Raw genomic sequence first — 251,283 nt, forward strand, 5'->3', positions numbered from 1 at the left:
GCTGCCTTCTCGTGGATACGGGTCTATCCAGAGCCGGCCCAGCCACTAATTGCAAAGGGCCCCGTGGCCAGCAGAGGGCCCCCTAGAGTCACTGCTAGCTAGTGGGTGAAAAAAATCATACATCAAAGGGGCCTCCAACCAAATTTTGCTTAGGGCCCCCAAAGGTCTAGGGCCGGTTCTGGGTCTATCCATAAGTGTGTGCATTGAGTGCCACTGCGTTCCCGACAATGTAATACACACAAAGTCTTATTCATGTCGTTAACTCCAGAGGAGTTGTAGTGTTGTCAAGCCCCAACCAAGATTTCAACTCACAACCTTCCCATTGCGAGACGCACACCCTGACCATCGCTCTGCCTGGCCAGGGTGTGGTTGTATTTCAGTGCACATCTCTCGTCCAGTGGGGTATGGTTCAAACTACTGGGGTGACGCTTAGTAAGATGGTATCTTCCTCGACTGATATGCAGGAGGTTCGTGGGTTCAATCCCGACCCTGACGACTGTTGTATGTTTGGAGTTTGCATGTTCTCTCTCCCCGTGGTGGTCGCATGGATTTTTCTCTGGGTCCTCCGGTTTTTATCCTCCACGTTTAGATTATTTGGCTGCGACTATAAATGTCCACATCTGATGATAATCCACTTAGATGAGCTATCACATGTGGCCATCTCGCCTCTGAAAAATAGCTAATAGCTCAGTGAGCTTTACGTGGCAAGATAAAATAGTTTAGTTTACAGAGTCATCCATGTATAGATACCTCAACGATTTATAACTGGTGATTGAATATGGTATTGTGGACCACCACATCCCAAGACCGTTGTCAGTGGCAGCAGTCACGGGGCATTGCAGAGTGGGAATGTGAAAACCAACAAGAGCAACAGCGAAAATAATTTACATGAAACCCACACCTGGATTAAGTCATCACAAAGTGCTCACCAATCAATCTGTAATTGATAGGTCTTGTAAACAATATATCAAGAGATTGATATACCCTAAATGTTCCTCAGACCCAAAACACACTCCCAAAGTTACATTTTTGCAATCCTTTTGGCATCACATACAAAAGCTGAGAAACATGGCACCATCCCTAAACCCAGCCAGCCCCTTTTTAATATGGCCACACTCCTCAATAAAGATTGATGGTTGTGGAGTCGGACGGCACTCTTGTGACTCGATGATTCTACCACCTCGATTATTTCACCACCATTCCAAGGAAAGCAGAATCACTTACAATACTCCGAGACACTGCTTCCACAGTTACCTAGACATTACAAGTGTGATATTCTCCCCCGCCAATGCAATGTTCAACACTTAACCTTCACATAGATAACAAGATCCCACAACAATAATTCTAGGTCACTTTACTCCTTAGCAATCACAAACTACCAACAAACCCACAAACAGCCTCTCTTGGAGAAAGCGTATTTCCAGACCAATCTCCAAAGATGCCGGATCTGAAATAGGCTAGCCTCTTTAACTGGAATTACCCCTGTATCATAAATGCTCACCTCAATTTTATTTTTTCTAAAGCACACATACACACTGGGAAAAAATCCTCAAGTCAACCAATGTTGCTACAGACACGACTGACCTAGAAAACACGCATAATGTTAATATCGTAAGAATCAGACCCTTTATAATGCTGCCATTCAATTCTTAAACCAGGCCAGCACAACCACAGTCACCACAACACCTTCAGCCTGGCTCCGAGACCACACATCTAATATTGGCATCACGAAACACCAACGCATTCTGCTCCAGATCTATCGCACCAAAGCCAGGCTCATGATTCTTCATGATTGGAAAGGACATAGGAAACGAAGTGTCCACACGTGGTTCAGGCATGTGTATAACTTTACCTCTCTCTTGAACATCTACGCTCCACCATCAAAGATGAAATATTAACATTCAAAGGCACTTGGGACCCTTTCATCTCACTCCCTTTTGAGCACCTCCCCCACCCACACTCTGACTCGTATACACAAGGCGAACATGAAAATGACTCCCACCCACACTTCTGACTACTAGAGCCACCTTGAATGCCTTCTCCCACATCACCCACCCATGCACTCAGTGAACACTGCAGCACCTCTGCCACACACAGAAGAGTAACCATTCCTCTAACATCACCTTCTCCTCCACTCTGCCCCTCGCCCACCCTTCCACCCCATGCGTGAAATAAATCTACTCTTAGCCATTTTGCTGTTCTTGTTCAAATGTTTGTATGTTGAACTTATTTCGCACCAGACGTTGCCAACCGTGCTAATCGTAGGTGCGGTGGAACGACAACAAACGAAACACTAAAGCAATTATAGATTTGAAGCGTTCGTGACTGCAAGGATTCATACTCTTAGGTTTTTTTCGGTAAAGTCACGTAGATAAAAATATATGTATAATAAAATAATAATAATAAATGAAAATAACTCAATTAAACCACGACGTTTCGGAGGCAACACAAGTCTCCGTCTTCAGGTGGGACCGTCACAGCCAAATTTACTGTATCTTGCAAGTCAAGCAGTTCTAAGGAAATTCGTTTTCTATCTAGATTTAAATTTTCAAAGTTCCAGTGGCCTCCTAATATCAGCAGGAAGAACGTTCCAGAGGGATACAGAAGCACATCATAAAGCACGCGATTAGTTGACCGTATTTGTTTGATTGGTAACCAAACATCGCTGCGAGGATGACCGGTGTTTACGTGATGGTTGATGCTCCTAGAAGAGTTCACAGCAAGGTATATGTGGTTCATTTGTGGCAAGCACTTTTTTCCTCATGTTGTTTTTATTTAACCAAGAAATAAAACGAACTCAGCGCATTCAAGAGATATCTCTGCAATGAAGAAGAGCTATTGCCCGACACCTCACCTGTTATATAAATGTTTTCCTCATCAGAGCGATGTTAATGATGATCGTGTTGAGTTTGTGTTACTTGTGCTTATGCACCAGTGCCAGATGACATGTTTTTTGTTAAATATATTGCAGTGATTTTTTTGCTAAGTTGGTGTGATCAAAAAAGCTTAATTTGGAACAAAGGTTGCTTCAGGAATATTTTAAAAATGGGAAAAAGCCCAGAAGGGATGATAGGAAGGCATGTTGATATGTTGTTTACCAACAAAATACGCAACAGTTCATCCCCCTGTGATTTGACTGACAAAAATGCAATTGTTTTTTTGGCTTGGTGTGTTGTTCGGCATGATGTGCGACGTTTCATGGGAAGAGAGCTGCTCGCTTCAGTTCATAGAAGCTTCCAGGGCGTGGAGCGAAACGTCGGACATCGTGCCGAACAACACGCCGTGCAACCCGAAGAAAAAACCCACAAAAGAGAGAGTTACAGATATTCTCGTTGTATTCACGAGCCCTCACGATTTCTATTATCCCACTCTTCAAGCGATTAGCAGCCCGTGTCTGGATCAGAAAATAAATAAATAAACTGGGTTACTAAGTCAAATGCGAAATGGCGTTTGAGAAAACCTCCGTCGATTTCAACTGCCTTGGCGACTCTTTACAATTGTGCAGTCAAAACATCTGCAGCTTCACCCGGTTGCCAAGGGGGGGGGGGGGGCAAATACGTGCAGAATTTCCTCGAGAAATTACTCTCAAGGGGAAGTTCATATTCCATAGCAGTTTCCTCCACAGGCAGAGTTTGACTTCTGTATTTGTGGGGGGGGGGGGTGCAGGCAGAGGTTCGCGTTGTCCCTCACGTTAAGAATCGTAGGTGCGGATAATTAAAAACATTTTTAAAATCTTCATTTGAGAACGACTGAAACTAAATTTAATAAAGGCGTCCATACTCTTTGGTTCTTTCGGTAAAGTCACGGAGATAGAAAACTAATAGATCACGACGTTTCGATCGCAACACAAACAACCGTCATCAGGCGAGACAAACACAGCAGGAGAACTGCGGAGGCGTCCAGTTTGCGAGGGGCATTGCCCCCCCCCCGTGCCCCCCTCGCCTCCCCCCGTGCCCCCCACCGTCTCCCCCCCCGTGCCCCGCCCTCCCCGTGCCCCCCGCCTCCCCCGCCCCTCGTGCCCCCCCCCCCGTGCCCCGCCCCCCCCCCGTGCTCCCCTCCGCCTCCCCCGCCCCCCTGTGCCCCCCCGCCTCCCGTGCCCCCCCCTCCCCCCCGTGCCTCGCCCTCCCCGTGCCCCCCCCGTGACCCCCGTGCCCCCTCCCCCCCCCGCCTCCCCCGCCCCTCGTGCCCCCCCCGCCTCCCCCCGTGCCCCCTCCCACAAACTCCGCCAATGCTTTTCTCCTTTTGTTTTATTTTTCAAAATTAAGTCTCCGACTGCTCGAATGGTTCCCCTCCCCAACCCACGCGCGTGACCACTTTGACTGAAACCGTGTTTTTTTGTAGCCCCTCGCTGTGTGTGTGTGTGCGTCTTTTAAATGTATGTGCGCATGATGCATGTCTCAGTAGGGTATTATAAATACACACGTACTGGGATGATTCAGAGGTGGTTAAGCGCATGTGCTGCAGATTGCATTTCCAAACGATACGTGTGCGTGTGTTTCAGCAACAAAAATGTTACTGGTCTTGTTATTAAGGAATCCGTGTTTAAAATGCTTTAAATCTTGCAATGCAGAATTAGTTTTACCACTATTCCATGTGCAATGTTAAATGTCACATCAAATTAAACCTGACGGCCAAAAATTTGTATTTATATATGTCCTGGCTCAAAACCCTTCGCTTTCTTCTCTGACTTTGACTATTTAATTTTGTATGCATACAGAAATCCGCTTTCACCTATTCTCATGATGGACTTCTCCCCGTGCAGTGTAGTCGCATCATCCAGCTGTGTCGTGTTCTGAATGTTTTCACGAGAAGTCACACACAGGCAGCTATCCACACGCACACTAAATCTACTCGTCGATGCAATAATCCCTCCGATTTTTGCACGGTTGGCTACGTACGGCGCGAAAGAAGTCCCATATACATAGCAATTGATTTATGCATTATTTACGGCCCTTCGTCAATCCACTGATGGATGAGGGCCTCTCTACATGCTGTGGCAGTCACGGGAGCTGTGTGACCACAGTTCACCGTGCTGGTCAGCGCCGTGGATGTTGGTTGTGGCCGTGAATTGAACTCAAGTGGCCCTGTACACCGCGCTAAACATGTATGCCCACTTGTGCCTTTGTATAATTACTGTAGTTTTGCTCTAATGTTTAAATGCTGTGCTCTGAAAGACTTTTTTTTATCTAGCATTTTGGAATTATGATTTTTTTTTCAATATCTACATGCAAACGAACAAGTTATGATTATTAAAATATGCATTCAATTTGTTTGGATAGTGGAAAGGCAATTGGAGTGTTAACCATCAAGGGTAATTGAAACATATATACGGTATACACATAATGTGATTTTCAACCAAAAATTGCAATAATAACATAAACACCCTCGTGTTGCCCAATTAAGTAGATGTTCACATGAAAGCTGCTGAAATGTGTAATTTCGCAATTTGTTGCTGTGGAATTATCAATAACAACTGTCTTCCTCCAATGAACAACTCCAATGTGCGTGGCACTTTACCACAACGATGCGACTCCAAATTCAGCTTTCCCCACGGAGAGATCCACCTTGCATTGATCTCAAAGATGGAAATGGTACTTGACAGACTGGTGGCACATTTTGCATCTCATCTCCGTATATGAGATGCAAATAATCTTTATTTTTATTTATTTTAAATGTGCGATGTTCTGTTCATGAAATGCGCCTAGTTATACCATGCGTTTCAACAGTGTGTTGGTATGAATATCATGACACCGTTTTTTGTTAAGGACTGCTTATGAAGCAATTGTTTTAAAGGTTGCTCATTTACGCTACACGGTGTTTACAAAACTGCCCTTAGCGTTAAAAAACATAGCAGCAGCTTGTGGGTGCAATGTTCATTTGCAAATGACATCAGAACACAAAGGGTTGCCACTTATACATATAAATAAATAAAAATATACAATTGCAAATGTCCATTTTAATTGAGGAACGTTGATCGCATGGCAGAAAACAAGCTTGACTCTGGCCAACCGAGCAATCGTTCACAAAGTTCTCAGTTCACGACCGATTCTCGCAACATCATGTCTGTGAGTAACTTCTATGGTGCACCGTCTAAGGTAAGGTGGACGTGAAATAAAGAGGTAATTGAAATATCTGTGGACGGACAAAGAAGAGTAGTAATAGAACAAAATGGTGACTGATGAATTAAAAGTACATTATTAAAAATATTTAGTTAGAATTTTTTCAGCAATAAGTAAACTATATTATTCACGAAATACATGTAAAATATTTTTTTGGCGTGTCGACTTAACGAATGTAGAAATAGGACGTGCAGTATATTCAGAGGAAAAGCATAGAAATATTGAGAGAAACGGATGCTTGCCAGGCGTTGCTCTCGTTGTCTTCCGCATGTTTCCACAGCGACATAATCACAACGAAAGCAATTTTCTCGCGACAATGAAGTGATGCGCGCTGTACGTGAGCGATTTGTGGAAAATACAGTTCGTCTGGGTGGTCATTAAAACCTTGCAAATACCGAGCGCATTGCACTTCAGGGGAATTATGTGGGGAAATAGTTACAGTTGCATCAGCGCTGTACTGTTCATTGCTTTCATCGGTAATTGCCTGTTATATATCATTTTAGAGAATAGACAATTGTATGACTATAAGATCACAGTGCTGGGCTTGTACCGCTGCGGTTGAACTATGTTCCCAAGTGGAGTTAGTTGATCGTCTCATTCCATTTACCACTGACACAAAACAACTTCATCTTATAAAGTTTGGTTTTGCACTTTAGCTAAATTCCAGATCTAAGATATATAAAAAGAACCGTTTAACTGCCATGGACACGGTATTTGTTTCTTCTCCGTAACAGTCCGGGTGGGAAAGTGCTGTCCCCTCGTGTGGATGAGAAATCACTTGGTGAGATATCACCTTCTACGGATTCTTCTCTCAACACCGGTGTTGATGCACTGCTCTCCGAGAGCTCCGATGAATTCTCCTTTTCATGATGCTTGCAGCACAATCAGGATACAATTCCGGGAGAAGACAACACATTCTAAAGGTTTTTTTGTGCCATAACTCTACTCCAAAATGTAATTCTATTCAAAATTAACTGGAATAACAATAATAACTACACATATATACTGTACAGTCATTTTAGTTGTATTATGCAAGAAAACCCCATTTGGTCTTTGTCGATTTGTTTTACTTCTGGAGGCCTTTGCTTGGGGTGTTTGTCAGTATCCTTTTTTTGGTGTGCCTTTGCATGCAAGAGGAAACCAGATGACTCAGGAAGCGTACTTGCTGTACTGCCACATATTGGTAGGTTGTTATCTTGTGAGCATAGCTCCATCTCTGCGTGATCCACTCACTTACCTGTGTATGGATTACAGGCTTGCATTCTTTTTTAACAAGCGAGTAAGTTACGTGTCAATGATGCAAGTAACCAGTATGATTGTTTTTGCTAGCAGCGCTTCACTTATATGGCCATGCCTAATTATGGTGATGCGATTCAAGACCAGCTCACAACGTGATTCTGAATAATCCAGACCTTGTTTTACATTCATCCCTGCGTTTTAATGTAAATGCGGTCCATCCTCTTCATCTACTCAATCTGATTTCCTTTGTGGTGGAGAAGGCCAGTGTTTGCGCTATGAACCGGCCACGGTCAACATCAGCGGGGAATTCGATTAGAACCGGTCCTGCCCTGCACCCCTTCGCTCACCCTGCACTGGACCAGTGTGATAAAGTATGCAAAAAAAAAACCCATGTCCAACATGGCATGGGGAAGCTATCATGCATAGCTGAAATTAGCATGGCTAGAATTAACGTAAAGTAACTATTGTTTTTAAAATATCAGGATCAGAATCTTAAATTTAGACTTGAGGAATCCGATGAGCTATGAAGCTATTTTTCACAGATGTCCAGTACAACAGCAAAGAATAAAAAAAACACGATAGGAGTGCAAAGTATAGGAAAGATAAGCAAGTCGCTAAAATAAATAAACAGATACTAATATATAAATAAAGCATGTAAGTACAATTTGCAAAAGTATATACATTCCTGCCGATATTTCAACACTAAATGCAAGCTTGGGCAAGTCAGCAAAACAACAACAGTCCCAGAACGCAGAGAGACAACACACATTGTCATCTTTAAGGAGGCATGCACCCTGGGCAATGCTCATTTACTCTGCAATCACGAATGGGAATCCTTTAAGCTGTTGGCTTACAGTGTACGGAATTTAAAGCCGTGTAAACTCAGTTGGGTCATATAACTCTGTCACAGGATGCCAATAATTAATCGCGCACCCAGATCAATCTGGTATCTTGTTCACAAAGAACATCTGTCCTCTCTAAAGAGTGGCTGATGAAGTGGAGATAAGAACGCTCTCTGATCGTTGCCTTAATTTACTTTGGATTGTATTGTTTTTGTTTGCTGTGTTGACATGTTGTTTTGACGCCTTGTTCAAGTTATTTTCTTAAAATGGTCTAATTTCGTGCATTATTACCGCAATTGTCGTTGTCTTGTACTTTGTCACGTAGGCCAACTTTCCAAGACTCTTCATCTTAACGGGCGTATATAGAAGTACAGTACAATTATCATACATGGACTCCTCCACTTACGAACATTTGACATTCGAACTTTCAGAGGTACGAACAAATCTGTCCGTATGGCCAGTTGCCTGTTCAGACTGAGAGTTCAACTGCCGCGCAATAGATGGCGGTGATGGCATCTACATCTGCAGAACATGAAAAACCAGTGGCATCTACATCTACAGGAGATTACACACCTTTTAAAGCCATTCCCTGTGTTTAGTGTACACGCCGTACAACATGTTTGGAATCGACAGGAGCAACGTTTGACTTACGCACACATCGACTTACGAACAAACCTACGGAACCGAACTCGTTCATAAGTAGAGGAGTCTCTGTACTACTATAAAAAAATTATACAGGTAGGAACAACAGTTCCACACTGCCCACCAGGGATTATTTGTCTGTCGTGCATAGCCCCTCCCAAACATGTAGTACGCTCCCGGATTGGTCGAAGTGCGTCACGTGACCGCGAGCTTCTGTCGTGCACGAATGCGCTGTCCAACCAACAAGTTCCTACCTGCCCACTCCGAAGGAACGTGTTCTATGCCTCGAGTTTCCTGGCTGGCTACTGACTGGGCTCCTCGCCACCCCATCAATGATTCGATTGTTAATGGCTGCTGTGGACCGCCACCGAACACGTGGCAGTAAGGAATACACAAGACTGACATCTTCTTTGGTTCTTTCGGTAAAGTCACGTAGAATGGAAATAATAAAATAATAAAAATAGAATATAAACCCCTCGCCAAACCTCCTACGCATTTCACAAGTAGTACTAATCGCATATCTGCATTTCCCATAAATATGCTAAATTCCTCTTGATATGCTAATTCTCTTGTCAAGGCGCTCTTCGCCCCTCCATCCCAGCTTAAATAGTTGCTCCAAGCCTGGGGCTTGTCATTCAGACTCTGTCTTCTCGACAGACCTGGTCTCCACCTGAGGACGGCTGCTTGCGTTGTGGCCGAAACGTCGTGAGAATTATTTTATTATGTTTTATTTTAATAATTAAATTTGTATTATTTTATTATTTCCATTCTACGTGACTTTACCGAAAGAACCAAAGAAGATGAATCCCTGCAGTCACGAAAGCTTTAAATCGAAATTTAAGACTGACATCGTTCATTTATATTGCTCTAACGTTCCAATGTGTGCTCCTATGAATGTGATTCTTTCGCCAGAATATTTGTTAAATCCTAGAGAATACAGTATTAATACAAATTTCCAAGCGAAAAGCGGATTACTTACAGCGCTCCGAGTGCATGATTGTGAGAAGAGTATGACTATGACAGCCGTCTCTTATGTTCCGTTGCAGAGCAAGGGTATCTATATTTACATATATATTCACAATACATGATATTTACGTAATATTTGGTATTTTAGACTATATCATTGATGCAGGTGTATAATATATCTGTCAATAAACTGCCGGATGAGTGCCTCCCCATAATGTCACCCACGTGAATTGCATGAACATATACTTCACCGTTCACAGATATCTCTCGTCACCGATGCAATCCGTGGCCAGAAATCAAACTAAGATCACTGGGGTTTGTCCCGCAGTGCGCAACTCATTGTGTACGTACGCATTTTAAACTTCTTTCGCACCGTACATAGTCAAACCGTGCTCATCGTAGGTACCACTTTTCCTTCTAGGCTCTGATACAGAACTGCAATTGGAACCGCCCTCCCCACCCTTACTATGATTTGACGTTAATTAAGAATATTACTTAATGCGCTGGCGGCCTTCTTGGAGTGATTTAATATAGCTGCAGGACAGACAGTCATCTTCCGTTGATCTAGTCATGACAAGGCAATTCTGTATTGAATAGCAAGGACGTGAGGTGTATATCGATACGAGCTAACGCAAGATGCTTTAAGAAAAAAGAAAAAAACCCTAATTAATTTTACATGAATTAAATCGGTAGCAAAAGGGTCACGCCATGTGGCGCAAGTGACAGAGAAAAAGGGAGTGACTTAGAATGCCCCGTGAGCGGTCGAAATAATGTACATTTCCATGTATATAGATCAGCGTTCACACCTGGACATTCTTATGAATATTTCTCCCATAAACTAAACAACGCGGTGCTTAGTGTACTGGTGTACTCATGCGTCTGCACGTTTACGCAGACCACGATGTCTCGACGATGTCCCATCTCAAAACACAAATGGGTTGATCTTCTTGGTTCTTTCGGTAAAGTCACGTAGAATGGAAATAATAAAATAATAAAAATAAAACATAATTAAATAATTCTCACGACGTTTCGGCGACAACGCAAGCAGCCGTCCTAAGGTGAGTGGGTTGATGAACATCGACTCACCGTTTACGACTCCATTGGAAGTGATGTCCCACCTGAAGATAAATCGCTTGATTCACGCGTTTGATAGAAAGGCAGTTCCGCCCAGTACTCGGTGTATAGATTGCCACAATGGCTCAATTGCCACCATTTCTCGACCGATTTTGGGCAATAGTTCCACAAGAGTCAGTCCTCTGCAGCACATCGTGCGCAAGCGAGCGGGCACTTGTCGCTGAACGCACTCGAGTGAGACGGTGCAATGCAATGCGCGCGGTTCGTGCGTGTGCACCTTGACAATTTCTGAGCAACGATTTGACGTCCTCGACACAGTGGCGCTGGTCAGACAGGTGGCGTGTTGGCTGTTGTGTCGACCGGCTCTCTGTGTTGTGTTGCATTGTGTTTCTAAGTTTACTAGGTTTAAATTTCGATTTAAAGCTTTCGTGACTGCAGGGATTCATCTTCTTGGTTCTTTCGGTAAAGTCACGTAGAAGGGAAGTAATAAAATAATAAAAATAAAACATAATAAAATAATTCTCACGACGTTTCGGCCACAACGCAAGCAGCCGTCCTCAGGTGAAGAAATAGGTCAGACGCTATCTTCTCGACAGACCTGTTTCTTCACCTGAGGACGGCTGCTTACGTTGTGGCCGAAACGTCGTGAGAATTATTTGATTATGTTTTATTTTTATTATTTTTATTACTTCCCTTCTACGTGACTTTACCGAAAGAACCAAGAAGATTTACTAGGTTTGTTTTTATCTCACTCATTCTTACCTGACGATGGTTGCTTGTGTTGCAATCGAAACGTCGTATTCTATTATTATTTTATTTTCTACGTGACTTTACCGAAAGAACCGAAGAGTAATTCGTGCAGTCACGAAAGCTGCGAAGCTAGTTTGGAAGCAAACATACCAAAATCAATCCCTGAGATGGTTTTCAGAGAACGCATTCACTGTGTTCAGTTTCCACGTTGTATGAAAGCACCGTTCTAGAAGTGTCACATGCAGGCGCAATTAAATACAACGGTGAGCCAGATGTCTTGTGCCCCCAATTTAATTGATCTCATACTCTTAGTTCTTTCGGTAAAGTCACGTAGGTAAAAAATGAAATAAAATTTAATAAAAATAAAACAATAAAATCACGACGTTTCGGAGGCAACACAAGTCTCCGTCATCAGGTGGGACCGTCACAGCCAGATTTACTGCTAATTTTAATTTCATTTTTTACCTACGTGACTTTACCGAAATAACTAAGAGTATGAATCCTTGCAGTCACGAAAACTTCAAATCTAGAATTAATTGATCTCGGCAAACCCCTGCGCATTGCTCCTCTCGCGTAGAAGGACTCGCAGTCCTTTTTTTTGGTGGTCAAAATGAATCCTGTGGAAAACGAGCTCATGTTCCCATCGCAGTATTGTCCATTTTGGTGGAGCCTCTTTGCTAATTCCTTCACAAACAACCTTTCGAGCATCATTCATAGTTTTTTGCTGTTGTGTGATGTTTCGTGGGGCCCATACGCTCAGGACAAGCCGATCTTCAATAGTATAGCACGGTTGGATGTGTACCGTGCGAAAGAAGTTTAACATACCTACAAACTCGTATCAAACCTCTTGTGACCCCAAGATGTATTGGGGGTCACAATGCATCTGGACCACCCTGTACATTGTCCCTTATATGAATCCCTGTCCCACAATTATTAAACCGTCATTGATCACGGTAAAGAAGATGTGCCAATTTCAGATATATTTGCCTGTAGTGTCGAGCGCTCCCAGGTGGATAACCTACGGATAACATGTATCTGCATTGTTACAGGTAGGGCTGAATTTCAGCCGAAGGCTTTCTGGGCTGGTGACCGTGGAAATATTTTGGCATCGGTCACACCACATCTAAACTAAAATTTAACTTGAAACTATTTTTATTTTACCAGGTAAGGACCACTGAGCTATATAGCTATTTTGCAGAAGCGACTTGGCCACAAATGATAGCTCAACGAAGTGGCTTATCACGTGGAAATTTATAGCAGCTAAATACTCCAAACGCATGTTTCGACAAACCGGAGGACACGGAGAAAAATCCGCGCGACCACGAGGAGAGAGATACCGAAAATCCAAATATACAGGCGTCAGGGTAGGGATTCGAACCCACGACCACTCCTGTATGCCGGACGATGTAGTTAACTTCTCGCCACCGCAGCGCTTAATCGTCGCGTGCTATGGCGGTCCTGTTGCCTGGCCAACTGAAGTCTTCTCATCAGTGACCTCGACAATATTCAGTGATACATTTCTCCCTGCGTAGAGGTAAACATTTCAAATTATAAAAAATAAATCATATTTGATGAGTCGTGAAAGATAGAGTCAATGTGTACGTACAACTATTAATTGAAAACTTGCACTTTATAAATACTGCATACATTTTAACTGTAATGACAACTATTTATTGCATCAAAAACTACTCTAATATGACTTTTCAATTAGCACTCTTCTACAGAGTCGGTTTGTTGTTTTGAATTCACTTTTTGTTCGATGCAAACTATGGCAAATACTTTTGCATGCATTCATCTTTGCATTAAATCACGTGCATTAATGCTTCCTTACATGCATTCAGAATTGCGTTCATTCAGTCACGTAATTCATCTGAAATTATTTCAATTATATTTACAATTGTATGCATTCAATCGTTACGTTCATTCACATCCTCGCATTTATTCACTCATATCAATTCACCCATCATTGCATTTTTCCGTATTCGCTGTCATTCAATTATAACGTTCATCAATGCACCCTTACATTAATTCGTCCTGGCATGCATACGTTCATCCTTGCATTCATTCAATTCATCAACACATCCATAATTGCATTGCCCCTGACATTCTTTAATTCAATTATGACGTTCATTAAACGTACCCTTGCATTAATGCACCCTTGCATGCATTCGCCCACGCATTCGTTCAACCAAACCAGGCTGCTCATTCATTCGTCCTTGCATTCATTCCGTCTTGCGCTCACGCAAACACAACGCATGCAAAATCCATCCGTTCATGTGCCATTGACCCAAAAAAAGAGCCACGGGGGGTGGGGGGGGGATGCTCGTGTAGCGGCGCTGTCGAGCCCCGACACGCCGAGCTCTTCCGGGGCACGCGGAGCCAGGCAGACCGGCCAGGCTGCGAGCCTCCCCGTCGATTCGCACCCCCCCCCCCTCGACCAGCTGCTGCTGGTGCCATGCTGGGCCCGCTTGTGACCTCGGGGCGGTGACACAAAGTGAGAGGGCGGGTTGCGAGCTCAGCGGTCCACAGCCCTGCGTGACTGACAGCTGATCTGCTGCTGCCCGCTGTGTCAGGCTCTCGCGTGCCTTGCTGCCTGCTGGTGTGGATGTCGCTGCAGGCTGCTGCTGCTGATGTTGCTGCTGCTGATGACGACTGCCGAGCGTGCAATTGCACCGCTCCTCGCTCCCCGTGCATTGATGATGATGATGATGCTAATGTTGTTGTTGTTGTTTGCACGATACCGTGGGCCGGTGTTGTTGCCGTTTCTTATCGGAGTACATGTTGATGCTATTTTTGGGTCGGCTGTCGGATCGAGGTGCTGTGGTTGCTGTTGTCCATGTTACGGAGCGAGATGATTTTTTTTTTGCTGCTGTGGGGCCGTTATTTGTTGCTATGATTTCCGCGCTATTGCAGCCGCTAAAGTGCGAGATCAAATCGTGCTCGCTCAACAGTGGGCCGTGGTATGGATGTCCAAGCTCCCGCCACGGGAATGTACAGTTTCCACATGCGACTTGGAACCTTGAGTGGCAATGGTCGTGCGATGTGCTTACACGTGCGGTACCGTTACAGGTTTGGTCTGAATTTGGATGATTCACGTCGATCTTGCTTGTCCGCCTTGTCCTTTCGACTTAAAACTTTCGTGACTGCAGGAATTTATATTCTACGGCTCTTTCGGTAAAGTCACGTAGGTAGAAAATAAAATAAAAATAATATTTAATTAATATTATATTTAATAGCAAATATTATTTTACTTTTTCGGTAAAGTCACGGAGATAAAAAATAATATTTAATAAAAAATTAATATTTAATAACAAATAGTATTTTTCTTTTTCGGTAAAGTCACGTAGGTAGAAAATAAAAACAAAATAATAAAATATTATAATTACAAATATATATTTGTTTTTATATCTACGTGACTTTACCGAAAGAGCCATAGAATATGCCTTGTTGTTGTTGACTTGTTTAGGACAAAGTGGTCCTCCTACTTGTTGGGGCTGCTGCTGCTGCTGCTGTTATTGACTTTGCTCTGTCCTTACTGCTTATGTTGTAAACATTGATGTTGCATGCCGCTGTTCATGTTGTTGTAGATTACCCTCATTGCTTACGGTTCATTGTGCAGTCCGCGAGTGCTATTGTTGTTTGTTGTTTGCTGTATCACCTGCGGCACCGTGGTGCCTTGAGAAGCCAGCAGTGGAGTTGCAAGCTCCCGTCGTGGGAACGTGGACTTTCCTCACCCACGGCCAGTGAGGCGCGCAATGGAAATGCGACGGCATTAGACGTGAGCACTGCCCGAGATGCATTTTGCGGACAGATTTGCTCATATCGGGTGACCAACACAAAATACTGTAATCGATAGCGTCACAAGAGAATCAAAGGAACACAATCGATAAGGGGCCGTCCATAAATGACGTCACGCGATTTTGGACGGTTTTTGACCCCCCCCTCGTCACACGGCGTCACAAAAAGTCAGACCCCCCCTCAAATATGACGTCACAAAGCTCTGCCCCCCCCCCCCCCCAAAACCATATTTCCATTTTGAAAATATAACATGCTTCAAATCGCTTTAAACTATAATGTGGCGCTGCACTCTTATGTTGTAGGAGGAAACATTTATTAAAACGTTTATTTAATTAAGTAGAACGTGTTGTCTATATTTATTTAAAGTTGCGCATTTTGATGTGACGTCACATTTCTCAACCCCCCCCCCCCCTCGTCACACATCGTCACAAATGTCTAAAACGTTATAGGCAGTCAACATTGGTTCTTTTTTGTATAACTATATTTGCACTACACATGTTTATCGTGACTTGCTTTACCTTTTCTATACTTTGCACTCCTATCGGTTTTTGTATTTCTGTTGTAACTTTCTGACTTGCCCCCTACTGGACATCTGTGAAATAGAGCTTCATAGCTCATCGGATTCCTCCAGTCTAAATAAAGATTGTGATTCTGTGAATGCACAAACACCCGGCATACGAACGTGGAATTGACATCAATGACTTGTGAACCCGTTGGGAATGTGCACTGCTCCATGCTCAATTTAGCAGAGGGACTATTCGATTTGTGCCTTGTTGTCGATGATGTTGCTGTTTAGCATTATTGTTATTGCTGGCATTGTTGCTTGTACTGCTGTTGTTGCTTGTTGTTCTTACTCTTGCGCTTGGGGTGTTGCCATTATCTTTGGCCATTTGAATTGACCTGAAAAAAATCGTGTGATCCCTCAATGGATGTCTCCCATTATCCAGAGTTGTTCACGGTTAAGAGGGGTGACAAGGAAGCGGTGGTAAATTATCTTCATATTCGCATTTATCTAAAGCACAAGCGAGACCTGGAAATAGTCTCCTGAAAGTATTGATTATATTTACACTCTAATTGGGATACAACTTTCTTGCAACATCGCCACCTACTGGATTATCTCGCGTACAAATATTGGCCGCCGTGTTTCATTTCTGAAGAGTCGCCCTCTGCAGCCCGACTAACGCCGCGTGACCTCATTTCAGTCAATCAGAGTGCGGCGTGAACAGCATGTAAAGGAACGTGAATGTTGCGAGGATGCAAATCCCAAAATCCAACTTTTTTTCCATTTCCAATTATTCTAGAACATGTTTATTGCAGCGACATGGATGTAAATATTATACATGTTGCACTGGCAAACATCCATTCGCATTAATGTAATCTTGACTTAAAGCTTTCGTGACTGCAGTAATTCATATTCTTAAAGTCACGTAGATAGGTTCAAAGAAAATGTCTTTGGTTATTTTCTTTGAACCTATCTACGTGACTTTACCGAAAGACCCCAAAAATATTGTTAAAAGATAACTCTTATATACAAGTAATTAACCGTTTATTGTCTAAAAAAGCTGTATGCATGCCACCAAAGCACGTCTAGGTTGTAAGTAATTAAAGCTTAACATGACACAAATATATGTATTGTATATAACAATACATTGATTACTAGAGCCGTAGAAAAGCATTGATCAATTACTTAAAATAAAATCTACTGCTCGATGGTAACCTGTAAGAATAAATAATTATTATTAAACATTCATATATATCGTTATCTAACTAGTTCATGCAATGACTACAGGTGCTACATTGCACCACGGTGTTAAAAACAGAATTAATTCTTGAATCGAATTGTGACCCCGAGTTTGGTACAAATGATCGAATTACGAGGTGGGAGCGAATTTTTGCACGTCTCTTATTTATCACACGTAACATGTAATTTCAATATGTACCAGGTGACGAACATCCTGCTGTACACCTAAAATATGATATTACTACACATGCACACTGTGGTAATGGTGAACAAAATCAGGTTATGAAAATATTTTGTCTTCGTTTTGTCAGTGAGTGAGGCTTTGGCTGCAATTAAAATTATTTCTGTAAAGTTGTACTATCTCACTTCAGCTTAAACCACTTACAGGTCTCCTTGGTCAGTTGCAGCATTTGCATTTGAGCCGATCGTTGGTGTGATTGGCAAGGGCTGTAAATCCCTATCGCTGATAGGTAAATGAAGGCACGATTGCAGAAACACACACGCCCTTTAATTTCCATCTCTGGTTCTAACTCTCTTCATCTGCCCCGGTGAAGGCTTAACGTGATTGTTCGACATGCGAGCACATTACGCAATTCTGTGGGCAGGTTGCGGCGAGGCCACAGGGTGATCCCCTTTGTTTAAGCTCTTTGCAGGGCAGATTGCGGCTCGTCCAGAGCACGTTTTGTTTCTTGGAAACGACGGCGATTGACCCATGTTAATCAATTTTTTGCCTTGTACATAATCTCTCACGCCGCGGGAAGCCATGGAGCTCCTGGTGAAAATCATTGTCGGCTTTTTTTGCTTTCGTGGATTTTCCTTTTTTTGCCAAGTGGCCAATTTCTCTGCTTTCCGACGACGATGCGAATCGGCCGAGAGGCACGCTGCACGGATATGGAGTTGGCATGCATCGCCTGTCGATTGGCACTCACTGCGATGCTACCACAAGCCCGCCTGCTACATTATCTGACATCAATCCCTCACTTATGTAGTGCAGTAAAACTCCTCTTATCCGCCGTCATGTGGAGGGAGCTGTTGTCAGAACAGATTGGCACGCATATCTGTGAAGGCAACTGCATATAAACGAGAATAATTTGTTGAATTTACCCCTGGCATAGGTTTCCGTGGTCGTGCGGTCTCCCTCTCCGATGTTGGCAGGTTGTACCGCATGTGTTAGGGGCGATGTCCGACGTTTCGCTCGCTCCACATGCTGGGAGCGTGCCCAGAAACTGAACTGAACAGCTTCAATTTTTCGATTTAAAGCTTTCGTGACTGCAGGGATTCATCTTCTTGGTTCTTTCGGTAAAATCACGTAGAAGGGAAATAATAAAATAATAACAATAAAACATAATAAAATACAATTCTCACGACGATTCGGCCACAACGCAAGCAGCCGTCCTCAGGTGAAAAACAGGGCTGTCGGAAAGACAGCGTCAGACCTTTTCTTCACCTGAGGACGGCTGCTTACGTTGTGGTCGAAACGTGATAATTTTTGTATTTTATTTTGTTTTATTTTTATTATTTTATTATCTCCCTTCTACGTGACTTTACCGAAAGAACCAAGAAGATGAACAGCTTCACTTTTTTACCTCGATTGTAGAAATCGAACACCATAAGGGTGCAACCGATAAATACATCAGAGACATACATGTATATATGGTATAGCATGTATATGATTCATATTATGCACAATACAAATTGGTTGATTAATAGAAAGGACACATGTTGATTCAACATTCAGTGCTTTGCGTGTGTATGGGCCTTACGTTGTATGGTGGTTGCCCGTGCAATGTACATATACTGCACTATAATAACTGGTGAATAAAAAAATAATAGCCTCGTTTAATGTCACACAAAGAATATTGACTCTTCCTTCGGCTGACTGGTTCCAGCAACTAATGCGATTTATTAATAACAATACAAACCTTTTCTTATTTTTATTAAGTTTGACAAGTTTACTGAAGCATCAAATTCATCGCTCAAAAGAGGAGTAATGAACAAGCTATAATCTACTGTTTTGTACAATTACAGTTGAACAAAATGCTTCAGAACGGACACATTTCTGCTCAAAATACGCACGCACCACAATGGCGTGCATGCAACTCACAGGAAGGGCTGGGGGTATTTGGCGGATATCTGAAAAGGTCAAATATGTGAACAGCTCTAGAAGATGACAGGTACACTGTGGTGCACAAATAGGTCACCGGACAAAAATAGAGCGCAGGCTTCTTTCACCATTGGAAAACGTCTTAGTGTACTCTACCAGTTAGCAAATGCACGCGACATTAAGAATACGTTATTGTGCGTGAAAAAATAGGAATTGTGAGCATTTATAGAAGTTGATACTTACACTGTGCACAAATACTGCACTGGGTGTGGGCGTTTACACTATGAGACCTCCTTTACCAGTGGCAAAATATAGTAATAGGTTTTTACCCTTTCAACTGGTACAAAAACTGACACCTTTATACAAGGGATCATGTTTGCAATAACCACAACACAAGTAGTCAAAATGCAAGCAAAAAGAAACAACTCTGATAATGATATGCACTATCATTATTAAATTAAATTATAATGATATGCACTATCATTATCAGAGTTGTTTCTTTTTGTTTGCATTTTGACTGCTTGTGTTGTGGTTATTGCAAACATGATCCCGTGTATAACGGTCTCAGTTTTTGTACCAGTTGAAAGGGTAAAAACCTATTACTAGGTGTGGGCGGTTAATCACTCAGGACTGTCCTTGAATTTTTTTTTTTAACATGTCACGCTTACTCCACATTTTGGTTTTCCCATTATAGTATGGCGTGGTCAGATTTCCGATGGGCTCTATTTGGACACCAACGTGTAGAGCAGGCATGCCATGAAATGGCCGTCGTTCGAAATTACAATGAAGAGCACATTGGCTGCCGTCTGGTGTCTTTGTCTTGTTTGTTATTTGCACACCAAGCTATGGCTGCAGAGTTTGGTGTTTCAGTACATGTTGTTGACGTCGTTTATTGTGAAAATTCGGTCACAGTTCCTATGATCACTGTTTCATTGCTTTTATGGCTTTATTTTGGTGATTTTCGAAAAGTTTTTGGTTTGGTCATGTTTGTTTGTTGTAGTACAGAGTTAGACTGATGGCCTTAATCTAAGTTATCTTGTGGTTGTTGTTTGACTTGCATCCCACTGGGATTTTTGCACACAGTGTTGGTGTACGGTACTTTTTCTGCAATATTTTGCTGTCTCTTCTTGGATTTTCTGTTTGCACATAGTCACTTTAAGATGTTTTCTTGTTCATGTTTTTGTTTTTTGTTTGTTGCGTTTGCACCCGATTCAAGAGCCGAATGGCTCACAGGGCTATACCTAATCAATGAACTTGAACTTGTTGTAACCACCGCTGTCGTCCCATCACAGCCGGGCGCGACCACACGTTGAGCTGAGCGAGCTGACCGCCGGCGTGCGGGAGACACCATGCCCACGGCCATCCTCCTTGACTGCTCGCTCTCCATGGCCTGCCCGGTGCCCGGGGTGGCCGAGGGCGCCGAGGAGCCCACACGGAGGCAGCTGGCCACCGCCGCCCTGTCGGCCCTCTTCCAGCACGTGCAGGCTCTCTACCGCCTCGAGTTCACGGCCCTGCTCGCTTTCTCGTCACGCTGGCAGCTGGTGGTGCCCTTCACGCGCGACTACAACGCCCTGCAGGTAAAGGTTGAGATGCGTGCGTCGCACCCGCCCTGCCGCCGCCGCTGCTACTGCTGCGGCCAAACGGCACGGTGCGTTAGGGGCATCCATTTATTTTCTTGGTTCTTTCGGTAAAGTCACGTAGAAGGGAAGTAATAAAATAAAAAAAAATAAAACATAATTATTTTATTATATTTTATTATATTATTATATGATACTATTATATTATAATATTATATTTTTGTATTATATTTAAATGTATTATATTATTGTATTATTTTATTATGTTTTATTTATTTTTATTATTTTATTACTTCCCTTCTACGTGACTTTACCGAAAGAACCAAGAAGATGAATCCCTGCAGTCACGAAAGCTTTAAATCGAAATCATCCATTTATTGTGAAAATTCCGTCAGTTCCTATGATCACTGTTTCATTGGTTTCATGGCTTTATTTTGGTGACTTCGAAAAGTGTATTGGTTTAGCCATGTTGGTTTGTTGTAGTACAGAGTTAGACTGATGGCCTTAATCTAAGTTGTCTTGTGGTTGTTGTTGTTGTTATTTGACTTGCACCCCACTGGGATTTTTGCACACAGCATTGGTGTACGGTGTTTTTTTCTGCAATATTTTGCTGTCTTTTCTTGGATTTTCTGTTTGCACTCAGTCACATATTCACTTTAAGATGTTTTTTTGTTCATGTTTTTTGTTTGTTGCGGTTGCATCCGATTCAAGAGCCGAATGGCTCACAGGGCTATACCTAATCAATGAACTTGAACTTGAACTTGATTGCCACTAGACAGCCATCACCAACGATGGCGGGACGCACCACTTCCAATAGTTTAGTCGACACGGTTCCATCACTGCCCCCGTGCAGGTTTTCGCGGCTGTGCCGTAGAGCTCTCCGATTTGGCTCCGAGGTTGCGCTACATGTCGTTTGGCACAACGTCCGACGTTTCGCTCCACCTGCTGGAAGCTTATTTGGGAAGTGTCATGCTGTGATTAATTACCTGCGTTACCTCCTCCCGTTTAGGTACAAGAGGGGTTTTAATATTGTTGTTTACATTGCTGCAATTTGTTGATGTTTACATAATTTTATTTCGTATGGTACATATTTTAATAGCTGTGGTTATGAAAGCTTTTAAATTTAGAAGAAGAATCTCAAGAGGTTTCCACAAAATGAATTAAACAAAATGTATTGATAAGGCATGAATTATTGTCTCTAACATATACCAAATTATTTACTCAACAACACTTTTCAGAATTATTTGTATTGTTAAGTTCAGCATTTATTTTCAAAGCTCTGATGTCTCCACATTGGAAGAGCTATTTGTGCGTGCCAGTTGTTTGCATTGGGAATTAAAGTGGGAGATTCTGTACGCATGTTAACTGGTACCCATGGAAACCTGGATCTGTCAGATTCCTTAAGAAAGTCCCATGTCCAGGATTGTAATTTAAGGTGTTTTTTTAGGTCACTGAACAGTAAGGCATAACTCTGGTGACCGATATAAGATCCACAATCATCGTATATTGATGATCGCAGTTACATTTTTTCTTAAACATTCTATTTCCTAACAAAATATTTATCAGATACAAAACGCCAATAATGATCGAAGTTGTAAATACATGGCTACTATCAATTAAATGAGTGCTCTGCATGAGGGTATTTTTCCTGAAGAATTATGTCATGGGAAACATAAGGCCATCATTTTTGTAGTCGAATTCTAGTGATGATGTATTGTGTAACTGACTGCATGTGTGATGTAAGTGTTATAGATTGTCAAGTTGTCATGATTTGAATGACTTGTAGCTGACTACAGGTGAATAAACTGCGGTTGCACTTTCTAGTGAGCTTCATTTGTATTGTATGTACAGCAAAGCACAAATAAGAAAATAATAGTGCAAAAATACAGTGACAAAGTTGTGTGAATCTGATGTCACAATAACCGCCATGTGAAAATTATTATTGTTGTATTGTGAAAAATTATATGGTGGCAACCCTCGGTGTAATAATGTATTGATTCTTCAGCTCACATGAGGTGCATAGAATGCTGTTTTTGAGAATAAATATTTTAAATTTGTAATATATTTAATGTGCTGTGCTCACGCGACCCTTGCAGCCACTATAATTTTCTATGTTCGCAATGAAAAACTAAAATGTATTTTTTTTATTATTGAATCGCGACCCCGGGTAATGACAAGTGAATCGCCAGGGGGAGGTGGTGAATTGCTCCACCCATACGAAATGGTTTACAGTTTCGATTGTTTCTCCAACCCCATAACGTCTACCTTCACCCCCACAATCAACTACGTGACGTCTAGCCCACCAGTGTGATCGTTGCAATTAGTTTTGTTTGCGGTTCACAGAGTGCAATCGTTTTAAACCCAATGGGGAGGCTAATGTCCCTTTCCAAGAACAAAAAAAAATCATCAGCACCTCATGTGTCATATGGCCTGCGTACAGCAGCATAATGAGACACTCTACCCATTGATGTGATGGCGCAGGGAAAGTAATTTACTGGCAGGAGATGAAATTGGGAACAGCTGTCCTCTAAAGTTGCACTCGATAATCCATTTCACATCTTGTTCCTGGGGTCATGGAAGATTAGTTACATGGGGAATGCAAGGGGGGAAATGCCACCTTCGAATAGGCATGCTTCTTTCCAGCTCAGCCGCTTCTTATTATCTACGGATTGTGGAGTGAATTTGTGTGAATTTAGTCGGATTTTTAAAAATCACTTTTGTCATGGTCTTAGTCTCGTCGATGGTAACCTGTAAAATTTTTATATTCTTGGTTCTTTCGGTAAAGTCACGTAGAAGGGAAATAATAAAAGAATATTAACATAAAACAATTTCACACCTGATGACGATTGCTTGTGTTGCAGTCGAAACGTCATGAGAATTTTTATTGTTTTATATTAATATTATTTTATTATTTCCCTTCTACGTGACTTTACCGAAAGAACCAAGAATATGAATCCCTGCAGTCACGACAGCTTTAATTGTAGAATTCTTGTCAAGCCCTCGGTCCGTATACTTATTCATGGCTTGGCTCATGCTTGGTTCTGGCTCAAGTCAGCCGGCTTAGACCCACGATTAACTTGAGCCGGCTCTGAGCATGCTCCCCCGACCAAGCTCAGGATTTCCAAGAGTTAAGCCGGAGCCAACCCATGGCTGATCCACTCGATCATCTATTGAAGCAACTGAGCGGCTCAGGACTGAGCTGGGTTGCGTTACAAACCAAGCCACAGCTGAGCCGGCCCTTAGTCTGTGCATTTCATTTAGTCGTTGTCTTAGTGCAGTTGACCAAATTAGTCGAATATGTCGTTCACCCTTTGAGACTCAAGGGTAATTCTTCAGACTTGACATGTATTACGAGGAATGATTCCGCCCTCCCCAACCTCTCCCTTACCTCTCCCCTTTGATTCGATATATGTGTATCGTGATTCAACTCGTGAGTTTATTCATTATGACATGCCAGTGAATGATAGCGCCTCTGTATGTATGTATGTTGAAATACTTTCGCACCGTATGTAGTCAACCGTGCTACTCGGAGGTGCGCGGAAAGGACAACAAACTAAACAAAACAATCAGTTCTAAAAAAATGAGTTTCAATCTAGATTTAAAATGGCATAGCTCCAGTGGTTTCCTAATATCGGAAGGAAGAGCATTCCAGACGGCCGCAGAAGCGCATCTGAAAGTGTGCGATGCAGTGACCGTCTTTGTTCGATGGCCAGCCACACGCCGTTGCGAGGATGACCGGAGTTCGCATGATGGTTTCTGATCCTTGAAGAGATCAGCAGGGAATTGTGGTTCACTCGTGCAATGCGTTTGTGTGTAATGAGTGCGACCTTAGGTGGCAGCAGGCGTGACTTTAACCCAATACGTCCAAAACATGTGAATTGAAACAAGTTAATTGTTACGTATTTTTATGCATGTATTTTGAGCGTAATCAACAATAATCAATTGAATCGTTACAATGTTTCACGCCTAATACAGTAAACACTAGTGCGAGAGGCCAGGCTTCCATATTTCTTTCGCCACCACAAAATACCAAACATTGCCACTTATCGTTGAAGCTACGGCATAAGAGATGGATGCGTTGTCATGGTAATTGATATTCTGTGTTTGTCCAAAACGTGGTGTTGCAGGTTGTGAAAATACCCTAAAGTTACCCTTGCCTAAAGTACCTGCAGATGTCTTTCAAATAAATTACTGGGTCATTATGGGCTAAATAAGCTGCACAATTGGGTTGATGTGGCCTTCCAAATCTTTCCCTGAGCCTGATTGGTTCTGCAGAAAATCCACGTAATGACCCATGTTCATGTGCAGTAGCAATCTTGTTTGGGTTTTAGATCATCGTGGTTACTTCCTTGTGTTGCGTGTTAATTGTTTCTTGGGTAATCATAAACAATGTTCGTCTCGTTCAATTGGCTGTGTGAGTCTGTGCACAGTTTATGAAGAAACAGATATTTACTTAAGCACAAACACATTACGTCCGCTTGCATTTGCACATCCCGTTGTATTTCACGTAACGTTTTTCATTATATTTTGAACCTTTCTTTATCTGCAAGAACGAAAGTAATTTGTCCAATTGTATCAACCAAGTGCAGTGTGAGATTGGATGAAACAACTGCTGCAGCAATTTGGCCTCTGTAACAACGGGGTTCTGCCTTCCTTATCACGCTTGCAATTGCAGTGTTTTGTTTATATCTGTTCATACCTGTCCATCTATGCGGCTGTGTGTCCGTGCGTCTTCCTGGGAGTGGGGAGCGGCAGTGCAGCGGTCCGCGCACTGCGCTATGTTGACCGTGAGCCCGCTCACGATCAACATGTGTTGATCGTGAGCCCGCTCACGATCAACACGAGCGACGGTTATTTGAGCCGGTCCTGGGCCTCCCTTAGGTCGACTCAGCCTCAAATGCCTACTGTACCCAGTACGGTGTGTAAGCATCGCGACTGGCGAGACAAAGGCGGTCTGGCGTGGTGCTGGCCACCTACCCCCTCGTGTACCGTATTGACCTTCATAGGTGCTCGCTAAAAGCACTTGCCCCAAATGTCTGTTGAGGCTATAAGGTGGATCTTTGTATTTGTATTTGGCTGTACTATTCTGTAATTACAATTAGATTTTGGGCCTATTGCTGTGATTTATACTCCCTTCATGGGACCTCCTTTGCCAGTACCAAAATATGATAATATGTTTTTCCCCTTTTTTCTAGCAACAAAACACGTGTTAAGATGTTGAAACACCAATCATGTCCACATTAACGACAATGCTTGTGGTCAGAATGCAAACATTAAAAACATACTCTGATAATATATGCATTGTCCTTGAAACTGATTGGTCCACACCAGAGACGGCTTTCTTTTGAGCCTCGACTCAAACGGTGTTAGACTAGAGGACGCCGAAAGGCGTACAGCCCAAAGGCAATGCCACTATCAGAGTAATGAGAGCTCGGGGTGAGCAGCTACATCATGGGACCTCCTTTGCCAGTACCAAAATATGATAATGGGGTTTGCCCCTTTTATCTGTACGCCTTTTGGCGTCCTCTGGCCGAACACTGTTTGAGACGAGGCTCAAAAGAAAGCTGTCTCTGGTGTGGACCAATCTGTTTCAAAGTCAATGCATATATTATCAGAGTATGTTTTATGTTTGCATTTTGACCACAAGTATTGTGGTTAATGTGGACATGATTCCTTGTAAAAGGTTTCAGTTTGGTGTTTTAACATCTTAACACCTGTATTGTTGCCAGAAAAAAGTGGAAAAACCTATCATAATACTCCCTTGTGAAATGAAACAGACTACGTAACAAATCAGTCTCAGGTATATTTAATTATGATCTGTTGAGGCATATTTCTGCCTGAATTATTAAAAAAGTTTTTTACCGTGAAAATTCATGCCTAATAAGTTATACATGTAGCATTGCTCCTGGTGATGTGATGGTTGTTGATTTTTGCATTATTATATTCTAAATAAGCTCGTTAGTATGTATGCCCTTCGTGTAATGCCAAAAGGGCTGATTGCACAACTGAGCTCAAAGAAAGTTATTTGATGAATTCTTCAAAGTCATGGAGTTCTTAATTCTTTTTTTACTTTTTCCTTTAACTGGTAAGCACTCTTTATGAAAAAAATATTATTATAATGAAAAAAAATATCCAGGAAAGCTTCAATGCTTTACCTGCCACAAGTGCCATCACGTGACGTCAATTTGACAATATAAAAACGTTTACATATAAAGTATTGTTCTAATGCTGGAACTTAATGTTCAAAATAAAAACATCATTTTTTATATCAAAATTAATCAAACGATTGCATCTAGTATATAAACAAGGTGGATAAAATGTGAGACGTTTAAATCGAAAATATATATTTTTATAACAATTAAAATTTTAAAAATGTGAAAATTCTCAATAAAGTCCGAAAACGGGCCTGGATTCCATCAGTGACTGCTAAATCCGAAGCTCATCCTTACTGCAAAGTCTACCTACGCGATGCGCTAGCAATAACCATCCTACCGACAAGGCAGCCACCCTGTGAATGGTGAGGCGCGTGATCCAGCGCTGCGGCGATACGGCTGTTGCGTTGCAGGAGGGCCTGGTGAGCCTGGAGGAGTGTGACAAGACGTGCCTCGAGGAGGCCTTGGCAGGATTGAGCCGCGTCGTGTTGGAGGAGTGGGGAGTCGGGACCCCCTGCCAGGTACAGTGCACCGAGAGGTGAAACCGCTGCTACTTTTCGCGTTGGATTTTGTGGTTGTGCTGCAAGGACTCCCCGTTGTGTTTTTTTCTGGTTCCACCGCGTGATGTTACCTGGGATGTTGTGCTAGATTTTGCTCCGCGCGGCTGGGAGTATTTGAGGGATGAAGGAAGAACTGGCAAAGCTGCGAGCGCTTTGAGTGAAATGTCAAACAACATGCAGTACAGCCTTGTAAACGCATGAGAGAGAAAGCCCCCTGCTGTTGATGAGAGTCTTTAAAGTTAACTTTTAGTGATCAGCATTGAACAAAGCTTGTTAGGAGCATACATTCTTAAGTTCAGGGTATGTGCATCGAGGTACGTGTTTAAGAATCGATGTTTGAGGTGTGTGTGTTGTATGAAATGGGTTTATGTCGGCTGAGCAGAAATTCACTACACTGATGTTCACAGCCCACTGTAGAGAGAGATTTTATTATCTCGTAAATCTCAACGTTGCGCTGAATTACGACATTTCAATTGTTCGCCAAGATGATGACTGGTTTCACGCTGCTTCTCGGTCATAATTTTGACTCCTTTCTCAGAAGAAAAAAAAATCAGAAATGTTTCCCTGATATATTCATTAAAATATGAATGTAGTAAACCAGTCAATAAATCAGTTTGCATGTTTAAAAACCAAAACTTGCATTTCTACATTCAGGACAATCATTCAATGAATGTGGTACACTTAATGAAAGCAGGATACTTTAATGAATAAATTAGATATTTACTGTAGATATTCAGTTCAATAATGTGTGGTAAACATATATTTACTGAACAAAACATCTATATCACAACAACAGCACATTGTCATAGACACTTTTTACGTTTTATTAAGACACTGAAACAAATTGTGTAAATTCACAACAGTAAAATTATATAAATAAGAACCCAACACGTTTCTGCCTTTTTGCTGATATCACACATTACATCGTCGCAAAATCGCCGACCTAAATAGCCTGAAAGAGTGGCGCAAACGGTGGGACAGATTGATGTGTGAAACAAGGGTGTTGAATAGCGGTGTCATTGGCGCACATTATCTTCAACTTTAGGAAATCAAAGCCATTCTTCTGCCCCCTGGGATAACAGTCCATCTCCACGGCTTGAGGGCCAGCTGGCAGGGCTCAGTAATCGATCGGGGCCGCTATTGTGCCGGTCCAAGTGAAATTGCTCGCCACAATCATTGTGCCTGACCGACAAGCCCCCCGCCTCACCCTGCGCACAGGTGATCGTGGTGACGGACGGGTGCCTGGGCGTGGGCCGCGGGACCCTGCGTCACTCTCTCGCCACGCTGGGCGCCCGCACGGACGACGAGGGCCGCTTTCCTCTGCCCTTCCCGTTCCCCGCGCGTCTCTACGTCATGTGCCTGGCCACCGTCGATGAGGTCACTCGCCTTTTTGTTGTTGTTGTTGTTGTTCGGGTCCTCCAGATTTACCCCTCCGCATTTAGAGTCGACGCTCGTTTAGAGTTATTTGGCCGAAATTCATTTCAATGTTGATGAGAAACCACTATGTTGAACTATCAATCGTGGCCAGGTCGCTTCTGAAAATAAGCTATTTAGCTTAGTGGGCCTTACCTGGTAAAATTGAAATAGCGGGAGTAGTTTGTTCTTTCTTGTTTTTTTTTAATCCACGCAAGGTTTTCACTGACTGTGCTCTAGACCGCACGGCACGGGGTGAATCATTGATTCGGCACTCTCTTGCTCCACCTCCACTCATGGGACTTTGAATGAGTATTCCGCAACGCAGGTCCACATTGATATCAATCAGCAGTGCCTACGTAAGCTTCAAATATGCTGAAAAACATCAGCAGGGTATTGCACTTAGTTTGATGTTGTTAGTATTTGACCGAACAAAATATAAAATATATGGAACTCTGTAATAACCTTGACGAAAGAGTAAGAACAGAAATCAGAGGACAACACACAAGAGTGGTTGAAGATGCCATGCTAAATATTGGGAGCATGAAAGCAGAAGAAATTACGTTGGTCATTGAGAAAACGCAAATGGCAGCTGGAACAAATCCAGATTTAACCATAACACACGATAGGCGAAGTGATAAAGTAGTGACGGATTTTTATGCTGACCTATCCAGCAAGAACATGCTAATATCACAGTGGAACGATATTTCTTTAAGATAAGGAGGATGACGTTCAGGAAAGTGCACCTGCCCTGTGCAATATTAACAACAAAGAAAGTTCCCAGACCGGACGGAATAACTGTGGGCTTCTTCAAGGTAGCGGGCCCCGCTGTAGAAACAAAATGAGTGGACCCACAAAATGAGCAAGTAGGAAGGAAGCCCAAGACCACTTCACATACCACATGCCTCTGATGCTAGTTGTGGCTGGGAAATAGATTAATAGCACAGTGACCTAACCACTGTGCCACCGCTACCCTTCAGGTACAGTGTATACATGTTACAATGTTGCACGCTTGTCAAGTTGACAGTTCTAACACGATTTATATTCTTGGTTCTGTCGGTAAAGTCACGTAGAAGGGAAACAATAAAATAATAAAAATATAAAACAATAAAAACATTATTTTATTGTTTCCCTCCTACGTGACTTTACCGAAAGAACAAATAATATGAATCCCTGCAGTCACGAAAGCTTTAAATCAAAAGTTCTAACACTGTCATGTTTTGGGTGTTTTTGTTTTTGTTTTAAACCAGTGGTCTTGAAGGTAGCTAGTGGAGGCTCTGCGCGCCTGTAATGGAGCACTGTGGAGGTTGCGAGAGTTGGTGTCTCGCACAAATGTTGCCAAAACCTTCTTCCCGTGGACATCGAGGTGCCATACTCTGGCTTGCCAGGAGAAGACTTGTAAAACACTCAATCGTTGGCTGGAAGCATCTTAATCTATGCTCACCTCGACGTTTGCGGATCGCGCAGCGTTGTGTGAATGCTGTTCCATGAATGACGCTGCTACGTGAAAATGTAATATTAATACGAGCGTTTCTATTCTTGTGGATTCACACCTAATTTATTTTGGCCAGATAAATTAAAATCAAAATCTACCCTTGAGAAAAATCGGTTGAGGAAATTAATGTGAATCGATTATTGTGATGCTTAAAATGCTAATTGTAATACAATCCTATTAGCGTTCACTTTCATTAATCAGATCAGTGCATGTACACAATCACTGTGATGTACTAATTACCTTGATTCCATCAGTGACTGCAATTCGTCGTCCCTTTCAACCACTTAAGTACAAACGCACAAGGATGTAAAACTACACTGTGATTAAAATATGGGCGCTATATATCAATGTAGCATTAAATAGAAATATAATTACTGGTATTATAAATATGGTAACACAAAATCCTATTTTGTAACAAATAAATCAGGCACGCTTTATCTTCAATGCAAGGCAAATAGAAATGCTTTAAACTTTTTCCATGTGGTGCAGTGGATATTGCACCGCACCCTAAACCTGTTGACTCGATTAAGTACGGTACGACAGGAGTTACGTAAATTCTAGATTTGAAGCTTTCGTGACTGCAAGGAATCATCTTCTTAGGTTTTTTCGGTAAAGTCACGTAGGTAAAACATCAAAATGAATGAAAATAAAATAACTTAGTAATCATTGGAAAGATGTTATCAACCACGCAAAAAAGACTTAATTACAATTTTTTGGACCATCTTATCTGACAGGCACTATTTTACTTTACTTTACCGAGTGTTAACATCCCCAGTTATTTTTTAACAGTACTCTCTTCATTGTTCAGCCAGCATTGGTATTAACATGGGCATTTTCGTTCTTTTGTCTATCATGTGTATTAGAGCTTCCCTCCCCCTCTCTGCCCATTGTGTTGGCGTGTGCAGTAATTAGCCGCTTGCGCACAATCGCTTGCACGCCGTCGCCCACCCTTTTGGCCTCGCCCCCCCACCCTCCCGATACGTTCCATTCATTGGCTACCATAGTCTGATGAGCTCCCCCCTCCCTCTCCTCCCCCCCTCAACTCGCTTTTAAGGGATTACATCTTGAATCATTGCCTCACTTGATGCAGCTAATCTGGCTGTGACGGTCCCACCTGATGACGGAGACTTGTGTTGCCTCCGAAACGTCGTGATTTTTGATTTTATTTTATTTTATTTTCTTTCATTTTGATGTTTTACCTACGTGACTTTACCGAAAAAACCTAAGAAGAGGAGTTACGTACAAACTTACCAGTTTCTAAAACTAGTGAATTTGCTCCTCTTTTTTCCCCTCAATTATAATTTGAATTATCCACGGGTTGGCCTCGCTGGCTAACAATAATTGTTGTAATAAGTCACTACCCTTTGTCAATTCGCTGCTGGATGAAGGACCTCCCATGCTCAGTGAGTCATCGAGGTTGTTTTCACCATACTTCACCAACTCACACCGCTCAGTGTGAGTTGGTGAAGGGGCAGGGGGTGGGGTTAGGGTGGAGGGCAGCAGGAAGTTCAAAGTTCATTTATTAGGTATAGCCCTGTGAGCCATTCGGCTCTTGAATCGGGTGCAACCGCAACAAACAAAAAAACATGAACAAGAAAACATCTTAAAGTGACTATGTGCAAACAGAAAATCCAAGAAAAGACAGCAAAATATTGCAGAAAAAATCACCGTACACCAACCCTGTGCAAATATCCCAGTGGGATGCAAGTCAAAGGAATGTTTCGCATGTACCCTGAGAAAAGTTGGAGTACCCATACTTTACCTCACCACGTGCGCCACATGCCTAGCAACTCACTGTGGCGTGAACACATTTCGACTGATGGATTCACGGGGGCCAAAGGGGATGAAAGAAGCTTGCCTCATTGTTTGAACCAATTGCCGAATGGAATCTGCGATGACCTTCATCACCACGGCAGCAGCATTAACCGTCTTGATATAAAAAGGTACAAATATTAAATTGTTGTTTCTGCCAACAGCTACAGAGCATAGGAGCCCTGGAGAGCCTGGAGAAGCTCATAGAGATGAACAACGGCAGCGGGCAGATCGTAGCGGTGGAGGGGCAGCTGCTGCTCAAGAACGTCCACAACATGGTCAGGTGTGTGTGTGTAGGGTGTGTATGGTGTGTAGGGTGTATGTGTGTGTAGGGTGTGTGTGTGTAGGGTGTGTATGGTGTGTAGGGTGTGTGTGTAGGGTGTGTGTGTGTGTAGGGTGTGTATGTAGGGTGTGTATGGTGTGTGTGTAGGGTGTGTAGGGTGTGTATGGTGTGTGTGTAGGGTGTGTGTGTGTAGGGTGTGTATGGTGTGTAGGGTGTGCGTGTAGGGTGTGTGTAGGGTGTGTGTAGGGTGTGTATGGTGTGTGTGTGGGGTGTGTAGGGTGTGTGTGTGTGGTGTGTATGGTGTGTGTGTAGGGTGTGTGTATGGTGTGTGTGTGGTGTGTGTGTGTGTGTAGGGTGTGTATGGTGTGTGTGTAGGGTGTGTGTGTGTAGGGTGTGTGTGTGGGGTGTGTGTGTGTAAGGTGTGTATGGTGTGTGTGTAGGGTGTATGTGTGTGTAGGGTGTGTGTATGGTGTATGTGTGTGTAGGGTGTGTGTGTGTAGGGTGTGTGTGTGTATGGTGTGTAGGGTGTGTGTAGGGTGTGTGTGTAGGGTGTGTGTGTGTGTAGGGTGTGTATGGTGTGTGTGTGGGGTGTGTGTGTGTAGAGTGTGTGTGTGTGTGTGTAGGGTGTGGGTGTAGGGTGTGTGTGTAGTGTGTGTGTGTGTAGGGTGTGTATGTAGAGTGTGTATGGTGTGTGTAGGGTGTGTATTTGTATGGTGTGTGTGTATGGTGTGTGTGTGTATGGTGTGTGTGTGTAGTGTGTGTAGGGTGTGTATGGTGTGTGTGTGTGGTGTGTGTAGGGTGTGTGTGTGTGTAGGGTGTGTGTGTGTATGGTGTGTGTAGGGTGTGTGTGTGTCTAGGGTGTATGTATGTGTAGGGTGTGTGTGTGTGTGTAGGGTGTGTATGTAGGGTGTGTATGGTGTGTGTGTGTGTAGGGTGTATGTGTGTGTAGGGTGTGTAGGGTGTGTATGGTGTGTGTGTAGGGTATGTAGGGTGTGTATGGTGTGTGTGTAGGGTGTGTGTGTATGGTGTGTGTGTAGGGTGTGTGTGTGTATGGTGTGTGTAGGGTGTGTGTGTGTATGGTGTGTGTGTAGGGTGTGTGTGTGTATGGTGTGTGTAGGGTGTGTGTGTGTAGGGTGTGTGTGGTGTATGTCCGTGTGCGTACTCTCCCTCGTGGGCAGCGGTAGTGTAACGACTCGCGCACTGCACTACGTACGCAACGACCCAAGTTCAGTTCCCACTCACAACCAGCACCAGTGAGGGTGATCTGAACTAGTCCTGCGCTTCCCCTAGGTCGATTCAGTCTCCGATGAGTACTTGATGCGGTGTGTAAACATCGCCACGAGGGAGACAAAGGCGGACGGGTGTGGTGCTGGGCCACCCACCCCCTCGTGTGCCGAGCTGGCCTTTACAGGTGCTCGCTAACAGCACTTGCCCCAACAGTCTGTTCAAGGCTATACGGGGACCTCTATCTTTGTAATCTCCTTCACTGGCAAAGGGTAAATGATATCAGTATAAATGTGACCTTTTCCGCGAACTACACTCACTGATTCCTCCACCAATGTTCATGGCTAGGTCTGCCAGACTCACTTTTTTGGCTTATTCACTCTGTGTTCAGCCACCGCGCTGCAGGTTTAATCACTGCTTTCTGATTCTTCCCTTGCTCTGCTCAACTTTGCAATTCCCTCCCCATCGTTTCTTTTTCATGAGAACCTTTGCTCAATTTAAAAAACGTGTCACCCCTCATCTGGTGCCACTTTGACCGTGCTGGTTATTGCCGAGCCACTTCAATGTGCTCAGTCACTTGCGTCTTTGTGCCACAACCAACCACCTCTTCAACGAAGATCAGAGACACTTCCTGGAGCACGTTGAGAAGGAAGATCATGCAAGTTTTTCAATAAAATAAAATCTAACAAAGAACACCATCACACAGCAGTATCACCAAATCCTGATGTATGTATGTATTGCACGTTGAACTTCTGTCACGCCGTGCATAACCAGACGTGCTCATCGGAGGTGCGTGGGGAGGACAACGGACTAAAGACAAAAAGCAGTGAGAAAGAAAACAAGTTTTCAATCGAGATTCAAAAGTGCATAGCTCCAGGTGGCCTCCTAATATCGGAAGAAAGAGCGTTCCAGAGGGCCACAGTAGCGCATCTGCGAGCGCACGATGCAGTGTCCCGTCTTTGTTCGATGGCTCGTAGCCGAAAGCCGCCGCTGATACGAGGATGGCCGGCCGGAGTGTGCGTGATGGTTTCTGCTCCTTGACGTGGTCAGCGGGGTGTTGCTGTTCACACACTTCGTGTGCAATGCGGCTCAGCGAGCACCGGGCAGACGTGGTGGGATCTGCTCAACAGAGAAGTTGCCTCTGCCCCCCGTGGCCGTGTAACCCAGGCGGCGCGTTGTGTGCGCTTGCTTCCGCTCGTTGCAGCAAGTTCACGGAGCAGGTGTACACGCCTTTCCCGGCCACGCTGCGCTGCGGACACCTGGCGTCCGATGTGACCCTCTTCCCGCGGCCTGAGCCCGTCACCCCGGAGCACGAGTTCGATCCTCACCCCAAGTGCATCTCCTCTGGTACGGTGCAACAGGCATAGACAACGACATAGCCCCAACAGACTGTTGGGGGCAAGTGCTTTTTCAGCGAGCACCTACGAAGGCCGGCACTGCACATGAGGGGGTGGGTGGCCAGCACCACGCACGGCTGCCTACGTCTCACCTGGTGGCGATGTTTGTACATCGCACCAGATACTCATTTGAGGCTGAGTGGACCTAGGGGAGGCTCAGGACTGGTTCAGATTATCGTCACCGGTGTCGGCCATGAGCGGTTATGGAACTGGGGTTGGGGTGTTCGTCATGCAGTGCGCTAACCATCACACGACAGTTCCCAAGCCATAGCCCATTTAAAGCATGAACTTAATGTTAAGTGACACTAATTAAACCGGGCTTGTGGAATACCTCTCACTCCATGGTATGTAACGCCAAGTAAGATGCATACATACAAGCTCTGTTAAAAAAACATATCTTGCATGAGAATGTTGTTTCAGGAGCATTGCCATAGCGGCCTCTAGCGACGTCGCTGGGTTATGACTGCCTCTTTTCCGATGTGCACCGTGTCTATATCGTTGAAATGTTGGCAACCTAATGCTTTAACATTTTGAAGCTTTGAAAAAAAAAAAACCTGAGTTGTATTCCAAAGCACGTAACAGAAGGACTGAAAACAGCTGAGATGCTGAAAAGCAGTCGGGACTCTAAAACCTCGATGCGATGTGTGTCTCCCACACCAAGGCAGCTGATACAGTCTTCATACTACAGCGTGTTTGTGGAGCTGTAGTGCAGCGGTTAGCGCGCTGCGCTACGAACCCGGCAACCCAGTTCGATTCCAGCTCATGGCCACCAACATAAAGTGACAATTATTTGAACTGGTCCTGGGCCTCCCCTAGGCCGACTCGGCCTCAAATGAGAACCTGGTGCGGTGTGTAAACATCGTCGCTGCGTCGCACGGTGGCACAGCGAGGGATCCACGCAGGCTCAACGCTGACCCACGGTCACGCTGGCGGGTTCTCATTCACCTTCATTCGCACGATGACGCCACAGTGTGGGGTGCATGTCGAGGGCCTCTCCGTGATGTTGGATTCCATTTCGTACGTATGTGTGTATGTTGAACTTCTTTCGCACCGTACGTAGCCAACCGTGCTAATCGGAGGTGCGGCGGAAGGACAACAAACTAAGCACAAAAAGCGGTATTAAAGAATTTTTTTCAATCTAGATTTAAAAATGCATGGCTCCAGTGGCTTCCTAATATCGAAAGGAAGAGCGTTCCAGATAGTCTTCTGAAGCCCTCCTGACAGCGTGTGATGCAGTGGCCGTCTTTGTTCGATTGTTAGCCAAAAACCTCTACGAGGATGACCGGAGTTTGCGTTATGGTTTATGCTCCTTGACGAGATCCCAAAAGTATTCTTGGTTCATGTGTGGCAAGCAGTTTCTGTGTAACCTCGGTACTCTGACTTAGAGCCAGGGGCCAGAATTTAAGAAGTCACATTAACTGCTCCAATTGTTGTGGATTGGTTTTGGTTTGACATGAAGGTGAATAGCCCAAAATTCACTCCATATGCGGCTATGAGGTCGGCCTTGAGACACCAACATTGTGTGTTCTGTACGCTCTACTCAGCAAGCAGCTGTCTCGTGTAGTTTCACAAAGTGAAACAAAATTTTGATTTAAAGCTTTCGTGACTGCAGGGATTCATATTCTTGGTTCCTATCGGTAAAGTCACGTAGAAGGGAAATAATAAAATAATACAAATATAAAACAATAAAAAAATTCACGACGTCTCTTGCTGTGGATGTCACACCTGATGATAATTGCTTGTGTTGCAGTCGAAACTTCGTGAATTTTTTTGTTTGTTTTATATTTGTATTATTTTATTATTTCCCTTCTACGTGACTTTACCGAAAGAACCAAGAATATAGAGTGAAACTACACGAGACAGCTGCATAAAGCGAGGGAAACCTGTACAGATCTTCTTATAGGTAACCTTTCCCCCGATGGATTTGCAGATCTGCTTTGTGACATCATCATTGAATGGCTGAAGCCAACAGCTACCATCCGTCCGCTTTTTATTTTCAACCTTGAGTCCATATAACAAACGCCACGGGAGTTTCCCCGTCATTGTGAAGCGGAGTCTATTTGGAGAAGACTACTTGGAGTCCGTTGCCCACGCTGCACATGCTAATTGGTGTGACTGAAGCATCTGTCTTCATTGAACTAACGTGTATCCCTGCCTGCGCAGGTCACGTGCACGCATAAACCGGCTGACACTCGGTCTCAGCGTAGTAGCACCGCCGTTTGCTGCTCGGAACAATATCTTGGCGCGTGCGAGATATTCTTCACAGGAATCGTGCCCGCTCGCCAGAGCCGGCCCAACCACTAAGCGACCCTTGTAATTGGAAAGGGCCCCGTGGCCAGCAGAGGGCCCCCTAGAGTCACTGCTAGCTAGTGGATGAAAAAAATCATACATCAAAGGGCCTCCAACCAAATTTTACTTAGGGCCCCCAAAGGTCTAGGGCCGGTTCTGCCGCTCGCCACGCTCGGCGGCGGTCGCCCAGCCGGTTGCGAGTTGCGCGTGGAGTGGCAGTCTCGCGGCGAAGACGCTCTAACCCTGCCGCCGCCACCCCACCACCCTCCCCGCACGCCGTCTCTCGCGCACTCGTCTTCGTCTCGATCGTGCGCGAAGCCTTGGAGATTGTGGGGTTCCTGGAGCTGGCCGACGTGTCCAGTCCCCCCGTGCTCTCCCGTCACCTCGTGCTGCCCATCGCTCCGGCCAAAGGTAAGGGATGATGGCTTTGTTGATGCCTCTTGTTAACTGCCTCGTCTGGTATGAAAGGAGGTGGTGGGTTCGAGCCTGACCCTCACGCCTGCTGTATATTTGGACTTTGCGGTGTCTCTCTCTCTCCCCGTTGTCGCGTGGATTTTTTTCCAGGTCCTCCGGTTTTCCCCTCCACATTTAGATTCAACGTGCGTTTAGAGTATTTGGTTGCAATACATTTTCACGTGATAAGCCACTTCGTTGAGCTATCATTTGTGGCCAGGTCGCTTCTGAAAAAGAGCTTTACAGCTCAGTGGGCCTTAGCTGCTAAAATATTTTTAATAATTCTAGTCTCGAGTGTTGTCCGGCATGATTTTGCAACATTTCGCTCCATGGGTTGGTCCTGAAGAATCTCAGAGCACCATACAGCACACCGGTGAAAACCCTATACAGTCGAGGTAAAGAATTCAATTTTTGAAGAATGTATATGCTTTGGCGTGGAAGTGTACATGCATTAGATGGCAATAATATATGTTTATGTAATATGGGGGTGTGATTATTGAGCTGCAAAAATGTATAAATATGCTTGCGTGCGTCGAATATAATATACTCCCCCTTTGTAAATTCACTTCTGGTTGAAGGCCTCCCCAAACCGTGACAATCATGGAGGTTGTTTGAGCATATTGCATCATTCTGGTGAGGGCTGGTTCAGGTTTCATTCGCCACCGATGTTAACCATGACCAGGAATACAATTCCGTTGCACTAACCACTTGGAACACCGCTCCCAATGTATGATAAGTAATTTATGTAAAACGAGCCATCAGTGTGTACACACATTTGTGAGCCGCAGCAGTTATCCGATTATGAAGATGCACAAATGTATGCAGGGTTGTGTCTGTGTCACATATCGGAGGTCTGGTCTGGCAGAAAATGCTCGATCAGGAGTGGACATCTTCCGCGGTGGAAAATGTGTTGTGCCTATTTCACCTGCCTGCATTAGGATGAATAATCTGTGAGATTAATCTAACGATATGCATGTGCCAGAATTTGTCAGTGTAAATTTAACTTTCTGGCAAAGACACCTGGTAATTCATGAATCATCGCTTTCGCTTGTAAATTTTCCAGCACCTTAAAAGTCAGTGGATTACATGGCATGGGGTCTTAGGAATGCTAAACCGGAATGTGATTCTTGAGTTGTTTCTTTTTTTACATTGTTAATCCTGCTGCTCCATTGTTGCTGAGCTTGTAAAAGTTCGACAGCAAAATTAAACGCAACAATGCCAATCCGTTTTGCCCGTTGTGCACTCGTGTGGTGTCACAGTGACCACAATAAGCCACAAGCGGTCCCATACTCAAAACGTTCCACGTGTAGATGTTGCTCACTCCAAAGGTTGCCGGTTCCCACATTGCTTCCGACTTCATGACCAATGTGGACGGTGATGTCGTTGATTGGTTCCTGGGCTAATCAAGCAATTAACCCAGAATAAACTTCATTCTGTTTAACACGTAGGCTTTCGCGACCAATATCCATAATAGAGGTATTTTTTTGGGTTAGATAGCGTAAATATATAAGTGTCGTTAAACCCGCTACCACCCGACACAGCCAACTAGTAAGGGTACACACCCAGTTGGCTGTGTCGGGTGGTGGCGGGTTTAACGACACATTTCTATATTTACGCGATTTAACTCAAAAAAACCCTCTATTATGGATACACTTCCTTCTGTTGGTGAAATAAAAAAAAAACCTGACGACGGGAATGTAATGATTCATGAATAATTCAAATTGATTCTTGCGATACACCACCGTCGTGCAATGCGTGCGTGAATCAATTATTTTCAATCCCAACCAATGTTCCGCACGTGTTTTCTTCGGGCCAATGGTCAGAATGAATAAGGCGAACATAACGAGAAGGTAGCACAGATGGGAGAGAACAAACAAGGCCATAGAAACAGAACAGTCGGGATGGGCCAGTACTAATGGGACGATACAAACAAAAAGCATTCATCAAAATCCATCAACAGCTCCTGAACTGTTGATGGCCGTTGCATAATGCACGAGGCTGAACGCACGTTGTCCGCGTTTCTGTGCGTGTTGCTCGAAAACCACGTGACGTTCCGGCCCTGCGCTGATTTTCTGCCACGATGATGGATTTTACCCGTCACGTGTGGGCTTGCGACAAACAAGCTCGGAAATAACTGATTCTTCAATTAAATCGTGACCAATTCATCAACTCGTGGGAAATGGTGCTTCGCTGGCCGAAGGGTTGTGTGGTTTTGGCGAATTGTTACGAAACCTCTCCGCCGATGTCTGCCAGTGGGTGTCGCACAGACACTAGCAATAGCGCCCCCCCCCCGCCCCCCAGTGTTTTCCTACCGTCACGAGTGCCCGCATCGCCCCCTAGTGGAGTGCTTGTGCCACTAAATGTTTACCGCTGACACAAGCAAGGTTATTTGGTGTCTCGGGGATTATTAACACGGCTTATTTGTACCATGTTAAGTTGTTATTTTATTTCGGCAGGTAAAGCCCACTGAGCCACATGGCTCTTTAGCAGAGGTGACTTGGCCACGCATGGCAACTCATAGAAGTGGCTTCTCATCACGTGTGCGCGCATTTATAGTGGCAGCCAAATGATCTGACCGCACGTTTGTAAATGTGGTGCGCAAAACCGGAGAGCCCGGAGACAAATGCTAGCAACCACAAGGAGAGAGAATGCCCGAACTGCCAATGTGCAGGCGTCGTGGTCGGGATCGAACCCACTAACTCCTGCGTACCAGGCGATGGACCATACATTGCATCTGTAATTAATCTCGGTGCGTACGTTTAAACTATACCCAGTTCATTGGTCACAATTTAATATGCCAAGAATCCACCCGGCGTGCATTTGATGAAGGTTATAGCGGTACTGCAGTTATTAGCACACTGCGCTATAAACTCGGTGATCTGGGTTAGGGGCCGTCCATAAATGACGTCACGCACCTAGGGGGGGGGGGTCAGACGTTTGTGACGATGTGTGACGAGGGGGGGGGGGGTTTGAGAAATGTGACGTCATATCAAAATGCGCAACTTTAAATAAATATAGACAACACGTTCTACTTAATTAAATATACTTTTTTATTAAATGTTTTCTCCTACGAATCAGAGTGCAGCGGCACATTAAATACGCACTACAATGACAATAGTTTAAAGCGATTTGAAGCATGTTTTATTTTTTGGGGTGGGGGGGAGGCAGAGCTTTGTGACGTCATTTTTAAGGGGAGGGGGGGGTCTGACTTTTTGTGACGCCGTATGACGATGAGGGGGGGGGGGGTCAAAAATCGCGCGACGTCATTTATGGACGGCCCCTTATAACGCCACTGATGAGAGATGTTTTTTTGTGAACTGGTCCTGGAATCCCCTTTCAGTAATCTGCACTCTTCACCGTTTGGAAGCAACGGTCAATCACTCCGACAGCCACGGCATGGAGAGGCCTTCATCCAGCAATCGATCGACCAAGGGGCTGTTACGTAATCACACATTTGATGCGATATTGATATTATAAAGTACATCTTATTTTAGAAAAAAAAAACACATCCTAACCTGGTATACATCAAGAGTTTCGTGCAAAATATCAATACTCTCTCGTGATATTTTTTGGTTTGAGAGTTGTAAACAGTTTGAAAAACGAGGAGAGAAAGCAGTGTGGCATGATCCGTACTTTTTACGTGCAATGTAGCTGTTCGTTCACCGGGTAAGCGCGATGGGGTTAAAGGTCACTGGGCGGTGGAGTCAGGAGCATAACGAGGCTTTATCGCCCCCCTCTCCAAATCCGCCACCATCTCTCACAATCCCGTGATATAATCATCTAGTGCCTGCACATTAGCTGAATTCATCACTCCAACTCCACGTTTGGGTGACGTTTCAGACGCGTTCCGTTCCTTGGCTCGTCTCGTGCAGTTGTTAAGAGGAATTGTGGTTTTAGAAAGACGTTCAATCCCATCTCTAGGATGGGCTGGTTGCCGGCTTGGTCTACTTATCAAAGAGCCACCCTTTGTTGCGTGTGCGGCAATGGTGGTGTAGGGGTTAATGAGGAGCGGTGGTGTAGTGGTTAGTGCATTGTGTGACGAACCCGGCGACCCGAGTTTATTACCCACTCATGACCATTAACAATGAGGAATACTTGAGCCAGTCCTGGGCCTCTCCTAGGTCGACTCAGCCTTAAATGAGTACCTGGTGCGGCGTGTGAATATCGGCACTAGGGAGACAAAGGTGGCTGAGCGTGGTTTTGGCCACCCACCCTCTTGTGCGTCATGCCGGGTTTCATAGGTGCTAGCTTACAGTATTTGCCCCAGCAGTTTCTTGAATGCTATATAGGAGATGTTTGTGTTTGTATTTGTTCGTGTATCGAAATACTATCTTCTCATTCACTAACAACACTTTCCCGAATAGTATACCTAAATTAAAGTATCACAATAGCTGGCTGGGTGAAACTCTGGAGAAACTCAACACCCTATTGGAACGTTGTACATTACATATTGTGTTCAAGCCTGCAAGAATATCAATAATCGGTTTAGATTTGTATTTACTGTTAACAGTGCCAGGAAATCGTGAGCCAAATTGTGTTTAATTTTATATTTCTTAACTTGATCTTCTGGAATGATCACTTAATTTTAATATTTTTAGATTTTACTTTGTTTTTCTTTAATTTTAATTCATGAATCTAGAGTTATCTAACAAGCTGGGCTTCTAGTTTTCGTGGTTGTACTCAGGTATGTTATCAGGCCGTACCACGTGGTGTTCGACACGATGTCCCGGCATTTCCCTGCATGCGCTGCGAGCTTCTTTAGGACATTGAAAAAAATAATTTCAGGAACTAACGAAGAAGTGAGCAAGCTCCCAGCACTTTTATCTGAATTTAGGACATCACGCTGAACCACGGCGGATATCGGGTGAGCAGTGGAGAGGTGAGGTGGGTTTGTTAAATATTAAAGTACCCCCCACCCTGCACTGCCCTAAGTCTCTCACATTAGGTTGGTTATACTTCCCCTCCCCCGTCATCCCCTCCCCATTTACATTTCCATTTTCGCCCCCACCCCTCCGCTGACGTGGTGTGCTCACGTGGTCGGGATACTTTTGTTTACCTCGCCTCCTTTATATGCTCCAGTTGCGTCTGGACTGTGGCCCCAGGGAAAGTGACGCGCGGTTATGCGAGCCGCGCGCTGCGTGCTGTGTTGAGCTCGCGTTTTGTTCCAACAAAAGCAACAACAGCAACGAATTTTTTTTTTAAGTTCTCGTCCACGAGAGGAGGCACACTTCACCCCTACCTAACCCCCACCAGCTTGTGGATGAGAACACAGCACTGGGTTAGTCCAACGCTCTAAATTTGCCACCGGCTCTTGGGGTTGAATTTGAACGCTTGTTGTTTGCTCATTTGGGTTGTTTGTCGAACCTATTAATATTCGCACGAAACTGGTGTTTTTTTTGTTGTTGCTAGGCAAGCCTCCACGCATTCACAATCCTCCAGCACGTGCAATTTGGTTTTCTCTCAGCATTGATTTTTCAAGTGCTTGCAGTGCACTTCATTACGCGAGGAGACAGAGGACATGGTTAAAATAAAGACAATTTAAAAAAGCCACAAGAACATAATAACAGGCCAAAGAGAATGATCTTGTTAAATCATGTATTAGGCAGTGCAAGCTCTTGTTCACTAATTGCCTCCGTGTCTCCATGGTGTAATTAATAAATATGAATATAATTCATGTCTTTGTTTTACCACTAACTGCACAGCGAGTGGGGGGTGGGGTACTATATTAAGCTATAGCAACGAAGTGTGTGGCACATGCTTTATCTGATTATGAGCTGCCTATGAAATTAATGGGTTTGATTTATGCGTTGTATAAATGGTGGATAATATCAAAGGACCACTCACGAAAGGTGACCGCATTATCAGAGGTTGGCGTTAAATTAAGGGGACATCATGATGTACGCCATTACAGCCATCAGTTATATTTACAGGGAAACGCCATGCAGATACATTATCTTGTTATTACAAGAGAAACACTCCATGTTCTGCTGCCATAATGAATTGCGGTCATTTACACTGTATATGTAAATGTAACCATAACTTGGACACATAATGTCCTACTCATAACCTGGGGTTGTATATACACACACGCACACATTTTTAGCAGATTGTGTCCTTCACAAATGGTCAATTTCTATTTAAAGCTTTCGTGACTGCAGGGATTTATCTTCTTGGTTCTTTCGGTAAAGTCACGTAGAAGGGAAAAAAAACATAATAAAACATAATATTTGATTATGTTTTATTATGTTTTATTTTTAATTAATTAATTATTTCCCTTCTACGTGACTTTAACGAAAGCACCAAGAAAATGGTCAATTTCCTACAAACTGGCCAGAACTCTAAGCCACCCATGCCAGTCATCAAAACCTCCCCACAATTTCAGAGTCATTTGATGCAGAAGCCCTCCGAATGAAGGTGACACAAATTAGTTTGCTTTAAAACTTTCATATTGAACGTTTTTGTTGCAAACACATTTACATACCGTTTAATTGGCTGCTAATGAAATGATGATTATTCCTCACTTGCTGAAAATTGCAAAATTAATTCCCTTTTGGGTGTGACACTGGCACGTGAATATTCTTCCCCAATTTTATTGAATTGTTATTATACATACTAAAAATACAAATAATGAAATAATCATCAAAATACACAAATACAATGAGTATCACATCAGGGTCAACGTGTCCCCGTGCACAAATGAGCATGTGGGTTAGGATTATTTTCATTGGTGCCCTAAACCAGTGGTGGAAATTCCACGTTTATACTCATGGGAGCAAATCTTTGGATAGAACAACTGCTGTTGTCTGTCCACATTGTGGTTCTTATTTCAGCAACCCCCCCCCCCCCCCAATGGATAATGGGCTGAGTATACCCTCGCCTAAGCACCCTTTCAATTGCGAGTCGAACCCTGTTCCTCAACGACTCCTGGCCAGACGCAAAGTGTCCCTCAGACACGGCGAGACAGATTTCTGTTGACCGATTAGGAAAAAAATGCAATTCTTGCGGCGATTAGAGCGTGGCAGGCAGAGTAGGGTGTGATGGGAGCCTGCGCCAGATATTTATCGCAGCAGCTAATGAACGACGGATACTGCCATGTTGCTCAGGCATCGCCCGGGCCCTGGCTCCCAGCCCAAAGCAGCAGTGGGAACCGCCGTCCGATGTGAGTCTCGTCTGTGATGCCGGGCTTGGAGAACGGCAGGATTTTTTTTTCTTACCCCCTTTGGGCTTTTTTTTATTTAATGGAAGTTTTGAATAGCGAGGCCCAATTCACCGTTGCCGTCAGACAGGGTGGCAGCTTTCCAGCGAGTCGAGTTCTGGCCCGGCTTCTGTCACTTTGAATTGCTGAGGCCGAAGCTGGGTGGAACACACACACACAAAAAAAAACCCTGTATAAATAAATAAATAACTGTGCTCACAAAGGGACATTCGACGACATCCTGTAATTGAGGATCTCTGCAGGGATTTTTGGCGCCGGAGGTAGAATTTGTCTCACTGGCTGCTTGGAGTGTGACCAAGCAAACATTTGCTCATTCTTTGTTCTCGTTGAGCTATGGGCCTGTTATGTGCCTACCGCGAGCTGTCCTTAATGAACAAATTAAGCGGCGTTATGTATACTGTGCGGTATTTACGTCGCTTGAGGTCGTTTGTGGGCGTTCGACTCTTGTTGTCGAGTCAAAGCGACTTCCTGTTCAAATTCATGGCCCACCGATGCTCATCGCCAATGGTGGCACTGAACCAGCATCCTGGTGGAAACACCACATTGCTATGGCCGGGGCCAGTCTCACCATCTAAACATGCCACTGATCTCGATTTAAAGCTTTCGTGACTGCAGGGATTCATCTTCTTGGTTCTTTCGGTAAAGTCACGTAGAAGGGAAATAATACATGTAAAATAATAAAAATAATTCTCACGACGTTTCGGCTACAACGCTTCGGCTACAACACAAGCAGCCGTCCTCACCTGAGGACGGCTGCTTGCGTTGTTGCCGAAACGTCGTGAGAATTATTTGTAATTATGTTTTATTTTTATTATTTTATTATTTCCCTTCTACGTGACTTTACCGAAAGAACCAAGAAGATGCCACTGATCTCCCACAAAGCGATACGCAAATTATTTCGGAGACCGCAAATTGGGTAACGAGTGTGGGTAAAGGAACGGCGTATAATATTGTGGTTGCTGAAAACGCCTTAAATAACCCAGATGGAGAAGTAATAATCTACGCAGTTGAAGCAATTTCGGCGCCACTAATGCAAACCTTTGCAGAATGTGGCACGATCATGTGACATTGTTACGCGTTGTTTTTGCGCCAGCGTCGGCGGAGAATAATTGGAAGCAGTAAATTGTTTCATTTTAATTTTCCTTTCGCAAAGTATGCGTGCTAATGAAGGGAACCCATGAGGTGCTTAGCAAGAGGCTGGCTGCTTGCCAGGCTGCAGGAAAGGGAGCGTGGTTGCCTGTCACTGGCGTGAACGCGTGATTGCTGTGGGCTTGCCATTTTCGTGAGCGTGTTGCGCCTAACCTGCATTCCTAATGCGTGTCCCTGCTTTCAAAGTCCGTGGAGAATAACTCCTTTAAAATTTAAATATATATATGGAAAAGTCGGTGTATTCAAATGGTGTTTTCTTTTTTTTTATGGATTTTGTTGTTGTTGCATGTACCGTTTTGTATTATACGAAGGAAATGTGGGATTTAAAAAAAAAAGTACACGTTGTATGTAGTTTTTTTTTTAAAGCACCATTCGCTGGATAGCGTGGTCAGATTTTAGTAGGTAAGGTAAAGCGTGCTTTACCAGCTGACAAATGTAAAGGTGCAGTCCTGCAATTGCTTTCTCACTCCACTGCTGGCAGAACGACCTCCAATCGAATCGGCTCTGAGAGAGCCCCTTTTTGAAAGTGTTTGGACTTCTCTTGTAGGCTGGCCAGACCTTTTGGAAAAGGTGGGAGGACTGACACTTTACCCCATCAGGCAGTAGGGGGAATTAAAGAAATGTATCTCCATTGTTTCAGCTGCCACGCCCGGAGATTGAACTGGCGACCTCTGGCTCGCAAGTCCAGTGTGCTAAGCGTTACATCCACGGTAACATCATAATATTATGTTTCGATTTAAAGCTTTCGTGACTGCAGGGATTCATCTTCTTGGTTCTTTCGGTAAAGTCACGTAGAAGGGAAGTAATGAAATAATAAAAATAAAACATAATAAAACAATTATTATGTTTTATTTTTATTATTTCATTACTTCCCTTCTACGTGACTTTACCGAAAGAACCAAGAAGATGAAATATTATGTTTGTGTATATATTGAGGAAGCATCTCTTCCCCATCAAATAAGCACGGAGCTGTGCTTATTTCCAGTAATGGCCCTAATGTGCTGGTATTGGAAATGCTCCATTCTTTATGGGATGGGTCTTCTCTTCGTAGGATAGCCACCATTGATTTCCCACCTACGATGGGCCGAGACGACCCTCGACTGGAAATGTGAACTCTCAACTTTTCCATCACGAGTCAAGTTGCTCAAGCCGCAGCGCCACCCAAAAAATCCGATCGAACGAAAACGTTCTCAATAAGAATTGCTTCCAAACGCAATGCAATTCATAAAATGGTAGCTGAGTGAAATGAGTGCATTTCAAGCATGGGTTTTTTTTTTCTCCACATCTGCTTCATACCGGACTCTTCATCAATTCACTCTTGGACGCAGGCCTTCCCATGTCAGTTGTGGCGGTTGAATGGCCATACTTCACCAAGCTGGTCAATGTGGTTTGGCGTAGAGGGAAGTTTGCCTAGGAATGGTTCAGATATAATTTGCCATTCGAGTTAGGCGTGGCCAGGACTCGAGCCCAGGTCACCGTGTCCGCAGTGCGCTAGCTACTACACTATCACAACAACGACGACGACCTCCATTCGTCCCCAAGTTGCGGTGACGTCCCCACGGCGCTTGTGCCAGGCCAGGTGCACTCCGTGTCCACGCGAAGTGTCGGCGGCTCGCTTGCTGGCAAGGAGGTCACGTGGCAGCCCCAGGTTCCATGGGTCGACTGACTGAGATGACTGGCAGATGCACTGCCGATGCTCGCCACACGGACACACGCTCTATGTGGCTGTATGTGTATCGCCATCAAAACGGCAGCGTTAAAACTGCTTCAGAGATTCAATCTCCGGGCGCGGCAGTTGAAAACATTCTGCCTAGCTTCTTAAATTACACACTCCCCGCCCCCGCCTCTGTCCACCCAGCGGTATAAATCGATCCACCGTAGTTAGCCAATCGATCGGCAGGTGGTGTCTGACCAGCATAGAAGAGTAGGCAAAGCACCCCACTTTTTAATATATATAGAGAGAGGGTGGGGGGGGGGCGCTCTCTCTCGAGCTCGTCCGTGCGGGGTCGCTTCTGTCGACAGCGCCCCGAGTTGGGCGATTGCAGGGCCGCACCTTCGCCTCCAGCTGTGTGCCCTGCCAGAGAAGCGTACGGGGAGTGCCGGCATCGCAGTGTCCTCCACCCGCATGCGCGCGGCTGTTGGAGGGAGTCCAGAGGCCGCCTGTCAGGCGCGGGCGCAGTGGGAAGAGGGGGGGTGGAGCAGGCAGCAGGAACCACCCGGGGCTCCAGGACACGTTGTTCCCACCGTGCCCCGGGCCCCCCCCCCCTCTCTGCCACTGCCTTTGTTTTTGGGTGTTCGGGGCAGCGGTTCAGAGTTGGTGAGAGTTTATTCCTCAACAATGCTTGTCAAGGAACGTGAGTAACGTCTCTGTGTTGACTGACTAAATCTGTCAGTCATCGCGGTCGGTCAACCCATATGGCACCTGGGTCTGTCTCGTGATCTCCTTGCCAGCAGCGAGCCTTCGACACTTCACGTGGCCTTAAAGCGCACGTAGCCTGGTACAAGCGACGTCACAGCTACTTAGTGACGAATGGCGGTTGTTGTTGTTGTTGTTGTACTTGTCCGTTCACTCCTGTCTGCGGAGTCGAGATAAGATTGCTGAAATGTGGCCAAATTTACTTTACCTTCCGTTGAGTCATTTCCCTGCCGGCTGCAAAAAAAAAATCTGACGTATTGCGGCTGACTTGAATGTCTACGCCAGGCGTACGTTTCGAGGCAGTTGATTATTATTTACGTGCATGTCCAACGCATCGTGCAATTTTTACAATTGCCCTCGCATTAAGTACTCGGGAATAACAGGTCTACGTTGCACAAATGTGATTTGAAAAAGAAATAACAGCAACGTACCTGCAATGCAGCGTCTAGTAAATGTTTCTCAAGCTCCACGTGAAATGACAAAATCTGACAATTTCACGCGACAACTTCTGAAGAGCGACAGCCTAGATAATACGTTCTGAGGATATCTATGCCAAGTGAAAATCTGCCAAGTTCTCACAATACGTTTATGGGTGAGCCGCAGCGACGCATTCAAGGTCACGCCTCGACCATAGCCACATCCTGTCGGATTACAGGGCGCTCGGGGCATGGTGTAGCGATGATATGCTCCTCTTGCTGCACTTGATATGTTGGTAGGCGAGTGGCGATGATTTGACTCGTCGACTTAAAATCGATTCTCATGTGCACGTGAAATGTTGTGTACCACACCTCCGAGATCTGGTTATTTACGGTTGTGTGAACTCTATGGGGTGGAAGGTGTCGTCGGGGAGGATAGACCACCCAGGAGATGGAGTGATGAAATCAGTTCATGTACATGTGCTGGGTGGAATATTACATGGCAGGATTGTGAGAAGTGGTGGTGGTGGTAGCTTGGGGTAGCTTTCAACCATGGCTGGTGCTGACGACGAAGATATCAATGACAAAATATGCAAACAAATGATACATCCTCCCCCATGAACCTATGACATCGTCGCTTCTGAAACCCCCCAAAAATTGAGAAACAATAAAAACGACACTTTATAAATAAGACAAAATTATTTTCTTGAATGGAATCGCAACCCCGAATCACATCCCAGTAGTTTATCAACCCTCGCCCCTCCCTCTCCCCCCTCCCTCGCGGCCACAGAGAGCGAGGAAGGTGTTAGCGGCACCCCGGAGGAGCCCGAGGAGGAGAGCTCCGCGGTGACCAGCGCAGGCAAGTTGCCGTCGTTCTGCGTACTTCTGCACGGCAGCCTCAAGGTGGAGGGCATGGTGGCTCTCGTGCAGCTCGGGTAAGCAGCGACACCCCCCCCCCCCCCCCCACGGAAGGGACACGCGCCCAGAGAAGCAAGCGGGTCTCGCTTCCACGATTGTGCTCTACGGCTCTTCGACGTGTTTTCGGGTTGAGCCGCACGTACTGGGAGATTGTCCGGGAGCTCGTGACAGGAGAAGCTTCCGGCACGTGGGGGAGAAAATGTCAGCCGTGGTGCTGAACGAACATGCGGTGCTTTCCAAACACACGCCGGAGGGAGCGACGAGTGGGCGTTGTGTTGTCGAGGGGCACCACGGACGTGAGTTTGAAGCTTTGTCGTGGAGACGGGGGGCGGGGGTCACTCCCCGTGGTGCGACCGTGACGTCGTAGCACATCGTGACCTCTCTGACGTCGCCATGGTATGGCTGCGTTACACGGCTAAGTGTTGCGTTGCTGATACTTGAAGACAGGGAGAGCGTCATTGGGGAAACCACGCTGTCCTAATAATCTGTTTACGCTCGAGTCATCTGGTATAACTGCACCGTATTGGTGGAACGGTTGTTCGCGAGGTGTGCGATGTAACCAGCGATGAGTTTGATTCCCAGCCAGTTTGAGTCCTCTCCCTAACTCATCCGCACTGACTAGCGTGGTGAAATACGGCCAGAAAATCCTCGTGGCCGACATGGTGTGGGGAGTCTTTTATCCAGCAGTGAATTGACAATGGAATGGAATAAATTTATGTTACTTTAGTCACAGCTGCATCGTGAGATACAAGTGAAACATGTAAGACGTATTTATACCCTCAGTGAGAATTCAAAGCGACTCCTGGATCTTGTGCAACTTCCATTCACAAGTGTGACCCAGGATAAGTCATGACATGCACACACGGAGGGGAATTTGAGACCTCTAATAGCGGCTGCGCATTGCTCTGTGAAGCCAAAGCCAGGATTTCAGAGGTCAAATTGAAATGTTCTCTTTACAGAGACTCGATTGAAAATTGCAGCACTTCTGCAATTCGATATTGTTTTTGATAATTAAACCAAATTACATCTATTAGTTCCTTTGGGCAGCGACTCGCTTTTAAAATTCACACTTGCTCAAACAGCTGCCACCACCACCAAATGTTAATCTCTGGACAACAACACTGGGCCCCGTGAAACAGTTCCAGATGGCCGTCTCTGTGGCAGGTTCAGGATTCATTCGATATGTTCAGCTCTTTCTCTTGCTCTCTCTTTGAAATGACAAGACATCAAGAACGTTACATTGTGTTTCTTGAGTCTGGAGTTGGTGAGAGATATTTAGTAATGGTAAAGGACATAGATGCATGGTCCGCATTCCATGAATAACGGTGATTATATTTCTTACATGTGTGCATGTAAACTAAATTACTAAACTAAACAATTTTTATTATACAAGGTTAGGTCCTACTGAGCTGTATAGCTCTATTTCAGAAGTGACCTGGTCATAAATGATAACTCAACTAAGTGGCATATCACGTGATCATTTACAGCAGCCAAATTTTCGAACGCTTGTTTCTAAAAATGTGGAGGGAAAACCAGAGGACCTTGAGAAAAATCCACGCGACCACGGGGAGAGCATGAAATCTCCAAATATACAGGTGTCGGTGTCAGGATCGAACCCACGACCCCCTGCATACCAGGCGAGGGAGTTAAAATCTCCTAGCCACCGTGGTGCCCCGTGCACATTGGCATGGCTCCTTGTGATGTTTCATTATAAATCCGATAAGTGAAAGCAGTTGCAGTCATTTGACCATGCTTAGTGTGCTGAATACACACACACACACACTGTTGTGTCTTTTATAAAATCTGCAGGTAAATTCGCAAAAAATTAAGCTTTAAGTAATTGCCACGTCTTTTCCTTTAATCTGCATTCAAATTACACTTAATCTCGAACAGCAATGCTCTAGGCAAAAGCCACGCAAATTCTCATCCCTAAACGGTATTATTTCCTCTTCGCGCCATGTACGGCAAATGCAACTCCGTATAATTTTGCCAAATTCGTGCTCAGCAGCCGTTTAGAATGGCGCACCTGGCACTGGGTCGACGCACGCTGCGCTCAATCACCGGCTCGCACGGGGCGAGGTGCCTCCGTTGCTCTGTGCAACTACATACGCCGCGTGCCATCTGCGGACATTATTTTCACCAATATATACACACACACACACAGATGCTTTACGTGCGACGTTTATTTCCACAATCGTACTCTGAACAAGTGCGACGAGTGCCGTATGATGGTCTTCCTCCCTCTCGGGCGTTGGCCCTGCTTAGCAAATTTCAAGCCGCAGTTTGGGCAAATTTGGACGGCTTCTTGCCACCGCCTTCAATGATGTAAACTCTGCCGCTCCCTTTTGTGTGCGCGCTTTTCTGTTTTTCATGTCACAGATCCCGGCTTCATACTCAGTCCCCAGAGCGACGCATCCCGTGTTTGTCGCCACGCCTGCTAGAAGACAACCGCGTGTCAAAGGCGTTATTGGTGGAAGTGCTTTTGATGGTCGTTTCAATTATCTTTTCACAGAGCCACGGGTACCGCGCGCTCGCGTGCAAGTTGATTTTTATTTTCCAATTATAAAACAGCGGCTTCCACCAGTTTCATCTTTTGTTATCGGCCAACGGGCCATTAGCGTTGACGGGGAAAAAACTTTTTTACGTTACTTAATATGCTTCTAAATGCGCGCAAAAACAAATACACGGTCGCAATAAGCAGACGTTTGTTTTGACGGCTTGGCTTATTTGCGCAGAATTATATGGAGCCGATAAGCCTTTTTTAATTGCATGACACTGCTTATAAAGGGATTATCCAAGCATAAAAATAATCTTCCGTACAATGCAGCTGCTCAAGCTGCTTTTTTGACTTTCGGCCAACTCCCGATTGTAGCTGCTGGTGGCCCCTCTCGAGGCAAGGGGTGGCACCGGATGTGGCCTCTGCACACGCTGAGCAAATGCGCCCTTCTTTAACGCCGTCTGTAAATGTTGTCTCCATCCGAGCGTATTTAACGAGTAGGATCTCCCATTTCGCCGTATCGACCGTCGGGCTGAGTGCTGTTGGCGAGCACCTATGAAGGTTGGCACCGGGGTGATGTGGCCAGCGCTGGCTTTTTCTGTCAAGCACCGGTACTTAAGGCTGAGTCCACGTAGAGGCCCAAGACAGGTTTGATACTATGCGCGGCCGATGCCGTGCGTGGTTAGGAATCAAATCACTGCCGTGAGGATTGTAGTGCAGTGTAATAACAAATGCGTTTGCCGACACAGAGAGACACACAAGCGGTTTATAATAAATGCAGTTTTTTTTTATTTCCCATTGCCTTTAAAAAAAATTCCTTTCACGTACAGCCTTTAATCCATCCACTGTTGGATGAAGTCCTCTCCACACCGTATCGGTTTTGCGGGTTGCTCAACCATTCTTCACCACACTGTTCAGTGTGTAGAGGGCGGAGGCCAGGACCGGTTCAGATAACACTGGTCAACACACTTTTTCTGGCAAAAGGTATTCCAACGGGTTTAAGGTAATTTTGGGGTGCTAATTCCAAATCTGGCATCAGTTTTTGTCTATCACATCAGGTTTTTGAGATATCAAATATTGCATTTTCAATAAAAACTGCAGAAGAAAATATTAAATAAATGTGGATATCTACATAAAATTATATTATAAACACACTATCCTAAAAATACAGCACCATATTTTAACACTAAATCAGTCACTGACTCGCAACAACTTGCAATCATAAGTGACAGAATTAATTTCGGGTAAAATCAATGAAAATGGGGTATACCGATAGCATAAAAAGTATAACCCGTAAAAACAAAGTTTTTCACTATAAATCCTTTATATGCGTGGCGGCTAGAGTCCTCTCGTCCTCTGGCTTGAGATGGCTGCCACCTATGGGTCAGATGATTGCATTGCACTATTAAGCAATTGGTAATTAAATATATTTTTGTCCTAAAAAGTGTAAAATTTTGGGAAAAAAATTTCACGAACATTAATTGTCACGCAAAACGAGTCTGTGTGGAAAATGTCAGCTCGATTGGATCACGGGAAGTGGGTTAAACGACCGAAAGATTTGCACGGTCCTAAGCAAGCAAGCGAACTTAATATAAAGGATTTAAAAATGAGATGTGATAGAGCAAATCTGAGATCAGATTTGGAAACAGCACCCTGAAATTAGTCTAAAACAGCTGCAAAATTCCAGGCCAGAAAAAAATGTTTTTTTTTGTTGACCAGTGTTATCATTATCATTAGTCGTGCCTGGGAGATGAAACTTGGGTCGCTGTTTGTTGGCAGCGCGGTGCATTCACCGCTGTACCACCACTCCCACTCCATTGCCATTCGTGCGGGATTTTAATTTTCTTTCTGTCGAAGTCATTGAGGGGCATTCCATATTCTTTTGTACAGCCGACAATGAACTGTCCAATTTGCTTGAGCTGCATGGCACGATATGCTTTTGTAGGCTTGAAGCTGGAGGCTTGACGCTGCCCTTGTACCATCTGTAGCCTCATAAAGCCGTTATTAGAATACTCGTTGAGCATGAATGTGTAATACGCCGTTTCCAGTCTGCTCTGACGTTAGATTTTGAGTCGCTAATGAGTCGCGCCCAGGACTTCCATGTTAAGAGGCCTAATTATTAAATGTGCAAAGTATGAATTGTGCCTGAATAGAATTTGGTTCACGGACTGTTTCTCCACTTTTCTCGCTTTGAATGTATTCATGACAACACGGCGCCGCATGTAACTTGTCGAGCTGTTTAAAGTCTGGGACAGTTGGAGCCAATCGTCACGTAGGTTGCACCGCATATCTCACGTGTGGCTACGGAGCTAATCACTCGTAATGCACCGGGTCTCATCAGATCTCTTCGGCTAAGTGGGCTTATGCCTGGATAGTGCTTGAGAGGGGGTCCACCATGCATCACACGTGTGAAAGACTGTGGGGCTACACGGTGGGCAGCAAAGGGCAGTGCAGAAAATCTGTCATTGGACGTACGAATTCTAGATTTGAAGCTTTCGTGACTGAAAGGATTCATATTCTTAGGTTTTTTCAGTAAAGTCACGTAGGAAAAAACCTAAGAATATTGGACGTACGGCCAAATAACCCCCACGAAGAGACTCAAGTGTTGGCCGACCCTAATCCAGCCAGTAAATTGTGCAATGTGCATCTCCATGTGCGGCACCGTATGTCACTTCCAATGCACAACGTCAGTCCATATCCGCGGCCTTACAAATTGCACACGAATGGATGCAATGAATATCACGTCGCGGTCTGCTTTTCGCTTGCAAGTTTCAGATTTACTGCAATACACCCGTCCTCGGACGGGCTTAAGGCTCGTTAGATGTTATTCTGCATTGCACAGAATAATTACTGGAGCTATTGAATCGCAGTGCTTTATCTTATTGCTGAAGGATTCCGCTGTGGTGTGATGGTCATGGTGCCGCTGGACGTGCAACGCAAAAATTGTCAGGTTCGATCGCCAATGCGCGGGGCAGTTGTATTTATGTATGTTGAACTTCTTTCGCACCGTACGTAGCCAACCGTGATAATCGGTTATAAATGGCTTCAACACAGATGGTCAATCCGTAGGTCTCGTGCGGTGGCCCGGGGTCACGTGTGTGCACTCGCACCTCTTCCAAGACCATTGGTCAGTGTGGAAGAGTAGGCCAAAATCCCCTGGGGGGGGGGGGAGGGGCTCTAGAGCTCCCTCGAGCCGAGCTCCTCTAACACTGGCGTGAGCATGCACTTGCAAGGCTGTGCCTTAACCTTGATTTTTATATTCCTATTATATTTCCTTTGTTGAACCGCCGCATGTCTCACTTGTGAGTCTTCTTGGTTCTTTCGGTAAAGTCACGTAGAAGGGAAATAATAATAAAATAATAAAAATAAAACATAAATATTTCCCTTCTACGTGACTTTACCGAAAGAACCAAGAAGATGAATCCCTGCAGTCATGAAAGCTTTAAATCGAAATTCACTTGTGAGTGTTTGACAGTGGGGAGAATCTCCAATTTAGTCGAGTACAAATGTGTATTATAACGTAAAGTGTTTACGCAGTGGCGGTGTAGCGATGCACCACTTAATCGGATAAAATAGATTCTCTTTGCCGATGATATCGAATGGTGAGCGTAAATATCTACTCTTTCCCACTCATAGGCCTCACGTAACGTGGGTTCACGTGACCCCTGCAGCCACTGGAGGCTGCTATATTCACTTCAGGAAACTAAAAAAATTAATTTGGAATTCAATCTGGACCCAACATTGCGACAATTCTTCAAAATCACGAGGGAATTGTCACAGGCCTATTAAGCGGAATGTGCTAATTAAGCATTTTAACACCGATATTGCACGTGTTATACTGTATGACAATTTTTCATGCCCTAAAGATTTATTGTTCAAACATTGGTTTTAATTACATTGTTGAACTTATATATATATTTTACATTGTTAATCGTGTTTATGACTTCTTTATTGGTAATAATCTTTATGAGACCGGATGGATGACTTCCCAATTGTTTTGCAAATTGATCATTTGCTGTCATGTTAATGGTAAATATATGACGACTATGTTATGCTTCCTATTTACCATCCTACCGATATAATTACCGTTGAGGGTCAATTGTAAAACATTTGAAAGAGTTGAATCCTATTTATGAAAAGCATTCATATCACGACTAAATATAACGAGGGCTGTCATAATGATAATTTAAGATGAAAACATGAAGCAATATTAGCCTATAAAACAACGTAATCGTCACTGGCTCACACCACTGCTTGCAGTTAAAAAAACACTCTAGTTTTGAGATCTCTATAGAGCCCCTCTCACGATGAGTTGGCCTACTCTTCCACCACTGGTCAGATGTCTGCAAGAGATGGGAGTACCCACACCAGCGTACATTATTTTTGTTTCCGAAAATTGTCTCTCCATGCTCAATCAGCATTGGGCATTTGCTCATCATTACCATTGGTAGCTTTAAACTGGTGGTGGAAATTCCACATTGCTATGGTGGATGAATGGTTTTCCAGAGGACGAAACACAGTTGTCTTCTCCAAAAAATCGATACCTATTTTATCGACTCTGGAGGCGTGATGGGCTGATTTGACCTCTAACCATAACTTGAACTTACGGTCTTGTAATTGCGATTCAAGGGCTCTGCCAACAGTGGCATCTGGCCGGATGTGATACTTCAACAGAAATGTTGTAAGTTAATGATGGGCATGTTGGCACACACAAGAGCACATTTACATGTTCGAACAAAAAGCACGACTTCAATTCCCCACGGTGTAGCACCGTGTGCGCTGTGTGTAACGATGATCGTGCGCAGAGGGCTCCTGGCCAGCTGTGATGTGAAGCATTATTCTTGCGGAAAAGAATATTCCCCGGTGGACAGTGGATCTGCGGCCTTCACTACTGGTGGAAAGGTTAAAGGTGCGACTCTACAATCCCTGAAAATAGTTTTTCCCCTTTTTTCTGGCAACAGAACAGGTGTTGAGATGTTCAAACACCAAACTGAAACCTTTTGCAAGGAATCATGTCTGCATTAACCACAATACTTGTGGTCAGAATGCAAAAAAAACACACTCTGATAATATATGCATTGTCCTTGAAACTGATTGGTCCACACCAGAGACAGCTTTCTTTCGAGCCTCGTCTCTAACAGTGTTAGACCAGAGGACGCCCATCTGACATCACCACTGGTGAAAGGGCTTTGACTAAGAGTGAACTCTAAAGAGCACCTCTTGGGGTAATTTTGGTCTTCTCTTCCACGCTGGACACGCTTCCCCGCCACGCGCAACCTCGGCACGTCGCGTGTGGCAGGTGTAAAGAGGTGGGAAGGTTACGGAGGAAACTTGCCCTTTTTGTTTCAACTGCCTGCGCTGGCAGGTCGAATTGAACCGATGACCTCCGCATTGTTAAGTCCAGTGGGCTAACCATTCGACCACGGCAGCGTTGCCTCAAGGCAGGTACGGACGTTACATTGATTTTGCGAGGGGCTTGGCCTGGAGGTGTGCCTCTGCGTCGCAGCGAATGCGGTTAAGCTGCAAATCGTGTTGAGTCGCCTGGGCTCGCTGCCCGGGTGTCGCCAGCGTGTGCCCACTGGCAACGCACAGGGGACGGGTGGCGGAGAGCTTCCAGCAGCTTCGAGGCTTGCACTGATCGTTCGTGAAAGCACGTGTAACCTGAACAAATGTGTCGTGCCACGTTGGATGAAGCCCTAAGACGTCTGCAAGATTCGAGCTTGTCTTATGTCAGGAGGCTCATGGAAACCATTGATTTTTTTTTACATTGTTCTAATCGTTTATTACTTCAAGTGTAACACGCTTGTTTTTGACCACTGCGCTCTGGGACACTGCAGATAAGCCATTGCCCCACGCTTGTTTGAACACGTAATCTTTTTTTTACACTTTGACTACTCCTGTCGAGACAATGTTATTACTTTGTCACAGCATTTATGTGTTAAAAATGCGTTATTTCATTGTAATTACGTCTCACAATGCTATTGTTAGATACGTGCCAGTAATCCCTCTATGTTTGTGTTGCCTTTTAAGTATTCGCAAATGCAACGTAATTGTGTGCTGAGGTCATGGTCCAAATTAGATAAATGTGAAAATTAAGCACGATAATTAATTTTCAATTAACACCTCTTCTCGCCTGGGGCCTGTGCTTGCATGTTAAAGCGAGACGAACTTTCTCAATGGATATATCCAGCCAACATTTTTTCAAACTTAAAAACGATTCACGTGCACACTGAGTACAGGCGTGTCTCGCTTAACGAGCAAGGTGCGTTCCGCGAAGAATTGCTTGGTAAGTGAAAACTCGTGAAACGATCATCGTTCTACCATTAAAAGCTGAGCTACGTTTCATCCCCAAAATGTTCCACTCTTGAACAACTTCTTTTAATTCTAGATTATGCAAATAATAATTTTAAAATAAGGTGTTAAAATATCAAACGTAACACTTGCCACACATGCAGAAACACTGTTTGTAGGTGTCTGTCCTCAGCTTCTGCAATTTAGTCGCGACGCCACCCACCCAACAAAGACAAAGATCCCCCATATAGCCTTCACAGACTGTAGGGGCAAGTGCTGTTAGCGAGCACCACGCCCGGCCGCCTTTGTCTCCCTAGTTGCAATGTTTACACATCACACTAGGTACTCATTTGAGGCTGAGTCGACCTAGGGGAGGCCCAGGACCGGGCTCAGATAATCGTCACTGGTGTTGGCCGTGAGTGGCAATCGAACCCTGGTCACCAGGTTCGTAGCGCAGAGCGCTAACCGCTACACTACCGCTCCCCTATCCAACACCCACCGACCCACATCCCCCCATCCACCCACGTCCCCCCCCACCCAACCCCCTCTCCCAAACGACGAAACACGCTGGCAAAGCACAGCTGGTGAACGAACAGCGGATGGCCGCCGTGCGCCCCCTGCCGCCACGGTGCGCATTCCATCGATTGGTCTCCACTCGCTATGCGAACATTTTGCTCGTTTTGTGAACAACTTGGTATGAATTAAAAATTGCTCGTTAAAGGGAATTCTCGTAGTAAGAACGCTCGTTAAACGAGACACGCCTGTAATTGAGTGTGAATTTGTTTTTTTATACAGGCACACCGTAAAAAACAATAAAAAGAAATGTGTTTGATCAATTACCGTACTTTTCTTGTTTTGGTATCAAACGGGTTGTGCAAAGGTAAAGGTGCAGCCCTACAATTGCTTGCTCACACAACTGCTAAAGGGCATTTGGCCTACTCTTCCAATACGTACCATTTACCCCACCACAAGTGACCTTGACATTGCTACCCATTTATACTGCTGGGTGGACAGAGGCGAGGGCGATACGAGAAATAAGGCACCATTCTTTTCACTGCTGTGCCGGGAGATTGGATCAGTGGGCTCACCATTACACCGCGGGCAGCATCTTGCTGTATGTAATGCGTCGTGCTCTAAATATCGTTATTACTTGGTTTCTCAGAAACAAGTGAGCTCTTGGAGAAGAAAGTATCATTGTGTCAAGACAGCAGCAGGCTCAGAAGTATTATGGAGCAAATTTCAAGTTCTACATTACGGTGCCACGCTATGTAACTGACCCTTGTGGATGTTTCTTTGTGGGTGGCCGTGCTATGTTGGGGGGGGGGGGGGTCTACGTTGTAATTTATGAGTCTCTTGGTATCTTAATTATAATATTACAACTCTAAACCCAATGTTGAATAATAATAGTAGTAGGATACAAAAAAATATATCAAATCAAAGTGCCACCCTACTTTATGAAGCAGATAGACCATTTCTATGCATTGCTCATTTCCATTGATTGCCCTAAGCCAGTAAAATACGCTGCCAAGCTTAGCAGTGTTCATTAGGACGCTGTCTTTCCGACAGCTCTGTTCTTCACCTGAGGACGGCTGCTTGCGTTGTGGCCGAAACGTCGTGAGAATTTTATTGTGTTTTTTTTATTATTTCCCTTCTACGTGACTTTACCGAAAGAACCAAGAATACTAAGCCAGTACATCGTATAAATTCCGCAATATCTTGGTGGGGATCCAGTCTGCCCAAAGGATGACCACTTTTGAGCTTTCCATGAGGAGGATGGACTGAGTTGGCACATGACCAGCATTCAACTTGTACCCTTTTATACGAGCCGAGCGCTCTGGTCTGGGTTTACGCGCATTAAACAAAATATAAATATATACACCTTCTTGGTTCTATCGGTAAAGTCACGTAGAAGGGAAATGATAAAATAATAAAAACAAAACATAAGAAAATAAAATACAAATACAATTTGTATTTTATTTTATTATGTTTTATTTTTAAAGAAAATACAAATACAATTTGTATTTTATTATGTAAATTTTTATTTTATTTTATTATTTCCCTTCTACGTGACTTCACCGGAAGAACAAAGAAGATTAATCCCTGCAGTCACGAAAGCTTTAAATCGAAATATATATACACTTTAGTGTTTCTTCACTGGGAACACTGCGATACCATTCCTCGCCCAACGTTAGGCAAAACCGAAATGCCATATACACAAGCACATTACGTCCAAAGCAGAGACTTATGGCTTATTCACACGTAAGCGTATTACACACCTCAACCAAGGCTGTCGTGGCAATGCTGACAGTGGCACATAAAGAATTCTAGATTTGAAGCTTTCGTGACTGCAAGGATTCATACTCTTAGTTCTTTCGGTAAAGTCACGTAGGTAAAAAATGAAATAAAAAATAATAAAAAATAAAAACAATATTTATTTCATTTTTTGCACATAAAGAACCCTGGCATCGGCTTTTAAGCTGGGTCTGAAGGTGCCAGAAGTGGGGCACTGCGTCTCTTTATAAATCACGTGCGCAACTCGTTACGTAACACAGCACTGGTGGATGGGGAATAGCCCACAGGAAAGATGAAGTTCAACTACGAACGATGGCAAGTGGGACTCGATTGTTCACCGAATAGCAATTTCAACAGCATCGTCACCAGCCATGGTTCTATTCGCCGCCGGATGAAAACCTCCCCGACACATCGCAATCTCTCCTCCGTCTCACATTGCAGCAATCCATCTTGCTCTTGCGCACGAAGTGAGTTTGGCTTGTTCGCTACTTTGGCTGCCACTGTTATTAGTCTTGATCACGGGCAGACATCCCTTCTCGCGACACGCATCGATCGAGGGATTCCACGATTGCGGGAATTTGATTGCTGCGTGAAGACTTATTTAATAGGTACACTACGTATCTTCTGCAGTTTATACAATATGGTCCAAGAGCTTTACTTTTTTTTTCTCGTACTGTGGAAGGGCAGTTAACTTTTCCATTGTGACATCTGGAACATCCTCTGTTCGTCTGAAAAATATTTAGCAAACAGCGCTTTATTGTTCATCAGTTACTGCAAAGCATGTGCGTTGGTTCTCTCGGTATAACATTTATTTTTTATGTTGAAAAACTGGTTGAAATACAATCGTTAACGGAAGTGCATTAAAAATAAATCATAAAGGTTTTGTATCTTCATAGATGTGCCAGTGTTTTCTTCAAAAGCCATTTTTTTTATAATCCGATAACATTTTTGCACTTGCAAAAAGCAGTCGTGTCTGTTGCTAATCTTCGTGTCCTGGTCCCCAGCATAGCACTGTAGAATGATCACGACCGGCTTAAGTCCATCAAACAAGTTTGAGTAACGCCACACGATTTGAAGCTTTCGTGACTGCGAGGATTCATACTCTTAGGTTTTTTCGGTAAAGTCACGTAGGTAAAAATAAAAAATAAAAATAATAATAGAAATAAAATAATAAATCACGACGTTTCGGAGGCAACACAAGTCTCCGTCATCAGGTGGGACCGTCACAGCTAAATTTACTGTATCAAATTCAGCTGTGACGGTCCCACCTGATGACGGAGATTTGTGTTGCCTCCGAAACGTCGTGATTTATTATTTTATTTATTTTATTTATTTTATTTTTATTATTTATTTTTTCCTACGTGACTTTACCGAAAAAACCTAAGAGTATAACACCACACGGTCAATGGAGCGGGCAAGCACGAGGCTGAAAGAGAGAAAAAAATTGCCTTGGGACAGACCTTCCTGCTTATCGGCGTTTAAACACGCTTATAGCACTACCGCTGCTAAATAACCTAACAAAATGCTCGCACGAAGCGATAAATTACCGAACGATTGCCATCGATGTACGTCGTCGTCTTCTGAGTTCCGTGATTCGCGTTCAAAGCGAGAAGCGGGTTTCACCTGGACGCGAACGCGACGTTGCCTCCGTTTTGTGTGCGCGTGTCTGTGACAATAATTGCCACGGAAATCCCTGCGCTGAGGATAATGTGCTCTACCTATGTTGTTGTTCACGCGTGAGCGCTCAGATTACATTAAGAGCAATTGTTGTTATACACTAGACCGAGGGGCATATAATTGTGTTTATGCATTATTCAATTTTGGCGACGGACGCGGCTCTCGTGATGGAAATCTTGTTACGTGAGCCTGGCGCGTATGAAGCGGTGTTTGTATTGCATATCAAGAGGCGTGCGAGATAAAACAGATACAACACATCTCCTGGCTCTCTCACACAAGGTGGTGGTGGGGTGGGGTGGGGGGGTACATCTTAGCCTAGCTGCTAAAGTGGAGAATCGTAAGCATGAATAAGACTTGGGACGCTGAAGTTAAACCCAGATACGCATAATGAGAGCTCCGTGGCAGTCACCCACAATTCACCCCTAGAGAAACACGCGCGTGTGTGTGTGTGTGTCACCTACGTGGTCAGGGTAAAGCAGTCGCGTGGCTACGCACATCATACGCTGGGCAATGGAGTCAATGGACTCGTGTTTGCATAGACCGCAATACCTGCAGTCATAATACAAACAAAAGAAAATAACTCTGATAATGTGTGCACTGTCCTTGAAGTTGATTGGTCCACACCCGAGACAGCTTTCCTTAGAGCCTAGTCTCACATGGGTTGGACCAGATGACGCCAAAGGGTGTCAGTTTTGTAGCCAGATAGAAGGGTAAAAAAAACAATTATCATATTTTTACTGGCAAATGAGGTTCCCATAGTGTGAATGGACTCATCACATGGTTGTGCCCATGATAGTTGGCGTCAATACACGGCCCCTTGAGCTACTTTGGGTCTGCAGCTTGTGCTGGGTTTGCTCTGCGGGTCCGCGTCACCGCCACTTTGACCGAGCGTCAAAATGGCATTTGTCCTTCCACGTGGTAGTAGTACTGGTAGTAGTAGTAGTACTGGTAGTAGTACTGGTGGTGGTAGTAGTACTGGTAGTAGTAGTACTGGTGGTAGTAGTACTGGTGGTGGTAGTACTGGTAGTAGTAGTAGTACTGGTGGTAGTAGTACTGGTGGTGGTAGTACTGGTGGTAGTAGTACTGGTGGTAGTAGTACTGGTGGTAGTAGTACTGGTGGTAGTAGTACTGGTGGTAGTAGTACTGGTGGTGGTAGTACTGGTAGTAGTACTGGTCGTAGTAGTACTGGTGGTAGTAGTACTGGTGGTAGTAGTACTGGTAGTAGTACTGGTGGTAGTACTGGTGGTAGTAGTACTGGTAGTAGTAGTAGTACTGGTGGTAGTAGTACTGGTGGTGGTAGTACTGGTGGTAGTAGTACTGGTGGTAGTAGTACTGGTGGTGGTAGTACTGGTGGTAGTAGTACTGGTGGTGGTAGTACTGGTAGTAGTACTGGTCGTAGTAGTACTGGTGGTAGTAGTACTGGTGGTAGTAGTACTGGTCGTAGTACTGGTGGTAGTACTGGTGGTAGTAGTACTGGTGGTAGTAGTACTGGTGGTAGTAGTACTGGTGGTGGTAGTACTGGTAGTAGTACTGGTCGTAGTAGTACTGGTGGTAGTAGTACTGGTGGTAGTAGTACTGGTCGTAGTACTGGTGGTAGTACTGGTGGTAGTAGTACTGGTAGTAGTAGTAGTACTGGTGGTAGTAGTACTGGTGGTGGTAGTACTGGTGGTAGTAGTACTGGTAGTAGTAGTAGTACTGGTAGTAGTAGTACTGGTAGTAGTAGTACTGGTGGTAGTAGTACTGGTGGTAGTAGTACTGGTGGTAGTAGTAGTACTGGTGGTAGTAGTAGTACTGGTAGTAGTACTGGTAGTAGTAGTAGTACTGGTAGTAGTAGTACTGGTAGTAGTAGTACTGGTGGTAGTAGTACTGGTGGTAGTAGTACTGGTGGTAGTAGTACTGGTAGTAGTAGTACTGGTGGTAGTAGTACTGGTGGTAGTAGTAGTACTGGTAGTAGTACTGGTAGTAGTAGTAGTACTGGTGGTAGTAGTACTGGTAGTAGTAGTAGTACTGGTGGTAGTAGTACTGGTAGTAGTAGTACTGGTAGTAGTAGTACTGGTGGTAGTAGTACTGGTGGTAGTAGTACTGGTCGTAGTAGTTCTGGTGGTAGTAGTACTGGTGGTGGTGGTGGTAGTAGTACTGGTGGTGGTGGTGGTAGTAGTACTGGTGGTAGTAGTACTGGTGGTGGTGGTGGTAGTAGTACTGGTGGTAGTAGTACTGGTGGTGGTGGTAGTACTGGTGGTAGTAGTACTGGTGGTGGTAGTAGTACTGGTGGTGGTGGTGGTAGTAGTACTGGTGGTGGTAGTAGTACTGGTAGTAGTAGTTGGTGGTGGTGGTAGTAGTACTGGTGGTAGTAGTACTGGTGGTGGTAGAACTGGTGGTGGTAGTAGTACTGGTAGTAGTAGTAGTACTGGTGGTGGTAGAACTGGTGGTGGTGGTGGTAGTAGTACTGGTGGTAGTAGTACTGGTGGTGGTAGTACTGGTGGTAGTAGTACTGGTAGTAGTACTGGTGGTAGTAGTAGTAGTACTGGTGGTGGTGGTAGTAGTACTGGTGGTAGTAGTAGTAGTACTGGTGGTGGTGGTAGTAGTATTATTACTACGAGGACCAACAGTTGTACAAGAATGAACAATTCACCCCCCCCCCAAAAAACCCCCCAAAATCTCCGTTACGCAGAGACCTGTGTACGGCACCGCTTTACACACAAAATGAAATCCCCAGTCCTGTGGCATGTAATGATTGCGTGGCCCCCTCCGTTCATTTAGATATATTGCATCTTTAATGTCGCCCCCCCCCCCCTAACCCCTTTAAAGTGCCTCCGTCATTACTAATGGAGTCCTTTAAAAGCAAACTAAGACAAATGGAGGTCACGCAAAGGCTGCTTCGGCAACGCTTTGTACACACCCACAAGGTGCTAATGTGGGCTTTAAGGAACCCGCGGACCCCGCTCCTCAAAGAATATCCCCACGCTCACCGACGCAGTGCGCTTGTTTTCAAGAATCACGACTTTTGTTTCGTCTTAACGAAGAAACAACAGACATTCGTGTGCGCCCTTCGGCTGATGTTCCATTTTCCTGATGGCGGTCCACGCTTGTGCTGTCTGCCAGCAGACAATATAACTGGTTAACGCAAGGCCCGTAGCCATGAAGTCAACATTGGGGGGGGGACCAACTCTTCCAGGGGGTCTGGTGCCCCCCCCCCCCCCCCCCAGAAAAAAAAATCTCAATTTAAAAACTAATTTCCTGCCATTTCTTGCCTAAAATATATGGGGGAAAATTCACTAACACATAGGATACAATAATGTCTAATAGTGTATTGTATTATGCTCTGTTTTTTTCTATTTTTACCTTTTCTTGTTTCGTTGTATGTAATGGCAGAGATTAGGGATTAATAAAGTACAACCATCACCGCAATCATATAAACATAAATACATTTTATAGCAATATATTGAGGGGGACATTTTGAGCATATTTGCATATTGTAGGGGATGTGTCCCCCCGAATATATATGATAATTACAGCTCCAAATTAAGTTTGATAATTACGACCTTGGGTTAACGCATCCTCTCTGTAGGTGGTGCATTGCTGTGTCTGTATTCATTACAACGTTCAGAATATCCAAACGCATTCTCAGCGTTTGCATGTAAAGCTAGTTAATTGCTATTAAAGCCACAGATTAGTCTTATAGGGAAGTCCATCTCAGTTGTATGGGGAAGTCCCGTCTCATAAAGCAATAGACATGTCCATATTTGCATTCTGCGGCTCGTTATATAACAGCTTTCGATCTTGTTCACGAACTTGCTATCCCAGATTTTGGCTATCCACGAATCGCATCGGAAACTCTGTATGACCGCATTTACTTAATAGATTATTTATGTTTTCACGTAAGATAATTAATAAAAAAAGACGTTTTCTTAGGCCTGTACCATTATCCGCGAAAATTTCTATTCACGAGGCATCTCCGGAACGTGTCCCTCGGATCTAACGGGGGAATGCTGTAGAGGTTGGAAATTACAGTTCAATGGAAACACGGTCTGTGTTTTCCTTCCTTTCATAGTCAGTGAATCGGCAAGGAGCACCTTTGTTCTTGCTACATAAAGAGCTCAACAGAAACTTGACATTTAATGGCAAGGCGCAGCTGTAAACGGGCTGCGACACATTGGAGCCCAGAGTTCATTCCTCTTGATGGCTTGAGGGGACTTACAAGAATGTCAGGTGGAAGGCAGATGAAGCACACAAAGAAAATAAATTAATCATGATTATCAACAACCCTGGTCTATCCACTGCTGGATGAAGGCCTCTCCCCATTACCACCATGCCTCGTGTTTCTGCGATGGCACAATCTATCTCGCTCCTATGCATGATTACTCTATCTCCGTGGTAGTTGTCCTCTTGGGCATGTGTCCTTTTTTGGTTATCATTACAAGTCTTGTCTATTGGCCATTATCTGAATGTATGTATATTGAACTTCTTTCGTAACGTACGTTGCCAACCATGCTAATCGGAGGTGCGGTGGAAGGATAACAAACTAAACACAAAAATCAGCTCTAAAGAAATGAGTTTTAAATCTAGATTTAAAAGTGTAGAGCTACAGTGGCTTCCTAATATCGCATGGAAGAGCGTTCCAGACGGCCGCAGAAGCGCATCTGAAAACACGCAATGCAGTGGCCGTCTTTGTTCGATGGCTATCCAACAGCCGCTGCGAGGATGACCGGAGTTTGTGTGATTGTTTATGTTCCTTGACGAGATCAACAAGATATTGTGGCAAGCACTTTGTGTGTAATGAGTAATGTAAGGTCCGTTCTTGCAGTGTGTCCTGCACAAGCCCACTTACTCTTTCTAACGGTCAACTTTATACCTCTAATTTGTATTTGTTTTCTGACCCACGCTTGCCCATTTCTGTTTTCTCAGTCTCATCCGTAGCACGCATCTCTGGCGTTGCTTCTTTGCACACTTTTCATGAATGTTTTTTTAATTTTGTCAACAGTCTATGCTCGACGAGTTATCGACATCGTTCACCGCAGCTTCGTCTTCTCAATCCTCACACGGTTACAACAAGATGCCACCTTGGAAAATGGCACCGTATCATTGCGTGGGTGTTTTGCACGGCCCTAGTTCCTACTGCTGCTGCTGTTGTTGTTGGCTGTCGGGGTCGGGGTGGGGGGGTGTGGGCGGCTCGCGCCTTATGAATGGGGCTGTCTGGTCGGCACGGAGCCGCGTCCCCTTGGCCACCGTGGGAGCGGCGGCGCGAGAGCCGCGGGGTCGTGGTCCCGGCGTCGTGGAGTTGGAGGAGGGTTGGGGGTGGCGAGGCGAGGCGAGGCGGACAGGGTCACCCGCAGGTAACGGCGGGGAGAGCGACGGTTGCGACGCCAACTGCTTCTCTAAACTACAACTACAGAGCTCGACTTGAGGCTTTCGTGACTTGCAGGGATTTATATTGTTTAGGTCTTTCGGTAAAGTCACGTAGATAGGTTTCAAATTTATAAAAAATTAAAAAAACACTGTGGTGTCAAAATAAAAAAAACACTGGTGTTTTTTTTACTTTACAGAAAGACCCAAAGATTATAAAATTATGTATATATTTTTTTATCTATGGGACTTTTTTGGCAATATCAAAACATGCTGCAAAATAATAATAAGTTTTACCCTCTCTGGCAATTAAACTTGTTTTGAAACGCAAAGGCATCTATGTGGTTTTTGAACATCTTAACACCTCTTTTGTTGCCAGAAATGGTCAAACCTATTGTTATTTTTCAAACTTTTTTAATTTAACCAGGTCAGGCCCACTGAGCTAGCTATCCAGCTGTTTTTCAGAAGCAACCTGGCCACAAATGATAGCTCAACGAAGTGGTTTTACCACGTGGAAATTATAGCAGCCAAATACTCTAAACGCGTGATGTTTATTCTAAATGTGGAGGGAAAAAACGGAGGACCCGGAAGAAAAATCCACGCAACCACGGAGATAGAGACACCGCAACTCCAAATATGCAGCAGCAGGCGTCAGGGTCGGCATCGAACCCACGGCTTCCTGTATTCCAGGCGAGGTAGTTAAGAAAGTTACAACAACAAAGCCAACGAGTCGATAGGAATGCACAGTACTGTATAGGAAAGGATAGCAAGTCACTAAAATATATAAAATAAGGAAATAAGTACAAATAGCAACAATACATCAAATCCTGCCGATTTCCCAACACTGAATGCAAACTTGGGCAAGGCAGCAAAAAACAACAGTCCCATGATAAGTTGGATCGGCTGATTTAATCCTCAGCAGGAAGTTGTTATTGGGCGGATTCTATGGACAACTTTACGTCTCCCAACATATGCGTTAATTCATAAATGGGAAGAAGTACATTACCCGGGCAACTGCAAGCTGATCTCCCGTGTTGCCCCTTTGGAATCATTAATGAGCTCTGTTTCAAGGGACTACATTTTTTTCCACTGCTTTCTCAAAGTAACGTAAGGAGAGCTTTCCAAGAAGCTAGTGCAATTCTCCTGACGATTGATTTGTTGTCATTAGCATCGATAACATTTCCCGTAAGCACAATATGCTTTTAATGTACAGTTCATTTGAATCTCTTTTTTTCTCAGACCGGGTCATATTATATTGAAATGCATTTTAAAGAAAAATCTACTCTTGTAACACATTAGCAATCCTTTCACTATTTTACTGTTTCGTTCGTGCAAGTTGCGTGATTAGACCACATCAACGTTTCAAAAGAAACGGATGAGAGCACCACAGAGAAATCAAACAAAAACAACGGTGGCAAACACAACCTGACCTGGACTGGGCGACAGTAAAAACACGAGCTCCCCACATCAGAGAAAGTCCAGGGAATGGCCACAAAGCTGTCCAAAGCACCACTAAAAGGGCCCACTGAGCTATGTAGCTCTTTTTCAGAAGTGACCTGGCCACAAATGATAGCTCAACGAAGTGGCTAATCGTACGCAAATTTATTTCAGCCAAATACTCTAAAGGCACGTTTCTAAATGTGGAGGAGAAAACCGGAGGTCCCAGAAAAAAAATCCACACCACCACGGGGAGAACACGCAAACTCCAAACACACAGGCGTCAGGGTCGGGATCGAACCCACAAACCTCCTGTATGGCAGGGAAGGTAGTCAACATCTCCCCACGGTGGCCACTCGAGAAGATAATAAACCTAAAATAAAGATTCAAACCGCATGTTTATAAATAACGGACCTTGTTTATAATACGTACAGTATATAGGACAACATTTACACTATGAGACCTCCTTTACCAGTGGCAAAATATAGCGATAGGTTTTGACCCTTTCAACTGGTACAAAAAACTGACACTTTTATACAAGGTATCACGTTTGCAATAACCACAACACAAGCAGTCAAAATGCAAACAAAAAGAAACAACTCTGATAATGATATGCACTGTCCTTGAAGTTGATGACCAACACCAATGGAGACTAGGCTCTAAGAAAAGCTGTCTCGGGTGTGGACCAATCAACTTCAAGGACAGTGCATATCATTATCATCACCAGAGTTGTTTCTTTTTGTTTGCATTTTGACTGCTTGTGTTGTGGTTATTGCAAACATGATGCCTTGTATAAAGGTGTCAGTTTTTTGTACCAGTTGAAAGGGTAAAACCCTATTACTAAGACAACATTGTTAACCCTATCCTCGTGCTTTGTTCAGGCACTCTCCTTATAGCTCCTCCTGCAAACGAAACTGCTCTTTCTCACCCCTCGCTCTCCCCATTTGATCCTCAACTCTTTCCTAACTGACACATCAATGTGTGTTGGCCACAGTTGCACAGATCTCTCTGCTTGCCACACCTGAGTAGGAGCTGGGCTCTCCGGTTATTTTAGTCATCGATTATTCCACCTGATTAGCGGCTTGAATACTCGTTCATTCGCTAAAACAATTCGGGGGGGGGGGGGTGGGGAAACAAACACTTCACCTCCATTCTCACGTGTGCCGCTGGACGGGCGGTGATGGGCGGAGCTTCGTGACGACATCGTCAGCAAGGGTCACGCTAGGCGTGTCTCGCCGGGAGTTTCCAGCCTTCAAGAGGCAGGATGTCGGCATAGCCAATGTTTTTTTGATGAGGCCTGAGTAATTGACTACAGCAAAATAATTCAACATTTCTTTTAGCCAATTGATAAACTTAATTGACGAATTGACCCAGCTCTACACTCTTAATTGAGCAGATTTTTTGTCGGTTGTACAAATCACTCATCAACTGCCAAGCCTGATATCGCTCATTGATCTTTATTTCCCATAGCTCGAGACCCTGTCTGCGACCCCCCCTTAGACAAACGTACACAAACAAAAAAATCAACTCGAGCCTTTCGGTCAATGCGCACCGATTGCAACGTACAGCGCACCCCCAAACATCGGCGTGCATTCCGCGCACAGGCAGAGCGCAATGCGTTGTGACCCATCGCAAAGGCACTCCGTATGCAGTCTCCTTGCCGAAACGCTGCACCGCTGGAATTAAACCACCTCTGGCTGAACATACATCAAAGGCAACGATCGAACAAAGCGTAGTGGTGTTATTGCCTTTATGTAATTTGAAATGTCAATTAAGGGCTTAATTCTCGCCATATGCCTGATTAGACTGTCTGTATATTTAAACGAGCATCGTAAGGTTCAGAGGACTTAAGTATGGGAATGTGCATTCAAGGTAAACGTTTGACTTTTGGAACCGCTCCAAACAAACCTAACGCCTCAAGAAAAATCATCACATTTGCATTTCGTTAGCGCATTGTGCTGATCTGCATTCGCGTAGCATGCAAGAAGCCTCTGACCAAACCACCTGAAACGCACCCGGTCACATCACATCTCGGGAGCTAAGCAGGGTTGATCGTGCATCTCTGATAGTTTCTCTTGTTAAGGGGGGAGGGGCTTATCTGACCACATTCAGATAAGCCCCTCCCCCCTTAACTTTATTTAAGGGCTGGTCTTTTGGAATTTTCCTCATTTGATGCAGTAATTTTAGCTGTGACGGAGACTTGTGTTGCCTCCGAAACGTCGTGATTTATTATTTTATTTTATTTCCATTATTCATTTTATTAACTTTTAATTTTATTTTTTACCTACGTGACTTTACCGAAAAAACCTAAGAGTTTGGTGAAGTATGGTTGAATAACCCCCATGACCTGCATGGGGTTAGGAGGGCCTCATCCAGCATTTGAATTGACAAAGGGCCGTGCGTGTACACACCATGCGTGTGCCGTTTTTTGACATCCAAGTGTCTCCTAGCGTGACCTTAAACGAGTGGTGGAAGATCCACATTCACACAGCAGGAGCCAGTCAGCTGTTGGCTTCCCACAAAGTGGTACTGTCCTTAATTCCTAGAGCCCGAGAGGAATGATGGGCTGAGTCAACTCGCGACGTTAGCTTTGAATTCTAGATTTGAAGCTTTCGTGACTGCAAGGATTCATATTCTTAGGTTTTTTTCGGTAAAGTCACGTGGGTAAAACATTTAAAATTAATAAAAGTAAAATAAAAATCACGACGTTTCGGAGGCAACACAAGCTTCCGTCTTTAGGTGGAACCGTCACAGCACGATTGCTGTATCAAGTAAGAGAAATTCTAAGAGACCCGTCCTTGTATATATACTGGTTGAGGGTGGGAGGAGCCAAGGTAGGTGGTTCCTCCCAGTTCAACCAGTCTACACAACAAAGGCTCATTCCTAACAGCAGCCTCAGCCGCACCAACCTCACAATAATAATACAAAACTACGATCCAGGTGCCTACCTTGGCTCCTCCCACCCTCAACCAGTATATATACAAGGACGGGTCTCTTAGAATTTCTCTTACTTGATACAGCAATCGTGCTGTGACGGTTCCACCTGAAGACGGAAGCTTGTGTTGCCTCCGAAACGTCGTGATTTTTATTTTACTTTTATACATTTTTTACCTACGTGACTTTACCGAAAAAAACCTAAGAATATGTTAGTTTTGAATTCTATCGTTAATTTTGAGGTCGATCGTGAGTCCAGAGCTGTGACCGCAGCGCCACTCAGCCGATGTGCGTGTCTGTTTCCCGATGTGAATGTACTGTGTGCATTCAAAACAGCAGTGATGTTGTCATTTTGTAATGCGGGCGTAAACGACCTCCCGGAAGTGACGTCATGGGGGGAGGAGATACGTCACGTGGGGGAGAGGGTAAGGGTTTATAAGGGGGGTAACCGGAAGCAGTCGGGAGTGATCGGGGACTGGGAAGAGTGAGAGGCCACGCAGGGCGAAGGGTGAGGAGAGAGTGGCGAGGTCGCCACACACCCGCAGCACGAGGATCGGCACCGTCGGCCAACGGTGACCGACCCCGGGGCAGCAGGAGCAGCGAGGAGGCTGCAGAGAGCAGCGGGTCTGCAAGGGAGGAGTCGGGCAGCAGGGGTCTGCACGACGTGACAGCAGCGGGTCTGCTAGGAGGGAGTTGGGCTACGTGAGCGACAGCAGCTTGGGGCTGCAGAGCAGAGAGTATATAGGGGAGTACCGTGAGGGAAAAGAGATCGAACCCAAATAAAGGACACAGGACAGAGAGAAGCGTCCGAGTCTTTTATTACAATTTTGTGGCGTCTGAAAGTGGCAGTTATCTGTACATTGTCCCCACACGCGCTGCATCCATTTCTGTAGGTCTCGTGGGCTTGAGCATACACCTCAATGTGACACTTTCAGGCGTGAAAATACCAGCACTCGTCAATTAAAAATAGCAACAAAGCAAAACATGGCATTTTATTATCAGTGTTTTTTTATTGTTGTTGGGAGCATGTGCATCGAATGCCCACGTGGCTGGAGCAGTAATCATGAATGGTAAATATGTGTGGCCTGAAGATGGGGCACCATCGTGAAGACACAATCACACAGTCACACAAACTGGTCAATTTCTAACAATTGTTCAAGTACACAACAGGAAGTGGTATCGTTGGAATAGGTATGCTGCCTTTGAATGGTGAGCACACGGGGACTTGCAATCTAGGGTGTCGCCGGTTCGATCCCATCTCTTGGCGCGGCAGTTGAAACGATGGTGCAAGTTCCTTAAATCCCTCTCCCCCGCCTCTGCCCACCCAGCAGTGTGAATGGGTACCACCATAGTTAGTCGATCGATAGGTCGCGTGCAATTGGGTACCCACAAAGTGCTTGCCACAATATCTTGCTGATCTCGTCAAGGAGCATAAACAATCACACAAACTCCGGTCATCCTCGCAGCTGCGTGTGGCTGGCCATTGAACAAAGACAGTCACTGCATCGCGCGCTTTCAGATGCACTTCTGCGGCCATCTGGAATGCTCTTCCTTCCGATATTAGGAAGCCACTGGAGCTGTGTTTAGTTTGTCGTCCTTCCCCTGCACCTCCGATTATCACGGTTAGCTACAAACGGTGCGAAAGTATTTCAACATACATAGAATTAAATTCAAAGTATACACATACATGCCTTCCAAAATGCCTGACCAATGTGGAGGGCAGTAAGCCGAACAAACTTTTGAAGGAACTTTCTCGGGCTCCTTCTAGTGGAGTCCCTTCCAGCAGCAGTGACGTGAGAAGGTGATTGCAGGACTGCACCTTTACATGTACTCTGTCGTTAAGAAGTTGAATGGGGTCGACCAAAACGTAGAGGCACTGGGAAGCCTTACAAGCACGTTTAACGTATGATTCCATTTAAGCTGAAGTGTACAAGGAATTTAATGCTTAAGCATGACATTATATTTACGATTTTTACTCATTAATAGTTTCGTTGTGCTCAAGACTGCTGCTATTATTTAGCCTTGTTGTAAAACTGCAAAATAAAACAGTTGTGTACCAATGTGGTGCACGTTTCACCAAATAATTATTTTAGTTGATTTCCGTTTTAGGTCATGCTCCATAAAATGTAACACAAGTTCTTGCACAACTTGGCCATATTCGTAACTTCTCTGAATTAGTTTTTTTTATTATTTGCAGTCTCGCGCTCCATGTTTTCAACCTGCTATTTCGTACTGGTAGGCTGCTCAGTGGAAACAATTCTAGACCCTAATAATAATCAAATAAAAAAAGAGTCTCAACACCTGGATATGGCTGCTGCCGGGTGGTCCGTGCCAAAGAAGGATGGGGAATATGAGGACAGCGAATTCAATCTCTCGGCGAGTTGCATTAGCACACGAAACTCGCTGCCTGCCAGGGAAATCGCCCGATGTTGCAGCAGCCGCGGCCACGGCGGCGTCGGCATGCGCGACATCACGACACGATGCAGAACTCTTGCACGCTTCAGCGCGGGTTGCGAGCCGCGATCCAGCGTCACGTGGCAATGCAGAGGAGGTTTGATTTTTTCCCCCACCCTTCTCGACGCCGATGCGGTGAAAGAGAACCGCACGAAGGATTTTGTGTCGCAACACAAACGCGAACCTGCCGGTCCGTCGCAGGTGCCGGTGTCAAGTCCTGCTTGCGCGTAGACCCGAGCCCATCATCTCTCCAAGGTCGATTGAATGTAAATAAAAATTCACCAGTGGTGTTCCTGTGCAATCTGACCCCTAGCATAGAGGGGTAGGGTGTCCACCATTGGTTCAGAACCACCAGCAGGAATACAATGACTTTATTTTAGTTTTGTTGCGGAAAATGTCCCGTTTACAGTTAGATGAAATATACGAGTGCTGCACCACATCTGTGGCTTTACGTTGAGTTCAAGGTGAAGGGACACTAACAGCCAAAGCCGTTGATGGCATCGCACTTTGCAATTGCTATCTTCTGACTTAACCTCACAACCTTTGCACAATTGACACTTGATCTCCAAGGTTTGCCCTCACAATATCTCACCGTCTCCCTTGCGCTCATTGCCTGGGTCCGCATCCTCTGGGTGTCCACTCTCATGCTTCATCCGGACCCTTCTCTCCACCCATGTCAGCACCGTCTTTCTGAGTTCACGTGCGATGCTTTCTTGCACTCACTCGGTTTCCGAACTTCCAAGTGTGCGTACCCGGTCAAACCATTAATTGTCGAGCACACATCCACGCACGTGGGCGCCATGGTTGCGAGATGTTAACTACCTCGCCTGGTATGCAGGAGGTCGTGGGTTCGATCCCGACCCTGACGCCTGCTGCTGTATATTTGGAGTTTGCGTGTCTCTCTCCCCGTGATTGTGTGGATTTTTCTCCAGGCCCTCCGGTTTTTCTCTCCACATTTATAAACATGCGTTTGGAGTATTTGGCTGCTATACATTTCCACATGATAAGCCACTTCGTTGAGTTATCATTAGTGGCCAGGTCGCTTTTAAATAGCTCAGTGGGCCCAACCTGGTAAAATAAAATAATAAATTTTTTATAACAAAATGTATATTCAAAGGCCAGAACTCCTCTTCTGTAAGCTTATGAGGTGTGACACTGACGTTGCATCTGCTGCACGCGCCTGTCTGTTTATTAAAATAAATAAACCCCTCCCGCACGATATCAAGCGGTTTGCTTTGCATGCCTCTCACGAAGTGGGCGAACTGACACACTTCCCTCGATATGTTCCCCAAGCACAAAGCAAACAGTGTTTCATCCGAGCAGTCTACCACATTCAATCTTTATTCCTGAATTGTATAATGAATGATGTACATCCAGCTGTCCTAGTTTAAGCTCAGATTGCATGCGTGCGTGCAAAAAACCCACAACAAAAGCGATGCTTTATTAGAAACACAATACGCATTAAATAGCATCGCTTATGCGTATATGCTGCCGTTCCAGAAGGCCGTATACAATTTCCCTTCACTCCAGTTCTTTACATGCTAAGTCGGTGGCATGTTTATTTATGTTAAGGCATTTAAAGCTTCCCCTTGACACTCGGTCAGGATTCGATGCACAGGGCTGCCCAGAGCTTGGATACCGACCGGGCAGCACTGCCCCACGCCGCACCGACTGTGAGCACGGGAGGGAGGTGGAGCAGGGGTCCCTTGAGCTCTGGCTAGGTCGGAGAAGAAATATATTGCCACCAACACCCAACTTACTGGCAGAGGGCTCGACTCGCAATCCCGAGGTGAAGGATACAGCTGTAGGGGTGTTAGAGAGAGAGCCCGTTATGCATGGCAGCTTATGGCAAACAAACACAGTGGGCGGGGCTACGTGAGTGCACGGGGAGGTGCTCTCTACGACGTCCGCGCCAGGCACCCCGGGGGGGCCCCACCCCTCAGCGGGGGGTTGGGTATAAAAGGGGATGTATCGGAGGGCTCGGGGTTCTTGTTAAGCTAACCAGTGAAGACTGAAGACGTCTTAGCTAGAGCCCTGGACTCCCCTGGTTCGCCGTCCTTATCAGGGCCGAACAGGACCGAGCCAGAGGCGTGGTCCCGAGATCCAGAGCCGGTGCTCTTGTCAGCGCTGGTCTGGGACTCAGGGTACCGGGCCCGACTTACCAGTGTCGGGCCAGATAGCCTCCCCTAGCCCATTAGAGGAGGACTAGGAGGCAGGCTAGGAAGTAGCTAGCGCGTGTATCCCCAGCTAGCCGGGTGAGGGGGCCGACACCCCCTCTAGTGTTGTATGCCAGAACCGTGCTGTGTGAATAAAACCCGTGTGCCTCCAACTCCAGCGTCCAAGAGTCGTGAACTCTATTACACAGCCATTACAATCGCTTGCTCCTGCCGCTCGCGATACTGCAGTAGCATAGGATTATGATATGTAAGGTGGAGTCATATTGGGTCCAAATGTGTCGGATTATTACGGACTAGAAATTCCGGCGGCCTTATTTTAGCTCCTGCGGAGAGAGCTCTGCGCTTTTGTGTCTTGCCCGTCACCCCCCACTGATGCCCCCCCCCACTCCCCATGTGTGTAGACTACTGACTATTGTATGTAGGGTGTGTAGGCATATATGCCTACAAAGTACATGTTGTTGGGGGGGGTGGGGGAGTGACATTTTTTCGTTGACCTGTTGGATCAACTTGTTACCCCCGCATCTGGCAGGGGCGGGTGGGGTTCACTTTCTAGAACTTTTTGATTCAGGCCTTCTAAAAGGCTCTTTTAATTTAGTTGACGGACAAATGGAACGCCGGGCTGTTATAATAGGTAGGAACTCTGGTAGTAGTGCCTTGTGCCGATAATCCCTACTGCAAGCCAGCCTTGCAGCATTCTGGGAAATCGAGAGTGATATGTAAATCCTTGGGCATGAGACCTGACTGGCATGTCTGCTGTTCGGTCAATATCTATTGTTTTGTGACTTGCAGATGGCAGTGAGGCAGTGATCAGAGGCAGTGATCACCGAGCTGTTAGTTCTCGCACTTCATTATTTTTGCCCATTCTCTCTGTCAGGTGATGTCCGCTCACACAACACAATTGTATTTGTTTTTATTGTATAGTTCAGGGTGTATCACTCATTATTGTATTACTTTTGGTTCTAAAGTTACGTGGGAAATGACGGACGAACATCTTTCAACAAATTATATGTTTTAAGATATCGTGTAGACTGCATGGCAAGACAGGTGACCTTGCAACCCTCAAAGAGTCAACCAAAGTGTACGCCAAGGCAGCGTCATCGATTCATTGCTTTATTAGTGCTGAACGCTGGGCAACACCTTGTGCATCGCATGCATGTCTGTTGTATATATGTTTTATGTATGTATTTTGAACTTCTTTCGCACGATACGTAGCCAACCGTGCTTATCGGAGGTGCCGGGGAAGAACAACAAACTGGACACAAAAAGCAATTTTAAAGAAATTAGTTTTCAATCTAGATGATTTAAAAGTGCATAGTGCCAATGGATTCCTAATATCGGAAGGAAGAGCGTTCCAGACGGCTGCGGAAGTGCATGTGAAAGTGTGCGATGCAGCGACCATGTAGCCCGCATGCCCAGCCACCGCATGCCTAAACAGCTTTTATTCGGCCGGATCGAGGGGGCTTAACGGCCGCGGCATGGGCTAGAGAAGAGATGGGGTAATGTGGTACAGGAGGATGTGGAGCTGAGTGGACTTGCCGATGACTGGTTCCAGGGGTGTCAAGATCGGCCTTTGTGGAGGAGGCTCATAAAGGACGCTACTGGGCAGTAGCGATGCTCACAACAACGAGCGGAGCGCCGGGTGGCTAAAGCACAGCAAGTTGGCACAGTAGGGGGCACAGGTGGTGCATCAGCCAGTGGTCTCAGTCAGTCAACCCGTCGCACCTGGGTCTGCCCCGTCACCTCCTGCCAACGGGCGTTCGACACTTCACGTGGACTCAAGGTGCACATAGCCTGGCACAAGCGTCGTGGTGACGTCCCCGCCACTTAATGGCGAATGGCGGTTGTTGTTGCGGCGACCGTCTTTGTTCGATGGTCAGCCAAGAGCCGCCGCCGCCGCTGCTAAGACAACCGGAGTTTGAGTGATGTTTATGCTCCTTGGCGGAAAAAAAAATACTCGACATACGCACGAAAAAAGTTTCATTTTTGTCTCCACAATTGAAGGCAAGTGGTGAGTGAAGTGGCTCGGCAGCTCACTCAACATTTCATCCGCCCTCGTTCACTTTCACACTTGATCTCTGGTGCCATGTGGCACGCGCACAGCCCCCCGCCGCATTCCATTGTCCTCTGGAAGGGGAGGGATTCAAAGCCTGCCGTCCCATCGTCTGCCCGCAGGAATGAAACATTGCGCGCAGACCGTGCGCGTGCAGGCGGCTTGAGGACTCACGCGGTGACCGCATTTAGTCCTGCTCCTTCATTTACTCATAATGGCTTCCTGAGACTCCTTAACTGGGTAACTGCTTGGCTCAGTAGTCCCTATAGTCAGGTTTTCAAAAGCCGTCCTCGGCAAGATTTCGAATTCAGTTGGGCGCACAGATGGCAGTGGAGTACATTTGACGTGTTTTTTTGACTTGATGTCCTTTACTCAACCACAGTGACTCGACTTGATTACAAAGTCAGAGGTTCGCGAACGCTTAATGCCACTCGAGGGACTCGCCCAATGGTGGAAACAGTGGTGGAAATAGTTGTGGAAATCGTGGTGGAACCAGTGGTGGAAACAGTGGTGGATACAGTGGTGGAAACAGTGGTGGAAACAGTGGTGGAAATCGTGGTTGAACCAGTGGTGGATACAATGGTAGAAACTGGTGGAAACAGTGGTTGAAAATAGTGGTGGAAATAGTGGTGGAAATAGTGGTGGAAACAGTGGTTGAAAATAGTGGTGGAAATATTGGTGGAAACAGTGGTGGAAATAGTGGTGGAAAAAGTGGTGAAATCATTGGTGGAACCAGCCGACTCAAGCTCATCGCCGAGCGGTGAGAAATGGGCCAAATTGATCTGCCTGTCTGAATCTAGCAGGAACGGCGGCCGTGCTAGTGGTGTCAAGCCTGCGATCGCGCTAGGATTACGTTTTCGGTGCAATTTGTCTATGAGTCTTGATCCGAATTCTGTGTAATTTGTACTTTAGGACACACTCTTTTAAAAGTGACCATTAATTATGATTGCTTTGTTTTTAATATTTTCCTTAATAAATTCCACTGCTCTTGGAAGACCAAAACATTTTCATAAGTTCAAAAACAGGTGTGATGCCAATGTATGCAGGGTGAGTGCCTTCCTTAAATTAAACTTCCATAAATTAAACTTACGAGATTCGGTTTTCTAAATAACAGGTGGATTAAAGATAACAATCAATGATACTTTTCCGTGACAAAAAAAAGGAAAATAAAGCTTGGATATTGTGGCTGAGTAGGTTTCATTTCTGTTGAATAATTTTTCTGAAGAAAAGTCAGTAATTTCCCATTATGATATATTTTTTTAAACCAGGTATTCGCGCAACCCATCATCCATATGAGATCAATAAAATCAGTATCACTTTGTGTGAATTCTGCAGTAGTTGTCTTGTGGGTCGACAGCCCCCCCCCCACATCATAGGACAGTGGAATTTCCACCACTGGGTAAACGGCTACCCATGGAGATGAACATCCTTTCATGCACATTTTTAGGAAGGTGCTTTTCCTCTTCATGTATTTTATTATTAGGTCAGTGATGGGGCAGCATTTTAATAGCTACCGTTTTTTTCTGTTGGGCAAAGTTCGTCGTTTGACTTTGCGTGCGTGGGCTTTTGTTGGACTTGATGGCTGGCTGGCAGCTAATTCTGCGATGGAGAGTTTCTGGGTGGGCTCTCAGTGTTCTCTCTGAGGTCACCCACAGCTGTGTTTATTTGCTCTCCCCCTGTCCCCGGCATTGAACTGAATTTGTCTGTGATCCTACCGTATAAAGGATGGAAAAAGGGGCCACTCTACTCAAAATCGTTCTCCTGGAAAGCGGAGAGAAAGCGGAGCTCAGGAAGCCGGCGAAACTGGACTTTTTGTTGTTTTTATTTCAGTGTTAATAAGATTCTGACCAGTAGGCAGGGCGCAAGCAAACTTGTGACATATTGAATACACATGTATGCCTTAAACTGCATGTTAGACATAGTCTACATTTGTTACATTTAAAATGTTTTTTTTAAATATATTAAGTTGTTTTGTATTCTAAATGGCTTGATGTCAAAATAGGCAATGTACCGTATAATGTTTCTCAACAGTCCTGAATGATCTCCTGGTTTCATTAAGGAGAGCACTCCTTACACATTGAGCTCACGCTACGTGTACACATGTAACTTTAGATTGCTTGTTTCCTAATGTTTAACATTTGACAAGTTCTTCTTGAGCAAGCTGTGACATTTTGATGACAGCAACATGTATCTAATTGCCAAGGCTCAACCAATTGTCAAAGCAATTTTAAAAGAGTGATTGTAAAATGTTTAAAAACTTTGAATCCTGAAACAAACATTTTACACGATATATACTGAAAAACTAGCAATATAAATGGGTACACCACAGTTAGTCAATTGGCACGTTGCATCTGGTGGGGTAAAGTGTGGGTACTCCCACCTCTCCCAAGAAGTATGACCAACGTGGAAGAGTAGGCCAAATACTCGATATAAAGGCCCTCTTAGATCTCTTTCGAGTGGAGGCCTTTCTTCCGGCAGTGGCATGAGCAAGTAATTGCAGAGCTGCGTCTTTCCATTTCAAACTTACTCTGAAAAAAATTCTCGTTAAAATAATAAAGAAGTGATACCAATCAGTTTTTCATGCATCCCATACATGCTCGACAAATGTTTGAAAGGATGGGGCTGCGTCGCTTCTCTCTGGGTTCTTTAGCTTCTGGATTCATCACACACACGGCCAAACAATCACTGATGGAATTGGCCAAACGTCCCAATGCAGAAAAAAGTCTTGAGACTCCATGAGACTTTGCTGGGTAAATCATTGTTGTCATTATTATTATTATTTTAAGAAATGGTTTTTACCAGTTATGTAAAATTGTATATTAAAACATAAAAAGTCTAACAGTCAAAGGAGCTACCCAATAAACTTATGTTTCAACTCTTCTGTGCAACCAGCCGTTTTGAAACTGTATTTTAATTATTAAATTGTTTTACCCAGTACACACATACTAACGAGCTTATTTAGCACGAAATAATGGCTCACTGAAGCTTTTCCTGGGTAATTGATATTATAATTATTATTAAACAGGTGAAGAACAGAGCACTACCAGAACATTGCATGCAACATATTTATTTTTGCATTGAAGAGGGCCCCTATTGTTTATGTGGTGTGCTCTAGTCAATGATGTCTGCTAATCCAGCAGCATTTGCTTAACAAGCCTGACTCTGCTGATGTGATCCACAAGGTTAAACCAGTTACGAATTTGTTTGCATAAAATATGATTTCTGGATAATGTTGGTCTGGCAGGAAAATAGGCCGATTAACTCAAGAAGATCTATCTGTCGAGACATAACAGAGTTCTGCTTATACGTGCACCTACCTGAAGAGAACTGCTTGCAAGGTTTCGTGTGTAGGTCCAGTTGATTATGGCACAAATAAGGGGTTGGATAGATAGTATGTTCGTATATTTTTCTCATTGTGTATAATTTTCCATTGTTATGTTTATGAATATGATGGTGCTTTGAGTGGCAGATTTGTACCAGAAAGAGGTGCCACGTGTTTAAGCAAAAGTTGAAATTTACTTGACGACACACCCCATTAAGAGGCTCTTGAAGGGCTGAAAGATCCACAGGGGGCTCCTCAAGTGCCGATGTGTGTGCGATAAAGTCGGGTCAATGCAGACCGTCCTCCTCCTCACAATCTTAACCTCGCGGCCTTGCTCCAACCTCTGGCATGTACATTTATTCCATTCAGCTTTCACGCCTATAAAACTCCACTCACTGTAATGAGGTCCGTGAGATTTTAAGAGGTTTTCAGTTCGGGAATTACCGCTGCCGATGTTATTAACCGCACTCATGCAAGTTATGTCGGCTGTCGTTGCATTCTTCCAAAAATGCTCGCGAGGCAGCGAGGTGTGAAGCGCATTTTACAGGGATCCAGTGGAGGCTGTGATTGAGTTTCTGTTAACGTGGCTGTTGTCAGACACTCGTCCCGAATTTGCGCAGCCCTCTGACCTGCACTGGGCTTGCTCGCCATGGCCCCGGCATAGCTCAGTTGTATTTGTAGCAGGTAAAGGCCATGAGCCACAAGGCAAGGCTGAGGCCAGTGTCAAGGCCAGTCAAGGCTGGCTCCTCATGGCTCAGGCCAGTGTCAAGGCCAGTCAAGGCTGGCTCCTCATGGCTCAGACCAGTGTCAAGGCCAGTCAAGGCTGGCTCCTCATGGCTGAGGCCAGTGCCAAGGCAGTCAAGGCTGGCTCTTCATGGCTGAGGCCAGTGTCAAGGCAGTCAAGGCTGGCTCCTCATGGCTGAGGCGAGTGTCAAGGCCAGACAAGGCTGGCTCCTCATGGCTGAGGTCAGTGTCAAGGCCAGTACCTCTAAGTCCCGTAAGCGTGACCACAACCCCGAGGCCAAGGCCAGGGATGAGACCGCAAGCTGGCCTCGAGGTCGAGCACCGGTCACAAGGACCCAAGATTGCTTTGTAGTGATCATGACAATTTCAGAAGGCCACAGTTGAGGAAACGATTGTTACTTGGCAGAAGTGCAATGCATACTGGCTCAAGCTCAATCGTTTATTTATTTATTTAGAGCAACTGGGTGGTCTAGCGATCAACACATTCAGCGTTGAGTAAGTGTCCTTGAAATTGATGGCTCTGTTGTCACATCAGGCAAATAACAATAATTCATAACCCACTGCTTCATGAAGGCCTCCCCGTGCCGTGTCGCGGTTATGGGGGGGGGTTGTTTGAACAAATCTAACCAAGCTGTTCAGTGCGTATCGGTGGAGGTCATGGGGGGGGGAAGGGTGAGGTGGGGGATGGGGGAGGGGTTGGGGGGGGGGCATCTAGGACTGGTGCAGAGGTCGCTCTCCCCTGATGTTAGCCATGTCAGAAAATGAAACACCGATCGCCAAGTTCATAGAGCAGTGGAGGGAACCTATTGAGCCACAGTTCTATATGCAGCCAGATACTATTGTGTATGATTACTAAAGTTCTATATGCAGCCAGATACTATTGTGTATGATTACTAAAGTTCTATATGCAGCCAGATACTATTGTGTATGATTACTAAAGTTCTATATGCAGCCAGATACTATTGTGTATGATTACTAAAGTTCTATATGCAGCCAGATACTATTGTGGATGATTACTAAAGTTCTATATGCAGCCAGATACTATTGTGTATGATTACTAAAGTTCTATATGCAGCCAGATACTATTGTGTATGATTACTAAAGTTCTATATGCAGCCAGATACTATTGTGGATGATTACTAAAGTGCGTCTTTTGCACTCAAGAAGTCGTTAAGACGACCCATTGGGTGCTGGTCTCGCGCACCCGGCATTTAAAATTATCTGCAGTTCTATGAATGTCCTTGCCTCTGCCCACTTCGAGTATAATTGGATACCCCGAAGGTCGCCGGTGTTGGAGTAAAGTGTGGGTGCTCCCACCTCGGCCAAGATATCTTGGCACTGTGATGGCGCAAACCTCGTTAACCTTCTTGGGGGGCTCCTCTCTAGAGCTGCCGTCGAGTGAGGGGCCCTTTTGCCAGCTGCGGAGAGAGCAAAGCAATTGCAGGGCCGGTACCTTTAACTTTAATCTTTTTTTATATTCCTATATAATATAATTACTTTCTTACTTCGGTCCCTTAAGTATACGTGTTCATCTCGTTTGTTAATATTCTATTAATTGCATTATTATGTTCTTGTTCATGTTATTGGCTTTGCTAAAATTGGCATTTTAGGTGAACTGGTTATATACAACTTGCGGGGTTTATTTTACGGTTAACTAAAAAGTGATTTTCATTCGTTTTTTATTTTGCAGTCCTACAATGCGGACTCTAAAAAAATCCATACAATTTCACTGCCACCATCTCGCTGCTCGCAGCTTGGCAGGGCGCCTTTAAAGCGGCTGCCAGAACCGTCTGTAGCTTTCAACCAAACACCAACAACATCAGACTCAACGACTCCTCTAAGTTGCAGTCGTTAAGCTGGAAGTGATTAAAACTTGGCCATGATCCCAGCGCGATAAGGATTCCTCTCGGGTGAATCTAAACACACCGCCACTGCGATCCTCTTCAAGCATAAGGGCTTTCTATTTGTACGCGTTGAAACGAAGTCAATAATACAGCAATGACCCGTGATCTGACATCCCCATGAAGGCGGGTGTCCCAGAAGGTTGACGATTTCAAGACGCTGAGTTGTGGCATACGTGCGCCGTTACCGATCACCGTGAAACCGGCCGGCTGATTCACCGCTTCGCACGGACAGGAACCTGTAAACTGCCACGAGAAGAACAGTGAATCCATACTCTTTGATTCTTTCGGTAAAGTCACGTAGGTATAGAATAAAACAAATCACGGCGTTTCGGGCGCAACACAAGCGTCCATCATCAGGTGGGAAAGCATTGTCTGCTGCTGAGTCAGACAGGGAGGCAGATTTTGCCAGACACCACTCCCGTGTGGTGTAATTACGACACTAATCACAGCGGGAATAGTCGCGAGAATGACGGTGATGATTCATCGCACACCCAATTAGTGAATTGTTCACCTAAGATTTGCCGCTCATGACCATTTGAAGAGAAACCAATCAGATATTTTTGCATCGCTTAATGAAAAACGTAATTCCCAGTTACGGTCATTATTGTAGCAAAAATAATGCCCTCTACTTTGGCAAGAGAGCTACACTCGGCCTCAAGAATAAATTTCAGGAGCGTCCTGCATTGCTGTGTTTTACTGACGCCATTAATAGCACGGCTGGGACCTCTGATTAGCATGGTTGACTACGTATGGTGTGAAAGAAGTTCACGTACATTAATAACTCATTAACGCCTTCGCTCTAACTCTCTAGAGGCAAATATTTATCTCTGAGTAGTGAATTAAAAACAAGTACACGCAAGGTACTATGACAGAATACATTGACCTGACCAGGTAGTGCTGTGACTCGAGTGGTTTATTCACAAATTGGAATCAACTCGACTGATCGTCCCCTAGAGGTCAATTTTTTTTGAGTACCACTCTGGAAGAAATCCACAGTGCTTCAGCTCTAGCCAGACTGCCCCCTGCCATAGTAATGTGGAGTTTTCAACACTGGTTCAGTAACACATGGAGATACTTTTTATGCGAGCATCAAATTCAGATTAAGGCAATTTCCTACAAATACAATTCAATAAATCACGACGTTTCGGGCGCAACACAAGCGTCCATCATCAGGTGGGAAAGCATGGTCTGCTGCTGAGCTACACCCATTTAAAACCTTTTTAAACAGTCTGCCTCAGCAGCACACCATGCTTTCCCACGTGATGACAGGATACTCGTGTTGCACCCGAAACATCGTAATTTATTTTATTTTATACCTACGTGACTTTACCGAAACAACCAAAGAGTATGGATTCCCGCAGTCACGAAAGCTTCAAATCAAGATTCAATTTCCTACATTTCATGACCAAACCACGTTCTCAAAAGCCTAGAATCCCTATGAAACAGGGGGCATGTTGGTATCATAATTGCTAAAGGCGTATTTACAGCTCTTCAAAATCAAACTGTCTTCCTGCTCAGACTAGCACTGGGGTGGCACTCATTTCCTTTGGGTGGCCTTGAGCCACTGGTAGATCTCCACATTCCCTTGACAGGGCCAAGTCTATCCACGCGATGACCGATGTTCACTTCTGAACAAGTAGTGCTCGTATTCTTGAATGTGAATCCCTGCAGTCGCGAAAGCTTTAAATCAAAAGTCGTGCTCACTTTATTTACCCCAACACAGTCAGCCGCTATGATGGGCTCCATTGTCTCCTGACCGCGAATTAGAACTCGCATCCTTTTGATTCTGAGTAATGCAGTCTGCCCATAGCAAGACCTGGCTAGGACTCAATAACACATTCCTGCGGAGGGAGCTGGTAGGAACGTTGGGTTGCTCGGTCAATGGCCAGGGTCAACGGCGGCGTGGTGTATTCCGCAAATATGCCCGACTGTGAGGGCGGGCACAAGCCGGTGTGAGTAGGTTAAACGTTGAGTTTTATAAGGGCACCACGGGGTGAGCAGCCCCTCCCCACCCAGCCCCTATCCACTTCTCAAGTGCGGTTTTTGGGTGACATTGCCACATTTCTGCCTCCCCACGCTTTAACTCCTTCTGTCCTCTTCTTCCCCCACAGCATATTGTCAGCCATAATAACGATTTAATGGCAGTGATAATAGTGTACTTACAATCGGTAGCATCGGGAATGTCCTATATAAATGACGTATATTAATAACATTTTATATTGTTGACAATGCCAGTTTGTCAGTGCTTCCTAAATCAATTTAAATCCCTCGTATCTCTCCCTTGCCATGGGCCGATCACATTTGAATATTTTCTTATAATCCCAGGTATCTGACACTGTGACAGTGCAATTGACTAAAACATTAAAAGATTACGAGTTCAAATCCCAATCAGCGGATTTATTTAATCCATCATCCCCCGCGGTCAACAACATCATAACTACTTTGTTGAAAGTCAACATTGATTGTACAACAGAGAGACTGGCCCCAACGGTTCAAGGCCGACGCTTGCCACCTAAATGAATAGAGGGTTCGTATTAGCATGGTCCTTGACCGTAACCTTCTGGCTGATAACCCCCAATGTTCGAGAACGTCAAAGGTCTGAGGCCTCTGGGATTGTACCAGGAATCCTACCGGGTAATTTCAGCCCCGGCAGTATGGCACACAAACTGGAGTTTGGAAAGCTCTGTGTTATTTAATACTATGTAACAAGGCAAATAATCAACCGCACAGTTAATGAAAATAATATCGGTGATGTTTACGTAAACAGCTGGAATACATATATGCACACTGGTTCCCAACCTTTCTGGACCCACGCACCATGGTGAACTATCATCTTTCGCTGACCACGTGCAGTAAAGAATCTTGTGGAAAAAAAATCACACCCGCAACAGTTCGGTGGACCTTTCCCCCACTGCCTTACGGAGACCTGCAGTGGTCAGCGGACCGTGGTTAGGTGGACCACTGCATTAGGATGAAAAAAAACTCAACGCATTCGTCAATAACATTGTAGCCTTGAAAAGAAAAACATATATGTGTGATAAGGCGACGTTTCGTGCAATAGCCCATTTCTTCTTCACGCATAGAGATGCCAGAGAGCTTTCGCATGGCTAATATATGTATGTTGAACTTATATAATAAGACTTGGAGACTGCACTTTTCCACTGCTTGGGGCCTAATGAGCATTACATTCACAAAATGTGTTTCCGATGACTCGTTTTTTTCTTGGCTACATGAAGAGTAACCGAACAGCAGGCGACTGGCGTGTGTGTGTGGCGTGCATTTCAAAGCCCATGTTTGAATTAGTGCTGCTTTGTGATGAGACAAAGAGCCACCACTCTCCATTTGCGCGAGTTCCAGACAGCGTGCGTTGCTGCTGCCGCTGTGCCTCGACACGACTGACCGTTGGATGAGGGCCGGGGCGACACTCGCTGTTGTAATTTAGCATGTTGATGACCTCTGTTGATATGTAAACTCATTTGTCAAGGCTCTCTGCTCCTCCCACCCAGCTTAAAATACGCTGCCAAGCTTAGCAGTGTTTATTAGGACGCTGTCTTTTCCACAGCTCTGTTTCTTCACCTGAGGACAGCTGCTTGCGTTGTGGCCGAAACGTTGTGAGAATTTTATTCTGTTGTATTTTTTATTATTTTATTATTTCCCTTCTACGTGACTTTACCGAAAGAACCAAGAAGATGAATCCCTGCAGTCACGAAAGCTTTCAATCGATACTCGCTGTCGTGTCGAGTCAGGCTGCGACAGGCTGAGTGTCACCCCTCTGCATGCTGTGGCAGGACGGAGTGGTACGGGATGCTGTACTCGCAAGCGGACAGCAAGAAGAAGTCCAACCTGATGATGTCGGTGTTCGAGCCGGGCTGCGACCCCTTGCCCTGGCTCCAAGCCATCCCGCTGCTGGGCCCCGTCACAGGTACGGCTCGCGAACAGCAGCTCCGTCGCGCTGATATGTAACAACAACAACAACAACACGACTCGCTACATCCCACGGTAATCCTGAAGTCAAGACGGCAATAATACATCTTCTTGGTTCTTTCGGGTAAGTCACGTAGAAGGGAAATAATAAAATAATTAAAATAAAACATAATATTTTATTATGTTTTATATTTTATTGTTTTATTTTTATTATTTTATTATTTTCCTTCTACGTGACTTTACCGAAAGAACCAAGAAGATGAATCCCTGCAGTCACGAAAGCTTTAAATGGCAATAATACACTTTGCATTCGCCGTTTAAGAGTTTGAGCTGGAAATATTTAAGCCTACTTTTGGTTTTTTTTCAAGTTGCCCCCTCTCATAAATGTTGTTTGCTCACAGACCGTGTAATAAACACAGACAAAGGTTAAATTTCGATTTAAAGCTTTCGTGACTGCAGGGATTCATATTCTTGGTTCTTTCGGTAAAGTCACATAGCAGGGAAATATTATTTGATTATTTTCCTTCTACGTGACTTTACCGAAAGAACCAATAATACAGACAAAGGTGTCTTCAACAACAAGTACACAACAGGATTGCCAGTATGCTTTGCACGCAGCCTTGTCATAGCTACCAGCTCAGAAGAGGCCGGCCTCCTTGTGCGCTTTCTGGGTAGCTCGTCAGTGGAGAATTGGCTTGTGCTTTCGATAAGGGGTGGCAGAATAAGCTGCCTCTGAAGTCCAAAGTTATTCGATTGAAAAAGTAAGCCCCCTGCCCGCACAGCTGTGCGGCGTGCGTGGCGTCGCCTGACCAGTGGCGTTACCAGGAGCATACGAACGCACGTTCGCACGTGTGTAACGTGCGTAATGCGTGTACGTGGATTTTGTAATGTCGATGTTGTATGTGGGTGCCGATGTGGAGAACTTGTTGACGCGATTGTCAAAGTTCACACATTAGCGTGTCGCCGTGGTTTGTCCGTGTTGCTTAATCGTCTCCCCCCCCCCCGCACCTCCGATTAGCACAGTTGGCTACGTATGGTGCGAAAGAAGTTCATCATACATACATCGTCAGCTCAGTTGCGAGGGAATGTAAGCTGTTGCCAGCAAAGGTCCTGTTGGCTGAAATATATATTTTTTTGCTGTCTCAGCACCATTTACATTTCCTTGCAGTGTTGCTGAATTAAAAAAATGTTTGGTTTGGAACCGTGGCCCAAGAAATGCATAATCCATTCATAGATCCTCTAAATCCTTTAAGCACTCCCAGAACCCGTACAAGTATTTTACGATGAAGGCTCTACTTTGTTGCTGTTTTACAAACGCACAAGCATCTCACACATCCCCTCAATCCATCCCCAGCCCCCCCTAGGCCAAGTTGAATACAATGAAATAGTGACTTCCTCAATATTGATGTAATTTAAAATGACTCTTAACCTCTGAACCATACGATTCCTAGTTTCTACTGTGATCTTATACTGTGTGCTCTTTCTGCCACTTCGAATATCCTTTTAACAGGTGATCATAGTATGGTTAATAAAGGGTATAGTCACGTGAAACGCCAGAGGTTAGCTTAAATAATCTAAACCGGCATATTACCGAGAGCCGTTCAAACATATACAATTATTGCAATAATTATGCAACCTCAAATACGTTTTTTGTGGCTGCAGGCCGGCTACGCTCGACTACCGTAATTTCAAACTGCCAAAGGGGTTGTTATACAGTCGCATTATAATTAATTAGCGATGTTGATAGCATAATTTCCGCTGTGGAAATGTGGTGGTGGCAGCGGTTAAACGTGGAGATAAACCCACAATATAATAACAACAGAGGACAAATTTAAAAAATTCAGCAAAAGGAACGAAAAAAAAAGAATGCACCGTGTAAGCACCACATTTATATTTCGTTCAAGCCCACTTATTTATTTCGAACATTAAACACAACGAGGTTGAAATGCACGTGCAGTGGAGCAACGCGCGCGGGGGGTTTGCAAACGGCGTGCACGCAACGTGTGAACGGCGGACAGGGCAAATAGGTGCAGAGAGAGAGCGATCAGAGGAAGGCGACCGATTAAGAGGCGGTAAGGGGGAGGACACGTGCAAGAGGCGTTGGGATGACACCGGCTTAATGAGGGCCATCTCAGGGCAGCTAATGAGGAGGAGGATAAATAAGGGAACGTGTGTGGCGGAGAGGGGAGTTGTTGGTTGGCGTTGGGTAGGGTTGGTTGGAAGAGTGAACGCAAGAGAAGTCCGGGGCCCCGCTCTGCACACCGTTGACCCCCCCACTGGAGGCAAGGGCGAGGTTTTGAGAGGCGAGGGTGGAGAGGCTAGCAGTAGAGAGGCTAGCAGTAGAGAGGCTAGCAGTAGAGAGGCGAGGGTAGAGAGGCTAGCAGTAGAGAGGCGAGGGTAGAGAGACGAGGGTAGAGAGGCTAGCAGTAGAGAAGCTAGTGGAGTATATAGTGCAAGGCCGTAATTATAATATGGGGACACACACACACCCCCCCCCCCCAATATTCAACTATGCTCAATGCCCCCCCCCCCCCAATATATTGCTATAAAATAGATTTCTGTTTATATGATTGTGGTTATGGTTGTACTTTATTAATCCCTAATCTCTGCCATTTACATACAATGAAACAAGAAAAGAAAAAAAACAGAGCAATGTAATACTATTAGACATTATTGTAAAAAATAAATAAAAAGTCCATCCTATGTGTTAGTGATTTAAAAAAAACTATATTTTAGGCAGGAAATGGCAGGAAATTCGTTTTCAAATTTAGATATTTTTTTTCTGGGGGGGGACCCCCTGGAAGATTTGGTCCCCCCCAATGTTGACTCCATGGCTACGGCCTTGATATAGTGAGAGGCTAGCAGTGGAGAAGCTAGCAGAGTGTATGGTGAGAGGCTAGCAGAGCGAGAGGGAGCAGGCTAGCAGTGGAGAAGCTAGCAGAGTATATGGTGAGAGGCTAGCAGAGTGTATGGTGGGAAGCTAGCAGAGTGTATGGTGGGAAGCTAGCAGAGTGTATAGTGAGAGGCTAGCAGAGCGAGAGGGAGCAGGCTAGCAGCGGAGAAGCTAGCAGAGTATATGGTGAGAGGCTAGCAGAGTGTATGGTGGGAAGCTAGCAGAGTGTATAGTGAGAGGCTAGCAGAGCGAGAGGGAGCAGGCTAGCAGCGGAGAAGCTAGCAGAGTATATGGTGAGAGGCTAGCAGAGTGTATGGTGGGAAGCTAGCAGAGTGTATAGTGAGAGGCTAGCAGAGCGAGAGGGAGCAGGCTAGCAGCGGAGAAGCTAGCAGAGTATATGGTGAGAGGCTAGCAGAGTGTATGGTGGGAAGCTAGCAGAGTGTATAGTGAGAGGCTAGCAGAGCGAGAGGGAGCAGGCTAGCAGCGGAGAAGCTAGCAGAGTATATGGTGAGAGGCTAGCAGAGTGTGTAGTGAGAGGCTAGCAGAGTGTATGGTGAGAGGCTAGCAGAGTGTATGGTGGGAAGCTAGCAGAGTGTATAGTGAGAGGCTAGCAGAGCGAGAGGGAGCAGGCTAGCAGTGGAGAAGCTAGCAGAGTATATGGTGAGAGGCTAGCAGAGTGTATGGTGGGAAGCTAGCAGAGTGTATAGTGAGAGGCTAGCAGAGCGAGAGGGAGCAGGCTAGCAGTGGAGAAGCTAGCAGAGTATATGGTGAGAGGCTAGCAGAGTGTATGGTGGGAAGCTAGCAGAGTGTATAGTGAGAGGCTAGCAGAGCGAGAGGGAGCAGGCTAGCAGCGGAGAAGCTAGCAGAGTATATGGTGAGAGGCTAGCAGAGTGTGTAGTGAGAGGCTAGCAGAGTGTATGGTGAGAGGCTAGCAGAGTGTATGGTGGGAAGCTAGCAGAGTGTATAGTGAGAGGCTAGCAGAGCGAGAGGGAGCAGGCTAGCAGCGGAGAAGCTAGCAGAGTATATGGTGAGAGGCTAGCAGAGTGTATGGTGAGAGGCTAGCAGAGTGTATGGTGGGAAGCTAGCAGAGTGTATAGTGAGAGGCTAGCAGAGCGAGAGGGAGCAGGCTAGCAGTGGAGAAGCTAGCAGAGTATATGGTGAGAGGCTAGCAGTGGAGAAGCTAGCAGAGTATATGGTGAGAGGCTAGCAGAGCGAGAGGGAGCAGGCTAGCAGTGGAGAAGCTAGCAGAATATATGGTGAGAGGCTAGCAGTGGAGAAGCTAGCAGAATATATGGTGAGAGGCTAGCAGTGGAGAAGCTAGCAGAGTATATGGTGAGAGGCTAGCAGTGGAGAAGCTAGCAGAGTATATGGTGAGAGGCTAGCAGAGTGTATGGTGGGAAGTTAGCAGAGTATATGGTGAGAGGCTAGCAGTGGAGAAGCTAGCAGAGTATATGGTGAGAGGCTAGCAGACTGTATGGTGGGAAGCTAGCAGAGTATATAGTGAGAGGCTAGCAGCGGAGAGGCTGGCGGAGCGAGAGATTTGCTTTGGAGTCGCGTGGTGTCTGTTCGAATGAAGTGACACCGGGGAAAACGAAGTTGTCCGCGTGAAATAACACCACGACACGTGCAACACCGGCAGCTTTTATTGCATCCTTGATTTGCGCCAATTTTTTTTTTGCTGCTGGTGGTGGTGACTACAAAGGCTTCATTATACGACGTCGCAGTAGGTGTACAGTACAGTCGGCCCGACGCTTGCCAACATTCGGATTAAAAAAAAATGTGCTGCGTTGCATGTCACGGCATCCGTGATGTGTCCGCGGAACCCTTGAACATCCGTGGCTGGGTGCGAACATGGTGGGGTTCACCTCCCCCCCCACCCCTTGCGGGAATGGTAGGTAGGTAGGTGGGGGCGAGAGGGAGGTCTGTGTGTCTGTCTCTGTGTGTGTGTGGGTTTTTGTGTGTGTGTGTGTGCCTAGTTGCTTGCACGTTTGGCGTGTTGGCTTGGAGGGCGGGCGGTGTGATTTACTCGTGGCTGCACAGATTTGGCAACAAGGGAGGCTCTGGGATTCATTTGTTGATGCCAGTTGCCCGCACGGGCGGTGGCTCATGGCGCAGCCCTTTGAAGAAGGGAAAGCCTCTAAAGGAGGATTGTGCAACAAAAAAAGAAAGAACCCACGGCGAGCAGCCCTTGCCAGAGCCGCCGTGTTCACGGTCCAGCAGCCTTCGTGTTTATACCCACGAGCCTTTCTAATGTGCGCTCTCACTCCCGTGTGAACTGTACCGAGAGCTGAATATGATTAGAATAATTTTAAAGATCAGAATTTTGTGTTGTTTTATACATATATATACGCGCACAGACGGCACGAGGGCATTGCAGGTAATGTGTGTGTGTGTGTGTGCTCGTGCTTCGTCAAATACTTTATGTATGTAGTTGAAAAAAGAAATATTTATAATTTTTGAAAAAATATCTGGAACGAAAATGGAAGGTGAAACGGCATCTGGAAAAGCGCAAAGGCCAAATCAGCAAGAGATTGCAAGAGGCAGGATCCAATGAGACGGGTGACTGTAAAATGCAGTTGCAAGTCATTTCACCTTTGCCAAACGCTTAAAAAGATCGGTGTTGCACAAACGATCAATTGATCGTTGTGACGTTTAAACTCGCGCTCCGTTGACCGTCGGCTGCAGCGGTTTAGTCGGTGGAGTTGGCTCACGGTCGCAAGGGTCACGGGTTCAAATCCCGGTTCAGGGTTGACTTTTCCTCTCATTCCTCGGGGGGGCTCGCGAGATGAGCACCACCTGCTGAGACTGCGTCGTCGTTTAGTCAGACGCCATCGGCGGTTGTTATTGCAGAGGGACTGGGTCCTTTCGATGTAAAGCTTCCGTGACTGCAGGGATTCATCTTCTTGGTTCTTTCGGTAAAGTCACGTAGAAGGGAAATAATAAAATAATAAAAATAAAAAATATAACATAATAAAATAATTAAACTGTTTATTTTATTATTTCCCTTCTACGTGACTTTACCGAAAGAACCAAGAAGGACTGGTCCTTGTCATAGGAATGTGACGTGGCTGCAGCGGGCCACTGATCAACGCTCGTAACAGTGCACACGACAGTTCACAGTGCGATTTGGATTTACGTCGCCACAAAATGCAAGTGCATCTCAGGGGGGCTGGACAGCAGTAACAGCGTGGCACGTGCGCATCGCATGGACGATAATTCGTCGTGCACAGGCAGAACCTCGCTTAGCGCTCAAGATGCGTTCCTGGAGGAGTGAACGCTCGTCGAATCGGCGGCGCTACAAGGCGGCGGTGGGGAAGCTGATGTGCTTCCAAGCCGCGTCGTTCTCAGAGAAGAGAGCTCCAGGACCTCCGCGATTTGAGTGATGGCCTCAGTCTAAATGTCTGTGTTGGGTTGTTTTTTGTTAGGTGGAGTTTGAGACTCTATCCCGGTCTCGTGAGTTCTCAGCTGGCTAACATTGGAAACCAAAATATGAAAATGCAATCGTGACTACGAGTCGTGATAATCGAATCGCGGTGGAGGCATACGTCGCTCTCAATGGCTAAGCGAGTGATGTGGGGCAGGTCCGCTTCCTCGGCCAGCGCTGCTGCGTGTTCTCCTAAATGTCCTCCAGGACGAAGAGCGCTATGACGAATCGGCGCTCTTCGGGGTCGTGCTAAGCGAGGACCGCCTGTACGTGCATTTACGGAGCATATAAATTCTAGAAAAGAGACAGTCTCAGGCAGAAGGGAAGACGGAGGTCTTGAGCCTGGACTTGAACAGGGGCAGTTGACAGCACAGATAGCTGGAGGCAGTGGAGCACCCCCCCCCCCTTACTGGGCAGAGGTTAACTGGGTGTTTCGAAAGGTTATCTTTGAGAAACAATTCTGGTGTAGGTGAGATGGTTGCAAGAGTTTGCTGGTGCAACTTGTGCGGTCCGACAAAATTACCATCTTCCTACGTGGCCCTGAGGCAGTGGTGGAAATTCCACGTTACTTTGTAAGTATGATTGTTGAACTTATTTTGCACCGTACGATGTCAACTGTGCTAATCGGAGGTGCGGGGGGGGGAGGTAAGAGCAACCAACTAAACACAAAAAGCAGTTCTAAACAAATTCGTTTTCAAACTAGATTTCAAAGTGCATTGCCCCAGTGGCTTTCCAATATCGGAAGGAAGAGCGTTCCAGACGGCCACAGAATCGCAGGACTTGACACTGGCATCTGCGATGGACCGGCAGGTTCACGTTTGTGTTGTTGACGCGACACGCGCACATCATCCTTCTTCTTCGTGTGCTTCTCTTTTACAACGTCGGCATCAAGAAGGGGTGGGGGGAGGGGTGGAAAAAACAAAACCTCTTCTGCATAGCCACGTGACGTTGCCGGTGTTCAGGAGCACTGCTGTTAGATTCCAACGAAGCGGCCCATGCATAACGAGCCAGAAGGACACGCAACTATGGTCGCGAGTCAGCCTTTGACCAGAAGTTTAGCATTAAATATGAATTTGAAAGTGTCGTACGTTAAACAAGTTACATTGAAGTCGCTCTCATGCGCTGCGGATAAACAAATCGCACGCATGTGTTCTGCATTACAGGAGAGTAGATTATACGCTAACGAGTTAAGGGGAAAATACACAGCAAAACATCGCAACAATAGCTTATTTGGAGTTTTATGTTTGCTAGGTATGAATTGCCACCCTCGGTTTTATATACTTAACACACGAGATACAGGGCTGTACGACGAGTTCATATTTCCCTTTTATAGTTTGCCAGTTTTGTAGCTGATAGAGTTTTGGGTGCTCGGTTATATTAGCTTCTCTAATCTCTAAAATATGGCGGTGGTAATGAAGGCATGCGTTTGCACAGCTTTGAAGCACATAAAAGCCAATGTGATATTCAGCCTAACTTTAATACATCCCTCCTAAGCTGAATTCTTTGTTTGCGTAATAGCATCTCAATATATTACATTACTCTCCCACTCTTTATGGTAACATCGTATTGCTAAAGAGTATAGAAATCATAAGCACGTGCCCGGAATGCCCGTTCGGCGCACGGCACTTGCACTCCGGAGTTCACTGGTTTCGTTAGGTTCTCCTGGCGCGGCAGTCGAAGCGACGGTGTGGGTTTCCTAAATTCCCACCGCCTCTAATCCACACGGCAGCATACATGTTCACGTCATGCAGAGTCGATCGCCCGGTCGCGTGTGGTGGGATACAGACTGTGGGTTGTCCCAGCTCTTGCAAGACGGCTGGCCAGCATGGAAGAGTAGGCCAAAAACCCTCTGGAGGGGTTCGCAAAAGCTCCCCCCGAGTGTAAGCCCTTCCGCCAGCAGTGGTGGCTGCTCATAATTGCAGCCCTTCACCTTTGCCCTTTTATTTGTTTGGAGTCACTGTGGAAAGCCAGATTAGTGTTAACATATAATATTCTCATCGAATGTTAAATCCCGATTCAGGAATCATTGCTTAAGGAGTTTAGTACAAAAATTGTACAAGATACAGCGCCATCATCATCATCAGCTATGTTCTGTACACTGCTCGAAGATGCCTTCCTACGCCACCGCCGCCCCCCACGCGGTTCCATGTTGCCACGGTACATCGCGCTCGGGCATGTAAACCGATCTTGTCACCACTCCGTCTCCAGGGTTGGTATCCTGTCGGGCACGTTCACCCGCCATTGGCTGCCATTCTGGCGCCAGTTTCTAAAGCTTCTGCTGTAAGAGGTCAAGTTTCTGCTGCTGCTGCAAATTCAGCTGTCTAATCTACGGGGGCACCAGCTCAACATCGGGGTGCCACGGTGGCGAGATGTTAACTACCTCGCCTGGTATCGAAGAGGTCATGGGTTCAATCCCGACCTTGACGCCTGTATATTTGGAATTTGCATGTTCTCCCTGTGGTTGCGTGGATTTATGTTTCTGGAGTCCTCCAGAAACATACATTTGTAATTGATATATCATTTCCACATACATTTCCACGTGATAAGCCACTTCGTTGAGCTATCATTGAAAACAAGCTACATAGCTCAGTGGGCCTTACCTGGTAAAATAACAAAAAAGTTTAGTTTACATCGGAAAGTTGGGGGAAAATAAGTCTGAAATGCTTGAGGTCTAAAACGGTGGAGATTTTGGAACGGGTTGCGAATAGAGGAGACGTGGATTTTGTCTGTTGTTGGCGTGGAATGCAGATTACAAGGAGAACCCGTACGGTGCGGACGACTCGAGAAGCCCCTTCCCTCTGCCGCCGCAATGCAAGCGGAGCTACGCGCAGAACCTGCCGGTGTGGATCAAGCCCAGCGGCCTGCAGGTTCCGGCTCCGCGTTCACGAGCGCGGCTCCCGGTGGCTCCCGGCGCTTGCGCGCATGCGGACCGCGCCGGCTCCAGTGCAGTTTGCGTAAAAAGCGCAACTCAAGGAGCAAACGGGTCACCGTCGAGCCGGCATCGATCCATGGCGGCGCGCGAGTTTGAATTTCCTTCTATAAATAGAGAGCTGCCGATTCACCTCCAAAGCCGCCGTCTGAGCAGCCCCATGAACGATCGCAGCCGTGACTGTTTTCAAATCCCCTGGTGCTTTTTACAATCTCTGCGGTGACTGAAACGTGGCCGGCTCCCACCCAGCGCCGCGCGTCACTAGATGCGCGCCGGTAGCGCCCGGCACATCCAAGCGCGAGCCGCGCATCGCCAAACACGTGCGGAACGATGCGTACTTTTCACCCCGCAGGATCGTGACCAGGGCGTGCTATGGTGGCGCTCGTGAGTGTGGCCTTAAGGTCTTTGTTTTTTTTCATGAACGAAGCTTCGAACCCATGCCGCAAGCCCTGGGGGCCTGCTGTCTGAGTGGGCGTCCACTCAACACGAGCCGTTTCGTTTGATGTTTTTTCTTGTCTCGCGCACCTTGGGTTATTAAGGCAGGGATGCCCATTGGCTTAAGCGTTAACCTCTCCCATATGCAGAACTAAGCGAATGAACTGACCAAACACACAGCGGTGTAGGACCATTACTAAAATGAGTCTGGAGACTAATTCCTGTAATAAATTAACAGCATTATTAGATTCCACAATTCCCTGCAGTGCCGCACTCAACGATGTGCTCTACGAACGTGAGTGTCCTTGAGCATCTCTCGCAGGCTAAACCGGGATCTCGCCTTTCTGCGTGCGTTCGTCTGTGTGCATACGTGCATGATAGTAATGGGGGTGCGCGTGAATGACTCTCCATTTAACAGCGAGGCAGAGTGACCAAATGCGGGGCTGGTCTTTAGCTACAACCCTTCTGGCCAGCCACCGTCTGCCCTTTGGTGGCGTAATGAAGGTGTTTGTTAATAGTGTCTGGCAGAGAACGGCTTCTGTCCCATTGCATGAGAAACGTGGACAAGAGGTCTGTGTGTGTGTGATATGTCTTTCCCTCGCAGTGGGGAGCGGTGGCTCAGCGGTTAGCGCACTGTGCTACGGACTCGGTGATCTGAGTTAAATTCCCACACACGACAGATAATAGTGGTGAATATTAGAACTGGTTCTGGGTTTCTCCCTGGTGAACTCAGTCTTAAATGAGGCTAACCCCATTTTCCTGATGACGGCCGCTTGTGTTGCGATCGAAACGTCGTGATATTTTTTATTAACTTTATTTTATTTATTTTATTATTTCCCTTCTACCTGACTTTACCGAAAGAACCAAAGATTATGAATATCAGCACTGAAGAGATAAAGGTTAGTCGGGCGTGGTGTCGGCCACACCACCCCTTCGTGTCCTGTGCCTGCCTTGAAAGGTGCTCGCTAACAGCACTTGTCTCAACAGTCTGTTATCGGCTATACAGGGGAGCTTTGTCTGTGTCCAGCGTTGTCGAGAGCCATGCTCACATACGTGAGCAGAGTGCCATGCGGTTCTAGTCCAGCAAGCTGTCGCAGTGGGGAGTGCACGTGCTGACATCTGCTCTGTACCCCAGACCGTTAGCCCATCACACCTGGGTCTGTCCCAAGCACATGTGGGCTCAAAGTGCACCTAGACTGGTTCAAGTGCCATCGTGATATCACTTCCACTCGGGCGGTGACGCGGCGTTCGCCGCTTGTCGCAGATGTTCACGGCTGGCATCCAGCGGCCGCCCTCGTCATTACTGCCGGAGTAAGAACCATCGTAATACTGCCGGAGTAAGAACCATCGTAATACTGCGCTTGTGTCCGTGTCGTATTCCCTCACTTCATTCACAAGCGTAGGCCATTGGGTGCTGCTGTCAGGGTCCAAATTTCCAATAATCGAATATTACCTTTCAAACTCTTTGGCTTTTTCGGTAAAGTCACGTAGGTAAAAAATAGAAAGAAGAAAAAATGAAAACAAATAAATGTAATTTAAATAAAAAATTAAAGCAAATAAATATTATTAAGTTGTTTTCATGTTTAATTTATTTTATTATTATTTTCACCCACGTGACTTTACCGAAAAAAACAAAGAGTATGGATCCTTGCAGTCACGACGAAAACTTCAAATCTAGATTTACCTTTCAAATTACTCAATTGGAATTATACATAGCAATCATTGCCCCCCTACTCGCAGATTACGTTCCAGGTCACTCTTCTTAAGTTCTCTTGAATTCTCACGCGGTCAAATAAAATCAACTCAAAATTTGAAACCTGGAACGCACCGAAGGAAGCCAAGCAGGGGTTTGCCTGGCGAGTGCTTGGATGGGTTACCGAGTCGTCATGGGGCTTTTTGGACTACGTGATCGGCAGCAGAGGGGCAGTGCAGCAAAATCCATTGTACTGTACTTCTATGCTCTCCACATTAAATTAGCTACTGACCGAATAACACTCGCCAACAATCCGCATGGCATGGGGATGCTCTCATCCAGCGGCGGATGTATAAAAAGGAAGTCACATTTCAACCGGCTAATCAGTCATCGCAGGATTGGCAAAATAGGGAAAATAAACACCAATAGCCACTAGGTCTTACGCTTGAGATGCTTTTCCAGTTGCAATTGCGCGTCACATTTAAAATACATGCGCAGAGGCGCACGCGGCGGTGCGTGCAGTGCTCTTACGTATGCCTCTGGCACCAAGCTCGAAGCGTTTGATGTCGCTGCCCCCCCGATCGCCAAATCACGCGATGAAATGTCCCCGCATCGGAGACGAGCAGCCTTTTCACGTTTGCGATTTCGCAAACGAGCCGCGTGATTTGCACGACGCTGGAGTTGTCTCGGCCGATGATGCCGTCCTCGTTTGAGACGCAGACAGTCGGGCGTCCCCTCGCCTCACACCGCCGCCGCCACCACCGCTCCCCGGAGGTGAATGTTTGATATCGTCAGCGCTGCCGCGGTAACGGCGTTACGCCGAGCGCGTTTCAACACACCTCGTGTCGTCTCGTCCCCCCTCGCAATGGCACGGTTCGGTCGGCCGGAATTGCGCCCGAGTTGCAGACGCAGATATTATTTAACCGCGACGTTTACAGACGCAGCTTAGATTTCACTGCATGACGCGTCTCGGTGCCCAGCACATCTCGAGACGCTGGATAAACGGGGGAGAAGGCATGGCGCATCTACAGAGCACGAAGCACGGAGATGATTTTTTTCGAGGTTATATATTTTTTAGAGCGGAGAAAAAGAGATTTAATTCCGACAGGCCAGAGAGAGATAATAGAGGTTTTTGGGTTAGGGGCCGTCCATAAATGACGTCACGCGATTTTGGACGATTTTTGACCCCCCCTCCCTTCGTCACACAGCGGCACAAAAATCAGACCCCCCCCCCTCAAATATGACTTCACAAAGCTCTTCCCCCCCCCCCCAAAAAAAAAACATGCTTCAAATCGCTTTAAACTATTGTCATTGTAGTGCGTATTTAATGTGGCGCTGCACTCTGATGTTGTAGGAGAAAACATTTATAAACAAACGTCTATGGTGAGGAGCTTGGGAGAGAGAGAGTCGTAGGTGGAAGAGGAAATTCTTAGCCTGAACTCGAGCAGAGAATTGCGATTATCAGTGTGGACTTCCAGAAGAAGGAAATTCCACATCACGGGGCAGCAGGAATAGCAGCAGCAGAGAAGGGGCGACCTCCCATTGGAACGAAGGTTTACTGCAGATTTTGATAGAAGCCCTCCGCGAGCCTTCAAAAAGTCTTAACAGGTTTCAGATCCGGATTTTATTAACGTTACGATTAGTATTTTACTTTATTTCACCCACCACATCTTTCTATCCTCATCTAAATAATATTCTGTATTCTTTCACTTTTTAATGCGCTCTGTGTGAAAGAGAAAAAAACATTTCGTAGGAAATTGGAAACGTTGCAGTATTTACAGTAATTGGCTTAATTGGAAGAGCTTGATATGAGACATTTTTCGCTGCGTGTGAGAAATCTATATTTAAGATGTCGGCAGCAGAGCCCACGCTCGCTTTAGCATCCCCACGATCAATTCGGCTGCCCTTTAATGAAACATTCTCGCGTTGAGGTCACGCCTTCCTCTGAAGAGTGTTGATTGTTGCAACATGTCCATATCTTAGGCCACCGGCTGCCTTAGTCTGCCACTGCCATTGGGTGCCACGCGCAGCTGCAGGCTGCCCGAGTGGATGATCGCAGAGATAAAACTATACGTATAAAAAAAATAGTTTAACAGGTAAGGCCCATTGAGCGATAGAGCTCTTTTTCAGAAGTGACCTGGCTGATAGCCGAACAAAGTGGCTTATCACGTAGAAATGTTTAGGAGCCAAATACTCTTAATTGCATGTTTGTTGTCCTTCCTCCACACCTCCGATGAGCATGGTTGGCTACGTACGGTGCGAAAGAAGTTCAACATATATACAGTTCAACATACATAAATGTGGAGGCAAAAACCGGAGGACCCAGAGAAAAATCCACGTGACCACGGGTAGAACATGCAAACCCAAAATATGCAGGCGTGAGGTTCTGGATCGAACTCACGACCAGGCGAGGTAGTTAACATCTCGCCACCACGAGGTAGCTGGCACGGGTTTGGTCACCTCGTCGATCCCGTCAGTAATTTTGAGCAGATATTCACTGTGGCGCCGACTGGTTCCACGGGGAGGACTCAGCCCAACAGAAGCTGTTGCCTGGTCACGTGACTCCCCAAAATGCTCACTTTATTTCTCTGCACCGAGCCACATTGCGACGGAATAATGTTGCTCAATTGCTTTCGAGGGTTTTTTTCCTCCGTAAATTTTCATAGCTTTTTTTTTGAGTGGGGCGCTTGCGGTTTTTCGGCTAATATTTATTTGTTTATTTTGCTGGAGACGTGACAAAACCATCTGACCGCCGTTGGTGCTAAACGGCGTCCCTCGAGCAAGCAGACGCCAAACGGTCGGAGCGAAGCGCCGGAGTGTCCGCACCCGCTGCGAGAAGGGGAACGTGTCGCTCCGTTCCCGCTTTGAAGAGGAGCGCTCCTTCTCTCTCTCTCTCTCTTATGTTTTAGTTGCCATCGAGCTGTCACACTTTTTGAAGCGCTCTCCAGTTGTTCCGCTCCAATGAAACGTCTGTGGGCCCGTCAGGGGCGCGTGAGCTGCGCTTAAGGAAGCATTTAGTGAACTAATGAGCTTCCTGCGCTATCAGATGAGAACGTTTAATGCGAGCGCTGTAAATGAGCGCCGCTGTTTGTCGCGCGCGGCGAGATTAGTCATTTTGCAGGTCGTGTTGAAGCTGTGTGCGGGTTGGGGGATGAGCGCTCCCTCCGCAGGTCGTTCCACCTGAGTTTGCACCCCTGCCCTGCTCCCCCCCCCCCCCGTCGCTCGTCCCACACCGCGCGGGAAACAGAGATCACGTGTCTCACCAGCGCCAGGCGTCGGCGACCTGCGATTCCAGAGCCGCGTGCGTCTCTTTAAGGACCGCTCCGTGACGTTTTTGACACGCGTGGCGGCCCTTGAAATTTTGAGTTTTTTTTCTTACCGAATTAGAAAAACATTCGCTCTTGTTCTTCTTGTTTTGGTTGCCGACACCTGCACTAGGCCCTTGTCTCTTAAGATATTTTCCAGAACGCTGCTAGGCTGGCTTGGAGTAGGTCGGCATTATCGGCGTAAGGCACTACCACTAGACTACAAGATACGCCTATCCATAATATTCCAATATTAGTCTATCCTATATTACTATAATCCTATAAAAAGTAATAGGACATTGTGGTATATGCAAACATGACTCCTTGTAAAAAAAAAGGTGTCAGTTTTGTTTGCCAGATAGAAGGGTAAAAAAACAATTATCATATTCTTTTACTGGCAAATGAGGTTCCAATGATGGTAGAGTATGTCCATTACTGGCTCAGGATTGGCAATGGAGATGATCGTAATAATTAATCTGAGCATGGATTTATTTTCACTTGATATAGCCCTATGTCTGTGTAAAGTTAGGTTGGTACATCTTTACAACAAAAAAATCTTGTTTACGAAAACTTTAGCCCACCTGACATTCATATTGCACGCATGCACACACAATGACTCCTCATTTTGACTCTTCATTGTGTGAGGGCAGGTGCTGTGAGTAACCTTCTGACAGGCCCGGCATGACACACTCAGGGAGAGGTACGGCAGGCACTAGCGCTGGTGTTGTGTTGGCATACGACACGAGGTTGCGGTGCACGTTTTACAAAAGACGAGTTCGCGTGTATGAATGTTGAACTTCTTTCGTACGTAGCCAACCGCGATAATTCGAGGTATCACTTGAATATATGACCAGGACTCGAATACAGGCGGCCTCCAGTTTACGACAGTTCCATTTGTGACGATCCACGTTTACGATGTTTATATAATGCCACCATGGATCGTTTTACGAGGCAGACACTTTATTTACGAGGCATCTTCCGACATGATTCCAAACACAATTGAACAGAGTTGTCCTGGTTTCAGATATGACTTGGCGTGGAGCTTTTGTGTTCCTCAAGTGTTTTTGTGGCTTTTTACCAATTAAACCCTGTTAAATAATGATGATTGTACACTTTCCACTCTCTATGGGAAAATAGGGTTCGATTTACGAGGGGTTTTCCAGGAACTCATTGTGTCGTCAAAGCGGGGACTGCCTGTACTGCAGAGGCCGCTACGATTGTGGGATTGCCATGCACGTAGACATGCACGTAGACATGCACGTAGACATGCACAAACCACGTTCACGTGCACGCAAGGACAAAGCTCCCCCTGTCTCGTCTCAGTCTTCTGGGACAATTGCTGTTCACGAGCACCTATGAAGGCCTACATGACGCACACAAGGGTGGGTTGGCCGTGCCTTTGTCTTGAAATAACACTGGTCAACACACTTTTTCTGGCATAAGGTATTCCAACGGTTTTAAGGTAATTTTGGGGCGCTGATTCCAAATCTGGCATCAGTTTTTGTCTATCACATCAGGTTTTTGAGATATCAAATATTGCATTTTCAATAAAAACTGCAGAAGAAAAGATTAAATAAATGTGGATATCTACATAAAATGATATTATAAACACACTATCCTAAAAATACAGCACCATATTTTAACACTAAAGCAGTCACTGACTCGCAACAACTTGCAATCATAAGTGACAGAGTTAATTTCGGGTAAAATCAATGAAAATGGGGTATGCCGATAGCATAAAATGAGATGTGATTGAGCAAATCTGAGATCAGGTTTGGAATCAGCACCCTGAAATCAGTCTAAAACAGCTGCAAAAGTCCAGGCCAGAATATTTTTTTGTTGACCAGTGTTATTGATGGTTTCACACCACGCCAAGTCTTAATTTAATGCTGAGTCAGCCTAGGAGAGGTCTGAGGTTGACCCACTTAGATATTACTTACCACTGGTATCGTTCGTGGCCAGAAATTGATGAACTTAGGTCATCCGGGTGTGTAGCCCAGTGCGTTAACCACTGCACCACTGATTCCCGCACACACGGACATTGACTAAACCCACGCATTTACAATCTAAATGTATATTCCTGTCTGATTTCCAATCAAGACAGTTCAAACATTGCACTATTTTATTCATCTGCCATCGACTCCTTACAATCAATCGCACAAATTGCATGCACTGCAGAAAGGCAATTTGTAGATTGCCGGTGGTGGGTTGTGGGGGGGGGGTGAATGAAGATTCCCCGACCTCTGGGCTATGCGTGGCTTGCGAGGTAGAGGGAGTTGAATGTCGCTTCAACTTTGATGAATATTTATCCGACGATGAATCACTACGTGGCATTGCTACAATTCAAAATCATAATTCTGTTCCAGAATCGATTCTTTTTTTTTCATGTTGCGATGCATGTAGCGGCCTCTGGTGGCTGCAGGGATCATGTGGAACTCTTTACGACACAAATGGAAAAAACGCATTTGATTTCTGTACACGTGATGTTTATCGATGCGTGTATCGGGAGCTGAAAGAATCGATATTAATTGGCAAATTTATGAGCATTCTGCACCTCAGATTAGCGCGGTTGGCTCCGTACGGTGCGAAAGAAGTTCAACATACATGCATCGATCGTTACACCGATAGAAATCCATGGCATCCACTAATTTACTGAAACAACGATGTGACGCAGATAGTTTTATAGCCTCTGTCTGGTCATTTTGTAGGGATATATTCACGATTTTCCGATTCATCTGAAAAAATATTTTAAAAATCCAGCTGATATACGAAATTTGGAATGATCTGGAAAAACGATTTGTCTTGGATTCATCCGAAAGTGTGACGGTATAGGAAATTATATCACCTACCACACTCCTTCCAGGCTTTTTCTGCAAAGAATGGTGTCACGTGGCATCAGATGTCGTTGCGAAGGCATGTTCAATTGTTACACCGTGTAAGTGATCCGAAACTACGAAAACATTTCTGAAAATGTCCTTAAAAATATAATTTTAAAAATAATCTTTTTTTATATGAAACTTTTCCCAAGTATGTTTTTCTTGCTCATATGTATTTTTTCCAGATAATAACGCTTAATAAAATAGATTTGCAAATGTCCTCATTAATAGCTCTTAAAGCACCAGCGATTATTTACTGTTTATCGATTTGTAACTAAAGTACTCCATCATCATAATGCAATGTTCCTAAATAACTTTTGTACTTCCACCCCCCATAACTTCCATCGTGTGTTTGCCTTCACCCCTCTCTTGACCAGGCTGACATTCAGAAGATCTTGAGAAATGCAAGAAAGTTGCCTGAGAAGACGCAGACATTTTACAAGGTCAGCTCATCTTATCGGTCAGGACAGCACTGAACATTCTTTCCTTTCAAACACAAATTAACCTTATGGCTGGAACCCCGGGGTCCCATAATCCCCCGGTTCTCGCATAAACTGCGTTGCGACATCATTTTATGTCTATTGAAGGCGAACGACACGGCAATCTATTCCTCTCGACGAGTCCTACACGATGCGCTAATCAAAGTTTCAAAGTTTTGTTGATGACTACAGCAATTTTGGCAACGACATGACAACAGAATGATCCGCGCCAGGTGGGTCATGGCGTGTATGTGCGCGGTGGGACGGAGTCGCCAAAAGTAAATTAATTAATGACGATTTTGACTTCCGTTTATTCGGGACCCTGGGGGCCCGCCATAAGGTTAAAATATTCAACTGAACTCTCTCGTCGAGCTTGATACAACTGTAAGGTTTCATCCTGTTTATTTGCGCCTGCCAAAGACGTGTTGGCCAAAGGAGGGCGTGGAGGCCTTCTCAGGAGGGATTAAACGACAGAAGGGAGTCAATTTAAGTATTTTCTTAAAAAGTGAAATTTGCTCGTTTTGTCCATTTCTGAGAATGTTTTGGAGTTTAACTCCTCCGGGCTTAAACACCTCCTGAAGCCTACTCTTAGACTCTGCACAGAGGTCCCTAAGGCCAAATTGCCATTCAGAACATGTTGTACACTTGCAGCATCAACATAAAATAATGATTCTTTACAGGTTGCATCCAATACATATTTGCACGTGGCATGTTCAGTTTTTGAGATACTTGTCAAAGTAGGTCATGCGCTCGCAAACCCGAGACAACAAAGGTATTTTTAAATGAACTCGTGGCGCCCATAACGCACCGTGTCCCCTGTTGAGATCTGATTGTGACGATTGTGCCCGAGTGGTCCGTGACCAAAGTGTTGCTTCATTGCTTCACTTAGCAAACATAAATGGAGGCTCTTCATAAACACGAGGTAAAATGGCATGAGTTGCCCTATTTATCCTCCCCAGCCTCCTGATTTCCCACCGGAGCTTCTGGCTGCCAGTTAGAAGATATCTCAACTTCTCACGTGGGCCTCATGACCTCCCTCCCCAACAACCTTGACAACTCCATACCCCCAGGGCTACCCAGTTTTCTCAAATCAGAGGACTCCCTTCTGGCCACATCGACCTCGCGTCCCTGCCACATAGAGCCTGCGACTCTCTCAATCCCTGCTCCTCGCTGCTGTCACCGCGGTGGCGAGAAGTTAGCTACCTCGCCTGGTATACAGGAGGTCGTGGGTTCGATCCCGACCTTCACAATGCCTATTGTATATTTGGAGTTTGAATGTTGTTCCCGTGGTCACGTGGATTTTTTTCTGTGGTTCCTCCGGGTTTTTCCCTCCACATTGAGAAACATACATTTCGAGTATTTGGCAGCTATACATTTCCACATGATAAGCCACTTCGTTGTGCTATCATTTGTGGCCAGGTGGCTTCTGAAAAAGAGCTATATAGCTCAGTAGTGGCCTTACCTGGTAAAATAAAAAATAGTTTAGTTTGTACGCTGTGGCTCCCTGCTTGGGCTTTCGACCTCAGGTTTGAGGCTCATCTGCAACCCCTGATTATTCTGCCGGGTCCTTCCAATATCGTTCTTGACCCTTCACATCCTCACCTTGACCCCACAACCTCATAACCCTTAGCCTCTTGACCTTTGCCCCCTGGATTTTTTAAATCTCTTGCCCAGATGCGTCGTCTTTTCTTTCCTGGACCTTGGTACTCAATTAGTCAGAACCGCGCTGCCTCATAACCCCTTCTCGGATTTCCCCAACCTCTCACCTGGGTCTGTCAACTCATTGCCTTTTAACACACTGCACTGTTCAGCTTTGAAACTGGATCCAGTGTCAAGGCTGAAACTAACCAAATTGTTGTTTTCATTCACACAGCAAGACGCAACCCTAATATCGTGCAGTCTACACTCCATATTTGTGAGTGGCTGATGCTCATCCTACTCATAGGGTTTTTCGGTAAAGTCACGTAGGTAAAAATAAATAATAACAATAATTTCTATTATTATTTATATTATTTATTATTTGTTTTATTTTTTACCTACGTGACTTTACCGAAAAAACCTAAGAGTATGAATCACTGCAGTCACGAAAGCTTCAAATCTAGAAGTGATGCTCATCCTCGCCATGTATCCAATGATCCTGAGCCCACCGGAATTGTTTCGGTCATTGAGTGTAAAAAAATAAATATCTTGGTACAAGATGAGCTGAACTTGCCCTTGTTTAGGAATGCAAGAGCGAATGTCAACGTAACGGGTAAAGGTGCAGCCCGGCAATTGCATGCTCACGCCACAGCTGGTAGAAGGGCCTCCGCTCAACAGAGCTCTAGGAGAGTGCCCCGAGGCCATGTACGCGCGTTGCATGTACGCCAGACGTACGTTGAACTCGTGCGCAGCCAACCGTGCTCATCGGAGGCGCGGCGTGGCCAGACGTCTCGCAAGAGTCGGGATCTCTGGAGACAAGCAAAGTCTTCCCCCCTTAAATTTCGATTTAAAGCTTTCGTGACTGCAGGGATTCATCTTCTTGGTTCTTTCGGTAAAGTCACGTAGAAGGGAAATAATAAAATAATAAAAATAAAACATCATAAAATAAGATCATTCTCACGACGTTTCGGCCACAACGCAAGCAGCCGTCCTCAGGCTTTTATTTTTATTGTATTATTTTCCTTCTACGTGACTTTACCGAAAGAACCAAGAAGATCTTCCCCCCTTGTTTGTGCGCACTCGGCGCAGGAGCTGAACCGGCTGCGGCGCGCGGCGCTGGCGTTCGGCTTCTGGGAGCTGCTGCGCGGCGTGGCCGACGTGCTGGAGCGCGAGTGCACGCTGCTGCCCAGCTCGGCGCACCCCGACGCCGCGTTCCAGCTGGCGCACGCCGCGCAGCAGATGCGGCTGGCAGCGCGGCCCGACCTGCACCGTGCCACGGCGTACGACTGCTGCGTGGCGCCGTTGCCCACCAACTTCTCCTGCGCCGGGGTCGAGTGACCGCATGCTCCCGCGGGCGGGGCGGGGCAGGTGGGCGAGCGAGCGGGCGGGCGGGTAGCTGGTGACTGTCGAGTGAACTTCGTCCGGCTGCGGTGATTTTTCTACGCGACGTGTTCGGGATGCGCCCGCGCGGTCCGTTGCGGCACGATGCCCGACGTTTTTCGCCACATGCTGTGGGAGCTTCTACAGGAAGAATTAGTTCGATCCCTGAAGTGTCCAGCACTTGGAATGAAATATCAGACATGGTGGCGAACTGGCGCGCGCAGTACAGGCCAGAAACGCGTATCGGAGAGTTATACGGCACGACGCTGAAAAACCGACACAGTAAACGACGCTTCGCTTTGGTAACAGCAAAGTGCCCTTTCCTCCTTGAGACGGGACGTAGCGGGGAGCTTTAACACTCACAGCTTTCACCGGCTGCACTTATTGGAAATATGTAAACCCAGATCGGATGCATATGTGCAGCATGTGCAACCGCCAGCACTCGTGTTGCTGATTTCAGTTACGCACGTGTCGGCAGGAAGACGAGTATCAATAAAAAGTACGTGATCCGTGCGTTCTGACACGTTTGAAACGTGAACGTGTCCTGATTAGCCGTGTAATGCAAATGGGGATAACTGATCACAGTTTCGTTTGTTTGCTTTATATGCTGTGTTCGTGCTTTCTGAGTGTTCCTATGGAATGCACCAGGGGTGATTGTGGCACTTCAATAAAAAATGTGGGAAGTCACGCAGTGTAACTGCATGAAAAGTTGTCTATAAATGAAAGACGGAGAGAAAAGTGCCAGTTTTGACGACTTGCGCAAAGCAATTGCATGGGCTTTTGCAGTTAGGGCTGAGGATGGAAAAATTATCCCTTGCCTTTCAAGTTTCCCTTTGAGCTCTGACCAGAGGCTTAAACGATGCCTTTAAGTTGTCAATTTGACTTCAGGGTAATATTCTTGCCTGATAAAAGTGATGGGCATGGGACCATACAGAAGTCTATTAGGGCCTTTTGCAAAGACTCCAAGTGGCCGTAAGGAAAAAAGATATATCCGTTTGAAGAACATTGTCTTAAAAATATACATGTGCAATTCTTCTCATTGTGTTTATGTAACGTGCCAATTCGGTGTCTTTCTGTGCTAAGAGCTGTTGTAAATTTCTTTACGAACTGTGACAAAAAATATGCTATGAAAGGGCAGTTGGCAAGGTTTCCTCTGATGATTGATTGCTAAAGGTTATACAAGTAACGTAATCTCACGTTTGCCGTTTTCGAGATGACGTTATGTTCTAATTTTTACGATTATATTTTCTCCAGCCACACATTATTTAGTTTACCTCAGAAATCGCAGGAATGTGTGCATGTTTAGCAGCTTGACCTATGGTCTTTGGCTGCTTGCTGCTGTCACGACAAATGCATACGCCACAATTACACGATCATTCCCCCTTTGTTTTTAAAATTTTCATTTTTTATTTTCAGCCAGGGCCGTCTGAGCTTTGAAAAATATTCCACCCCCTGCCAACTCCTGACAAAGGGGGCGGGAGGCAGGGGTGGTGAGGTCCAGGCTATTGAAAGCTTTGGTATCCTGGAAAATATTCCCCGAGGAAATAATCCCTTTTTAGTAACCTTGTAAACCGACACTTTAAACTGCCCTCAAATATTCTTTAACAGCAACGCTTAAAACGAGGTTGCTTTGTATCGGCGAGCTGTTCATACGCTGCTGGCACCGTCGTTTGTGAACATCACTCCAGCGGCACCACTCAAGACGAAAGCCGCTGCCTGCTGCCCGCCTGATCCCTTTTCTCAATTATGCGCATCCTTCATGCCGCATTCGTTAGCACGTATCAGTGCTCAATTATTCACGACACGCTGTGAACTCATCCGGCTCACGGTGACATTTAGTGCAATTGGTAGTGACGGTACATGGGTGTTGTGTTTTGTCATCAACTTATAGTGAAATAGCCACCCTGCTGCCAAGCCTGATAACCATTGTTGTGAAAATATATAAACGGATGTGTTTTAAGTATATAATCGTGTCGTGCTTGTGACTGCCGTGCGCCAATGTCGATTGTCGCTATTTATAAAACGCGGGCCCCTTGCTGGAGGAGCACTCCAAGCCTCTCGTTGTTGCCTTCTTGCAAGTGCGGTTTAAACACAGCCCAAGCAATACCAGCCCGGCACTACTAATCACAGCCACCACGGTGACCTGAAGCCAAGCATGGACATGGCGCCTCTGACCACTGAGCACAGTATACGAGTTGGTGACTACATTTTTCAGTTTTATACAAATTCCCAACATTTTTAAAAGTGGAGACCAACATTTTAATGGCAGTACATTTTTACCAAATTCCAATTTGCAACCGAGTGTGCCGGTTGCGTTTGTGAAGTTGTTAATACTATATTGAATATTATCGATTTTTTTTTTCCTGGGTCGTGTTCTTGGGACGATCGCAACAAACTAGAAATGTGGATAATGCGCCATAAACTACCGCCCATTAAACAAGAGCGTGAACTTAATGTCACTTTTTCGTGTTCCTTTTACAAAAAAAAAAGGATTTGCCTATCAGCATTGTTCATGTTGTGAAGGATATCGGGCCTGTTGTTGTGGAAAACAGTTTACTTGTTGATGTGCTTGCTTCAAGTACGATGTATCCGTTTACTTAATACACGTTATTCTTAAAGAAAAATGCCTCTTGTCGTTTGCTAAATGTATGAAAGTCAAGCTTCACGATTACCCATCTCAAACAGATCTTGTTCTTGCCATGTTCACTTTTGGACAAAAAAAGTCCCACCTTATCTCATTTGGCGCTATTCCAGAGGAATAATCAAATCTTAATTCATTTGTTCCTGGGTACTAAGTGTTCTTTTTTTTATTGCTTATGCCTAAAAAGTGTAGAAAATGGCTATTATTCCCCACAAACTTTGCTTTTGTGACCAGGACTTTGTGAACGAAATATACAAATGCACACCACGTTTTCTCATTGAAAATAAGTAAATTTCAAAATATCACTGTCCTGGTCACAAAAGCAAAGTTTGTGGGGAATAATAGCCATTTTCTGTACTTTTGAGGCATAGGCAATTAGGAAATAACACTTACTACCCAGGAACAAACATTTGTTTTTGTTACAGTGTTATCATTATTACTGTTATTGATAATGCCATGCCCTCAATTTCACTGTGTAATTGATATCTACCCGAGTACTGCTGCCAGCCCTTAACCGAGTTGTTATATTTTCCTTTGTGTAGCTAAGTTTGCCGAGTTCAAATACTGGTTTCGAGGGTGACTCGTTCATTCCTACAGTGCCCGCTTACATACATACTGCAATGTAGAAAACCACCAGTGGTCATCCTTTGGACCGACTGGTACCTGGCCATGTGATTGTGGAATTTTCATCAGTGGGTTGAGGGCCACCAAGAGAGAGAGAGAGACACGGAGAGGATCGTGGCCCCATGCTGTTTTGGTAATTCCAGCCAAACGTGCAAATGGGGCGACACTCCTCCGAGTAGAATACAATCAGACTACAATCCAGGCAGGTGTATAGAAAACAAGTTTAATTTTGTTTCCTTGCATATAAAATGAGAAAAAATGTACAAACATAAGTAAGAAGCATACAGAAAAGGCCTACAGTAGTTGAGTCTGCCTGCAAATAGAGTACCGGACTTCTACATGACAACGCAGATTATAATTTTTCAAAGCCTACAAAGCAGGAAGTGGCTACTTTGCCTGTTATTCCAACCTTTTCCACCCAGTGGTTCGGCATTTAACCAAAATATTCGACTGATACCTCAACGTGGTATTATAATCTACAATAAGGGTTTTAATGTTACAGGCGTAAGTAAGGCAATTGGCTATTCACAGAAATATGGTATTATATAAAAAGCATTATTTTTGTATTTGCCTGGGCGGAAAAGGGTTGTTTTTCTCACGTTAAATTTCTGCACGCTCACAAACACGTGATACATAAATTCAGTGCGATAATATTTACCACTTACATGTAACAGCCCTAAAAAAAACAAGCCACTGAGACGTGCATACACGAATGTGAACTTTGTTCAAAGACTACGGGAGCCGATAACGTCGTCACCCTAAACTACCAAAAGAGTAGCTGTACGATGAAAGATTACAGCGAGATTACACAAGTCTTATTTTCCAACTTTTTTTTTACTCTTCATCTTTTAATTGTTCATCATAAATTATGTGCACGAGCAGCCTGGTCTTTAATTTATACATATAAAAAAAGCTTTTTTTTTAACCTTACAAGTTGCCCAACAATTGCAACATCATTTCACGTGATACATACATTTCATTCAGTTTATTTGAATCACTTACAGTTGACATACGTGCGCATTACTCAGTGGAATAAAAACACCACCGCCGCTTATAAATAGCAACACAGAAACTGGAACTTTCTTTTAATATCTATATATCTTTTTTAAAAAAATCAATAAGAAGAAAAAATGGCTACAATTAACAAATGTTTATTGAAAATAAATATAATTTCTTTAAAAAAATTTCTACAACAACCTACAGTGGTAACTAAGACCGTGGAATTAAAAACAACTGACCTTCACTTCTTTGTTTCAATAGGCACTGGCTGGGAATGCCACGTCTGTTAAGCCATAATGAACGGATGTGAAGTATGTACCGTGCAGTATGGGACTGCACAGTAGAGAATACCAAAAGTGTTAACGGACCAGGTGAGTACAACGTTAGGTACACATTGCCGTTTTTTTTATGCACACAGTATACATGTAAAAACAGTTAAACGTTTTGAGAATGGGATATTAAATGCACGCACTCAGTTCAGACAGCAATTGTTACTCTGAATACGGTGACTTCTTCGTATAAGTTGAACAGAACTAGCTTAACAAACCTAAAATGCTTGTGCAGCTTTTTTTAATACCACATTCTCAAGACTCTACAACCACGCGCACATGAGTAGGTGCGTGTGTTCCATGCCTCTAAGAGGCAACAAACTCTTAAGACATGTCTTTCAGGTGTGAGAGAAAAACCTCTATCTGTTGAAAATCCAACTGAAAAAGGTAAAGAAAAAAAGGGCTAATGAAAACAGCCCAGGTGTTATTTGATTGTTGGGACGGGTCGTAGACAGCCAATCGGTATAATTGCTGGGCCTTGTTAATCATATTAACTATGCGCCATCTACAAATGTGGTTGTAACAATATCACAATCCAGCCTCGTAACTCCAGTTTTAAACGAGAGCTAAGCGAAACGCTCCCTCCCGCCGTGGAAGCTCACTGGTCTACTACAGCCATGACATTAACTGCGATAAATCTCGAGAGATGTCAAAACAGTCAATAAACTGGTTCATATACATTTGAAATGGGGCTCAACATAATCATAATTGGGCATTCTAGCGTTATTCACTTAGCGTTTATTGAATATCGTTTGATGCGCTTCGATTGAACTCTGCGCGTGGTTATAAATGAATTCCAGGTCTATGAAATGCCACTCAAAAATATAGGACCAATGACGATTACGCTATTCTGTTTCAAATACCCCACCAACATTCTCGTTGTCTCCAAAAAGAGAGAAAAAAATACTCCGACTGAATGTACATGGATATTAAAATGTAAACGAGTATCCTTTAAAAAATATAAAAACTAATTTCCATAAAAAGCACATCACGTACACTTTTAAAACGATGCAGAAAAACAGAGTGAATGTGGGTGGAAAGAAAATGGATGTATGCTTTTCGATGCAAAAGCACTTTCAGTAATACAGAGTGTAACGCTACACAATTTAGCACATTACTGGAAAAGCAACTTGCAATGTTACCTTCAGGGTTCTCTGTGCTATGGATCGGACTTTGGCTCATTACAGGACATGGCTTCCATTTCAATTTTTTTTTGTTTTCATTGTTATTTTAGAAAAAAAAATAAAGATCCCAAAATAACCGAAGCACTTTCTGTTTTGCACTTGAGCCCTGAATATCAAAATATGCATTGGATGGATATTTCAACAAGTTTCTAAAACGTGCTACACACCCACAAAAAAGAACAGCATTTCAGAATTTTACAAAATCTCATCCATGTCTTATCAGAGCTGTTTTTTTCACCATGTACATTTTTTGTCTTTTTCTCGTTATTGTACTTTAAGCCCAATATCAATTTTCTTTTGGTAATCATGTACACAGTGGACAAACAAGTGCGAAAATATAACAAGTAAAAAAATAATAAGTTCAATGAAAAATGTGGCAGTGTACAGATCTTCAGTTTTGATTTTTCAGGAAAGGTTCTTTGTGTTTTCTGCTGATTCCAAAAGGTGCATGGGCTTTGTTCACACGACTCTCGAGTCCAAAATAAGGGACGGCTGAACCCCATCCCCAGGCTTAATGTTACGAACTTCATGTTGACCCTGGGGAAAGCGCTAAACCAAAACGCACACAAACACCATAGCCGATTCTTCTCCGTCATTCATGGAGAAATAAACTGTGTGATCCAGGTGACTGCAGCCTCTCCGATGCGTGGTCTGCTATTATATTGATCACTGGGCAAAGACTGTCCCCGGCCGCTTGTTCTTCTGGGCTACAGTTGTAAGAGGGGAGTTCTCGATGCTTCCTGGTGCAAGTGCGAGGTACTGCCGTCATCAATGTCCTTGGGAAAGCAGCAAGGCCCGGCCCCAATGGCGGCCGTTGAGGAGCGAGGATGAAGTGGAGCAGGAAGAGGACACAGCAAGACGGTTTCACAGATTCGGGGACACGTACAAAATGGACGGGTGAAAATAAAGATCAACAGGCTTGCTCAGGTCTGTACATTGTCCACTTGTCTCAACCATGCTCCCCATCAGGAACGGCCCATGGTCTCCAAGTAGCTTTGTAGTTTCCGAACTGTCGTCTTATCCAGCATGCAGAGGTCAAAGTCAAAGGTGGTTGTTGTGATTTGGAAGTGGCCCGTCTCTTCAATCAGGTTCACAATCTATGGGCAAGAAAGAAAAAAATACGAGAAGAGTTTTTTTTTAGTTTTGATGCATGGAAATAACCATGGCAATACTGCTGCACAGCAGCCATTACAGATCCTCTGAAGCCTTTGCCAGAGTAGGTCATTGTGTGCAAGCGTCAGGTTCCAAATTTGAAAATTACCTGCAAACTACTCTATTGGGATTAAACATAGCAATCATGAACTCTCTACTGATAGATTAATGTCCCAGGTCACTGTTGCGAATTAAACTATCAGTGTCTTTAATCGCCACCTTGTTAAACAATATAAACGTAACCTGAACCAACTTAGCTTGCCTAAAAAGGGACTTAAGCAATTCGGCTGAGAGTTTAATAGTCATGAGACTTCATCGGAAGCTGGACACTTGAAAGACATTCCATGTTGCCATTGCAACATTAAAATAAGTTCCACACACCATAATTAATGAGTAACAATGTAATACAAGCAAGGTGATTGTTTCCAAAAACATCATGAGACGTGACTGCCAAAAATTGCACCTTCAGCGGCAGCTGAAAACAATTCAAATCATTTCATGTTTTTTACAAAATGTTGTGAAATTAAGGTGCAGTTCATCATTCACATATTTGCAGACTGTGCAGCAGACACGATATTTTGGACATGCGCTCGCAAGTCGGTGCAAAGCACGGCTGCAACAGACCTTTTGTTGCAAGCCGTGGTGGATGGCTGCCAAAACACTTGGGAAATGTGGCACGGATTAGTGAGCCTCTTTCCTTGGGAGCAAGGCCACGGCGTTTTGTGCTGGGGAGCTCTCATGGGTGGTGGGGGGGCGGGAGTTGCAGGATGGAGGAAGCCAGTACAAAGGTACGAACAGTGGCTGTTTTTTGTTCATCTGTCCATCATGTTTGTTTAGCGGGAGGGCAGTGGCATATGTAGATGATTGCAGGCGCTTGGCTTGCGCGACTGCCTACGGTCTAGGCAGGCAAAACTCACGTCAACAGACAGAAGCACAGCAACGTTTTGATCCCGGCGGCTGAGGTGGGGGTTTTTCCGCGGCTGTGCCGGGTGCTCACCTGCTGTAGTACATGTCTCTCTCTCAGCCCCATGAGCCTCCTGTGCAGGTCCACCAGCTCGTCCAGGTATGCCTGCAAGCCAACACCGCGTGTTACGTGGTGCGCTTTGCACGCGCGCACGTGGGCTTCAAATGCAAATGGACGACGAATACACGAAACGCAAAGGGACGCTGCATTCACTCGATCAACAAAAACATTAAATACCTATATTCTTGGTGACTTTACCGAAAGAACCAAGAATATGAACCCCTGCAGTCAGGAAAGCTTTAAATCGAAATTAAATACCTAATCGCATTTAACAACAGACTACTTCTAAATGTAAAATGGATGGAGCAATGACTGATGGCCAATTACTTATTTTATTTTTTTCTCACGGGTCACCTGAATGTATGAACCCACGATTAGACTTGAGCGCATACCAACACAGAGTGCCTGTGGGAGTTATTTATTATAAATAAAAACATCGTAAATCTTAAAAAAATATCGTGAAGCAAAAGATTAGTGCTGGATCCAGTGACATTTGCAAATGTGATTTGTAACTTTGATCATTAGCTGTGTATCGATAGTTCAATGTTAATGTTCCATTTTATTTAATAACTAGCTTTACTACCCGGCTTCACCCGGGACTTGGATTCTTGTCATGGATTAATACGCGGAGGGTTGGGGGGGGGGGATGCGTGACGTCAGCAGGCACACTGTGTGACGCTGCCGCATGAGGGTGACATCACAGATGTGACGTCGCCACTCACTTGCCGTGCAAAATATATCCATTATTGTGGCCCTCCCCCAAAAAATTATAAAAGTCTATTTTTATACTTTTTGCATTGTGTACAGTCTGGAAGCTACCCACATGCCAAATTTCAAGTTTGTTGCATGTCGGGAAGTATGCTAAACATTTCGAACAGACACACATTCACAAATTTCCCTTTTATATATATAGATAATGCAAATTTGTAACGTGCACAATTTTCACTTGCCCGACAGCAGTGACCCTGAGGGACTGTGTGTTATCTTGTTGTGGTCTGGGACTGATGCTGTGTTTACCGCCTTGCTCAATTTGGCTTGACCAGCCCATACTGGACATCTGTGAAAAATCGCTTTATAGCTCATCGGATTCCTCCACTCAAATAGATGTTGTTGTTACATCCTGGGTGGATAGCAACAAAAACAATGCACACCATAATGTCCACACTGTTATGCAAATGCACACACCACAAAACTAAACACATCCTGACGGTGGTTTAAGGCAGTGCCTCGGCAAGGCCATAGAAAACACAAGATGCCATTTGCCAAAGGATGTGAGGCAAACAACGGTCTGACACTTTGCCATGGATTTCACAGACAGACCGCATCTGCTGGGCAGATGTTTTCAGGCAACGCAAACAAGGCTGCATGCTAAGTGGCCCTATGTATGGGTACCCAACTTGTGGGAAATCTCATTGTGCAGGCTATCCAGTGCAGTGGTGCCGGAAAACGACTGGCACTATTAAGCAGAGGTGTGGACTCGAGTCATGTGACTTGGACTCGAGTCAGACTCGAGTCATGAATTTGATGACTTGCGACTCGACTTGGACTTGCATAACAATGACTTTGTCCCACCTATGAGATGTGGACTCGAGTCATGTGACTTGGACTCGAGTCAGACTCGAGTCATGAATTTGATGACTTGCGACTCGACTTGGACTTGCATAACAATGACTTTGTCCCACCTCTGCTATTAAGTGTGCGGCCGGCGACGCACGCGTGGCTTCGCGAGGAACGGAGAAACCGGCGCAAGGCCAAAGGCGGCAGAGGCGTGGCTTCATTACGAATGGCGCAGTGCCTTTGAACGCTAAACAATGCCAAGCGTGCCATTAGCCCAACGGCGGCACCACGATAATTCAGTTTAGCCAACAATATTTATGAATCGATGAACCAGCCCCCAAAGAAAGCATTAGAGAACGGAAACAATTTGAGCATTATACTTTTGGCTGGGAAAACATTTTACAAACGAATGCACTCTCTTGATATTAATATGTAATGTGCCTTTTTCTGTTGTTGTTGTTTCAGGACTGCTTGTAACTTGGCACGAGAAACGCTGTCATTACTGCAGGCATTAATTGAGGCAAGGCAAACAGTGCTGGGCTTGCGCCATCAAAGTATAATTACAGTCTTAAACAGCCAAGCATAAATATACAACAAATACAAAAGTGTCCCACTAATCTAGCCGTCATTATTTTGGAAGGCTGCAACTCACTTCATTATATATGCTTCCCTTTTAAAGTTTTAATGCTTATATTCTTTCAAGAATTATTGGCTACTGGTAAGGAAACACTGCCAAAAAGCCACTTGTCTCACGATACAAAAAACATTCTATAATTGCCCAGCCACGAGTTTTCTGGTTTAGGATGACGTTTTATACTTCCATTCACAAACATCACCCATGGACAGAGCATAAATATTATTTTATTACGAAGTTATATTAAAGCGACTTCGGCGAAGGTGCTCTATAAATATAAAATAAGATAATAAGATGTAAAATATATCAAGTTCATTAACATTTTTTGGCATAAGACTTTTTATATATATAAATTAAAAGCTTGGTAGCCTGAAAGTCTCATGACTGAGCCTATGTCTATAACCGACAGTGTTTTATGGAAACCACCTCAAAGCAATAACCACTGGCATCGTCTACGTTAAGGTAGACGTCGAACACGCTCCGACATCCTTCGTAAAAAGTAGGCCATTGTGTTCCAATGTAACCGTCCACATTCTACATTTACCATTTAATAAATCGGCTAGACCTCAATTGTAGGAACATTAATATCAACGGCATGGAGAGAGAATTAGTTGAACAAGGGTTAAATTAACAAACAAGCTATTAAAAATCACACGAATGCTCCTTGTCAAATTGCTTTGCCCCACTTGAGCAATACCTTGTCACTCCTCAGAGCTTTGTCCACCTTCTCCTGCTTTACTGAACTCTTCTGCCCTGGCGCCTGGGGACAGAGATGCAGGCATCACCCTGATCATGTTTGCTTTGGCGAGCGTCCACATTTGAGAACCGGTGATGGATAAAACGACGACATTGCCTTTTGGTGTCTTTGCTCTTAATTAACCAAGCCTTGACCGCACACCACCCACTCTGCAGAGGTGCACGTGGTCTTAGCAAATCCACCGCTGAGCCAAGCACTCTCCCAAAGAGGCTAAATGCATATTTGGTGAATTTATTTGGAGGTCAACAGCGCCGTCTGCCTCAAGAAGAAAGGAAACGACAGCAGCGATTGTGTTGGCTCACACAAACATTAGCATTTGTATGCTTGCACACAGAGCTCTGCAACTGAACTCAATGGGAAAGCGCGTTAAGTAGTTCAGATGCTGTTTACCTTGGTGGAGGTGGTTTTTGGTGGGGGGTCTGTCCGAGGTGGCGAAGGACTCCTGCTGCTCTCACTGTCACTGCCGTCGCTCAACCTGCAGAGCAACGACGATGAAGTGAGGCCCGGGAGCCAATCGCATCATTCACCCATCATCCCCATCTCGTCATTGGCTTAAATCGCCTGGAAACGGCGCGTTATAGTTTAGCTACCGACTGTCCTCACGTAACCTTATTACCTCTACGACGACACTCTGAATGCCCTTGAGGCACACAACTGTTTCCTTTGACTAATTTGCATACATCCACTGTTAGTGATGCCCAATGCAAGTCTATCTTTATCCAACGGCACAAAGATTTGAGAAAAATCCACTTCCATCTGCTTCGCATTTCCTCCCGAGGTCTCATTCTGAACAACAACAACTCAAATGCAAGCAGTGGAGCCGCGGTATCCAAGCCAGCTGACAATAATGCCTGCTGGGCTTCACTCTAACCGGCCCAAACTTATGCGTAATCAGTCCCTGCCTGTGAAATATCCAGCGCCAGGAACATGACTTATGTTAGCATGCACCCAGTTGGCACACGTTAGATGGACTACAGCTAGATGTGCATCTGACATGACCGCTTGCTTCTGTAAAAGATTTCCTAAATCACGTGCATCTTACAGTGCCCGTCTTCATGAGGATGAGTTTGCGCTATCCAGCAGGTCCTGTACAATCCTGTACAATGTAAACATTCAGGAGTCAAGGAGAGCAACGGCTACAATGTAGTCGAACTGCGGACAGTACCAACGCATCAAGTTCCCCCAGCTTCAGCAAATTAATGCAACCCAACAAAGGCAATGATATACTCCTCTCTCCAATCAGTTCTTTTTTTATTACTATCTTCAAATTGCTTCCAGCGCTCACCCATCAGCCAGGACTGATGCGTCAAGCTTGGAAAAGCCAGTTGAAATTCATCAAATTGACTTTGTGCGGGACAGACATTTTTATTCAAAGCCATGTGTTGACAACTCAAAGGTCCACTCACGACTGGCACTAGCCCGATGAATGCACTACGCATCTCCGTTTATGGATTCCAAAGCCAATCCACACAGATCACGCCGATAAATCACACATATTCAAGAGAAAAAATGCCATTCTACTTTTTTTCCTTTCATTAATAGACCCGAGAGCAAACATGTTGTGAATAAAAGACATTCGATGAAAAGAGATAATACATCCCAAAAACCTTGCGTCTTAAAGCAACCGCAACTTTTGCTATATAAAGCAACTCGCGTGCCCCGAGGCTGGAAACGTCCTATTCATCGTCCTATTCACTCGGGAGCAACGTTTGTTCGCTGTGGATGGAGGAGGAGACGGGCACGGCGAGGCGTGTGCCAGAGTGCGTACCGGTGGTTTCTCCTGCCGCCCCCTCTCCGCCCATCCTCCAGGCCGTTTTCGTCCTCATCCTCCTCTTCCGAGTTACTCAGCTCTTGCATGAAGGTGTTGAGGATTCCTGCGGTAGCAGCACACAACGCAGGGGGCGGGAAAGGAACAAACACTCCCAAGGTTTACAAGAAGAAAAACCGCCATCGCCACGCACGCAAGTCGCTGTTCCCTGCAATCGGTCGCTCGCAATGTCGCAGTGCCGCTATACACACTGGAGTGTTCACTGACTCCGGGTTTCACAGCAGCCAGGTCAGGGGCACAATGGAACACGTTGTGATGACCGTGCCGTGTGACGACAGGAAAGGTTGCCGGCAAGAACTGTATTGTGCGCTTTCAGATGTGCTGCTGCTCCATTCTGGAATGCTCTTCCTTCCGATAATCGGAGGCCATTGGAGCTATCCACTTTTAAATCTAAATTGAAAACTCATTTGTTTACAACTGCTTTTTGGTGTTTAAGTTTGTTGTCATTCAACGGCACCCCTGATTAGCACGGTTGACGATGTACGGTGCGAAAGAAGTTCACCTTGGCCGCCAGGCTGAACGGACGTGAAGCTACTGCTGCTGCTGCTGGAGCTGGCAGGGCTCGTCTGCTCGGACTGCGCGCGCAGGCCACACGCAGAGGGACAAAAGACAAACGCATCCCCCGTTTAACCTCCCGGTACGCGCAGTCAAGTGCTGCTGGCAACCACTTACAGAGGGTGGCACACACCACGCCAGCTACTTGTTGAAAGAGGCAACCCAAAACAATTGCAGATATTTTATCCCGTGAGAAATGCTCCAACGGTGTGCGTCTCTCACTGTCCGATATACACACACACAATTTGATATAAAAGTGGAGCCACACAAACAATTATCGCCAAAAAGACATCTCACAGCATTTATAAATAATACGAGAGAATGAAACGCTCTGAACCTTAGGACAGTCTGTCATAGTTAGTGCTGTAAGAGGGCATTTATTAAGGTCACCAGGGAATAGTGGGGTCAGCACCATGCCACAAATCTTTCATTTCTACTTCACCCTAAAAAAAAACCACCTCCTGCTACAGCGGTCCCCATGACGCACGTCCCATTATTTAGAACAGCGTCCGGAGTCGCATGTTGCAATGCATTTAGAGGCTCCAGAAGTACAAACTGAATTTTACATTTCCCTCCCCCAATACCAAAAAAAAGTCAATTAATTAATTATTCCAGGGACCCTTGTTATGTTCCGTCAACAAAGAAAAGGCCCAGGTGGTGTTCGTATATCAGCTGTGTGCGACCGATGTGCCACGCCCGCAATTGAACTCGGATTTCTGAGCTGGTGCTTTTAAAACCAACAACCGTTCCCTAGCTTTCAACACGTTACCCTATGCACACATGGGGGACAGAATAAACACTTTTGGGAAAATGTACCCTCAAACTCATCACATTATGCATAAACAGAGCCGTTCCTAAAATTATTGCATGCACTCTCTATTTTATGGCCTGTTCATCAGGATGGAGATAAAGATTACATATCCTTGCCCCTTAGGTACACGGGAGTCCTTTAATAAAAATGCATTTACAAAAACGCTTTCAGAATCAATGACCATCAGGATAATTTAAAATTATTAAAGTGCAGTATTTGATTAAGAGACAGACACACGGGTATATATATCTTTTAAACAGCAATTTTCTTCTTAGCCACGCGATAATCATCTCTTTGAAGCTTACGTTCGCGTGCAAAATATGACCCATAATGGGATTTTTTGGGTTAGATCGTGTAAAAATATAAATGTGTCGTTAAAACCCACCACCACCCGACACAGCCAACTAGTAAGGGTTGTTATATAGTTACGCGGTCTAACCCAAAAAACCTCTATTATGGATGACATTGGTCGCGAAAGCCTACGTGTGAAACTATTACCGTGAGACAATGTCCTCTCGTTTGTTGGGAGAGACAAATGTTCGAGTTGTATTTCGATTTAAAGCTTTCGTGACTGCAGGGATTCATCTTCTTGGTTCTTTCGGTAAAGTCACGTAGAAGGAAAATACTAAAATAATAAAAATAAAACATAATAAAATAATTCTCACGACCTTTCGGCCACAACGCAGAACTGGGGCGTGCCATTCAGACTGTCCTCTCGACAGACCTGTTCTCCACCTGAAGACGGCTGCTTGCGTTGTGGCCGAAACGTCGTGAGAATTATTTTATTATGTTTTATTTTTATTATTTTATTATTTTCCTTCTACGTGACTTTACCGAAAGAACCAAGAAGATGTTCGAGTTGTGTGAAGGGTCCACAGTGCACGGGACAGCACCTTTCGTGTCAACTGATATAAAAAAAATATATTCAAAGGACTTGTAATCACCCATCTCATTACCCATCACTCACGAGCTACAAACTGCACAATGAGGCAATTATTATGCAATTGATATATCGACACATAATTACATATTTACAAAAACACAGATGAATTTTCAAAACTTGCATAATAGTATATTTCACCTTAACTGAGCTCAGACAAAGATTCCACATTTAGCCTCAACAGACTTTTGGGGCAAGTGCTGTTAGCGAGCACCTATGAAGGCATGGGACGGCACACGAGGGAGATGGGTGGCCAGCACCACAACGCTCGACCAACCTTTCTCTCCTCAGTGGCGATGTTTACACATTGTACCAGGTATCTCATTTGAGGCCGAGTCGACCTAAAGGAGGCCCGGAACCTGTTCTGATAATCGTAAAAGGTGTCGGTGGCCGTGAGCGGAGATCGAACTCGAGCCGCCGAGTTTATGGCAAAATGCGCAAACTGCTACCTCTCCCCACGAGCTAAGGTCCAACCAGTCACCTACATTGGTAACCTCGGGCTGGTTATTGCATCATAATAATAAATATACATGACATTGTCTAATATACTAACAAGGAACTGATATGTTACGACGCTGGAGCAAACAGAAATGCATGGAAGCATTTGTACAACGATGTTAATGTGAATTACCACCAAGTGAAAGTGTCTACCTTGCTCAATGAGCACTTGGGTAGCACTCCCTTCCAAAGGCCAGTCAAAGCCAGAAGTGAAAATTCGTGTGCTTTGGCAAGGGACCAGTTTACTCCGTGCACAACCACCGTTGACTTTATTCATTTGAGCAACCCCAGGGAGATGACAGGCCGAGTGAACCCTTAGCTGGGACTTGAACTCGCAAACTTCCGTGCGTGCGAGGCAAGTGCTCCAACCAACTACAGTACAACCCACGGATGTGTGCTGAACTTCTTTCACACCGTACGCTGCCAAAATTTGACAACACGCACCAGGGGCACTAACTTTCTTTCTCGACATCGCGATCAAGACAGTGAAGCAGCACGACCTACTTATCAAACATCTACTTGGGATTCACCTGAACTTGAATTATTTCATCTTACATTCTTGCCACACTGTTTGAGACAAAATCACTGCTTAGCTGAACCGTCGATTTGATTGTTGGCTTAGTTGTGGTGGGTCAGCCTCATTAGCGCGTTGCGTTTGTGCTTTGCCCGGGGCGTGCATGGCAAATGGCAAGCCCTCTGCTTTGGCGTGTTGGTGTAAGGTATACATTCTGCTGGCAAAAAAGGAGGAAACGAGAAAGGACGGGAAGTTGATGCTAGGACAAGCGAGGCCACTTCCCTTCACCCGCGGTGGGCAGCCACGTTAACATCCCGCTCGACTTGCAATCGTGGCGACCAACCACAAGTCACAATCCTCAACGAATGTGCAGAAGCAGCACGACTAGCAGCGGAGGTAATGTTTATAATAAACAAAAGGGTGTCTCATTGTTGTATATTCATGGGTTTGGTATTCAGAACGGTCACTGCATCGCACGCTTTCCGATGCTCTTCTGCGGCCGTCTGGAACGCTCTTCCTTCCAATATTAGGAAGCCACTGGAGCTATGCACTTTTAAATCTAGATTGAAAAAGAATTTATTTACAACTGATTTTTGTGTTTCGTTTGTTCTTCCCATGCATCTCCGATGCATGGCTGGCTATGTACGGTGCAAAAGAAGTTCAACGTACATACATACATACATAATAAGAAGAATGAACTTGAAGTGTTGGCAACAAAGCTGGTCAAAGCACAAGCAATTGTGTGGCAGCACGGTTTCCACAAAGGAAGCTTGGTTTCAGTGTTCCTGAAGAAGTGGTCTCTTAGCAGAATTCACCGCAGGTAAATGTTTATGCGTACATGTCATATGGCTTTCATCATCGCAAGTAAACTCCCAACCAGTTTTGTTTTCGGGGAATCGTGCGGTGCGAGATGTTGCACGATAATCCCAAGGCCATTTCCCAGTCTTGAACGTGAAGATTCTGCGCACGTCTCATCACCCCGACACCCTTAAAAAATTAAAGGAGACGGACCAGAGCTAATCTGGCCAGCATCAGCGGCAAGTGATATCCGAATCGGTCCAGGCTCTACCCTTCACCAATCTGTGGTGACCAGTGAGTTAAAAGTATGGTCAACAACCCCCCAAGAGACGCAGCATAGTGAGGAGGCCTTAATCTAGCAGAGGATTCACACGAAGCTGTAAATAATTATATTAATGCTGGCAAGTTCGAATGCTGGACATGCAGTTTACTCAGCATATCATTCTTTTGCAGTTATTAAAATGGGTACAACTTTGCTGGCAAACCAGCCGATGCCAACCTATAGTGGCAATCAATGGGAATGTTGTGTTTCCACCACAGCTTTTCAATTGACCCGATTAAAATTTCGGAGCATCTGTGGTCTATATTTAAGGCAACCTATTCAAAAGGTCTGGTTTTACCTAATGTTTAAAGAGGAAAAAACCCCCATATATATTTTACAAACCACAATGTTTGCCGAGTTTGTCTACAGACGTCCAGCTAGGCAGGCAGCGTTTAAACCACTGGGCAATGCAAGCCTGTAATGAGAAAACATTTTCCAAAAGTACAAGCACGGCTTTGTATTCAATATATGTTCACTACCCACCAGACAACTGCCCTTTGGTCGTACCCTTAAAATAAAGGTGAAAGACCTGGAGAGCATATGAACATTACTCACATTTAGGAATTAAAGTTGTAAGGGAGCAGGCAATGCTCTGGCTAGCATATCAATCACTACGCAGTGCAACCTAACTAGTGTTGACATGGAAGTGCACAACAGACTTGACTTGCTCCCACACCAGCTACTGTAGCAGAGACTTTTGAATTAATATCTATAAGGACACAATCCACAGAAACAACCGGGCTTTTATTTTAGAGACGTGCATCCACGCTGTGCACGCAAGGCCTCACAGATGCGAGTGCAAAGCCTCACTGAGGAGAGTGTACGCGCCATCAACAAGCATGTTGAAGTTCAGCAGTGTTTCAATCTTGACCACAGCATCGGATCGCAAGGGTATGGGCTGTCATAAGCAATACAGGCAGACTTAATGAATAACAGGAACAATGCTCTCCCTAAAGAATTTACACATTACAGCTCTCCGCTATCATGGTCCCCGACAGTTGCGAAGGGGATGCTGCTGTGAAGTAATGGTCAGCATGCTGGACTTTCAATCAAGAGGTCGCCGATTCCATCTCCCAGAGAGCCGGACGACTGTGAAACCAAGGGCATGTTTATTTAATCAATCCCCACCTTTGTCTACCCAGCAGCATAAACGTTAAGACCACAGTCGATCAGAAGGTTGTGTGTAGCGAGGTAAAGTGTGGGTGGAAGAGTAGGCTAAAATACTCTTCAGAGCTCTGCCTAGTTGAGATCATTCTACTAGCAGTGGGTTGAGAAAGCAACTGAACGGCTGCACCTTTAAATCCTTCAAGTTGCAAAGGTATCCCCGTGACAACCTCAAAACGTGTCCACGCACTCACAGTGAGAGTCCCAGCAAGGCATTCCTAACGTCAGAGGACATCGGAACTCAGCTGCGTCACTGTGCAACGCTTGCGCGGTGTTCGAAAGTGAAACATTCACAACACGCCAGTTCCTGTGTTCTACTCAGAAGGGTGAGAGTTTAGAGGTAACACATTCCTTTTCTTTCAAAGGAAATGACTTCATCCGTCACGTAGCAGTGCAAGGGATATTGTGATTATATTTCACAGAAAGTAAAAAAAACAGACGCGTTAGTTCTGAGCTGTTTGTATTTGAAACTGCAGCTCGGGTGCGTTCATCATTCTGAATAAGGCAAGAGAAAATAAGCAACTGAAATTTATATCATTTGCTGCGAAATGAGAAAAGTAAAAATGACAAGTTTGGTAATATTCAATATGGCTCCGAGTACATATAAAAAAATGTTACGTTTTAAAATACCTCAAAAAAATTGCCGCACTGCAAAGACGCACCAAAGCTGGCTGGAACGTGGCCTTTTCAAACGACATTACCATGCAACATGAGATACCGTAGCACAATTAGCTCCCGCTTTCCAGCACATTGCGTTCACCACAATCTGTCAAGTTGTCTCATGAAGGGAAACTGCATCCCAAACGAGTACTTTCTGAAAAGGATTTTCTATATATAAAAAAATATTCAATTGTATCCCAGAGGCAGCCACTGGAAAGGGACCGAGGCTGTGGGGGAGGGGAGATAAACCGCAATTTCCAATGTTAGCGGAAACGCCTTCCTCAGACAGCCTTTTCAATGCGCTGTACGCAGCCAGAAGGCAGACTCCCGGACAAAACAGAACCTTTTTATTGTATGGCAGCAATAGCCAGGAAGCACGCTCACAATCGTCAAAGTCAAAAAAAGAAAAGCGGAGGGAGGTGGGGGGTGCATTCAAGGAGGGTAGTTTTATGACACGCATATAAAACCTTCCAGCTCGAGACCCGCTTCCCACACTTACGTGGCCTAACAAGCATTAACCGGCTCTTTCCTGCCGCCCGCCTTCTATGCTCCCTTTTAATAATCGGGCCCGCTAATCTGAGCGGGGAGGAAATGAGAGCGCTGCGCGCGGGGCTGGAGTGTTTAGGAACACCCCCAGTGTGCAAATGTCGCCCCGCTTAGCGTGCACCCCTTATCCCGTCGCATCCACTCATCCACCAGCAGAGCGGGCGGGCAGCTATTGGCAACGTGAAAAGGGAGAGGTCACGGCAGGGCACGGGGTGGACGCCGTCAGAGGAGATCTTACGTGTCCAGCCGGCTAAATATACATTTACTTAACACGGACACGGGACCATGTATCAACAAGAGATGCCCTCCAGGATAGGTGATTATAAATGGTGCCACAGTTGGCGTGATCATTCGGCAAAAAAAAATCACTCCCTTAGGGTGGTCATGGTCATTGTCTTCGTGGTGTCACAGGAGAATCCCTGAGGGCTGAAGGCAAGAACGGTGCTCGAGGGGCCGAGGAAAAAACGGGATGATGGGTCCTGTGGGGATGGGTTTTAAAGCAGACTATGCTTGTTGAAAAATGTACCCCGAATGTAAAAGCCCCAAATTATGACAAGACGGTGGGGACGCGATTAGCACACATTCGCGGCCTCGGGCAACCGAAATGCTGCCGCGTGCCGGAGATTATTTGGAGCAACAACTGTACAGACCTATGGAGAGAAAGTCAAACATTTTGCAAAGGTGACACTGGACCATAAGCTTTTATGCATAAACATTTTAGCATTATTCAGTCTGTGTGCGATTCCATACACCATTCTAAAAATGTTTAACCATCCCTCATATATGCATTTTTAAAATACCATTATCTAAATGAACTGCAGATATCATTTACTGTACACGTGCAGTGTCTTGGAAACTAAGAAGTGTGGAAGTTACCCTGAAATCCTTTTTATTGCACTTGGCACAGGTCGGGATACATTACAGAATCAATGGCGATGATATAATATCTACATTGATATTTGATTGGCTATTTAGAGAAGCTCAGGGGGAGCTGCTGTGGCGTGATGGGTAGCACACTGGACTTGCAATTCAGAGGTCACTGGTTGGATTTACTCTCTGGGCACGGCAGTTAAAACGAGCAAGTTATATTTTTGTTATTGTATTTCAATAGGAGCCCGGTACGGAACACAAGCCATTCCACGAGGTGGAGGTACAGAAAATCTGCGAACGCCAGTCCCGAAAAGTACGCATCTGGGTTTAAAGCAGGGGGAAAGTGGGCTTGCTGCCCCACTAAGTGGGGACCATGAGCGGGGTGTATGTACATGAGCAAATATACACTCAGCAGAGTATACATGGGTAAAACAACAGCTAGTTGCGTGGTGCGGTTAAGTGGTGGTATGCCCACCTCTACCATGATGTCAAGCCAGAACGGAATCAGAGGGCAGCACATTCTCCCTCTTGTACCTTAAAGTAGCTCACGTTTGAGCCGTTGAGCATCTCACGGGATTGGTCACCACATTACCATCACAGATGTCTTGCAGCTCGTAGTCTGTAACTATGATCCTGCTGCTGTCATGTCTCTAATGACTTACAAGGCTGATTTGAGTCCCACAGTATTGTCATGGATAACAGACAGTGCAGCCCTAACTTGGTGCGACGACATCAAGAGTGGGAACTGCCACTAGGCAGGTGATGGAAGTGCAGAGAGCTACTGTTCGAAAGGAACGTCAATACATTTCCAGAATTATTATTTTAAAACTATTTACTATGTTTATGTTACCAGGTAAGTCCCACTGAGCTATAAAGCCCTTTCTTTGAGAAGCGCCCTGGCCACAAATTATATCTCAACGAAGTGGCTACTCTCGCGCGGAAATCTCTAGCAGCAAAATACTTGAAACGCATGTTTCTAAATGTGGAGCGAGGACCCGCAGAAAAATCCACGCGACCACGGGCATAACATGCAAACTCCGAATATACAAGCGTCATGGTTGAGATCGAACCCACGACCTCCTGTATACCAGGTGAGGTCGTTAACATCTCACCACCATGGCGCTATTGTACCATGTGATCGCTGGAAAGCAGGCAGCGAGACGACTTCTGTTACAATGCCAGGTTTTTGAGAGCATGTCACATTTTCCAGTCCTCATGCCAATGCGTAATGACACTGTGCAAAGGCTACGAAAGATTCATTATGCTGTAGATATTAAATAGATTATATGTGACAAGAGATTAGCGGCAAATATTTCAAAAAATTATTTATATAAAGCATGTCAAGGCGGTGCTGTGGTTAGAGTATGATTTAGGATCGGAAGTTTTCTCGTTCATATCCTGATCAGGTGTAAATTCATCAAATCATCCCTCTTCGTTCCCCATTGCACTCATCGCTGAGGACCACGTCACATTGAATGCACCCAATGTCATTGCATCTCGGAAGCTCAGTGGCGTTGAGCCTGGTGAGCATGTGGATGTTTGAACACCAGTGCATACGAGGTGTCCTAGGCGTGAGAGGATGTAAGGTTGTCCAGGGGGTGGCATTACGGCAACAGGTTAGATCCATAGATCACTTGATGGGTTATATCTACCTGTGGATTGAATCTGTGCGGAGCTTTAGCTGTTATCTCTTCGTACGCATGGTACTCCGGTTTCCTATCACAGGATATCTGATGCAGGAACCTTCCAGAAAATGTTATGAGACTCGGTGTAGTTTTTCTGGGTAATTAAATGGTATTATTCATCATTATTATTGTGAAAGTCAATAGTGGTCAGCCTACGGAGAAAGTGGCTCTCACCAATGGAATGCGCAATGTACACCATTGGTTTCTGGGTCTGCCAATGAAAAGAACACACTGCGCCCCATTTGCTCTTTTGAACAGGCAGATACTTTGACTCTTAACTTTTCAAGGAGACGATGAGTGTGCATATTCATAACAACTGTATTATATAGCCACTGCTGTGTTTTTTTCAACACACTTGAGCCACTGTTATTCCACTGTTACGTTTGGGGAAAAAAAACACGACCAACCGTCCCCAAAGCGGCAAAATAAGGTGCTCGACTGCCAGGCAACACAGCAACTGGCACACAATTGCCACTGATGCCCACAGGGCTGGCAGCTCGGCTGTAGTGGCTCAAAATGAAATGCCAAATCTTATGTGGAGTTAAATTCCATTTTGAGAACAAGATGTCATTGTTATGTTTAAGGAAACATTCGTATAAAGTTGAATGAAGTGTTTGCTACCAACTAGTGGCACTCTTCCACCTACCCATACAGTACACCCAACCTATCTCCCATTCTAACCCAATTTCTAATACGTGCATTGCATATTGAGATTAATAACATCAAATCGCACGCTTCATAGTTTAATTCAAGCTGGGGTTACACGGGGCAAGCGGGAAGGTGCACTGAATGCAAGCAACACCCACCGGTAGATTGCATAAACTAAAAACAAATCACCAGAATTGTGCCTCGTATCAGATGCATGCTAAGCAAGCCGAGGCCTGGCTAGGATTTAGATGGGCGACCGACGAGAGCTTGCCAGGTGTTGATGTGAGGTGGCCAGCAGAGGGCAGTGCTGAGTGTCACCCCACCCCCCCCTTTCGCATGTGTGGCAGCTTTTCTATGAGGTTTCCGTTTCCCTCCCACATGCCAACGCTCATTAATACAATTTGACAAACATCTGAGTGTAGGACCCTCCTTAAAACGAGTCCTTAGGCTCGGCGATGTTTTCCTGGGTAAATAATTGCCGTTGAATCTACCTACACTTCATTCCTGCATGAGTACCATAACTGTGCTCGCAATAAATTGAAACAACAGCCGAGAAACACGTGCAAGCAGCCTTGATGATGACAGACTTGCACGGTGAAGACATCCAATTCCCATCCCTGCACAGCGGTATTTTCAGGCCCGTTGGTAAATGGGCATATACAATTCAAATGGGGAGGAAAATGCAAACACTGCAGGAATTACTATTTTCCGTACATCTTCTTTATAGTGGAGTATCCCCATGTTTAAATATACATAGACCTGTCCGCGTACACTCATGTAATGTTTTCTAACAGGGTTAAACACGTGGATACTTTTTTTTACAATTACTGGCCTAAAAATTAGTGTTCCAAAATGGTGTAGTTTCCTCGCAGCTCTTGAACAAACGTTTTCTTCAAGGTTTTTTCTTTTGGGGGGGTTTTGCAAAAAAAAATTCTGTCCAGCTTTTAACTGGCGCTGGTAATTAGCGTGTGGCTAGAGGGGCAGAAGTGATTTATGACATGTGAAGACCTCTTCCCAGCGTGCTGCCTTCTCTGTTTAGCCAGGCCCCTTCTAGAAGGGGTTCATCGTCTCCCATCATAAATCTCAAACACTCTTTCAAGCGGCACCTTTGTCCGCCAAGGCCATTAAAATTGCGTGGCTCTAAGGCGTTTTGACATTTGCATGCAGACAATTGTACAAAATAGTTTTAAACAAAACCAAAAACTCTACGAGCAGCCCGAGTGAAACTACGATTCCTTTTGGTGACAGTACAAAAAAATTATCACATTATATTCACACAACGTATTTGTTTTTATTCTTACATTGTACGTGTATGGTTTATAATACTCCATCGATGTGTCTACTACTAATCACCGAAATGCTACTTAACATGAACATTTGCTTAGCTGTGATACCTTTCCTTCTGTGCAAAATACTTAATCACTTCAAACAGCGAGTAGTAGGGTTGGCTGGTCATTAACAAGATGACACTACTATATGAACTTCACAGAAATAACACTTAGCATTCAAAGTACCGTATGTTACGACTTAAAAAACAGATCATGTATGTATGGTGAACTTATTTTGCACAATACGTAACCAACTGTGCTAATTAGAGGTGCTTTCAAAATATGACTTCAAAAACCTAACAGCACTAACAACTTTCTGAGGAAGTAATAAAAAAAACATCTGAAATAGCATGAAGCAAAAAAAAGCACATTTGTTATGGATTTATTGGTCTAATCTTTACACTATGAAGGTTACCAAATGAAATAAAAGGTTCAGGATCAACTTATCCCATCATCCCTCCATGGTTGATAAAGCAAGCACTGCTTTGCGGAAAGTCAACACTGGTCATCCTTTTGGAGGGATTGGTTACATCATGGGAATGTGGAATTTTCACCACTGACTCAGGGCCCCCATCAGACATAAGTGCTGTCCCATTGCTCTATTTAGCCGAGACACTGACTGACTTGCAATTACGAACAATGTTTTGGTGTATGCAGATTAAAAAAAAAACTCGCATCACGAAACTTTGTCTAGCATTCGCTGAACAAAGCATGCATGCATTCCTTTGTTGCCATCTGTTAAATACTATCTGCCACCTCTTTGCGGAGGATCAACTCTTGACAGCTGTACAAGATGCCGCAGGGGAAAGTAGACAAGGGTTGAGGGTAGATACACACAGGGAGGAGGGTGAATGCAGTTGGGGAGAACGTGTTGTTTTCGAGACAATGTGGAATACATCCACCATTCCTCAAGGTTAAGAAGCCCAGAGCGCTAGGTATGAGCACTTCAGGGGGGTTCTTTAAAACTGCCTAATGGCCCTCATTTATGCAAAACCTGTAAACCCACCGGCTCCCCGCTGTGAGGAAGACATTTAATGTCTGGGTGCCACAGAAAGACATCTGGAGAGGGCGAAATAACGGGGCTGATGGCACGATTGTGCAGATTCAGGATCGAATCCATGATCCTTAAAACGGTGAACACGCCAAGCTGACACGTTCCAACAGCTTGCTTATGGATTTGTTTATTAGTTTGTGTCTTAAGAGACTACCTTAGTGTTCAGGTCACCTTAACACCACACAGGAATGCACCAGGTGCTGCTACATACCTGAGCTCCTATGGAGTACCAAGACAAGAAAATCAGAGATGAAAGATGTAAAGAGTTTCGATTTAAAGCTTTCGTGACTGCAGGGATTCATCTTCTTGGTTCTTTCGGTAAAGTCACGTGACTTTACCGAAAAAACCAAGAAGATGTAAAGAGTGTTCAGAAGAAATGAGAATCAAGGACTGAAACCTTGATCTATTAGGATAAATCATCATTTACAGCCCATTATCCACTGCTGAATGAAGACTTCCATGCTATGCCAGCCACAGGGGTTTTTAATCATTCATCAACACGCCGGTCAATGCGGATTAGATATCTCTCGGCACTGATTTTATCCATAGCCAGGAATCGAACTCGGTAAGCGAGGATAAAATGTGAAACATATGTTTATAACTAGCTACACCAAAAAAAATCTCACAACAGCAGAGCATTCTAAAAAAAGTACTGTTCATGCACGGAAAATATATAAATAGGTCTATAAAAGTTATTACCGTAAACGTTTCCTTTAAGCGTTTACCTTTTAAATGAAAAAAATATGAAACTGTGGTGATGTCAAGAGCCATAAATCTGAATCTAGAGTTTTTACTAATCAATTAATTACATGTTTATTCATAAATACCGCATATGTAGTGGTGCACATTACAATTAAGCTGATTAATTATGGCTTTGAGGTTAACCCAGCAAAAAAAAACGCAAGGATGGCGAAGTCCATAACATAGAAATGTGGAAATAATAATAATAAAAATAAAATAATAAATCACGACGTTTCGGAGGCAACACAAGTCTCTGTCATCAGGTGGGACCGTCACAGCTGAATTTACTGTATTAAGTGATACAGTAAATTCGGAAACGTCGGGACTTATTATTTTATTTCTATTATGATTTCTATTATTTATTATTATTTTTATTTATTCCCTACGTGACTTTACCGAAAAAACCTAAGAGTATGAATCCTTGCAGTCACGAAAGCTTCAAATCTAGAATAGAAATGTGGACTTTCTACCATTGGCTGAGCCACCAACAGAGATAACCACCACCCAAGAACTGTTTGATCACTGAGCCACTATGAACTGACTTAAACACAAGAACTTAGGTTATTGCTATCATCCGCTATTAAACATCCGAAATGAAGTAGATATTATTTTTAAAAAATTAAGGAATTACCATTACACAGACTTCAATCCACCATCATTAAGGACTAAAGAGATATGTAATTGTTTTTATTCTTCCCTGAATTGGGCACCATGCATTACACGCGCCATGCAGTCAACCAACCACGTGGGACGTTGGATGTGGAACCCAGGAGGGAGGGAAGACAGCGACTTATGCGCATTAAACATCCCCCAACAATCCACTTGCAAAACAATACTCTGCATTGACCATATTAAGAAACACATCCCAATCTACTTCTTATAAAGTAATCGTTTTAGATAATGAAAAAAAATCCATTCCTGATTAATATTAGAAATGCATTTATTATGCAAACACGTACGTGCTATTTGTTCGTGCACAACTACACGCACCAAAAACAAGTGAAGCACAGTTTTACGCAGTAAAAGCATATAGCCTGCTAAACACAAAGGCTTCCTTGCAAACACGAATACAATGGTGCCCCTTGTTAGACTAGTTAGGACAATGTGGCGAGTACTATTGGCAAGTGTCAATTGTGGCAGTACCACCACCACCCACCCACCGGTGGTCTCCCATCGCAACAGGTATTCAGTTTAGGCTGAGTCAACCTAGGGGAAGGCTGCGCCAGACAAACCGCGACATATGCACAGAGCATTAAGACGAGCCCACAGAGCAGTGCGCCAGCCAAAGCAACAGCACACTCCACCACACATTCTAATTTACCAGACAATGGTTTCAACTCCTCTGAAGAGACACTGCCAAAACCACAGGTCTGTAAAAAGTAAAGGCAACCGTCTGCCCAGTGGCTTTGATGTGATTCACTGAACACTGTTTGTTCCCCAACACCATTAGCAGAGTGATAAGGTCCATGGGTGGCCACATAAATCAATGTTGCCATCTGGTATGTGGCTGTCTCTTCAGTTAAGCTGCCCCTTCCACATGGTGCAAAAAGGGTAAAATGATAAAAAAAAACATATATATACATACACATACAAAGGAGGAGGGTGGGTGACTTGGGGTACTGGGCCAATAGCACTATGGCATAGAATCTTGGATGACCACACGAGGTTAAACCAATCTTGCAAGTGTATAAACTGTGATACTTTCACCATGGCCATCAATTACCATACAAAAAGCCATCAAAGAAAATGTTTGGTGTTGCACTTGAATTGGCTTCCTCTTGCTCCGTGGTTTTTTTTTATAATTGGCAGAGACACAGAGTAAACAGCTGGCAGAACGAGGTTACTTCCTGGTCGTCACCTTTTACAAGAATAAAAGACGTGGAAAAAAATAAGTTGTTACTTTAAACCCTTGGAACACCATCGTGGAGGCAAACAGCACAGTTGAGGTTTTAGGTCAACCATAACATGGATAAAAGGCATGAATCTTCTTAATGTTTCATTCGTGAGACAAATTAAGTCATGTTAACATTACAACCTTTACAAAACACAGGTGTCAAAACATATTAAGCAAGAGACCAAGCCATGCTCCTTTTATGAGAGGTTCACTAAAAGCCACGATGCTACCACCAACAGGCTTCACCCCATGACCCCGCCAACAGCCAGATAACCCCGAGGCTCGCAACTCACTCATTGCAAATATACATCCATGCACTCGGATGGGTCTGAGTGTCTCCCTGCTCAAAAGAGCATTGCTTGTGTGTTGAACTTCTTTCGCACCGTGCATAGCTAATCATGGCTAATCAGAGGTGCAGGTAAGGATGTATGTATGCTGAACTTCTTTTTCACCATACGTAACCAACCGTGCTAATCGGAGGACAAAAAAAGCATTGGGCAGCCTTGGTGGAAATGCCATATTCCTAAGACAGGGGCAAGTTTGTCCTAAGCGCAACTCCTGTTGACTTATACCCTTTGGTTCTTTCGGTAAAGTCACGTAGGTATAAAATAAAATAAATCACGACGTTTCGGGCGCAACACAAGCGTCCGTCATCAGGTGGGAAAACATGCAAACTCCAAACATACAAGCGACGAGGTGGGGCTGGAACCCACGACCTCATACCTCCTGTATACCAGGTGAGGTATTAATAGTCTGCCAGCGTGGCCAGTGGTCAGGAAGCCATTTATGCACTGCCATCTTCTAGCCACATCACAGCCTAGTAGTAGACTTGGAGTTTCCCAGCACACGTGAAAAGTGTTTTTTTTTATCCACAAACCTTGCTTCCACAGTGCTGGCTTACGGGAGCACGCCACGAATAATACAATCTTATTCTAATAATTCCACTGACGTCCAGCATGCACATTTCACGATGCGTTTAGTTTAGTCGTGCAATCCGTATGGTACACACACACACACAAAGGTGCATGCTTGCGTATGTGCTTGCAGCAACATAGCATTGCCGGACTAATTGGTCTTCCGCAGGCAGTCATGCGTTGGAAATATTTTAATTCTCTGCATCTGTGTCGTGGAACTCTTGCGTCAATCAAGCCACATGTGCTAAATTGGACAAGCAATACACAGGAACACAAACTGCCTTCCCTTGGGACCAGACTTTGCATTACAGTGGGATGAAGGATACATCAGTCACTAAATTAGCACCCTTTACTTAAAGGTTCACGATCTCTTTTGCACGGGTGGCCCAAGTAAACTCCGGTTTACTGGTAGCAATCAAGTCCCAGGTAAATGCATATGGTGCAATATTGACTGACACCAAGAAACAATAGCATGCCTGCTCTCTATAATTATATTTACAGTGGATGGCAGGCATTGTTCTTTTTTTAGTTTTGCAAAAATTACTGAATGATAGGAAATACATCATAAGAACTTACAAGCTGTTGAGTTCCCTGCTTTTTAAAGACTAGCACATTTATTATTTTCTTTTGTATGGTAAGGAGACATTTGCAACATTATATGTGTATATCGGGGTTATAAAGCCATTAACAGCCTCCGTGAAGACAGCATAAATGACTGAAGCAATAGAAACATGAAGTGTGTTGAAGTTAAACAACTTTAGCTTAAGGAGGGCACTTTTCAAGCCATGTTATGGCCACAACAGAGATGCATTTGGCATTATGAATATATAGAAGCCACTTTTTTAAATCTCTGCATCTCATTTAAAATTAAATGCAACATCAACTTCCAACATTCTACGGGACGATCCATTTTTACTCAATGGAAAAATAAAAAGTCACACTGCTCACATGCCAACTTGAGTTATTTCAGTGTTTTCTAAAAACCCGTTTGAAGCTGTAATGACCATATAGCATTTGCAGATGTCGTTATTTTATTATATTGCAACTGGATACCTGTGATTAAATCCAGAAACATCAAGAGCCAAGTCCCCCGTGACTTCAATAAATTAAAACGTTTTCCCGATCCAAAAAATAGCCGCAAAATGCTCTCCTCATCTCATCAAAGCCAATCCACTGATCTTAAAAACATGGCCTCTGTTCCCACAGCGAAATATATATGTTGGTGAGAGTTGGTATAATGATAATCTATAATAATTAGCTCCAGACTTTAAGATGTATCACGAACAAAGCCTGTATCTGTGGAGCCAACTAGCAATGTAAATTTAAGATGTGATGACATTTCATAAAGATTTTAACATGGTGTTATTAAAGTTTCAGTCCCATCGTATTATACTTGGGATGGTAACAAAAAGGCTCAGTCACCAAAGCATTGTTCTTCACAATGGCAGCACAGAAAAATGGGTTTTTGTCATGTAATGTCGTGTTTCACATATAGAAATGAAAGCAAAGGAACACATATCTTTTTTAGTAAGCTTTTTATGATGAAAGTCTCCTTTTTGTTTTATTGATAAAAACAAAATTTAAATGGCATTACTTGAATCCCATGTTGAATCTTCATCATTTATTTCACTGCACTGACATCCGAAAGGTGATGCCTAGCCAGTGTGTATTTCATCTCGTGCGGATTACTTTACAATGCTGCACATGTAGAATTTAAATTTAGATTACAATTATTGTGTACATATACGCAGGCGTGAACACGCATGTACGTGCAGGAGACGGATGGTGGTTAATATCCTGCTTTCAATCTTCTGAACCCTGTCAAAAAAAGTACCATCTTTCAGACAGTTTACTCTTGAGCATTTTCTTTATAAAGTGACAGCATGCATCTTTCAACAACATCCAGGGATCTTTCCAGTGAGGGTCATGCAAGCCAGAAAATGACTTGCTTTCCTGTGTCAGGGTGGCGATGCATGCATGCTCTCCAACTCATCTGCATCCTGCCAACTGCAGTGTGGTTTGGAAGCGTTACGGTGTTTGTTTTGGCTTTTAAGTGGACCTTAATACGATCACTCCTGGAATATCGGGATGCATTTCTTAATAAAAAATCATTTGGCCAAAGTGCATTTTGGCATAAAATTAACCAACCGGCAACAAAGACGGGGAAGAAATATAATACCTCAATATGAAGGTGAAATCTAGCATTTTGAAAAAATGTGTGTAATTAAATGATACATTCATATTTTCTATGAGGAAAACACCAAATATTGCAATTTTCTTTAAAAAAAACTAAATTTTTCACTTAACCTGAGCATGGTCCCCAAAGCACTAATTTGAACCAATATCCTCAGACTAATCATGGTACATGTGTACATACTGTATACTGTATATCTAACTTGTGCTCTGAAAATCCATGAAACTATTTCAATTACAGAAAAGTAGCTGGTACTTTCATTTCAGGTGAATATTATTAGGCTTCACCACAGCTCAAATTAATTTCGTGTCATGTGCAACTGCAGAGAAAAATACGCATCTTACTCCCACAGTTGGGACAGTGGGAAAAGAGATGTCTCAAACTCCCACTTCGTGTGTTCTACAATCACTCGAGTCTCTTCACATGGTACACAACCAAATACGCGGGATCAATTTCCATCTCACGGCGTCTCGTGATTGGATCAAAAACAGCATGCCAGATTAAAAGTGCATTCTTTAGTTCCGTTATAAAATATTCCTTTTTGGCACTACCCTCGTGCAAAATACTGGCATACGACTGACTAGCTTTACTACCCGGCTTCGCCCGAGACTTGGATTCTTGTCTTAGATTAATACACGGCCTACGCGGAGGGTTGGGAGAGGTGACGTCAGCAGGCACACTGCGTGACACTGCCGCATGCGGGTGACATCACAGATGTGACGTCACCGCTCACTTGCCGTGCAAAATATACCCATTATTGCGCCCCCCCCCAAAATACAAAAGTCTATTTTTATACTTTTTGCATGGTCTCCAGTCTGAAAGCTACCCACATGCAAAATTTAAAGTTTGTTGCATGTCTGGAAGTATGCTAAACATTTCGAACAGACACACATTAACCAATTTTCATTTTATATATATAGATTACCAAAACATTCTAGATTTGAAGCTTTCGTGACTGCAAGGATTCATATTCTTAGGTTTTTTCGGTAAAGTCACGTAGGTAAAACATCAAAATTAATAAAAATAAAATAAAATAAAGATCACGACGTTTCGGAGGCAACACAAGTCTCCGTCATCAGGTGGGACCGTCACAGCCAGATTAGCTGCATCAAGTGAGGCAATGATTCAAGATGTAATCCCTTAAAAGCAAGTTGAGGGGGGAGGAGAGGGGGGGGGCTCATCAGAATGTGGTAGCCAATGAATGGAACGTATCGGGAGGGAGGGGGGCGGGGCTCAAAGACGGCACGGAGTGCCACGGACAACGCATCGGGAGGGGGAGGGGGGCGGGGCCAAAACAATGGACGACGGCTTGGACGCGGTTGCTGCTGCACACGCCAACACATTGGACAGAGAGGGGGGAGGGGAGGCCTGATACACATGATAGAAAAGAACGAAAATGCCCATGTTTATACCAATGCTGGCTGAACAATGAAGAGAGTACTGTTAAACACTGGGGATGTTAACACTCGGTAAAGAAAAGTAAAATAGTGCCTGTCAGATAAGATGGTCCAAAAAAGTGTAATTAAGTCTTTTTTGCGTGGTTGATAACATCTTTCCAATGATTACTAAGTTTGTACCCATCATCACGGTTGAAATTATGTCTGTGTTTGTATATTTGTATGGCTTCGTGTACAAACCTTTGATGGTAGCCAGGAGGTTTGCAGAGAACCTTGGTCTCGGAAAAGACAATTTCATGAGAGCCCACCGAGTTGTAGCAATGATCGGCAACGGCCGAAGAATCAGTTCTGCCGTGTTTCAGATCTGACTTATGCTCGCGGACACGATCAGAAACATGACGTTTCGTTTCTCCAATGTAGCAATCACCACAAATGCAACTCAATTTGTAGACTCCAGGATACTGTAAGTCAGGAACGACATCCTTCACAGATGGAATCAGATCACGGATTTTATGCACTGTACTGAATCGGACTTGGATCTTATGTTTGTTTAGAATTTTGGAGATCTTTTTGGTCACGCCTGCTATGTATGGTAACGTGATAGTTTTGGTCGGAGTTTCATGTGGCTGTTTCTGTGTGGTGGGAGAGACAGCTTGGCGGATAGTACGGTCAGAGTATCCGTTCATCCTGAGGGCCCGATGTACATGTCTTAATTCACCGGTCAGGTGGTGTTGGTCAGAAATGCCATGGGCTCTGTGGTATAGCGTTTTGATGAGAGAATTCTTTTCGGAGTTGGACATTACTCCAACCCGCACTGATCAGCGTGAAGTATGGTCAACGAACCCTCACGACAGACACGGCCTAGCGGAACCTTCAACTGGCAGTGGAGTTACAAAGGGCTTTAAATTATTATCAATATTTATATGTATTCCAGTATCCATAGTCTCCAACTTATTTATTCAAGTCACTTCTAAAATCAGCAAACTTGTGCCAATACAGGAGATGATTACAACAGAAAAGTGAGACTTCAAAATGAGCCTGACATTGGGTGGATGTGTTTTTTGTGGTGCTCTATATAAACATGTTGACTTCTCTCACCTTCCACTTGGCTACACTCGACCTCGATAAACCACGGTCCTTTTGATTGTGCTTTGATTATGATATTGTTCTATCTTAACCATACAAATTAAACCGTGATGGGAAACTTTGCATTGCCTAGGTAATGGAATTGTAACCTTGTTTTTCAAAATACATGCTGTTGAAGCGGCTAACATTTTCAAGTCTTCCCCTAAAAAAAAAAGACCATCTGGCCAAAATTACAGACATTCTTATATTTTACAATGACATGGGTCATCTCTGCAAATTACCAAATCAGATTACACGACAATAATCAGAAGCTTCAAAGCAGGCAGTGGTGCAATCATAACAGTGCATTATCATAACTAATGTCTTAATTTGACCTTCATTTATATAAGTACGCTGCAAATGAAGTTTTCTGCCAGGAGCCTGGATTGTTTTTTTTTTAATCTTGGGATTGTATAAGACTGACTAAAGTCCAATACAGTAGGTTTTGTGGGGTATGTAGTGTGCCAGCCTGCTGCATCGTTACATCAATGTGTTTGGCAGGCCTCTGTGTATGTCCTGTGGAAAGGCACGTTGCCGGATTTATTTTTTGACCATTTGCATCCTGACTTCTGTGGCCTTGAGCCCACCTGGTAAAAAAAAGCTTCAATTGGCAAACTGAATTTGCTTTCAAAAAATGGAGCCTCTTGACAGCCGTGCAATAAGAAATGTCCCTGAAATGGCAAGTAAGAAAAACAGTGGTGGACAGCCGACCATGTCTGACTGTGGCAGCTGGCAGCTGCAACCAATTGTAATTAGAAACAGGCGTGCATCTGCCGATAATCCTAAAGCAGAATTGTGATCAAGGTGATCCACAACCCAACTCTACAAAGAATTGCTCTGTAAGCATTTCACGGCAGGGAAAAAAGCTTCCAAAAGTCACATTCAACAGACTATTTTTTATAGGGCTGTTTTGCCTGATTAAAAATGTAGCATTGCTACAAGTGTATATATTTAAATCAAGAGCAGCTTTACATCCTTACGAGAAATACATCCCAGGTTTTAACGCAAGTTATGATGTAAACCAAATGAATCCACATACGTTCTGTTACTCCACGCAATTCTGATTCTATTTCATGTTCGTTTATTGGCAAATATTTTTCCAAAACAAATGCTATAGATCGGTAGACTGATATAATAAAACGTCTTGTTACATGGAGATACAGAAGAGAAGTTCATTTGTTATTATTATATCGACTTTCACGTTAGCGAACAATGAGTTTTTAATGTGAAGTAAAACATGCAGTTGATGAAGAAGAAATGTCAATGAATCGATTAGATTACAGAAATGCAGCATTAGCAGGCACATGAGGCTTTGGGTACAATCTTCAAAGTCGGTTAACTCTGTGCAATCAACCCAGCCGTTGTCACTGTAATTCTCCGATTAGTTATTGTGGTTCCGATAAGGCCACGCTTATCAAAAGGCACTTCGTACAGCACTGTACAAGTTATAATGTTCAGCGATCTGGTACTTCAAATCATGCTGCTGACAATTCTTTATTTTGACAGGCGCAAAGCTATTGACTTAAACTGCAGGACTTTCATTCAAGGATAGCACTGAAGAGGGGGCTTGGTGGATCATGCAAACGTTGTAATTGTCACTCGCACGGTTACGAAGTGTCTCTTCGAAGGAATGCATCAAGTAGTCGATGGCTTATCTGTGCAGACTTGTGTCACCCCATTGTGTGCGTGCGCGTATTTTCCAGACACTGTGGTTTCCTCGTACTCGTAAAAAATGACAACAATCAGAAATGTGGTGCCACAAGATCCCAAGCAAGAGGACCCGTCTCCTTGCAAGCAGAAACTTGAAGTTCCCCCTCTCTAAAGCGCGTTCGTCATAATTGTCGGCGGAAACGATGGTAATTATTTCGTACATATAAACAGGTTAAAAATATATAACGTACACAAGAAACCCGCTACAACTTTCAAAGAGTTGTCAAACATATGTTGTCCCTTCCTTATCGAATGTTTTTTTTTAGTTCAATAAAGTGACTCAACTCGTAAACAACCGAGCGAATTGAACAACTTAATGCGTAACTTGCTATAGACTATGAGACCTCCTTTAGTGTAAATGCTTACCCCTAGCTCTATACTCTGACAGTGCGCTGTCTTTGAGTTGTACGCCTTTTGGCGTCATCTGGTCCAACACCAATGGAGACTAGTCTCTAAGAAAAGCTGTCTCGGGTGTGGACCAATCAACTTCAACGACAGTGCATATGATTATCATCATCAGAGTTGTTTATTTTTGTTTGCATTTTGACTGCTTGTGTTGAGGTTATTGCAAACATGATGCCTTGTATAAAGGTGTCAATTTTTGTACCAGTTGAAAGAGTAAAAACCTATTACTATAACTTGCTATAGAGTTCACTTGTGGGCGACACTGTACGGTCACCACTCTTGTTCCGAAGCGATCGTGAAAAGTGAGTCTGACGCGGAAGCGTGATTCACGCAACCAACTTTGACAGCCTCCTGGGGGGGTCGCGAATTTATATGCGCCGGCAAGCAGTGAGTAAACACGGGCACAAGCGACTAATATATTCCCAACTTTTATGAGCTCCGCTGCTCCCCGTATCGCCGGCAATGAAGGCCCCCGTCACTCATCGCCCACCGTCATCAGTGCATGACACATGCCAAAGGGTGAATCAGTTTACGAGAATTTAGACCACGAATGCGTGCTCCAAACAAACGCCTTTTTGGGGTTTTAAATACACACCAAGTCTGGGTTACTTGATGATTAAGTAATATCAGAGTCGAAATATTTATTTATACTCGAGGAATCCGATAAGCCGTAAAGCTCTTTTTCACAGATGTCCAGTCGAGGCACGGGGTAAGAAAGTTACAACAACGAACAATATAAAAGCATCATAGTCGTGCAAAGTACAAGAAAGATAAACAAATCACCCAAACACATACAACGCTAAACCATCCCAACACTACCAGGCAAAGCCCATTGAGGTATTAACACGTATTTTTCAGAAGCCACCTGGCCACAAATGAAAGCTCAACAACAAAAGTGGCCCATCATTTGGACATTAACGGCACCAAAAAATGTATCAACATAATCCCAATGCACGTTTTTAAATGTGGAGGGGAAAAACCGGAGGACCCGGAGAGAAAATTGTTTCCATGGCCTTGCTCTGTTTACGGTGGGGTGGGAGACTGGGAAGAGTGATGTCAAAAAGGTTATTTAACTAAGGAAATAAAATTGCTCACCGACGGATACCACCGGGCTCGAGCTTGTCAACAAAATGCCCAGGAACACCTGGCACGAGGCGAGCGTGCTCTGAGAAAGCGTGGGGGGGCTCTTTTGCTCGCTTCCCGTGACTCATAAAAAAAACCTATACAGCCATGTCAGCATATTCACTTATATCAAACGTAATGCATGGAAATGTCGTCGGAATTGAAGAGAGTTCCGAGTACATTTAAAATGAGAAGCCGCTTACAGAAAATTGCTTTTTTGGGGGAAGGAAAATATGAAAGGTTAGTTTAAAAAAAACATCATGAAAAAGTTTGTTCTCCTCCAAGAACATTGCATTATGGAGATATGACCGCCTTTAGGAGCTGTCTGGCGTCTGCTGTATACGTTGTGTTCCCTGCAGTGACTGCCTCGAGCAGACGTCCAACAAAACGTAGTGGCCGAATGTTCAAAACCCATCAGCCAAGATGGGCCCAGACTTTGGAATTCGGGTTATGGATATGCTACGTATGACGTACGGGTGTGGATACGTACGGGTGTGGATACGTACAGACACGTTTCCATCTCGGATGTGACTTATTGCATTAAATAGTAAGACTTCTAACCATTTTTCACCCTCACCCTCCGAGCGATTCGATTAATGATTTCTGCTTTCTTGTATCACTTTTCACATTTTCATTTGTACAGTATTCTTACGTTTAAGTTTGTTCACGGGTTTGTTCACTCCTCTTAGCCCAAATGGCACATCCGGGTGCAATTTGCATGCAAGTTAAAGACATAGTAAAGCTATACTCACACAGACGATTTGACGCATGCATGGTGGATTTAAAAAATTTCTATTATTTGATAAATTGAGGCAAGATGGGCTATGCTACATCGCCAACAGAGTGGGTTAACAAAGATCAGTGTTCAGACGTTTTTTAAAAAATAAATGATAGGTGTATTACTTTAAATTTCGATTTAAAGCTTTCGTGACTGCAGGGATTCATCTTCTTGGTTCTTTCGGTAAAGTCACGTAGAAGGGAAGTAATAAAATAATAAAAACAAAACATAATAAAATAATTCTCACGACGTTTCGGCCACAACGCAAGCAGCCGTCCTGAGGACGTGACTTTACCGAAAGAACCAAGAAGATGTATTACTTTATTCATAAAAAAAATCTAAAGCCGATTTAAATATGCCAACATTGCAGCGCACGTTTGAAACAAAAATTTAAACTGACGAAACAGTGAAATACGAAGAACCTAATCGTAATTATATTTTATGATCGTGTGTTTCATCCTTTTTTGTTTGTTCAGGTAGTTCGTTATAAACTTAATTAATTATAACATGTTTGGTGAAATTCTTGCAGTAAATGAACACCGTCACACACGTTTTCTTCGAAACGATTTTAATCAAGTCCTTGGATTGCTTTCAGTAATCGAGAAATAAACCACGCTATGTTCTAAATGTAATAACTCTGTGATCATTATGATTACTGTTAAGCATAACATATTTACCTTAGCAGACATTTCTCAAATGTATTAACTTTGAGGTATAAGTCAGCCCATCTCATAGCATTAACAAAATTGGATTAGAACTTGATAAATAAAAACCTCACCCTAGATGCAAGAATGAATTCAATATACATTGCCTAAAAATGTTCTCTCTGCAGAAAATCACGTGGATAAGTGGTGAAACCAAAATTATTAAATAATACTATCAATTGACCCTAATGTCAAGACTTTGAAAACTAATCAACCGCTCCAATATGAAATCGCCATGATAATCTCTTTAAAATCGCAAAAGTGTAAACACACCCACCCTGCCCTAGCCATATCCACTCATTGAACCGCCACAGTTATTATTATTATTCCCCTAATTGAATAAACCCCCCACCCAATCCCGCAACAGATCTCACTTGCAGAAACTGATATTTAAAAGCTCACTATAAATCTGATCCTTTTTAATATGCGCCAGCGGCTTCGCTCCGAGCGTGGGCACACTGCCGTGCCAGCACCTAACCGCACGCAGATGCCACGTGACCCCCCCTCGTTGTTGCTGTAGCCGTGGAGAGGGGGGGGGCAAGGCAGGCGGCGGCGTGTGCCGTCTGCCGCTATTGACTTTGGCGCGCCGAGAAAGGGCCGCTATTGTTCCAAGGCACGAACGCGAGCCCTCGCCGACCAGCGGTGTAACTTCACGGGACGGAAATTAAAATCGGCTACCAGGCCTAACCTGTTTTTGCCTCCAACGACGCCATGCCAATCCTAGCCACCAACCTCGCTCCTTCTTCCCCCCCCCTACCCTGTCTCCACGCAATGCTCGCCACTCCCAATCCCCACCACGTTCTCTCTCGCTCACTCTCTCTCGAGCCTTTGCAATTCCACCGCATGCACTCCTACATTGCTGCTGCCCCTCTGACCCCAATGCGCGCACGCCAGCACACACTCCGAGCAATGCATACACCGCGGAGTGCGGAGACACGTAATGTGCATTAATACACAAGCACACCATACCTACACCTTTGAAAAAACAGACGCCGCACACGTCACAACATAATATACATGTGCGCCGTACATTGCCATGAACAAGCCACTGCGAGATGAATGCCTTCCCAATCCATCATCAACGCTCACAGTCCTGCAGTGTAATGATGCACCTATCGCCTGCACAACAGCTGATCTCATGCATTGCTCCACTGTTGTCATTCTCTCATCATCCCGTCTAGGGATGTGATCTTCCAGAGCCCACTTACTTTTATTAAAAGTCACCGTCTCTACCCTGTGTATGTTCTCGAATCCATGTGTTGTTCTTACAGTCTGTGTAATTCTAAGCTGACATCTCCCCGTAGTTGTCTGCATACTTTTCAGTTTTATTTGACAATGTCCACATCTCTGGTTCACATGCCATGGGAGGAAATAAACATTGATGAAAAATGTTCTACTTTAGCCACTTGCTTTTTAGTATTAAGTTCAGTTTTACAAAAGCACTCCAACCTACCCTCGTCCAGCTCTATATCATCGCGTTGACACGGAATGAAACACAAAAAATGCAAAGATCCCTGCTGCTTTATAGCCATATCGAGGGAGAGCATTGTTAGCGAGTACCCGCCAAGGCCAGAACAACACACGAGGGCATGGCCTTGCCATCCCCATGTTTGGCCGCCTGCCTCCCCAATGCAGACATTTACACACCGCACCAGATACTCAATTAAGCCCGCGGTCACCTTATAGTAGACAAGCGATACATTCTGATACCACTCGCTACTGATGTTATAGCTGCGGCTGGGAATCAAACCTAGATGGCTGAGTCTTTAGCAGTGCGCGCAACCTCCGTTCCCTATTAAACGACACGCGCAAAACCCCTTTCTGCTTCCCCCAGGTGTCCCTTCCTTTCACCTTCGCACATTCCCTCCCTCATCGTTATGGCTAACCATTTTGCTCTTTTTTTGACATGGCACTACCTAATTGGCATTGCGGCATTCAGGCTGAGGCCCGGAAATGGAAAATTAACAGAGACTCGTGTTTTCATTAGGGAAAGGTCTGCAGTTAGGCTCGTGTCATTAACACACAAGGAAAGCATTGCACTTTTTAAAGTTCTCCCTCCGGCTCTTTGAAAACAACAATTACTCCTCACGATAGGATGGTTAACCATGCACGTGCGATGAAAAATGACTGCTGTTTAATATAATGACGTCGCTTCAAAATTGCTTGGTTAGGAATACGTGAAAAATTGCACATTGTTCACTGCGTGCACACAGAAAGAATGAAATGTATTTGTTACCCCCTAATGCTAAGGCAAGTAAATAGGCAACACAACATGTTTTGATAGTCACACACAATTCCTAAGTCCATTACGATGCTAAATTCTCAATTTCAGAATTTCACGCACATGTGTACAAGACGCATACAATTTCATACGACCATTACACGTGTACCATTCATCACGAGGGTAATGAATACAAACAACCATGATTTATTCATGGGCTTTGCCGATAAGCACAACTGACATGCAATGTCTCATTTACTGTGTAGTCCAGGTGATAAGAATAGGGGACATTACACGACTCTTTCAACATTGCAAGCAATCACAACAGTATTTGATACTCACCTCACTCGAGCATCTTTAATGAGTAAGACATTATATGGTAAATGTTAGTGAGAAATGTCAATATGTAACAAGGCAATGAGGTGATGCAAATTGTCAGTGTACTTCTTTCAATTCTGGAAATGAATAAAATGAAAACTCCTATATACCCATTGGAATAATATGAAGGAAAAACAACTCGTGTAATATTTAAGGTCAGTTCCCTGAAATACTGCAATTATGTTACCGTCTTGTCTAATATAAAAAAACAACTATTACAGTAGAACTTCACATGTACGCAAGATTAAGAATACATTGCAGTATTAGAAAAGGTCAGATTTGTGAATGTCGATAGAATATTTCAGTTACACCATGCACAAATGCGGCACTGGGTATGGGCGGTTAATTGGTCAGGGTGGATATAGGTGCCGCTTTGTTCAGAGCGCTGTACTCACAAACGGAAGGTTGTGAGTCTGAATCGCGGTCAAAGGTTGACTCGCCACCCCCCCATTACCCTTCCAGGGTCGATGAAATGAATCTAACTCTGAGGAAAGTCCAAAGTGCCTGTCCTAAGGAGAGCCTTAGCTTTCTAAACAGGAATGTAGCTCAAGGCCATCAACAGAAATGATCGTCAACCTCACACACATTTCAGCAGGGAGACACCAACTTCAACTGATATTTTCAAATAATTGTAACAGTCTATCATGGGGGCATATGTAGACATACACACACACACAACACATAACGATGCACACACATGCAGCTGTAAAAAAACGCGTTCAAACATGAACAAGACAAATATAACAACACTCGTAGAGAAATCGGCACAAGGGAGGAAAAACAATAACCCAGATCAAACTTAAAATGTGACAAAGGAGTGTATGTTTGAAGGGGCTGTGTGACTTTCACCGCACAAAGCATGACACAAAACGCCTCACCTCTGACTTGGTCGACCTGTTGTCCTCCTCAAACTCCGAGTCGTTGGGGTCGTCAACGGTGGGTGGTGGTGGCGGCGGCGGCGGCGGTGGTGGTGGAGGCGCCGCCTTCTTCTTCTCGGGAGCGACGGCCTCCACGTCGCCTCCCTTCGTCCTGCCGGCCGGTTTCCCCGATGCCTTTGCCTGCCGCCTCTCCACGGCCGTGGGAGACGCAGCCGCCGTCTGGGTCTTGGCTGACAAATCCGAAGTGCTCTTCTTCCTCTTCTTGGCCACAAGCTCCTCTTGCTCCACCACGGTCGAGCGCTTGGCCAAGCCAGATCTCGACTCGGACTGGTAGCCACCACTGCCGCCAATGGCGACGCTTCCAGCAGAAGCCGAGGCAGTGCTGCTGCTGCCACTACCTGCGGTAGCACTGGACTTGTGTTCGCTGTGCAGAGGCTTGGGTTCCTTGAAGGCCATCGTCGGCGTGCCGCTGGCACCGGCGCCACCACGGGCGTCTTCCTTGGAGGGGCGTCCAACAACCTCTTTGGGCCTCTTGGGTGGCTCCTTGACAAATTTACCTGGATCCCAGTGAGGCTCTTTGACGGAGCCCTTGTGCTCTTTCGAGTCCTTGGTTGGTTTCTCTCTGTGGTCCTTGGAAGATTTGTGAGGCTTCTGCAAGCCAGTGCTGCTGCTGCAGCCACCCTTTGTAGGCTCCTGGAGATGGATGAATATTCACACAACTTTATACACTGCTAAAAAAATGCAATACAAAGTATGCGGTCACCCTATGTGCATAATTGCTACAGATTCCCAGCTCTATTGACAGTTTTGGGTCAATGTGAAAGCTTGAACGGAGTTCGTAGAAAATGTAAATTCAGTATCGATATTTGCTGTGTTTCATACAATCATGTGTCAACTGAGCTATTGGCATCCTTACAGGGAGCTTCACAGTTTTATATTCGGAACAAATTATAACATAAACACATGTCATTGTGGAACTAGTGGAAATTTTATCGTAAATCTTACCCCTATTGTATACAACTATGCACTGTTCAGTTATGCAGACAACTGGGTGGGGTAATTAAAAGCCAAATATTACCAACTTTGGCATGTGTATCTGAGTATCAGGCACTCGCACCACCAAGTGAATTCATCCCATCTCACTTTAAGGGATACTTAGTCAAAGGTTATGCATTTGAATGCCCCCTTGGATATATATTTGTTTTAAGGTCAGCAGAAAAAAGCTACCTAACCCACCCCAACCCTCCCCTCTCCGTGAATGTGTGACCTGCACAAGGCACTGCCGGTCTGTGACAAGGAAGAGGAAACTGGGCGGATGAGCTCAATATAGTTTTCATAACCTTCCAGCCACCCGAACAGCCTCCCTTTTTTAAGGGAAGAGGTTAAGTATTTCCCAGCAGTTCATCATGCCTCTCTCTCTCTTTGACAGGGATTGCCCTGGCCATAATTACCCATGCCTGTTCGCCGACGCAATTTCCTGCATGTTATCCCCCCCCCCACACAATACAAATACATTGTTTGCGTGCATGAATATATGTACTTGTACACAGTATTTAAATTAGTTTTGTACAGTGCTTTACTTTAATAAGGTGAGAGCCCAGAGATTAATTATCTCTGGCAAGACAGACGGTGTAATTGTATTCCTGTAGAAAGAGGTTTTTTTTGCCTAATTTTATCTGCAAGGCAATATTCAAATGTGTAATTTAGATTTTGAAACACTGACTATATGTTTATCTATGTGATTCTTAAGTTGTAAGAAAAAAATACTCTTTTATTGTGTGCATTTGGCATTTCATCAGTGTGGTCTTCTTGAAGAATTATCTCGTCGAAGGTTAAGAGTTCAGGGGTCAACTGAGCCCATCATCCTCCAGTCAATGAAATGAGTATTGATTTGTGCAGGTTCGATTAAATGGGTATCACTTCATGAAAAGTCAACTGGTTGCCCTATGAAGAAACTATGCTGCTAAAAAATAGATATGCACTCCCATGAAGCGTGTACGATCGTGGAACAGAATCAACAGAATACATTTATGTAAGGAATTAATACGTATACTGTACAAATAAGAAACATTCATTTCTAGGAAAGCATCACTTAAAATGTGACAATTTTTTCAGGAGTGCCAAGTTTGGGATGTTAGGCCAATTCCATGTTCAGTATTTTTACTCGTAAGAGGAACCTAGATTTGCTGAAAAAAATCAAACGGGAAAAAAAACATAATTCCTCAATAAAGTATTCAGACATTGATTACAGGACAACATATTTCCGATACCTTTCATTTTCCAAAGGCTCAACTCTAAATCGAGTTTCCCGATTAAGCATAAAAATGCTTTCCAAAAGGTAGGCACACAAAAATGTGTTTGAGCAATTGCACAATCCAAGCATTGTGATGCATCATTTTAATTGATAGCTACAACCACAATTCATCTATTTGCAATAATCCTACCGCAACAGGAGCGAAATGAAGCAAGTTGTTCCTCCATCTGTCTGCTTGTGGCCACAATGACCTCTTAAACCATTTATCCAATCCCTGATGAAATTTTCTGGGATGGTCTGCGACCCCAATGTTTCATACAGAATTGATTTTTCAGTTTATAAGGTCAAAAAGTCAAAGTCGCAGCATTTAGAAGACCTGCCATTCTTGTACATCTGTCTATGCCCACAACAACACTGGAGTTATTTGACCAATTTCAATGACATTTTCAAGGATGGTCCACAATCACAGAACTTTGACTAGAATTGCTTTTCATGTTACCAAGAAGGTCAAAAGGTAAATGTCACAACACTGAAACCAACAACTGTCATGAATGGAAGAGTTTACCCATGGGAGTGTTATGTTTTCAAAAGGTATTTGACCTTCTTCAAAACGCTGTAATACAATAATACTGAATAACAAATTTTCCCAATTAGCGTGCTGGAACTACAAATATAGCTGCTGGTCTATTTACCCTTGTGCATAACTATGCAATTTTACATTCAATAATTTGTACATAATTCTTCACTTAAAGCTTTCGTGACTGTAGGAAGTCATATTATTTGGGTCTTTCGGTAAAGTCACGTAGATATGTTCAAAGAAAATAACTAAAAATAACAAAAAAAACTACGATGTTTCGATCGCAACACAAGCATTCGTCATCAGGAAGAAATAAGAGCTTCCTGATGACCAACGCTTGTGTTGTGATCAAAACGTCGTAGTTTTTGGTTACTTTCTTTGAAACTATCTACATGACTTTACCAAAAGACCCACAGAATATAATTTCTACATACTTAATAAATGACAAACTGTACTTGTTGAGGAAAATATGCTTGTTTAAAGTGCCACACATAATTAAGTGTTTAATGGTCATTCTAAACCAAAGCAATATTCCTATAATTAAGGCATTCATTTGATATAACATTAAAATACAATGGCCCAGCACACAAAAGGTCTATGCGCGACCCCTTCTGCTGAAGGAGGTCACCCCGGCTAGACTGTGGGGTCAGACATGGGGTCAGCAGACAGCTGAGTGGCCCCCGGGTGTTGATACAATCCAAGAGGTTTAAATAGGGGAGGCCCGACAAACACTGGAGGGTCAGGGGCCAGATTCCATCCTTCACAGACACGATGGGGCTTAAGTAACTTCACATCAGGAAACATTACTCTAAGCAAGGACGCGCGCCCGCACACACACGCACAAACACACAAAGACAAAGATCCCGCGTTTTGCCTTAAATGCTATTAGCGAGCAGCTATTAGGACGTGCAAGGAACACGAAGGGGGTGGTGTGGTTAACACGGCTAACCACCTTTGTCTTCGCAGTGATAGTTTTCAATGCAGTGATATAATAACGCGGGACAATTTTTATCTATTCAGTGTGTACATGGAGCTGCATCTCAAGAGTTTATGTAAAATGTGATGTTTATGGATACCTTCTGCCACACTTATGTTTAAATAAAATATTTTAATTGGTGTGTTTGCAGCATATTTGTCCAAATATAATAATATAAACTGGGTTAAAGGAGAAATGTTTTTTAATTATAAAAGGAAAATTACATCATTGTATTAACACCAAACTAATAAAGTGGCCACCATTATTTAAATAACACATATAGCTCACATGATTTCACAGCACATCTCCATTCACTCTTATACACGAACAAAGACAAAGATCCCCCGTATAGCCTAAACAGACTGTTGAGGCAAGTGCTGTTAGCGAACACCTATTAAGGTGGGAACGGCACACAAGGGGGTGGATGGCTAAAACCACGCTCGGCCGCCTTTGTCTCCGCCTAGGTGATGCTTACACACCACAGCGGGTACTCATTTTAGGCTGAATCTTCTCGGGGAAGCCCAGGACCGGTTCAGATAATTGTCACTGGTGTTGGCCGTGAGCAGGAATTGAACTCGGGTCGCCAGGTCCATAGTGCAGCATGCTAACCGCTACACCACCAATCCCCACTTTTATATAGATGAACAGACTTGCACACGCACACGCAAATGCAGCCGCGCCTCTCCTCCACTTTCAAAACCCATCGCACCTAGGTCGCCATCAGTCACTCCTACCAAGCGACACAAGTCATGCGGCCCCAGGGCAGCCTGGTTCAATCACACGCAGCGTCGGGACGCCTGGCGCTCACTCGAAGCTCACCTTTGCCCCGTGGGGTGGCTTGCTACGCTTGTGATCGGCCATGGCTGCAGGGTTGGCGGAGGAGGGTGGAGGTGGTACTCCCGCAGCAGACAGAGCAGCATGGGCTGGGTGCTGGCCCACATAAGGCCCGGCGCCCGGGCCAGGAGCTGCAGCAGGACCTGGCCCATCCGGCAACACCATCATCTGATAGTGCCCGTGACAAAAACACAACAAATGCAAACAAATGACCGCTGTGGCACAGGCACGAGAAAGCACATGAGCAACTAATAATTTGTATGTTTAGAAAACATTTCAATACAAGGCACCTGTTTCCTAGCTGGGATAAAAATTTCATTGAATTCCAATAAGCAATGGGCCATTCCAAATGATTGTTTTCCAATAGCACTTGTTTAAACAATGGACCGGTTTCAACTTCTCTGAGTCTCATCGGCAGGGTGTGCCCCATTAATCAATTGCTAATGGATTTGCTGATGTTAAAGGCAATACACCCATCCACAAACACTGTAGGGCCCTCAAGTCACACAGTCGAGCACTTTTTTCATATTTTGGTGGGCAGCATTCCAGAAGATAGCGTGGAAATGTTAGCAAATAGTCTCCTCTTTGATAATTATAAACAAATTAATGATAATTAATTTGCTTATTTCTCCTGTGGGTATTAAGTAATTTTGCTTTTAAAAAAAGTATATTATCATTATCCATCACTGCCGCATGAAAGCCTCCCCGCACTATTGACATCCCAAACGCGCGAACGATATAACAATTTCGGTCTCACTTCGACACACTCCATCCCGACGGCAGTCGTACTCTGAGTGTATTCTCTCCTTTGGCTACAATTCCGTAACCAGTCTCATTGACGCCTGACCCTCGATCTGCAGAGGTGCTTCCTGCACAGATTCTCAGCTGGATGGTATTTTTTGTTACAACGAAAAATTCGGAAAGCACAGGGTGGAGTTTGCAGCTGCACAGGTAGAGGAGCGGGGGTTGTGATGACGGTGGGGCGGTGCACGCACAGCCCTGTCCCTTGACTCTGCGCGACTCACGCTTCCCTCTCTGCACCTGGATTCCATGTGGTCACGCGCCAATTGGCTGTCGATGGGAACAGTGGAGCACGGAGGGGGTGTCCCCGCTTCTCCCTCCTTCATCTGGAAAACTTTTCGGTTTGCGAAAAATCCCAGAAAATTTCATCAGGGATTGGATAAATGGTTTAAGAAGTTGTGTAGTGCAGTCTACCCTAGCCAGTTGTATTATTTTTTGGGGCTTTTTTTTTACCATATTTAAGTGCGATGAATACACACAAATATAAACGGAAACATTGTCGAGATAAAGGAGCGAGAAGCGAGGCAGCCCTCCGCAGTCAGTCCATTATCGAGAACGGAAGTACGTGGCGTTGTCTTAGTGCTTGTAAACTACCAGCCTGTATTGGTGAACACAGTACTTATGTATAGTTGTATGTTGCATAATTATGCAGTATTTGATTCCTTATTCCAGTTTTGTATGTGCACGAGTAAGATAGAGGAGTGGTGACGTCACCTCCACTTTGTGGTGACCAGCGGTTTTTGTTGTTTGGAGCGAAAAAGCCGGATATGGGGATGGGTCTGAATGGGTCGGGAACATAACCCCCCTTGTACTCTGGAAAACTGGGTTAATTCTGCACAGATTCGCTCAGCATGGCATTTAATCAGAGCGCACCCCCCCCCCCCCATCATGCAGAGGGAGGGTCAGGTGTATTGATTCTAGATTTGAAGCTTTCGTGACTGCAAGGATTCATATTCTTAGGTTTTTTCGGTAAAGTCACGTAGGTAAAAAATGATACAGCAAATCTGGCTGTGACGGTCCCACCTGATGACGGAGACTTGTGTTGCCTCCGAAACGTCGTGATTTTTTATTATTTTATAAATTTTTATTTAATTGTTTACCTACGTGACTTAGAGTATCAGGTGTATTGGTCATCTTTCCCGATATTGACATGCCCTGTCCATGCTCACTTTTCAAAACAGTCAATATTGTATTTCTGCCATTATCATGCCGCACATGCACATCTGCATGCTTCTTTGTACACCCTTCAGTAGTTTTCAAATATCTTTGCCAGTGTCCTGATCCGTAAGTCAGCGGGTAATTAACACAATTAACTGAGTGCAGCAAACATAATGTGTGAACACCCACACTGCTTATCGCAAGAGTACGGAACTCCCTGTTTAAGCCATGAATAGATTATGCCCTGTGTATAATGAGGTCTCCTATGTTGTCCTGCAAGAGGAAATTCCTGCACAGCATAAACGAACTTCCTATCTATTCCCAGATTCTGTAAGATCATATTTGCTCTCCAAGAAACTCACCTTGCTTATCACATGAGAAAAGGAACTCACCACTTAATCTAACACGAAGCACCGCTGCGCAGGGCAAGGACCTGCCCTTGTATTTCCTTGGCTCAAGTAAACCTCCCACTAGTGAGCCCAAGTAACTCTCTCTCAACCCTTGCCCAATCTGCTCACAACAATAACATCGCCGAGTTCAGCGGAGGAATCCAGCTGGAGAAAGCCAATGGCGGGGGAGGTACGGGGGTTCAGTGCCATCGGCGGATCTGCCCACAGTTCAGCTCCCTACACCGGCCGTCTCCCACGTCGGTCGAGCCCTGCGTAACTGCCCAATGCCACCTCGCATCCCCACAACTTCCCCTGCCTGCCTGCCTGCCATCCCCAGCCGGTGGCGAGTGGCGCGCGCGTGTGTAGCCCACCCCGCCGGCCTTCAGTAGCTTGCGGCGGAACTCCTCGGTGGGGTTGCTGAAGGTCAGCTTCTCGCAGCGGATGTGGTTGACAGGTGGGTGGCCCTCCAGGTTCAGGAACAGGTCGTACTCAAAGCACACCTTTTTAGGCTCCTCCTGCGAACCACCATCAACATCGGCATTATTACTTTGTAAGTACTATGTTGAACTTCTTTCGCAACGTACGTAGCCAACCCTGCTCATCAAAGGTGCGGGTGAAGGACAAACTAAACTTTGGCGAACAACGACAAAAAAAAACACACTTCCTCATCATGTAAAATAAAGCTCCCGAGTATCTGCATGCAATGTTTATGTGGCTATTTAACGAATGCTGCAGCCAACACTGCATTTTTCAAGGTGCACCATGAAAGCAAAACATGTTGCCTCAATAACCTGCGACCTAGTTTGAACGAAGGAATAATTTCAACATTTCCCTGGGTAAAGAATGTCTACTATTTTCTGCGTACTTGCTTTATTTTGCATGTGTTTATTCATACAACAAAACAGTCCAGGGAAATATGTGTGCAATGAAACATTCCAATGTGACTTTCCTGACCAACATTTTACTGGCTGCATTATTTATTAATCTATTTTGCCATTAGCCAAACGTTAGTTTCTTTACGACTCTTGTATACACATCCATCTTTGGTTTTAAAGTGATGCAACTTCATGGCAAAATTACACATTTTGAATAAACCTGAAAAAGTTAAGGTAAACTCAATATATTAATTCATCTTTGCAGCCCTTATTACTATTCAACTTGATTTACTGCAAAAAAGTTCACATGTTGACATTTATCTTAAAAATGTCTCCATGTGTTTCGCCACTGTTTTTCAGTACATTTCCAGGTACAATTCTTGTAGTTTTTATTTGGGTTTGTCTTTTTACATTTGTAATGACTGGACACCTGTGCTACACGGTCAATGTCATCTCACGACCCTCAAGTCAAAGCAAAGCCTCGGTGTCATGATCTCCATCATTACCCTTACATTTAGTCACCCATGCTAGGAAAGACATCTCAGATGGGCATTAACATCTGAACCAAAAACGTACATTTAAATAACATAACAGGCATTTATTTTTGCTTGAAAATGTAAATGTGTCATTTTACAAAATAAAGGACGCTAAAACAAAACGGGGGACGACCTCACCATCAACCTGAATGTGTCACACATGCAGGAGCCAACATGAATAAATGCTGGGTGTAAAATGGTGCATCTCTTCAGATTAATGTGTGGAATTGTGCCAGTGAGAATAGTTTTGCGATTGGATTTGTCATTTTTTGAAATTATACGTGCATATGGACACTTTATACGAGCACAGTTCTGATATAAGCAACACATCCTTCTTATATTACATTGGTGAAAGGTTCAAGCACACCTGATACAAGCACACTGCTTTAGATATAAGGACACCTAGACTTGCTCCCAAATGGTGCTATTATACGCAGCTGCTACCGTACTTCCGTTACATTTAGATTAATGGCGCAAACTAGGCTTCAAAAGAGAAAACAAACACAAGAGAAACAGCAAAAACAAGACTTCAGGGTGCAAATCGTGATGCCCGAAACGTGACAATTCACAGGGAATCGCTTGCGACGGGCGTGGGTGAATCAATGCATGCCTAAAGGGTGTGCGCCAAGTGAGGTCAGTGAGTCGCACCTTGTTCTTGAAGTACACCTCGATGGGCATGGTGAAGCCGGCGTAGCCCGACTCCTCAACTTTGTAGGGCGGGTCCTTGCATACTGTGGGGCGAGACACACACACACAAGCACACGGGCTCTCATCACAACACATGAACACACGGTAGTGTCACAGCTGCTGATGCAATCGATTCTTGCAGCGCCAAATCGCGCTGATGACAATGCAGGATGAACGCAAAACATGTCCACGAAGTGACACCTTCTGTGTCGCTTCATATTAAACGTCATGCGGGACCTGCGAACTATGGGAACATTTCCTGCAAGGCTGCTTCATGCAGACAACTGGCAAAAGAGCGGTCATTTTGGATTAAACTAATTATTTAGTGATACTGCGTTGGCAACAGGCAAAAATAACAAAAGAAAACATGTGTTATTAATAGTGCACTTTCAGATGCACTTCTGCGGCCATCTGGAACGCTCTTCCTTACGATATTAGGAAGCTTCTGGGGATATGCACTCTTAAATCTAACTTGAAAATTCATTTATTTTTATAACTCCTTTTTGTGTTTAGTTTGTTGTCCTTCGTGCTAACCGCTACACTACTGCTCCCCACCTACACACAACAACAACCGCCATTCGCCACTAAGTGGCGGTGACGTCACCACGACGCTTGTGCCAGGCCATGTGCACCTTGAGGCCACGGCAAAAAAACCCCTACCTCCTCGCGGTGCCGGACGGGCAACTCTGTCGTGGACAGTGCTGTGGGGGAGGGCCAATGCCGATTGGCCTCTCCCCTTATGGCGTCTGTGACCACCACAGTGGCTAAACGGGGGCTCTGGATGGGTGCGAGGAGCTGGTAACCCCTCCACCTTCAATTAATTACCACTAAACCACGACTTAAAATATGTAACCTACACACACACACAAGCACACACACCTAGGCACATATATACAAACACACACATACACTCAGGCACGCATATATACACACATACAGACAAAACACGCACACGCGCGCCCACAATACAAAGTTCTCCCGTATAACCTTAACATGATGTTGGGCAAAGTGCTGTTAGCGAGCAGCACGGTTGGCTACGTACGGTGTGAAATAAGTTCAACATACCGAAACATACATGCCTGCATCGGTCTTGAAATGTCATTGCTGCGGAATCTCCCAGGTCTATTTGCGCTTCGTAAGAATGCATTCCTTAAATGTGTAAATTATCTCACGATTTCAATGCAATGCCACATTGTGTTATGCTTATGCTATAAAAGAACGCAATATTCCCGTAATAATGGGCATACTTTGCGTGTGTATTTACGTTAATGCCCTTTTAATGGCCACAGCATTCCAATCATAACAGTGACAGGGTCGATTACAAGTATTTATATTTAATTACAACAATGCATTCTTTACATGTAATGGGTACTTTTCTATTAAAATAGGTTCTCATTGAGGTTACTAAAATAACAATGTATTCTTTAATTATATAAATGACTCCAACATTTACATATCATTAATATTGATAGACCTACTTAATAGGGTTCATTAAAAATAATTATTTACACCAATACAGCACTGCAACATTTATATAATTGGTGTAACTTATGGTGACGTTGATAATGACTACTGTGTCCTCACATTTCCACTGCCAATCCCCAGTTAAACATTAATTCTGCGATACCAACTTTTTGTTTTATTGTTTACTCAGCGGAACCTGGCGGTGACATTCCAACACTCGCCTCGCACAATTTCACGTCGTGATTTTCCAGCGCTCCCAGCGATACAGACACCACGAACCTGGCCAACCCCCCCCCCCCCCAGGGTTCGATTTCCACTCACGCCCAAGGCCAACACCAGTGACGATTATCTGAACCGGTCCTGGGCCTCCCCTAGGTAGACTCAGCTTCAAATGAGCACCTGGTGCGGTGTGTAAACATCGCCACCAGGGAGACAAAGGCGCTGACCACCCACCGGCCTTCATAGGTGCTCGCTAACAGCTCGCTCACTGTAGCAATACGCACACGTTGCCACCACCTGAGATCCCTTCACCCTAAACTTCCATGAGCCTCAATGTGTTCCATTCAAGTCTAGGGATACACCTTTACAATTGTCGTATTTTAGAGGTTTATAAAATAACGTAAGACTCTTGCACAGGATAATTACTCGGTTACAACACAGTGGCATAGGTAAACCACTGCCAGTGATTGAGTAACCCTATCCCCTATGCGGTCAGTAAAATGACGACTACTTTGTGTAGTGGGAGAGCAAAAGTAGTTCTCCAACGGACAAACTGGTCTCTACTATATGAATGCGAACTTTAGGATTCACGTTTTGAAGTGTAACATTGGGATTTTAAATAATTGATGAAACCACACATTACGTATTTCATTTGGTTCATGCTGCATTACAAAAGGGCATGGTGCCTAAGTGTTAATGTACTGTGCAGACCCACGCACGCACGGTACACCATTGATCCGAGTCGAGTTTCCGAGGATTAAAGATCCAAGGATTCTTCACACACTCCACATTTACAACAAACCTCTCTCAGGTCAACACAGCCCGAAATAAGTAATTCCGTTTGCAAGCAGAGAGAAACCCCCGAGAGGATGTGGGTATTGTACAAGCCTTCCAGTCTAACTTGTTACCGTGACAAAACACAAGTGAAAGTTAGTGAGCATTCACCGTTTTCGCTGGCAAGGACGACAAAAACGCGGCGAGCGGGTGATCTGATTAGTGAACTTGAAGCCAATGCTGAATTTTTTTCGCCCCCCTCTCAAAAGGCATGCCATAACACCGTTTTTTAACCTCTCACTGCTTATTTTACAAACTGCACGAAGGCCGCTTACATAAACTACTCCACTTTTAAGACCTCCCTCTTTTCTCTGCGGAGTGAAAATAATCCGCGGTCCACTGCCAGTGCGCACACCATAAATTATACTGCAAAACCATTACAAGATGATAGCCATAAGCAGGGCAATAAACGGGGGGGGGGCGATTTGGTAACAACTCAATTGGGTGGCTCACAAACCTAAAGCTTCCCCCGCACAGTTCAAACAATTTACAAATTATCTCAATATTTTGTTTTCTTCTACCAACTTGCTCGTGCTACGGGTGCAGCAACATTTAATGTAAACACGGCGGCGAGAACAGCAGCAACAACAACAACAATAACAAATCTTTCCACCCCGCATCGTGAAAAACAATCTGACACATCGTGACCTCTTGGTGCGTGGCAGCTAAAGGAGAGAGGTTGTTACAGTGTAAAAAAAAACGAAAGCTGGCAATGCGCCAACGTGGCCAACTTTGTAACGGGTGGAATGCAGCCGCTTTTACAGCCCCGGCCACAACTGCCCCAGCCGCCCTCATTCTCAACCTCACTGTCGGTCTTTCTCGACCGGCTCTGGTGATTCTTCAAACTGCGGTGCCCGAGCAACAAAAGAGGGCTTATGGCACCGCGAGAGATGTCCCCCCCCCCCGACGTTCAAGAGGCGGGGGCCCAAAAACGCACATGGCTGAGCAGCAGACACGGATAAAAAATAAGGCGCGTGTCGTGCTTAACTTCATTTGACAAAATGCTGTTTTGCTTTCAAGGCACCCCAAACAGTTTATCCATGCAGTAGGTAATTCTGGGGGACGTGTGCAGTGTTTTGTATGATTTTTTTTGTTTTGTGTTCAACTTTCAGAATCGTTTAACAAATCTCAAGGAAAAATCTGTCGGGGAGGCAGACCAGTGCCGCGATTCGTTCCCATCACTTCGTTATTAACCAACATTCAGTCGCTACTTCCAGTCAGTTTTGCCGTCACAAAAGCACAACTCACACACAGCTCAAGGGGAATAAATAACCCCAAAGTCGAGGAGGAGGGGGGGCTTGCAATCTTTACAAGCACTCATTGTGATTAAGAAGTTTGATTTTAGGGGCAGAAAATAACACATCGTGAGATATCTTGTGTTTATTTAGGTTCCATTGAGGGCACGGTATAACAATGCTCAGAGCTTGTGCACTCTTAACGTCTACAATCGCCAAAAACGTGAGAAGGCATTTGAGCCGTATGGGTGGCTCAGCGGTGCAATGCCCACGTCATTGGCAGCCGCAGGGCAGACGAGCACTAAAGAGCAGCAAGCGTGCCACATCCTCCACTCTGAAAAACAGCAGCCCGTGCATGTCCAGTTGGCTGGCATCATCGGCCAAGGCACCAAATAATGAACCAGAGCAGAAGTAAAGGGACATGCAATTTCTGATAGCTCTGGCAATGCGAGCAGAAGCGGGTTCTGTTCGACGTTGGAGGGATCAATCTGGTGGCTCTGTGACATAGCGCTTGGCTTGCAACTGAAGGCTGCGAGTTCACATGGTGATTCGGGGTAGACGAAGACCACCACTCTTCTGGTGACAACAGCTGTCATCCAATGGTGGGCTGGTCACAACAATAGGAATCTGGCAATTTCCACCATTGGCTTAGGCCCACCACTGACAACACGGGGTGACTATGGAGATGATTAATATGTTTTTAAATTGTAAAATATTCCAGAATACAGCGTGATTTGAAAGAGGTCATATTGGTTTTGAGAACTCTACAAGAGTAAAATTCTTCATTTAGTTGCATATGCAACGACTGTTATTTCGTGTCAGAGGTGAAGAATTCTCCCCCCAAAATAATAAATAATTAAGACATCAATGCCATGAATATCCTTTGTTGAGTCGTGTTAGTGTTTCCAAGAACGCTTCTCTCCTATGTCAATGGCTTTCATGGGTAACTGCGCGTTCTTTATCACTGGGGAGTTTGGTGGAGCTCGCGAAATCTCGAAGCTCCAAAAGCCATTACTGCTGGGATTGATTGGTCAGCTTGACAGTAAAACAGATGAAAACCCACTTGATTCTTTATATACAGCTCCGCGCACTGTATGGCACTGAGGCAGGTTTACGAGCCCGTTTATAATGATGATCAAGCAGCATGCATGTAATTCCAATCAAAGTTATGAATGTCAAACTGAGTCGATCATTTTTTTTTACTTATCAGGTAAAGCCAAGGAATTTTACTGAATGATTGACAACTCGTTCAATGCAATAACTTTACATACGCAGGTCCAACCATCCAAAAACCACGAGCACAATCTCATGATTACTTGCTGTGGATTATGGCGTCCGTTGTATTTAATAATAATAAAATTACGTATCCATGTAAGCAATACTCAGTCGTAAGATTATTTTTCAGGAGGATGCTGCATGGGATTTTTATTTTAAGATGTTTTGAGCCAATTAATGAGTGTTTATATTAAGTGGGAGAAAACTATAGTAGCCAGAGAAAACACTTGGGTGTGAGGGGGCAACACTATCCTCGTAGAGAAGGAAACAAACGACGATTAGTCCACTTCCCGTACTGCCTTCTCCTGGCGAGCCAGGGTAAGCCGTTGCATAACATCTGTGAGAGCCACCAACCCTCGCCTCCAGTGTTGGATTACAGGCATGCATCGCTGCCACCACTCAGCGTTGTATGATTAGCAGAAGTGCGCTCATAAAGACCCACAATTAAATAACATGTTGCACCTAATGAGGTGAGTACCACTGGTAGATTCATGCAGAGAGGTTGAAAATGCAGATGTCAAACTCACCAAGCCACTAGGCTGCAAGGTGGCCAGCAGATGGCAGCACAGCAACCAGGCTGTCAAAATCAATTTGTGTGGAGTATACGTGTGAGTTTCCTCTGGGCATTACCCGGTTTCCTCCCACAATCCTACACTCATTAGTGAAATTAGCCAAACAGCCCCATTGCAAGGCCCTCCCGAAAAGGAGTACCGAGATTAATGTAGGCGATGCTGCATAAACAAAAAGCACTAATCATTATTATAGTGTACAGAATATTACAAGGATGTCAGTTCTGAATGCTGCACATGACAAAGTAAGGCTGCGACTGATGGTCATCATCAAGGTTGTATAAAACTCAATGTTTATTTATTTGTATACGAATGCCATATTATATTATTTTAAAAGTTTTGCTGGCTGGCAAGTGCATGTGCCCGGTGGTGATGTCACCACGCACATCTGCATGATTATGTCACCCGCATCCCACAGCATTCAGTCAGGTTCTTGAGTTGCACTGACGCCCTCCTCCATCCTCCACTCCCCCCACCCCCCCAACTTCACCTCCTCCACTCCCCCGTCTCCCCTGCACCACCAACCCCGGCCGTGGTTCCTGTGCAAATGCGCAGGCCTTGCTAGTTTTTGTGCAAAATAATTTTGGCTGGGTTCAAAATACCATCCAAAATGTACAATTATCCAGTTAAAGTTGTCAAATGATGTGATAGCTCTATGGACGCATATGTAGGCACACACACACACTTCATCAATGAGGTATTATTCACCAAACATACTTTTTCATGAAAATACTCAGTTATTTGTAGACTTATTTTAAATTAATGTGTTAGTTGGTGTATATATTTAAAAATATATTTACCTGCATTATTTATTGCAAATACACATATAAGTTACACAATTGGATTTGCAAAAAAATTACTAAATTTACGTTGATTTAACACGGGAGCCGTTGCAATGAATAAATCATCGGCGATTCCATAAGCGAAATTGAGAACGGTTTAGCAGGCAAAAATCATTAATCTTTCAAAATTATTCAATTGTGCGAGGGCCAATTCCATCCCTGTAACCAACTGTGCGAACGCACAGTTCGGGCATTCTACAGTTATACGTGCCTTAAGACAAAAAAACAACCCTCAGTTATAAATGCACAACGCTCTGGTCACCCCGGCACTGCCAACTGACCCAAATATCACCGTCTTTTAAAACACAAAAGCCCAACACAAAAATATCTCTTGGAATTTGCCCAAGCAAAGCCGCCCGCACACTGCGCCGATGCGATGGCCGAACCGACTGAAGCCATGCGGTGCCTTTTGTTCGCGGTCTCGTGTAACGGCCCAGGCACCCGGCCAGACGACCGTGAACAATGGGGGGAAGAAGGGAAAAAAACTAATAGAAATATTTTTCAATGCGGGATTACAAAACCAAAGGAACCTATTAACGAAGCTGAAGTTTTCCTTGGAAATGCGTACGTACATACACACACACACGTGTAAGATTGAAAACTATTCAAGAATATGCCAGTTTTATAAAGTGGCGCACGGTTTATGTAAAAAGTCTTTCATTCAAAAGACGCACAGGATCTGCATTGGATGGTTGAAGAAATAAATTCACAAAACAGCTTTCATTTTTTTTTTAAAACAGCATGTGACAGGCCCACGTTACCCAGGATTTAAAATGAATTAGGCTTTGAATACAGTTATTAAACGACACCAACGTATTTTTTTTTACATGGTTACATTTTTCCGGTCAAAACATTTCTACTGTGCTCAACACTAGAGAGAGACATTTATAAAAAAAGATCGTCATGCCAGTATTTAAATTGAAATGCCACAGTGCTGGCTTCCCAGATGACTATTTCCATACAATGTGTGCAAACGTGTGCCGAACGCTAAATATTTGAAGAAAGCAGATACGCGTGTGCATTACATGGCCCTCCTCGCCACCACGTCACCGCTCAGACAGACAGGCGGCCACACACGGTGCAACGGGGCACGCCAACGTGTGCAAGCACACGGAGCTGCACATGGCTGTGGCACCAGCATTGCAAGCTCAGTAATAAAACGAAAACATCTACAGACGCACTAACACAACAAAGAGAAAGATCCCCCGTATAGCCTCAACAGACTTTTGGGGCAAGTGCTGTTAGCGAGCACCTGCGGAGGCCGGCACTGCACACGAGGGGGTGGGTGGCCAGCACCACGCCTGGCCGTTCTTGCCTCTCCAGTGGTGGCGATGTTTTACACATCGCACCAGGTACTCATTTGAGGCTGAGTCGACCAAGGGGAGGCCCAGGACCGATTCAGATAATCGTCACTGGTGTTGGCCGTGAGTGGGAATCGAATTTGCGTCGCCAGGTTAGCGCAGCACGCTAACAACAGCGCCACTACTCCCCACAAAATCACAATCACACAAACACATGCATATATTTCCACATTCACTGTATTAAAGAAAAATGTAAGTTAAGCAACAAAACCTTTGGATATTACAGAGCATCAGACAACTGAATGTAACCTTCTCAATCTAACAGTTGTGTTAATATTTACATACTTTTGTACAATCAAATAATCATCCACACAGTAGTTGTTTCACGGTGTACGTTTAAGAACATAATAATATATATTCAAAATGGAAATTGCTCTACACGATTAAAGTTTTCTTGCGACCGTAAAAAATTAAGTGGCATTTATTTGGTGATATTTTCTCCAAAACGTTTGTGATGCAAACACACCGACGTTACCACCACCAAAACTCAGGTGCGCAATCATAACCCTCATAAAACGCCATTACGGTAACCAATATGACCCGCAGAGTAGTTGCCAAATGCCCTCGTGAAAAAAATACCCAATCCGCCTCCCCACGAGATAAAGAAAGCTTGACAACTCCTCCAATGGAATTCATAGGTCATCCATGTTGGTGGCTTTCAAGCCACCACCAGGATTGCACGAACTTGTGGAGAAAGTCCAAAAAGAGTTTCACATTTACCAAGCCACTGGTTCCAAGAAAGCCACGTATGTGCAGAGAAAGCCACCGTGGGACAGAAGACATTCCTGATCTGAGAGGGGCTAAGGGGCTGTCGAATGATAGTTCCTCCAGCTCCAGGAACATTGATGTATGTTCCACAGAGGGGCGGACTAGAACTATGTCCACTCTGTCCTTATTTTGTATAATGCCCGTGGGGGATTGGTGGAAAGGTAAGGATGCACACTGCAGACCGTGGCTCCAGTCTAACAGAAACGCATCCACTGACTCTGCCTGTGGTTTCCAACAATGAGAGCGGAAGGTTGCCAACATGTTTTGTGGGCCGGACACAAATGGGTTCCAGACTGGAGCCCCAAACCACTGGGCGATTTAACAGCAACTCCTCCCAGTGGAGGTCTCACTCAAGCGCGTCTAGCTGCTCAACCAGTTTCACTGGCAATCAGGACACCCCTGAAATGTACCTCGCCGAGATGTTGGATGAGAAGACTTGTACCCAAGCAATGAATCGCTGAGTCGGCTAGGGGCAGAATAACTAAGGCACTGTTCCAGTACCGGGTCTCGTGATGGTGTGGAGTTACGTTTTATTTCTCATTAAAAGTTTACACAGATCACGAGAGATTCAACTTGTCATTTCCCACATTTATGTTCATTTGTTTCCCCGGTCTATTTCACGTGTTAATATAAAAAAAAATGGAACCTGGATTTCAATTGCTAATTTTTGTTTACGACTGTCATAACCTAAGAACAGCAAAGCTCTGTGGTGGTATCTTTGGGCAAGTGCAGAGCATCGTAAATATTAATAGAATAAATGTATATATTTATAGTGCTTTGTGACTCCCACTTCTGGATGAACACCTCCCTACACTATGTCGCTCCGTGTGACCATACATCACCATTCGGATCAGTGCAAGTTGGCGAAGAGGGTGTGTGCTCTGAACGGTCTTGATATCACTCGCCATTGATGTTGGCCGTGTCCAGGAATCGGACTGTGGTTTCCAGGTTTATAGGGCGATGCGCCAACATTCCACCACGAAATTTATGTATTGGAAAGGAAATACAAACACAGACAAACAGACATTCCGCTTGTTAAAGATCACTTCAAGGCATCCTCAGATTGCTAATGGTGCCAGCAGTCACGGAGTGTGACCACGGCCTCCGGTAACCCTACCCCAGGTTCAGCCTTTACTTACAGGCAAGACCCACAAGCTCACTAGGGTCGCTATTGACAGAGATGTATGCATTCCCCGCAAAGTAATATCATATACCGAGTAGCGTAATACTCTGCATCACTCTTGGTTAATGTTACTCCTTGCACCTCTAACGTATTGTGGGAATGCTACTCAAGGAAACACATCAACACTCGGTGTGCGTTATATGCGGACCGCAAGCGCTCATTTCTACGCGTGGGCATTTTTAATGATTATTTGAAATGACTTAAGCAGTTTATGGCAGTGATAATGTGACAGTAATATAATCAACTAATAAAACAAGTTGTGGCTTGTAGACTCAAAAAATTGCAATTCACTGCAGTATCACAGTAACATGTTATAAAAGTTTTATTTGCATAAAGATGATTACTTAAAGAACATAACACTTGCGTGTTGTACATTCATTTCGTATAAAAAAATATATGAACTACGAACATTCGTCCTTATTACGTATGCTGCATATGAATGTAAAAAGTGACTAAAAATATGACTTTTAATTGACAAACAATGCATGTACTTTCTCAACGGACGCCTGCTACGTTACAATGTGTGTTCAGTAAACTGATCAGTGGCACGCAAAAAAAAGCTGTTAACACCACATCCTCCAGTAACAAACAGAAAGCAGACACCCCGCGGACGCGAGGATTACATCCGCATATGAAAGTTAAACCCGAACCCAAAAAGCCCGAGACACCGCGCACCCGAGGAAACAAACGCCAGAGCCCCCGAGCTGTAAAACCCGAAGCCGTTTATAGGACGCGATCAGGCGTGGGAGGGCTCCCCAACTGCCCAAGGAAATCCGGAGCACAACAAAAGCCTGCAGCGGTTCTTGCCGTGCATGCGTGCAAAGCCCCCGCCACACAGACGAGACGCAGCGCGCATGGCCCCAGAAAGAACTTGCACACACGTTGACGATTGCGGAGGCCGCAATGAAAAATCGTGCACACAGAATGCGTGTCAAGACGCACGCTGCCACGTACGAATCTCAGAAAACTGCTAACACAAATGATGATGATGATGATCCATTGTCTGCATGTACAGATATTTTGTGGGTGCATGCAAGGGGTGGTTGGTGTGGATGGCCACCATCATCTGCCTTCCATCCTAAGCCAATGTACACTCTGTAATGGTTTGCTCATCTTAGCCTGAGTGAACCCAGACGAGACCAGTGCCAGGTTGAGACACCCACGGTGGCTCGCGACGTGCCTGACCAGGAATTGAACCCCAGCGGCCAGGATTGTAACCGTATGCTCACCACCGTCGCTGCCATATCTCTTCCTACCCAACACACACCGACCCTTGGATGGTACACCACGGCACGAAAAGTGTCGGCTTACACCCTCGTGTCTGCTGAAGGAACACGACTGTTAGCCGCGGCGTAAAAGATGCATCGGTTCTCACGTTCACGACATAAACGCGCGCTGGATCGCAGACGTATGGAAATGAGTCCACTCCATTCGCAAGCTGGTGTTATAGATAATCGGTCTGAATAACCCACGTGGCTACAAGAGGCGATACCGCTCATCACAAAGGCAAATCAATAATAAGATTCTCGAGTCGAATCGTGATCCCAAATCGTTACATGCGTAACCAAGAGGACGCAACAAAGTCTATACACACTACACGTGGTGCGCCGAAGCTAAGCTCTGCTTAAACACCAGGTTACGCAGGGCACATACAACGGTAACACAGTGGCCCGCACACCTTGCACGCGATGTACTCGTGTTACACTTCACCGGCACAATGACCTGTGCGCGCAAACTGTAACACACACACACACGACTACTTGAACATCATGGCACGTTCAGCCCACACGTAAACTACTCCCACGTGGTCTTTAAACAACTTTGGACGTTCGGGTAGGTGCGCGAGACATTCACGAAGCCTTCCACTGCCACCGAAATTCTTGAAACACAACCACGTTGCTTATACATGGCATGTGGCACACTCTCCGTACAAAGTCCGCACACGCTGCATGACAGGAAATAAAATGTCGATCGTCATACACGTAATATGTAAAGAATGTTGTTAGTGCATGTAACTGCCATGGTGGTGTAGCTCCTACTAAAGCAAGCCGGACTCAATTGACTACGGAGTGGCTGGCACCACAGCTCTCTGCCTTTCTCTCTCCACTGCTGCTGTATACAGATGTGCTCCGGGTTGCAGCATTCATGTTAAAGCTAACATGACCTCCCGGAGGCCTAGGCAAGATGTCCATACAGTGCCAACACTGCACATCAGAGGTCGCAAACGGGTTTTGATTCCTTACCCGTACCCGGCCGCACCAGGGTCGCAAATGGGTACCCGTACCCGACTGGGTACGGGTAGCCGTTCCCTATCCGTACCAGTACCCTACCCGAAATGAATGACAAACGGTGACTCACCAGTGACTCACGGCCTACCCGTACCCGGCCGCACCAGGGTTGCAAACGGCTACCCGTACCCAGCCGAGTACGGGTAGGGTACGGGTATCGGGTACCCGGTTGCGACCTCTGCTGCACATGGAGGAAAATCATCGTGAGGCGGGTTAACAACGATGCCACCTCTCTAGCATGCTGCACAAATACAGAAGACAACACCCCCCCCCCCATGTAACCTTTGACTAACCAGCAGGGCAAGTGCTGTTCACACTTATTAAGGCCGGCACGGTAAACGAAGATGTGATGGGGCCCACACTACAACCGGCAGAGGCGGCCTTTTATCTCCTCATTACTTATGTCTAAACACCGCACCGGGTACTGTTTAAGGCCGAGTCAACCTAGGGTTGGCCCAGGAATGGTTCTGATACCCTTTTTTCCACCAATGTTAGCCGTGGCCAGGAATCAGGCCACGGCGAACACTCACACTCACAAATGCGCACACGCACCCACACACTTACTCATTACACAGAGCCCACATTCTGTACCCACAACTCTGCTGCAACGGGAGTGCACGCTTCATTGATCCTCAAAGGCTGGCTGATAAGGCTGACCGGCTGCTAAACACTATACAGCTACGTGAAGTGTACGAACCAGCAGCCCTCCTGATTTTACAGCAAGTGGTACACACACAAGTTTAAAAAAGACAAAGATCCCCCGTGTAGCCATCACATACTTTTTCGGCAAGTGCTGTTAGCGAGCACCTATGAAGGCCGACACGGCACACGAGAGGGTGGGTGGCCAGCACCACACCCGGCCGCCTTTGTCTCCCTAGTGGCGACGTTTACACACTTCACCAGGTCCTCATTTGAGGCCGAGTAAATTTAGGGGAGGCCCAGAACCGGTTCAGATAATCGTCACTGGTATTGGCCGTGAGCGGAAATCGAACTCGGGTGGTAAGGTTCGCAGCGCGGCACGCTAGCTGCCCCCCACACAAGCTGCACACACACGTACAACGATCTGCATGGGAGTAAGGAGCCCCAATTCCATAATTTGCAAATTTTACAGAGCCCACCATTTGAAGGTGGATGTTGAAAGGCCAAATTGACAACCCACAATAAAACGGTGTTATTACTTTAAACTCCCAACGTCCTTGTAAACAACACTGCTTAATTCATAAAGTGACTATGCATAGAAATAAAAAAACAAAGTACAGCCAAAGCCAGGAATGGCTTACGTTTAATATTCGGGGCAAATCAAGTGCTGCAGTTGTTTAACATTCGAGCCATTAACTCTACATGTCTAACAAGCCTCTTGTTGAGGAAGCTGTAATTCTGATAAAGAGTGAATACATGATTGCAGTCCTGTGTACTGTGGATTGAACAAAAGCAGGACGCAGCCACGACAAATTCATGTACTGGACAGGATGCAATATAAACAAATGCTATTCTACTTGAATAAAGCCAATTATGTAAATTACAGCAATCGGTTGTGTTTCAATTAGGCCATGAAAACCGCAGCTCTCCTCTTTAACAATGTCCATTATATAGCGGATTATATTGTGCACACACATGAATTGGATGCCTATTTAAACAAGACAATGAACCCTATTTAGTCATATGTGGAGATTGCCAGGGCAAGTGCTCTTATGACTGGCAAGACACACACACAACAGGGCATAGCGAGCAGCGAACACCACGCTACAGTTTTGACAATGATAACCACATTACATCAGTCAGCATTTTTTTCTCCACCGAGTTGACCGAACAGAAGCCCAGACTAGGCCGGGATAGCAATTACCAGATAACAATTATCGTTCAGAACGCAATCACTCTCTACCTGAGATCATTTCAGATTTTAGTTGAGGTTTTAATCCTGCACTTAGACTTATCAAAAATTAACCTAATGATAACTTTCAGGATTGCTTTCTTCATATCAACATGTGTCAGGTCGATTTGATATTGGGAAAAATACAGCACAAGACTAAGATTATAAGCTGGGTAGCATAATCTATAAACATTAGCTGTTGCTGTCCTGGCATTAGCCGAAGCTTCTGAGATGATCATTTAATCATTTTTGGAGGTATTACACTCTGAGAATGGATAATAATATTAATACAGGATTCTCGTTCTATGCATTAGGTAATCAGATTACAGCAACGTTGCACTTGAACATACAACTGCCCAACACCGCCAATTTCCGTCGGTGTTGCGTGCGTGGCCATAAATTGAACCTAGACCAATAGGGTTTTTCCCCTTTTTTTTCTGGCAACAAAACTGACACCTTTTGCAAGGAATCATGCTTACATTAACCACAATGCTTGCAGTCAAATGCCAACAAAAAACAATACATTGTCTTTGAAACTGATTGGGCGCCTTTTGGCGTCATCTGGTCGAACACCATATGAGACTAGGCTCTAAAGAAAGCTGTCTCTGGTGTGGACCAATCAGTTTCAAAGACAATGCATAAATTACCAGAGTATTGTTTTTTGTTTGCATTTGACTGCAAGTATTGTGGTTAACGTAAGCATGATTCCTTGCAAAAGGTGTCAGTTTTGTTGCCAGAAAAAAAGGGGAAAAACCCTATCAGTATATTTTGGTACTGGCAATGGAGGTCCCATGATGAACCTAGACCACTTGCAATTGTTGCACAATCACAATGCCGCCACCAACCCTACGCTCAATCTTTACAAACTACACGCACACATTAATGCATTATGAAGTTTACAGGGTGGTAAACTTGTAGTATTACAAACACCCATGTGAACATCGTGGGCTTTGTGGGGGTACGTGCAGTGGACTTGATTTCGACCTCGATTTCAGATGGGATTTTTTTTCTCACGAAAAAAATTGCAAAAAACTAACATAAGGGCAGTGCACTGACGTTGAAGTGTTTTGTGATGATACCACCGATTGTCTCCTTTAGTTACAGATCAGTGATACTACACAAAGAGTTCAGCTGTTGGTTCACAGTGTCCTCGGAAACGCATAACGCATTTTCCAACACGTCGCAGCATTTGAAGTGATAATTTTTTGTTACTACAAAGTTAACAAATGATTACTTATGTTGCCTATTTATAAATAAAGCTTTGAGGAGGTAAATGCATTTTTGAGAATTACAAATTCTAAACAATCAGGTGAAAAAAGTCAAAAGGTAAAAGCGCAGCCCTGCAATTGCCTTGCTGGCTGCACTGCTGACGGAAGGGCCTACACACTAGAGGGAGCTCTAGAGAACCCATAGAGACGGTATTATGTGCCTACTCTTCCACCACAACTGACCAGAAATCTCGGAATACATCATCAGACATAGGACCACAAATTAAAATCCTAGTGGGAAATAGAATCTGAGTCCATCATCATTCAAGTGGGGGGGGGGGCATCACTGTGTGACGTTACCAGTGTTTGTCTTATGGATACACACAGGCTCCCGCAGCAGAAATGTGGACTTTAGCCGCAGCCTTGGGTCTTACAACAGATTGAGGCACCCACCGCCCCACACTCATTTCTTTCAACAAGAGCACACTTTGACACTTTGCCAATGTAGTTAACACAGTACATACAATTTAGACGATCTACGATGTGTTTAAGCACACTTTAAACATTTAAATATGACATTAGATATTTATAACTATGAATATAGGGGTGGAATCTAGCACACGGTACAATATAAATAATAGAAATAGGGTATATATGTGCTTACATGCTGAAAACGGATTATGATAACATGCTGCTAATGTAGCACCTATTTGTATGTAGAACTTCTTTCACACCGTACATATCCAATCGTATATATTTTTGAAAAACACACATATATACATTCCCAATCAAAGTTGAAAGTGTGATTCAACCTGGTTAGGACTCAGCTAGGAGGCTGCCTGGGCACACCAGTTGTGTATACTTTGGCTGCAAGGTGAGCCAAGAGAAGGCAGGACAACAATGGTTTCTTTAATCTAGCGTTCAAGAGCTTCCGAGTGTTACCATCGCGTACGTGTGGGCTTACTCCGGGGCAGTCCCACCCCCCTTGCCACATGACAAACACAGATTTTACAGAAGTGGCCAAAATCCTCATTCAGCAGCCGCCTGAAAAAGAGTCTTGGAGGTTCAGTGAAGCTTAGCTGGGTTAAAAAGAAGAATGACATCTTCATTATTTTATAATTAATACTACTACTAATAATGATTCAACGTATAAAATGCCTTTCATTGAGGATATTAAAGCACTGAATGCTAACTATGAAGCAAAAAAAACCATGAATATAATAATGCTAAAAGACATTTTCTGAATTAACTAATAGTTCAATAAAAGTGTATATATAACACATTCCTGCGGAGGGAGCTGGCAGGAACGTTGGGTTGCTCGGTCAATGGCCAGGGTCAACGGCGGCGTGGTGTATTCCGCAAATATGGCCGACTGTGAGGGCGGGCACAAGCCGGCGTGAGTAGGTTAAACGTTGAGCTTTATAAGGGCACCACGGGGTGACCAGCCCCTCCCCACCCAGCCCCACCCTCCCCGCCCAGCCCCTCCCCACCCTCCCCACCCAGCCCCCACCCACCCTCCCCACCCAGCCCCCACCCACCCTCCCCACCCAGCCCCCACCCACCCTCCCCACCCAGCCCCCACCCACCCTCCCCTCTCCACCCAGCCCCACCCCTCCTATATTTGGATGCACGACGGACGGACACAATAATCCCCTGTGGGCTGGTGTAACCAGGAGGTTCCTACCAGTATTATTATTTTTAAAGACGTGGTTTAAACATTGCCACAGACTCCGGGATCTTGAAACCTCGTGGAAGAGTCTGGGGGCAACATAGTTTAGTAAAAACATAAACAAAACAGGCCGCTATGCACACACATTCCAACAGGGGGCAATTAATGGATCGTGAATTTTCCCATGATTCCTCGTTGTATAAACTGGTCCCATATTAGTATGTAATAGCCACACTGTTGTTAATCTGAAACATTGCACTTCATTTACGACTATGTATTCCAATATTTGTGGATATTCTGTACACTGAGCACTATGGTGTGTATAATTTATGGTATAAAAATTCGGAGCACATTTGTATATTGTATTTTTTATACACTTAAGATTCATTGTTTCCGTGGTATCTCCCTAACAACACCGTAAAAAACTTACGCATGTTAACACGAAGTTGGCATATATCAAATATATACCAGGACTATCACTGAGGTCACATGGACCATCACTCAGACTGCTCGGACCACTGAGAAAACAAGACATACTTAGCTGAACCTCCAGGACTACTGACACGACCAAATGATCGAATTTTAACTACGTATGGATATGATGTACACACACGGGAATCACCCATTAGACGAATCTTGATTCCTGCAAGGAATCATAGGAATCGAACGATTCCTCCAGAGCATACTCAACCCTAACGTCTGTAGGGAAAATCTACGCTCCAGTTTTTTCTGTTTAGTCATGTTGAAGTCAACTTTTTGCCACAATTGTTAAAATTGTATCTTTTCCACCGACCGAATCAACAGTTGGCATCCGTTGCGCGCAATATGTTACAGGTGAATCGAACAAATGTGTCGATGCTGCCGAGGGATTTGATAAAGGTTTGTTTTTAAAAAGAAGATTAATCGCACTGCAAATCCCATGAGTCAATTGCGTTCAACACTGCCACGCACGTGTCAAGGTTGCAGTTGGTCACGTGTTGATACTTTAAACGTTTTGTATAAACTTCCTCTCTGCAGATGGCGGCTTCTACTGGCTGGAATATGCTAACCATTAAAAATATCGACACCTACATGACGCACTGATACTGATGAGAGAAAAATCAACATTAAGGAAACGCTGCTTAAAGGCCTCCCAAGGATTCAGTTCTCACAACCCACCATGGTCTGTATTTTCACATGCACCAGTCTGAAATGAAAATGAGGAAATGAACACGACATGCATCTGATGATAGGTAAACATGTAAACATGTACAGAGGTCGGGCGAGAGCAAGCTGGAGTTCTGGAAGATGTAGCATTAAATGTAGTCTAGAGGGCAAAAGCTTTGTAACTCAGTGGACTTAACATCCAATCCAACTACATGTCATTTTGTCCTTCCCCCGCCCCTCTGATGAGCACAGTTGGCTATGTACGGTGCAAAAGAAGTTCAACATACAGTACATGCATGTGTTGCAGGCAACAAAACTGCCCTCTGTGGAACTTCCACAAAAAAAAACTGACGTGGTAGTTGACAATACAATTCCATTATACTCTACATAACAATCTACGTTTACTCTTACTGCCAAAATAATAATAGTAATAGAACAGCATATACGATTGTGGATATGCAGTATAATTTATGGTAAGTTTTAAATATAAATTTGGTGCGTGATTTTTATGTTTAAAAAGTTGAATGTTAAACACAAACCAAAACATAAAAAAAATTTTCACTAACGATAACCTTTAATCGTTGCATTCAATCAAGTGTGAAATGAAGTAGACCTCTTCTATCTCGTGCTTGTCTACGACCGTTGACGTCCCAAGCATGCAATTGTGAATAGGACCACTTTAATGAATGTTCCAAATTTACAAGTTAACATGCAGCAATGCAGTGCGTACCAGTGCAAGTGCTCGGGGTGTAACGCAAAGCATCCAGTCGTCGGTGAGCAACAATTCAGTGTTTGCGAGTCGAATAATATGTATTTACGGGGTTCTCTTGATCCCTGTGGTCACTACAGGCTTTCCTATTCATTCAAACGTAGAGATAACAATAATCAATCATGGAATCAAATCGTCGTTGAATGGAGAACATGCAATGAATCATGGGGGAGGCAAATCTGTACACCCCTCCTAGGAAGTGATTTTTAATAGGGAAAACGTCATTTAATTTTCAATGGAACGGCTCTCAATAAATAACATGATCTACCAAAAACCAGCTAATCCCGAGCCCATAATAGCAATTAGCAACAAATGAACCGCACTGTAATGTGAGCACAGTAATTGGCAGTGGCATTCACTCATGTACATCTAGCGACACGCTGCACCGTTGATTCGCCACAACTTGCCAAACTGCGATGAAATCCGAGATAACCAGTCGAATGAGTACAATTATTCAGTGCAGATCTGTAGAACCCTGCCACCGCGTTCCCATATCCTCACCTCAAAATTGCGGACACACTGATCAGACTCTTCTGGAATATGTCTTGGGGCAAACAATCAAGGTGACCCCGTTTACTCTGCCTCTCGTCTCATTGAACAAATATCCGCAATGAGGCAGAGGCTCAGCCGCACATGTCATTCCCGATAAGGATTTAGCATTTATTGGGCGCCTGAGTGTTGCGGCATTTCAAACAGTCTTAGGAAACAAAAATAACATACATTACCAGGACAAGTGAAGGGGGGAATATCTCAGAGAAAAAGCCGATAAGAATAAAAATAAAATGCATGACAAGCATCACGGGAAAGTAAGAGCCGACACGCGGCGTGCACACCACGTAAAAACCTCAGGATCAGAAGAGTCCCAGGGAAAAACCACTGACATGACGGGGCAGAGTGCCCGGCCCAGCCGACCTCCCAGCACCCCAAGAGATCACCACTTCCCATCACCACCAAACCACATCAGAATCTTTGTTTCTCCTGGAAAAATCCGATGAGCTATGAAGCCTTTTTCACAGATGTCCAGTAGGAGAGCAGGCCAGAAAGTTACAACAATACAAACAACGATAGGGGTTGCAAAGTATAGGAAAGGTAAGGAAATCACAAATAATAAAGAAAAGTACAAAACGAATGTAAGTTCAAGCTTGGGCAAGGCAGAAAAGCAACAGGAAAAAGTCCCAGACCACACCAAGACAACACGTCGTCCCTCAATATTATTGCACATGAAAATTCAACGAGCACCTCCACACAATCACACAATCACCAACACCCACCCCCACCAATCACAAACTCACACCACCTCCACCTGATCACCACCACCCATTCCCCATCAACAACCAACATGCACCACCACCACCACTCATCCACATCAACCACCACTCATCGACATCAACCACCAACCCTGCACCACCTCCCCCAATCACCACCACCACCCATCCCCCACCCACCATCACCGATGCACAACCTCCACCCAATCACAATCCCCCATCAACCACCAACCTATACCACCTACACCCAATCACCACCACTCATCCACCACCAACCCTGCACCACCACCACCCAATCACCACCACCCATCCCCATAAACCACCAACCTGCACCACATCCACCCGATCATCGCCACCTATCCCCCACCGAAACAACCAACAACTAGCACCACCTCCACTGTTCTGAACCCACAAAATAATAAACCGCCACCCATCCCCACCAACCACCAATGTATGCCACCACAAATACAGCATCAGGAAGGTCCAGGGAGCGTCTCCAGGCCATGAAGCAGCAGCATCAGAGTCCCTGGGAGAGTTCCCACTCCGCAATGCAGCAGCTGCAAGACTGCATGAGATTCCCATACTGAAATGTAAGTGGCAGAGCCCCGGGACCAATCATTGGTTTCTGTGCCTCTTGACTCAAGCTAAACCCGGCCAGTCAGTAATGAAGAACCTATAAATAGATGTTTCAGAAGAAAAACACTGGTAATAAAGGGTTGAGGGTTTGGGGTCGAGATGATAATATAATATCACGACATCATGGAGCCATTTTTTTATGGTCTCAAAAGAAAAAGGCATTTCTGACACATTCAGGGAAGACATTGCGTACAGAACCGAGCTCATTTCGTAGGCGTTTTGGCAAAATCGAGGGCTCAAAACCGCATTCAGCTAGGTGCAAACCCACGGAGCACTGGAAACGTACTTGGCAATGAGAGCAAAAAAGGAGAAGAGGGAGGAGGAGGAGAAGAAGAAGAAAAAAAGCCAAGCCTGTAGCTCGGTGTCTATTTATACAGTGCGGCACTGCGAAGCGTTATTAAGCGCGCGGCCCGCAAGAATCGTGACACATGGCCGACGGACAATAGCCATCATTTTGAGAACACGACGCGCGCACAATTCTACGAACCCCAACAACCAAAAACCCGCCAACTCACCACGCCTGAAAATAAGAATTACTCCGCTGGCAACGTTCGCAATGAGACTTAATGGCGTCGCAATACACGTACTGTATATTACGCGATACTAATCCACTGCAATGAATCTAATGTGATTAATTTTACAATGCGAGAGCCCATTATGATTCATTGTCACTTTCACAAGGGAGAACTGGAAGGCCATGGTGTATATTAGGAAGTGTTTTTGTTACAATAGGTGCATTGATAATTTTGCTGCAGAGACTATGGCCTACGCTTTCATCACGACTCGACTCCTGCGACCCTCTGTTCTTTATGGTCTCCCCAAATGTCTCGCCTCCAAACTGCCCAGCTTCTTAACCAAACACATAAACAGGAATTCACTGGAATCTCTCCATGGGCTTCCAATCCAGTCATGCATCAAAGAAAAGACTTTCCGTCTTCAAGATCCTCCAAGGGACTAATCCCCGTCTACCTCTCCTCTCTCTTGTCACTCTGCCCCCTTCACATTCACTTTAATCAAGCAAGTATATATTACGCCTCCTTTTCCCCAGGATACACAAGTGCCACAGTGTTGAGATGGGGTTGCATTTAAAGGCTCTATAAATCAAACTGCTATTTTATTGTACATTGGCAAACAGGCACAAGTTATGACACTGGCATATAATGGCTTATTCTTGAGAATTATGTCATAGGGTTAAAATGCCAACGTTGCAGCCGAGAGCACCCATCAATAATCCCCGCCCGGAGATTGCTTGGCAGCAGCGACAGGGACCGGAAGGCGGTGGTGGGAATCGAACCATTCACAAGCGGGTTCAATGACGAGCACACTTACCGTCAGGGTATCCAGTCACTCTCGTCACATCCAATTCAACCTCCATATGGCAGTGTCGGTCACTGGCCACACGGGGTGTGGCTTTGCTGGGGGGGGGAGCGGAGGGCTACCATACATCTTGTTAGTTTAATATTTCAGAAGCCTCACGGCGGTCAGCTTGAATGCTCCTAATAGTGGTCCCATCATCAGAGAATCAAGAGGCGAAGTGTGACAGAATGCCTCGACAGTTCGCAACCATGTCCGACCGAGATTAAGACAAACACCTTTCCGTGCGCACACCACCCTCCCAACCCGCACACCACCCCCAAAACAGCCCCCATCATCCAGTGCACTCCCTCCCACCCCGAGGCAGCCTTCCAAATCCAAAGCATGCAACTCGTCAGATATCCAAGGTTTAAAAATACCCACTGGCTCACGATGCACCTCGCTATTAGAGAGCTAGGGTTAAATAAATAATTAAATGCTGCTCCCCGTGCTGCGTCGGGGGGGGGGGGGGTCAATTTGTGTTTGGTCGCTCTACGTCGCAGATATTTGTATAATTTGTGTCGTACTGTTTTGGCAGCCTTGCGTCTTCCCCGCAAAAAAATTATTTAGCGACCTAAAAGTGAAAATATCTTTGCACAAATTAAACCAAAGTATACCGAGGGCTTTTGTTGTTGCTAATCAATTCGACGCAAATTATTTTTTTTAAGAGCCCCGTTGTTGGGAAAACATGCAGCTGTATCACGGCTCAATATCTCAGCGGCGCAGCATGATATATCGCCCCAGATAATCACGTAACAAGACACTAAAAGTGAGAAGGCACCGTTTATTATTGTTTCTTCTAGAGCTGGTAAAAAGTACGAGATTCATCTGGACACGCCGACCATGTCACGGACCGCATTCCACCGTGGAGTGCGTCATTGTTTAACGCCGTGTTTTAACATACCGCCTCGTGTACGTTTGGCTCCAGTTGCAAAGGGAAAAGGGGATAGATGGTAGCTAAACAAGATTCAAAGACCAGTGCAATTAAAAGCTCACTCGATTCAAAGAGTTACGACCGCCCATTTCCTCCCTCTTTCTTTCAACCACCGAAGGCATGCGTTTCTGCCTTTGCCTTACAGTCCAGTGTGAAGAAAGCGACCTACAAAAGGACATAGCGGTCAGCAAAAATTCCTGAGGATGGCTTGCAGGTGTCCTGCACAAAAGGCTTTGCCCAAAGCCAAAATTCTGGATTGCAGTCGAGGGCTATAAAGCAATCTGTGCGATGGGTTGTCTTCCTTCCGCTGGCCTGCAGGGCTGCTTTGTTAGATCATTAACTAAGGGAGGAAAAAAAGACTTTAACGACTCTCTAAATGACCTGTACCACCTAGGAATGAAAACCAAACGGATGGCACTGGCTATTTAATGGTGTCGCCTGCTGAGCTTTCATGAGCTACATCTTAAATGTCAAATTTAAACACTTTTCAGGACTCGCATAATCATCTATACACGTTTGATTACTCAGACAGACCTGGCAATTCGTCCGTCTGCAGTATCTGAATGCAGGCACAAATGTGCTTTCAATCAACCGTCACGAGATCATCCCATTTCCATGCAGCATGTTATGAAGAAAATACTAAAAGGCTCCATTACAATGATAGCTCAAATGATTACTCAATTTGAATAGAAATTTCTACATTTAAACGCGTTCACATGGTTTGCAAAATAATCCATATTGAAAATTAAATTACATTTGACTTAAACGTGCCTGCGTTCCATAATGGAAGCCTTAGAGGATCTGAACAAGGATCACCGAATAACACTTAATTGAGGACCATCAACATTGGAGTGATCACAGCTCTTACGTTATACGGCAGCAACCCAACTAAACCTTGTCATTATAGGAATAGTGCGTCCACAGCCTTGTCATCACAGCTCTTCAATTATTCAGCACAAGGTAAACAGCCACCCTGATGCAATCTCCCTGCATTTAGCCCAACACACACGATGTGCAGGAGACACCAACAATGCATACAAGAACTTTGAATATGCAGACGCCATTGTGTTACGCACAAATGTCCAGAGCTGTTAAGCTTTTTTTCTTTTCTTCAGAAAGCAATGCTGTCATTAAACTGTATAAACGAATGAAGAAACATTGCATTGTGGAGGCATAAAGAACTCGGCTTTATAATGTGGACAATACACACGAGGTTAAGAATGTCTGAAAGGTTGTACGTCCTTGTTGTGAATGGCTCCGCACCCAAAACCGAAGTGCCAAAGAATTCGGGATTTCAGACGAAATTTTACAATTTTCCCTTCCAGAAAACAATCGCTGCTTGTATCTGCCAAACGACGGCCGCGTCCTTGTAAGGAAGAGGCTCTCCGCCAGCGTTGCCTTTAATACCGCATCAACACGTGCTGGAGCGTGCAAGTGCATTCTTCATTGACGCCAACGTTACGCATGTCCAATTGGCACTGTTCGCTTGAGAGAAATATCGATACTTCGAAGGGCAATTGTGCAGTGTCATGACCAGTGAGAGAGGGGAGGCAAAAAGGATAGCTGTCCCAGTGGAAGAAAAAAAAAGAGATCTGGCTCCCGTGGCTGCTCTTGGCACCCTTCTCATTGGTAATTTTAGACGGCGCATATATCTACCTTGCAATCCTGCAGTTGGCCTTTTAGCCAACAGCACGATTCTAATCGTGTAGCGCTTCACCTAATATTAGTACAACCACTACACATGACCCCACATTGCTCCCCAGGGTTGCAATACAGTAATAGCGTTTGCAGTATGGCCGGTAAAGTGACAATCCTTTATCCTATCACGAGACATGGATATAAGAATGTTGTGTATGATGAGAAGAGTGCAGTATGTCTACTTGGTTCTTTCGGTAAAGTCACGTAGGATGAAAATAATAAAATAATAATAAAACATAATACATAAATTCTCACGACGTTTCGGCCACAACGCAAGCAGCCGTCCTCAGGTGAAGAAACAGATCTGTCTTTATTTATCCAATCTCATTCAGGCTCCTTGATGAATAGATATTCGTCGCTAAAGTTCTTTGTAGCGATGCAGCAGATCAGAATCATTCCTGCTTCCATTGATACGGTCAGGTGGCCCGTGGCGGCTCCTGTGCACTGCGGTGAACGGAACCGGGAAACAAACACTCGAGGTAAGGCTCCTTTATTTGTCGATTTTATTTTCAGTTATGGTCCAACACAGCTCTCAACGTCATGTCTTGATAAGAAGACATTTTGAAACGAAACTATCTGCCAGAAAGGAGTGTATCGTCAATCTGTAAAATTACGTCAGAATTCATAATCAGAATATTTATTTATCCTGGAGGAATCCAAGGAACTATAAAACTATTTCTAACAGATGTTCAGTAGGGTCGGGTCAGAACGTTACAACAACAACAATGAACACGATAGCAGCACAAAGTATAGGAAAGGTAAACAAATCACTTAAAACAATATACAAATAAAACTAAACAACTTTTATCTTATCAGGTAAAGCCCACTGAGCTATATAGCTCTTTTTCAGTAAAAACCTGGCCACAAATGATAGCTCAACGAAGTGGCTCATCACGTGACATTTTATAGCAGCAAAATACTCTCAACTCATTTGTTTCTAAATGTGGAGGGAAAAACTGAAGGAACCGACCATGGGGAGAACATACAAACTCCAAATATAGAGGCGTCAGGCTCAGGATCGAACCCACAACCTCCTGCACACCAAGGGAGGGGAGATATCTAGCCACTGTGATGCCCCTGCTATATAGAATTTGCATGACAATAGAGTAGTATATGTTTTATTCCTCAAGAGCTCGAATACACCCACTATGTTAAACATTTTTCATAGGATATGGCTTATGTGCAGTCATTGGTGACCAGTCTGCGACTGATGCCACTTAACACCCTGAACCCCAGGTGAACTGTACCATGAACTAAAGCCGAAATGTAATGGACATTTCTCAAGTGTGATGTTCAAGTCCAACCTGGCTTGCACTGCATCTTGGTGCTCTTCCATCAGTAAGAGCATGTGGCTCTTTGCAAGCACAACTCTCCAACAGCAAAATGTGCACTATTCAGCCAAGCATTCTCATCAACGCAATGCATATTCCATGTATCCATGGCAATTTCACAGAGCAGGTTTGAAATTATTATTTAAAAAAAAAATCCTGGCCAAGTGGCGTTGTGCAAGACTACTCAACTCGCAACTGGCAGGTTGTGAAATTAAATCCTAGTCGAGGGTCTACTTTGCCATATCCCCCTCCAAGGTAGGTCAAATGATTTTGTGTTGAAAGGCAATAACTGCTAGTCTAGAGAGAGACTGGCCACCTCCATAAAAATATACTTTCTTGACAAGACGAGCACAGCTCCCAGCTGAAGTGAGTGTGGGAGACACTTTCCTGTTCATTGAATCATCGCAAGCAACGTGCCACAAACTACAGAGGAGGTGCAACCTCTGCAGGATTTTTCGTTTTGTCAAGGGGACTTCACATAGACGGCTTGCATTTCCCGAAACGGTTGTCCATTTCATTAGAACCCCTGCAGACCACTGCCCAATCACCCACAAAATAATTAAAAGTGAAAAGGACAACTGCTGAAAGGTCTTTCCACCACATTTGTCATAAATACACAGACATATTAGGGACGTGATGGATGGGCAGAGACAGCAGCGGGCTACACAATCAAATCCACACTGATAACCACAAAAAAACGATTGTAGTTTGAGCTGTTTTGTGGAAATACAGTTGAGCGGCACAAGAAGGCTCCACTTCCCATTCAATAATATCACAGTGCCAACTGGGGAGTAACGCTCAGTACGCAAATGTTTGTTTCCTGCACATACTACCAAAAGGCAATTTTTGGAATAAAGTTTGAGCTGTTTTGTGGACCAATAATGATTTCTTATCTCCACATATTGAGTTTCTGCGCTGCCGCACCAACCATACATCCGCTCGATTTTGCACTATTGTGACGGCATTTGCCGTCGTGCGCAACAACTAGGCAACTAGGCCACACGCGAGGACAGCTGCAAGGTTCTGCATATGCCCATCGGAAAAAGTGCTGTGCTCCTGTGAACACCCGACAATGGGGGTGAGCACATGCGACAACTATAAGGCTGCATTGAGGAACATCAAACACATAAACGTTACGTTAGTCTAACAAAACGTATTCACGTTGTCAGAGAGTTGGGATTTTCAAACGGTAGGTAAAACATGGGAAACGATCTTCCAAAACGAGACATTGGACAGTATTTGTGCTCACTTCATTTTTGCGGCATACGAGAACACTTGGAATATTGTTGCATTGCTGATCATATCTCTCAACGTTAACTGACAGCCGTAAATGTAACCCAAGAGGGCAGGAAGGAAAGGCAAAAGTTTTACATTTTTTTGAATAGGTGTCAAGCTAAAACTCTTCTAAACTATTTTATTTTACAAGGAAAGGCCCACTGAGCTCTTTTTCAGAAGCGACCTGGCCACAAATGATAGCTCAATGAAGTGGCTTATCACGTAGATATTTACAGCAGCCAAATACTCATGTTTCTAAATGTGCAGGGAAAAACCGGAGGATCCGAATAGAAATCCACGCAACCACGGGGAGAACATGCAAACTCCATAATAATACAGGCATCAGGGTTGGGATTGAAACGACCTCCTGCAGAACAGGCGAGGTAGTTAACATCACGCCACAACAGCTATCCGTATAGAAAAGCTTGCCTCAAACAGCAGCTTTGAAGTTACACTACGAGCCGAATTCGCTCATCCTGCATGTCGGGACAATAATTGGCAACCAGAGACCCTCTGTGGAGCTGGCACCCTTGTTGTGCTGTGCGCACACTCCCATGTGCACAAAGTGTCGAGCATTCCAGCCGAGTGTTCTGCAGAACCTACCTGCCTCTTGAAAACGAACAAACACCACACATCTGTTGTGATCGCATGCTATAAGCACACGCCTGATCCGCAGTATGCTACAGGAAATAGTTCAGTAAGGACAATGTCGATTTCCAAAGCTAAAAGCATTGGATTATTTGAGATGTAAATTAATTCCTGATGTTTTATTTTCTCCACATTTAAAATACTTGAGCCCTTACCAGCATTTACAAGTATGGTAATACCTTGATTCATGTCTCTCCCTTTGACGTCGTTTCACGAATACGTCATAGCTTTATCAAAACACAATTTACGTCGCTGACAACATTATCATCCGTCCTTTATCGTATCCACCGCCTCAGCCGTCGCCTCCACCTACTCTGAAAATCGCTTTGATTCACGTTGTTTCAATATTAGTCACACTTTTCAGGAACGCATCCCACCACTATTACCGTATACTGCTTTGTTTATAAAAGCATAAGCCAATCAACAAACTGTCTCCACGTTCAAATGAGCATCATCACATTGTTTATCTCCATCATTGGTGGTCCCGAGCCAGCTGTGTGAATTCCACATCCCCACGGATCGGGTAATTCTCTATTTTGGTTGCCAACCTTGTATTTTCTAATAATGTGTATAAAGCCCAAACTAATGATGAGGATGAGTTGACACCCTCAACCCCACTACCCCCCCCCAACCCGATTTTGAATTTACAATAATTCAATTGTGAGTAAATCACTCTTACAATCGTGGCACCGAATCTGGACAATATGCATACAGCATGGCACATAAGGGCGAATGTATACTTTACACTGGATGGAGATGGCAAAAGCTGATGAAGAGTGGAAGACATTAGGGGCGGGACTTTGCTCAGAAGTGGGATGTCCACAGCTAAGAAAGAAAGAAAACATTATGGCGGGACCCTGGGGTCCCATAAGCCCCCGGCTCTCGCATAAACTGCGTTGCGACGTCATTTTACGTCTGTTGAAGGCGAACGATACAGCAATCTATTCCTCTCGACGAGCTCTACACGATGCGCTAATCAAAGTTTCAAAGTTTTGTTTCTTCTGCGCATTCGTCCTCGCTGCTGCGCTTGGACGACATGACAACAGAATGATCCGCGCCAGGTGGGTCGCGGCGTTTATGTGCGCGGTGGGACGGAGTCGCCAAAAATAAATAAATTTATTACGATTTTGACTTCCGTTTATTCGGGACCCCGGGGTCCCGCCATAAGGTTCATATACCTAAAAGTGGACATGGGGAGTGCAATTGTTGCATGTGTAATGAACGTGAGCCAAGTTTTTCAATAACATACTGAGAAGGAAAAAAAAACTTCCCGCACGCATTTTTTTTCTTTCCAAAACAGATAAGACAGTGCCAATTATTTATAACCATGTAACTAACCATTGAAACCAGACGTCTCTACTTTTTGTCCACAATGAAATAGTAGCTATTTGAACTTATTCTGCGATAACTTTGCATGTAAACAATTACAAAGGGACATGTCTTGTGACTAGTTTTGAGCTTGTAGTTAAGCACTACAAAATGTTAATTTTTCGATTTAAAGCTTTCGTGACTGCAGGGATTCATCTTCTTGGTTCTTTTCGGTAAAGTCACGTAAAAGGGAAGTAATACAATAATAAAAATAAAACATAATAAAATAATTCTCACGACGTTTCGGCCACAACGCAAGCAGCCGTCCTCAGGTGAAGAACATGTCTGTCGGTAAAGTCACGTAGAAGAGAAATAATAAAATAATAAAAATAAAACATAATAAAATAATTCTCACGACGTTTCGGCCACAACGCAAGCAGCCGTCCTCAGGTGAAGAACAGGTCTGTCGAGAAGACAGCGTCTAATTCTCACCACGTTTTGGCCACAACGCAAGCAGAAGTCCTCAGGTGAAGACCAGGTCTGTCGGGGAGACAGCGTCTGAATGAGACGCTGTCTGAGGACGGCTGCTTGCGTTGTGGCCGAAACGTCGTGAGAATTATTTAATATGTTTTATTTTTATTATTTTATTATTTCCCTTCTTCGTGACTTTACCGAAAGAACCAAGAAGATGTAACATATCTGAGAATGGCAGTGTTATGGTTGGTTGTCTGTGGGTTTATCAGCAGCGCATGGCAATGCATGACTCATCCTGGTAAATCCAGCATTGGAACACTTCGCATTGCGTATACTATAGACAAAATCACATTACGTAATAAATTAGGAAACAAGGAGACTCAAAAGCTTAATCAGTTTCGCTCGTGCAAGTTTTTCCTTTTTAACAAAATTGCAATGTATTTAATATTGTTGTATTAATCAAATAGAACACATTCTACGGATACGAGGCACAACTATGTTGCTTTATACAGTCTTACACTGAATCTTCGCCCATCACGGGTTTTCGCCTTACGGATTTGACCAATCGCGCCAAATGTATGAAGGTAAAGTTCGTCGATCGCGCCCCTCTGGCTCGACCACTCGCGGTTGACCTGACCGTGATGTTCCTGGACAGGAAGCATCGTCAAGAAGCACAGAACTCTCTAACTGCACTGCTCGTGGTGACAATGCTGCCGCAGAAGAATACACACGCCATCTCGTCTCCATCTTGTCTCCCGTGCAGCAAATCGTGGGTTTGAGTTTCAGGCGCTCCCAGCGTCCAGAGAAGCAGTGAAGTTCAGCCAACATTGACTGTAACAAGTTACATCTAACACTGTATAATATATTCATTATATTTTACATTAAAAGTACTTCCTGTTTCATGTGCGGGTTCATGTAGAGTAACATAGAACAAAAGGAGGGCGCGTCGTATTACGAGCCGTAAATCAAACCCTATTTATCCCAGATGTCTTTGAGTTTGCAGAGCGTGGATTTGCTGATTGCAGCTATTTTCAATAACGTAACCTCCGTGATGGGCAAGGTTTTGGTGTATGCTGAAGATTACATTTTCTACAACAATATCCTTCAGGCAGTCAGCCGGCACTACTACATTACTACATTACGCAAACAGTTAAGTCTGATGAACAACTGCTGCAGCTCGAGAAAGATTCCTGTGAATTCCAGAGTTGCAAGCGCCATGCTTCTAAATGAGCAAATGTTACTAACCACAGAACCGCCAACAAGCACACAAGCTTAGCCCATCACATAGGGAGCTGTGCCCCCCCCTAGAATGACGTCACATGACACAAGTCATGGGATCAGCCACTGTAAGCGAGCCAGCATGTGCTTATCGATGCAGGGTGGTGGTTCCACCAAAACAACGCAGTGAGATGTGTACAGATACGTTCGGCATCGTTTATCTAAAGTTTGCGGTGTCTTAGACACAGTGTCTCCCTGCTCAAAACGAGCAACGAACGAGGCAGTTAACATGCCTACGCCAGCAGTGATAAAAACATCCACATTCCCACAGGAGACGTTCAGTCTCTTACTGTGTGGGATGACCACTGTTGACTTTCTTCAAAGAGGCACTCCTGTTATCCTATGACTGCCAGAGGAATGATAGGATAATTGTTTATTGAAGTGTAATAAATAAAATAAAAATGGGTCTGAAGCTCATTTTTTTTTAACTGTGGTGGTACTGCTATGTGTATATTTATAGAAAAAAATTAAGCTACCGTGGAACAATTATTATCTTTGATTGGAATGCCCATAATGCACAAGGAAGCGTTGCATGCACAGACACGTAATGAGACAAAGCATTTTTAAGAACACAAATGCCTAACTGTACGTCACACACTCGCTAAAATTATAGTCAGGAATACAATTATTTAAAAATTATAAAAACCTTGCAGCAGTCAATTTCACGATGGCTCCATCGTATTGCTAGAGTCAGAATAAATCTAAGCAGTAAATGGTCAAATTGCTTTTGCAAATTGCTATGTTATTAAACAACCACGATGATTTGTAAATGTAATTTACATAAATATAAAAGGGGGATGAACAGAATCGATAATTGGTGTCAACTAGGCTGGCTTCTTTCAAAGCAAATCCAGTCGTGTCAAAATCACCAAACTTGGCAGGTTTTTAAAAATACAGTACAGTTTTAAATGGTGTCTGTGCAAGAATGACCAGTTTAATCTTTTATGCATGCATTCACACGCGGGCACACCACCACCCATGGGCAGGCAAACACACAAACACACGGCTACAAGCCGCCTTAGAGCAAAGGTTCAAGAATCTTCATGAAAGAGATTATCATGACCTCAGAGATGAGCACGATTAACATCCACCCCATCATGGTCGCAAGCAAAGAAACCAATTCGTCAAGATTATCAAAGCCACCGATAACAGCGACATGATACCTATTAAATAAAACCAAATGTTTTTTTTATTTCCCCTTTTTTCCGTATTGAAGAAAATGTGTGTGCATGCGCGCGCTAAGGGACATTTACACTCAAGGGGCTGGGCACGACGCATGTGACGCAGCCACCATCACAGTGTGCCTCCGTCGGGTGAAACCCACTGTGGGTGAAACCCACTGTCGCCACTGCCGCATGGAGGCCGACGATTCCAGACGCAGAGCCGCCAGCGCGCGCACCCACCGGCCCTCGGCCAAGGTCAGTGAGAGTTCACGATTTATTATGTTAATATGGCGGGCACTCGTTTCAACCGAGCAGAAATATCGCAGCCAGCCACGGTGGAAAAGAGCCAGAGTGCCTCGCTACGACGACTCGACCGCCTGTATATGCCGAAGCGACGGCGCCTACACGCTCACAATTCAAAAATTCCGCTCGGGCGGAATTTAAAAAATGTATTTTAAGCAAATTACTGAAGCAATGGAGAGCTGTGTGACAGTGTTTTCGGGAGTAAAAAAAAATGCATAAGCCGTTAGTCATAGCGACAAGGTGGCTGCGCTGCCAAAATCTGTGTTTACATTTTTTGTGTTTGCGTCAATGAACATCATCGGGCTGTTGTTGTTACTGTGCCGGTAGCAGCCAGTGTTTTTTTCCTTCCCTCTTTATTGTAATATATATTTTTTTCTGAGAAAACACACACACACTCAACCAGATGTAGTGGTTCAAGAATTTAGTTTGGATCTATTGAGTGAAATTTGTTACTTTTTACCACAATGAATACTGAAATAAAACAAGTTACGAATCGCCGAAATAAATGCAATACATGCTTTTGCATAAAGAGTAAAAACGGAATGTTGAAGCCAATACAAGGACATTATTCTTTTTGTCGATACCCGACTACGCAAAGTACCTTCGAGTCCACTATGTCTGCATCATATTCTTCAGAGTAGACTCAATCTCGGCCGCTCCGTTTATTGTTTGCCAAAATGGGAACATTGGTAACAACAACAAAAACAAAAACACCCCTTACTTACAAAACATCCACTTCAACGGGCCTGGGGACATTGCGTGACTACCAGCGTAACCAACTGTGTGCACACATGGGATTTGTATCTGCGTGCACGCATTTTCCACAGCTGCACTTGGGGTTGTGACTCACCAAGTCTAACATTTTGCCGTAATCGAAGCAAATAAATAAAATAATGAACGTGTAACGCGAGCAAACATAAATGGGACTATTTTTTCCCAAGTACTGTACAGAACAAATGTGCACGAGGGGGAAGCCGTGTGGCAGCGGTGAGCGCACGGCACTTTCAACCCAACGCACATAAGTTTGATTCCTAGCCATGGCTGCTAACATCAGTGGCGAGCCACAGTTCTTGGGCTGGCACTCTGCACGCACCAACCTGCACTAACCAGCACTAGTGAGGTATGGTCAATGAAATCTCAGGACTGACACATTTTGGGGAGGCCCTTATCCAGCAGTGACTTGACAAGAGCCTCACAACGATTTAATACTATTCATTTAAGTGTGTTGATTTGTATTAAACACGTTCTTGAGGAGGGAGCTGGTAGGAACGTTGGGATGCTCGGTCGATGGTCAGGGTCAACGGCGGCGTGGTGTATTCCGCAAAAATGCCCGACTGTGAGGGCGGGCACAAGCCGGCGTGAGTAGGTTAAACGTTGAGTTTTATAAGGGCACCACGGGGTGACCAGCCCCTCCCGACCCCTCCCACCCCCCACCCAGCCCCTCCCCACCCAGCCCCTCCCCAACCTCCCCACCCAGCCCCTCCCCACCTTCCCCACCCAGCCCCTCCCCACCTTCCCCACCCAGCCCCTCCCTGCACGATGGACGGACACAATAATCCCCTGTGGGCTGGTGGAACCAGTGGGTTCCTACCAGTAAAAAATTTGTGTTTTGGCAATCCCACGAAAAACAAAGGTCAGATGGGTTCATCCAGGAATTGAAAGTGTGTTAAGAGACACCAATGGGAAGTGTACCAAGGGCAGAAGCTTTGAACACTTACAAGATAGCGATCCCAAATGTTTCACATCCATCCTGAGAAATACAACCCCAGTTTACATCACAGCTCAGCATCAAACGGAGATAAAAAAAAACTCTACCACCTCCCACGCTCAACACTTCCCACTCAACACAAATACGCAGAACAATGGCTGTCACGAACTATGAAAACTTTCCTTCCGAAATTCCATCAACCAAACCAAAACTACCTCTGCAATGCAGAGACACCGCAACGTTCATTCCATTGACAAAGGAATGCGATCACACGAAACGCAACTCTCCTTGGATTTTGCAGTCGCCTCACTCTGCGCGTGAGATACATTTATCTCGACTGTACACATTCTATTAAATTCACGGTGTCAGTTTAACACCATACACGTGGCTGTTAACAAAGAAAATATTTAATGCAATAATATGAGACTTGCACTGGAGACTGCCGTCCCAAGGCCGCAATTTTACCCGAGGCGACTGACCTCCTCCAGCACTCTGCCTCTTGACACCAAATGGTTGACATACATACCAGTGACACTCATTACGTCAAAAGAGATCACAACGAAGAAATATCGTAATTCTGGTAAGAAGCTGTATCTCTATACGAGCAGAGGATGACTGTACCACCGCAATAATTCACTGCTAACAGAACAACGCTCCTGGCAAACAGGCATAACAAATATGAACCAAGTGCAGGAAAATGTTTGTCAGAATACGAGCACGTGACAAATTACAATAACGACCCAAGGAAATGAATGATGCCAATAGGGCACAGGCTGCTCAAAGACAGAGGGAATACCTACAACGATGCAGCCCATCAGATGTGAAACCCAAAGGTTTTCAAATCCTATTTTGTGCCTGTTTAGCTGCTTCGATCACATGTAATCTAATCATGCTTGTGGTGCACTTCACGGCATCACCTTAACAATGGCATAAAACACTGCATTTTGCCCGCTAATGCTCTCCGTGTCCAATTCATGACACGCTGCCAGAGCCTTTGAACACGCACTGCACTAATGGCGAATGCATATTAAACGTCATTGGCTTCACTTGCAATCTGGGCACTCATGAGCGTTTGCAGACAGCAGTGCAAGTGTAGTAAGTATTCAGGAGGCTTGACGACGGGGTCGGAGGCACACTCATTTATTAACACCAACTTGTGCACAGTAACGGGTACACAGAGTACTTAAGGGGTTATAGTTCCCTTTACCCGGCTAACAGGGAGACACAACATCTAACCCCGCTAACCTAAGCCCAAGTCCTCCACTACGGAGCTAGGGGAGGCTACCTATCCCAGCCCTGGTCAAGCTGGGATCCCGGCACCCTGAGTCTCCAGACTGGCTCGTCAGTCTGGGCTCTCGGGGCCACGCCACCGGCTTGCCCTGGTCGGCCCTGACAAGGACAGCGAGCCAGGGGAGCTCCGGGGCCTATGCTAGCTGGTCTTCAGTCTTCGCTGGTTTAAGCTGATACCCGACCTCGAGCCCTCCGGCTCACCACCTTTTATAGTACTCGGCCCCCGGGAGGGGCCCGTGGGGGATGCAGGTGCGGACGTCGGTGTGAGCACCTCCTCTGGGTACGGCCCTAACCACGCCCCTTGTGTTTGTTAGCCATCCGCGCCCATACACAATTACACCTCTACACAAGTAACATTAGCTGCTGGCTGACAGGTAAAATACCTGCAGGTTAGCGAGACCATGGTGCACACACAAGTACATTAACCAGACACACAGACATGGATATTACACACACATGAACCGGAGCAAGTCGGGAATATGACCGGGGTCTGTCACTATCTCGAGGATACACACGCGCACATGTACAACACGAATGTGACGAGTTTATTTGATTTCCTAAAACATAGATGTGATCATTTGCTTGCTGTACATAAATCATTGCTGTAATTCTTATTCAAATATGATCTTGATAATATGGCATCTTCAGTAATGATGCTCTTCCATCGGCAATTTAATTAAGGTGTTAATGATTTCAATTTACAGGCTCAATAATTACAGTAGTTTAGTCGAGCTTATCTTTCTGATTGTGGTGTGCTTATGCTGTCCTCCAGCATTAATGTTAAATTCCTTATCACAAAACGCACAGTGCCGGAAGCATTTGTAGGTGCATTACGTTAGTGCTAATTAGAGGGGGAACATTTTGGTACTTTGCAAGCGAGAACAAGAACTGCTCAATCATTACACCATATTTTAAGGCAAACAATATCATTGGCTCTCATTTCTTGCCTATTTACCTGCACCTAATAATACCCTAAACACACAAAATGTTTAGCATCTTCCAACAAGTACACTATTTAAAAAGCAATAATTGAAAAATAACAACACGTGCACTCTTCACGTAGATGGTGTTTTGTAATAACACAAACAAGCAGCTGCTACTTGTGCACTTACATGAAAGTGCGTTTAATGTGAGGTTGTTTACTATTAGCACACCTCACCACAGAAAGTAATGTGTGAACACAAACGAACCACACACACATACACATTGCCTATGTACGCACATAAATATGCACGCGGAGAGGCAAACACAGATACACGTCACTCACTCCAAGTGGGCAATACTCACGAATCCCGACCCTGGATTTGTGATTATTTCCTCGGAATCGGACAGGATTCCAAGCAAAGACATGGGATCAGCAGAAACGGGGAATTGTGCTGGGGCCAGGCTATGTGAACCCCAGCATAACGTAAAATGGGACGAGGACCCTGGGGCCTCATGAAATCTTTTACACACGAATTGGCCATGTTTCAATGGCAATTCTAAGTGATACCATCATGGCTAAATTTTATTCTGGTCAATATAAGGCTACTGGATTCGATTCCAGCTAGCTTAAATGTCGATTCAAGTTGAAACCAGCTGGCTATAATAGACCCCAATAATCGCGATAGAAACGGATGAGCGATGTGTAGTGCACAGAATCGGTCCGATTCCTGTTTGGCATTCAGGCAAGATAGCAGGACCTGTAGGGCCTAGCCAACCTAGTGGAATTGCCATTGCAACTTGTCTAATGCAAATATATTACAATTCAATGGTGATGCTGGTCAATACTGGCGAGCTGGTGTCAGGGTCGATCACTGCAGAAGTATTACTGGGACCATCAAGAATACCAAAGGAACTACCAATCGGACTTCCAAGATGACTGTGACAACCACTCAAACCACCAGAATTTCCCAATCAGGATCACCAGGACAATTACTTGGACCACTACACAAGAACCACCGGACTACCACCAGGCCTACCAATAGGACAGCTGACACTGCCGAACAGACCGCTGTGACCAGTGGGACTACCAAAGACATCAAGGACTACTGGCACTACCAAATGATTGGAAGCTCACTCCCGTATAGAATTTACAGACATTCACACAAGACGCTCACTAATGTATGCGTATGAACAAGTTACATATAAATCACAATATCCTGTAGAAAATTAATACAACACCTGCAGGAACCTCCCAGCTCAAATGGGTAAAGAGAGAGAATATTTTACCAAAATGCTTCTTTTTACAGGGGATGACTAGCCGTCACAATCAAGCAGCATCCAATATGTACGAATACCTCCGCAGAGCAGAATAATCGAACTTACAATAAACCACCCAAACGCAGGCACCCCATATAATAACGCAGCATTAATAACAATGACACAAATAGGGTTACCTCCCACAGTGTCAATGGGATGCACCCACAATATATCCAATTATACAAACAACTAAGCTCGCAACATAGATCAAGCAAGAAATTTTCTTTTTTTTTTCTACGTGACTTTACCGAAAAAACCAAAGAGTAAGAAATGTACAATTTCATACGCGCATTACAACCGCTGCAACACGTAGCGGCAATAACAATGGCTGCCACGTAGCGTACTTTTATACACGAAGGCACAATCCCTCACACCCTCCTCTGCCCTTGTGCTGCTTCCTCCTGTACTTTCACTCTCTTGAAGTCAAGACACTGGAGCATTGTACATCGTAATACCACAAAGCATTATACGCCCTCAAGTAGCAAAGACCACTGTCGGCCATGTTCTCCCTCCAACCCTCGGGTTATCTAAAGTCTTTCAAATAAAAAGTTTATTCTATATTACAGTATGAATTGTGAGAAATGTCCGCGCAAAATGACAGTTGTTTTGGGAGGTGTTCTGTTATACAGGCGCCCATGTTAAAAAGGAAATTCTCACATGAATTAATTCCAGATGCTTTCCAAAATGAACAGAAGAAAAAAAACACACACTGCAGTTCATACACGGTGACAAAGATCTCTGATTTATCCATACAGAAGGTTGAAGGAAGTGCTGTTAGCCAGCACCTTTTAAGAATGGCAATGCACTGCACAGATGGTGTGTGGCTACAGGGGAGAGAAAATAATCCAGCCACGTTCAGCTTGATAAAACATTTTATGCACAGGCCAGGTTCAAGCAACAAATGCCAATTAGTATCCATTGACTGACAGGCAAAAGAATGCGCACAACGCGCAGGCATGTAAACATGCCAGCAACGCGGAGAACAAACCAGGTACGATAGCTTGGCATGGGGATGGGGGGCGGAGGGGGGCACATACCTCGCTTTGGCTTGGGGAAGCTGTCGTGCAGATGAAAGACCACCTTCTCCACAAAGTGCTGCACATTGCTGTGCTCAGGCCCTCGGACGAACACCACCCAGTCGTGCGTGAAGCCCTCTGCCGTGGGCTTCTTACGCACCTGGGCACGATGCCCCAGTTCGAGCTTCACCTGCACAGCGCACTGCACCACACACGTCCGCTCATTAATCATAATGCACGCCGATTGTTCAATGTGCGACAGTTTGGAACCTTCCACGCTCGCCACAGAGGATTCCGAAATCCTGGCGCGCGTACAAAAACAAGGAATCGCTGTTCTTCATTTATTTTCTGCTGTTTAGTAATTATGGGCAATTTTCCAAGTTTGAGTTATGACAGTGGCCAACTATGGCTTATTCTTGCAAATAAAAAGTCCCTCCGCTGTGAGGTGTCTACAGCAGCTTTGTGAGCAATGAGCATGCAATGCAGTTTTCCCAAGCAGAGGCGAAATTCAAACCACCAAACACTCATAAAAACTGCCACTTTGGTGCCAAGCGTGCAGCCATTCGGTTGTCTTAGCATACTGCAACACCGATGCACTTTACTGGCAGATAAAAGGCACAATACACTGGGCACGATGGCATCGTAAAACTTCACCCCCACAGCACGCACGCTGCCATCCCAGCACACGATGCACGCAAACGCCTTGTATCCAAACCCATAACCAATAATAGTGTCACCAGATGGCACAATACACTGGAGCCTCACCTGCGCACGTTACTGACCGCATTCCAAAAAAGCACACGCACAAAAGACACGTGGATAATATCATTTGAACAAAGGCTCGGTGGCAGAATTCAGTGAACCCCATAGATTTTTATTGTGCAGTGGTTCTTAAAAAACTTCAGTCCTCAACGCAATGAATACTATGCGTGGTCAAACCTTTATAATGCCTTCCAGTGAAAAAGAACGCGTGCAATCCATGGGGTTCAAATATGCAGAACACCGAGAGAAATAAAAGGTTGGCGGCGTATGAGAAAATAATTCTTTACCGAGTATTTGGGACGGTTTCACGCGTCAAAGAGAACTTCACAAGAACACGGACACATTATTAACATCTTGGTGGGGGCTCGGTAGCACAGGCGTGGGGTTGACTTGGCACAGTCAGCCAAAACACACGAGCGACACCTGCACCGGAGCGCTTGCATTCCAACATGAAGTCAGCTTACAGTTCACGCGCACCATGACACGTGGGCATTTCAACAAGCGACACAAAATGCACGGCGGCTGCCGTCTGTAACCTCGCACTAAGACGACGTCGACCACCTGGAACAGTGGGCCGCTGTCACCGAACACGAAAGACAAACGCGCGTGCATTTACAAGTGACATTAACCCGGATGGTTTGTACTGCGCAGCGATGTCCTTTTTTTCCTCCTTCCCACCTTTGGCCGGGCAGCAGCAGCAGCAGCAACAAAAGACACAGACGCCCGAGCAGTGAAAAAACTGCGGATCCGGAGGCGCAGAGCCCTCGTGCATTTGCACACGCAACACAACATGGCACGTACACGCAGACACAATATGCTCAACAACATCCAAGCACGAAGACAAAGATCCCCCCGTGTAGCCTTTAACATCAAGACTGTTGGGGCATGCGAAGCGAGTGAGCACCAATAAAGACCAGCACACTATGAGACATCTCCTTTACCAGTGGCAAAATATAGTGATAGGTTTTTACCCTTTCAATTGGTACAAAAACTGACACCTTTATAAAAGGCATCATGTTTGCAATAACCACAACACAAGCAGTCAAAATGCAAACAAAAAGAAACAATTCTGACCAGCACGGCACACGAGGGAGTGGGCCAACACCATTCCAGGCCGCCTTTGTCACCCCAAAGGCTGGTGTTCACACATCGTGCCAGGCACTGATTTAAGGTTGAGTCGACCTAAGGGGGAGGCTCAGTTCAAATATTCTCCACATTCGGATTTGAACTTCGTGGCTGCCGGGTTGGTAGCGCATTGAGCTGCCCACGGACACCGCTAATCCAAACACGAGCACGCACACACACGCAGGCATGCGCACACACACACACACATGGACACACAAAGACGGACGTAAACAATGCGATTAATATTGCACGAGAGGTAAACTCGCCACGATAGCAGCCAAAATAAAAAGATGCAACACTAAGCACGGCCACGCGTTTGCGCACACGCGCGTATGAAGAAGATGCGTCCACAGATATGTATGTGCACACATCAAGAAGACACGTGCAATGCTACATTGTTTATATGCACGCGCGTAAAGAAACGCGTGCATTAAACACAATACAGAACATCGCACAAATATATAACCACGCAAGCGCAAATGTTGTGCGGGAAATACGTGGATGGGAAGTACTAAATCACTAAAGTGTGCAAGACACATGCACACATACACACACACACAGATGTACACAATAAAACACACGCATACAAACGCACGGACGTGTGTTACGTGTACATGATCACAACATTTCCAAACATACATTTGCTTACGTGCATACAAAAACACACACACACGCTCACGTAAGCACACGCGCTTACACGCAACCACATGCATTCACTCACACGTATACGAATACACGTGCGTACATAAGAATGCACACATATACATCTACTCTCGTGCACACACACACATATATATAAGTAAACACATAGAAACGTAAAACTACGTACATGCGGTAAACACGCCTGCACACACCTATACTGTACACATGTTCATACGCACTGTATGCGCATAAACACGTACAAATACACGAACATAGACTTACCCAACATGTATGAACACACGTACCTACGTACGCGTACATGCATACACACATGTACAAAGAGATAGACACACGCATGCCGACACGCGTATGCATGTTCATACAAACCCACACGGCTCATACATACACAAGCACAAATGTGCACGCACATATACGTAGCAAATCGTACGCGCACATATACATGCACGTATATTCAAACGTAAACACGTACCATACACGGATGTACACGGCACATGCCCATACATGCACAAGTACGAACACACAAATACCCGTGTACGCATACCCGTGAATACCCCGACCCGTCCGCGCTAGCACGTGTACCCCACCCCCCAATAAACATATACCCTGTGTACACCCCCCCCATACACACACACCCGTATACACACACACCCCCCATACACACACACACACCATACACACACATACCATACACACACCCGTGTACACACCCCTCCCCCCAAATACACACACCCGGTGTACACACACAACTCCCCCCCCCCCCCCGTGTACACCCCCCCCCGTACATACACACACCGGTGTACACCCCCCCTCCCCCCAAATACACACACACTCCCATGTACACCCCCCCCCGTGTACACACCCCCCCGTGTACACACAGACACACACACCCCGTGTACACACAGACACACACACACACCCCGTGTACACACACAGGCACACGCGAACACCCCCCCCCCCCCCCCGTGTACACACACCACACACACACCCCGTGTACACCCCCCCCCCCCCGTGTACACACACAGGCACACACAACCCCGTGTACACACACACCCCGTGCACACACACACACAACCCCCACGCCCGGCTCGCGTCCTGCCCGCTACGAACACCCCCCGCGTGTCCGCGGCTCCACGCAACTCGCGCGCGCCGCGCGTTACGCACCGAGCTCGCCATGTCGGCCGGGGGCGGCTAGAGGCTGGCGGCGGCCTGGGACGACGGCAGCGGGAGGCGGAGGTGGTGGAGGAGGCGGAGGTGAAGGCGGAGGAGGAGGCGGCGGCGAAGGAGTTGGAGGCGGAGCAGCGGCAGCGGCGGCGCGGGCGGCACGGGGAGCGCAGCCGCCGTGCGGGCGATGGCGGACATTGTGCTGCGAGCCGCACGGCGCATGCGCGCACAGCGGGGGGGGCGGGGCGGGGGAAACGGGCGGGGGGGGCAGCGGCCACGCCCCCTCCCCCCGCGCATTTCACGCCCCGCCCACTAAACACGACGCCCCGCCCACTAAACACGACGCCCCGCCCACTAAACACGACGCCCCGCCCGCTTTCAATACGGGGCTCCTCCCATTGTGTGCACGAGGGCCCCTCGCCCGCCCCCCACCAAGACCCCGCCCCTCAAACTAGGACCTGCCCACCAACCCCACAGGGCCCCGCCCACCCACAGGGCCCCGCCCACCCACCCCACAGAGCCCCGCCCACCCCACATAGCCCCGCCCGCCCACCCCAGAGCCCCGCCCACCCACAGGGCGCCGCCCACCCACAGGGCCCCGCCCACCCACCCCACAGAGCCCCGCCCACCCCACATAGCCCCGCCCGCCCACCCCAGAGCCCCGCCCACCCACAGGGCCCCGCCCACCCACCCCACAGGGCCCCGCCCACCCCACAGGGCCCCGTCCACCCACCCCACATGGCCCCGCCCACCCACAGGGCCCCGCCCACCCCACATGGCCCCGCCCACCCACCCCACAGGGCCACGCCCGCCCACCCCCACAGGGCCCTGCCCACCCAACCCACATGGCCCCGCCCACCCACCCCACAGGGCCCCGCCCACCCACCCCACAGGGCCCCGCCCACCCACCCCACAGGGCCCCGCACACCCACCCCACATGGCCCCCCCACCCACCCCACATAGCCCCGCCCACCCACCTCACGGAGCCCCTCCCCATAAATAAAACTGCCCCGCCCCCTCGGTCTCGTCCCCATCCTTCAAGTGCCCTGCAGCATTTGGCGACTCTCAGTCATTCCAGCACTGCACTTTTATCATTGTTTGGGTCTTTCGGTAAAGTCACGTAGATAGGTTAAAAGAAAAGCGGTCGTCATCAGGAAGAGGGGGTTAGCTTGTGTTGCGATCGAAACGTCGTAGTTTTTTGTTATTTTTTACATTTTCTTTGAACCTATCTACGTGCCTTTACCGAAAGACCCAACGAATATGAATTCCTGCAGTCAAGAAAGCTTTAAGTCACTGTTATTATTGTTTGTGTACAGTTCTTATCGTGAGATACGCAGGCGGCTCGGACACGTCTTAATCCAGAAGTGGACTGACCGAGGCTGATGACGATGATGATAAATAATCATTGAATGATGTGAGTTTATTCATTGTTAGCACTGATTTATCCACTGCTGGACCAAGACCTCCCCAAAACCATCGCCATCTCTCGCAGTCTTGTGACGATTCATTAATCCATACTCTTTGTTTTTTTCTGTGAAGTCACGGAGTTTCACCTACGTGGCTTCACCAAAAGACCCAAAGAGTATGGATCCTTGCAGTCATGACAACTTCAAATCGAGAATTAATTCATCCATCTCGCTCCTTGCACACGAGCTGATCCGGTGCATCTCCCACACGAGCATGATCCGGTACATCTCCTACACGTGCATGATCCGGTGCATCTCCCACACGAGCATGATTCGGTACATCTCCTACACGAGCTGATCCGGTACATCTTCACGTGCATGATCCGGTACATCTCCCACACGAGCTGATCCGGTGCATCTCCCACACGAGCTGATTCGGTACATCTCCCACACGAGCTGATCCGGTACATCTACACGTGCATGATCCGGTGCATCTCCTACACGTGCATGATCCGGTACATCTCCTACACGTGCATGATCCGGTACATCTCCCACACGAGCTGATCCGGTGCATCTCCCACACGAGCTGATTCGCTACATCTCCCACACGAGCTGATCCGGTACATCTACACGTGCATGATCCGGTGCATCTCCTACACGTGCATGATCCGGTACATCTCCCACACGAGCTGATCCGGTGCATCTCCTACACGTGCATGAGCCGGTACATCTCCTACACGTGCATGATTCGGTACATCTCCCACACGTGCATGATCCGGTACATCTCCCACACGAGCGGTACATCTACCACACGAGCTGATCCGGTGCATCTCCCACACGTGCATGATCCGGTACATCTACCACACGTGCATGATTCGGTACATCTCCCACACGTGCATGATCCGGTACATCTACACGTGCATGATCCGGTACATCTCCCACACGTGCATGATCCGGTACATCTCCCACACGTGCATGATCCGGTACATCTCCTACACGAGCTGATCCGGTACATCTCCCACACGAGCTGATAGGTACATCTCCTACACGAGCTGATCCGGTACATCTCCTACACGAGCTGATCCGGTACATCTCCTACACGAGCTGATCCGGTACATCTCCTACACGAGCTGATCCGGTACATCTCCCACACGAGCTGATCCGGTACATCTCCCACACGAGCTGATCCGGTACATCTCCTACACGAGCTGATCCGGTACATCTCCCACACGAGCTGATCCGGTACATCTCCCACACGAGCTGATCCGGTACATCTCCTACACGAGCTGATCCGGTACATCTCCTACACAAGCTGATCCGGTACATCTCCTACACGTGCATGATCCATTACAAGCGGCTATCGGGCGCGTCTGGCATCCTTTGCCTTGCCACTACATTTTCAGTGTCGACCACTGAACCATCATCCCGTCCGAGAGACGTGCGCTTGCCCAAGCCCCAGCACCCTTCTCTACTCCATGTCTTCCTCTTGTAGGGTTGTTACGGGAGGGCTGTAGGTGCATGGGATCCAACGGGGAATAAACACAGTGGGCGGAGCTCCGGGAGTACACGGGGGGGGGTGCCCGCAGCGACGTCCGCATCAGGCAGCCTGGGGGGTTGTGATCCTGACGGGGGGTATAAAGGGGGAGGACAGAGAGAGCTCGTGGCTCAGTCTGGGAACGAAGGAGGAAGAAGGAAGATCTTCTAGTTAGAAGCCCTGGACTCCCCTCGACGCCGCCCTTGTAAGGGCTGCGGAGGATCGAGCCAGAGGCGTGGTTCCGTGAACCAGGGTCAGTACCCTGGGACTCCGGAGACCGTAGCCCGACTCACCAGTGTCGGGCCAGTTAGCCTCCCCTAGCCCGTTAGTGGAGGACTTGGGAGTAGGTCAGGACTAGCTAGGGTGTATCCCCAGTTATCCGGGTGAGGGGGCCGCTACCCCCTCTAGTGCTGTCCTGTACCGACAAGTTTGAATAAACATACGTGTGCCTCAACCTGGGTGTCCAGCGTACTTACCGGTACTTCATCTGGTGTCAGAAGAACTACGGACATGGAAACACGCCAGACAGCTCGAGCCAGAGTACCGGAGGAGGACACTGCTGAAGTCATTGAGCCCGAGACGGCTCACCAAGACATGGCGCAGCCGGGGGCCGACGCGTTCCTACCGGGGCATCGGCATGAGGAGGGGCCGCAGCCAGACGCGCTACGGCTGGCTCACGAGAGACTGGCGGAGCTACTGTACGCCGCTGCCGCCACGCTGGAAAACATCACGCGGCTGGGGGCTGGTGGTCCACCACGGGGCGAGGGGAGTCGTCGACCTGAGCGCCTTCCCGCCATTTCTGAAGACTCCAACTTTGAATTTCCCGCCATCGTTACGGCAGCTGCAGAGGGCGTGGCCGGGCTCAACCTTGGGTCCGACACCGCTCTCGCTGGGACAGCTGCATCATCACCAGCGGAGGGAGCGTCATCACATCGGCGACAGGCGATTCCATCTGCCATTCGCGCCGACGCACAGCCGAGTCCCGGGAATAACAGCCTGCAGACTTCCAAGGCGAACGCTGCGCTGCAACAACGGCTGCCTCCGCTGAAAGAATTTGTTGGTGCAGAGGGCGACTGGGGCGGCTTCCAGCGACGCTTCATCGCCCACCAAGAAATGGCAAGGTGGTCCGACGATGAAGCCCTCTGCGCGCTGCCGGCGCTCCTCGACGCCGACGCGCTCGCCGCCCTCACATCGGCGCCAAGAGAGAAGCGATCTACTCTGCCGAGGGCGCTACAACTGCTGGCTGGGGTCTATGGACCATCTGCAGAATGCAGACAGCAGTTCTACGACCGCAAGCGGGGTGAAAAGGAGTCGCCCCTGGCATACAGGACGAGCCTCCTGGCGCTGGCCAAAACGGCTTTTCCCCGTATGGACGACGACGGCGTGGACGCGATGGTCACGGAGAAAATCCTCCTCCTGGCAGACGACCTGGACATCGCTGTCGTCGCACAGGAGGACGCCGAGATGACCTCTCTTCAGGCGGCGCGCCTCCTTCACGCCAACCTTCTGTCCCTGCGGCGGAAAGCCAGCAGGGCATCGGCCGGGCGTGCGGTGGCTGCAGCCACCCTTCAGACGGAGGAGCTCTACGCCGTCGACCACCGACGGCAACAGGCGCAAGGAGCACGGGCGGCCCGGGACGGCTCAAGCCGGTTCGACCGTCCATCGTCTCCACCGGGGGGTCCGCGGTGTTTCAACTGCGGCGTTCGGGGCCATGTCGCCTTGGGGTGCCGCTCGCCTCGACAGCGCGGGACGACGCCTCGACGGGACGCCGGGCCTCCTCCTCCCAAGCTCCAGCAACATGATCCGGCGAGTCGCGGCACCACACATGTTTGGCCAAAGCACCCACCCGTTGCACACTCTCGCACCACAACGAACGGGGGGCCGATGTTGCGTTGCGACGGCCCAACGCGGATCACTGCGGGGACTCGAATCGAGCCCAAACAGTGGTCCGTGTTGGCCCATCGCGTGGTAGCCGCGTCGTCAGGGTCGTCGGCCGTGGTCGGACATATTGACGGGGTAGAGGTACGCATCCTGGTCGATACGGGGGCATCGGCGACAATCATTTCGGAGTTAATTTACAATATTCTGCCTGTACAAAGCCGGCCCTTACTGCCGGTTAACGTCCCATTCTATGCCGCTAACGGGGGCTCTCTGGGCATCATGGGACAGATTCGCGCGCAAATTTGTATCGGGGACATCAAATTGTCGGGGCCGATTTTCGTTTCCTCCTCGCTGGCGGTTCCGTGCCTGCTGGGGACGGATTTCTTAGGCAAAATGCCAATTCGTATTTTGATCGACCAAGGATGCATTGAGCTTCCGTCAGGGCGACGCATGGCCTTCCTGCCTTCCCCTGCGGCGGCTCGGACGGCGTTCGCGACGGTACCGGCGTTCGTCGTCAGAACAGTTAGTGTGCCGCCGGGAGCTCAAATGCTAGTGCCTCTGAAACTTCGTAAGCCCTTCGCTAAGGGCGTAGGGGATCAGGGTGTTTTGCTGGGACCGTCTAGGGCCGGGGTTAGTGCACCTCATTTGATTCCGGCCCAGACCGTCGTAAGAGGGGACGAGGACCCTTTCATCGCGGTCCTCAATGTGGGGTCGCAGACAGTGGTGGTTCCTCAAGGGACGGTGCTCGCTCACGCGACGCCGGTACCCTGCGAGGAACCTGTCGCGAACCATGTTGGCACTGCTTCCCGAATGCTCCCACATTCGGACAGCGATGAAGGGTGGCTCGACGCGCTTTGTGCGGGATCGACGGACCTGACAAATTCAGAGCGCCAACAGCTTAGAACGCTACTGAGGGAATTTTCCGACGTTTTCAGTCGGGATAAATATGATTTGGGTTGCACTCACCTGCTGCGTCACCATATTGACACGGGTGACAGCGCGCCAATTCGCCAAAATCCGTTTCGGTTAAGTCCCGCCGAAAAGGACCATGTCAAATCGGCTGTTGATGACATGTTAGCCGCCGACATCATTTCTCCCTCCACCAGCCCTTGGGGAGCGCCGATCGTCCTGGTTAAAAAGCAGGACGGCTCGTTGCGGTTTTGCGTGGATTTTCGGCGCCTTAATAAAATTTCGGTTGCCGACGCATACCCGCTCCCACGGATGGACGAATCGCTGGACGCCTTGGCGGGAGCGCGATTCTTCTCCACACTAGATTTACTTTCGGGATTCTGGCAGCTTCCTCTGGACGATGATTCTAAGCCTAAAACTGCTTTCCGTACACCGCACGGCCTGTTCCAATTCAACCGGTTGCCGATGGGCTTACACTCAGCGCCGGCAACTTTCCAGCGATTGATGGAATTGGTTTTGGCTGGATTGCAATGGGAATCGTGCCTGATTTATTTGGATGACGTTATTGTCTTTGGTAAAACTTTTGATGAACATCTCCAGAGGTTGCGGGCGGTTTTCCTAAAGATGCGGGCTGCTAATTTGAAATTTAAGCCCCAGAAATGCCATTTGTTACGCGAGTCGGTGCGTTATTTGGGGCACATCGTAGGGCGCTCAGGTATTGCTACCGATCCCGCCAAAACGCAGTGTGTCAGCTCCTGGCCGACTCCCACCTCGGTGGGAGAGGTCAGGAGTTTTATTGGCTTCGCATCATATTACCGACGCTTCGTCGCTAATTTTGCAACGATTGCCAAACCCCTACACGCGTTAACATCTAAAGGGGTTCGGTTCCACTGGGGTCAGGAGGAGGAAGCTGCTTTCTGCTCCCTTCGGGACGCCCTGGTGAAGGCTCCTCCCCTGATTTACCCAGATTTTTCTAGGCCGTTTTTGCTCGACACCGACGCGAGCAACACGGGTATTGGAGGTGTGCTTTCCCAGGTGGTTGATGGCGTGGAACGGGTGGTTGCGTACGGCAGTCGGGTGTTGTCTCCAGCGGAGCAAAGATATTGCGTCACCCGTAGGGAACTGTTGGCAATTGTCTATTTCATCCAACAGTATCGCCCATATCTGTACGGTCGGCATTTCACCGTCCGCACAGATCATGCGGCACTGCAGTACGCCCTGAAGGTTCAACAGCCATCGGGACAATTGTCCCGATGGTTGGAGGTCCTCCAGGATTTCGATTTCGAAACCACCTACCGTAAGGGCGTTCGCCACACCAACGCTGACGCTCTGTCACGGATGCCAACCGCCTCCGAATGCGCATGCCTCCTGGGGTCTGGGCGTTGCAAGCCGGCAGGGGACATGATGGTTCCGGTCCTGGCGGCCGCCGCCAATGACGAAACATTGGTCACCAATGATATCGCGGAACAGGGGAAAGATTCCCTGCTTGGGTTGCCCGTTAATGAATGGGGGCGCCTCCAAATGGAGGATACCTCCCTCCTCGCGTTGCGTCGTCGCGCCGGAGAGAGGGGGCGGGGGACGGGTGAGGCCGACGCTTGGGGCATGCACGCAGGGGTGCTCATGCATTGGGACAGCAAATCCCACCGTCACCGGCTGGTGGTCCCTTCGGGATTACGGGGTAAGGTGGTGTGGGCTGCGCATGAGCGCCTCCTCCACCTGGGGACCCAGAAAACTCTCTCCTTGCTCCAGCTGAATTTTTTTTGGCCGGGCATGACAAGGGATGTCACTGATCTGTTGGCAGCATGCCCTCGGTGTGCGCAGCGCAAACCACCGGCACGGGAGTCGAACCCGCCCTTGCAGTCCATCCAGGTCTCCCGAGTAAATGAACTGGTCGCACTGGACATTCTGGGGCCATTCCCCGCCACCCCCAGGGGTAACAGATATTTGCTTACTGGGGTCGAATATTTTACGCGCTGGCCTATGGCCTGGCCCCTGCCAAATCAGTCGGCAGCAGCCATCGTCGACGCCTTTGTCCAGGGTTATGTCATGGACAAAGGTGCTCCGGAGCGGTTGCTGACCGACCAGGGTAGAAATTTTTCCGGGAAACTCCTAAAACAAGTCTGTGATCTCCTAGGAACGAAAAAAATTCGAACCTCTCCTTATCACCCGCAAACGGACGGGATGGTCGAGCGTCTGCATCGCACCATCTCGTCTATGTTGTCGCAGCAAGTCTCGGACTCACAGACTGATTGGGACTTACAAATTCAAGGGGTTCTAGCGGCATACAGATTGGCTCCCCATGCTGCGACGGGATTTTCACCATTCTTTCTTATGTATGGCCGCGAACCCGACCCACCTGTTCCGGCACAGCTGCAGATCCCCGCGCCGCTGGGTAAAATTAAATTGGATGAACACGTTAAATTTAACCTTGACAAACTGACTGAGGCGCGGGATGCTGCGAGGCTAAATTCTGACAGGCGTCAAAAGGCGAACGAGCGCCTCAGGCTGGCTCGCGCGCACGTGCTGCAGTGGAAGCCGGGGGACAGGGCATGGCTGCACTGTCCCCAGGTACCGCTCGCGACCTCCTCTAAACTCGTGCGCCCGTGGCGGGGCCCCGTCGAGGTTGTCGAGGTTTTGAGGCCTCAGTGCGTTCGAATCAAATGGGGCAGGCGCCGGTGGTTTGTACACCCCTCTAGGCTAAAACCGTTTGTTGCGGTGCGAGGGCCCACTCCACACGCGCGGGGCCAAGCATGTGGGGGGTCGACCGACTCGGAGGGTCCGTCGCTGCTCTCGCCTGATGTGTTGCCGGCTGTCCCACCCACAGGTGCACCGGGAATGACGGGCTCACGCCCTAGAACCCACACGGGTGATGCCGACAGTCGCGCGACTTCAATCGCGACCTCACCTCGAATGGGACAGCCGCCACCGGATGGTCCGCCGTCCGGGGTTGCCCCGTGTGACGGGCCTGCGGCAAGGACGCGCGCTAAAATGCGCAGACTCTTATAATATACAGAAGGAAGAAAAAGAAAAATTTGTTTTTTATTTATTTTCCTTCACGTGTCATGGTTACTGTATGCTGCGTCGGTGGTGTGCTCCTTGCACACTGTGTGTGTCGTGTTGTGTGGGCGCGGTGTGTGTGTGTGGGTGCGTTGTGTGTCGTGGGTGTGCTGTGTGTGCTGGGGGAGTTCCTGGCTAGTTGTATATACGCGCTTTTACGGATTTCGTATTTATACGGGGGGGGGTGCGTCGGACATTCCCTTCGGGGGTGTGCTTGTTCTTCTTGTTGTTCTTGTTGTTGTTGTTCAATTTGCATTTTGTTGAAAAAAAATGAGGCACACACGGGGTTGAGGGGTAAATGTTCCTTTATTGGAATTGTTGCAGCCGGGACGGCTGCGAGCTGTAATGGGGGGAGTGATGTAGGGTTGTTACGGGAGGGCTGTAGGTGCATGGGATCCAACGGGGAATAAACACAGTGGGCGGAGCTCCGGGAGTACACGGGGGGGGGTGCCCGCAGCGACGTCCGCATCAGGCAGCCTGGGGGGTTGTGATCCTGACGGGGGGTATAAAGGGGGAGGACAGAGAGAGCTCGTGGCTCAGTCTGGGAACGAAGGAGGAAGAAGGAAGATCTTCTAGTTAGAAGCCCTGGACTCCCCTCGACGCCGCCCTTGTAAGGGCTGCGGAGGATCGAGCCAGAGGCGTGGTTCCGTGAACCAGGGTCAGTACCCTGGGACTCCGGAGACCGTAGCCCGACTCACCAGTGTCGGGCCAGTTAGCCTCCCCTAGCCCGTTAGTGGAGGACTTGGGAGTAGGTCAGGACTAGCTAGGGTGTATCCCCAGTTATCCGGGTGAGGGGGCCGCTACCCCCTCTAGTGCTGTCCTGTACCGACAAGTTTGAATAAACATACGTGTGCCTCAACCTGGGTGTCCAGCGTACTTACCGGTACTTCACTCTTTTGGGGTCTCGGCGTAATTCACAACAGTCGTTCCTATCGTGCGAGAAAAAAAAGCGCCGTTTCAAAAACGAATATAGTCTTCCAATGTCGCTGCCATTTCCTCTACTTCCCACCTCCAAATATCAGCTTGAATTGATGTACTAATAAAAACAAAAAGCTAACACGACGCCGCCAATGAATCGCTCTCATCTATATATTGCCTACAACTCTCTTCTCTCGTCTCTCGTCGACATCTCTCTTATTTAACTTCATTCCCGTCTCATCTGCACGTCGCCTGTCACCTCTTTACAGCTCTGTCTCTCGTCCACATTTCTCGCACGTCACACTCCATCGCATATCTCGTGTCGAGATCTCTTCCCACATCTCCACCTACGAGTTTACAATCTGTAAGCGGCCACCACCACCCGCCGCCACCCCCCAAAGAACCACATCAGCTTAGGGTCCCCAATGGGCCAGCACCACCAGTCAGCGCCTCGAGCATCGCCACACGGAAGAGCCACAACGCAGCCAAAGCTCGCACCCTGCACCCACTACACAAGCCACCCGCTCCAAAGACAAAGATTCCCCGTATAGCCTTCAGCAGACCTTTGAAGGGGGCAAGTGCTGTCAGCGAGCAAACCTATGAAGGCCGCCGGGGCACACGAGGGGGGTGGGGTGTGCCAGCATTACGCCCGGCCGAACTTTGTCTCCCCAGTGGCGAAGTTTACGCACCGCACTTAGGTGCCCATTTGAGGCTGAGTCGACGTAGGGGAGGGTCCAGGACCGGTTCAGATAATCGTCATCGACGTTGGTGGCTGTGAGCGGGAGTCGAACCCGGGTGGCCGGGTTCGCAGCGCGCTGCTACCCACTACCCACCACCTCGCACCTCACGTCCCTACACTCACAACGCGTCTCCATCCACAAACTCTCCCTCCCTCTCTCTCTTGCTCTGCTGTTCCCATAGCCCCACGCCAATCCACCCAATACAACCTCTGATCCCACGGCTCCCTAAGCCCCTCACCTTACTCTGACCCACACCACCCCGCTCCGCATTCCCCACGCCCTCACTCCGCAGCGCAAGCTCGCGCTCGGATCCCCCCACCCCCCACCTCCAACTCGACCTCCTCTCCCAGTCCCCCCCCCCAGAACCCTTCCTTCCCTACCCCCCATGGCACCCAATTTGTGTCCCACACCAGTTTTCTACCCCACCCCCATAGCCTCTGATCCCCAATCTCCCAGGACCCCCATCCCCTCGCTTTCATTCTGACCCCCACACCCCGATTCCCTGAGCCCCCCCCCACCCCTTCCCCCCCCCCCAGCCCCTTCCCCCAGCCACCTCCAACCAACTTCACCAACACAAATCGAAACGCGAGACGGGCGCGGTGGCACCAATGAGCCCTAACTTCGGCGGCTATTCTCCGGGGGGGGGGGGTAAGGCACGGGCGGCGGCGTGGATACCGTGCAGGAGGAATTTCGACCACGTTGCGGCGACAAGACGCAACTCAGACACGACGTGAAACAAGTGGCTCGTTCACGCAAAAAACACACACACACGAGACAGCATGAAGACAACAATAACAACAACATGTGATTGCTCCACGTATTGTGGCTCTCGTCATTACTCGCAGGGGGGGGGGGGGGGTGGGGGCACAGGGACTATTGGTCTTGATTGGGGGGCTCCCATACAAAAGAGGTTGAGGAACCCTGACCTACCTGCTTGATTGATGCAGTAACAACAAAACAACGACGACGTATAATGTTCTCACCTTCACGCCTCTCAGCTTCCATGATCTCGGCAGAGGAGTGCTGAGTGTTGGGGTGCACGTGTCAAGTTATATCCGTACGGCCTCGCGTTGCCGCAATGCTTCAATCTCATGTTGTGCTTCACTTTTTCATACTCGTTTGAGCAGAAATATCTCTCTGCGTTGTAGCAGTCACACCAAGCCTAAGTGGGTTCGCATTTTGCACTGTGATCTTGATGTTTCATGAAAAGAAAATGAGTCTACATGAAACAAAATAGAGTAATACTCCGGTTTACGTCAGGGATACATTCCTGAAATGCGCGACGAATATCGAAACGACGTAAATCCAAAGCAATGTACACGGTAGGTGGAGGTTGAAGGCCGAGGCGACGGATACGAGAAAGTCACGTAGGTAAAAAATTAAAATTAATAAAAGTAAAATTTAAAAAAATCACGACGTTTCGAAGGCAACACAAGCTTCCGTCTTCAGGTGGAACCGTCACAGCACGATAGCTGTATCAAAATTTAAATTAATTTAATTTTTTTACCTACGTGACTTTACCGAAAAAACCTAAGAATATGAATCCTTGCAGTCACGAAAGCTTCAAATCTAGAATTGATACGAGAAAGGACGGACAATGCTGTCAGCGACGTGAGTGGGGGGGGGGTTGAGGCGACGCGATTCGGGTAGTGGTGCTAATAAAGTGACGACGGATTTAGGAAACAACGTCAAAGGAAGAGACGTAAATCGGGGTATTAATGTAATGACTTGTTGTCTAAGCAGTTACCGGGGTGAAAGGAGGTGCAGTGCAGTGGTGGGCGCAGTGTTTGGCGCACTGCGTTATTGAACCTAGTGAACCGAATTCGTTTCAAGGCCACGGCTAAAATCAGTGGCGAGTGATATATGAACCAGTTCTGAGCCACTCGCCCCGTCACCATGCTGCTTGTTCGGGAGCCGTTGATCGGAAAATTACCAAACATGATTCAATGTATTGTTAATTATAAGTATCTCTGACCTCAGAGGACTCCTTCGTAAACATGAGACCACGAGTTTCAACAAGTTCTCACAAGGTTAAACAAAGGATGTCAGAATGAGTAAAACCATAACTGTGTTTTCTCTGCTATTGTGCATCGCAACGCGTTATCGCCTATTGAACTGACACGCATGCACGAAATGAAGACGTTGTTATTCCCTTTTAAATTGTGCTTGTGTGTGTGTGTTCGCGTGTGTCTTTCAATTATTGTGCGGCTGCTTCATATTGAATATCAATATCAGGCTTGCATGTCTGGAAAGCGACTTATACATATTGCTTTGAAAGCGCAGGCAAAACTTCCTGGAATGGTGCAGAGATACGACGCCTCTAATGATGCTCTGCAAAAGATCATATGGCGGAGACCCGGATTCCAGAGAACAGCCTTTGATTGTCAAATATTAAAATTCCACCACTGTTAGTGGTACTCCGGTGCACTTTGCAGGGACTGTATTCATAAGAGAGCGCGACTTTGGATTATAATTAAAGGTTGAATTATTCACCCAACCCGTCAATCGATGAATTGTCGCGATTCAGGGCCATGATTTGAGTCCATAATTTATATATATTTTTAAATACGTTTGTACCGTTTCCACTTCTTTTCTGTCTCATTAACTTACATGTAACGTGAGCCTATAGTGTGCAATTTAATGTACGTTTTAATCTTTGAATCGGTGCATTGTTACGCCCCCCCCCACCCCCAATTTGAGGAAATCTGCATTTTGCTACCTGGGGATTGATCGAGCACGCAACCTAGAGTCAGAAGTTTGCAAGATCAAATCCCAGTTCAAGTGGGACAACTCATCCAATCATCCCTGCGGGGTAAATGAGTAGCACCTTGTTGGAAGTCAAGAGTGGTGGCCATCATCTTTATGGTGGCTGGCCTCCACCATAAAAAATGTGGAATTTACAATTCTGGCTCATGACCACCAATAGAGTTGAGGGCTTCCCTATTGCATTTTTAAAGCCCTTTGTCAATCCACTGCTGGATGAAGGCCTCCCCACCCCGTGTCAGTTTCGGATGTTGTTTGGCCGTATACTTCAACTGTACACGCGTACATTCGTTTTGGTTGGTGAAATGGGCCCAATATACCAGCTGAGATTTTACTCTCCACTGATGTTAACTGTGGCCGTAAACTGAACTCAGGTCAATAGCGTCCAGTACCATTGATTGATCTGTGACGGTGATTGAAATTCCATGTTCTTATGGTGGGAACCAGTCTATCCGCACAACCCTTCTTGACTTCCCACACAATGATGCTCATTTTATCCAACCTGGAGAGATGATAGGCTGAGTCTGCCTTGACCGGGATTCGAACTTAAGACCTCGTGATCAGAGGCTTGCTGTTCCACTGAGCTCTATCCGTGGATCCGCACACTTGATAAAAAATATTTGTTGAGAGAAAACAATGTATTCAGCACATCCGCAGTGTTTCAGATTAATAGTACATCGTGTAACATCTCCGAGATAATGGTGACAGAAGGTGCTGCAAATCCCCTGCGCTATTGCGATGCAAAGATAGCAGACAAAATGTAAAACCATAACTCCGCCTGCATCTTTCATGGGGAGCGTCGCCGCAATAATAGCAAATCAATTTCCCGTATTTCCTCAAAGTATAATACCATTAAGATTTATGTTGTTTTGCAAAAAAAAAAAGCCTTGGTTACTGTGGTTACGTATGGACAATGATTTTAGATAGTAGTGGGTAATTTTAAGATATTGGATTTAAGATGTAACACTCGTGGGAAGGATGATTTTGCGAATGATGAAATCAGCAGCAGCAGTAGCCATGGTCATTCCGCTGCTGTATGAAGGCCTCCTCCAAGTCACTGCCACCTTTCGCAACCTTGCGATGCCACAATCCAACCAGCACCTGCACACGAGCTGATTTCATGGCTCCATCTCCTCGTTAGGCGTCCAGTACTCTCAGATAAGTTCCCATGGATGCCACTTCATAATTATTCTTGACCATCGGCCATCAATGACACCCACCCCTCAACATCCCATTGGCGATGGGGCAGTTGTGGAGAGAGTGCAGAGTTTTCCATACCTGGGCAGTGTACTTATGACCAGCTCCGGTTTGACAGCAGAAATCTCACTCCTAATCAGTCGAGTGACATTATCTTTTCATCATTTGCGTAAGGCTGTGTGGAAGCTACCTGGTTTGTCGCTCCACAAGAAGCTTCGCGTCTTCTCGGCCACGGTCATGCCCTCCCTTCTCTATGCTTGCAAAACATGGACCCCCCCCCCCCTAATGGAACATCTTTGCCGGTTAGAAACATTTATACTGGTCTGCCTACACTCCATCCTGGATTTAACCAGGCAGAATCGTGTGAGGAGCTCAAAAATCCTTGAAAGATCTGGACAAAGTCCCACTGGTGAGCTCCTCCAGCAGGCAAGGCTGCGTTGACTGGGTCATGTAGCCCGCATGCCCAGCCACCGCATGCCTAAACAGATTTTGTTAGGCCTGATAGAGGGGGCTAAACGAGCATGGCATGGGCTGGTGAAGAGATGGAGTTATGTAGTACAGGAGGATGTGGAGCTGGGTGGGCTTGCCGACGACTGGTTCCAGGGATGTCAAGATCCACCTCTATGAAGGAGGCTCGTGAAGGACGCTACTGGGAAGTTGGATGCAGTCGCCCTCCAGCAACAACGGAGGGCAGAGGAGCGACGCTCACCACAATGAGCGGAGCGCCGGGTGCCTAAAACACAGCAAGTTGGCACAGTTGAGGGCATAGGTGGTGCATCGGCGGTCATCTCAGTCAGTCAACCCATGGCACCTGGGTCTGTCCCGTGACCTGCCAGTGGGCGTTTGACACTTCACGTGGCCTTAAAGTGCACCTAGCCTGGCACAAGCGCCGTGGTGACGTCACCGCCACCTAGTGACGAATGGCGGTTGTTGTTGTGCCGTGCTGGCCTTCAAAGGTGCTCGCCACAGCACTTGCCCCTCAGTCTGTTAAGCCTATACGGATGAGCTTTGCTGTTTTTTATGAATTAAGACGGTGGCGCAGCGATGACAGCGTTGCTGCTCCGAACATGACGACCCGAGTTCGATCCCCGCTCACGGCCACCAACAACGGTGGCGATTGTCTGAACCGGTCCTGGTCCTCCGCTAGGACGGACTCAGCCTCAAATGAGTACCTGGTGCGGTGTGTAGTAAACATCGCAACTGGGGAGACAAAGGCGGCCGGGCGTGATGCTGGCCACCCACCCACCCCATCGTGTGCCACAGTGCCGGCCTTCATAGGTGCTACTCGCTAACAGGACTTGCCCCCAACAGTCTGTTAAGTTTATACTGGGAAGGGAGGGATCTTTGTCTTTGTAATGAATTAGCAGACGTGCTCCTACTGCTGCTGCTGCTGCCACGGCTGGCTGCTCTCCGCGCTAAGCGTTCATGAACACGTGGCTTAATGAGAGAGCTGTCGCAGGGGAGTCGGTGCTGGATGACTGTGTCATTAAAGGAGATAAATAAATAAACTAACCAGCCGAGCCTCCTCGAGATATTTAATAAATACACGCTTAATTACTGTACCGCGCAAATACGTAATTGGCGGTGAGACCCACCTCAACAAAAACAAATATGCAATGAAAGTGAAATCGCGAACGTGCTCAGGGTATATTTAATTCAATTGTATTAATTTGCACGCGACACCCTGGCTTGCCAGATACAATAATAGTGTGCGGCGTTTTCATAATCTGAACGTACTAAAAAAAAAATCAGCGTTGTTATTAGCGCAGTACCGTGCCGACTTAAGCAAAAAAAAAAATCGACGTAACTAATTACATAAACGAGGGAAAAGGGTAAAAATTCCGGACGATAGACATTCACAGCGTACACGGAAAGAATATTTGAGCAGTTTAGACGCAATCGTGCAGTGTAATTGCGGCATGCAGCGAAATTCCGAAGTATATATTTGAGCTGTATGCAGTTTTCATAATGTATGTATGTATGTTGAACTTCTTTTACACCGTGTATAACCAACAAGCAGTTCTCAATAAATACGTTTGCAATCTAGATTTAAAAGTGGGTAGCTCCAGTAGCTTCCGAATAAAGGATGCATGTATCAAGCATTTACTAAACCACTATCTATAATACACGCACATTGATTCGCTTTTTTTTTAATCAATTGACTGCTGTATAAAGCTCCCCCGCCCCCCTCCATGCCGTGTCAGTCAATGGAGTTGTTTGACCATACTTCACCACGCTGGTCAGTGGGGGTTGGTGAGGGTGCCAAGGTGGAGGAAGTGGTTCTGAACCAGCTGTGATATCACTCGCCACTGATTATAGCTGTGGCCGGGGATTGAACTCAGTTCGCCGGGTTCATAAGGCAGTGCACCTCCATCGTATATAGAGTTCAACTCCTCTTATCCACCCGGATGTGGGGGACAACCAGAATATGTATTTATACTGGAGGAATCCGATGAGCTGTAAAGCTCTTTATCACAGATGTCCAGAAGGGCCAGGTAAGAACGTTACAACAACAACAAACAATACAAAAACATGATAAATTGGAACAAACATTGTGGATGCTATTTACCACAGGATTATCTGCGAACTTAACTCCATTCATCTTGAGAAAATTGCGGACAGACGAGGATAAGAGGAAGAATCTGCCGACGAACTCTACTTATCCGCGTAAGATTCATGGATAATTAGGAAGCTGTTTCGCAATGCGGGATGGGAATAGTGGCAGAGAAAATGGGACCTCTCGTCATGGAGCATAAAGCATCAAGCGAACTCCGTTCATCCTCGCAGCAGCAGCAGCAGCAGCTTTTGGCTGGCATCTAACACAGACGGTCACTGCATCGCGCGCCTCGAGATGCGCTTCTGTGGCCGTCTGGAACGCTCTTCATTCCGATATTAGGAAGCCACTGGAGCGATGCACTTTTAAATCTAGATTTAATTCAGAACTGATTTTTGTGTTTAGTTCGTTGTCCTTCCCCTGCACCTCCGATTAGCACGGTTGGCTACGTACGGTGCGAAAGAAGTTCAACATACATACGTACACTCTATAAATAATCACAGATGATGATGCAACGGATAAGTTCCTTCATAGATGTCGCTGTAATAAATAGTCGACAGAGAAGTATGAGTCCAAGTCTGCGCGGATTAACCTTAAAGTTCTCGGCTACTGATTCTGTTTGCTTTATTAAATTATTAGTTATCTCCAATTATTTTTGTTCTTAAAACAATGTCATTGTTTTATGTTTTCCACCAGTTCCATATTCCTGTAACATGTGAAGCACGTGCCAATACTCGCTGTTTGTATCGGTGCCGATGTAACCATGATCCTAACTGAAGGTCTGCACCGCATAACGTCTGTAACCGTCGCAAGACGCCATTGAAACAGAGCCTAACAGCTCATAAATAAATAACGTCTACATCTGAAGAGGAGTTCTGCAATACTAACGAGTGAGGACACCAATGAAAACCATACTTGTTCTTTATTTGCAAAACATAATTTAATTAATAACTCACTGAGCCCACAATATGTATTAACAAACATTTTGCACAAGTTGCCACAACTCTTAAATACTTGCGAGCCCAAAGTGTCTCTGCGCTCAACAGAGCGTCCTGCAGTGCTTTGTCCTGTCAGGGCCTTCGGGATAGTGGTGCAAATTCCATGTTCCAATGACAGGGGAGCCAGGTTTTCAATAGGACAATGTTTTGAAGGGTTGTCAAACTAATCCCATATCTGCATTTCCCATAAATATGCTAAATTCATCTTGATATGCAAATTCCTTTGTCAAGGCGTCCTTCCCCCTCCAACCCAGCTTAAATATATGCTGCCAAGCGTGGTGGTGCTCATTCAGACGCTGTCTTTCCGACAGACCTGTTCTTCACCCGAGGACGGCTGCTTGCGTTGTGGCCGAAACGTCGTGAGAATTGTATTTTATTATGTGAAATTTTTATTATTTTATTATTTCCCTTCTACGTGACTTTAGCGAAAGAACCAAGAAGAGGGTTGTCAAACATTTCAATCAAGATGTTCAGTTTTGCAGTGCAAGAAAAATGAGTTATTCTCACTGGCTTGCTTGCACCAGTCCGGTGTCTGGAAGATTGATTGCTTGTAAAACGGCACGCTTGAGTTATGCTTTTAAGGTTTAGTACCGCATGTATTTATATACATTTAATGCAGAAAAACATTTTCTTAGTGCATGCATATGCGTACAATATTATTGTCTTCTGGGTATTACTTTAGGTCGATTTATTGGTGGTGCTGTGGTTACAGTGCTTGAGTCACAACCTTACAGTAATGCTCTGTTGGGTCTTTATATATTTTTTTCGAATTCCAGCTGTGCTAGCAGCTTCATATCATGACAGCAAGTGTCCACTTCGAACGCTCCCAGTGCAGTTCATCACTCCGTGTGGTAAAAAAAATATCCCACAGAAGGAGATCTCACAGAACTGCGTTTGCGAAACATTTCAATTGACCATTTCTATCAGCACACGAAAAGGCACACTTTCCTACATTCCCAACACAAGATTAATGTTCGTCACATGGCAGTCAAACCAACATTTCTGAATGATCAGAACTAGCATTTGGTCAAATGAAGTGAAAAATAACATTTATATGGAATTTTTTCTTGCGTGCTATCATTGGTGACCAGGCTGACTGCACTTGAGAATGCATTTTAGTCACGAGTGGCTGAAACCCAAAAACTCAGAAGTAGCAGCCTAATCTCCTGACTCCTACGTCACCTGACCACCTCCAGAAGAGGCCTGATTTTATATCCAGGTCAGAAACTCCACTCAGCCAAATATCCCTTGATAGTCAACGAATTGAGTGACGCTCTGTCAGAAGTTAACAGCAGTTGTCAAATACAGAGGCTGGCTCAGGGGCATCGACAGAGACGGATGTCACCTCAATTGCTTGTTTAAGCAGGGAAGCTCTGACATCAACATTCACTCACCACTGCACCCCTTTGCATGGAGTTCTTGGAATCAATTAAAACCAGCCCATAATTCTACGTGAAATATTCCCAAAATGTGCCATTTGCTGCAATTTATATGTTTGTAATTCAATAAAATGTTTGCTTTTTGCAGACCACTGTGTGCCAACGCTCCTACCACAATTCCACAATGTGAACGCAATATGTCTAACAACTGTTTTCTCATTGTATTATGTGGACACTGGCCCTCATCATAGGAAATGTAGAATGTGTGCCACTGGCTCAGTCAGGGCACCAAAAAGAGAATGGTGACAATTTGAATTGACCGTTTTATTTTGATATAACATCCTTGCTTAGCTCTCCCTTACAAAATGGTTGAATGATGGACATCAATGTATTCTTGCATTGATCGCATTAATGATTTTGTAAAACGTCTCGATTTTGGACGTGGCCATCCATCTACCTTGATAGTCCCTCCTTCCAGCCAGCCAGGCAGCCAGCCAGGCAGGCAGCCCGTACCACCCCCTCCCTAATGTAGTATAATGCTGATTTAAACACTAAATTAGGAAATCATTGTGTTCTCCATATCAGCATGCAGTTAGCCTGCAGTGCTGCATGCTTGCACATATAACACATTCAGTATCTCACGTTACGTAACCACTGCTGGAGCAAAAGCCTCAACGATGTCGTCGTCGCCTTACGTGTGTCGCCGCTGCAATACGTCTTTGCCCATTTAATTTCGCCAAGGAGGCAAGAGCATGAGTGCGTTCCCTCCCCGTAAATGTTAACTGATTTAGTCCATCGCATATGCCACCACTTCTGACAATTAAATATGCCTTGCCTGAGCCCATTTGCTTTATTAACAAGCGATGTGAAGCGTCTGTCATGTGTTTGCTTGTCTGATCCATTCTCTGATCCTCTCCACTGATTGAAAGCATGGCGGTGTCTTTCTGTCTGCGTCTTAGTGGGGCTCTCAGCCTTATTAACATAATTCAGTGCGTCCATCCATTCAGGACAAGATTACAGCATTTCAACATCTTTTCTTCTGCAATGCCATACACAATTGAACAAACACATAACGAAAACATATTAGTCAACATGATTTACTTATTTGCCCACATTTCAGATCGGAGACAGTGACATGTTGGTTACGGATTAAGATCATTGTCCTGCGTTGAAACAGACGTTCACACAACAGAATACTCAAATGTGTATTGTGTAATTGTATATGCTGTGGGTATATGAGCCTATTACACAATTGTATTATTTAGAGTGATCCGTTTATAGATATTCCACGAACATATTAAGGTGGATATTACTGTGTAGAGAAAACAACATTTTATTTGAAATCCCCTACCGGTCTCCGACCATATTAGTATTGCACCTCCGATTAACTCGGCTGGCTACGTTGGATGTGACAGAAGTTCAATATACATACACGTATTACATCGTTTAACACTTTCCTATTAAGAAGTAACAAAACAAAAAATCAACACATTCTCAATAACAATACCTTCAAAGGAAAAGTTAGGCGACAATTCGGCCGATGGCCTTTCTTAAGTTTATTTTATTTCTTCCACGGATGATCCCATTTCGCCAATTGCTCAGCTATTTTACGAGGGATATCCGTGGTGCGTGAGCACAGCAGCAACATCAAAACAAAGGCAAAAACATCAACACGATTACAGATTCCTCAAGGAATATTGCACAACTAACAAACGAGGTAATTAAGAGCCGTAAAGAAAACACACGTGAATTAAAAACAGTGCCAATGTGACGCGGACAGGTTCGGTGCAGGTGCAAGCATGCTCTGTGTTTTGGGTTAATAGGGAAGTAAAAAGGGGGAGTGAAGGGAGGGAACCAAGCAAGCTGTGGATGAGTGGCAAGGATATTCCAGAAACATGGAGAAGCAACGCGGAAACACGTTCTACCAAACAGAGCTTGAGCAAATGAGAATTTTAAGTGGGGCTAATTAGGCGGTGCCATTGACGAATGCGTTCAGTTTTTGTCGTTTGTTATTGTTTGATTATGAACCACTGACAAAGCAGTTATCACCAAACAACTTGCTTTTTGAGAAGCAAAATGGTTATTAGAAATCAGTGGGGTACATCTATATGAATCACTCTATATCATCAAGCCAAAGTCATTGTGTCTTCCTGCTCAAACGAGTACAGGGCAATACTCATCTCCATTGGCGATCCTGAGTCGGTGGTGAATATCCACATTCCTATTGCAGGAGTCAGTTTCTGCACAGGATGACCACTGTTGAATTCCCACGGCCGTGATATTAATACTCAAATGCACGTAGCGTGAAAACTTGGGTCGCATTCTCTGCCACAATTCTGCCCAGCTGGATTAACTATATACAGTATGTGGTTACGGTTACAATCCTCATGAATTAGTATGGTTGGACAAAATTTAATTATAAATATGGACCATTTAATCTTTATGACTGTGGTTATAATTGGCCAAGACCATAATTACCTAAGACCCAGCTCGAGTGATTCACAGATGGGGAATTTAGTTATCACAAAGAGATATGAATGTTTTAATTTCCAACAATTGACTCATTACATTCTACAAAACCCACCCATTGTGACTTACAACTTGTGTGAAGTTAAAGAATGAAGGGCCTAAATGATGTACTCGTGGAAATTAGCACCAGAAAAAATGCCTTTTTTTGCTGACAACTACCTGTCAAGTGCAATTATTCTGGTTTTACGTTTAAATGTTGACACCTTAGTGTGCGATCAAAGGAAATGCGTCCATACTTGTGCCATGAATGGAAAACAAAACTGATGCAGGGTTTTTGTGTGCAATTCTCAATGTAATTTACACGTGCCTAGAGGCCGACCATAAATGACGTCACGCACCTGGGGGGGGGGGTCAGACATTTGTGACGATGTGGGACGAGAGGGGGGGGGGGTGAGAAATGTGACGTCACATAAAAATGCTTAACTTTAAATAAATATAGACAACACGTACTACTTAATTAAATAGACTTTTTAATAAATGTTTTCTCCTACAATATCAGAGTGCAGCACCACACTAAATACGCACTACAATGGCAAAAGTTTAAAGCGATTTGAAGCATGTTTTATTTTAAAAACGGAAATATGGTTTGAGGGCGGGGGCAGAGCTTTGTGACGTCATATTTGAGGGAGAGTCTGACTTTTTGTGACGCCGTGTGACGAGGGGTGGGGGTTAAAAAATCGTCCAAAATCGCGTGACGTCATTTATGGACGTCTCCCTATATAAAAACATATATCCACTGTACAGATTTTATAAAGCTGTGGGACAAGTGCTGTTAACGAGCACCAATTAATGCCCCCAGAGCGCACAGAAAGTTATATTACCAGCACCATGCCCGGCAGACTTTGTCTACACATTGCTGATGTTTACAAACCACTACAGATACAAATGTTTGCATCGAAGGTTGAGTCAATCTGCCTCGAAATTAAATTTAAGTCCATGGCTTCGTCGTGTGGTACACTAACCGCTGCACCACTGAGCCACTGCTCCACACACACGAATATCCCATGAGAGCCCACGTAGACACTGGGGCAAGTGCTATTAGCGAGCGCCTATTGGGGCCAGCACAGCGCACAAGGAGGTGGTGTGACCAGCGCCACATGTGGCTGTCTTCTCACCCCAGCAGGGCCGGCTCTAGGTGGGTGCTGGAGTGGGCCCTGCACCACCAACCGTCCCTTGGGTTCCTCCCAAGTTCACTCTCCTCTACTGCCTCCAACCCCTGTCTAAGACAGGGACGGGGAACCTTTCTTCTGGCAAGAGCCATTTGGATATTTATAACATCATTCGCGGGCCATACAAAATTATCAACTTACAAATTATCCTGTTATATTTGGTCAAACATTTCATTAACTCGCCCCTAATGTGATGGCTGGAACTGCTTCTCTTTGGCGAGGCGTGTGATGTTAGCTGGTATTGATGATGTTGCTGCCACTCGCAACTGCTTTTCCAGGTTTGCTCCTAGATTTATTGAATTTCGAGTCCCGCCTGCAGTTGCCTCGGCAGGGCCACACCAAATGATTTCGCGGGCCTCATACGGCCCGCGGGCCGGTCGTTCCCCACCCCTGGTCTAAGAGGAGCTCAAGCTGGGACTGACTGATGTTTACACACAGTACATGTACTCGTGTACAAAACAAAGATTCCCCGTAAAGTGTTAACATACATTTGGGGCAAGTGCTATGAGCGAACACCTATGAAGGCCGGCGCGGCACACGAGAGGATGGGTGGACAAGCACCACGCCCGGCCGCATATACTGGAGACCCTTGAATATCGCGGGGGTTACATTCCAAGATTGCGATGTTCAATACTTACCTAAATAATGGGGTTAAGTACACAGCAACCAGAAATAGACGAAACACAATTGAAATAAGTATTGTACTGGGTGCCAAATAAACTAAAAACAAAATAATTGAAATAAACATGTAACCACCCTATACAAAATACATTCCTAGGCAATAAATTGAAGTATAATTACTGAATAAATACCCATGATCCAAAGCGGGTGCGTGTGTGTATTTATCCGCAGTGGTGTAGCAGTAAGTGCGCTGCGCTCCAAGCCCAGTGACCTGAGTTTGATTCCCGCTCCCGGTCAACACCAGTGACGATTATCTGAACCATTCCAGGGCTTCTCCTAGGTCTACTCAGCCTCAATGAATACCTGGTGCGGTGTGTAAACATCGGTGTTGGCCACTCACCCCTCGTGTGCCGTACCGGCCTTCAAAGGTACTCGCTAACAACACTTGCTCCAACAGTCTGAAACGTATCGCAGCTATTAATGTGAGATTCACTGGGAAAATGATGATCATTGAACAAATTTTCGTTTACCGAGCAATTTCTGCGGAACGCATCCCGCTCGTTAAGCGAGAAGCGCCTGTATTTGTTTTGCAGAAACATGCGGTGTCATGCAATCTTAATGGAATTGCATTGGAGCGCGATGTTAATTGAAACACTTTTTCTTTTCTGGAATGATGGCCTATCTAATATCGCACACTGCTGCTGCTCCTGAGTCATAGTACGTTGAAAACAAGCCTCACATTATCTCGCACTTTACCCCCACTCACTGATAATTAGCAGTAAATTAATGGCCTGATGTGCCATCTAGTGGTGAGCAATCCGGGGCCTGGGTGAACTGCGAGGAATGGAGGTTGGAGGGGACCCATCTGGTGGTGCTCTCAATTAGAAGAGGAGAAAACATCCCGCAAAGAGCAATACAAAAATATTCATGGGTCCCTTGCCTCCCCTGCTACCAAACGTGGCGATTCAGCAGAAAAAAATATCGCTAATGTGGCTCCCAGGATGCGCCGCATTAACACATTGGAATACAGCAAGAAAATAAAAGATGATTTGGATTTACATAGCATCTACATGCAACCGCGTCCGCAAGACCAAATTGGAAGGGGGAGTTACAATGATGCAAATGTACTGCATGTGCAACTGTGTCATAGAGAACAAACAAAAAAGACCTCTGTAATAGTCATAGTTACAGGAGAACAGGAAGGTCTTGAACCTGGGCTTGAAAAGTGTGCAGGGGTTTAAGGTGGTTGCCCAGGGGAAGGGAGCTCCAGAGCGTGGGGGTGGCAGGGGAGAAGGAGCCACCTCCCACTGAATGAGGGTTGACTGGGGTCCGTTGGCAGAAGGCCTGGGCCACTGGAACGCACAGTGCAAGCGTGGGGTGCGTGTGCAGGTCCACCGAGGACCTCAAGGGCGGTGAGGGCGATCCTAAAGTTGATCTGGGACTCGACTTGGAGCCAGTGGGGGCGGTGAGTTTGAGTAAATTCATTATTGGAAATGTAACGTATTGCTTATTTCTTTACTTTGCTGTGCATATTGTTTGTAACCTAAACGAGCGTTCAACATTAATTACGAGCCTACGAATCGCAGGCGAGAGGGGAGAGAGGTAAAGCATAACACACGAGAAATAAAAGCACGAAAACATTTATTAAAAAAAAAATTAATCTCCAAGGCAGGCCGTTTGCTGCTATTATTGAGGATACAGGCCATAACAAGTGCTATTTTCGGCAATTTGATTTATTGATAGAAATTGGAAGAAACTATCTCTCTGGCAATACGTGGATTAGAATCGTGGTCTCCCAATGTACATTGAAGCTGACACTGTCCAGATGTTCGTCGCAACTGCAAACTGAAATATAAAAACTTAGAACTCATTCCGGGTCGTGCAGTTTTCGTCATGAATTTTTTTTCTTTCTCCCAGTCTAAGTTGAAACAAAACAACATACCAAATAGAGCCTCGCTGTGATTGGCCCTTACTGATACGTGACCAAGCAATTGATATACATAATTAGCCACGAAAGTTGTGGCTTGTAAAACATGCTGCACATGACTAAGTGACTAAGCTGGAATGGGTCAATCGATCAAATTCGTTTCTTTGAGAGCGGGTATGAGCCAATATTTAGTCAAGTACCGTACGGTCCTCCGTGAAGGAAAGGCATGGGGAGGCCGTCATGCAGCAGTGGATTGAAAGAGGGCTGAATATTATTATTTTCGTTTTAAGAGCCCATTGGGAGCAGAAGTATTTTGTTCAATGAAGACCTGTGTCGAATTGATTATTGCTAAGAGCAAACAGGGTCGAGTGCAATACATACGACGATTCAGAGCTAATCATCTCAACGGCAAACATCTTCACAGAAAAAAAAACGTTTTAGAGTGCAACAAATTGACACAAATTGCGATGACTAAATTACAAACGGGATGACTAAACATTAACGAAAGTGTCATCCAATTGTGATTGTTTTCAATTTCCCCAAATGAAGGTCAATATACATGACAATATCATGGCTTCCTCAGCTTGGCTCTGAAGAGGGCCTCCTACCTGAGACATGAGCTTGTCAATCATTGTTTATTCATAACATTATTATAATCATGAAGAAAAAAAATGCGTTGCAAATTTTTTCTCGAATGACAATGCAGCAGAGAGCTGTGTTCTCGCATCTTTGACCGCAAATTCAGTGGAGGGTTTTTTTGTTTCTTTGCCACAAAAACTCCAGGGTTTCTCAAAAAGCTCAGCGAGCTCCGAAAAACTGCCGGTGGCCCAAGGACAACGTGTTAAGAAAGTCCTTCCATCTCAGTGGCCTCAAACACCTTGCTGACGAAATCCACCCCCTAAGGACCGCCCCCCCCCCAAAAGCCAACAAATCCCCACCCCCCTTCGCCCACCTCTCGCCGTCTCATCAGCTTCCACGCAGAGATGAGGTACAACTCGCAGGAGGCTTTTCATGGCGGTGGTGGACCGTGCCCTGCCATGCTTTCGCCAAACAGCTTTGACAAGGAAGATTTATATTCAATATTCATCCTCAAGGATAAGGATACGGTGTCATTTTGAGCGTAATGTCGGGCACGCGTGCTACGTGGAAGGCGACGGTGTTGTATGCGTGTTGTATGCGTGTTGCATGCGTGTTGCATTCGTGTTGTATGCGTGTTGTATGTGTGTTGATCTTGTTCCGCACCGCACGTGACCAACCGTGCTAGTTGTGCTTGTGACAATCGATCTCTGCTAATTGCGTAACGTTGAACGTTTGCATGATGAACGACGCTATTTATGGTGATAGAGTGTACAAAATGCAACAAACCTAGTCAGAGATAGCTTTTAAATGGTATATTAGGAAAACAAGACGAAAAAAAACAATGAGTCTATATTTAAAGAATGCAAAACGATCGTCAACGTATTCCTAATACTGTATGTGTTCTGAAATGTAGCGACCAATGTCATGTATAAGATATATTTAGATGTCAGAGGAATTGCATCACAGCATATATTGCTCGGATGTTATGCAGCAGTAAAGTAACATGCAATGACATACGGCGAAGAATAATGTGTACAGCTATTCACAATTCCGCTCTCATTATTCATAATCATCATCACAATTCCATGACAGTTAATCGAATCGCTGAGCAGGCTGACGTTGTTGTGGTCATCCTATGGAAAGACTCGTCCCCACTTGGGAAATGTGGATTTTTTTTTCTCCACTGGCTCAACGCCACCAGCAGAGATGGATGGAGGCACGATGACCTGTCATTCGCCACCAGTGAGAATATTGGTGATGTTAATAAACCCACGATCCTGAATGCAGAAAATACGAGAACAAATCATTTTATATAGAGAGAGAATTGCAGAAGCAATCTAAAAGAAAGAAAAAATTGTCGAAACGAACTGCCATCTATTCACAGCTATGTCTGCAACATCGAGGGCACATTCAATTTAACAATATGCTATTTTTACAGGAACTGAAAAATATGTGGAGTGGTATTAGATTTGAAACTTGTAAGCGCTGTGGAAAATGCCAACTAAATTGGCCGTTTAATTGGAAATGGCATTCCGTGGCACTCTGCCAAATGCACATTTACCCATGACAGCTTATAATGAATATTCCTGTTAACTGTATATAATGGCCATTAAATAATTAAACTGATTTAACGACTCATAATATGAATGTAAACTTTCTACGTAATGAAAATATATCCAGCCGCATAAGAATGATATTTGTAGTGTAATTAATAGCAGCTTCAACAAAATGTAACTGATGTCAATTTCATGAGCGTTAATTTAGTGTTAATGCTGTGATTAAGGAGTTAGTGGGATGACTCTAACTGCTCTTGATCGCTGAAATGTTGAATCGTGTCCGTGCCTCCTGGCACCACCGCTGGTGCAAAGGCCTCCACTAGAGGGAGCTCCAGAGAGCACCTCTATAGACGGCATTTGGCCTACTCTTCCATGCTGACCAGACGTCTTGGGAGAGTTGGAAGTACCCACATGTTACCCTGCCACAGGCAGAGGTCGCAAACGGGTTTTGATTCCTTACCCGTACCCGTACCTGGCCGCACCAGGGTCGCAAATGGGTACCCGTACCCGGCCGGGTACGGGTACCCATTTGCGACCGGCCGGGTACGGGTACCCGTTCCCTACCCGTAACAAACGGTTACTCACCAGTGACTCACGGCCTACCCGTACCCGGCCGCACCCGGCTGGGTACGGGTAGCCGGGTATCGGGTAGGGTACGGGTATCGGGTACCCGGTTGCGACCTCTGGCCACAGGTGACCTGCCGATAAACTAATTGTGGTGTACTCCTTAATGCTGCTGGGTGGACGGAGGCGGGGCATTTTAGGAACTTGCGCCATTGCCAGAAACAATAAAAATGTAATAATAATACAAATGCATTTGCACCATTGCTGTAATTGCTGCGCTGGGAGAGTGAACCGGTGACCTGCAGTATGTGAACCATGATACCATGGCAACATTCCTCTCTACCTTGTCTGTATACATACTAGAGGCGTAGCTAGGGGGGGGCAGGGGGGTACATATGTCCCCGGGCGCCAAGGTAAAGGGGCGCCACCAAAATTAGGCTTACAACGTTACATTATAACTTATTGCGGCGGGCGCGGCAGCCTGAAACTACTGCACACATCTACACCTCGACCTAAAAGTTTATATATCCCGCCACACACAGCCTACATGTCATGTAATTACATTTTGGTACGTGCGCCTATTAAGAACTTACATGGAAGAAGGTCCCAAACAACAGACAGGCGCAGTCTTTCAGCCTTAGTCACTGGCCTGTTTTCTGGTGGTGGAAACTACGACGGCCTGAAACACGCTGGAGTGCAGATCAGAAGCTGTTAAAGCTATCTGTGAAGGACTGGATGAACTAGTAGGGCTGGTAGACAAATTATCGGAGGATATAACTATGACGCCTGAAACCAGAAGTGATGCAGAACAGTTACAGGAATGCGTATAAAATTTTAACTTCATAGTTTTATTACATTTCTGGAATGTCATTCTTGGAAAAAATTCTCGTGTTCAGAAGCGATTACAGGATCCTACTATGAATTTCAAGGAAGCAGCAACTGATCTTACATCTTTGGAGCATGAATTTGTCAAGCTTCGTGATGATTTGAGCCAAGTTGCTGTAGAAAACTCAAAAACAAGATGCACAGCCTGGGGGATCGATGTGGACAGAAGAATTAGGCGACGTCGGAAGATGCCAGGAGAACTGGCAAGAAATGCAGGACTTTCAGCAGAAGAAGACATTGTGCGCGTTATGAAGAGCGTATTTTATCGACTTCAACAGGAGATGTCAACACGATTTTACGACTAAAAGACCTGAACACAAAATTTGGATTTTTGCTGGACGTCAAAACTCTTCTATCCGACACAGATGTCGATGCAATTCGTCGAAATTGCACAGATTTTGGAAATTTCTATGACACCGACATCAATGGCCACGAACTTTTCACAGAAATTGGTGATTGCAAAATGCTGCTCAGTAATCGGAATGAAGTTCTACCAGAAACTCCTTTGGATCTTATTGGTTTTATTGTGTTTTATGGAGACGACATATTTCCGAATTTGCGAATTTCACTGCAAATTTGTATTAACAATAACAGTTTCAATTGCAAGCTGTGAGCAAATTGAAACTTATTTTGTCGTATTTGCGTGCTTCAATGGGACAAGATCGTCTCAGCGATCTTGCTCTTCTTAGCGTTGAAAGAGAAACATTGGAAAAAACAAATTTTGATTACGTGATTGACCAGTTTTCGACAGTGAAATCAAGAAAAATTAATCTTTTGTAGACTATGTCAACCAGTCTACGACAGTGACTGAGTGAGCCATGTAATATAATTTCTATAAATTTGCTTCTTTAAATACAATGTTTCATTAAAATTTAAATTGTTATTCCTTATTCGATGTAATAGGAAAATGTGATTAAAGGGGGGTGGGGGCGCCAATTTTATAGTTCGTCCCCGGGCGCAAAATATCCTAGCTACGCCTCTGGTACATACACAGGTACATAGTTGAGTGTGCACAAGAGGCTTGGCCCAAATGTTTTGAAAATTTGATATTGAACAAGGTAATTTGAATTGTCGGCCTCCGTAAACACCACCACTTTTCTGTACACTTGCGTATGATGACTCTGTATGAAAATGAGCATCGGCAGTCTGTTTTTACACAAATCTGATGACCAAAGTCAAAAGTAAAATTAATTCAGATGTGACCACAACATACAGTGCAATGCAATATATGCAGCAATGGAGTAAAATGTTTATCACGCTGGCATTAAGGGCATCCCATTTTTTATTACATGTTCTAAAATTAACAATCATTTACTAAATCTATACAGATCTGCGCATTGGTACTGGTGAGTTGTGCAGTAAGTTTGGCATCAACAGGTTTTGGAGTTTTGTAGCTTTTGCCAAAACATGTCAAGCACCCACGGACGAATAGGTCAATGGACATAGCAGTTCCCGGAGAGAGCAATGAACAGGCGTATAGTCTCACCAGATGAAACCGGGACGAAGCCGCTGGTGATGCTCCAAATCACTGGTAAAGATGTGGAGCATTACTGGTGGGAGTTTTTGGATGGGTTTAATAGAGACAAGGTGAAAAATAGATTTTACGCGGAACAAAAAAGTATGCAAAAGTGACGTGCATTAGGCAGACAGGTTGTCCACTCTATGATGATAGCACTTTGTTCAACCGCATTCAAGTTCACGCATGAGCAGGCTTACTGCCAGCCTTGAACATTACTGTGAATAACCAGTCTGTGCTTTTATCATACAGTGGACATGCAGAGGATTGTTACTCGAAGGGTGGGCACCAATTGTTTTCTAATGTTGGTAAACAGCACAAACCTAGACTGGTTTTGAAATGCTTTAGATGGGTAAGTCAAAAGTTCAAAGCATATCCATACTCAGACATCAGCGCCTTTGAGGCAGTGTTGGAAATTCCATATTAGTTACAGCAGAGGTCAACGGATATTGACTGTAATAACGTTGTTCTCATTGTTGATTCTTAAGAGACGATGGAGCCGAAGCGGCCCTGAACGTGGATTTGAACTCGTATCCTTGCCAATGTGAGTCAGCGCTCTCACCACAGAAACACGCAGATACACAGCACAATGCAACATATATAGAGTGGATCAGAATATAAAGTGGCATTTTCCCATTCCACGTAAAATTATGCATTTTAATATGGGTATGATTTCACAGTTTTACACGTGAACTCCTATCCTTTTCACATCAAAGAGGGAACTTTTGTGGAAAAAAAAAATCTTCGATGCGTTTTATGTGCACACAGAAAGCTCAGAAGTGAATTCCCCTCTGCTGCCTTGTGGTCATGTTTAGTTAAACTTGTCTACACAATAAAAAGTTTAAGAGTCATTCACCTAGGTAATTGCATTCAAACTTGCAGGCAGAACAAGACTTGTGCAGGTGGTCTGACACAATTTATTTTTCAACAACAATAATAATATTGACAGAATTATTCATGGCCGTTTGTTAATCCGTTGATAGCTAGAGGCCTTCAAATCGGACTATCACCAGACTGGTCAGTGCGGGGTTGATAGAGGGATCGCAAGGACTGGTTCAGATATCACTCCACGCCGATGTTAGACCGCGGCCAGGAATCAAACTCAAGAGGACCAGGGTTCATAGCGCGATGTGCGCTAACCACTGCCCGCCGCTCCACCCACTGTTTTTGCCACAAGTATGCACAATTTAGAAGCGAAAACAAATATTTCAAAAACATCTCATCACCCTGACGCCTCTTCCCATAACCTAGCCGTAACAGCAGCCCATCAGTGGACACTGCCAGTGACTAGCCCATGAAGTCCGCTTTTATTCATCAGGTTTCAGCTCACCCGAGTCTGAATGGCCACACCAACATTCCAATGAACCTGCTTAGCAAGAGAATGGGACCCACCTGAATTCACACACACACACACGGGAGCCGCTGCTGCACGCTGATGTCACGAACAAATTTGCAAGACGAGCAAAATGTTTTTGTGTACGTAAAGCCCTTGATTAACCCACCACTGGATGAAGGCCTCCCCATACCTCTCATCATGGGGGTGTTTGGCCATACATCTCCATGCTGGGCAGTGCTGGTTGAGGAAGGAGGGAGCTCAGCCCAGGAGCGATTCACATATCGATTGCCACCAATAGCAGCAAGCTGTAGCCGGGAATAAAACTCAGATTGACCGGGAATTGAACTCAGGTTGGCCAGGTTCCTCGCGCCGCCGGCTAACCACTGTGCCATAGCTGATTTATATATATATTAAGGTACAGTACAAGAACATCTTAACTACATAGCCGATCTACAACAGTGGTAGTGTGGCTCAGAATCGGAAGGTTGTGATGTCAAGTTTACCAGTCAGGGGTTCATCGACTTAGCCTCCTTCATCCACTTGCGGTCGATAAAAAAAACACAAGTAACATTTAGTTGCAAAGTTAACAGCGGTTGTCCTCGGGAAAGACTTCCACCAACCGTAGCAATGTGGAATTTCCTCCGCAAGCTCAGAGCTGTGAAAAGGAGACGAGTGATACCCCACGGTCAGTCGAGCGGGAAACCTCTGACCTTTGACCTGGAAACGTTGGCCAATAGCAACTACTCCTGGGGGGTCCTTTGTGCGTGGTGAGAAGATGGACCTGCTGTTTAGTGAACAGCTGACCAGGTTTGTAGGGTAATGTTTTAAAGCGCAGTTTGCATGGTGCACAGCCATAGTTATACCTACTATGTCTGTGGTGGGTGTAATTATGTTTAAGTGAACATCTCGCAGTGGCGCAGTGGCGAGATGTTCACTAGCTCACCTGGTATGAAGGAGGTCGTGGGTTCGATCCCAACCCCGACGATGCCTATATATTTGGGGTGTGCATGTTCTCCCCATGGTCGCATGGATTTTCCTCCAGGTCCTCCGTTTTCCCTCCACATTTAGAAGCAGCCGTTTAAAGTATTTGGCTGCTATAAATTTCTACACGATGAACCACTTCGTTGAGCTATCATTTGTGGCCAGGTCGCCTCTGAAAAAGAGCAATATAGCTCAGTGAGCGTTACCTGGTAAAATACAAACTTGTTTAGTTTAGTTTAAAACTATTAAAGATTCGCATTTTGTATTTTTACTAAAGTAATGCCAATAATGATACGCCTACTTCAGCATTTTCTTGCTGTGGTTGTTCCACCTGATGAAGATTGCCTGTGTTGCGATCGAAATGTCGTGATTTGTTTTATTTTATTTCTCCCTACGTGACTTTACCTAAAGAACCAAAGAGTATTGATACAGAGCTTTCTCAATGCACTAACTGCTCGTTGAAGGCCTGCCCCACATCGTGTTACTTAGGTGTGGTTGCTTTCCCATACTTCACCATTCTGGCCGGTGCCGGTTGGTGAATGGGGTTGTGCGGGCCAAGTTCACCACAGATGTTAGCCAGGGTTGGGTTTCTGCCAGGGTTCATAGCTCTGTGTGCCAACGAATACGCAAGCACATTATGCAATTTGCAAATATAAGCATGGAGTTACTTGTGGATATTTTGTATGCTTTATTATGGGCGTTTTTGAAGTGCATGCATTACTAGTTCATAGGCTTATGATGATTTGCAACCCTGTGACTTAATACATTTTCCTAATTTTGGGGTCATTATTTAATTCATAATATATTGTTTACATTGTGGTTGAATGTATCACCTCCTAGTGGCTGCAGGAGTCACGAAAAATTATTACATGCAACATTTACATCAAATAATGGGTTTTCATACGGACATTTCAATGAATGTTTTTTTTGTGTGTAGAAATACATATGAATTAATGTGTGTCGCTGCAGCCCAATAATGAGAGATGCGATCACATAGTACGTGGGGTTGGACGGACGTCTGCACATCTGCTCTCTCCAGTATAACTACTTTACATAGTGGGAAAAGTAGAAAATAAGCGGAAAAAATAAGCAATTGTAATCTTTGATGTGGAATGCTATCGCAAATAAACTCCAGCTTGGATCGTTACCAAAAGACGATCACTCAAAAATGCTCTGGAGGAGTCGTACAACCATAGCTGCCACTGCTATCCTGTGGCCTGAAATAAAAAACATAGCTATAGATGACCGACATATAAACTTATTATGTATTTTGATTATAGTGCGCTGCTACTGCTATAGTTAATCCGGCTGTTATGGATTGACTTATGCAGCTAGCGAAGGATGCTGGGTTCAGTGATGTGTGTTGTGTGTGTCGCTATTGTAAACTTTTAATCACATTTGTTGGGAAAACTGTTACGTTGTTTACATAGCATTGTTTTAGTAAGTTTTAGAGGGGCTTGGTTTGGGCCGATTTTTTTTTATTTAGTATAGATTTATACTTAAAATTTTGATCTGTATTGTATTATGATTGTTATTGGGATCAAACATCGAAATGGAAATTTGTGCACTTTTTGTACGCAGCATGGACGGGTTGTGCTTTTTCTGTAGGATTTTATTGTTTATCACGTGACGTGATGTTGAGATTTATGTACAATTAATTTTAGGTGTATCTTGTAATGTCATTGTTTGTTGCGGTTGAACCCAAATCAAGAGCCAAATGGCTCACAGGTTAAATCCTAATAAATGAAACTGAAATGTGCAAACCTATTCATACACAGTACTGTGTCATTATTCGTAGAGGATGCCCTGTTCAATAATCTACTATTGTAGCAAAAAATCATAAACTTCCCATCTAAATTGAATGTCACTAATTTCAAAGCACTACGTTGTCAGCAGTGGTTAGCCTATGGTGAGAATAATCCTTGCCATAGAAATATGGATTTTCTACCAGTGTCTCAAGGCACCATATGGAGTTGAGCACCACCGCCGCATCCTTGCTTGAGCCCCTTTGATTTCTCGACTCGACTTTACAACCTTGTCTTCAACAAGTCCTCGGAACCTTCCCCCTATATCAACGGTGTGCGAGACGACTGTTTGGCAGGACTGTTTTCATGCGGCATCCCACCAAACATTCCAAACCCTACGATTTTGCACGCGCCCCCGCGGCTATTCAATCGTGACAGGTGTATATGTTACAAACGTGGACATTTAAGCTGTCACCGGCCATAAAGTGAATTTCCCGGCGAGCCATCAGGGCCGATACATCACAAGCGCCTGCCCGCGCCCCCCACAAAACTCCCCTCCGCCCCCCTCCCCTGCAAGCTTTTGGGCCACCCCCCCCTCCACCTCCTCCCAGTTGCGAGTCAGACAGCCCTGGGGATGGTCGCCACAGAAACGGGCCGAAAATCGAGACGGCCAGACAGATTAGGCCGCTTAGTGAGTCGGGGATGTGACACACTGAGTGAACATGACCTCCTGACCCCAGACTCAAAAAGGGTCCTTTTACTGCCTCCTTTTTTCTTTACTTCCTGATCCGTTCCGAGCACAGCGGTGGGTCAGCGGGAACTCGCCGGCAAAACCTTCTCATTTCAGTTCAACAACTCAACGCAAAACCTTTGAAATCACTGGGGCTACAGCTTATTCTTCGGCAGGCCTTTGTTGAAGTCTACAGTGTTTTCAAGATCTTTAAAGTGTGTACAGTACCTCTCAAAAGGCATTTAGATCAACCGCATAAGTACAGCGCTTGTATCGTGAAGGCATAGCACAAAACATTTTATCCTGCCGTTCTTAAAAAAAAAAATATATAAGAATTTTCAACTATTTTATGTTTAAAAAAAAAATACGCGTTATTCATCACGTGCAGTTGTAACGATGGTCCAGTATAACAATGAAAAACACGTTTCTTTTACAAAGTTTGTAAGTTTGAAAGTTAGTTAAAATATTACTGAATAATTGAATGCCCCTCAGTATATAAAATACCAGTTTTTAGGTTTTATCACGTAATTAGTATTTAATTTAGTTGGTTCACTGGCAAAGACTAGACTCACAATTGGAGGGCTGAAAAAATTAAGTTTGGTTGAAGGTCAATTATTTTAAATAAGTACGGTAATGCTCTGTGCGAAGCCAACAGCAGTAGTCCTTAGCGAGACTTCCCCTCCACCGTGGTAATGTGGGATTTCTACCAATCAGGCAGGACCTCCAGCTGAGAAGTGCTGCCCCATTATTGTTAGTTGTTTGAGGAGGGAAACACTTTGTAGAATGATAAAATAATGCAGCTCCTTGTCATTAGCAATTACGAGTATCGGGTGGAGTTCTGGCGCAGTGGTTAGCACACTGCACAGTGAACCCCATGACCTCAGTTCGAATCCTGACCACAGTCAACATCAATGGTGATATCTGAACCAGTGCTGGGCCCTGATTCACCAAACTCGTACTGGCCAGCACGGCGATTGCCATACAAACCCCTACATTGGCATCCCTACATTAGCACCTTCGATTAGCACGGTTGGCTACGTACGGCGTGCGAAAGAAGTTGAACAATACATACCTGAATGGAATGGCGTGGAATTATTTAATTTCATAGAACAGTACTGGAGATGTTTTACCCATGAGGCCCTTTGACACATTCTGACAGTTCAGTTCCCACAGCCGTATAGTGGGTCGTGCCACAATATCCACTGCTGTGAGACGTACATCTATGAGTCAGTGAGATATTTTGTAAAGTGTGATTTGTGTTCTGATGTCATACACAAAAAACAACATTTGAACATATGGACACACTTAACGCTCGTACTTGCTGATGTTTCTAATGGGGTTCTTAGCGTTTTTGAGGATAGCAGCGATTTCAGATCTAGCAACGTCTGCCTGGATGTGTCCCAAGCCTTTGAGGGCTACGTCGACCTGGGCAATTATATCATCCACGGGGATGTGTTTCTGGGTGACTGCGAAATTCAACCCTTTGGCTAGTACCGATTTTAGGCCGTCGGAAATTGGGATGTTACTATGATTGATGACAATCTTGTTAACATCTAACTTTTTAACGTGTGGCTCTGGATTCTTTTTTGACAGGAGGTTGAATTAGCGATCAAGTTAACTTTACATTTGTTTAACATTGAAGTAGCAGAGGAGACTGTCATGTTATCTACATGGTCCCAATCAGAAGTGGACATCTTATCTGTTAATTTTAAGTGTGATTGTAAGAGAGTCTTGTCTAAATTATCAAGTTCAAATCGGAGCAATCTTATTCTCTCTGAGATTTGCAATAGTCTAGCTTTGACCAAGATCCGTTTAGCCTAAGTCAGCTGTTATTTCCGACTCTCTGTGTCTCTCTCTATGCCTCTCTCTTAGATCTCTCATGCTCGCATGCCTTTTGGATTGCACTCTCATACTCACATGCCCTTTGGATTGCACCCGTTGGGTTGCACTCCCTCGTCAAGGAAGCCGCTCTCCTATCTTACAGTTACATGCTAATTTCTCACGTTAACATCACTAGCCCCGGCCACTTTTTTATGACCCTTGAGCTACACCCATTTCAAACCTTTTAAAACAGTCTGCCTCAGCAGCAGACCATGCTTTCCCACCTGATGACGGACGCTTGTTTTGCGCCCAAAACGTCGTGATTTTAATTTTATTTTATACCTATGTGTCTTTTCCGAAAGAACCAAAGAGTATATTAAATTTGTATAAATAAACATACAGACTAAAATAAAGAACCTACTGTAAAAAGTTACATATTTTCTGTATTCATAATCAACGTTTTTGGGTTTAGATCGCGTTATTTATAAATGTGTCGTAACCCTCCACCACCCGACATGGCCAATCAGTAAAAAAGTGTCACGTTGACAAAAGACAAATAGTTCACTGCTTTAGCCCACCGGTGTGTTGAAGCGTGAAACCACAACATTTACAATTTGAGTAGTACGACGTTTCGCTGGTAATTGCATCCAACGTTGATTATGAATAATATTGATCTCGAAAGCCTACGTGTTATATTTACTGTACCCTACTTACCACTCCAATATCGAAGACTCAGCATGTGGTGATGTACCGAGTCGTACCACGCTCTTTTGTTCAACAACTTGTGTTTAACAATCACTGGACTGATACAGCCTTCGCAGCGGTTATGCGGGTTTAGCCGGAGCGGCCCGGCACCGCCAGATAATGTTGGAAGCCGGATAATAGATGATCAACTGTAAATTAGTCCCCGCCATAGGAACGTAGAATTCCCACAACTAGCTCGCAATCAGGAATTGAGATAAGCACCATCTCATGCTTGGTTTAGTTTGGTATCATACTGACTTTTGTTTATATATAAATTTGGTCCCATTCTGCATTTATGGTTTAAAAAATAAGCATGTTTGGCGCAATTTCGGCGCAATTTCCTGCCCTTAAAAACGTCAGCATAAAATTGCAACTTTGACCACAATCTCCAGCTGCATTACTTCGACAGGTGGCCTGGGGATGCATTGGATGGCTGCCAATGAATCTGTCAAAGTGTGCAGCTTAAATGCACAACACCCGGCTTAAAAAGTGCAAAGCGCACAAGACAGCTTAACGCAACTCGTAGTTTGCAAAAATTCAAACTGAACGGCGAGATATCGATAGCGATGTTTGCCACACAATTCAAAGGCCCTCGAGTGACTTTTGATCAGACCTACTCTCCTGGTGCCACACCTGCCATTATTGATCACAATCTTGTTCTGAAATTTAGGCGAACAAAAAAAACTTGCCGTCTTCTAGATGAGGTTTACCAGCTCTTGTCATCAACGTGCGTTTAACAGCCCACTTGTATTAACGTTGGAGTGACAGATCGCTGTCCCCATCCGTCCATCAGCTGAACCCTTTCAGCTTGGTTCTGGTGAACAGGTCCCTGCGTGGTGGGCTGGTAGGAACGAACAAATGAATGGCTATAATAAAATGAAATGGCGGGGGTACGATACGAAGGGAGAGTTTGAGGCCTAGTTCTAGGCTTTAGGCCTAGCTGTAGGCTTTAGGCCGCTGTGAGTTAATTTTTAATTTAAATGTTTTAATTAAAAACTATCTCAGGGAATTTTAAGGGAATGTTACACTTGTTTAGCCAGGAAAGCCTCACTGAGTCTAAAGGTTTTTGTAGGGTCCTGCCAAGTGTTTGCAGTAGGGGGCGATGTTGCTACACCTAATCGGACATCGGACGGACGATATAATCTGTTGTAGGCTGGTTCACTTTGTTCCTACCAGTAACAGCCCACTTGTATTAACGTTGCAGTGACAGATCGCTGTCCCCATCCGTCCATCAGCTGAACCCTTTCAGCTTGGTTCTGGTGATAACGGTCTCTCTTCCTGTGCCTCATTGCTCATTCCCAATGTTCCGTGTGACAGATGCCCTCATTGCAGAGAGTTGAACTTCGCCTTCTCAAGAGCAGCGTGGCACTTGGGAGCTCAGCAGAGGGGCAGGGCTCATTAGGGAGAGTTGCCTTGCCATTTGGGTCCAATGACGGGTATCTATTTGCCAAGACACGCCATGCATCAGCGCTGATTACCATCTCACCTTTGCAAAGACCCCTTGCTTGGCAGGATGTCCGGTTGGGGTCATCACCTTGATTTATTTGTGAAACTAAATTACTTTTGACAGCCTAGGAAACACAACATTCGTGCAGACGAGCAGCCACAATGCTAGGTTTTTGACAGCCTTGGAAACACAACATTCGTGCAAACGAGCAGCCACAATGCTAGGTGTATAACTATTGCCGTAATTTTCTTTCGAGGCGTAAACAAAAACGTGATTATGAGAGCCGCGAGAGTGATTGGTAATTTCAGTTTGGGTCTTGCGTCACACTCTCGTGTTACAAGAGTGTTTACGACCTTAGAGGCTGACACACTGCAACGAGATTATAACCAATATGATCATCAATTGCCACGGTGAATCTACTGCTGGATGAAGGCCTTCCCATGCCGCCCATCATCTCTCGCAATCGCGAGCTGTAACAATCCACCTTACACCGGCACACGAGCCAAATCTCATCGCTCCATCTCCTCGGCGGACGTGTTCAATTCTTTATAGGCCGCCATTTCGTTCGTCATTTTTCTCGACCATCTCTTCTCGCGACGTTTCCCACCCAAGGTGTATCTCGATGTAATTCCAAGCATGCAACTTTTTGTGTTTCTTTGCGCACAACCAGTATAAAGCATATGAAACATTGATGTCCAAATAAAGTATATAACTACAGAATGTGTTTTCTACATTTTTTTATAAGCACGAACACTTAATATTCGTGTCTACACATATTGCACTGTCGAAGTCAATGCTCCCATAATAATGTCACTTATTTACATGAAATGATACAGACAATTAATATATATAATTTTTTCAGACATTGGAATTTCGGGCCCAATTTCATCTCACGTAGCACGGTTGGCTACATACGGTGCGAAACACTTTCAATATACATACATTGTAAATTAAATTAATGTAATAATTCTAATAGTTATAAACATCAATCATCGATTATATAGGTTTTTGGGTTAATACGCGTAAATTTACGCGATTTAACCCAAAAACCTCTATTATGGATGATTTGGTTATGAAAGCCTACGTGTTAAACTGATCAATCACTGAATATTTTTTTTTACGTAAAGTTTTAAAAGTAATAACATATTTTTACGTCATTTAAAAACATGTAATTCCATATTTGAAGCAAAAAGGACATCAAATGATGGCACTTTTGTTAATTATAGGAAGCGAAGTCACAATCCTCTGACGTGAAGTTTTCGGATCAATCCGAATACATTTTTTTTTGATCATCCAAAAAATCTTGCCCGATTTTTTCCCCTCATCCCTAAAGGCGCCACGGTGGCGAGATGTTAACTACCTTGCCTGGTATACAGGAGTTCGTTCGGATTGGGATCGAACCTCGTGGTACAGAGGAGTTTCTCCCCGTAGTCGTGTCGATTTTTCTCCAGGTCCTCCAGTTGTTTTCCTCCACATTTAGAATCGTGCGTTTAAAGTACTTGACTGATATAAATTCCCACGTGATAAGCTACTGCGTTGAGCTATCATTTGTGGCTAGGTAGATTCTCAGTGGGCCTTGCCTGTTTAAAATGAAAATAGCAGTAATAGTTACTAACCAATCCTGCCAGCTTAAAACATCACTCAACGATGTCACACACAAAAACAAGAATTACATTTTAATCCTGTAAGTAGAATAGCCATTTTTGTTTCGTAAAACGTGCAGTTTATTTTAATTTTATTTCGTGATATACAGTAAGGTCTTATCATGTGACTAGTTTGGCTTGGGCATGCCCACCAATCAATCCACTCTTACTTGTGAATGTGTTGTGATTACACGAACACGTTCCCCCCCCCCGCCCCCACAATTTCGAGACTCGGTAAATCTTCATCAGCTTGTGCTTCGAACGAACCAATCGAAGGGACTGCCTTTGCCCCATGTTCAGAAAATTTCCATTACACACTTCGTATGGTTATTGTGCAGTGCTTGAAGGCATATTTTTTGTTACCATTAAAGACCCGATCCGTCCCACCGCATCTGGCTAACGTGCATAGGTTGTAGGTTTTTTTTTTCTCTCTGCATACGGCAATGCCCCATATGTATACATTTTGTTCTGCCTTTCAATAGAAGCCTTCGCTATTCCCATGGCTAATTCATACCCCTCCCCCCACCTCCCTCCTCTGCCTTCCCACCCTCCCCCCCCTCAAAAGCTTCTGTAAAGCAGCTACAATCGCCGTTTCACCGCATGCAGAAAACATGTGGGGGAAAAGGTGCTTTTATAAGCTCAATTTTGAACGAACGATGGCCAACCTCGAGGCAAGTGGTCCCACAGGGGCGATCGGGTTTCAATGCCAATGAACCGTGGCTCCTCCAAGACGACAACTCTCCTCCTCCCTCTCTCCGAGTCTTCCCTTGCCGCACACTTTGATGCCACCTGGTGACTGCATTTCAGCACAGCATGCAGTAAGAATATCTGCGCCAAGTTTATAACCTGAACGCGGTGGGTTAGTACGTGAGTAGGCATGTTTTCGATGACAAGGTGCAAATAAGAAAATCACTTTTAAAAAATCAAGCACTGGAATTATGGCAGGATTTTTTTTAATTCATAATCGGCTGTATGCTGTAGCTCTCCGATGTGTGCTTTTTTAATTGTGCCGCGTGTGTGTTTTTTCGGCCCCGATGTCCGACGTTTCGCTCCACGTCCAGGGACTGAAGAAGAAGCTGCCGGCACGCGAAGCGCACGGTACAACCCGATACAGAAAAAAAATCCACAGAAGAGCTTCACCGGCACGGCCACGAAATCCAACGCGAGTTTGGGGGGTTGTAGGTTTTTTTTTGTATTGGAGCAAACACATGCCACCCCTATTCACGCGTTGTCGGTAGGAAGGCGTTACACAAAGCGTCATCGCCAACAATCGCATTCTCAGCCAAGCCGAGCAGCAACAACAGAACGATGACACGAAAACACAACAACAGCAACAACGCGACAAAAGGAGCCAAAACTAAACGGCGGCGTGTCTGCCACTCAATCGGCTCTTGTTGTGGACATTTAGAGGGCGCGAAGGCGGCGTTTTTGTACGGCCACCCGTGGGAGTTCTTTGTGAGCTCCTCTCCGCCGCCACACTGCCTGACCCTCCTGTGTGCGCCGGCCGAGGGCATGGTCGGCCGCCAGTCACAGCCACGAGACTGACGGCTCAATGTGCCACGGGCCCCCCCCCCCACCCACCCAGGCGTCAGCTGCAGGGGCTACCCGCCCGGGAGTCTCGGGATCACAGACGGACATCGCGAGCAACGTGCGGCATTTTAGCTGACAAGTAAAAAAGAAACATTTTTTTTGGTGAAACGAATTAATAGAATTAATTATGCGGGTCTACCGGGCACGCTTCGAATCACACCAGAGGCAACGCACGTACACAGGTTAGGGACGTCCTGTTTGACTCAGGACGATGGTGGCTGGTAGTGAATTCATCTGCGTGGATATTTGCTGTGGCGATGGAGTGATGTGATTCGCTCGCGTGCTAGATATTTAGTCCTATATTTTTACACAAATGTATACAGTACGTAACAGGGAGGAGGACCGTTGCCCATGAAAAGCTGGCAGTTTACCAGCATCGGTTTAAGCAACACTGACTGGTGCTGAGACAATGAATTTATTTAACCAATGCACTAATAGGCTGTATGGTTCATGGAATGTATAAAAAAAAATCCCACTTGTGTTTACCATGGAGAGCCAAATGGGACGGTGTATTATCAACGTATTTACATTTTCTCTAAAATCATTTAATATGGGCCTGGAGATCTAAGTTGACTCCCAATGGGAATTTCCTTTTGTAAAGTTGGCTTTGAGAGTCGAGTGATATATTCAGAGCTGGGCTCTTCACTCTTTATCAGTTCCATTACACGATTAATTGGAAAACACACAAATATTTGGCCTGAAAGTTCTCACTTCTCTTCCCATGTGTGCCCCCGCCGCAGGACGAGAGGTGGTGGGGCAGGGCATGCTGATGTTTTTGTCACCATCAGCTGTGTCATACTGGGCCTGGCTTGTGGGGGTTTATTGTGTCTAAGGCAGGATATTGTGGCTGCTACTGTGTTTAAAGGGGCCTGAATAATTATACAACAAGTAGGTAGTTGATGACAATTTCCAGTCGATTTAATCAACTTCATAGTTGAGTCTCTCCAACTCCAAATCTATCCAAAGCTCCACCTAGCCTTGATGAATATCACGCATAACACACGAATTATTATGATTCGAAAGCCTGATTCGATTCACTTTATTAAAAACTATTGCACAACTGGAATCATGACCCAATTATAACGCACTTGCCATGTACGGCACCCCACACATACAAACGCCACCATCAGCAGGCTGTACTGACAATTGTAGTGAAGTATGGTCAAACAACCCCCACGAACAACACGGCATGGTGGGGCCATTCCTCCAGCAGTGGATTGACAAATGGCTGCAAATTATTGTTTGTTATTTTTTTACGGTGTTTCATTTACAGCGTTAGAATTGTCTTACGAATGAAGATGTCAACTTAATAGGTAATGGAACATGATGAAGCAAAGTGAAAGTGAGCCGAATGGCGTTAGCACTCACTATACATTACACACCTCACCGTGCTAGGTTTTATCGCATTGTTTATTTATACCTGGACTTACCATGGGTGCTGAATCTTACATTTCAAAGCACATTGCCGCGAAGCTAAATCGCCAGGTGCGATTACGATTAAAAAAATACAATTTGCATTTGGTACAAACAAGAACCAAATGATCTCAAAACTACATAGAGATTAAGCTTCAGTACTACAGAGATATTACGCTTGCATAAGAGACCAATTGAAATCAAGATTCATATTACATCATGTACCATTGCAAAAAAAAGTACGTGCGCATTTGAGTAGGTGCATAGTAGTAGACATTGTAAAGCCACCTCGAACTGGTTTTGCTTTTACTTTGTAATTCGATCACAATTATTTGCCTCACACTACGACATTCTCTACACCTGTGCATCTTGTGTTTAACTCATTTCAACCGCCTCTCCATTCACTTTCTTTTTGCCAGAACGCTTTTTTCTGAAATATAACACAAGGGGAAGTCACATACATGGTTATTAATTTGCTGCTTAAGTTTTACGCATCAGTAAAAAAAGGTAGTTTTATTAAATCCAATAATTGAAAGCATTTAAAGTTATTATTAAGCTTACATTTAAATGCATGAGGATGTTAAGACCAACATTAAATACAATTTCACAAAAACTGTTTAACATGGCAGACGGTGTATACTTTACATATCATCATCACTTGACATTTACACGGTCCCTCCCATGCATTACATCTCCAGGCTCCATGTAGCAGGGGACCCCCCAGTGGCAGCTGTTCCCGTGTGACGGCACACGGTGTACAGAGCACTGGCCAGCCAGTGAGCATGAGTCTGCCATTAGCGTGGGGTGATGTTGTTATGTTATGCGGCTTCCCAATGTATAACATTTGGACCACATTTGCACCATATACTATACAGTACTCTGATCCTTATATTTCATTCAGCCAGGTCTTAGTACTCAGCAGTTAAGCCGATCTTACCTGATGGGTGGTCATGAATGAAAAGCCAGATTTTATATTAAACTTACAACAGGAACACTTCGTTTTGAGTGTGGCTGTCTGAACTTTAAAGTAGATTCAATAATCTATGTCATCGTAACGTATGTCATCCTCACACTAGAGATTATCATTCAGAAATATCCTAAAATGCTTTCTATTTATTCATTCATTTAAAAAAAACTTTATCGAGGCCAAACAAGGCCAAGGGTGGGACGGATAACGTATTGATTGCGTGTGATCTAAGTCAGTACACTGTGAGGATACAGTGTCAACGTGGCATCGAGATGCAACTTGACTCGCTCAATGCAACTCGGTGGCACGGCTCAGCTTCTGCGGTGAAAAAAACAACCTGGCATCTGCTAAGCCGTGCCAGGCTGGCTCGGCACAACCACAATAGAGGTGAATGAGTCCAGACGAGAGAATGTTCTTACCTTTGCAAGAAGAATACAGTTAAGGTGGCGGCCACCGTAGCTGCAAACATACAGCCCAGGACAATCCCAGTGACAGCTCCTGATGCAAAACAATTCCAGCGTGAACGCAATGAAATTCGCGAGTCAGTTTGGTACAATGCACATTGTGTTATCTGTCTCGCCTGGTATGCAGGAGGGTCGTGGGTTCGATCCCGACCCCGATGTCTGCTGTCAATTTGGAGTTGACATTTTCTCCCCGTGGTGGCATGGATTTTTCAGGGTTTCCCTCCACATTTATAAACATGCGTTTATTTGACTGCTATACATTTCCACGTGATAAGCCACTTCGTTGAGCTATCATTTGTGGCCAGGTCGCTTCTGAAAAAGAGCTACATAGCTCAGTGGGCCTTACCTGCTAAAATAAAAATATATAGTTGAATAGTTTACATATATTAATCCCACCACCATCAAATAACGTTGTGAACTACTTCATAAACAAAGTGTGCCGTGTCGTGTAAAGCGGAGATTCAAGACATTACATGCCAGTCGGATTTGTCATGGCTGAATATAACTTCTACGCGTACGGCAAGTCTTCTACAGTATCTTCTTGGTTCTTTCGGTAAAGTCACATAGAATGGAAATAATAAAATAATAAAAATAAAACAGAATAAAATAATTCTCACGACGTTTATGTTTTATTTTTATTATTTTATTACTTCCCTTCTACGTGACTTTACCGAAAGAACCAAGAAGATGAATCCCTGCAGTCACGAAAGCTTTAAATCGAAATCTTCTACAGTATTTACGTTGCTCCTATTTACTTTGTTTCAGGGACGTATCCCTCAAGTAAATGAAGAACTTGCCGTAATAAAAAAAAAGCTTCTTAGCTCGATGAGCCTTACCCTAAAAAGACTGATGGCCCGATCTATGTGCAACACAAGTTAATTGTCTCATGCAGGTATCCTTTTAAAAAGTAGTCAAGTAGTGTGTACTAATGTAACGTAGCACTGCGTGGGGCTTCCATATTTTTTAAAAAGGTCAAATTTTAATTAAAAACAAACGCGATGCAAGCGATCCACCAAGTAATGTGCATGACGCAAAAAACACCTGGCCACCATCTTCATTAACACTGCCCCACAATTGTACAATAGCTTACGTTTCATGAGGTAAAGTCAAGTCGAATTGCACCCCCCCCCCGCACCACCCTCTGATTTTAAATCACAACATTAAGACGCAACTTAAACTGTGAGCTAAATTCATTTGTGAGCAGAGCAGCACGTACAGTGTATGCAATGTAAGCAGGCCCAACACCTGCCATTTTAAGATGCGATTCAAAGCATTGTGAAGAGTGTTCTTGATTGGGAGGTGGGAGGGGGGAGAGCTGCCATACCAAACACCAAAACAGTTGAGAACCATTACCGAGTTCTTCCCGTGAGGTGGCAGTGGTTGAAGTGAAAAACATTAACCCGTAAAAACAAAGTTTTTCACTATACTGTAAATCCTTTATATGCGTGGCGGCTAGAGTCCTCTCGTCCTCTGCCTTGAGATGGCTGCCACCTATGGGTCAGATGATTGCCTGTCACCATTAAGCAATTGGTAATTAAATATTAAAAAAAAAATCCTAAAATGTTGAAAATTTAGGAAAAAAATTTTCACGAAAATAAATTGTCACGCACAACGAGTCTGTGCGCTAAATGTCAGCTCGATTGGATCACGGGAAGTGGGTTAAAAAAACGACCGAAAGATGTGCACGGTCGTAAGCACGCAAGCAAGCAAGCAAGTGAACTTAATATAAAGGATTTAAAAAGCCCCACCCTGGATTTTCGCACGTGGAACAAAGCAACAACGAACACGGGGCAGAGTTGTTGTTTTTAAATCCTTTATATTAAGTTCACTTGCTTGCTTGCTTGCGCGCTTACGACCGTGCACATCTTTCGGTCGTTTTTTTACCCACTTCCCGTGATCCAATCGAGCTGACATTTTGCACACAGACTCGTTGTGCGTGACAATTTATTTTCGTGAAAATTTTTTTCCAAAATTTTCAACATTTTAGAATTTGTTTAAAATATTTAATTACCAATTGCTTAATGGTGGCAGGCAAACATCTGACCCATAGGTGGCAGCCATCTCAAGCCAGAGGACGAGATGACTCTAGCTGCCACGCATATAAAGGATTTATAGTGAAAAACTTTGTTTTTACGGGTTCATTTTTTTTCTTCTTCTGCTTCTTCACAACGCGGGGACATCGCGACACGAGCACACCTGCTCATTGTCAGCTGGCCGTGGGTGGGCCCTCACACTCGAGTCGTCAATGAGGCGCGGGCGGTAATCCGAAGCCGGGAGCTTGTGTCAATGTATTGCCAGAAAGGGTAACAACTATTCTTATTTTTTTTTCATACTTTGACACCGGCAAAAAGGGTCCTGTTTTTTGTTGGCTTGTGTCAATATTTGCGGTTTGATGGGCGTATGTTGGTTGGGCCCACGTGGCTTTGACGGCGAGAGCTGAGTGGCACCATTATTCGCACAGGGCTCACCATGGGTCTCTTGCACCTCTCCCTCCCTCCCGCTTCGAACGTGCACACAATTAACGAGGATTTTGTTCTGCTCACGACATGGCCGTCAACGTTGATGCATTTGCTTT

General features: G+C 45.3%; 2 protein-coding genes across 6 annotated transcripts; one reads left to right on the forward strand and one right to left on the reverse strand.

Annotated features, from left to right (window-relative positions):
- Positions 1-14,005: 14,005 nt before the first annotated feature.
- On the forward strand, positions 14,006-112,767 carry LOC144954281 (integrator complex subunit 14-like). Of its 5 annotated transcripts, XM_078884814.1 has the most exons (13): positions 14,006-14,126; positions 15,317-15,410; positions 20,568-20,852; positions 27,418-27,525; positions 28,783-28,941; positions 32,449-32,567; positions 34,996-35,138; positions 37,796-37,888; positions 49,918-50,062; positions 88,956-89,089; positions 98,157-98,308; positions 107,024-107,089; positions 109,853-112,767. In XM_078884814.1, exons 3-13 carry the CDS (start codon positions 20,625-20,627, stop codon positions 110,099-110,101), a joined length of 1,596 nt encoding a protein of 531 aa, XP_078740940.1. In that variant the 5' UTR covers positions 14,006-14,126; positions 15,317-15,410; positions 20,568-20,624; the 3' UTR covers positions 110,102-112,767. The 5 variants fall into 5 exon arrangements, with proteins under 5 accessions (XP_078740940.1, XP_078740932.1, XP_078740948.1 ...); XM_078884806.1 differs by lacking the exon at positions 15,317-15,410; XM_078884822.1 differs by lacking the exon at positions 15,317-15,410 and having other exon boundaries at positions 98,157-98,275.
- An 843-nt stretch (positions 112,768-113,610) lies between these two features.
- Positions 113,611-203,346, reverse strand: LOC144954319 (protein AF-9-like). The gene is made up of 12 exons (XM_078884843.1): positions 203,146-203,346; positions 199,456-199,636; positions 160,775-160,857; positions 159,087-159,230; positions 156,353-156,535; positions 151,727-152,419; positions 123,375-123,447; positions 122,813-122,918; positions 121,435-121,519; positions 120,985-121,047; positions 118,070-118,141; positions 113,611-117,017 (listed from the first exon to the last, which is right to left on the reverse strand). Exons 1-12 carry the CDS (start codon positions 203,155-203,157, stop codon positions 116,886-116,888), a joined length of 1,827 nt encoding a protein of 608 aa, XP_078740969.1. The 5' UTR covers positions 203,158-203,346; the 3' UTR covers positions 113,611-116,885.
- Positions 203,347-251,283: the final 47,937 nt, after the last annotated feature.

This window comes from Lampetra fluviatilis, chromosome 3, assembly GCF_964198595.1.
Source record: "Lampetra fluviatilis chromosome 3, kcLamFluv1.1, whole genome shotgun sequence".
Lineage (NCBI taxonomy): Eukaryota > Metazoa > Chordata > Hyperoartia > Petromyzontiformes > Petromyzontidae > Lampetra > Lampetra fluviatilis.

What these genes read in the sequence shown, in the direction of transcription:
- LOC144954281 (XM_078884814.1), top strand. Translation starts at nt 20,625, where the DNA reads ATGCCCACGGCCATCCTCCTTGACTGCTCGCTCTCCATGGCCTGCCCG. An exon ending in CCCCAAGTGCATCTCCTCTG is followed by an intron (nt 35,139 to 37,795) that starts GTACGGTGCAAC and finishes TCGTGCGCGAAG; the next exon opens with CCTTGGAGATTGTGGGGTTC. An exon ending in GTGGCTCTCGTGCAGCTCGG is followed by an intron (nt 50,063 to 88,955) that starts GTAAGCAGCGAC and finishes ATGCTGTGGCAG; the next exon opens with GACGGAGTGGTACGGGATGC.
- LOC144954319 (XM_078884843.1), bottom strand. An exon ending in AGCCACCCCACGGGGCAAAG is followed by an intron (nt 152,420 to 156,352) that starts GTGAGCTTCGAG and finishes ATCCATCTCCAG; the next exon opens with GAGCCTACAAAGGGTGGCTG. An exon ending in AGAGACATGTACTACAGCAG is followed by an intron (nt 117,018 to 118,069) that starts GTGAGCACCCGG and finishes TCTTGCCCATAG; the next exon opens with ATTGTGAACCTGATTGAAGA.